Consider the following 239,339-nt stretch of genomic DNA (forward strand, 5'->3'; position numbering starts at 1 on the left):
TGTACTTGTAATTCTCAAAATATTTGATATTGCTTCAAAAATGTCTTTATGAATGAAAAAATACTTTTAATTATTCTAAAAATAAGAAAACTGAACACAGCTTAATAATACATTTACAATTTTCACCATCCACTGATCAGTGGATGCTTTTTTGAAGATTTGTCCTTTGAATACCTTGCATTTACAGTCATAGCATTCTAAATGCATTCAGTCATTTCAAGCAGCCTTGTGAAATGCCAGGTTGATGTTTATGAAAGTAGTAAGATTTATGGAGTGCCCTTTCAGAACAAATTAGAAATTTCCTGTGATGACTTTATTGGAAAAAGATCAAAGAAACATCTCTCTAATAGTATTGATGGCTGTTATGATGGTGACTGTGTGTTTTCCTGCAGAACACAGGAATGAAGAAACATCAAAAGGGAAGTGATGAAAGGGAGCATGAGATGAAGGATGGAAGGGAAATGACGGCAGAAGGCCACTGACCGGAAACGATGTGCAGGGGTAAAAGAGGAAACAGAAAGGACTGTGTATGTGAGATGTCTGCATCTTGAGTTCAACCTATTACACACCACCCACCTGTGGAAACTATTGGTGGCCACTAACACTTGACGAGAGAGGCCTGTAGCCTTCTAGAATTGTGACTTGGCAGCCAATACAACCACTCTTATTGACTGTGACAGAGCAGTATGAATAGATGGCCACATATTCCCTCCCTGCATGCCAGAGAGCAACTAAGCTCATCAGAGGCCTACATCCAGACTATGATACCTTCTCAAACCAATAACTGTTGGATGTATGGAAAAAGTCAAAAGATAAATGTCTTGAGTCTGACAATTAGTGGGAACAAAAAAAGCTATCCTACAGTCAAGTGTTTTCGCTCACCCTTAACTCCAGCTACTCCTAGGCTGCCATAAAAACTGTTTGCTTACTCTATTTTATAAATCCTCATGACCTTTATGTATCTCCTCCTACGCTATAAATGCCTCAGATAATTGGAAAAATTGCTCCAGGCTGTAAAAAGTTAAAAGGCTTATCCCCCTCTGAAGAAATAGTCATTATGATTGGAGCAGTTTTCAAACTAAAAGTTTCAATCTGTTGGGAAACTATAATTTCAAGCATCTTTCTTCCATTTCCCACCAGCTACAACATAAAAGATTGGCAGAATAAGAGCTAAGAAGCTTCAATTAAAAAAAAAAGGTCCAATAATATCTCATCTTGACCACAGAACATCCCTTGTGCCATGTCTAGAACAGCCTCAGTTTAATTGCTTCTGCAACATTGCCAATTTGTTGCATTACTGGAAAATATTCATAGTATACAATAAATTTTTCTTATGGGTCAAATATTGCAGTCCATAAAGCCCAGGAGAATCATAGTTTTCACTTCTCAAGAAACTGAAGCTTTTGCATGGAGCAGTTCTTACTTACCTCTAAGAGCATCCAGGATTTGAGAAGAAAGGAATTAGAAAGACTCAAAGAGATCTTGTGTACTTTAAGTTTCATGTGATTCTTCTGGGCCAGGCACAAGTTGTGGGCTTCCTCTCTGCCTGTTTGATTTTCTGATGATTTTCATTTTTCATTGTTGGAGGTGGGGGTGCTGTACTGGCATGTTTTACCCAAAGCAATCCAGGAGTCTCCGAGGGATGGCAAACACCACACAAAGGATTTCTTTTTTTCCATCTGACTTTTCTGTTGGACTTTTCAAGCGGCCATTTTACTAAAAAACTTTACAGAAAACAAAGAATGCTTTTTGCTGAGCATTTTAGTTGCTGCATTGGAAGACCCTCAGATCAAAAGATTTGACTCAGACAAGTCAGTGGTATCTTTGGTTCTTACTTTGCTAATCCAATCAATAAAATAACTTTGAAGGCAGTAAAGGAGATATTTTAAGGGCCCTAAGCCATGTGAACACAAGCCTCTCTGAGATCTGACTTCACTGCCACTTTACAGTGAGACATTCATATCTCTTCACCCAGATGATGCTTCTTTGCACATTTAATGTGTTTTACAGGGTCCTTCTGTTCTCTCCCTTGCATTTAAACACTGTGTCCCACCTAACATGCAACATAAATGATGCTCTGTACCCACCTGCCTTGCTACAGCCATCAACCCATTTAAATGAAGAGCAGAAATTTACAAACAGGAAAAAAAATGGCAATAGGTTAATTTAAAAACTTAAAAGCTTGGAGCCTAAATTTAAATTTTTTGTTTCCAGCAATGTTTAAATGATCAGATTACCTCCTAAGACTTGAACTAGTTTCACATTACAAATTGTACTGGTGGCTCTGGACTGAGGTTGGAGTTTGGAACTCTTGAAGTTTGAGAGAGTTTTCAAGTTTAAAACTTTCACACCATTTGTGACCTAAGTATTTCAGTGTACTGGTATGTTTTAATGATAAATTGTATTTGCATGTATTTTTTAATATTTATACAAGAATGTTTGTCTGAAATGAAATGTTTTGTTGACCTGCTGGGACCTATTATAGCATACTAATAATGGGAACTGTCTGCTGTACTTAAAAAAGAAAGGATTTTCCCCTACAGTTGAACTGAAATGGAAAGGGGGGAGTATATGGTCTTCACTGAGTAAGGAGGTAACTCAGCAAAGGAGATGCATGTGTGTGCTTCATAAAGGTATCACTTTTCTTTCCAAATATAAAGTAACAGCTTTGGATGTGGGAAGGAGTGCTGTGTCTATTCATTTAAAAATATGGCCAATATTTATAGCATTCATATTTTCTCATTTTTAGATCTCTACTTAAACATAATTGTCTACCATATCCATAATTCTAACTGCCTAACCCAAATTATTTTCCTCTTCAATTTTTAGAGGATAAACAGAAGAGGCACACAAAATCATTATGTGTAACCAAACATCCTGTGTACATAAATGTACAGCACATCTATGCAGTATCCACAGATATACATGTATATGTATATGGTGTTGACAATTTATGAGAAACAAAATAAATACATAAAGCTACTTAGAAGGGCTCAATTCAAACACCAAAACACCTCTAATTTATTTCAGTTTTGAGCCCTGATTTTATTTAATCAAAAATATAGGAGGAAAACAATCTCTTACATAGGTCTACAACACTTTGCAGGTATTGTCCAAACCTGAGTGGTTCAGATACAAAATAAGTAAGATGTGTGGTGTGACATGAGTTTAGATAGCAAGAAATGCACCAAATTATTCATGACCAGCATAGCAATTAAAGCATAATAAATGGCTGCCACTAAAACTATTATTCTACAAACACCATTTATCCTACATAATTGTTTCAAAAATGTTTTAAAGGAGTATACATAAATAAATATATGTGTATGTATACATGCATGTGGATAAGCTTTTTTTATGCATACATACATACATATATACATAAACATACATTTTTATATTATGACATTTAATTTTTCATCCTTCTATATGAATACATACATGTTGTCAGTGGACTTGTCAGTGGACTTCAAAGGTAGAGAAAAGAGAAAGTAGAGAAATAGAATGATCAATAAAGCAAAATTCCAGAAAGAACAGCTGTCTGGAATATAAGTATTTCATTGTTTTTAGGTTTACTATTGCCTGGCCTTTTAAGCTAAATCTTTCATTTCTAGTTGCTTTAGTCAAACACCAGAAAAAAAGACATTGCACCATAGCTTACACCTACGCTGTCTACCTCAACAATAATTACTCTTCTTTCTCTTAAAACGGCACTGGCCAAAACCACAGCCAAAAACCATATGACTAAATGACTCCACAGTGTGCACCATAATTCTAATTCTGGTGATAAAATCCTGGCTTTGAGAATTTCAAATACACAGTATTGCATACAGTTGCTGAGCATTGTGTCTCATCTTCCACATTCTGCACAAGCATAATGGGTGAAAGGGGCCAGGGGAACAATATTGTTTTTTTCTATCATAAATGTCAGCAACTGACTGTTTTCATTGTGTAGCTTTTATTGCATTACTTGCTTGGTACGAGCCATGATGCTGGAGTTCCACATCCCTGAAGCCACTTTCACACAGCCCACACACCACTCAGCATCCTGCTGCCACAATAGTTATTTCCAAAAAAACTGTTTTGAAACAGTCTATTTAAAAAGCAAGGCCCACAGAACTGTTCCATGCTAACACAAAGACCAGCACAATTTATTCTGGAGCAAGGGAACATGACAGGAAAGTCAGCATTGCCTGAATCCTTTGATTTTGTATCTGCACATGCACCATAAAACTGCACATGCGACAGAAAATAGCATAAATTTCTTATAGGATGGGTGGGCGAGAAATACGGCTCCACTACAAGATTATACATAGATGTATATAGTCCTGCATGTAGGAACTGATAGAAGAAGGTGTGATGTACTACTGACAAGGGAGAAAAATGAACGCCTGTTGTCCCCTGAAGCACAGAAAAGCAGGAGGGAAAGGTACTGTAAGTCTGTGTTTGACTTTTGTACATCCAGTGCAGAACAGAATCCCTGGCAGTAGTTGGAATCAGAATTTTGAAAGAAAAGTGACCGATACCATCCACTGTCTAGATCTAAAGTCTTGTCCTAAGTTCAGTATCCCAGATTCAACGTCATTTCTAAAGTTTTTATTTCTAAGTACCATAACTTAGATAGGTTTTTTCATCAGTTTTGAGATCTGCATAATTTTTGACCTTGATGCCACTCTAGCTAGAAGCTGCATGAGAAGTATTTAATGAAAGTCACTTTGCTGACCTATGACTAAGAGGGGTAGGTCTGAATCACTGTGCCTCTGAGGGTTACTCACAGGGTATGACAAGGACAGATTTTGGCAACCCAGGCTTCCCAGAACCTGGAAATAGAAAAACCTCAGATGTTTCCTCTGCCCCACAGTGCTACATCCATTTTCACTCTGACATAGCCCCTGCCCTCTTCCCTGAGCTGGCCATACACTCATGCCCTGGTGCACCAGAGGTTGCTCTGCCCCTGCGTGCAGCAACACCCTGCCATGTTCAGGGTAGGTCAACACTGGCAGCCACGACCTCCCAGCTTCTCTAAAAGGCGTCAGAAGGAGGCAGCAGTTAAGAAGGAGTAAAGAAGGCAGAGGGGAGCAGAGTAGTGAGAGATGGAGACAACAATTGTGCTTCATCTTTGGAAGCTCTGGAAATCCTGCAGGCTTTGCCTGGTTGGGGTCCCCCTGTTGTCAACCACTGCAAAGCAGCCAAACGTGGGTCAGTTGTGGATCAAAGTTAAAAGTCCATCCAAGCAGCATTACAGGGTGATCACACTGCTCTTATTGTGCTGACTGCAAGGGCAGCCTGCCATCAGCATAAACCACAACACACACTGCTGAATCAGCTCCTTCTCTGAGGAAAATGAAGCTAAGAAACCTATAAATCCCAGCAGCTACCCCACTACAGTCCAAGAGAGTCACACAAGCTTTCTTCCCCAACTCCTTCCTTCCATTTTCATTTAGTCAGTAATGAAACACAGGGAGAATATTCATTGGAAAAGAACTTGTTCAAATACTAACATGAGGGCTGGTTGGTACCTGGGTTCTGATTCATAAACAAGGTGTTTGCATTTAAGGAAGGCATTAATAAGGCAGCTACATCCAAGCACAGGAGTATTCAATGGGAGGGAAATTGTTTGGCTCATCAGCAGATGGCACCTATTTTACCTTCTTATCACTAAAAGAAAATAAATGGTTGTTACTCTTACTGCCTGAGATGAGTAATAATTAGACATCAATTTTTATTCTAACTTTTCATGCATACACATCGGGAAGTTGAGTCTTGCTGTGATAATTCCCCCAGATCTTTGGAAATTTTGCTTAAGGAAGCTGTGACAAGATCTGGTCTGTGAGACAATAAACACCTCAGATCTGTACAGGTTCTAAAGGTGGTCTGTTCCTCAGAGAATGATTTCTCTGTTCCCAACGCGTAAGCTATAGGATGAACGAAGCTCTCATTCTAGTCTGGGTTTTGTATCTTGCATTTATCTTCATTTGTATTGCCTGACTTCTGCATGAGATTTATAGCCCAGCTGTGCAACAATCCCAGCATGAAACATTCTGTCAGTAAAAATGAAGAGCTACATGAACATGTATTTACAGCAGCAGTTACAACTGATTCATAGAATGTAAACAAACACAAACCATCTGTAGTTCTTCATGTAAAACTAGTTAAAAAATAAAGTACAGAATTGGGCAGACATATTCTGATTGCTGTTAAATTTGTGATTGTAGACATATGCCAGATACTAGCTTTTATTCAATTTTGCCTTACACAACAAAGGCTATTTGTTCAAATTCAAGACTCTAGCACATCCTTAGACTACAAGAAACAAGCAATGGATATTCTCCATGTTCACTCTTCAGTGTGGGTCTTACCATCACTAGCCAACATCTCAACAGTCTATGACAGGTTGTTTCCACTTTAATTGAAAAGGAATTGATGCTAACAATGGCTTGCTGTGATTATGTGTTTTGTTATTTATCTCTTTGATTTTATTTTAGAAGCTAAGCTATTATCAGGCAACTTGGAGCATCTTCATTAGTTGCCCTCTAAACCTGTAATTCAGAATGACTCTAACAGGAAACTACAACACCCATCAAACAATGTTAAAAACTATTGCAAAGAGAGGAAATGGGAAGACAGAGTGAAGGACAGAAAGACAGATTTCCTAGTGCAAACTGTGTCATGTGGGACATTACATAATTTAGGCTAAGCACGAGACAAATATTTCTTCATATTATTTTTTTGTGTGAAAAGGAAAATAAAATGTCACTTTCATTCTTGTTCACACCTCCTCTTCATGAAGAAGAACACCTGCTGTCCACTCTAATAGCAGAAGGTTCTAGCCATTTTGTGTACCAAAATGCTATCCATAAATAACAAAATGGCAGCATTTTATTGCATTCTGCCCAGGTTAAATAGTCCCCAACACTAAAATATGTTCTCCAGTGGCCTAGATATCAGGGTGTAGATGAAGATCTTCAGTATTTAATTAATAATACATACAGCAGAATCTGAAAGGCTATCTATAATTTATGTATCAGTGTCTCAAAAGCAGTTATTCATATATTATATATTCAGACAGAAAATTATCTTGCTTTTATTTTTCAATAAAAAGTGTAAGATGTTACTGTGTACCCTCCAAAATGGAACAGTGCTTTATAGCTCTCAAAAATGCCAGGTTCCACTTTGCTACAAGAGGCTAAAGGTGCAAAAACATTACTCACTGAGCATCTCTCCCTCTCTTCTACTGGGCTTTTAAAAATGATCAGGCCACTTCTTGGATAAGTGCTAATTTACCCATAGAGTACACAGAGTGGCAGATAATGTGAGAAAAATAAGTTTATCACAATGGAGGGATACTTTTTAACAGTAAGGGGTATCCAAGCTGGACTTAAAAAAAAAAAATATTATGATAATATACCACAAGAGCTCTATCAAATAGAGGGCCAAAAAAGTAATTTTTAAAATACAAATATATGCAAAGCTATTGCATATAAAGCATGTTGAATATTAACAGACATTCTCATCATGCTGTCCTATTTTCCAAGCACCCACCTACTTATGAGCACTTCAAAAAGGAAAAATTAAAAAAAAAATGCATACTGTATATGCCAAACATGCAACTCTTAAAAGTTGCTTTCAATGCTATATTTACTCCCTATCTCTAGCAAGCTGCAAAGCTAAAAAAAAATCCTGTATTTTCTCCCTCTCTATCGAGCCACAAAGCCTAAATTCGTGATATCAGGGTACATGGTGCAAAGAAAGTATATGGTGCATGGTACAAAAAAAAAGCTTCAGTCGTTGCACTTTTACATGTAAAGCAATGTAGACAAGATGCCAGCAGGATCCAATGAGCCCTCCCTTCTGCCTCAGGTGCTGGAAAAGTCATTCTGGGAGGTTGGAAGTTCCAGCAGTCTGACAGACCATCTGAACTCTTTCTTTCCAGGACAGAGGGAAATTACTCATATTTACGATTGCTTTGATGCAGCTCCACCAGAGTGGATGTAGCACCAATGAAAGTACAACTATTTTTTCCAGACCTGCCCCTCTTTCATGTTCTACACTCCTAAAAACCTATTTGCTTTTTCGCCCCTCAGAAGTACTGAAAACAATCCAGCCTCAACAGAGAATCAGAGTGACTGAAATAAGAAACATTTTCCAATATCATAAAGGCAAGGAGATGATAAACCAATATTTGTGATGTATCTGTACATGGGATGAACTGTATGTAGTGATACCGTGAGGTAGGAGATCAGAATTCAAAAGACAACTTTCAGCAAAGTGAGAAAAGAAGTATCAACCCACACAGAAATGAGGTATAAAATTACATTTTTTAAAATGTGGATTTAAAGTTACAATCTGAACTTTATTTGCATCCCTTCCTTAAATGTCTCTCATGCAAACCTATGATAATTACCATAGAGCAATATTATTTTGGAGAAAAGAAAACAAACAGTTCAGCGTGACCTACAAGCAAACAATCTAGAATAGAAACATAAATCCTTGAGATTCACACACTTCACTTTCCTTTATGAAATTATAGGATGGTTTGTGTTGAAAGAGTCCTTAAAGATCATATTGTTCCATGCAGTGGGCAGGGACACCTTCTGCTAGACCAGATTGTTTTAAGCCCCATCCAATCCAGCCTGGGAAATCCCAACACCCAGTAAGGACATTTTGAAGATTAGAAGGAAAAAATTACAGCTGGGCAGGAAGAATCTCACTGTGACCTAAGATGTCACCATCTGTAAGACAATGTAACCTTGAGAAGACATTGCTTCTTTCTTATTGTAAAAGCGTGCCAGAAGGGACAGTCCATTTCCAGTCACTTGTGCCACAGAAACTGCCAGAGCTATTGATGGATTTATGGTGAGTACAGTGGCCTCCACTGGAACAGAAACACACACACTTTTTCACTGCTACACAGCTACATGCAGTGCAAGTCATTTTGGCAGCAGGAAGATGCTAAAAAGCAAGTCTGAATGGCTGCAGAGCACCAGTAAACATCCAGAACATGCAATTTGGACTGAAGACAGTACAGCTCAATTTTATGTACCAGCTTAGCCTATTTAGCTGCATGTAGTTTGGCTGCTGAGTTGTCCAGGAACATAACAGATAATGAATATTAATTACAATTTAACAGTAATGGATTGAGCAAGGAGGGCCTGCTGGTTTGGTGTTGAAGAATCCTGAAACCAGCTTGAACAGTCTCAAATCACAACATCACAATTCCAAGAAAGGTACTTCCTGATGGAGGCAAACAGCAGCAGGGATGTGCAGGCACTGAGATGGAAGTGAGAGTCAGCAGTGTCGAGCAGAAGAAACCAAAGCCCTGGTAACAGCTCTTCCAGCAATAAAGCATTTTTTGCTGAGTATGCATGACAACACATAATCTAAAGATGTGTATGACTGACAGTCAATCACTTTATACTATAAAAGACCAGTCACACTTTTTCAACATGGGGATTTCTTGTATTCCTCCCTAAGGTGTGTGATGATCCTTCCCTTGGGTGGGGACGCCCCTCAAGGCTAACTCTCAAGGCTGAGCAAAGAGATTTGCCCACAGTCATTGGTAAGGGTCAGTAACATCAATCTCTACTTGATAAGCTAGCTCTGATAATATTGATTAAGTAAAAAGTATTAGTATATATATATATATTATAATATATATATTATATATTAGTTTTATTGTGTAGTTAATAATTCTGATTACAGCCTTTTGTTCTTTTGACGTTCTGTCGCTTTGCTTTTTACTATTTTGCAATTTTACCTTTATTCTCTTCTTTTTTACCAAATCATTATCATTAAAAATCTAAATAAAGCACTCAATTTATTCATATTGAATACCTGGTATGCCAACATTAATCCTGAAGGACAAAGCCATATAAAGGCTTATTTACACCTCTACAATCCTTTAAACAAAAACTTTGTCTGAAGCTCCCATTCAGTTCCCTGACACTGACACTACTTAGTTGACCATTTGTACAGGATGCACACACATGTACTGCAACAGTACAGACAGGAGTATGGAATCAACACTGCTAGCCAGATATGCCAGCAAAATCTGGGCCAGTGACCACATTTCAAGAGCAATCCTATCCAAAAGCTCCTAAACTCAGCCTCTATCTATATGATTCAGTATCATGACTCCAGGAAAGACATCGACAGCATCACCAGCAAAGTGCTCTGCAGAAACTGGACCAAGTGATTTTTGGGGATAGAAGACATCAGCTATGCCCCAATTTTTTCTTCACAAGTTTTTCTGTTCTAGTGTTTTAAATAACTATTCCACGTATGTTCATTAGCATCATTCCTCCTCTCAAATCTTTCCCCAGTTTCAGGTTTCCTTACAAACAAGTCTGATCTTGTAAATCTGGCTTGGTAATCTCAGTTTCCTGTTTGACTGTTCACTGTTTCACTCCTTTCTTCCATTTCTTTGTTTAAGGACTGGCTTCAGTTACTTCAGATTTGTAATGTCAGGCATTCTAAAAAAATAACTTTTACAAAGGCCTGTGAAACCTCAAGCACTCTAGCTCAGGCAAATACGAAAAAGAGCTATATTTCAGCAAGTAGTTAACTGCGGGCAAATGGCAATGCAATATATGCTGAAATTGCTTCTGCAATAGGAACTGTTGGATTTTCTCATTAATTGAAAAGCAAAATATTGGCAAATTAGACTGTAATTTCAGCAAAGTTCTCTTAGGTCACATGGTCTATTTTGTCTGTTCTGCCAAGGCTGAGCTGTTCATTTTGAAGTGTTTTCTATAACCTGTTTTTTGAGTAACTCCAATTAAAAAGTGTTAAGATTATTTCAGTGAAATGTTCTTTATCATTCATTTGTCACGTGACAAATGTCTTTAAAGACTACCAAAAAGTACTTAAACTTTGTGCTATTAGAAAATATTCCTTAATAGACATACTATTTTTTTTTCCATACTGTTTCAGTTGTCTCTGAAAATTAATTTCTTACTTGAAGAATAATGACTATAATCTGGACTTAATTAATTCTATAGTCAATGGTTAAGATATGAGCATTACTGAACTAACAGGCAGAGGTTGTAAATCAACATTGTTTTAACAAACCATTACATTACAATAATTACACTTTGAGAAGTAACAAACAGCTCTCCAAAATAAAATGTCAGGACTGCATAATGTTGTATCACTACTGGGAAGAAAAATAGGTCACCTTCGTCTCTCAGGCACAGATGATCAATAAGAGGCGAATGCTGACTATTGGTCAGGAGATATATATCACCTTTGCTCTAGTTTCATTATTGGATATTTCTCTTTGCATTCCCTAATACCAAAGTCAATACCTTATTGGTTTTAGATCTCCACATTGCTACCATCCCATTAAGTCATCTTAAATTTGTCCTTCGCTGTTTGCCACTTGCTATTTTTCCAGAATGCGATTCAAGCGTTGCCTTCCTCTATCTTCCAAACCATTCTTAACAATTAATTTTAATTGTTAATTCTAATTAATTGATTTTAGAGATGAGACAAGCATTACTCCAAGTGTGACTCAAGCCGTTGCTACTTTGCTAGAAATACTGGCAAATCTTTTACTAACTTGAAAAAAAAATTACAATATGAGAAAAGAAGGGGAAAGAGTAATGCATAGGAAGGTATGTCCATGGACCTTGAGGAGAGTGAAGAGGGACTAAACCTGACTTGCACCAGCCAAGAATACAGCTCAAAGACTGAGTAATCTAGATCTAACAAATCCAGTACGTATGCATCTAGTGATGATTCCAGTGGAGTGGAGAAACACACTGCTATTGGAGGTCTGAACTGACCTCAAGAAATATTTATTGTCTTCCTGGTCATTCCTTAGTTTGTGGGTTGCATGTGGCAAGACAAACCAGCAGTTCATTTACAACCAAGCTCTACTTATAATCCATAAACCACTCTGTTTTCTACTTAATCAATTCAATCTACTTTTTTCTAACATCCTGCTGGGTACTGCATCAAGTTATTTATTAGTGGTGTAGTTCTTTTTCAAATAGAGGTATAAAAGAACCCTTATGGCAGACATTAAAAATTCATATTTACCAACAATTACTGTAAGACCTACAAGACACATCAGGTATTACCTTTCTAAGTGTGTAAAAGCATCTTGCTATATAGCATTATATTGGAGCATTGACTTTTTTATGTTGTAAACAGCATTTGAACTGGTTTCTAACCACAACATGATTAATTTAGTTTATTATCACTGAAGGCTTAAATGTGGCAAACCCAATACACAGATTTTTGTTAAGCCAAATCTTGAGGATTAATGTGATTTGTACATGCATTCCAAAACTTAAGTCACAGTAACAGGTAATTGGACATGAAATTATATTCCATAGATGAGGGAGTGGGGACGGAAGAATTTATTTCTGCTCTCTGTCACACCTGTAAAAACTTTTTAAAAAACCCACATATGTATAATTATCTAAAGGTTCTTCAAAACTACCTAACACTGTTGTGACCACCGAAGATGCTATGGGAGGAAACAGGTTTTTTTTATACTTACAAAAATGAAATTAAAGAATGACACAAATAATTTTCATTACATACTGGCAGTGCTTTTATATTCCAGGCCACTTATTTTATATTCTCTTATGCTTCATCTGTGTCATTAATCAATTTAATCATAATGGTACTAAAGAAAGAAACTATTAGATTTGTCTCACTTGACCCATTTTTTTCTTAACTGAGAGTGTTTCTGTGTACAGTAACATTTTCTCTTAGAATCATGTTCTGTCCTAGATCTGCTTTATTTTTATTTTAGTGCATGTGAAATTAAATAACAAAATAACAAAATTAAGGTCTCAAACACAATTTTCTTGCTTTCTTGAAAGCTACCATACAAGATGAGTAACTCTCTATTCTTTTCTATATCTTCATAAGATTTAACCAATATTTAAAACTGTATCACATACTTAGTTTTTCTTTTTTTCCACTACACCAGAAGAGTGGACACTCAGCTAACATCATGTTAATTCTTGCAGTAACATCGAAATGCAGTAGCTGTGTGCATGGCCAAAAAAACTAAGATGACTACACAGCATGAATCTAAACTACATGCAAACTCCTGCTAAAATACAAAAACTAACAATATCATCTGACATGCAATATTTCCAACTGATTATGTTAGCGATTATAGCAATATTATCTTTATTGTAGTATAGCCTAGCAATATTATCAGTAGATTTTACAACTAAACCTACAAGTAAAATTAAGTTAGTAATCAACAGTGAATAAAGCTTTCAAAAACCATTTCAAGCTCTTTAACAGAAAAAAGGCTTTTCAAACCTCAGCAGACCTGTGGAAAACAAATATGTAAGATGTGCAGGAAATTATAATGGCAATGTATTGAATGTTAATTATATCCAAAGGAAAAGCCAGTATTCCAACAATAGCAGAATGTTCACAAAGGGAAAAACAAAGGCAGTATTAGAAAGAAATTAGTTTTGACAAGATCAGTGAGAATCCAAAGCTAAAAAGCATTACGAAAGTACATAATTGTCCCCAAGTTAGTGTTATGAATCTAGGGTGTTTGGAAGTAAGCTTATATTTAAAATAAATTTATTAAAATTGAAGCTTGAAATTCATATCGAGGACAGCCAGACAACTTAAACACAACACTGACGTCATTCCCAAGACATGTTTTTCATGATTTAACATGGATTTTTTATTTCTTTTCCCTCTAATGCAGCACTGCTTCATGAGACGCGCTGAGGTTGCTTAATAATTTAAGTAGTTTTCCTTGCCTAGAAACAGTGAGTGTTCTTACACCTCCAGCATGAATTATAAATTCCATGGCTTTATGATATATAAAGCGCAATCATTAGGAGGTTGAAGAACTGGGGAAACCTAATTCTTCTGCTGGACTTGTAGAGAAACCTCAACCTCTGACAGACCCCACAGCAAACTTAATTTGTAAGTAGGAGTCTGCTGACACTGGAAGTAATATCTAGTCATATGCAGACATTACTCTAGAGAAAATCTTCATGACTGGGCTGGTAAAAGCATTATAAATTGATGGCAATAACTCTGCAGTTAGAGATTTGAGCTGGTTTGCTCTTAGAAATAATTCTGCTAGTTGTAGGCATCGGTATATCTAACACTGTCTTGAGTGGCAAATAGTCAGAGACCAGCACGGTGTTCACCATTCCCGTGGTGTCCTGGTCAGGCCAGTATCACTGTCTCAAAAGCTGTGATAGCAGCACCACAGCTCAGAAAAAAAACATGTTCAAGAGTAAACTAGTTGAGCTCGGTAGCAAAGGCTCAGTTGGGTCCAGCTAAAAGCACAGACCCAGCAGACTCAGCCTCACCACCAGCAGGGAGAGGTGAAAGTGCACCCACCATGACATGCAACTTGCACCACACCAAGCAGTCCTTTACGACCACCACAAGCCTCACCAAGTCTTATCCTCCCTTAAACTAGGATCTGCCAACACAACTCCTGCACTACCTTCTGTCTCCATCTTCTCAGCAACCTGTCCCAGATCTCAGCAACCTGTCCCAACCTGTCCAGCCCTACATGGATCACCCTACACATAGCACCTTGGCCACCAGAGGAGAGCACAGGTTTTGCCCTGGCCACTGCAGGCCTCCAGGCATGCCATGCGCACTGACCAGCGCCTAAGCAAGTTCTCCATGTAGAGCAGGGCCTCTTGCTTTTGGATTCCGCTGAAGGCTTTTCTTTCTTTGACTAGTAGAAGCCTGCCAGTTGTTCGGTTTAAAATCTGAGTAAAGCAAATCGTGTTCTTCCTTTTAGGACTCATTTCCACAGCGCTGGCTCTCACAATGTAAATAATTGGGCTATCACAATCCATTTGGTCCCTCATCCTGACACCCAGACAACCCCCTAATTTTGTTTTGTTTTTACTGAAATGAGAGTTCTAAGTTCCATTTTAGTTATATTTAAATGCATTTGTATTTAACGATTGTTTTTCTTTTTATGAATTCCTATTTCCACAGTGAAGACCCTCGCAGTTCAGAACACTCAATCATCCCAACCATATCCAACCACATTACCTAACCCATCTTTGAGGAAGCAGCAATTATTATTGCCATGGAAAAATAGTCACATGCAGTGTTTCTAAATGTTATCTTTGACATATTGCATCCTCCATTATAATATATCTCATTTGTGCTTATCCTGCTCACAGTTCAAGACTATTGACACAGTAGTGCTGCATCCCTTGCACCCAAAAATACAGCAATGGAATGAGGTATAGCCTAGATACCCATCACTTAAATGAATAAAATCCAAAGGTAAAAAATGAGCAGCAAGGAACGAGGGGAGGCATTCCACACTCTCTTCCTGATGCACGTGTACCCGACATGACTGGATCTAGATCAGATTTTCCCAGTGTCCTTGTAGTTAGATGTTTCCTCTGTGTGGTAAACCAGCCCAAGTCAGAAATTTACCAAAACCACCCATATGTTAGCAGAAGTGACTGAAAATAACCCCTGAAACATAACAAATGATAACAATCAAAAAGTATCTACCTGTGTAATGATAGAAACAGGAACAACTCAGAAGGTTCAGTTTTCCAAGTAATTTAGCTGGACACAGACCCTGCAGTGTGCAAAGTCTTTACAGAAGTAGTTCCCTGACTGAAGTCCAGCCTCCTGCAATTTGTGGTTTGAAGCTGATTGCAAACTGTGAAGGTTTTGTCACACTAAGACATCTATAAAGACTTCCTCTATGTGAATTTTCCTTCCTCTAATACTGCTTGAATTCATTGTGCAGCCTTTCCTTCAGGCAGAGTCTCTTCATTTTGGACACCTGCATTCCTGGAACTGGTACTTAGGAAATTCACATTTGAGATCCTTGCCATGTTTCACTAAAATCAGCCCCAAAGCAATAAAGTTCAGGTAGGGAAGGTGAACACAGAACTTTGGGTGGGCAAGAAGTACACATCATTTCAAAGTGGTTTGAAAAGGTTTGCTTCCTTTGAAAACTTATTTCAGAAGGTTCTTTCAGTTTTTCTGTAATCCTGTTTTATGGGAAAACTCCAACTACTTGTGGTGGGTCTGGCCTTTATTTTGAACTTGGAAGATACCACCTTGATTGATATATCCTAAATTTGGTAGCCAGTGCAGCAGTGAGCTGATGTGTTTGCAGAGTCTCTCATGGGCTGCTTGTTTTGACCTTCTTTTCGTTTTTGTTTTACTCTGCACCACTCCAAAAAATAAATACATGGCATAATATCGTGGAGGCGCTAATCATACCACACCAGAACACTTGATCGCTGGGGGACACCTCCCAGGTGCCTTCCGTCCCTGAGGGGCTTTTCTGCACAGGATGAGTGCGAGAGAAAACCAAACCCCGGCAACCTTGCACAGCTAGAAAGGCTCGACTTCCTCCTCGTTCCCCCCCCACCCCGACCACCCCGACAGCAGAGGGCTCTTGGGGCGGGTGACGGGGCGATGCCGGGGGGGTGGGTGTGTGTGCTCAGGGGAGGATATGGGTGGGGCCCAGGGGGCCGCGGAGCGCCCCGCGCTTCCGTCCCGGCGGCGGCGGCGGCCGGGACAGAGCCCTCGGGCCGGGGCTTCGGTGGCCGGGACAGCGCCCGCAGCGGAGCCATGAGCCCGGCAGGTCGGTGCGGGGCGGGTTGCGAGGGCGGGGAGGTTCCCACGGGGTGTTGTGTCCCGGTGCGGTGCTGGGGATGGAGAACTTGCCCTTGAAAGTAGCTCTCAAGTGCAAGCAGCGTCTTGTCTCTCTCTCTAATGCATCTCTTACGGTGTCGCAGTACCAACGTAGCTTTGCTGAAGAGGACGAGATGTAGCACCAAGAAGTTAGGAAATTAAAGAAGAAAAGCTGTACGAGCAACGTTAATTCGGTCCTACATGTGTATCTGCTCTGGGATAGTCTTAATTGGCTAATCATGTGTTGAGTCATTACTTAAAAATTGATCGTCCTCTTGCAGTCTCTCAGCTCTCCATATGGGATCCAGCCTGGACTGTACAGCAAAACCGTGCTAGACTTTGCACAGGAATATTAATTCCTTGTTTATGCTTTTATTGGTGTTTATTGCAATATTTGGGTGCCTCAAAACTGTTAGTGTGTATTTTGTTACTCCCTTGGTAATGTGGAACACATTATCCCATTGACTGGTGGAAAAATTTGATTAAAATTTAAAATTACTTCTGAAGTCCTCATGTAAATCAGAGGCAGCCCTTAATCTGAACCAGAAACCTGTGACTCCATGTCCCTGTGTCCCAGTCATGTTCCCCTATTCACAGAAATACTGTCTATTTACTGCTCCCATTTTCTTCATGTGTCTTTGCAAGGCTCAGCAACACTTAAATCAAGCCAGTGACTGCCAAGCTGGGCACTCAATAAAAAGGAAATGAAAGATGTGTAGCCAGATACCAGAGGTTTGACTGACCTGCTCGTGAGGAGCTCAGCCTTATTTTTGTGATTCTTCTATTAGGTGGGACAATATTTTATCCTCATTTTCTGAATGAGGAATCAAGAAAGAGAAGTCTGAGGACCTGCAAAGGTGACTCAGTGCTTTGTTTTCTGTTCTGATTCATCATTTTAAATGACTGCTTCTGATGTCAAGACAGGTTTTTTGCCAAGTACTTCATATTTTGTATCATTTTATGACATCAGACTAACCACATTAGTTATTAGTTATCGAGTGCAGCTTTGTAATGACATTAGCTTTGCAAGCCATCTTTACCTACTACTCTCATTATACAGATAAAAACACCAGGGAAGAAAGGCAAAGTGACTTTTCCAGCTGTTTTGTAATGTTAGTTGTTGGTAAAATATCAAAACTCAGTACTGTTTTGCTTTCTACCTAGAGCTGGTGGTGAAATGGGTATGGTTATTGTACTGGTTGTTTTCTATCTAGACCCAACTTCCAGTATTGCAAGCATCTTTAAAGAAGAAAAAACTGCATATATGAGCAAAACTACATTTTAATAGCATTTCCAAATATGCATATGCTACCCCAATTATTAGGCAGACTGATGTTTGTGGATGTGAACAGTCAGCAGGGCAGTATTCTGATAATCACAGCAGTATGCTCAGTGATTGTTCTGTATCAATGACAGGATACCACTGTGCATGGCCTGGGGGCATATAGTTTGGAGTCTGGATCTTGGTGAATAAAGGCAGTCAAATCCTGAGTATGCATGTGAAATAGCAGGAGTAATTGCTGAGTAAATATGTAGGAACACCAAAGAGGGATGGCTGCTTTCCCAGCTGCTCACAGCCAGTTCCACACGTTGGTAGGGGAAGAAGTAACAGTAGGCTCAGCCAGCAGAGGATGCTCTGGCCTTCTACTCTGGCGTCATTTGTCTGTCATTTTTTCACGTATTGCTCTGTGTAAGCTTCATCCACCTGCGACCTCCACGCACAAACCTCTCTCCTGCAGGTTTGCCACAGCATCAGACCTTTTATCTTTTATAGAAAGAGCTCTGTTGTCTACAGAGGTGCATAGAAGTATGTTTTCTCCTGATGGAACAGCATCTGTGAGGTACTGGGGTTGCTTCAGGTGGATTGCCCAAAGCCTAGTCTAGCTCAAATCTGAAAGCTGTTTGGGATGCTTGGTGGGACAGACAGGCTTGTTACTTGTCAGAACTCCATAAAGGACCTGAACCTAGATGAATTTTATGCAAATTCCATTAAAGCTGCTGTAGCTAATAGAGATAAAACATCTGTAATGCATGATCTTTGATGACCTCTGCTTACCTTTGAGACAGGAGGCACTGACAGGATAACTTCATTGCTATGCCATGTTGGAGTCATCACTCCTCTCCACATTCAGGAGTGTAATTATCTTCATTGAGGTCTTTCCTTGTGTGTCCTTTATTTACACAGTGTACATTTTTGTATCTTCAACTGTTTCTGGGTCAATGTTTATGTAAGTGGTGTTCTGGGAGGGAATCTAGACAGTGAACAGACACAAGTAATGCTTGGTTTTTGTTTTTCTCAAGAATTAGGGAGGGCTTGACTTTTTAGTAGACAATAATTTTTCAGCTCCTTCACTTTCAGGGGAAAAAAAGAGTTCTCAGACAATGATTTGATTCAAAATCCAAGAAATCTAGTGGTGGAGTTTGAAGCAGATTCAGTAATACCATCATAATACAAATCTTAATATTTATATTCAATATTAATAATTAAGTAATATTAATATTATTAATAATGTATTAGTAATTTGAGTATCAAAGAAGCCAGAACTGAAGTACCTCAAAGCTATAATTTGCCTTTGGAAGTGTTGGGATGCTCATTCAGATTCAAAAGTTGATCTTAACAAGCTGTGTTCCTTATGCTGATCCTCTCCCATCTCCCTTCTGTTGCAAGCAGCAATTACTGAAGTTTTCATAGAAGCAATTGATCACCCACATTTGAAAAACTGTAGCACTGATGCCACTGATGTTGTGATAAAGGTGAAAGAAAGCAACAATCTGTTTCTTAAAAGAAGAACATTTGTGCCTAGGGACTCAAAACCCACAGTGTGACTCTTTCCCTGTCTGTGTATCTCTTGAAGCTAGTCTCTGAGGATTTGATTAGTTTATATACTCTTTTATTTGCTTGTAGGTAATAAAGAATGTTTTATGTCCTCTAACAAGCTTAAGCGCCCCAATGCAAACAGCAGCAATAACGTATAATATAATTATATCCACAAGAGAGGTCCAGTGATTTCTATTGTTAAAAAAATTAAGTTGTGCTGACCTTTTTTATAAATCAAAATTAGACTACTGCAATGTGAACTGTAATTTGAAAACCCCCTATGTTTTATTAAATGTAAACAAAAGTAGTAATTTTAGAATGGTATTGAAAATTTTGTTTGAAACCACTGTGAAGATAGGAAGGGAGTCACAAATACCAAGATTTTAAACTGGAATCTAAATCATGTAATGATATTGATGTTCATTTAGTGTTTATTGGCACCCTGCATTGTAAAATAGCAAGGCTTTGTATGAAGCCACAGTGTATAATTTATGCTGTCACAGACCTAACAGTTAAGGCAAATTGGTCTACCATCCCCAACATTACTTTGTTTTTCAACGTTTCTGTGAGTTTTTGTGTACAGTTAGGTAAGAAGAGTCTTACACTTGTTTGACATGGAGACTGTTCAAGCAGAGGTACAGCTGAGTTTGGAAAGCACCCATTTATGTTTGGATCACATGCTTAACAGATGGAAAGGACTCGAAACTTTACACAGGTGTTTATAAATAGCTGCACTCTGTGGCTAAGGTTCACTGCTCTTGCTTCTCTGTAAGAAATAAAGAATTCATGTAAGACCATGAAACTGAAATGCAATGCCTTTGTCAAGTTTCATAGTTTTTTTTTTCTCTGTACCTACTGGTAAACTTACTTCAAGTGAGTTGTTTAATCTTGCAGGTCTTCGTAGCTGAAAAAAATGTATGGTGGTGTCTGGTCTTGCCCTGCATCCTTGGGTTTCCTTTCTGGGGAAACCAACATCAGAAAGGAGGCTTTCCTGGTTGTCAGAGTTTTGCCCTGATACCAAGTTCGGGTGAAACTGAATAGAGCAGCTGGATCTAAGAGCTAACACCTGGTCCTAGATCCCCTATTCTAGACATGCATAAAAGAGTTTCCTTACAAGAAATAATGTCAGACTAAAAGATAAACAACCTCCTGTCCTCAAACCTGACTGAGACCCTGTCACATACAGTTCAATTCATGCCTAAATGTGCTTTAGCCTCCACATTTCTCAGCATTGGGGACATGCATGTGTTGTGCCTCTCAAACAAAGCAAGGTATTTTCATGTCAAGGTATTTTCACTCCCTATTTGTTGTTATACTTGCTTCCAATTAAAAAGAAAAAACAAAACCCAAACCCAAAATGAAATATTAAATTGTTTTTTTGTTCTCTCTAGAGGGTGAGTGTGAAGTTGTGAAGAATAAATAATTCAAGTTTGTTTACTGTAGTCAGTAAAAAGTGGTGTTTGTTTTTCTTTTTGTTTTTAATATCAGATTAGAGAAACAATTGAAATAGTAAGCATTATTTATTTTCCAGTGGAAAATATCAAAAATTCTAGAAGCTTTGGGAAAAATGGAACAATGAATAGAATGACATTTATGAATTAAACTTTTAAGAAATAAGGTAATATATGCTAAACATATTTTTGTATAGTGTACCCTTCTGTTTTTCATAATTTTCATTTATTTGTGAAACATTTACAATTGAAATAGATGAAAGGAAAAAAATGATGGCATGCCTGGAATGAACATGGACAATTTTTAGTAATTTGAAGACTGGAAATAAAAGCCTTCATGTTAAGCAGTTCTGTGTCCTCTGTAAAAATGAAAGGCTAAATATAGTACAGGCTTCAAAGCAGTTTATTGCTAATATGCTAGTGAACATTAAATGAAAACAAGCAGTACTTTAATCAGAAGCCACAAGTGTGACGTGCCTCTGATTTATTAAAATTTGTGATTGAAAAGACTTGGGCACTTGCTTTTTGTTAAATTATAATATGCCTGGTGACAGAAATAAATTTCTTAAATTTACAAACCCATATTAATTGCAGAAACCAGGTATCTTCTGAGTTTGATTAGATTCCCTTTAAAAATATGAAATACTGGGGGAAACTAGTAAATATGCAGCATTCAGTATAAAGTCCTTCAAGAACAAAAGAATTTCCTAAGGAATTTTGTTAGTAAGATTATTTTGCAATATTTTCAGTAGCATTCCTGTAATTCAGTTGTGACTGAACTGTGTAGTGCTGTTCAGGAGTGCATGCTTGGGCTGATGTGCAAAAACTCCCAAGAAGGTGGCCAGTGTATCTCATGTTGTACAAGCAGACTGTCTCTACCTAGAAGAACTAGTTCCCATTGCAAACTCAGTTTATAGGAGCATTTTAAGAGGGAAAAAAAGAAAAAGTCCTCTGAAAAATGACTATTTGATAATTATTTTCCAACTGCGTTTTGTTTGAGGGAACTGAAATAAACAATTCATGTGAGTTATAGTCTCCATTCAAGTTTACTTCAAACTGTGGGAGAGTGAGATCCCACATGCAGCAGGGGCAGGGGCAGAGGCTGAAGAGGAGGCTGAGGGTGCCCTTCCAGGAGTTGGTTAGAAAGGTACCTCAGGTATACAAAAGATATGAAAGAAGGGATGAAGGAAAAGTAAAAGTACAGGCAAGGATAGTGGCACAGTTTTTACAACCCCCAATGGGAAAAAGTGCAGAGACCCCCAGGATCAAAGGGATGGACGCAGAAACTTCCCTGTCTTAATTTGAATTTCATGCCAAAGGGGGAACAATTTTTCAAATCTTCTTTTGATAAGTGGAAAAGATGAGCAGGTGCATTTTATTCAACCAATATTGGTGAATGTGTATATGTTTTATCTTCATAGCTACCTTTGCCCATTCCCTTCAAACACATTGTACAGGGTGGAGAGAGGCCACGAAGAATAACACATGACCAGTAAGTTGGCTTGTGTCCACTGAGTTGTTTTGTAGGTACACAGTTTGTGGTAATTGGGTGGCTGAGCCTCGTCCCCAGTGGGCTACAGCTGTGAAAAGCAGGTGAGCAGCATTGACAGCAATGAGCCATGGAGTGCCCAGGTGCACTGACCATCACCAAAGGGAACAGAGGGCACACAGGTGCCATGTAGGAACATGAGGGGTATAAAAGGTTGGGCTAAAGAACAAGAAGGGCAGATGCCTGAAGCCTTCTGATGAGGTATGGTGTTGCTCTGTATGGGTGAATGCTTAAAGCCTTCTGAAATTGTGTGGTGCTACTCTGTGTATTGTGGCCATCCCAACTGTGACATTGTTTTATACTTTTTCTGTGTGACAATATTCATTGCCTTTGGGAGGTTTTTGGTTTGTTTTTTTTTTTTTTTTTAACCCAGTTTAAAACTCTGTGCTGACTGGGTGCAGCAAAACTGAAGCGCTACCATGAGCTGGGTGAGTTCTCTGGCTTGCCCAGATCCTGCTGTTGAGGAGCCAACTCCTTGAGAAGAAGATGAATGGAGGGACCAGGCTGGGAGTGAAGCTGTAGGAAAGTCTGCTTTGCATCCCTGACTAGTCAGCCTAGTAACGATGTGGTGGGGGGTGCTGCAGGCTGCTCCCCACTGAGAACTGAGTGGGGCAGAACATCAGGGGTTGCTTGAGGTCACACAGGTTACTTGAGATCATTTGTGCTCATCTGAGGTCATTGGAGTCCCTGGTAGGGAGGGGATACTTGAGGTCATTTGGGCTGACTTGGACAGAAAGCCCCCTTAGCACAGATGCTGCCTTTGGCCTTTGCTGTTCGTAACAACCAACCGGGACAGCAGAGACAGCAGTCAGGACAGCTGGGCATGTGTGGACCCATCATACTAGTGTCAAGGTCTCTTAATACCCTGGAGGTTTGTACTTCTCAGCTGAAGAAAAGGGTCTGCACAGCCTGAGCTTCTGAACTCTGGGGTTCTGTATATGTATACTACTCTGGTAGTAGTTTCAAGGGGGGATATGTGGTAGGTGGTTTGAGGAGGCTGTACCTTCCTAATGCCTCAGCCAATGGGGAAAGGAAAAGGGCAACATATGGCTGGGAGTTTGGGATAAAAGAAGGCTGTGCCCTCTGAAACATTGAGAGAGACAACCCAGTGAGTGTGTGCCCCAATGGGCTCTCTCCCTTTACTTGTTTATTCTAATAGAGTTGCAGGACTCCTCTGTCTCCTTTTTGGCCATAAACTTCTGGCATTTGTGGATTTTCCTGATAAAAGCAAGGCCTTCAAGTAAGCCAGATAGATGTCAACATCTTTACGAGTGTCCACATGATTCTATCTCTGTCCGAAACGTAAACTCTAGCAGCTTAATCTTACTTGAAGTATCTAAAGGTAATTTGCATTTCAAATTCATCTGAATCTTTTTAAACAGTATTTTTGAAGATAGGCTGATACTATGAGAAAACTTTTATAAAGATTTAATCAAATAATAGAAGTGGTCTTGCTTGGAAAGGATGTTCTATAATATCTGGAAAATCTAATAAAAATGCACAAAATTCAATATAACTTTTTCCTCCACCCCCCTGAGATGTCTATTTGTAGATACTTCACCGAGTCTCTGGCTGTTGTAGACTTCCTACCTCTAAACATGGAAAGCTGATTCCCCAGCCTACTAGTGTGTCTCAGAATATTTAATCAACGAAGCCTTGTTGCTGTGCACTATCAAAGGAAATTTTGCCTGTGTTTTTAATCAAAACTTTAAGGTTCTTATACATGCATTCTAGTTTTTTAACACAGTAATCTTATCATTAAGACTTTCAAATATACTCTTCTGTATCAATTCCATTCCCTGTTCAAGACTAGCTCTTTTAGAGGAGGCCAAATCTGATTTGGCCTTGAATGAAATAGTCTCTAATGATTGAACTGGGGAAAATGTATTTTCAGTGAAAGTTTAGGCCAGATCCTACATTTAGCAGTTTGGAAACAGAAGAATTTTCTGTTTAAAGGGTCCATTCAGGACAGTTTCATTTTAATTTTCTGCTAGTGTTCTTGCCAAGCTATTGTCAGCTGGTTTTCTAAGAGAGTTTAAAAACAGCTATGTTTCATTGGCAAACTTAATAGCCAGTATTTCAACACGGATGCTTATAGAATTCATTAAAATGGCAAGCCATGTTTCTGTATCTTAGCTTGTAAATATATAGTGTATACCATAGTTTTTGTACTCCCACATGCTCTTAAGTCCAGGCTCGTTTTGAATGACATGTATAATAATGAATAGCATTCATTTTGAACACAATCATGCCTTAAATAACATAGTTAGAAGGCAGAACTACCCTTTCAAACTGTGACAACTCATTCATTGGATGTAACCTATTGGAGACTTCTGTGAAAAGCTAGTCCTTTTTATCAGAAATCAAGGGTTGAACATTAACCTAAAATACTTGAAATATTATAAAAGCTAATTACATTATTTTATTTCTCACCACAATTATGCCATAGATGAGCATTGTAACATTTGAATTTCCAAATGTACGTGCTCTCCCCTAAACAATGCTTTGCTTAATAAGTGAAAAAGTTTTCACTGTTGTGTAACAAAAACTAATCCAGTACTGGATAAATGATAGTTCAGAATCTAAGTCTTTATCAAAGTGTAGAAGTCTTTAGAGGAGTGTTTCCAAACTTAGGTTCCTTTACTTTTATAGGTTTTTATTTCTAACTGAAAGATCAGAATGATGAAAAGTTTCTCAAGAGGTGTAAGCACTGTCATTTTTTGAAATTGACTCTTGAACATGTTGTTTTGTTTGTGGATATTTCTCTTCTTGGTATAGTCTAAAATCTGGATCACTGAATTTTGATATCATAATAAACATTTAATTTAAGAAAGGTTTCATTTTGTTATGGTCCTGATTAGCCAGGCCAGGTACCTGCAAGGGCATTAAACACTACAGGAACATATGGCACTGCAGTCTGTGCCAGCTCTTAGATTCAGTAAAAGTTCCTTTGCTCAGGTGTCTCTTGAGGCACCTGCTTGAGGCACACACACAAGTGTGCCTGAGAGAGTGGGAGCTCAGCTTCATGCTCTTGTTAGAGTATTCTAGCACTGACTGGATGTGGTCAGGGAGCACGCTAAGAACTTTTTTTTCCTAATGCTGCAAGGCTACTTCCACATTGGTGAGTAGTGTTCCCTACTAAGCAGGATGTGCAGAGCTCAGCAGTAAGGCCTGAGAGCCATGCAAGGTACATTGAAGAGAGTTTATTTTAGACATGCTCTAGTTTGGCCTTTGCAGGCAGTGCATGTGAGGTGTGCTTCTAAATATTTGAGATGTTTGTGCAGTCACAACATTAATCTGCAGTAAATGGAAAATGGAACATGGGCAGAATAAACTCCAGAGGAGGAAAATTAAAACTGCACGTTGTGTTTCATACCTCTACCAAATGTGCAAGTAGTTACTGCTGAACAGCTGGCACTCGGTAGTGTGTTAAACTGTGAGATCCTGAGGAGTCTTACGTTAGACACTAATTAAATACAAGTACAATGACCATGGTGATAGACCTATGACAGCATCAACCTGTTTTAAGGTTTTCTGAATGCTTAAGAGGAAAGTAAAAATTTATTTATACAGATTTGGTCAAACAACAAGGGACTTGATGATGTAAAAAGCAGGATGCTTTATAATTCTTTGGTCCTAGCCTGGCTACCTCAAGCTTCTGAGTTTTACTGTATTTGAAACTACACAGGTTCTGACTGTAGTGAGATAAGGTCTAATTTGGTCTCAAAAGCAGTTCAGGAGAGATTTGTTTTCACTTTCTTTTCTGTACCTTTCTAACTAGAAATGGATGACAGTGTGCTTGAAAAGGTGGAAGTACTGGTGAGATACTTTTCTTCCAGAGTACATAATTGTGTAGACATACTTTTCTTGTTTCTATCCCACAATAAGGCTATACTGCAACAATAGCAATGTATGGCAAATATATGGCAAGTATTGTATGGTAAATCTGTTTGCAAGAAGCTCAACATATAGAATTGGTTTATTTCCAGGAAGCATCCTTGTGGTCTAAAGCAGTAGTAGTTATACAAAATCTTTCTGAACGGTCTCCCCACTAGAGGAGGATGCAAAATTTTTACTCAGGTAACTCTCCAATTTGTTCTTATTTTAGGACCAGTAATAATATTGGGAATTTATTTTGCAAGGGGGGGAAGATAATTGCATGTGTTAAACTTATACTGAGGACATACTCTTATTGGAAAAGTGTCTTTTGAATCTCGTGCAAGCTGTGGCATGCATTTGGGCATCACAGTCAATTTTGCAGGCATGTGGTTACATTTGTGAAGGCAGGGTGGCATTCATTTAACGAAGCTGTTTGCTTTGTCTGATGCACAGAAATACAAGTAGTTTGTTATATAGCTACTCTGAAGAACCTTTGTCTTAAGGTAGTAGAGAGGAAGCAGAGATGGGTTTAATATAGAGAAGTCAACCTTCCGCTGAAGTTGTTCCTGAGTGTTTTATTTAGCTTGGTTTTTAACTCACTGTTAGCTCTGTCATTGCTCATTTTATGAAGCTGCACATTTATGTAATGATTTTCTACTTCATTTACTTCCTTCTGTGTGCAACATTAGTGTGAATGCTGTTAAAAAGGTCAAAACAAAAATATAAAGTGGTTGCCCAACACTGATCAGAGATTTGTCTTGGGTTGTTCTGTTGTTATTGTTTGGGTGTTTTTAGTGACTGTCATGTATTTGTCAGAAAGGGAGGAAAGAAACAAGCTGAAACTGGAGGACAATTTCTTCTACAGCCTCATAACTTAGACATGTTATGCATCAAACAAAAAACTGCTTCTCACATTTACTTAAATTTCTGGATGAATGCTCAAGTAACTAAATTGTACTAAAAATGGATTTAAAATCAGTCTGCAAAAGCAGGAGAAGATCAAGCCATCTAATTTGTGGGGTCTCAGACTTACAAAAGTCAGTATTCTGTCTTGTGGCAAAGGAAGCAGTAGGTTTAGAAACCCCAGAAGTGTGGATGATACACTGGAACAGGTTGCTCAGAGAAGCTGTTGATGCCCCATAAAAGGAAAGATTCATGGCCAGGTTGGATGGGCCTCTGAACAACCTGGTCTAGTGGAAGGTGTCCCTGCCCATGGCAGGGACTAGAAATGAGATGGACTTAAAGGGTTCCTTCCAATACAAACCATTTTGTGACTGCTCTGAGGAAGTTCAGCCAGATTTCTACAGATTTCTAGTGTCAATGGTAAGCTGTAATTTAGGAATTGTTGTGATGTCATCTATGGTTAATTCAGTGTATTTGATCACATTACAAATTCAGGGACCAAAAATCTCTGAGCATGAATTGCAATAAATGATGCTATTTATTGATAAACATTGCCTGATGATCAGTGTCTGTCCAAGTCCCTGGCATACAAATTAAACTACTTCATGTGTAAGACACTTGCCTTGTTTTGTACATGAGTTGCCACGGTGTGACCCTCCCAGATCATAGCTGCTGGAATCACAGCAACTTAGCTAAAATTTTATTTCTTGCAACATCAGTGGATTTTTGATTTATTGTGTAAGCACTATTATCTGAAATATATTCTCTTGTGGTAGAGGTAAATGTACTGAATTTCATGAGACTGTTTTCCCTAAATAATATCTGCAGAGCAGGTATTCCATTCTTTGTTTTTTATTTTGAAGGAATTAAAATTAAGAATTTGTGAGAAATTGAAGTAACAATGGAATCAAACAGGATAGATGAAAAAAGCAGGAGAAGGCAAAAGAAAAACAAAGACACTGAATTTAAGTCAGTAGAGTTTAACTGTAATCATAAATCCAAAATTGCCTGCACTAAGTCAGGATGAGAATGTCTAAAGGGATCCTGACAAGAGAAACACTGGCAATTAACAAAATTCAAATCAAGAGGATGCTTTGGTCTGCCCTAACAGGACATTTTGAAATTAAGGGTTTTTTTAATATTTCACGTTTATAAAACCATAGTTATAGTGTAAGGGAGATCTTCAGGTGGTGGTTGCATGTGTTAATGCAAACTTGATACAGCTTCCTCAGGTTTTCCTGTGACTTTAAAGACTTGTTCAGGTTTCATGTGACCTTAAGGACTTGTTCCATGGCAATCATAAAACAGTAGCACATTACTCCAGCTCTTCATGCTGTCATTATGGTATATTTCTCTTCATTATTTGTTCATGTGTAAATAATTTCTCAATTACCTAATTGTTTTGTGCTAAAATCTACTGAAGGTGTGATTTGCTCTCAAAGAAGTGACTGGAATGATGGCAGATTTTGCCTCATTGCGATTGTGATGGAGGAGGAGGTCTACCTTGAAATAGAGAAATGGCTTCTGACCTCTATATCCCTATATCCTGTGTTTGTGTGTAGCGTTTTTCATTAGAAGCAGGAGCACGTGTCCATCAGTAGGTATTCAGCTGAAAGGATTCGTAGGACGCATCAGAGAGAGAGGCCTAAACCAGGAAATAAGGCCGTATTGCTTGATCAGAAACAGCTTTTTGGGCATAACGTTAGCTTTGTCATGTTTGATAGTCAGGAATTTTTTTGGTCTACCTTTGCCAAGTCAGTGCTGTGGAAAGACAGCCCAGGAATTTTTTTGGTTCCATGTTCCCATTGTTACTGTTGGGAAGATCAGTGGTTTTCTTTACAGGGAAAACCAACTGGATCAAGTGTGAACTGATGCCATTTGTACAAAAACTGTTTCTCTCTGTAGAACCTAATTTTGCCCACTCTAGACCTCACTAAGCTTAGTAAGAAGGATGAAGTCATAAGGCTTGATTTCATACCAATAGAGCAAGTGTTTGTTTTCACATACAATTTAGCAATTACCAACCAAAGGTACATAAAAATGAAAGTGTTCTTATTACATGCTAGTTAAATAGGCATTTGAGAATAGAAGTGCTGCCACTGCTGGCTAATACAGTGAGGGCAGGAATGCCCTTTGTTTTAGGATAATTGCTTGAATTGAAACAGGTGTACCACAGCACTGCAGCAATTTCGCTACTTTGTGATCTCACGCTAAAGTTTACAAGTGGCTTTTATAATTTATTTCCTTTACAGGAACACCTCAGAGAAGCAACATGAACTGCTTTGAAAACATATTCCATTATCTGCAAGTAGTTCTAAAGTGCTTTCTGCTTCCTGCTTTCAGTCCTTCCTGTGATGAATGCATTCTGGCTTGCTTCAGGGGATTTGCCTTGCAGAATTCCAGAAACCAAGGGCTGGAGTTGCGTTTTGAGACACATTTACTGGACGTGTGTGAGGTGTGCTGACTGGGAAAATCAATGCCTTCTGGATTGGGTGAGGGGCAGTTTGTTATGCTAAGGCCACTCATTAGTGCTGAATTAAACGTTCTCATTCTGTTTCCAGATGTCAGATTGCAGGGGTTGTTTGAAGTGCTAGTGAAACTTTTTCCAGTTTTTATCATATCACTGTTAGTGATCAGGGCAAGCAGTGTGAAGAGATGAATGGTTGAGTCTTTGTCAAAAGATTGTGAAGGCGCCAAGAGACTAAAAATCTTTCGATTCTAAAGTGTGTATGCTCATCCCACATACAGCCCAGATGGAAATAAATCTTCTTGAGATTAGAACAAAAGTTTTGAAAATTTCTGAGCAAAGAGGGGAGTCTGGGTTATTTTATGCTTCCTGATATTTCTCATGCTCCATTTTTGTTCATTGTGTCATGACCCTCATGACTATATCCATAGTCCTACAGGGTGAAGCAGGTGAGTGTAGTCAACTTGTAAAGTCTTTAATAGCTCTATCCTGGTACTGCTTGCCTGAAAAAAACAAATACTGCTTCTTTTTGTGTGAGTTCTTATCATGAAAAGATACTCATGATAATCCTGGAGAGTATAGTCTGCTATTCACAAAAGAATTAAAGATGCAATGGATGTCATTCCATATCACTTATGTTGCCCAGATTTTTCATCAATATATTATGAGAAAGTGAGCAAGAGCTTCAGTGTCTTTCCACTTCTCCTTTGAGATATTTACCTACTATACTTATTTCAACAAATTTTTGCTGATGGACAGTAGTTCATTGCATACTGACAGAGTTCATACATTTCTTTCTCTAATGTCTTTCAAGACTGATATTTTTAAAAAAATCAAACAACCTTCCTTTCCCCCAGTGAGGACATCTGTGACAGGAAGAAATAAAAGGGACAAATTTTATGCTTTGTCTAGCAGTTGATCTTGTCCTTTCTCAACATAGTGGTGGAGAACAATTTGAGAGGGTATTTTCTTCACACAGGTATCAAAGGCTGATGGGATTGAGGTGAGGATTGTAAACAGACTTGCATTACATTTTTCTTAGGGCTGACTGTGGCAGGCTTGGTATGTGGCTATAGGAGTTCATGGGCAGCTGAGTGAACAGCAGGGAATTTCATTGTCAGTCTCCACTGCCCTAACTGGAAAAGGCTCTGGACAACTCCAGCGGCGTGTCACTTTTTCCACCCTAACTGGCTCCCAAGAACACGGCAGCCAACCCGGAGAAATATGGTGATCCATCTTTCCATTAAAACATGGTTAAAAGTTGATGTTCAAACCTGACTTTTTTTCACCAGAATGTCTTAAGGTAGTGGGACTGTACAGCCAATTTTTAAACCCTATCCTAATTGTAATCAGCCTTATTTAAGTCTAACAAAGTCTGTTAGTGCGGAATTTTGGAAACAACTGTAATGAAATGCAGGTCAAAGATATCTAGAAGTAAAGCATTTCACCTACAAACCTTTACAAACTCCTGCAAACCTAAAAGACCTTTAAAAAGAAAGGGGATGAGTTGACACCTTTGGGGTGTCATTCTCAAAGATGAGTGTTACCAAGTGCTTCTTGATTATTCCTAAGCACACAGAAATTCTTTTACAAGATTACAAGTTTCATAAACTGAGATATCTGTTAACAAGCAGCTACTAGACCCCAATTTTCAATTTGTTTCCTTTGCCTTCCTGGTGTGTTTGGTGTATTGCAGAGTTCTTGAGGGTTTCTTTAAGTCTCTATTATACTTGTGCTTTTTTTCACTCTGCTATATCTTATAATTCTTGCCATAAAAGACATGGTCTTTTGCCCTATATACACAAGTTCTTGATTCCTGCTTGGTATCACAGGATCTCACAGTAGTCTCACAGGATCTAGCAGGTTTTCTCAAAGAGCCCTTCAAATGACATGAGATGTGCTTTCTTGGTCTACCATGCACCAGTAACTAGAGAAGAATTTTGCTTGTCAGAAGAACCCCTTTCAGGTTATGGATGACTGCATAAATTCTCTTCCTGTTTCTCACTGCTGAACTAATAATACATTTTATTTCTATGTTTGAGTCAGTTTCCAAGTAGGAGCAGATGAAGCACAGCTTAATTTTGTCAGGATATGATAGTTTCTATTACATTAACTTTCAGGGAACAAAATTTTTCTCAACTTATGTTACATTTCAAGTGCAGTAAATTCAAAGAACTATTCAGTAAGAGATTAAATAGTGAAGAGATAAAATATTAAAGAGATAAAATAATGAAGTGGAAAAAATTCTGGCTGAAAAGTTGAGCATTGTTAGTGTATATTCAGTACTGGGTAGTGTTGCATTAAAGCTAGACTTGATCTTTTTTTGTTTCAGGTAAAAATAATACTGTTCTAAAGGCAGAGTTTTGGTGGGCTTTAATTTTCAAGTAAGCTGCCCGCATATGCATCTTAGTAGAATCTCCGAAGGCAAAAACACTGTATCACAGGAAAAAGCTACTAGTGCATAGAGTGGATTTTTGATAGGGGACATCATAGTTACTTGTAGGGTAAACTTTGACTCCACATTTCAATTCAGGCAAGCATTTCAAAATAGTGGTATTTCATCTTTTGATACAATTGGCTTGAGATGCAAGCCTTACATTCCTGCTTAATATTGAAGTTAACGCTTAATACAGAAGGCAGATAAATGTCAGAAAAAAAATGCAAACTTATAATTCAAACCGTCCCTACATTTGGTTTCCCATAGGTAACTTGAGAGCACCTGCTGCTTGCTTCAATAAACATTGCACCAAACTGCAGTATGAAAAACCTTGCTCATCAGCATGGCTCTTCCCTCTGTACATAGATAGAAAAGACAAATTAAATAGGGGAGGCATATTGCATTAGAGCTTTGAGATGTGTGCTGCAGAGCCTTTATTCCATCAAGTGTGGTGTTAGATATATTTCACTCCCCATTTGTTATACAAATAAAGCTTTCTTTCTCATATATAAAAATCAATATAGTTAAGAAATGCAGTTGAGCCTTCAATAAACATCATAAAACCCCTTTCTCATTCCTGCTTAGCCAAGATCAAAGCTGCAGACTGGTGCAGATATTCCATATGGAAGTGGAATTACTTTGTCATCTTTTATCCTTTCAATGCATGTTTCTCACTTTTATCTTTAGAATTTCTTGAGTACTGAAGCCTTGTACTTTCCATTTACACAGGGGTGAATGAATATGAAATTCATTGTTTGAGTCTATGTGCATACCCAAGGTTTTTTTTCTTCTCATGCACTGTATGAAGGAACCCCTACCCTGTATGCAATTCTGGTTTTTTCAGTATTTTGAGAAGGCAGGAGGGTTTGCAAAAGTGCAGGAAAAAAAACCAGGAAGAGTTCTAGAATGTTTCCATTGTAGTCGGAAGAGTATTAATCCCAGTTTATAAACTGTAATGAAGGCAAGGCTAGGAGTCACTTCGTGGGAATCCGAAGACCTTAGGGGACAGATTTCTGAGAGCAGAACAGATGCTCCTTTAGGATTGCAGAAAGATATGAAATTATATTATGGCTGGAAATTAGAACAAAGTGTAAAGAATTAATTCTTAAAATTTCCTTATGGTGCAAGTATTGTCTTTATATCAATATTTTTAAAGAACCATTACTGTGCTTTTATTTAATAGGGACTGAAAATAGAAGGTACATGATTTTTCCATTTTCTGTGATAAGAAACTGTGTGGTCAGACTGAAAGAACTTTACAGCACTGTTAATACAGTTTCTTCTTTTGAAACTGTGCAGCAAGTCACAGCTTTTTGTTTCTACTTTGTATGTCTGTCTATGAGCGTTATGGAAGATCAGATGATATTCTGAAAACAACATTGCAGCAAGTAGATTTTTTTTTTTTTATCCCGGCATTATAAACCAAACAATTTTGCTCTGAGTTAAATGAGCAATACACTGCTATTTTTATTACTATTAATATTCAGCATTTCATCAGAAACAAGTATTTTTGATTGTTTCTACCACAGGAAATACAGTATTCACCTCTCCAAATACATTTTGACAAATATTACCCTGTTTTAATGTACAGTAAGAGTCAGTTAACTTGAAATATCAGCTGCTATAATGTTGAGCATGGCCCTTTATGGTTTCCTGTGACAGTAAACTTTGTGAAATGGTGAGGATTCACAAATCTTGCAAGGACTGCAACAGTCCTCCAAGCAGTTTGTAGACATATAATGAACTCAAGGGACTAAATGATAGAGTCCTTATTCTACAAGTTTCAATTGACTTTTGCTGGGTGAGCTTTCTTTCAAGTATCTCCAGAGTAAAGAATGGATGAACAAAGTGTAGAAATAATTTATTCTAAAAGGAAGGGAAGACAAATAATTTAAGCATTAGTCCTGGACTGGTGATATAGGTTCAGTTTCTCCTTTTATGCATGGACTTAGATGGGATCCTTGACAAGTGTCTTATTCTTCTTAGCTACATCTGTACTGTGCTGCCAACAATGCATCCCACTGCCCACATCCTTTGTGTGCCCCAGAAACATTCTAACTGTGTATGCCCTCTGTTTCCATATCTCCTGATCCTCACAGTGCAGCAGCTTAGGCACTCAAAGAAGCTGTGGTGCACTGCAGGCAAGCATCAGTCAGGCTGCCTGACCCTGACCAGCAGGCAGACGCCTTGAAGCACAGTGAAGGTGAAGTGCAGAAGCTGTATCTGTTCCTCAGCCTCACATTGTTGCTCCATAGGGCTGTGATTGTGAACTGCTCTGGGGCTCTTAAGCTACCCTGGCTTGTTATATATTGTTGTTGTGTTACTCGTCAAATCACAGGTTTTGATGCTTTCACACGACCATCAAATGACTGAGGTTGGATGGCACATCCAGAAGCTCTCTTGTACACCTAGAGCCAGGACCATATCCAGGCACCTTTTGAGTAGCTCCAAGGAGACAGATTCCACACCCTCTCCAGGCAGCCTGTGCCAGTGCTTGCACTAAACAAAGATATTTCTTGATGCTCAGAGGCAGCCTCCTGTGTTTCAGCTTGTGCCTCTTGCCTCCGTCTTGAACTGTCACCCTAGTAAATTTATGGAAGAGTATTAGTTGTCCTGCTAGCATCATGTTTTACATCTTAAAGGGAAAGAACTGAAAAAATACAGTTCTAGATTTATTTTTATCAGGTCTCAAGTAATTTTCTTAGAATAAGGACAGAAAGGAAAGATCACAAATTGCTATCCTAACATCATGCTGACTAAACATCCTAAACATACCAGTTAATTTTCTAATGAAGTCAGATCATGTCCATGTGTTCAAATAGATATTCTTGTCATTAAAAGCTAAGTGTTCAATTTTTAATACTATCGCCTATTTGTCAAGACTCTAGGAGGGAGCAGAATGTGGAATGTACTCTGCTTCCTACACTGCAGTTTCAATACTTATTCTGAAATATTAGTTATTCAAACAAAATATCCTGAGCTATTTTTTCAGTATTTCTGTGGATGATCTTTCTGCCTTGGTCTTAGAAATAAGGAAATGATTGTTATTTTAAGGTGATGAGCTGATTTCTGTCAAAGGTAATTTCTTCAGCACCTTAAGTTTTTATTGGGAAACAAACAATCTGTCTTCTGATGTTTATAATGTATTTAAAACACATCTGAAAAAATTTTGTAATGTTTTCTTCTCTCTAGAAAATACAAAGGACATCCTTGTGATATATGAACAAGAAGCAGAAGAGTGGGCTCTGTATTTAAAATCTCTTTTTGGACTCATAGTGAACAAAGAAGGAATCTTACTCTACAACCTAGAAAATTCATCTTTCAAGCACCAGCAGCTACTCTGTTTACTGTCTTATAAATGTAAACTCCTGATACTCTCATGTGGACTTCTTAACTGCCTGAATCAAAAGAGAAGTTATTTTCTGGAACAAGTTCTAAAACCTCCGGATAATGTGGTAATTCTGCTTTGTGGAGTGGAGAATTCAGAAATTCTTTATGAGATACTGACCTTAGATGGAGGCAGCAAAGAGATTTCTACTGATCAGAAACCTGAGGAATATATTTCTGTCGTTAAAGGAATTATTCAACCAGGTAATATACTACTGCTTGTTTGTAATCCTTAGGTCTCTTACCTCCTCTCAGCTCTTGCTATTTAGCCAAGGTTTTGTCTAACAAGCAGAATATTGTGCTTCTCTTTGTTACATGCAAGGTGCCACTTTATTGGAATGGAAGTTTGTGCTTGAGAATGACATCCTGCTGCTCAGATTTTTTTATTCAGAGCTTAACCTAGTTTTGGATGCACATGAACAACCAAGAATATTCTTTTGAACACTGGGGTAGAGAGACCCCAGCTGAATGAGACCTAGCTGGATGTCCCTGCTGCCTTGTGCTTAAGGAGGTATTATTAAGTATGCTATAGGGCTTTAAAACTGTCTAGAATGTCTACACACAGTCTGCCTATGTGAGATGAGTGTTTTCAAAAGTATATTTTAGACTCCTTCTCCCCAACCATCTTCAGTATTAAAAAAGCTTTTTCTCAATACATATCTCAGACTTGATGATTTGGACTCATTTGGTTGTCTGTTTTGGTTTCAGAAGGTAATGTTTGCAATTTCTGTCCGTGTCCAATATGTAGCTTCAGACTGAAGCTTCTTGGCAATTTTTAATGGGATGAAAACAGTGGGTCTATACTCTATGTGTATATATAGGAAGTAACTGTGCTTAGATACTGTCAGTTGACACATGCACAGGAAATTGCAAACCTTTCTGCAGCAATAAACAGTTTCCTAGAAGACACAGGAAAGTTCTTTGCTTAGGTCAATGCATTCACAAGAATGCTTATTACCTGTGCCCTTGGGACTTAAGTGTGATGCCAGATGTTTAGTAGGAGTTCAAATGAGCTTTGCTTTGACAGCGACCAAAACCAGTGATTTCAGAGATCAGGACAAAGCTGAAGTAATGAATAGTTGTTGAAGGCCTCAGTCTCAGTGTGTACATCTTTACTGGGGATGCATAGACTGTGGCTGGGATCGGATGAATTCAGTGGACAGAGCTAGATCCAGGACTGGAAGTTGTGATGATGCCTGGTGCTTCAGGACTAAGCCCTCCTCCACACTCTTACCTTAGAGCTGCTGTGGCCCTGTATTTTGTGTACTGGTGTGCCCTGGCCATCAGCCAGGCCAGCTCAGATCAGTGCTTGATAGGAGACCTCTGCTCTGCTCTCTGTTGCACAGTGAAAGTGTTCCAGCTAAGAGATTTGCTTTCATCTGAGTGGTGATTTAAGCTCTGAGGAATGAAGATGTGCATGGTTTGTCATTATTTACCTTTGCTTACAGGTAATGGTGTCTGTATATATCATAATCTTTTGTAGAATCCTGTTAAGCTCTTAGCCTTTGTGATACCTGTGTCAGGGATTTTGACAAACTGCACATCTGGAAAGATTTTTCTCTTACATTTAAAATTATTTGCTAAGGGGTTGTTGAGAATATACAAGGATTATTTTTCCCCTTGGAGCATTTTTTTTGCCTTTTGTTGGGACCAGACACACAAGATTTCCCATTTATCTTCATATGGATCATTGTCTTCAATCCCTGTTGTTTTCAATGCTCCTCCCTAGACCCTTATATTCTTGACCCTTTTAGAGACAGTAATGAAAACACGTTTGTGTATATTCTTCATGGTTTTCAGTTCCCTTTTTTCCCACTAAACTGTTCATTACTCTTAACTTATTCTTCCAAGCATTTGTAGCTTCTTGTCTCCTCAGTGTTGACAAGAGCTGTCACTCGAAAAGTGACATTGAGTCTGAAAACTCAATAATGTGCTTTAATTATAATGGCCATACCACATGCCTTCCACTGCAACTTAATCCCTTAGGACAGCAGGCCATTGCCATCCTAGGACTAATGGATGCCAGGGCTCAGGAATGGCCTGCAGGCAGTTGGAACAGCTGAAGATGGATGCTAACTCAGGTTATTCTCTCACAGTTTAACATCCTCCTGGAGTATGTTAACAATGGCATAGCATAGGTGCTAGTAGTCACCAGGCTTCCACTACAGATTTCCCCCTACTCAGGAAAGCTCATAGGCAAGGTAGGTTCTTAGCTGTCTCTTCTTTCCTATGTGCTGTTCTCTTTGCACTATCCCTACAACCTGAGGTGGAAGAAGTGCAAAATAAGTCTCATTTTATATGCCCCCACAACTATTTCACCTCCCAGATGGTGCTGGTTTCATCTTCTTGGAGTAGAGAGGGCTTTATCTGTTAAAACTTCCTTCTGGCTCTAAAGTACTATATACTTCATATACTAGTATAAAATATATACTAGTACAAATATACTAGGCAAAAACTTTGAGTAAAACTAAATGAAACAGAAGATGCAGGGGGTTTTGTACTCAGCAGAGAACTTGTTTGTAATGTGGTTCAAACACAAAATCTGAATGGTTTGTAATGCCTGTTTGAGCATATTCTTGAAGGAGTAAAGGGAGAGGTAAGACATGGAGAGTGACCTTTCTAACATATATTTCTAGGATGCTGATAGACTTTATTATGTTTATCTTCTGCATGAAGAGGAACACAAATATTTTTATTGTTGTCAAGAGATTCCTGCTGCAGGATTTGTTTGTAAAAATATTTTACTGTTTGAAAATGCCACATTCAGATTCTGAATTGGTTTTGAATTTTGTAGATCCTATGCCTATTGCCATAAAAAGTGTAAACCTAGAGAGAAGGAGAACACTCAGAAGTTTTATTTTTCTGTGATACCGTCTAAGATGTCCCAGTGAGACTCTAGAATTCTGACTTTTCTCTATCAGCTTTTCCCAATATTGTTGAAAGCAGAATTAGGAAATATATTTTGCTTGCATCTGTCATTTCCTTCTCCTGTGTTTTTCTATTACTTGTCCTTACTCTGCTGAACTGTGTACCCTTTTTTTAGATTAAATTGACATATTTTCAGTGTATTAATTCAGTATCCTGGGGTACTAAACATAGCTGGGGTTTTTCTGTTTAATCCTGAAAGACTTCAATTCAGGCAAGCATGTGTTTATGTAAAGGATTTGTAGATAGGTAATTGCATCTGTAGGTAGTTAACTTAAATCCTTAAATGTCCTCAATTTCTCCTGTATTGGTCCTCAATATTAATGGTGCAAAAAGAGAACAGATCTTATCTAATACAAATAATTTTCTGTGACACTGTTTCCAAAGTGTGCTGATACTTTTATTAGACTTTTGGTGGGACTTCTTGGTACAGCTCAGGAGTCATAAGTATCCATTAGTCTGCTTGTGGTTTTATTAGGTTTAATTTTTTAAAGCACCACAAAAGCAACTCTTGTCACTTCCACTTCCAGCCTTTTCCCCAAGCAGTGATATCCCTTTTGTTCTTTTTAATGCCAAAATAAGAAGAGAATTTACTTCCACAAAAGTTGAGAACAGCACATCAAATCTGTATGCATCCATTCATTGTCTGCTATTTTGTTAAAAAGTGAGAGGTACATAAAATAACATAACCCAATTAGAAAATGTTACCCAGAGTCTTTGACACACCAGGAAAGATTCTCAGAACAAATTTGTAACTTTTACCTGAGACAGCAATATGCCATTAATTTCTGATTGTTTACCTAAAAGGTATTCCATATATCTGCACACAATCTTAATGACCAAGAAGAGTAATGTTAAGAAAACTACTTTTGCAACTAATAGTATGGTATAGATGTGGAAAAACAAGATATTAGCACAGGATGTTTTTCTCTAATAAGTAAATGTGGGAAAAGCAGGCTGGGGGTTAAAATAGGGCTTAACTCTTGCAGATCTTCAGATCACTTCAAATACTGAGGGGCTAATTTTATGGTGCAGACCAAGGAAAGGAGAAAAAATAATGATATTTTTACCATGACTTTTATGGTATCTGTTTCATTTCTTGTGCAATGGCATCAATTTTATTGTGATTTGGTATAAAATTGAATACTGAAGTATTGTTTCACATTTTGACTCCACTGCTTTGCTTATTCTCCTGTAAAATCCTCTTTGCATTGGTACTCAAATACAAGTAATAAATGCTAATGGATTTCCTTAAGCTGTGAGCAAGACTTGTGCTGATGAGCTAAACCCCTGATTTAAGTGGGATCTTTACGATTGGCTTCAGTGGGCAAGTGCTTCACCTAAATTTTGACACTGACTTGGAGTCTATGAGAAAATTGAGCTGAAGTGCTAAAAAAACCCAAAGCTGAAGAAGAAAATGACTAGAATTTTTGGTCCTGTTTGTTTGTGAATACTAAATACTGTGTGTGTATATGTGTGTGCATGACCTAAGTCTTGGTTGTGAAGATTTCTCCCCTGAACATGCAAGACTGAGTAAATAGAGAAAAGTAGGTGGGTGGTTCTGGCCTCTTTCACTGCCAGGAGAGGTTTCAATAAATGAGACAACATTGTTGTGCCTCTGTTTACTCCTTCCCAATGTATTTACATACAGACATACAGTGCATACCGCTGTTGGGATTTTAAAGTAGTGATGTCATCTGCTTATTGCAGAGCACCTCAAATGCCAATTACATTTTTTAATTAAAATGTAAACAATGTGTGACTGTATCATAAGCACAAGAGCAGAAGGGACGTTTTGTTAGTTGGTGTGTGCTTGCAGTATAGCTCTCTGTCATGGTTGGACACTGGCGCAATGCCAGCGTCCCCATGAAAATGCACCTTATTTAAATAAATGCTGTGAGATGTTATCAGGAACAGAGCAGAGCAGGCCTAAGTTTAATAACAAAGGAAAAAAACTTTATTAAACTACTACTAATATAGAAAACACATAAACTAAATCTAGGATGAAGACTTTTTAAAACACCCTTCCTCCTCTCAATTTCTAAAAACACTCAGCCATGAAACATCACCCGGGATTCTTGATCAAATTACCACCCTTCAGGTAATCTATACTCAAACTATCAAGGGAGAGAGAAGTCTCTCTTGCACCACAGACCCCCCCAGGAAACACTGTTGCTACCTTGTGTTTCCCTGTCACACATGGCAACCGCCCAGAAAAAAAAAATCTGCCAGTGTGACACTCTCCATTCCATGTCACAGTGCTCTCACCACTGTGCATGGACAGACTGCTCATAGGGCTCCTTTAAGGATGCTTTGCCACGGACCTAAAGATACAACAGTTCAGCTTCTCATCCTGGGACTACAGTCCCCCCCATTTTCCCCTGGGGCCGAGGGGTCTAAAAACAGGACTCATTTTCTTCTCGAAGACAGAAGGTATCACCATTCCTTCTTCAGCTTTCTTAGTTTCTTGCTATTCTTGTGCTGTTTGAAGCTGAAACAGGTCTCCCTGGGTCACTACTGCATCTCTCTAAAATGCAGTCTCTATTGCAGGAGATTTTGGTTTAGTCTATGGCTAACAAGAAAAGTCTAGCTAAAAGCTACTTCATCATCTCTTCTTACTTAAATATTTCTTCTTCTAACATTTCAAGTCCCGGACTGTCTCTCTTCTACTACAAATCAAAGAGGAGTAATACTTTTAAAAAGCCCTAATTTCCTGGAAAGAGTTAAACGTTCAGACTCCCTGGACGGCTGATATCTCAGTCCGGTGTTCCGTCTCCCACACTGGACATCCCCCCCTTCTCTTTCTCTTCTGCTGGCAAATTTCCAGGTGCCACCAGGCTCTCTGTCTCTTTCCCTCTTAGGAAAGGGGGGGGCAAAGGCATCTCTACTCTTCTCCACCCTTTCGTCCACAGGAGCTGGCTCGGTTCTAGATCTTCAGCTCCTCGGCCTACCTGGACAAGGCCGCGTGGCTTCCCCTCCCCCACCCAGCTTAAGGCTGGGCAGGGGAGAGCCTGCACTCTCTGACGACCGGAACCAAAAGAAACAGTTCTCCTGAGAGTTCTTGCTTTTAACCCCCTGTGTTCTCAGAGGCGTGTCCATACTTTCAGTAGTCACTCTAAGTGCTAATATCCAAACCTGACCACTGATTAGTTTGACCTAACTTCCTAGAAAAAATTCATTTCCGTGTCAAACCATGACACTCTCATTTCCATTTTCCCCTGACAATGAGTCTTTGAACTGCTCTGCAGGGACTGCTAAGATTACCAGAGTATTACATCTTCCTGAGATGCTGTGCTTCTCCATTCCACACAGAAGGGGTGGCAGTGCAGTGATGGGGGTTGGTGATGACTGCCAACAAAAAACTCACTAAGTTGTGTCACTAACTTCTTCCATCTGACATGAGATCCTGGCTATTTCAAAGCAGAACAGAAATTGAAGTGGTTTGTCTGGAGGTGGCAACCCTGGATAAGATGTTGAGACTGTAATCCCCTGTCACTTAAGCTGTTTGACTCCTTTGTTATTTCTTCTCTTTTTTTCTGCAAAATTCAGAGAAAACACAGCTTATTAGGTTTTATTTGTGAGGTTTGTTAGGTTTCTTAGCAGCTCATGTTCTAATTGATGTAGCTAGTCATGGTAACCTGTACTCTTGGATTCTTATGTATGTGTCGTGTATGTGATGTTTTTTCCTCTTATTTTTGACAATAATTGGATGAAAAGTTATTACACCCAGAAAAGTGAGTGCACTGGCATCTTAAAGCTTTTTAGCATATTTCTGAGACAATTTTTTAGCATTTTTAGCAGCATTTAGGACAAACTCATTAAAATTTTCGTTAATAATAAAAGTCAGATGACTAGAACATAAGCATTATTGCAGCAGCATGCACTAACTTAACATACTGCAGTTTTACTTGTTTATTTTGTTTATAATTTTTTTATTTTAAAAATAAATTAATGGATTTTTAGTCTGCTCTTTCAAGGTTTGTAATAGACCTCAACCAAATTTATGTATTGTTTATGGCCCAGTCATCAGTCAGTATTTAATTGCAGATGTGAGACTGTTTCTCAAGCAGACAAATAATTTAAGATTGCCAGCAAATATTTTTGCAGGTAATGCTGTAAAATGGCTGTGTGAATCTGTAGTTTTATATATCTTTCATGTAATGTATTATTGAGTCCAACTGAGTCTTGCACTGTGGCTACCAGTCACAATTACTGAAAAGTTATCATTGGAAGGCATCTAGAGAAGACCTCTGTAAAGGTACCCCTTGTGTATTCTTTTGCACACAACTGTTGTTATAGCAAAATTGGTATTTGTAATTTCACCATAATGTTACTTCTGTTAGATTGGTGTCATCTTCTTGGAAATGGGATGAAACAAGTGTTGTTTTGCAGTCCAGACTAAAGAAATTGTCACTTATCCCTGAAAAAATGAAGTGTAACACCTATTTAAGGTGATAGTAGAAGAATAGAATTAGATTTTGCTTTTGGTAGGGTCTCTGTGTACTTACTTAAAAGGCTGTGAGTCCAGAACTTGGTTCTGAAAATGTTAATACAGTGTCTTACAGGGTACAGGCTGAGAGAGTTGGGCCTTGCGAAGAGACAACTGAGAAGGGACCTCATCAATGTCTATCAGTATCTGACAGGAGAGTGTCAAGGGGATGGAGGCAGGCTCAGTGATGCCAAGAAATAGGGCAAGAAGCAACTGATGTTTCACCTAAATGTGAAGAAGAACTTCTTCACTACACTGAACGCTGGAAAAAATTGCCAGAGAGGTTTTGGAGTCTCCCTCACTGGAGATGTTCAAGAGCTGTCTGGATGCAATCCTCTGCCATGTGTTTCAGGATGACCCTGCTTGAGTAGGGAGGTTTGGACCAGATGAGCCACAATGGTCCATTCCAAGCAGACCCATTCAGTGATTCTGTGTTGGTGCTGTTTAACATCTTTTGTCGTGGCATTGAGCGCACCCTTAGCAAACTTGCTACTGACACCAAGCTGTGTGGTGCAGTCAACGTGCTGGAGGGAAAGGATGCCATTTGGAGGGACCTTGACAGGCTTGAGAAGTGAGCCCACAAAAACCTCATGAAGGACAGGTGCAAGGTCCTGCACATATTGAGGCAATCCCAAGCACAAATACAATCTGTGTGGAGAGTGGATTGAATGCAGCCCTGAGGACTTAAGGGTGTTTGTTGATGAGAAGATCAACGTGTGCTTACAGCCCAGAAAACCAACTGCATCCTGGGCTGCATCCAGAGCAGTGTGGGCAGCAGGGCAAGGGAGGGGATTCTGCCCGTCTGCTCTGGTTAGACCCCACCTGCAGGGCTGTATCCAGCTCTGGAAGCTCCCAACATATGAACGACATGTACCTGCTTGAGCAAGTCCAGAGGAGGCCATGAAGATTCTCAGAGTACCTGGAGCACCTCTCCTGCAGCCAGGCTGAAAGAGCTGGCATTGTTTGGCCCAAAGCATAGAAGGTTCTGGGCACAGGACAAGGGGGAATGGCTTTGAACTGGAGGAGGGTAGGCTTAAGTTTGATGTAAGGAAGAAGTTCCTTACAATGAGGATGGTGAGGCACTGGAATGGATTGCTCAGAGAACCTGTGGAGGCCGCATCCCTGGAAGTGTTCAAGGCCAGGTTGGATGAGGTTTGAGCAATCTAGTCTATTGGAAGGTGTCTCTGCCCATGGCTAAGGGGTTGGAGCTAAATGATCTTCAGAGCCTTTCCAACCCAAACCACTCTATGATTCTGTGATACTATCTGTAACCAGATCTGTATTATCAAACAGAGCACTCACTGAACAGTTGTCTTATCTTCCAAACTGAAATGTCTGTATCCATTTCAGTTTCTCACTTTACTGCACATGATTCTGTTTTCTTCCCTTATGCCTAACTCCTCTTCCTTTGCTTGCCGTATTGACTTCCAGGAAACGTCTTCCTCAAGTACACATTTCTCACCAGCTCTGGTAAATTGGAAAAAAAAATTAGTCAAAGGGACATTTACTGAAAAGGGGTAAATGCAGTTGCATCTAAAGATCTCTCTAGGCTTGTTCCTCTGTACCAGCCCTTGGACTTGTTCTGTGACTTTTTTTTTTCTATCTGCAGAATAATAGCTTTATCTTAAATTTAAAATACATATAGATTTTTATCTAAAAAAAAAGGTGGAAATTGATGTGATGATATGATCTTCTTTCTTCTTTTTTCCTAGATAAACCATGGGATGAAAGTCCTGGAGACTCTGTGTCTTACATCTATGAAGCAGTTCTTGCAGATGGTGAGTTGAATTCCTCTTGAATTTCAGAGAATAAAGCCAGTACTTTTCAGAAAATTAAATTTGTTCTCTTATGTCTTGTTAGACATGAAAGGCAATAAACCATCTCTAACATAGCATACAGTTGTGTAGAGGAACATGCCTTGTTCTCAGACATCCACCCCCACATCAATACCTACACAATCTTGTGAGGTGTGAAAAGAGGAGGAGATACAACAGGGTTGGGTTTTTTAATGTGATTTCAGTGTAGAGAGAAATGAAGACATGGAGAGCTTTCCTTTCCTTTTCCCAGCCTGAGGAGTTTTGCTTGTAAGAAGGAGCTAATTTTAAATTTCTTTTACATCAGTCCTACTCACATCACATTTGCAGCATCATTCACTGATAGCCAGTGGCTGGGAGAAGATCTGCAACACAGCTTCAACCCCTGTTGATATTTGCCATTTTGGTTTACTTGTAGCTGTGAAAGTTTATAAAGAATTTTAGTAGGAATTACAGATTGGCAAAAACTTAACTTGCTTTTAGTAAAGAGCTACATAGCATGTTTCCTGTCCTCAGTTCTTACTTAGAGAACTTTATTTCTGGGTTGACACTGATGCAAAGTAATTGGCTTAATAGCACCAGCATGCTTACCAATGGAAAGAGACGAGTAAGTTATTCCAGAATTCCTGGCATAGCAGTTCTGTGCTGTTGGACTCTGAGGTTAGTGGCTCTCTTTCCTATTTGACCCCCTTCCATATTCTGATAAGGGTCTCTTTGTGAGTCTCTTGGCATTCTGGGTGCAATGGTGTGATCTCAAGCAGAAAGCTGCTGTAAAGCTGCACTGGTTTATCCCTAGAGACCTATTGTCAAGGTTTCTATGAATATCTCTCTTGGTCCTGTGTTGGATGTGCCATGAAGCAGTGTGTTGGTATAAAGAAGGCTTTCTGGCTCATCATCCAGGTGCCAAATAAGTTGACCCCACCATTTCTCTCATTCATTGCTGTTATGTCCAAAAAATGAGACAGTAAAATAGGGAATGGTTAGAGAAAACAGAAGGACTGTCCCAAGAAAACAAGGGACTGACGAGATTGTCCTCCAAGCTACTTCTGTTTTCTTATGGCTGCTTGAAGAGCTGCTTTAAGTCCAAGTTTACTGTCAACTGAATGGTTGATATTGAAATAAAGTGATTTGGTGATTTTCTAGCAAATAAATTCTCGCATTAAAAGCAAAAGTTTCACTTGAAATATTTGCAGAAGTTTCCTGAACAGCTGTTCTCAGTCAGCTTTTGGCAGTCATTCTGAAAGCACTGATTGTCTGCAGCCTCTGCTAGTTAATGATGTCTAGTTATTGCTAAGAGGGCCAAAGGGATCATCCAGTGTGATGAGTGAAAGAGCCAGTTGGAAATGAGGGGTTCCCAGTAATGGCATCCTGTATGTGAGGTTATGGCTGACTCCCAAACAAGTGTAAGAAAATGTGTGGCAACATTCCTTCTGTAGTGATGCAACAGGGAACAGTTACCTGATACCACTGCAGAGTTTTGGAGGGGAAAGTAGCCCAAGAACTGGAATGACTGGAATTTCCGAGATTCAGTGCATCAGTCTTTAAAAAGGCAAGAAAGATAAGATGGCAGCTGCAAATTAGCCGGTATTTGTGCCCTCCAGAATGTAGGAGAATCTTCAGGTAAACAGATGGGGTTTGACTTAAGAAGAATTGTGAAAAAGTGTTTCCAGGGACTGTCTCTTCTCTATGCTTCTTTGCTGCCGTGACCACCTTGGAGCATCCTGGCTTTGCCTGACCGGCAGAGGCACAGTCAGCTGCAGGGGACACTCCCCTGTTTCTCGAGGAGTTTCAGGGAGCAGCTAAGACAGAGTGCTATGCTGTCTGCCTTGTTAGGAGGAGAGGCGGCGGCGTCCAAGGAGGTAATGAGGGAGTTGACTCAAGGCCAGGGAAAAAGTCTCATGTTTAATCCGAGCTCCGAGGAGCTCCGAATGCCATTGTATCCAACAGCCGAATGTGCCCCCGAGGCTTTTGCAACCCAGCTCAAATACTGGGGCGGTAACAAGGGAGAAGGGATGTGGAAGGTGGAGGGACAGACAGACACACAAACCAATGGGGGAAGTTCAAGGGAAGGACCCCTGGCCCTCGTCCACTCACTCGATGCCCAAGGTGGAAGATTCTGGGAGAGTGGGATTAGGAGGTGAGTGATGGACAGGGTACCAGGGAGGGGACAGGGGAATGACTGAGCATTTTCAGAGAGACTGGCATTGAGGGAAAGGCAGGAAAGCTTGGGGTGGAACCACCAGGAGAAAATGGGGGGTGAAGGGGCAAACCATTACAGAACTGTTACAGAGATATAAAAACACAATACAACACTTCTTCCTAATAAGAAGACTATATGAAACACGCAGAAGTGTCAGGAGAAATTATAAACCAAGAAAGGGGTTTTTGCCAGAACCCTATGAATTCCCAAAAGAATGGTGCTTTAGGTGAGGTCTGAAGTGGATAGTGGTTTGCTGAAAGCTGAAGTTTGTACTGTATATATAAGCATCGTACAAAAGAAAGGATAATCTGAAAGAAGGTAGAATTTGATCTTGAACTGGGATGAAACAAAACAGAAATATAAATCTAGATAAATGAGAAATCTAAAGCAACAGGGGTGGAAAGAGCAGTGAGTAGATAACAGGACATTAAAAACAAGATCACTAAAAAAATACTCCTATATTCATTAAAACAAAGATAGACAGGGAATGAGCAGGCGCTAACAATCAATAAGAAGTGATTGACCAAAGTGAATTGTGTAAGGCCTTGAGGAAAAAGGTCAGACAGTACATTGGAAAATGGAAAAACAATATGATCACTGAAATCCTTTGGGGAAATATGAACTACAAGCAGATGTGAAAACAATTGATTTGCTGCTGAGTGAGGGAAAAGATCCAGTTGTGAATGCTAATGACCATGATATGAATATATGAGGACTCAATCCTCATATAGCAGTCCTCAGTGATAACAGAGTAAAGCAGCTCTTCAGCCACTCAGAAATATTTTTGTGTTTTCTTTATTTTTGGTTTCTGTGTAAGAAAAGAGGACTTGTTATAATTACTACGGAGCTGGATTTTGAGAATACTCCTTGTGGTTCTTCAGGAAGTTTTCTGTTCCCCAAAGAATCATTATTTATAACTTATACTAAGGTAGAAAAATGAAGCAATTGTACTAGGATCTGGGTATACAGCCTTGTCACCAAATATAAAATATGAATGCATTATTGTGGAACTGCAAAATAGAGCTAAACTCAGATTTAGGTACCCATTAGGTGATACTCAGCTTGTGAAAAGGCTCTTCCCCTTCTGTGAAACAGTTTTGTCTTTTTTAAGTTTTGCCACTAAAGCTTTTATCCTAGCACTAATTAACTGAAGCAATTAGGAGTGGGCAAGTGGAGCACAAAAGGTAATTTTAAAGGGTGGTAGCTGTCTGCCAGGTTTAACAGCAGACATTCTTTGGTCCTGCTCAGAGGTCTCATCAAGGTAAGATGTATGTGCATACATGTATATCTGTGTCCTTTACCAAACTAAACTGAAGAAAGGCCAGCATTTTTTTAACAAAACAAGTGGCCTCCCCTCTGCAGATGAAGAGCTCTAAGAGTATCTCTTCTATGCTGTTCTTTTCCAGAAATGCTATCTAAGGTCTTATTTTAATAAAATGTGTCTATTCTGTTGGTTTAAAGGACATTGTTTTAAAAGATGAAGACCTCAGATTACCTTACAATTAATAACTAACAAAAGGGAAATAATCAGGAGTTAGAAAACAAGCATGGCTTTCAGATGTGTCTAAAAATATCACTCTTGATTATGTTCCCAGGAAAGCAGTGTACCTTTTAGCCCACTTAAAGGGTCAATAGATTTTAGCTATTTCAAACTAAAGGTGGGAGTAAATTGCAAAGCAGCCTCTCCCCAGTGAGTCAATCCTGCTGACAACTTTTTTTCCCCTTGTTTAATACCAAACATGTCTGGCATGAGTCTTTCTGCTGACAGCAGCTGTGGCAGCATGGCAAAGGAGATGTGGTCCTTTAGACAGACAAATCCCATGTAATTTAGAGCTGTACAGATCAAGAACAGCATCATAAATTTAATCCAGACATTGATAAGAGCTCTGTGCAGGTATTGAAGCTCTGCTGTCATCCTGAGACTAAGGCACTCTCTTTTGTAAATGACCTGCTGCAGTCCAAGCTAGCTTCTGTTACCAGATTGATTTAAGGGATGCTGTAACATGGAGTATATTGTCTTGTGTCAGTACACATTTTGACATTATTAATGACATGTCTGAGCAGGGTGAAGGCTGAGAATGCTTGCTACGAATGCCTCTCCCCACAGCCTCTCCCACTGCCGTTGTTAAAGGACTTCAGTTATGTTAAAATTCATGACCTTCTATCCATGTCATTTTTTGATGACTTTTAAAGAGTAGTCTTCATCAAGAGAATAGCTTCAAACGTGGTGAGAGGGGAAAGCTTGGCTGCTCAGTCCTTGAGGAATTTCCTCATTCATTGAGGGTGATACCTGTAAAAACTTAAAACCCCTTTTCAGCTTGAATGTTGTGCCTTCCTGAAGTATGTTTTGATTCTCAGACACTCCTCTCTGTGTCCTTTTATATGTGTATATTTCTAAATGTAGTAGTGTGCCCCTTCTGTGTCCAAGCAGAGAGTGCAGTTTGAGCCAGGCCAGTATTGAGAGGCTTGATTTGGAGTTTTGGGATAAAGGAGACACTTTGCAGCTGCAGCTGGCCCCTTTGCAATAATAAGGAATTTGCAGGAGGATTTTATCAGACTAACAAGTTTTGGAGGTTTTACAACCCTCGATGCCTCTGCTATCAGTCCTTTTGTCTTCAGTGGTACTTTGAGTCAGGAGCAGGAGGATAGCCTGTCTCAACTGTAGCAGCACATCTCATTTTGGGCAATGTTTAGTGCTGTATAATCTTTCACTGAAACAGAGGTGAGATGTGTGTGCTGATAGCACATAAAAATGGAACAAAAACACCCAGTTGTTCTTACTGTGGTAGAACTCCAGTAACTCTGAAGTGGATGGAAGGACTCTCTAATAAAACATTAGGCTTCAATAACTGAGAACTTCTGGTACACACAGAGGGGCAGACTTCAGTTTGCTTCTCCCTGGAGAAGTATGCAGACTCCAGAAACTGGAAATAACAGGCTTGGGCTCCATCAACAGCTCTGCTCAGCACCCAAATGACCTCAGACAGGTAGTTGTTATTTCCAAATTAATCAGTATGCCTAATAGAAACTTTCTGGGGCAGTCTTGCTATGTGTCAAACTCATCAGAGTACTCATGTTCCTAGTGCTGCTGGTGAAGCTGAAAGTCATGGATTTCATTGCAGAAAAAATAACATAGAATGAATTGATATGCAGTAAAAGATAAAATCAGTCCCAAAAAGCATCTAAATATATCCATCCTAGCTAAAGCACTGACAAAATCAAACATGTCTTCCAAATCGCAGACCAGTTAGAACCAGTTCATTGTTATAACCTTAGATTGCCTCTGAATACAGAGTTACAATCATATGAAAGTATATATGAAAAGAAATGCCTCCATTTTCATGAAAGTTATTTCCTAAAGATTATTGATAGACTCATGGTAAATAGCCTTTTGCAGTTTGGGGAATTATTTGAAGGCAGGATCTTTTTTTTTTTTTTTTTTTTTTACTGTCAGATCCAAAAAGGCTACACATAATAAGACTTTGATAGTCTCTTTAGAGACATTCATGGTGACTCTATTAGTTAGTTATATCAGTAATGAATTGTTGTGTACAAAAACATACCCAATAGTAAAAGAACAGGTGAACATGTACTTCCACAGCAAATCAGTCTTTGCCTACATGTGTATAGTAACTCGGAAAATAATAGATGTGGGGGGTTTCAGGGATTGCTGTTATGAGGGAGAAATAGATGTTAATGAAAATTACAGCACCACTGGCTGCTAAAATTACATAAACACCAACTTATATATAATATTCAGAAAAGGAAAAACTGTTCCTGATAGCTTTTAAAGGAGCTGTCAGTTTGATACTTATTTGCAAGAAAAGTTGTACACCATAAATAAAGTAATAGGAATATTTTGGAGATGTGTGCAAAATAGGCCAACTTACAGAAAGGTACTGTTTTTGACAGAAGAACTCAACCATGCAGGAGAAATTGGAGCTGAGAATGCTTTTGAGAAAAATGAAAATAACTGTCAGTGTATTTGCAAAAGATAGTTCTCTCAACGTAGAAGCATAATTTAAAGCTTGTTCACTAATAAATGTTTATCTCGGTTTGGAATTTAGAAAAAGAAATTAAGACTGAAGTCAGATGTTTTTGTGTTTGAGTATGTATTAATAATTTTCTGTGATTTTCTTTTCATTCCTAAGCCTTCTCTTACCATTTTAAAAGAAAACTTCAGCAGAGCAGAAAAGGGGATTTGCTTTGAAATAATATCTTAGAGAGTGCTTATGGTAAAAATGAGTAAATCCCTTGTTCATGCAAGGAACACAGTCCCACTGAAAGAAGTCTAGTGTGGTGGATGTTTTCTGCCTCCCTATTTCTCACAGCCTTTCTCAGGTAACTTATAGAACAATTGTATTTATTTGTGCAGTTAGAGGCTCCCTTTCAATCACACTCTTCTGTACTCTCTGCCAAACTCATACAGCATTTACAGATACCCACACTTTAACCGGATTATCTTTCATAAATATCTATGATAAACTTGTGGTGGAATGCAAAAAGAACATGATGTGTTTGTCTTTTTTTCCTGATTTTTTTCCCCCACATTACAGGAGGCTACTTTTTTTTTTTTTTTTTTTTTTTTTGGTCTGGTTCTTCTTTAATCCATATTTCTGCTGGGCACTCACAGAACCATTTGACTTCAGGCTTCTGAATTGTATGGAAGTCACTTACTCATGGGAAGCTTTTCAGGTATACCTCACAGAACCCAGTGGCACCTCCTCTGCCTTTACCTCATGTTGCGCTGGAAAGTGCATCTACCATACTACACAGGATGCCCCCTGCACTAAGGGATCTGCTGTAATCCTCTTTTTTTAAATATTTGTCACTGGAACACCCTGACTTTTCTTTCATGTGGCAAGGTGGCCACAGGTGCTAGATTACTTTCCCATTCCTTGTCACCTGCCTAACTTGATTTACCCATATTTCTCATTCTCTTGTATGATGTGTGATCTAGGGCTAATTGAGGACTCCTTTTGTACCTCAGTTTCAGTTCTTCAGCTGGCATTGCTTTAGCAAAACTTGAGGAAGAACCGAAATTTGTAAAGCTAGCAGGCATTTTGCTTTTGTAAAACCAGCCTAATTTTGACTGAGAGATTCATTTCGTGGGTAGCCTTAGAAAACATAAATCTTTCATAAGTTTGTTTTCTGCTATTTTTAATGCCCTGAATCTGTCACATACATTGTTGGCTCAAAACATGTAGCAACTACCAAGTAATCAAAGACAGAGAGCACTACTAATTCTCATGTTGGCTGCAGTAAGGATAACTAAACAGTGTATTTGAAAGGTTAGAATTTGGGGGTGGGGGGGAAGTTACATATGGCAGGAGAGTTGCTTAGAAGCTGTGGTGAACCATTAGTTGCTGAATACACAGGAGATTTGAGATGCATTATGAAAATTTCTTAGTTTATGTAAAGGATTGCAATTTCAAAATCATGCCATAAATTTAGTTCAAAATGTTAAATTGAAAGCAATAATGTGTTCCAAAGGGTCTTATGTAAAAGATACCTAGTTGATGCATTGAAGTTACATGAATTAGGAAAGAGCACTGAAGTGAGATTGAAAACATCAGTACTGTCCCCAATTAAGTTACAGTAAATGTGTGCTATATTTTAGTATTTAAAATGAATGCAAATTGAAGATTAGTCCTTTCAATGTGGATATCAGCAGCAGATATTTGTCAAAAGTAATCCAACAAAAGTAACCTGATGGAAATTAAGCATTACCCAATATAATAGATGATAATTCCCAGTAGTATTGCTCTGATTAATCAAGGGATGATTGTGATAGATTTTTCCTTTCTTTTTAGCTTCTGGCTCATAGTGTTGTCTATGCATCATTGTATCTAGTTAATAATTTCTTATACTTTGATCCTACTAGAAAGAGTCTGGTTTTATTCATCAATTATTTTAATTGTTACTGCTACATTTTAAAAACCTCACCAATAGGTTGCCATTATATAAAACATTAGAAGACCACATTCACCAAGCAAAAAATACCCTTTAATAAATCCTCTCTCTTACATAGTCCAGCATAATGATGTTCCTTTTATATTTCTTTTAAGATAATCTTCACCCTCAATTGTAAATTCTGAATTTTTCTCAAAGCCTCAGGAGTTGGTGGAGCTCCTTAGCCATTGCTTTCAGGTTAAAACCAAGAATGTAATGAGGAAAAACAATGAAGATGCCCAAAATTTAAATGTTCAAAAGACTCAAACATCTAGCAACACCTTCTGCCTACATAAAACAAATATTGTCTATCTCTGCTCTATTTGTGTTACTACAGTTTCATTCTTGTAGTATTAATGCCTTTATGAGCTACTTTGTTTCAGTTAATGCTAACAAGCCGAGGCTTGCTTAATCTCTGGTGTATTGCTTGTTCAGCATTGACAAATAACAGTCCATGTGGTTGTTTCATGTTCCACATTTTAGGACAGATCATGTGGTTGGGTATTCTCAGCTCAGTCAGAGAGAAAGAGAAAGGTTTTCTAATCAGGCAAGAGCCTGGGAAGCAGTTGGGAAAGAATGTAAATAATTCTCTAATCTATCTTGTTATTCACATTGTTTATAGATATGTTCTGCTGCTGTGCGTCATTCACTGCCCACCAATGGTGTGAGATGTTTTTGCTCTAAGACCAATGAAATTAGTCTTCTTGATGTTCTCTATATATAGAGCGGTACATTTGAAATAAAGGAGAGAGTTCATTTTCTTAGCCTTCTGATGTGGAGTTCTCTCTCCCCGTCCTGCTCAACAGTGTCAGTGCGGAACTCGTAGGAATTTGAGGGCTGGAGATGGTGTCTCCGAACTTTGGTGCCTGTATTGCAGGGATAATATAGATCCCTGTGGTTCTTGGACTGTTCATGGTTCATTAATTGTAAGGTAGACCTTACATTTAGTGAAAGAGGTCTTGCTTGATGGTTTTTTGCCATTAAATTGATAGCCACTTTCAAGTCAGCAGAGAAATCCTAATACACTTAAATATCCAAGTCTTTGATGTGAATGACATTTTTTAATTTTCTGTTTTTGGGATAGCTGTGCTATCACAGTAGTGACTGGGTTGAAGTTCTGATATTGCATTTAGATGTCACTAGGCATAATAAAAATTTTAAAATGCAATAATTTACAGGGGAGAAAATGTTATCCCAGTTTAAACCAACTTGTTAGCAATAGGATTAATGTTTTCAGTAGATGAATTATTTGCATTAAAAGGTGAAAGTGGCTACTATCATATTTGATAAATAGAGTGCAGACTGTAGAAATAAAGTTGTCATGAACTTTACATAGATTAGAATGCACCTACATGATCCTTGAAGAACAGTCACTGACAGATGGCTGACATCTGAGAATCCAGTGCCTTCCAGAGTTATTAATTCCTTTCATTTTGTCAATCTGATAGCGGAATGTTTCTTGTCTCTGTGAGACTCCTTTGCCTAAAGTGGCAGAAAAAATTCAGAAGCAGCGTGTACCTAATGAGTTATCTTCTGAAGTGAATTTTGTGTGTGTAAGATTTATGAGTGATTTAAAATGTGAATACATTCCCAAAATATGTGCTATTGGCATACATAATCACAGGATTATAGGAAAGTTTGGGTTGGACAGGACCTTAAAGACCAGTTTAAGGGTCTTATTCGAATCCCCTGGCCATAAACATCGACACCTTTCACCAGACCAGGTTGCTCAAAGCCCATCCAACCTGTCCTTGAACACTGCCAGGTATGGAGCATCCCCAACTGCTCTGGGCAACCTGTGCTGGTGTCTCACCACTCTCACTGTAAGGCATTTCTTCCTTATATATCTAAACTAAACCCACCCTCTGAGTTTGAAGCCATCCCCCCTTGTCCTATGCCTACATGCCCTTGTAAAAAGTCCCTCTCCATGTTTCTTGTAGGACCTATTTAGGGGCTGTAAAGTATCATAACTGTTTTCATCAGCAAGAGTTCAGGCCTTCATTTTTTCTGAAGGGCAGTGCTAAATAAAGTCTATTCTTCACAGTGATAATCAGAGAAATTATTGCACTTAAATTCCAAGCTGGATTAATTAAACTGCATTGAACTGTGTGTGGGTTCTCATTCAGAAACAATGATCTTTGTTCAGTGTAGCCTATTTAATTTTTAAAGTAAATTAAAGCAAATGGAATTAATACTACTTTAGTAAAGTACATCTATGTGTAGGTCAGTGTAATTTTAACAATCTATGCTGAATTCACAGCTTTAATTCAGGATTATTTTGCCTTAAAGGCATGAGAATATAAGCAGGAGTAGGATGGGCAGTTTTTACTAGCTAGTGATGGTCATTGAACCTGCTTAACTTAGATTAGATGTTGAAGGAAACTTCAGGTTCTTTAAGGAATCATGGACATCTGATTTCCTTCCTTCCTTCCTTCCCTTAACAATTAAAGCATATCCCTGGATAAAATTGATTCTACAATAGGATGCCATGGTATAGCTGTATTTAGCAGACACATTTATTATAGTGGGTTGTTTTTTTTTTAATCTATGCCTTAAGCAAGGCAAGATTGGTAAGGCAAGGAAACTTTCTGTATCAGATGAACTGGTGCATATGAGGGAAGTAAAGGCAAGCAAGAAGTGAGAAAACTAATTGTAGCTTGCCAGTACTGAAACTGTCTGGAAAGGTTTCTGTGCCATTTAGGAGCACTATATAGTTTGTGTACCTCAGTCACTTGGGCACCTTTTCAAAGAAATGCAAAATGGCTGTGGTACTTCTTTGAGCAAAGCCAAATTGCTACTGTTCTGTATTCTGCCCATCACTAATTTATTTTAATATTCTATATCCATTTAAGAGGAAAAGATGTACCTCAAAAGTTTTTTGTATCCTTGAATGTAATTGACTGTGAGTCTTCCATAATTTATAGTAATACAAGACAGTGTGGATGTCTCTCAGGATATTGTCTCACCAGCCAGTCTAGATTTTTAAACTCTGGACTGCATGAAATTATATCAATAACCTGACGAGGTGACTGCAGTATACTGACTAATCCTCCGTGATGAAGAGCTGGTGCAGTCCTTTGAGATGGGTGGCGGGAGTGTTTCACAGAGGGTAATAGAGTGTCTGGAAAGGAGGAGTAATGATACAGCTGAGACGTAGCAAGTAAAGGATACCTTTGCTAAAACCCAGGCTTAGTCAGAGCTCTGCAGAGGCATTTAGTTGGCAGTTCTTTTTCATGATTAAAATTCTGCAATGTGGTGAAGGATTCACTATATTCACTAAAGGCTCTTGGGCCTTTTCTGGTACAGCAAAACAGAAAAGAAACTGATTGCAAGCTACCTTTATAACTGGCATAGCATTTCCAAACACAGATTATCCTATTTAAAAAATATATGACTTCCACCCATCCTTTTGTCCATAAAGGAAGGCAAAGACCATGGAATCTGTGTCAAAGAAATCTGTCTCCTGTCATAGTACCATGTTACAGGTATCACTGCCCTCATGTAAACCCTTCCTGTAGACAGGTGGGTTGATGTTGTAAACATATAGCTTACAGTAAAAAATGCAGTGAACCCCAGATGTTGGGAAGAAATTATGATGTCTGGCTCCTGATCAGAAGGCTGAAGGATAGCTTTATTAAAACTATATTATATTACATTAATATACTATTTAATGAGATACTATACTAGTCTACATATTTACTTCTTACTTACCTATCTATCTAACTACTAACAAAATTCATGACTCTGTGCTCGAGAGTCTGGCACAGCTGGATTCAATTGGTCCATGAATCCAAACAACCTTCACCAGAATCCAATCAAGCAATCACTTCAGGTAAACAATCTCCATACCACATTCCACATAGGGAAAACAAAGGAGCAGAGATAAAGATTGTTTTCTCTTCTTCTCTCTGTGCTTCTCCTGAGAGACAGAATTATGTCTCTCTGTCCAGAGAATGTGAATGTCACATCTAGCATGTGCTTATTTACATATAAAGAAAGGAAGAGTGGTAAAAATCCTATTTTATCCTGGTGTATGAGAATTCTGAGATGACAGAACTGGCTGATCTCCCTGACTTTGCTGTTCACAACGATTTCAATCTAAAGGCTATGTCCCCTTTTGTTTTAAGAAGACAAAGCATTTGTGCAGAGCCTGTTCATGTAAATCAAGGCTGCAGGATCAAAACTTCAGAGGTAAGCTCTATATCAAAGGAGGATGTCTCATCACATTTGCATTAAGGAAATTTTTCTAGGCTTTCATGTGCTGTCCTTAGTGTGACTCCAAATCCCATATGAGTAATACATTGGAAACCACATCATTGCCATGTTTGGTTGGTTTAGGATTATTAACAACGTTCTCATTTCACATTATTTATTTCAGGCTACCAGGCTATCTCTGATAATAACTTGTCAGATTTCAGGGGAACATCAGAAGAAACAGACCTCACTTTTAAAACAGAGGTACTTTCTGAAAGATTAGAAACTAACAAGCAGTCAATATTGGTGCTTCCGAGAAGAATATCATGTGAGGTAAGACTTCTGGATGCTACAGTCTTTGGGATAACAGTCATTGTTCTTCTCCTCCTCCTGCAGTCTCATTCATACTATATCAGCTATTTGTTTCTAAAATTATGAAGGGACCAAAATGAGAGTGCACCGAGACTGCAGTGGGATTTATTTTGCCTTTGTGTTGCATCCACACTGCAGTGAAAAGATTTGGAAGTAAAGTAGTTTGGAGACAGCTCTATTAGAGTTATTTAGCAGCTTGAGTTGAAGTATTACTGTCATGTGAGCCTTATATTTCAGAGGGAGCAAATAATCAGGCACTTCTTGAGAGATGGGGGATTTGTCTTGGCAAGAATCCAGGATGGGTGTATGTATACATGCATATGTGCCCATACCATGAATGACACAGGGCTTGTGTCAGCACAGACCTAGTTTGAGTTTAAAGTAAATCAGAAATATTTATATGTACATGTCTGCATGCATATGCAGTGCACATAAATGTTCCTATGTGCTTTTAATCAGAGTGGCTGTGAGAAACATAAACAGAGGAAGCAAAAAATCCAGCACCTGCATTCCTTTATTTAAGTGAGTGGCCATGGTCAAGTATGGACGTTGCAGTGTACACAGAATGTCACAGATTTTGTTTGCTGTCTGTCTTTTAAAGATGATTTACACACATTATTTCATTGTTGAGGTCAGTACAGTTCTAAGGGAGTGACTTTGCCTCTGGTTCAGGAGGTAGTAGAGGGCTATTGTCTCACATCACCTGCTGCTTCTCTCTACTGTCACCTTACTGGAAGAGGTTAAGTGGGTCTAAAGTGTTTTAGGTTATTCTTATTAAGATGGATGTCATTCTTCTAGACTATAGAGGGGCCTTAGAAAATGTAACAATTCACCTACATATGCATTTAAAATACTGTTTTAAAATATTCTTATGCAAGATGAATTTAAAATCCTATGTTACTTGTGTCTTTCATGCAAGAAAGGAAACACTAAAGGAAAGCTCATGAAATACTAAAGGAAGCAGTGAGATACCACCATATTTTGGTAGTACAAATTTTTTGCATGAAGCTGCTGGTAAAGGAAAGTTTTTCAATACACTTTCAATATAATGTTACACTTCCAGTGTAATTTTCTGAAGGACTAATGGGAACAAATTCTAATTTTTTAGAACCCTGGTGAAATATTCATTCTGTTGAAAGAGGAAATAGATGAAGAAACTCTAGAAATTGAATTCATAACAGATAATCAACAAATTAGAATGCAGACAGCCTCTTGGAACAAGAAGGTCAAATATGTGAAAGCCCTAGGTAAGAAAAATATTCTTTACCTTTAAGAAAAACTAAAAAGTTTCAACTCCCTTCACTTTTTCTGATAAGTAGTTTCCCTTTCTGCTATTTTGTGAGTGTTTCCTGTAAATGAGTTTTGCATACATAACTTTTAATAATGCAGAGAAGCAAGGCCTTGTGATTTATGGGAGCCTAGGTTCTATTAGATTGGTTTTCTGTGGTTAAATGGCAGGTGGCAGTCTTAAAATGTCATTGATTAGTTACAGATTAACATTCTTCAAAATTACTGCCATAAAATGCAAACCCAATATTCTTTTCTTATTACTCTGTTACTAAATGTCTCAGTTTATATTGAATGCAGTAAATCTGGTTGTTCTCCTCTCCATAATTCTTACTGATGCAGGAAATAGTTTCTTTTCTCTGTTCCCATTCATCTCATTTCTCTGTATCACTCATCTTTGCTAGTTCCTAATGTTTTTTTCTATTGCTCCACCCATAACTAGTTGATAACAGTTTCAACTATTTAACAGTTTCTCTTAGAAGATCTGTGCAGATTTAAGGGGCACACCTATCCCCATTCTTGATGCAAGTTAAGAGTTAAAACATTTCTCACCTATGCATTCAAAGTATAGTTTGCTTTTGGGCTGCATGCTGTGAATTGCCAGAGGAAGTACATAATATTACATAATATTTTATTATAAAATGATTGCAATATAACCTTAGATAGGAGGAAATACTACAAAATAGGCTACAATTTTCTACTGTGGCTTCTTGAAGTTATGTTTTGGTAATTCTGTGACCTGATGATTTCTGTGAGTCAGCACTGGTGAGACTGCCCCAGTTGAGTGCTGTGTCCAGCTCTGGGCCTCCCGCTTTGAGAAAGACACTGAAGTGCTGGATTGTGTCCAGAGAAGGATAATGGAGCTGGGGAAGGGTCTAGAGAGCACCTCACATGAGGAGTGGCTGAAGGAGCTGGCATTGTTCTGCCTGGAGAAAAGGCTGATGACTCTCTACAACCTGCCTGAATGGAGCCTGTGCCAGGTGGGATTTGATCTCTTCTCCCAGGCAATCAGTGAAAAGGCAAGAGGACATGGCCTCAAGCTGTGCCAGAAGAGGTTCAGGTTGGATGTCAGGATGAATTTCTTCACAGAAGCATTTGTTAAACATTGAAACAGGCTGCCCAGAGAGGTGGAGGAGTCACATCCCTGGAGGTGTTTGAGAAATGACTGCATGTGGCACATGTGCCATGGTCTTGTTGACAGGTTGGTCATCGGTCAGAAGTTGAACTCAATGATCTTGGAGGTCTTTTCCAATCCAATTAATTCTGTGATTTTCATCCTGAACACTGTCCTGAGACAATGGCCATGTATGGGCTGAGAGTTCTTTATCACTGTGATGGTGCAGACAGTTTGTTTTTAGAAACCTTGCTGGAAAGTATGTAACAAACAGGGAACTTCCATCTGTAACTGGAGATCAGAGAACAAAAGCTGCCCTCTTCATGCACAGATCTTAAGAGTCTTCAAATTTTTTTTTTTTTTTGGTGGGAACACTGTTGATCACAAAAAGGTTTCTGTAGTAGGTGAAGGAATAAAGTGTGAAAAGTAAATGAAATATGAAAAAATTGTCAGAGAGCTGTAGCTAAGTTTTATTATATTTCATACATAATTTCTGTTTGGTGTTTATTCTGTTTTAAAATCTGGAAAAGTGGAAATTTGGAGATATCCTGTTTTAGGTCCATCTGATCTGATGTTATAGGGGAAATGCTGTGGTTTTGTTGGTTTTTTGTTGGCTTTTTTTTTAAGCCCACATTTGGGCAGTTTCCATTTAAGTGATTTAATGTGATGTATTTTTAGTACATCTAGTTTCCCTCACCCTATTCCTCTTCTCCATTTTCAGAATTGCCCCTTTTTTCACTGTTTTGTGGGCAGAGTTAGTATTTTAAGAAGACTGTGCTAGTGTGGTCCAGCAGACTGCCAGGCACAACAAACACTAATGGGGTGGGAAATGTGCTCATAAAGTAAGCTTGTGCTGCACACACAGAGCAAATCGTGCTTAAGTAACAGACTACAAGTGCCTCTCTCCTTGGCTTTTGTGAGGTAAACAACTGGAATGGATTAATTATACTCCAATTTCTGCAACCTAGCTCAAATACAATTTTGAGAACCTTGACTGCAATTAAGAAAAATGTTTAATAAGATGAATAGTGATTGCTCTATTTGTGATAAGTGCACTTTTCCTTAACATGTAGGCATAAGGGAGCTGATTATAAGTCATCAGTCTATCAAAAGGCAGTTGGAAATTTTAAGCATTCTGTTTTCATCTCCTTTCTAATGTGAAGCAATACAATAGCTTTGCTTTATACAGATTCAAAGATATGTATTTTCTTTTGTCAGTTTTCTGATGTTAGACTGAAAGATGGGAATAAAAAACCTGACTACACTGAATCATTTGTGAAATGTAAATCCAGTCAGTTCATCAACTCTATGTTTTTCTGTGATATTCTCTGGTTTTTACACATTCCCTGAGATCTCTGGTCTGGGACTGTAAAATTTTTTCAGCTGGTGTTCTGATTTGTGTTTTATAAGATTTTCCTGCTGGCCCTGTATATGTAAATGTCTACTGTGGGGGAGTCATTAAGACGACAGCAGAGATTGAATACTATACTGCACTAGAGGAAATTGAACCCATTTTAAAGAAAGTGGCTGACCCAATAGCTTTCACTTGTCAGGTAAGTTGACTTCTCAAATTTTAATTAAAGAAAAATAGACTGTAAGTGCCTAGATGAACTAAGAGATAGTATGCAATCTTTTGATTGCATAGTAATTTGTAATGGCTCAGTAGTAGGCTGCCTCTCAGATGTCTAGTTGTAAGCAAGTCAGGCAAGAAAAACCAAAATTTTCCATGTTCTTTTTTTCCTTAGAGAGTGTTGTAAACATCCTTTGTGCTGTATATGCCCAATGAGCGACATACTGCACTCCAAAGGTTGAAAATAAGAATAAATATTAGTGCAGTCCCTCTCCATTTAAAGTGTTATTTTTTGTATGTTCTGAAACCAATAGAAGCAAGTAATCTCAAACCACATTGTATTTGGAGGGTTATTATTCATTCACCATCAAACTAAATTTTTCTGGCATAGCTTGTATGGGAAACAGTAGGTTGCTGTTCATGTAGAGTCCATTTACAGCTGCTGAATTCTCATTCATGTGATTTGCTGGTTGCCATGCAGATTCTTTGCGTATATTTAGAAAAAATCAGGTTTTGAGCTGTGTTTCAGATCAGCACAGCAGACTGCAGTGCTCTGCAGCATGTTCTTTCCCAGTGGCACATAAGAAAAAACAGGAAAAGAAAGCATATATTAAGGAAAAGATGGACTCTCAAGTGTCATTTGTTGAATGGTGGGTAGCCCAAGCAGACTTTGCATGATGTCTATATTGAAATTGCAAAGCCAGAACAAAAATAATGGATTGTGTTTCCAGTGCAGACAATCTCATTTTCCTGTGACAAATATACCTTATCCACCACCTAAGGCATTACACTCATAACAAAAGGATTAATAAAATATGATGTATTGCATTATTAGTATTCTATTAAGGATGAGGTTAGATTCCTTCCAAGTACAAGTTACTTCTGCTCTAGGAAAACAGGCTGTTGCACAAGAAAAATAGTGCAACTCAAAGAACAAATGTGTCCTTAAATTCTTTATGGTATTCATAATTTTTTAGCCTGTATTTTGAAGTATATCTAAGTAAGCCCCTAAAAGGTTTCATTTAAACCTCTATGCATAAAGAAGTATGCCATAATGATTTAAAAAATTTATCATTAATATGATAACCTAGATACCAGCAACACACAAGGTATTTCCACAGTTACTTGTGTTACTCAGGAGTTTGACCCTTTGTTTAACCAGCATGACTGATATTTATTAAAGCACATGCAATTGAAATCATATTCAAATGCAAAAATAATTCTGTGCAGAGCAGTAGTGCACAGCAAGAAATACAGCTGTAGTGTTATGACTGTGAAGTATGTTTAATATTTCCTCACCTTTACTCCTCTGAATAATAAGCAAGGGTTTATATGAGGTGACAATGCTATACACTATTATTTTTATTGTCTTGGTAACTGAAAAATTAATGTCAAAAAATGTTTTTAATTGGGTAAGTTCTACAGTCTGCACAATGGCATGGCTGCTCTGTGGCAAAATATACTAATGGTAATTCCTCTGTAAGTATACCTGTGTGTCTTATTTAATGGTGCCTGCTGGGCCTCAGAGTGAGGCACAGTAACTACCTAGGTAGCTAAAATTTTTCTGCAAACTTTTTAAATGAGCTCCTGATTTAATGTCAACAAGCTACATCATAAAGATGCAATTTACAAAACGTAATTTAACTTAATCTTTAAAATATGTTCACAAAAGGAAAAACAAAACAGACTTGATACTAATTAGAATTCCCATCAAGGAGCAGCAGTAGTAGTAACTTCTGTTTAACCAGGATAATTAAAACCTTTGAGACTATCAACTTGTTTGCAAAAGTATCCTGGGGCAACAGTCATTTATCTATGCAAAGTAACAATCAAACATAATGGAAAACAAAACTGATATAAAATAGAAAACCTTACCGCAATTATTGATCAAAGCAATGTGACTCCGTGATTCAAGGGAAAGTTCAAGATTTTCACAAATAGTTGCAATCTGAGAAGTATCTCCTTAATAAAATTCTGTGGTGAAAGCAAATGGCTGCATTAGTTCATACCAAAGACACAGTGCTTTGGTAAAATGTTTACATTATATTCTGTATTGCCTTGCCAACCTTTCCAGCTCCTTTGAAATGCTCCACTTTGTCCCCCAATAAAGACAAAGAGGGAAAACCCAACAAATAGGGTTACAGCTATCCATTCCTTTTAGTGATGGTCAGATGAATTCGTGGATCTTAGTGGGACACTATCAAAATACGGTACCACTGCGTTTATGGATCTGTTTTTTGAGAGCAATTAAAGATGGGAATTAGCTAAAGTTTTGATTAAACATAATCTAAGATTTTTACAAGTCATGGTTTTGGATTAAATTCTTTGTTACGTCTGATAGATTGTAATTTTCTGTTCCAAATTTTTCTGAATTTATAAAGCATTTACCAACATCAGCAAGACATTTTAAACAACAAAATAAATATTTAAAATATAATTGAATTAATAAATAAAATTAGTTTCTTTGCATGAGTTTTGAAAGAAAAAAACCTGAAATGTTAAAGTAGGAAGAGTTGGGATCATAATAACTGAATCATAACGCTGAATGGATTTGCTATGAGAATATAGGAGGGTGAAAGTTGGCTAAAGGTCATTATTTTTGGTTCTCTCACAATTCTGCATTCAAGAAACTCTTAGGGAGTTTATGTTCTTACAGTAACCTAATGTACGGTGTGATTTTAAGGTTTTTATAATTCAAAATTAAACTTTTTTATATTTCATGTTTTACTTTGCATCAACTAATCATTTCAGCATTCTGCTGGATTTGTATGCTGGATTGATTTTTCTCTCAGAGTTTCTACCAAGTGGAAATATTGATTCAATTATTTAGTGCTGGGGTTTTCTGGCATAGATTTATTTGGTTTCAAAATTTAAAAAAAATTGAAGCTAAGGTCATATCCTTATTACTGAAGTTGGTAAGTTCACGTTAGCTTGCGCAACTTAGAATATCTAGAGAGATTGAGGAAGTCTTTATGACAAGCTTTGGTTGAATAATATTCCCATGATTGTGAGATACTTGGTATCTTAAATGATGTTTTTATCATAGTCATTAAACAGGATTCCAGTTACAGTTGATACTGGAAAAGAAGAATGAAAATAAAATGCACCCTTCTCTATGAAAACTTGTAAAATAGCTATATGATTTATGTGGTGGTATTTTGTATGCATCTCTACCTGATCCCCAGAGATACTTCATTTGAAACTGTATTTAATATTTCAATCTTCTCAGCCACATCAACAGCTGTTATTTTAAAATGCTTCTTTCTTTCCCTCTAGGTATGAGAGCTGTCCATATTCTATCACTGGCTAAAATTGTCAGAAATGCCTGACTGATTTCAAACCTAGCCCATTCTCTTTGGCAGAAGCAATCCAGATATGGAAGTGCATATAAAGTAGTGTCTGATATGTAAGAACTAATGAAGAAGTTCATCTTTATGTAAATGTGACCTTGTTAGTACTGCCAAAGCCAGTGTGGAATATGTTAATTTACTGGCTGTGGATGCTGTGTTTCAGTGGCACACATTTTCAGGGCTTGGTTAGCAGTTATTAAAGAACATAGCTAATCTTGTTCACAAAAGTAGCAAAATATGTGCTTGGTGGTCTCCTTCTTCAAGGATGTTTTTGGAAGCCCAGGTGTGATGGTCAGCACTTGGGGCTTTTCTGTTCACTGCTGCGTCCTGTTGCTCTGGAAAGGGGTGAGGGGATAGAGATAGTGCCTACAGCTGCAGAGGTGGTACTGGGGCAAGCAGTGAGGCTTGGGGAAGGATTTCCAGTACTGGAGCAGAGAAGTTGGGTGTGCTTCAGAGAGTATGGGAAGAATTGTCTACAGACTCACTAAGTTAGTTCTGGGGGGCTGCAAGGACATAGAGGGAAACTAGGACTATTGTGTATTTTCTCTAGTGTTGTAAATCTTTATTTGGACAAATGGTGAGCTTTCTTGAACTCCTGAGTGGCTCAGAGTTCTCTTGCAGGGTGCCTAACTTTGAGTGCAACTTTAATTACGGTTCTGCTTCTCTTGGCATTGGTGAAGCTTCCCCAGGAGCTTCAGGTTTGTAATGTTGGTGAGATTTCTTGGGAAGATTTCTTAGGCCTATAGAGGTCTGTGTAGGGTATGTTAAAATACATAAACACAGCAGACTTTGAGTCTGTGAGTGCTCTGGGGCAGGAATGGGCAGTGAAGTAAAAGTCTAAACTGAATTGTTTCCTGAGGAGGGGCCCTTTATGATACAGAGCTGGATAGTGCAGAGTGTCCCTATTCCTACTTCTGTTTTGCTGTTGTTTTAGTTGTTATCTTCACATAAGTTCTGGAACAGGCCCTCATGTATGTGAGATAAAAGACATAGCTGCCTTTTTTTTTTTTTTTTAACTAACTAATCTTTTTTTTCCTTTTGTATTTTTGCTGTAGAGTAGCACAACAAAGCTCCCCATTACAGTTCAGTTAACATCATAGCTTGTTAAATCATTGCTTAAGCCCTCAGATTTTTATCAAGAGTAAGAGGAAAAATAAAAAGTTGAGGTGGAAAACTTGAGGCAAATTGCACTGATAACTTTATATAAGCTCCTGACTTGTAATTCATAGAAATGGATAGGCTGGTCTTTGAAGGGAAGGCCTGCTGAAGTATGAGAAATTTTGCTGCAAGTTCCTGAAGCCCTTCTCATTTCAAGAATTTGTTCCATCTTAGGTTGTAAAACACTCTTTTATTCCATGTAAATTTGGTTGTCTGATCATGAAGTTAGACCTATGCATTCTTAAGGCACTTCTTCCATAGGTTTCTGACTGAATATAAGGGATGAGGAAGGGTTTTGGTCTCAGCTCCTATTAAAAAGTAGAGATTTGTAGGCAAGATATCCCAGAATGCTTGCTTAAAAGAGAAATTGCTCCTCTGGAATTTTAGGACAGAAGATAAGAGGCAGGTATTGTTGGGGGGAGGGTTTTGTTTGTTTGTTCATTTTCTTTTGAGCAGAGAGGTTTAGATAAGGGAGCACAGTGTGTAGGGGGTATCCCTGCCATTTAAAATGCAGATTAAAAATATTACTTCAAGCTCAGTTTGCCTAGAAGCCCACTTAAATTCTTATTCTCTGCGAAGTGGGCTATCTACTACACAGTTGCTTCAGTGGTTTTGAGCCTCTTTCTTAATGACACAGGATCTGCCATATACACTCATCTGAGCTAGTTCTTGGGTTGTTACTTGGTTTTGTCCTACTCTAGATTGATCTCTGTTAAGGCAGTGTAATGATAATGTATCTAAGACCTATTTGGAACGAGAGAGAATAGTATGGTTTCCTAACTGAATTTTTATATTATTCCTCTTAATAACTTGTAAACCTAGTGTTGTTATTCATGTTAATATTTTGAGGGGTTTATAGATATTTTTGGGAGGTTTTGCATATGCTTTCTGAATTTGCACAATAAGTCTTGTACTCAGGTTAAATTTTTATTCTAGAGCAAGCCTCAAAGACCTTTTTTCCTAGGTGGAGTAGTTTCTTCGGGCTTATTGCTTTCCTTATTGAAGATTATTATATGTATTCATAATTATTGAATAAAAATACTGAGAATGTAGTGTGACAGCACAGAAAGGGAGTGAATTATGAAAAGAAATGCAATAGTTTTTACATATCTTAATATTGGAAGGGCCAGGGTTAATTATGGGAAAAATAAACAATCATATTGTTAGCTTCCTGCCTGCATAAATGTCTCTTCTAATTCTTGGTAGGAGTTGGATGAAAATTATATCCTGGCTCTGCATTCAACATTTTCTGATCATGCCATACTTACTTCTCTTATTCCCTTTTAACAGCCTTGGGAATTAAACCTTATGTTTCATCAGTACACCCCCCTATCATTTTCTCCTCAGCATAGAAAGTCATAGACTTTCTTTTTAAGTTTATATGCTAACCATGTCTGAAGATGTTCCATTTTACTCATCCCAGAATCATCTTGACCAGAGACAGTCTGGCTGTGGGAAGGCAAACTTTAACACAGGGCTACTGACCCTGAGCAGAGTAGAACAACTCTCCCCGAGCTCTTCTCTGCTGTGGCTGAGCTCCTTTTGGTGCCCAGTGCAGCACACACTGGAGAACACAGCTGTAGTACTTGGTGTAAAATGTCCTTACTCTTCAAATCTCTGTAGTCAGACTGCTCTTGTCAGGCCAGGCAAAGAAATATATAATTCTGGCTACCTTGAAAGTTGCTAGGCATAGATCTCAACTTTCTGTCCAGAAGGAGGCGTTCAAAAATCTCCTGGCAGTCAGGGCAGATTTCCCTTGTCTAAAGACTGTGTGTTTAGTAGGAAGCTGATCTATCTGGTTGATATCAGTTTCTTGTTCTGTCAACAATGTCTTGGCTGATGAAACTGAAGCTGTTTCCTACCTAGACAACTCCACAATCTTAACGTAAAAGTTTTGGTTTACAGAGAACTACTATAATCTTTAAACTCACCCTGAATTACTACTGTAGTACAACATAGATCTTCCTGTCCTTACACTTCATCCAGAAGTTTTTAAGTCATGTCTGAACTTCTTATGTTATAATGCATGTTTATGGATCATGTTGTCATGATTCTTTTGTATTAAAATCTCTTCTATAGTTTTCAAAAACTGTGCTTCTCTTACTGAGAGTTTGCCATAATACTGTTTTGAGTAATTTGATTCACCAGAGCTCTGAGGATTAAGTTAAAAATACATATACAACAAATACACTCTTTTTTGTTTGTTTGTTTCTTTTAAACAGGCATTGAAATTTTCTTCTGTAGAGAAGGTGGACAATGTTCTGACTTCATTATTGAAAAGCAAAATACCTACTTATGAATTCAGCCCATTCCAAAGTGAAGAAGAGCACCGTCACCAAGCTAGTGAGTCACTTTTTCTATGTATTGATTTTTATTACTGATGCTATGGTTGTTACTTATAAATGTTAATAAGACAATCCTTAAGTATTGAAAGCCTCTAGTGAAATGGAAGAATCCACAATAAAGACAACATAAGCAGAAAAAATGGGAGAAATAATTCTGTAAATCATTACTTTGTGACTCAGTACTTTGTATTTATACATCTCTGGATTTTCGATCAGCTTTGGATTAACTGCAAATTGACAGCTTTGCAGCTGAGCAAATTCATACTTACAGAGGAAATGGGCAATAAGAGTCATGTAGAGATGCCTGTACATTATATGTTTTTTCCTGATTGCTCTTCTGCAATGCAGTTTAAACTGCACTTTTTCCAAGTATGGGGGAAATCTGAAAGTTTTCTCTATCTGAAAAGAATGGATGACTTTTGATCATAGAACAGTACTAAACTTCTCCAGACACTTTTATTACCTATGCACTTAATGGTTTTCATTACTTCTGGCAAAAAGATAATTTTGTTATTTTTAATTTTTAAAAGAAGGCATCACAATGAGTTTAAAATAGGGTTTCTCTATAAAGTAGATACATTATATGCGTAATTCAGTCATGCATCAACAGAAGCTGCTGTTAGTACCAAATGGAGGGCCCTGGTTGAATTCATTAGCCACTTACTAGGGATTCAAACTGGTTTGCAATAAACCAAGAGTGTGGTTATTTAGCTTGTGTTTTGAAAGCATCATTATGATGTTATTTCAAATGTGTATTAAACCTCAGCATTTTTAGGAAACTTTTCGGGAAAAGCATTACTCAAGAAAATGCGTTTTCCTTCTAAAATACCTGAGAAAGATGTGTTCAGGATGCTGCTTGACTTCTGTTTTGTGTAGCTGGACTATGGTTTTGAGAGAGAAATGAGCTCTGTACAGTCAGTAAACCTACCACTTCTCATAACCAAATACAAACAAGTTTTGAAGGTAGCACTACAGGGATTGCCATCATGTTTCCTTTCCTTTTCTTTGTTGATGTAATTTACTCCTCTGTATTAGATAAACATGATTCAACTTGTAATGTGAAAATGAGCTTAAGCATTGAAGTTAGCGGGAGCAAATAAATGCCTGTCCTTGACATTTTCCTGTGCAAGACTGCAGGATGGGGGTGGATAACACAGATTCAACAGTCTTTCCCAATGTGAAATGTTAGTTGATGAGTAAAAGATTTTTCACTTCTCTAAGAACTGTTAGATCTGGTGATGTTTTTGAATATTGAGAATAATGCTAACCAACCTGCTATGGCCCCCAAAAAGCTTGTGTGTTTCAAGAGCAAGTTGACTGCTTGAGCCAATAGTGACCTTAAAACAAACTGGTTTGATGCATGGCCCCAAAAGTGGGTGCAAAGTTAGTTGCCCAGATTCTTCATTAAAAAAATGTGTTTGCAGCCACTGGAAGCATTCAGAATGTGGGAGGCTTAGACTCTCATCCCTCTTCTGCCTGAAAGGTATATAAACCTGTGTCTTTGACTCACATAAAAGCATCCCAAACAGCCACTAGACATGTCCAGTAATGGATGAGAGGAGTGCAAGCTTTCAGCATGAGGTATAGGGAAGAGAAATTGTATTGTTCTACATGGATGCTTTATTTGAACATTCTTGCACATCAGGGTACAGCTGATAAATTGCTGCACTTGAAAGATCTCAATATGACCTCAAGATGAACCAAGAATGAAGAACTTACAATTAATTTATTGGATAACTAATGAATTGCATGGTTTGACTTCTCACAAAAAGTGCAGCTGTGTGATCAAAAACTTGGGAGTGTAAAAGTAAATACAAAAGGCATGTGATGTGAAGAAATTAAAATGCAGTATGATGCTTTCCTGTACAGACAGTGGTTTAGATCAAAATATCATGAGATGCATGTTTGCTTACATAATTTTTAAGGAGCCAATCCCATCACCAAAATGGCTGTTTGACATTTTTTTAGTATGACAGTGCAGTGTTTGTGAGCAGTCAGTGTCTAGGCTGGTAATGTCAAGATAGGTGGCAAAGGTGCAAAGGTTAACTCTGATAAGATGAGCTAAATGCAGACTGAAGGGAAACCACTGGAAAATGTTGTGTTTAACAAGCAGCATTAACTGGAGACAGAGCCACGACTTGTCTGGGATTTTTAGTGGTAGTGTCATCTCCTGTGAAAGACTGTAACTAAAGGTGGAAATGCTGTCTGAAATATTGTACATTCCATACTGAATTGATTTCAGGGTATTGTATAATATTATAATATATGATAATATTTTATGCACATTATTCCTTTATATTCTGGTAATAGAATCCAGTCAAACTCGTGTTTCAAAATATTTATTGAGAAATATGTTTCTTTTTGGCGAGCCCTTATTCTCAGAATCCTCAGATTTGGGAATTTTTGTTGCATTGTTTCCTGTCCAAGGAAAAAAAACATTTACTTGAGGAAATCCTGGTTCATTTTCCAGAACTAATTAATTTTCCCTTTTTACAAGTTATCTATTGCTATTTCTCTAATTAAACTCAACTACTGATGCTTATGAAAAGTCCTGAACTTGCTTTATAGAAAACAGTGCTTTTTGTCACCTAAAACTGCTAACAACATAGCAAATTCTGTCCTGATTTCTGTAATTCTTTTTTCCAAGTTGAAACATCTATCCCAAAAGAAGAAATAGAGTCAGGGTTTTTAGCTTCTAGCAGAGTAGTGGGGGGAGAGAGAAGGTACTGGTATTGGCACTGTAGACGTCATCTTAGGTGCTATTTAAATTGCTAAGAAAAACAACCATGTCCTGTTTCAATAATTTGGGAAATACAAGAAGGATGTCTTACAAGATGTGCAGAAATATCACTGTAGGCTGCTCTGTTTCCTTACTTCAATTTTATGAAAATTCCCACAGGCTAAGACAGTGCTATGATAGGGTAATATTGGATTTTATACTCTGTTTTGTAGCTGAGGTTTTGCAGAATTCTCTGCAGAGAAGAGAAAGGACTATGACAGGACAAAACATACAAACAAACCCCAACAATTAACTCTTAACCTTCTGTATGTCAAAAAGAACTTTAATTAAAAGCAAGCACTGGCCTCAATGTAAGTTGAAAGTTGAAGAAGCCACCTTGAAGCACTTAATAGTGTGCCACTTGAGGGTTTTCACTTTAACCTTTCCTTCCAGCTTATGATCATCTGTGAACTAGTTCTTAGTGTAGGTGCCAAAAAAGCCACAGCTTTTCTCTGTTAACATTCTCCATTAAAGGACTGATGATGAGTAAAAGCTACTTTATCCCTACTATACCCTTACTGCTCTTGCTCAGTTCTATATAGTTAGCTGAAATGCACCAGTTGTTCCGGTTTCACAGCAAAGAAAATTTCCAGCAATTTTCACCAATTCAGTGTGACAGACTTGCAAGTTCAAGAATAGCATTTTCTGCCTAAAGCACGTGAGCTATCAAATAATTACAGCTTCTTCCTACTGTGTATAATGCAAAACTTTATTTGAAGTGGTTAAACATAGTATGATGGAATTTTCTTTACAGCTGAACATCTAATTTGTCTTAAGAGCTCAGCTCAATTTTGAGAATTGGCAGTTAAAGAACAGTTATAATTTAAAAAACAAGCACAAATAGATCTTGTAGTGGGCTTTTCTCACCTGTTATTTTGACAGTGGTACCCATAGTTATCATTGGTTTCTGCTGTAGAACCTGGTTCTTCATACTGACTTAGGAGGGATTCAAATAATTAGCGATGTTATTTTTCACAATGAGGGCAAAAAAACAAAGACCAGGAAGCTTCAATCATCTCTTTTGAGGTCATTAACCTTACTGTATTTCATAATTGCATATGGATTTGGGGGAGGAATTTCTGAGAGGCTAAGTCCAAGGACATCTTTTTCCCTTCACTGCATGGGAGGCAAAGCTATTGGCTTGTGTTACTAGCTAATTATTATTACTGGTACCACAGCTGCATGCAGAAATGGTCACTGAAATGTTGCTGAAACAACAGTGGCCATCTCCACTGTCAATATCGTATTTACCAAGACAACAATTGTACTGAGGCAGCCTCAAGGAGCTCAGTGCTTTGAGGGAGGGTTCATCAGCAAGACTGGGGAAGTTTGGCCCTTGAAGATTGTGTCCTACTTTGTGTGAGTGCAGGGTGCTGCCAGTTGAGTGCCTGAAAATCAGAGCATTTAAAACTGTCTGAAGTTAGTGAAGCTCAGTCATCTGTGGGTCCTCACAATGACTTTTTGCCTTGTGCCACAACTCGATGCCACCAGGCTTCGGGTTCATGAGCAGAAGAGACTAAAACTGTCCATTTGAACCATTCATTTCCTTTTTGAGTTTTATGTAGAAGATCTCACTATACCACCAATGTTGCTTTTAAAGTTTTCCTGCCTTTGCAACTTATTTTCATCCAGATTAAGAATCAGCTGAATCCTACAACCAATTTAGAAAAAAGCAATTGCAAAGCAAACAAAGACAAGAAACTTTTTTTCCCCTGCTTACTACAAGGAGCAATATAAAATATTTTGTCTTAGGAAATTGGTTTATAGATTTCTTTCTTTTTACCATCCTCCATAGCTGGCTGAGGTATTTCATTTGTTAATGATGTAGTTTCCTGTGATGTTCAAAGTGTGTAAGTGTAGTAGTCCTGCCTGAATATCAAACTCAGCTAGGGAGGAATTGAGTGGTGACCAGGAAAAACAGCTCAAGTGCAAGGAGCTGAAGGGATTTTGGAATGCCTCTGTTCTGTGTTACCTTAAGAGTGCAGAAATGCATTCTAGGCAGGTATATACCTGCCTAAAGCAGGCTTATGAATACCACCTACTCTTCCTCTCTTTCTGTTGGTGAAGAAATCATAGCATCCAGTCCATTGGTAATATAGACTTGATTGCCTTTCAGATTTGTAACCTTTTATTTGGGGTTTTATTGGTCTGAGTGGAAATGCATTTGGACCATGTTATTAATACAGTGTTAAGGCTCTTTCTACTGGTTATATTTGACCTTCAGGTGTTGCCTAACTGGGTGCAAGCTATAGAGTACCTATTGCATTGCTAGACATCTGAAAAAACAAATAGCAAAACCCATAAGTACTAAGAAAAGCAGTTTGAGGATTTGTGGAAGTTTTTTTAAATATTAGCTCAGGTTTGAACACTTTTTTTAAAGAGAATCCTATTTTTTCTTACATTTAGAAAAATCTAGACAAAAATAAGAAGTCAAATGCATATACTCTGGGCTAAATGTGATGGTTCTTCAAATGACAGAATCAGACCTGGTTTTTGGAACTTTAATTAAAATGTTGAGCAATATTGAGTAAAGTAGTTGTGTAGCATGTACTTGTCTCAAAAACCCTAGCTGCTATGTAGTTTCAAGATTGCCTATTATGGCCCAAACGATTTTAAAGCACGCTGCAAATACAAGGGAATATAAACTACAACACATACTCTTGTAGATCAAAGTTCAACCTGCCAAAGCTTCTAAAACAAGTGGCTTGATTTACACAGGTGCTGTGTATTTACAGTTTCTTGATTAGATTTTTCTTTGCCTGGTGGAAATAAAAGTCAGACAACACTAAATTTGTTTAAAAATCAGTTGAGGGTTGTTAATGGTATTTTGATTAAATTGTAGCCCACTCAAATACCTACTGTCAAAATAATATTGGAATGGGATCGTGCTGGAATATTCTTTGTCCAAAATGCAGTCAAAATTGTCCTAACATTTTTTTCTCAGTACTTAGCTATTCCTATTCCAAGAACTGCTCTTGTTCCTTATATTTGATGATGGGGTAAGATTTTACTCTCCCCCATATTATGATTCTGCTGGAGCAAAAAGGGTGGGCAGGGGAAGTACACAAATGAGCCAAATTTCACTATGCAGAAGAATGTAAAAATTATAAATTTGTTAAAGACTGGCAGCTAAGAGATTTCCATAACAAGTCATAACTTCTTCCAACACACTATGGGCTGAAAATGTGCTGGCTAACCTGTGGGACAACTGATGGCAGGGATATAAAATAAAACTCAAGAAAGATAGAAAAAAACTGTGTAAATTCCTAAGCTGTAGTCCTGGATGGGAGACATGTGGAAACACTGTCTGGAGTTGAAGGGACCATGAAGTTATTGCAAAAACAGGCAGGCTGAACACAAGGAAATTACCAGGACTAACTGGCATTCTTTAACCAGGACTAACTGGTATTCTATTTTAAAGTAGAATATCTGGGTTTCTAACAATCCAGTATTTCATCTTTTAGTACTAGGAGGTGTGACCAAACCAGGAGTTGATGCCCAAAGCCAGTTTCTCAGGTGACCCTGTGACCTAGAAGCAGGTTAACGTATTATCTCTACAGGACAAACTAATATAAGTGTTAATAAAATAAGTCTTCTGTAATGTGAAGTCTGGCTTCATGAACTTCTTGTAGTTTTTTTTTTTTTTTTTTAAGAGTCAGTAAACATGCTTAAGTCAGTAACTGACTGGGTATGGACAAATAACTGACCAAAACCGGGAGGCAGGCAACTGAGAAAAATATTTTTTTGTTAGTGATACAAGGTGTTGGGGGTAGTAAGGAAAAAGGCTAATGGGGGGTGGGGAATGAGGGATTTAGTCATTGTGCAGTCAGATATCAGATGATATTCATTACAGGTAAAACCAAAGTAGTGCAAGTGAAGAAAAGCAGTCTTATGGTATCATCCAAAATGAGAGGATTTGAACAGGCTGTTAGTGCTCACGAATCAGACCCTGCAGTTCCATGATAACATCAAGTTGTTGCTAGGCAGCAGATCAAAAAGCTAATGAAATATTAGGAATTATTAGAAAAGGAATAGAGAACAAACCAGGGCATAATTATGGCAATGCATGGATTACATGGCTCATCCCAAAGTTGAGTATCATGTGCAACTCTTCTCCTGTCATCTCAAAATAGTTACAGTAAAGCTGGAGAAGGTTGAGGGGAGAGCAGTATGCGTGGTGGAGCTGGTTCTCTACAGGGCACAATTAACTAGACTGGAGCCTTTCAAGAAAGAAATTATGGGAATGAGTAAATCACTGGAATTGCACAGAGGGCAGACAGTGATGGGGAATAAGATGAATAAGGGGCTGGCAGTGGAGCCCTAGCAGGAGCCAGGCTCAATGCAAACTAGGGGGAGCAGTCCTTCACGCACTGGGTAGGAAAGACCCTCAGGGAGCAAAAAGTTGATGGTGCCTGGGGTAGGCTGGGTGCATGCTTGGAGAAGAGATACACTGCAATGCTGATTTATAGACCAGTTGGTACACAGCAAACCACAAGTAATCAGAAAGTAGAGTATGAATGCAAAGAGGAGTATTTTTTTATGCTTGAGCTCTTTTTTTTTTTTTTTTTTTTTTTTTTTTTTTTTTTTTTTTTTTTTTTTCTGCTTGTTTGGTTGTTGTTGTATGTTACTTGTGTTCACTCATAGAGTTAAAATACAGGAAGATGCTGAAATGATAAACAGAATGTCCCAGTTCTCCAGTGTAAAAATGGTTTTTGATAGAAATTAGTATCATGTTATTTCTGATAAATCCTAAAAACTTTTATCTAATTCATCTTTAAATTCTCTGATTTTTCATTACAGGGATAAGTAAATTTTTCCAAGTGTCTGGTAGTACTGTGAATTTTCATAAATTATTTTTAATGTCGAAACATAGCATCATACACCTGTAAAAATGTCCCACTCAAAAATATTCTACCTAAGCAAAAGCCTGTCTTGGCTGTAGAATTTTCTGCCCTTTGCAAGAAAGCTTATTTCTCAGTAGAACTGAAGTGCTTTAAAATCCCTCTGTCGGGATAAAAATGAGATTTCTCAGTTACACCAAAGGCTCCTTTATTAATAGGCACTGTAAAACTGGTAATTGAAAAAATAATTCTTTGGCTGTTAGTTCAATACTGGGAGCTTGATAACTGTGATTCCACAGCACTAATATTCAAAAGATGTTTATAGAAGAAGGTGTTCTATAAAATCAGAATTTCTGTTTCTTAAGACTTTGTTTCCATTATACAGATAGCCATTTGGAAGAATTTCCTACCCTGCTTCACTGTGCAGCCAGATTTGGCTTGAAGAAACTTGCAGCGTTTCTACTCAGTTGTCCTGAGGCCACACGGGCTTGCAAAATAACCAATAAATATGGAGATGATCCAGAAAGTATTGCGAAGAAGCACGGGCACAAGGAATTAAGAAAATTAATCAAAGAATTGTCAGTAAGTCCACATGCTTTCCATATGTCATCAACAACCAGGGGGCTAAGATGTTGTTCTACTGAGATCCCATAGCACCACTCCTTGTAAAGACTAATATGTTGTAGTCTTTCTGTCTGAAAATATTGTTGTACTTGTGTCTCAGAAAGAGGGGTCAGAGTGGGGTACAGCCACTTTCTTTGTGCACTGCTGGTGAAGATGGGAGCTTTTGCACTGCTCAAATTTTAGGCTTGTAATGGAAAGGAGAGCAGTGAGCCAGAAGTACCTTATGTGGCCTGGTTAGATTGGTGCTTTCAGCACCCAAACAATGGTTATATAGTAAGTAGTCTAGATCAGCTGTTTAGAGTAGGAGATAAAGAATTCTTTAAAGGTCACTTTAAAAGGGACTATGAACTCTCGTAACACTGCTGTTCTTCACCATGCAAAAATTAGTTGTTTCCCTGCCATGGTTGTTCATGCCACTGTTACTGAAGGATAAATTTTTTATTACCTTTAGATGGAGTAAATATTTCTTCAGCTGGGTATGCAGGAGGGGTTTGAGGCAATAGTTGCCCTTCCACATGAAAGGTAATAGTAAAATAAGGGTCTCTCCATAGTTCTACCATGCAAATTATTGCAAATAAAACCTAACGGAATTGCAGTAAAAAAGCAATGTACTATAGTGACATTTGAGAGCTTTAACCTATTTCATCTCTTTTTGTGTTAACTGCAATGTGTACAGATATGATAATTCTATAGTTTTTGATACTGCAATTGAAATCAAATTCAACTCAAGAAAATAGTGTTCCTCTCTACCATCCAGCATAAAGCTGTCCATAAAACCATTCTGTCTTCCTGGATCACCATGTTAGTAATTTTACATTTAACAATTTCTAACTGCTTTAGTTGCCCCACAGTCACCCTTGCACTGGTCAGAAACCTCCTGACAGTAGCAGTCTGATGTGTAAGGTCAGGCTTTTCAGTTCTTGGAGTTTATCAGTTTGGCTTGAAGAGAATGGAACTGTATTCCCTACACTCCCTACCTGTGTATCTGGCTAGGTGCTGTCTTTGTCAGCCATGGTCAGATACTCCCAGTAAAGCTATGTTTAAAGGATTGGTAAGAACAGGCAGAATATGAAAAAGGTGATACTTAACTCTTGGTGAAATACCTTGACTTCTTTTTTAAGATGATCATATGAGCTGAAGGGTTGAAACATGAATGACAAACCATTTTGGAAACATGGTGTCCATTGATAATTTTTTGTGTTTACTGATAATGATAAATTCCATAGGACATTTTTTTTTTAACACTAGTGTCGTAAGAACTCAATTTCTGATGTCCCTTTGTTGTGCACTCCACATGGAACTGGAAGTTTCAGAAAATAGATTATTTTGTTTTTATCCTAATGCACTCATACTCTGGTTTGGGGCTTCTTCAAGGGAAGACAAGCATGTATGATACAGGCAGACTAAGGTGATACACAGACAGTACACTGCAATTCTACAGTCTTTTCACATTTTGATAGACCTTGTCTGTGATGGAAGGCAGTGCGTGTGAGGGTGATTTATTTCACTCTGAAAAGCATTTAAAGTGTGTGCATACCTCTAGTTAGGTTTTCTTTATTAATAAGATTATTAATTGCCCTAATAAAGTCTTAAGTATAAATTCGGCAGTCTAAAACACATATTTAAAATGGCAGGTGAGCTCTATAATGTAATATTTCATTAAAACACTTTTCTGATGAGACATGCCTGCTATTGTTTGCACATAAACAGTTAACAATAATTGTTCTCTGCTTTCCCAAGCATGAATATTTACACCAGTATTCAAGTAAAAACTACTCTTTGGACACTGTAAATGTGTGTAGTCTGGATAGGACATGCAGTTGTACTACCTGTTTTCAGTTGATTCAAATGGCATCACTTACTAATGCAACACAAGTAAAAATCTAAGCATACTTCAAGTCTGCCAAATGTGTAATATGATACTATAGAAATGTTAGCTCCAAGCACTGGAAGAAAAATGGTTTATTTGTGTCCCCTCTAATAGTGCACTTAAGCAAAAAAACACTTACTGTACCTCTGTAATTGATGGGAATGTAGAAAAGAAATATTTGCATGGCTCTGAGCCAAGAAGAATTTAGTTTAACCATGTTCCTGGAACTTCCCATTACAGCTGTTGACATTACTTATTATTAAAAACGCAGTACTTTTGCATTTGGCAACACTGTTTTAAAAGTGTTATTTGTGTTTGGTTGTTCCTTTAAGGAATAGCCCCAAAATACACATAGTAAATCATTGCTTCAATCTTAAAGAGCAGTAGGTTCCAGAAAAATGAATGCATTAAAACAGCCATTTGATTTTTCTAAAATCCTGCAAAGTGTCTTTCATTTGCTGGAGAAAAAAACAACAAAACCCAGAACTGTGATTTTGAGCCGGAGAATTCTTAGGGGAGTAGGAATTCCCTGAGATGATTATAAGAGAGAGCATCAGAAGATGAAGTGGCAACAACTCAGCTACTCTTTCTACCTTCAAGCCCAGCGGGCTGTGCAGCCCTTTTTGGTGTCTGCTGAGCAGATCAGTGCTCCGGGCTTTTATTTGCTGCTGCTTTGTTGCTAAGGCCCTCCACTTTCCCTGTCCAGCAGGCTTAATGGAAATGTGCTCAGGGCTCTGTTGGCAGAGGTGAGCCATGGGAGCTGGCTGGCTTTCACATGGGGTCATCTGAATGGCATGAGTGTCCTGTCCTTGTTTAAAGGGAAAACTCTTTCTGCAGCTGGACACTGACAGTATCGATGTGGGAAGTGTTACAGCCACGGAAGGCACATCTGGAGTGCCTGGTGGCTGTGCTGGGAACTGATCTCCTGATGTGTCGCAGCAAAGCACAAGGGAAGGATCCCACATCACAAGGCATGCTCCTCAGCTGGATGAATGCAGACAGAGGAGATTTTTCTGCTTTTTGTACCAGCGTAAAGTGCAGCGCAGGGTCATTAAATGTTAAAACCTCACACCCATGAGGATCCTGTATATAGCTCTGCTTTCACCATGGTAGTGTCTGCCTTCTCTGTCAGAATTTCTGCCTTTCAGATGCCCCTTGAAAACGTCTGCTATGGTGAGGGAACACTACAATACTTGAAAGATTTGTATTAAAGGCACTAAATTGGTGAAACTGTGCCTGAAAGAGTCTTCAGTGGTGTTTATAATGAAACTCAGTTTCAAATGTGCCAGCAGTTTATTAAGCAAATTGTAATTTTTTGCATTTTAGCACAATGGGCATTCATTTCTAATTTCTGCATGTTTCATTATAGTTCAGATAAAGGAATTCCCTCTTCTGTAGCATAAAAGAGGGACACACTTAACATTCTGCAATAACATCCTGAATTGTTAGTCTTTTGATTTTTTATTCCTCTATACCTTCAAGTATTTGAATGTTTTCCACAATTGCCTATAGGCTGAATTGCTTGAATCAAGTGTGCCAATTTAAAACTAGTAAGAGACATTCGATAGGCATGCTGGCAGGAGTCCTTGTATTTGAGCCTTTGGGGCTTGGTTGATCCAGCTGATGGCTCAAATTGCCAGTAGGAAATGCTTGCCATTAGCCACAGGTCAAAACATATCTGCAGTCAGCTGTTCCAGTACCTGTGACAGGTAGTACCTTGTTAAGTGACAGTAGTTCTCCGGCATATCAGGGCTCTATTTCAGATGTTTGCCTTCTGCATATGCTCGGTCTCTGAAAGCTGCTTTGACATGAGCTTGTTCTTCTTGCCACCAGCTGTGGCTTTCTAAGTCTGTGTAAAAATTCTACCTCCAGATTATAAAGAAATCACTGAAATTATGTTCTTATCCAGCACACAAAAGAAGACTTTAAAAATAATGCTTAGAAATCGTCTTTCATCTAGGTGAGTAAGGAGGGGGAGTATGTTCAATTTGTGACCTGACCATTTAAAATTGGAGGTCACACTGGTAGCCAGTTTAGGCATTTGTGCTTTGGCACGGGCTCAATTCTTTGTTCCAGCACTTGGGGTTTCTAATTTCTCCTCTCTTTTAATAAGAGCTGTGTAGCTGAATGTGTCATAGCTAGGAAGATTACTGTGTACCACTGTGGTATACATCACAAAAAAAACACAATTCAGAAAGTGTTTTATTGGTTGGTTAATGCAAATGCTTTCTGATTGCTGGCTTCAGCCTTTAAAGCAGATTCCTAGGGATGGCATAAATGTTATTTAAATATAAAAACTGAAAGGTCATTCTGTGTTGTCACCATACATTTGAGACAGCACAAATTAATTTTTATTTTTAAAATACCTTCTGACATTTCAGAATTGGTTACCAGAAGTCTAAGGCAGAAAAGACAGGTCAATTGGACTTTTTTTAACTTGCCCTGTCACTAGGTCTGTGACAATCTGCAGCAGAACAGGAGACTGGTAGAAGAATTTTCTTCCTCTGCCACTAGCAAAACTCTGTCTGGATTTCTTGTTTAACTTCATTTTCTGTCTGCCTTTTTGAGGCATCCCTTAGGCAGCTATTGAAAATATAATAGGTATTCAATTCTGTACATATTGGTGGAAGGTGTAGATTGAGATTGCCATGGCTGTTCAGAAGAAGCTTGTTTTCTTTCCAGAAAGGAGAGTTACAGCAATTCTAACTCTGCTGAGCTACATCCTGCAAAGCCTAGACCCTCAGTTACTGAGTTCACTACTGTTAGAAGTTCCCTCAGTAGCAGAGAGAAGCACAGTCTTACAGCTAGCTGGTCATAATTTTCACTCAAAGGCTGTTTTATGGAAGATATGTTTTAGATAGCAGAGGAGGGAGGAAAGACATTTTTCTTCCTGAAATGCCAAGTTATGTTTTTATAAATCATAGCAAACTTAAAGGATGGGCAGAAATGTAGTTTGAGAAGTAATTCATCATTGTACACCTCTCCCCTTTCATCTCTTACTTTGAAGTGCATGGTTAAACCAGAATACAGAATCTCTTGAAGTATCTTCAGCTTGATGAAATAGAAAACAGTCTACAAAAACAGGGTGTTATGGAAATTGAGGGTACTTTTCGTCTCAGTTGTTTTATGTGAAAAGAATCTTACTTGGCTTTGTAGCTACTATTGCCAAATGACAGGAAATCTTTAGACCGCAGGAGTCCCTTCATCAAGAATTCTCATAATTTGCTAGGGAGTTCTAGAAGCTCCTTAGAGATCAGTGCTTTCTGAACACAGAAGTATTATTCTTCCATTTATTTTTACCTTTGTGTTTCTGTAAAAGGCTATGTAATGTGGCAGAGCTCCTCACCAAGAAACAGATTTTTACATCTATTTGCAACATCTTCCTTAGCTATTAATTTTCTGCCAGGGAAGGATCACATGTAGAAAGATGAAGAATCTTAAATAAATCTGATTGTTGTCAATATTTCTTTAATTATTTTAAATGCTATTGCCGTATTGCACGGGGCCATGGCTCATTGCTTTCAAATATCTGGTAGACTGTGTGACAGAGAAGAGGGTTAGTCTGGTTTCTGAAATTCCTTCTAATCCACCAGCGAGTCCTTGGTGAAGCCTGCTGGATTTAATTCTTGCCACAATATGTCAATTACACGCATTCTTTGGTACCCTGGAAAGTACCTAGCTGAAATGAGTAAGTGACTGACTGTGTTCTTTGATACTCTTTAGTGAGTGGATATTCACAAATCAAATTCTTAAGAGAAGCTTGCTATTATCCAGTCTTGGTGTTTTATCTTTAAGATTTGTTTTGGGGAATTTGTTTTACTGGGTGACAACATTTTCCTCTTTTCTTATGTTTTCAGAGGGATGTGCTCCCTGTAATAAAAACTTGCTAGCATATACTGCCTTTTGAGGTCAGGCAATTTATGCTTTAGTGAAGAGATAAGGTACAGACTGAGCACAGAAAATTTTGGCTTCAAGGAGGAAAAGCTAGATTTTTCATTTTGAAAAACCAGCCATTACACTACTACACACATTTTTTAAGTTTCTGTGTTGACTTTTATTCAGGTTAGAACCTTGCACCTTAACTGTGATTACATCTCCTGTCAATAACTATGCAATTGACTGCAAACTTCTTGCAAAAAGAATGATAAGTGGAACTGGAGATTTGGAAACCTTACTTTTGTATAAAATGCCTATTGAAATTTGTGTATAATTTAGAATGAATGAGAATGTTTCTTTCCAAGGAATTGTCTGGTATTTTGTCTCATCTTTTGATATTCTGTAACTATAGCAGTGACACAGTGGAAGTCAGTTATTTGCAATTCACGATAAGTAAAAACTTTTACAATTTTTAATGGAAACTTGAATACTAATGGAATTTCACACAAAATGCTTGTGAATTAGAAGTAGAGAAAACGCAAAAGGATTCCATGATGATACCTCAGTTCTTAAATGTATTTAGGATTGTAAAAGCTAAAATATGGATTTTCACAGGTTTTTCTGACTGTTTGTTGGTGTGAGATCAGCAAATATAAATGGCTAGGGGGACCATTTGGGAAGCTGGGATGGGGAGTGTCCCATTTTTCAGAAGTACTCTACAGGCTGAAAAGAACCATTCTTATAATTTACCTGGATTATTAAGCTCTGAATTTGTTTGAACATCTAAAAACATTTGGCTAAGCTGTTTATATTAATGAAAAATGCAGATGCAATACTTCATAGGAAAGAGAGAAAATAAGTGACCATGTTATGTTGTTGTAGAAATCAGTGGCATGCCTGTGTCAAATCTGGCCTCTGTGTCTACAAACACATGTGGATGTAAATAAGTTGAAGTAGATGAAGACTGTGCACTAGCTTGAGGATGTCTTAGAAAATGAGCTGCTTCTGCCTAACCTGTGTCATGGAAAGTGACCAAATTGGACATGAAATACTGTTGTGTACAAGGTGTCATTTTTCTATTCAGCTTGTTTAGAAATTGATAAAGCTAGAAGCACAGGAAGCTTATAAAAGGCTAGAGATTTTTGTAGATGTTGAGAACTTTTAGTCACTATGTAGTGTGTTTTCATCATGAGGGCATGAGTCCTCTACCCAAGTTACAAACCAGTTGCATGAAGTTAAGCAAGAAATTTTCCCAAGGAGAAAAACCCCACAGTTTTCTGTTTTAACAGATGTTCCTTTCACCTTTCAGTCAACCTTCCTGCACTGATGATATCACTAAGTGTGTTATTAGGTGTGGAGGTCTTCTTCCTTAAATACAGATGTCTCAGAAGCCCTTACAATGCAAAGAAATGAAGTTTTATAAAACTGTCTGCTAGCCAGTTTACTGCAGAAGGAAGGATTACTGAGGCATTTCAATGGAAAGTCTAGAAGCAAGTTTTAGCCTCTGTCAGTTGCAGCAATTTGAAGGTACATGTGTGGCTCTCATGAAGCAAGTTTACCTTTACATAGCATGTGCTGCCGGCCTGATTATCTGGAATATGCCCTTTGGCAGCCTTCCAGTGATCTGTGAGGCATCAAACATTGTCATATCTTACAAGTTGTTGAGCACAAAGAAAGATGTGTTCATATCAGCAATGCCTTTCTCCAGCCCCTCAGAAGGGAAAGAAACAGAATTAAAAAAAAAAAAAAAAAAAAAAAAAAAAAAAAAAAAAAAAAAAAAAAACAAAACAAAACAAAACAAAAAACCACACAAATAAAAAAAAAAGACCACCACAGAGAAAAAAACAGTAATAAAGCTCTTTCAATTTCATGGGGGAAAATGAAGGAAGAGTAGGAGAGGTAAGGAGCTATTAAAATTGTTGTGGCGATTATAATTGAGCCAAATCCACCTATATTTTGAGTGACATTGTGAGGTCTGAAGAAAGTGTTTTGATCTCAGAGCCCTTAGAAAAATGAGGTAAAGAAGCAAGAATTAATGAGCAAAGTTAGGCAAGAGGTTTGCTAAGTCCTTTACAATCTGAAGTTTCAGTGCTCTGCACAGAACTAATAGTGAGTTACCAGGCTTTGCTACAGCTGTAATTTATTGCTTAATTAGAAAAATTGTCTTTGGGCTCTACATCAATAGGATGACCATCAGGGAAAGCCATTTCTCAAAGCTACCAAGCCCATTATATGGAAACTACCTAAGAAAATCCATCTTTGCCCTGCATAGTGTTAGTTCCGTTTAACACAGCCCTCCAAGGTCTCAATTTATAATTCTGTCTGAGGACCCTGCACAGAAGGCACACTCTTCATTTTGCCTTTGATTTTCCTGTCCCCATATGTTTTACAGTAAATTATTTAGTATTTCATTGCCAGAACTATAGGGTGTCTAGTAATAATAATTATTTCTTCTGTTTGAGGAGAGCTTAAAAATGTTTCCTGAGTTCCCACACCCTACCAAACTCAAAAGAACCTGAGCAATTGATATAAAGATGTCTCCTTTTGTAGGGAAAAAGCCAATGTAACTGTTAATAAATTGCTTTATAATACACGTTAAATAACCATCACAATCACTGTAGTTGAAATTTACGCTGCGTATGTAGCAGACATGGGCAGACCTCCTCAGCCCCACGAGCCATATGCCAGAATCTTCATCTTTACACTTGGAGTTTTGGGAGTTGCTCTGGGGCAGCTGTTAAAGGCTCCCCACAGCTCTCACTGTGAATGTGTGGCACATCACTGGATCTTGGCACTCTCTGATGGTGCCAAACTTCAGAGCCATGTTGGCATGATTTTACTTGCTCCTGAGATTTCAGATTATTTTGCTGCTCCTATATAGCCTTGGGACATGACTTGGGAGCCATCCTTGAAATATTAAAGAACTGCTTAGGACCTGCAGTTGGCCACCTGTGGCCTTCTGAATTCCAGGTGAGTTCATCTGCTGTTAATAAATACAACTTTCTAAGAAGCCCAAGAATAAAAGTAGAGAATATGGCAGAGATGGCTCTGCCATATGGAAGACACTAGCAAGTCCCCCTTGGGCTACTGAGGAAAACAGACATGAGGATCTGTGCCACCATGGAAGTAATAGAGTAAGTTTGACTCCTAACTGGATCATTCAAACAAACCTTCAAAGATCCTTTTTAATTGGATATATTTTTTAAAATTGCTGCCAGTTGATAGCCTGTGCTGTCTTATATAAATGGGTCAAAGGATTGAACAAAAGTTTCCATGGAGACTTTATATGACTGCAAGGTGCTTTCCAAATTAATTAAAAGTCTTGTGTTGCAAGGAAAAAGGGTTTAAAGGTAACACAATCTAGTACAGGTATATAGATCTACAGTCAATTCTGGCCACTGTGTCCCAGGGACACTTCTCATCGCTGACAGCACAATCAGTGACGTTTTAACTGTAAAAGCTAGTGAATATTATAGCATTGCATTCTTTCTTCTCTTCATAACAGTTAAACAACACAGACCCAGGGATGAGGCTGAGTTAATCATGCACATACAGAACAAGAAAAAACTCTTCTTCTGGAAAATCCAGAACACATAATTTCAGAATTTTGAAAGCAGTCATAATTAGTGAGAATTATTCATATATTTTTCCTAGATTATTAATTAAAGACTAGAGTTTTTACTTTTAACTTCTTTTTCTTTTATGCATGTTAAATGCAACTGTGTAATGCAGAGAGAAAGATATTTCCTACTAGGTTTTCAGCAAATAAAACAACAAAGAAGCAAGTTTGCATATAAAGTACATCGGAGCTGCATTGTGTTTATTATAATTCAGTCAACATTGAAATGTTAATTGTTTAGATAGTTGACTGCTTACTTGTTTAGATAGTAACTTTAGATTAATCCACAGATTTTTCTGAATGCAGGAAGTTTTGTGTTAGTTTGGTACACAGATTGTTGTAATGGTCTTATCAGTGTTATTGAGTCTATTGGTACTACACCAAGCTCGTAACACAACAGTACAGAGGATAGAAATGTGGTTTAGAATAGCCCCTTGAGTGAGTAAATATTTCCATGGTTATTGATGTCTTCAATTTTTGATCTCAGCATTGAGAGGAAATATATGTGAACATCCCTCTTTCTAAATTGGTGTCAGTAGTGTGATTTAACAAAGTTGTTCTAGTCTTTGGCTCATGAAATTTGCAATTCTGTTTTTAGCACTTTGTAATTCTAAAGATGTTCTTCATTTTATCCTTTGAGTGTTGCTTTAGATGTAATATTCACATATCAGTGTTTCTTATATGTAAAAGTACATGGTGATCTTTCCTAGAGCTCAGATACATGAAACTTTATGCGTTAAATGTGATATTATGAATTAAAACTGGAATTATCTCACATTACAAAAATCTGCCCATATTTGTCATCCTGTAGATCAACACTTAATTGCTGAACTGTATATGAAATTTTTATCCCAGCTTCTCTCTTTTTTAAGCATTTTGTGCTCAGAATATACTAATTTTTAAAATATTAAAGTTAGAAGTTTACTGGTAAATGTACAAATTAGAGAGATTAGACATGCTCTGTTCCTGTCACCTTCAATGGTCTGCAGAAATGACTGGAAATTTAAGCTCAGAAATCCCAACAAAATTGTTGCCCCTGACCCATTCAGATCATGTATTATGTCTGGGTACAGAAGAAGAAGAATTATTTGAATCACAAACTTAACATGTGATATTCCACAATTTTGTTGTCTGTAGCTACTGAGAGGAGTGAATGTCAGAGCAGTGCCTTCCTGTGTATTTGTAAGCTTCTGAGTCTAGATCTGCCTCGCAGTTACTCTGATCTCAGCTATTCTCTGAAACAGGGCAGAGCCATGAGGATCTAACATACCTGCCTCAATAAAATGTCATTCTATTTGGACTTTATCTTTCTCATTATAATCACATTTTTTGCTATGGTGTGGATGAGGAGTGAGATGCAGTTTCATTGTAAGTTTTTCCCGTTAACACTAGGATAGTTTATTTTAACATCATCCATAAGAACTTTATTCTACCCAAAAAATCCCAATACCAACAACAGTCAAAATAATAATAGTGATGGGCAGATTTTGAATAGTGTTTGCAGGAACACAAAATTCTCTGTCTCTTTTGTGATGGTGGATCCTCTTTTCCTTTTTCAGTCTGTACATGATGATTAGACATTATGGCTGAGTGTGGTTGGTTCATTTGAGATGGAAAAGGCCTAAATGTTGTCCAGGAAAAGTCTTTATGTTCTGGGAGAATCCTTTAAGAGATATAATTCTGGGTAACATAATATTTTGTTGAGAACCCAATTATGTGAAAAAGCTAAATTTTTCTTCAGAGTGACTTGTGAAGATATGTTTTATATTTTGCCAGTCCCCTTCTTCTGTCTTTTTACAATTATTTTAAATTCATACACTGGAAGCGGGTAAAAAAAATGTTCATGTGTCAGACATCTTCAAACCAGCCTCTGTTTCAGCTTAGTCTTAGACTGTGCTTTGCACTCTGACAGACTTATTCAGACTGTGGCAGTCTTATTATTTGAGACTACTCAGCAAATGGAGTATTAGACCTCTGAACCATCACAGGTTCAATCAATGCCACTAGGACTTTGGAATGGAGAAAATCTCCTTCAGAAAAGTTCTTCAGTCCTTCTTCAGAAAAAAACTTCGTTCCCTAACCCTTTCATATGAAAAGGGCTGGCATAAGTTAACAAAAAAAGAATAAATTAAAGCAAAGGAATGATTATGTCAGAGTCCTAAGATTATTTGCAAAGGATAGGACAGTTCTGAGCAGAAGGCAAAATGTCGATGTGACACTAAACCATGGGCTGTGCCATGGTTTAGTGGAGGAGGAGGAATCATTGCAGAAATCTAATCTGATTTCTAATCTGTCAATCAATTCTATTTCACAGAAGTTATTTATTTAAAATTTAGGTTGCTAATTGATCATTTTGTTTTATCTTCCCCACACCAAGACTTCTGATACTTTATCTGTTAATGGAATAATGATGGATTTGTGAGCATCTACCTAATTCTTTATAATTTTGACAAGTGGCAGTGCTACAGTTTGCCTGTGAGTAATTTTTTTGTTAGACCTCATTACTATTTTCATTGTAGACCAACTGTAGACCATTGTTTTGATTATTCTAGACATCTATTCAGTTTATCAATTTATTCACAACTACTGCATCTTGCTATGACTTTGTTCCATAGTTCCAAGCCCTCAATAAACTTGTGGTAGTTCAGGTGCTTTCACTATAATTTCTTCTTTGCCAATTCTTGTCTCAGTCAAAGTTATGTTCATTTCTCTCTTAATCAGGGTAGTGCAGCACTTATTAAGAAAAGGATGAACACCTTTGGGGCTGTTAGATTTTATTTTCTGCACAGAAGTAATGGGGAGGGTGTTTTCTAGGATTTGAGAAAAATAAAGGGAGTATAAGTCTGGAACTTTTGTTGTATGTATACATAGATTTTTTATGTATGTGAGTTCTTTTGTTTGTTGTTCTTTATCTAAATTATGTATGCTAATTAAAGTATGGTGTTTTTATAAGATGCTGTTGTATTAATCACACATGATATGTGGATATGTTAAGAAGATGTAAAGCTATTTTAGTCTACTGTTAATTTTCTCTGACTTAGTAGTGCTGACTGGTGGAATTGGAACATGACAGCTGTTGTTCAGCCTTACATGTTCTTATTCCACATAGAGAAATGTTTTACACCTTCATGTCAGAAGAGTATCTTTTAGTTTGAGATATGGGACCTGACTTCTTTCTCTGTTCCCCTTTGTAACTCCTCTTAATGCCTTCAGTGGAGTTCACATTACATACATTACATAAATGATAATAGCCTTGGAAGGTACCCCTGAAAGAGCTTCTAGGCCTGGAAAAAGGGCAGAAAATCTGCTCTTTTGAAATTATTTGGGTTACCCTGTCTGATACTGCTTGTACTGCTTATCAGTACACAAAAAAAGAGGAAAAGAAGGAATGGCTGGAGCAGAGGTAGAAGCATAGCTTCACTTCACCTGACGTTTTCTGTGATAGCAAGCTGCAGTGATCTGCTCCCAAAACAACTCTATTTCTGTCTGTTTGCCACACTTGGAGGAATATCAAGGCAGCCAGGGATTTGATGTTCAGATCACAGAGACCTGATAATTTTTTGAACACAGGGCACTTGACCTAGGCAGTTACCTCATTGGAAAGTAATGCAAATTAGAGCATTATTTCTGAAGAGAAGGAATCTGTTTGTATGACACATGTTGTGTCTGTCTGGCTGTGGAGAGGAAAGCAGACAATGCTCTGGGAAAACAATGCAGCTATCCTAGAAAAGGGGAGAGGAAAAAAAAAAAGGAGGGGTTCTGTGGTTAATAGTGATGGACAAAGAGTGACAGGAGCATTTTGTTCTGGTTTTGTATGCTAGTATGGGTGTTGTCAAAAATTTTGCAACTGAACACATTCTCCAAGTGAATCAATGTGTTTTTCAAGAAAATTACTGGAAAGATTAACCAGCTTCACAGCAAAGGAGACATGACTGGTAAATTCAGAATTAAAATTCAAGTCTTTCTTTTTTGTGAGTTCATGGGGAAAATAGTCTTCTTACCAGAAATTCTTGATTCTTGTTGCAGACACGCTTTTTTGATCATACTGATCTTCTGAGTGAAATACAATATTCTCTTGGTAAACAGCAGCTGTTTCACATACAGGTCTTGTGATTAAACTTCTGTATCCTCATATCCTCACTTAGCTAAATAAACATAATATCCTCAAGAAATTATCTCTAGTTTGTTGAAGCTAGCAGTGCAAGGTATTCCTGTGTCTGTATGTGTGTACCCTGTGCATGTCCTTTAAAAAAAACCTGAGCACTTACATGACGACACAGAAAATTAATTTTATGCACTATAGATAAATCTGCGGTGTTAAAAGCTGGCAGACATGAAGACATTATTCGACAACCAGTATTTTTTGTGTGCTTTCAGATTTTAGTTCTGCTGTAAATCTAGTAGATTGGAGATGGACAGCTTGAGATGAGTACAACTAAAATTACTCATGTAAACCCGTTTGCATATCAAATATATTCAAAAAGGATACCCGTGGAGGTGGGCTCAGATAAATGAAAAGTTTCAAACTTCTAGGTGTGAAGGACTGAGGAAGTAAAAAGTGTTTTTTGCAGAAGTAAAATTTATTTTGAAGCTTATGAAGGCTAGATATACTTCTGCATTTGTTTTGGTGTGTTTTGCCTAGTGCAGTTTCGCTTTGTGCTTTTTCCCTGCCACAAAATCTGTGGACATGTAAGTGGTTTAAGAACCTACAGAATTCTCATTCTAAGAATTCCACTGTGTATTATAGTGATAGTTTGAAAACATTTTTTAGATTAATTATGTTAAGTGTACAGTCACAAAATATGCAACTTCATTACAGGAACAGAGTAAGTTCAGTGACAACTGAGCAGTGTTATCTATTCACTTGCAAGTAGATTATTTGTTATATATTCTGTAATTTGCTATGTCTTCATCTAAAAGCAAAGAATAGCTAGATCTAGGTGATGAAAAACAGTGGCAATCTATATACAAAATATCAGAAGGAAGTACTTCTGAACAAAATTAGTCCTGGATTCTATATTTTGCATCTGGTGGAAACAGCATGTCAGGGCTCCGCCTTGGTTTTTGTACTTTCATGACCAATAAAACGTAGTCAGTAGAGAAAAGTTTGTGCTTTTTTTGGCTTCTGAGTCATGTCCAAAATTGATTTGCAAGTTACCTCGCCTCTTGTTTTCATAAGAAACTGCAGGCTGTTCTTCACAAAACTGAAGGAAGTGGCTGGTGTGTTGTCAAGTATGCAGTGAACAGGCTGGAGTTGTTGAGAGGTCAGGCTGCTTGAGAGGAGCTTGAGGAGAGGTTATCACTGTCCAATCTCCATTCCACAACTGACTTGTCTATGGGGGAAAAAGGCAAAGGAAAGGAATTTCTTTCCCTGCCACTTTTTCTGCTTTTCCCCACCACTCTTCCTTCTCTGGATAATTTTGAAGGATCCAGGGAGCAGCAGATTGTGCAAGTCTATTTCTGTGTTTGCAGTTCCCAAATCTTGCAGTATTATCAAGATGTTTTGATTGGGGCTTTCTAAGTGGTGTTTACTGTAGCTGATGGTTCAGTCACAGATGTTTCAGTAACTGTTACTGTATAGTTTATACATTTCATACTAAACAGACAAATTAAGTTTGGCAGGCATTCTTGCAGCAGGAGCTCAAGATTTGTAACTGGTGCGGTTACAAATCCCTCTCTCAGTTTCCTGGTGAAACTGCAGGATAAAGGAGTGGGTTTTGACTTCGAGGAGCGTTATGGTTTTCATTTCTGATATTGTGGATCTACCATGTCTCCTACCAATGGAGCGATGGAGGGAGGAGTCTCCCTGTCCTTTTCCTGCTTTTCCTTTTCCTGTGTGAGGGGAGGAATGGTTTGCTATAGATCTGGGCACACCTGTGCAGACCAGGTTCCCTTATGTTGTAACGTACACTCAGAAAATCCTTCTTGTCTGGGCTCACAGGAAAAGGCCAGCATTCAAACACTGAGAAAAATTTAAGATTGCCTGCAGGTAAGCCAGCAGAAATTTTCCACCCTCTTCTGATGCTGATAAATTGCATAACTGAATTTGTGATTTTTATACTGCAGCAGTTTGGAAACTTAGATGAATGCACATTTACTGAGGATTTCAGAGTAATATCGTGGAATTTGTTAGTATCAGAGCTGCTGGGGCTTGTGTAAAAGGTTCCTTCTGGCTCCATTTTCACGTGCTAGTATGTGTATTTTTAATCCAGTCTAGAGACCAGTGCGTATCTGAATTTGCCAATCTGATGCTTGCTAATCCATATTTGGGGGTTGGGATTCCCCACTCTGTTCTGGGTTACTCATTTCATGAACAGAGATGAGTCATACTCTTCTTGTCTAGACTATTAAGACTCTTGGCACTAGAAATGGAACTAAATCACAGAGGAGGTTCTGCAGAATCTTATGATAAGAAGAATGCATACCAGTTGTCGCTGATTCAATTGTTTGGGGAAATAGCTAGGTCATTTACTGGTTCAGAATTGAGGAGGCTGAGAGAAAAAGGAGCTTGACAGATGTGAATTTAAATTCCAATTACTGGGTTTTAGCCTAATGGTAAGAATTACTGGGTTTTAGTTCTGAACCCACAATAATTTTAACTAATATAGCATCATATTATGGCCAGTCATTGGTAATATGCTGTAACATTAGTGATGGTGATAATGTATTATCCTTATGCTTTATTATTCATCAAGTTAATCCCTTGGATATTTCTTTTAATTTAGTTTCCCTTACTCCCAGAGTTGGTCTGTCTTTAGTCTATTGTATGCAGGAGATCTGCCTACCATTAGCAAATTTTACCAATTTCTCAGTTACAAAGAATTAGTTTATACTTTTCCAGAAAGGCCTATGTATTAGCAGAGAATTTCCTCTTTATAAGATACTTTTTAAAGAAGCTGAGATGTTAGGCATACAAACCTGCTACAGATGTATTTCTGTAAAAATAAAATTAAAAAAAATAAAATAAAACAAAAAAAACAGGTTTTAGGAAGAAAAAAATTACAATGGTTCTTTGTGAAGTGCTTTGTGTTTTCTCATTTTTTAATTTTTCTTTTCTCTGAGTGTTGCAGAAAATGCTGAAACACCAGAAATAACTAGGACTTGATGCAAGCAGAGTAAGGCTTTAAGAGAGTAAACTATCCCATTATGGAGTCACCAGCATTATTTGTTATGGCACTTTCATGGCAGATTTTAGTAGTGACTCTCATTTACACCCATATAAGAGATTACAACCAAGGCAAACAAGCTGGTAAGGAGTGTCTTCTCCATAAAGCCCTGTTATCTTTCTCTGCTGTATAACAATATTTAACAAAATGCCTTTCTCTGGATACTTAAATAATTGCCAGTTGAGCAACTTCACTCCTAGTTGTTGCATATTTGTTCATTGGGGCTTTTTTCCTATTTAATTATTTGTCTTAAGCTGAGAGCAAAACTATGCAGGGCTTCAGTAAAGCCAATGCAAAGATGATGGTGAACTTGTAAGGAATAGGAGAGCTCTCAGAGAACATGAAGGTGTTCGAATTTTTAAGTTACTTGGCATTTTTTCAAATACTCTTGCTGATTAGAGCCTGGTTCTTTATTGAAGATTCTCTGTGTACTTATACCTTCTTAAAATGCAGTATTAGCTGTGATACTGAAGATAGTTTCAGCTAAAAATATTTGATGTTGACTGTCAAAATACTGCTGGGGATGAATCTGATTTCACAGGACTTGATGATGTTTTCTAAGTAAGTGTTTCCAGATTTTACAATAGTGGTGATCTTAGCAGCACAGTCTGAGCTGGTCCAGATATGTTCAGATGGCTTATGTATGTGGGAAGTGGTTTTGTCAGAATGTCTCAAGCATGCTTGTTTGAGAGATGTGCGTGACAGCAGCTCAGTATTCATGGCTGAAATATATTTCAGAGCATAGATTTAATTTGATTTGAAAAGTGGCAGAAGAGATCTGTCCTTTTTTTTTATCAACAAGGGATTGTCTTCCCCTATACCGGCATTTTTTTAAATAATAGGAAAATAGGAGAAAATTAATTTTAAAACTTTTCTGACCAGAAAATGTTGTCATTTTGCCTTTTAGCCTTAGTGCTAATTTCATAGAACTTTGTTCAAGTCACTTGTAATTATTTTCATTTTTATTTTGTTATCACTTATTGAAAAGAATCGTGCTTTTTGTGACTCAAGCATTGATTAATTTGATACTAATTATGGAACTAATGCCAGTAATACAGTTATTTTCACACCATCAGATGGGCTAAAAGATTGCCATTTTCTGCATTCTTCTTTTTCTTGTTTTAGTGGAAAAAAGCAGTTATCACATTTCTGCAATTTTTAGAAGTAAAAGGATTTCTCAGAATCTTTCAACATTAGCTGGAGTTATTTCTCATTTGGAGATGAGGAAGTTCCTGACCTGAGTCAGAAGTTATCTGAATAATGAAACAGTTTCCTCTAACCTCTGCAGAAGTTTCAGTTTGAAAAGAAAACTTTTCTAATTCTAATGCATATATAACAGAGTACTGGGGTGCAACTAGAATCTTATGCTCTTTATTCATGTCTCATCTCATTAAACAGGTACACAGATATATCTTGGATTTTATCACAAATATTCTGTATATATGGCTGAGTGGGTCGGCTTGTGTCGTGTTTGCTCTGTATTGGCTACAATACTGTAAGTAGCCACGCACAAAGCTGGAGAGAGACAAGCTGTGCTCCACTTTGCTTCCTCTCGCTACAAGGATACCAAAAGATAAAACTAGGGAATCTGTTTCCTGAAAAAAGCTTGCTTTGGTGGCATTAGACTCAGGAGTATAGGGAAGATAGGTTAGATATTCTCCAGTGTTTGGAATCAGATACTGTGTCATTCAAAGCCATACATCCATTAGGCTACAGCAAGGTTCTCCTGAACCTCAGTGGAAACACTAAGACAGAGGTTTACATATGTGTCCTCCGGCCATGGACTTGTGGACTACCCAGTTTGGATGATGCACTGAGGATCTTTAGGAACATGCAGGCAATCTTCCAGTTTACAGATGATGTGATTTTCTGGGAAACATATGCAATGTACCCCTAATGCAGAGGAGACCTCACCCCCTCACCCCATGGATATAAATCACAGCCAACATTCATGTAAGGCAGTAACTTAGTGGTTATGTTGTGGAGGGTTTTTTTTTTTGGTAGGACTGTACAACCTGAGTTCATATTTGAAGTTTAGAAGAGACAGAGTTCATTATATAAGTATCGTGCATTGTTTATTCATCTTGTACTAATGCTTCTGTGCTGACCTTTCAGCTCTGGAACCAGTATGGCCCCCAGCATTAAGGCAATGAACTTCCTCCAATTTCAGTTGTGTCTTACAGAGATACCTGTGCTAGAACAGTGCTTCCCATAAGGCCTGCAGGTAGAAGGAGAGGATTGAGGTGTTGCATAGGGGTGATTTAAATTGTTGAAAGCATCACAGTCAGAGGTATTAGCAAAAGTGGTTTTAATGTGATGTTGTAGGAGTGCAGCTCAGTGGCAAGGTTCACTTTTATTACACAGCACAATCATTTGAACAATGATTCAAGGCACAAATGAAAGTTACTATACTACAAGGTTATGTGTGATATTGGTCACTTACCACTAATCTGCCATAGACAACAGGTCTCTGTCTCTAGGACCAAACTTGAGAGGTGCCCCAGTTCAAGAGGATCACCACCATTCAGTCATAGCTGCCTAGCAGGGAGAGCTCAAGGAAGGCTCATCTGGGATAAACTCATTGCTTTGCAGTCAGATTACTGCAATGGGAAAGGTGAGGCTTTCTCTTGCATGAGACTCCTTGTAAGTCATAACTTCCTGTGCTCCTTGATACATGATTCTTGGAAAAGTCACCTGCTGTTCTTGTGTTACATGCATGGTCATATTTCCAAGCTTCTGTGTATTGATGGTCACAGTGTCACTCTGCTCCTTGATGTGTTTTCAGAGAACAGATTGAAACTAGAAGAGTTCTTGGCCTGGCTACAGCTCAGGCCTTTACCAAAATGTTGCTGGCTTGGTCAAGGTTTTAAGTGCATCTGTCACACTGGGTTTTATGAAATAGTGTATTTATTCCCTTTGTCACATCCTGAGTCCTATAGAGGACTGGGTAACTCCCAGCTGTGGCAGAAAGGAAATCCTCAGAAGCTGGAAGATACAGTAGACAAAAGGCAGGGCAGAAAGAAGCACCATAGCAGCTTTGGATATTTTCAGATTTCATTCCTCTGAAGTCTGAAAATGAATGCTGGCAGGGAGTTTCTTTCCTTCACTTTTGAGTTTGTAGGTGGAGAGAGAACAGATGATGGACAGCAGCAGCTCAAATCTCTGTTCTAGCTAAGCAGTACAGCACCGTGCTGGGCACTCATCATCGGTGTTGACAGCAGCAGAGATGGGGGCGGACAAATGATGCTAGAATAACATGTACATCACCAGGAGGATGTAGTCCAGCAAATATGGGAGCTATTTTTGCTTTTTGAGATGCTAATCAACTCCTTACTTGTAACTGAGATTGGCTGTCCATTACCCAAGGGGTTAAGCTGTTCTGCGTTCAAGCCATTCTTTTACACTACTGTAGGGGAGTAATTGTCTGCATTGCACACTATTTAATTTCCTTGCCTAATTAAACTAGAAGGAAAAGGAGTGCTGTTGTACAAAGAGTAAATTCCTCAGTGATTTACTTCATGTTAAGTAGATTTATATAGAAATCTGTGGTATGAAGCTAAATGGCTTCTACCTGCAGTGCCATCTGTCTAGATTAGCTATTCAGGTCAGCAGAGATAAGCAGAAAGGTGGCAGCTAGAATTTATTTTAGCTTTTGTACTTTGTATTACTTTTGTAGAATGCTGTCACCAGCTCAATTACTTGATGTCTTTGTTGAACATCTGAGTGAAAGGGCCAAAGCATGTTCTTTTTGGTGATGGTCTTCTGATCTGCAGTTTACAGGCAGAACAGTGAGAAAAATCTGTAGTTTCTCTCTCACAGCTAAACAAACAAAACAGCCTCAACTGATTATTTACTGTCTCTATGAGACATGCACTGGATGCTTTTTAAATGTAAAAAGAATGAACTCTACAGCTCTTTCATCAGGTAACCATGAAAACACTTGAAGAGATTACAAGCAATGCTATATTGGGATGCTGTAATTAATTTTTATTAATATAAAATTGTATATATAGAGCAACTTTTCAGAATGTTATTTGCCACATAAGTTGACTGAAAGGAAAAATGCAGTCATATAGCAGAATTGTAGGGAAAGACAGGAGGCAACACTGAACTGAAGATATCACCCTGTAGAGACTCATGGATTCAAGAGCAGAATCATGTTTCTAGTCTGTGACAGCAAGTAGGTCTCTAGAGCTCTTGATGCATCCCTCCATGATGAGGGATTTGCAGTAATATGTGCTGACATTATGGTTTATTTTCTACTCATTTCATTGAGATTCTTACCGTTCAGCCTGATATATAGCAGAAAACTACTTTTCTCCTGTTTTAATTTTCTTGACAGTAAATCTCTACTTTTCTGAAATTTCTGAACTCTTAAGAGGCTTTGGGGCCTTTGTTTACTTAGAGATGGTCCACACTTGCATACTCACTTCTGCTTATAAATGATTGGGGGGGGATAATTAAAGAAGTAGGGATAAATACAAATACATGGAACTTAACCTCTAATGGGCTTATGTTTACTAAACAAAAACAGAAAGTGAAAGGTTTAATGCAGTTCATGGGTGAGGGGAGGCAACTGGGAAGGAGTTTTGATACATACAGTATTTTAAACATGTTAGAAGAAGAGTGTGATGCATCCAAGCACAGCATTTACTGCTAATTATACAGTGATGTAAAAGAAAAAATCAATGGTGTCAAAATGTGGATGGACTACCATGCTCAGATGGGTGTTCTACTCCTCTAAGACCATACTCAGATTTCTTAGCTAGAGTTGTTTGGACAGATGGTCCCCATGAATTATTCCAATAATGAATTGGTAAAGACTTCATTACAAGGATTCTTCCCTAAAGAACTCCAAATGAAGCTCTGCACCTGAAAGGCACTTGTGTGCTTGTCTGGTCCCATTCATGTCTGGATGGAGGTGATTAGATTAAGACACTGATGTAGTTGCTGTTCAGAATTTACTTGGTGTTATAAAGCAATTGAATAAAGAGACTCACATTACCTAGTACATTAAGAAAAAAGAACACTGAACTGCAGTCTGTCAAAGAGTAGTAGACTTAAGAGAATTCAAAGCATCAATTGATAAATTGGGTAAGAGGACAACATTTTAAGCAGGTTTGAAAACTTTTGCATTTGGCTAAGGGAGTGAATGCAGCTTGCTAAAGTTATCTTTTCTCTTTCAGAATACCCAAAACTACTTTCTGCTTTACAAAATGATGATATGATGATTGCAGAATTTTATTGCATCTGGCAAACCTTATATCAGTTATACTAGTGTGCTTTAACATATTGAAAGTAATGTTCTTCAAATCAGAAGGGCATGAGTCAGATTTCAGGGTGCTACATTTCACTTAAATACCATTGGGAATTAAATATCAGGCTTGAGTTTAATTTTCTCCTCCATATATTTGGAAGGCTTGTGGGCACTCATTTTTATGCACAAACACAGAACAATAAGCTGGCTGCCAGAAAATGATAATACCTCCAGTTCGTGTTCACTGATCATTGAACTCTCAATATGTCATAGTTCTATATACAGGTAAAGGTTTGGTTATGTTAATTTAATTTTTTCAGGTTCCCGTTATGTCTTTAGTTTTTGGGCTGCTTTTTTTACATCAGCTGAACTGGCTAACTCCTAACAGTAAAAATATGAAGTTGACTGTAAACAACTCTGGCAAGCCCAATGGATCCCAAATACTGGCACTTTACTGTTTTCTTAAAGGTAACATGAAAAGAAGAAAAAGTTAAAAGAACACTTCACTGGTTTGCAGAAGAATCATAACAACAGAGCTTAGTTTGCAGAAGAGTAGAGATCTGGCTTTTGAGCTTGGATCTTTGCTCCTCTACATCCCTGTTTCTTGTCTTGGATGATAATTACTCATATACTAGGTAAGAACAAGGTATGTGTTGTAAAAATGTAGAAAAAAAAGTGTGCATATACATAATAGGAGTTCACCATTTGTCATTTGTCTGCTTTGTTCTTTTTTATATTTATTCTGTGAGCTTTGTTCAAAAATACAAAATGGAGAGCTTCTAGTCATAATTCAGTAGATTAACTTTAGAATTTAACCATTCACAGAACACTTTGCATCCTTTCCCATAATCTCTGTCAAGAACTGATTCAAGAACATTGCAGAGACCACACATCCATTTGGCTGGATTTCCTAATGTTTATAAATAATTCTTTTGACCTGTATACATTAGGTAGCAGTGAGTGATCTGTGAAGGCAGGGTGAACACTTCTTGCTAGTTTTGTATTTTGAATTTTATGCTGTGACTGTTACTCATCTTTGTAGTCCTTTGAAAGCTCTCAGTGTTGATGTGGCAGGTGAACATATTTGCAAGCACTCTGACTGTTCTACAGCTCTCTGATAGGACAAGTAGTGATAAATTTGAGGTATTTCTCCAGTGATAAATGAACTTCATTATTTAGGTTTTTACCTTTGCATGCTATTGAGGAGTGATAGATCTTCTAAGTTTAAAGTTTGTAGAATTTTGTCAAAGGCTGTGTGGAAAACAATCTATTGTGAAACCCCTGTATGTGTTATGAACACAATCCTGCATTTTCTCCACTCAGTGTGAACTAGTGGTATCCTTTCTGGTGCTAGTTTATTTGAATTGTTACAAGCCCTTAGGCTACCAAAATATTTTAGGTGAAACTTGAGAGGTATAACCAAGATTTAGGTATTCAACATCTTTCTTCCACATAAGCACCAAATACTTGCTTAATTTTCAGTGGAACTAGTTTCCTCTGTCAGGTGCTTGCAGATTACAGCTTTGTGGCATACGTACTTGGAATCTGAAAGACAGAAGAACAGACAGTCTTGAGAGGTTCAAACAAATGTCTTAATGACATGTTCCAAAGATTATATGTATTGTACAAAAATAGCAAGTATTTATAAGTGGATTTTCTCAGAATTGTTTCTTGTTATTATTGTGTAGAATGGCAAATGCTTTGCTGGTATTATATAATCTAAAAAAAAAAAAAAGAATACTTTTTTTAAAAAATTACACCTTACATGTTTTACACTTACTTTACAAACAGTTCTATTGTGCAGTACTTAGAAGAACAGCAACTCCATTTTGGATTGACACCAGAAAAAAAGATTAAAAAATAAAAATCATCTTTAGATCTTGTGCAAAGAAGGTATGCATAAGAGAAACAATGCTGACCTATCCAAAAATTATAATTGCATCTACCTTTTTAATACACATGAAGTCTCAGTGTTGTGAATTAATTTGTTCAGGGCATGCTGAGTGATAGTTTTCCACATCAAAGTAAATCCTAAAAGCCAGGTCTGAAGAAATGGTCACTATTTTGGCAAGCCTCTTTGTGCCTGGCTGCTGGGAGGAGTGCTGCAGCACACCTAACCAGTTGTGACAGAGGAAAGCTCATGTGGCATGTCTTGTTTGCCTTGATGGTGTGAGAGGTGTTTCCTCCTTTTATAAAATGCAGAGCTGAAGAAACAGGGAAAACGACCTACCACTATTAGCACTTCTACATGCAGAGAATCTTACATCTCACATTGTTATTGATTAATGCCACCACAATTAAGACATCAGTTTAGAAAAAGAAATTTGAACAGCTGAGCTACAATAGCTCAGGTATATGCAAAGGTAGCATAGCAAGAACATAGTGTAAGAAATTGGTTTTAGTCCTGTCATTGTAATGTATTACCAGTGAATATGTATTTCTGGAATTTTATTGTGTTCAGCTGGAAATACATAATGGATGGTAGCCACTTTTATTATTGTATTATGTGTATTTCCAAAGTGTCTTCAGGATGTCAGTACAAAGGCTTTTTTCTGATCGTTTGCAATAGTTTACATAGATGATTCGGTAATCTTGAAAAAATGCATGAGCATAATCTTTTCCATACAAGTTTCACCAGAGCTATAAAAGCAAACCTGGTCTTGGGTTGAGCAGTCCATTTCCAACTGACTATGATGAAAGGGTTAGCATTTGGTGGAAAGGAATTTAACTACCATTGCCTTGTAAAGGTGTTTGCTTTCTGCAGACTTTGTAAAAAGAAATTACAAGTGTGGAGCAGAGACCTTTGGGATTGTACTCCAGGGATGAATTCCCATGTGAGCTCATGCCCTGTTACTCAACACACAAGTTGTTCCATGTGAATGAGGAAAAAGCTTTGCTTGGAGTTTGACTATACCAGATAGCAGAAAGTTCTCATTCCAGCTGTCTCTGTTTCCTGTTATTTGAGGCCAGTTCTGGGGAAGGTTATGTTGCAGACTCGGTATTGGTGTAATTAACCTTACTTTTAGGAGCAGAAACCACAACTAAATCCATTTCCATTTAGTATGAATCATGTAGTCGTGTACAATAAACAGGTCACATATGCCTTACCTGGAACCAAGATGCACACGTACAAAAAAGAGCAATTCTTACTGCTTCCCTCACCCCCTGTCAATATAATCTCCTTAAGGAAAGCTAAAATCAAATATATTTTCTTTACGATGTAACAGACAAAATAGAATATAGAATACATTTAAAGCAGCTATACTGAAAGATGACCTTTTTCTAAGGTGTCTCTTTTTTTTCTCTTTTGTGACCTATGGGGAAAAGTACATTCTAGTTTATGTTCATTGCTGCTGTTATTTCCTCAGAAATAATAAGACACTTGTTTATTTGTACATAGTTCCTTATCTCAGTTTATTTCAAATTGACTCCTTTGATCTTTAGATATTTCATAAAATTGGAAATAGGTCTATGCAGTGTCTCCCCAGGATAACTCCAGTGGTATGAACTTTGAAAGTTTTCAGTGGAGCAAAATTTAGGCGCAAATGTTGTGCCTCTTCAGTGGTGATTCAAAACAGTATTTTGAGCTCTTTATTTGGTCTGAGTTGGTCAAAACCAAATACAATAGAAGGATGGTGTGACTAGAACTGATTTTGCACTTAGCATGTGTGTGTAAAATAAGTATCTTAGGTGGGGATCAAGCTCTTCTGCTTCTTTAAGCTCTAAAGTGAGCAGTGTTGCATGTAAATGGGTGATGAAAACATAGTATTCATAAGCACAGAAAACACATACACAAAATAAGGGCCAAAAAACTGCACAGGTGCAGCTCATTTCCTCTACTGCCTTGCCCTCTGAATGTTAGATCAGCTCAACACTGATCTCACATCTATTTTCAACTCAGTTCCTGTCCATATTTACAGCAATACTTATTTAGCCCAATTATTTTCAGAAAAGTTGGTTTCACTGGGTCCTAAGCTTTCAGCAAATAGGCTCAAAATAGGTGCAGCTTCAAAAATCTAAGTCTTAAGTTACAGTGATTAAAGGCTAAGTTGATGTCAGAACAACTTTGCAATTGCAATGCTTCTGAAGTGATCTCCCATGTGACCCATGAGACTAAAAGAAAAACTAGAGAAGAGTCAAATATTGACATTTCCGGGCCAAAGATTAATTCAGATGGCCAGATCTGTCAGGTGCTGTGATCACGGTGGCTGTGTATGTTGTCAGCCTGAAATGGTATTTCCATCCTTAGATTATTAAGCCTATCAGAAAATTGTGAAACAACTGGAAAGTTTTGAATAATCCATTCTCAATTCTTACACAGTTACTTTATAGATTTGCTGTCTTGGGAAATAATACAATGGGAAAGGTTAAGAGACTGTAATGTGTAATAATTTAGAATTAACATTCAGAATCATCACCACTTCAAGCCATGCAGTTAAAATATATTTTTTGTTACACCCTTTTCCTGAAAAAACACTCCAGCCTAATTAAAGGAAAGCCATACATTATTATTTTCAGTTTTCAAGGACAAAAGTCGTTGTCAAAGATTAATACAAACATGTATTAACATGTCTGTTTTGAATGGGGACTGGGTCTGAAAGCCCATTTACTTATTTTTTCACTGCTCACAGTACCCATTCTTGCCTCTCTTATGATGATTTCTGAGCTCACTGTATATCCCAGTGCTTCACTTCATTGAAGCATGACAAAGACTCAGGCTTCTGATTTTCCCAATGCAGGGAGCTCCTAGCTGTATAATCCATTTGCTGATTGTTCTGCCCTCCAGGGCCAAACTGTAGTAAATGTATTCTCACTGGGTGTGATTTCACCACAAAATGCTAAACTCATGTGGTGCTCTATTCTAGTGGAATGATATTTAATTTTACTTTGGGTACTTCAGCAGAAAAATGAGCTGGGGACATACTAGCACCAAAACACAGCTGCATTGCTCACAGTGTTTTTTAATAATGAGCCCACTGCCACCGTCTCAGGGTCACAGCAGGTCTCACTGTGGCAGGTATTTGCTAGAGCTGATACCACAAAGTCTGGACAGTGCTATGAGAAAATGAAAACAGGATTGCCAGCTTCCACTGTACTCATTTGCAACCTTTTGATTGGCAGGCATGTTTTGATGTCTCACTCTCAAAACCTGGATTTGATGCAGAAAGTAGTTGGGCATGTTAATGTTTCATAGCTTTCTATGTTTTCTGGAACAAAGTTAATTGTATCCCTTTAAATGAAGATATGGTACCTTGCTTAATGGCAGCTCCAAAAGCGTTTGTTACTGCAAAATGAGGAGACCTGATTCAGCAAAAGTCTCTGTCCCAGATTCATTGCAGTTCACTGCTGAAATTGAAAGCAAAGCATGCAAAATTCATAGGCTTCTGTCTAGCTGCATGCAGTGGGTTTGCACAAGCATCTATGACTCTAAAAATTATAAGTGTTTTTGATGGGACTTGAATATTTAAGTTCTTTGAATGAGAGTGATTTTTAAAACCTTTCCCCAATTTCATCCCTATACCTGAACTGTAACCTTTGTATTCTTTTTAACTGATAGGCTGCCAATAAAAGTGAAATCAGAATCAATTAGATGTTTTACGTTAAAAGGAACTCCAAACTTTTCAGAGTGGAATTTATAGAAGTCCATTGACCATTATACACAATGATGGCAATTGTAGTGGAGGTATTCCTGGCTTATTTCATTCAAATTTGTGGAGAAAATCGGGTCTAGAGAGTTCGGTGCATTTTCTGGGTGTTCGAGGGTGAAGAAGCAGAAACTGATCCTGCAGGACAGCTCAGTGATGTGAATCATTAAGGACTGGTGTTGATTTCATTACAACTGTTTGGTCTGCAGTGAAATTGCTAAATTGCTGCTCTGTAAATCAGCTGAGAGTTGGGCTGAAACAACATAGGTGAGTTCAAGACACAAGTTTTTCTTGACAATAAAAGCGAGTGCAGTCTTGCTTTACACATTATTTGTAGAGAAACATTGAAATTATGATTTGCCCTTTCACTACTACTGTGGAAATACTAAGATATAGATTCCAAGTATGAGGTAAGAGGGCAAAAGCAAGCAAAATAATTCTGTGGTTTGTTTATATTACCCCACATCACCCTATTGAAATAAAAAGTAGAGTTTTCTAAGGAGTGTGTGGCATAACACAATAGATTTGCTGCTCTGTATGATGAGAAAGTTTTCAGTTAGGTGAATTTTATTGACAAAAGACTGTCATGCTGACAAAAGTTATTCCATGATTTTATGACTTAGAAAAAGTTGCGTTATAATCCAGGTCCCAGGAAAATAATTTATTACATCTTTTGAGCAGGAATTTTTAATGTGGATAGAACTGAAGAATGTTGTTTGCATTTTTATATTTTATAATTCAGGAACAGCCAGAAGGATTTTTATTACTTTTTTTTGAAGTTCACATGAATAAAATACAGTTCTGTCAAGAGCTTGACAATAGAGCTGGTTGAGAAGAGGTTTGTATTTGAGAAGTAGTATTGTTACAGATCTTTTTATTGCTTGGTGCAATTTACTTAGGAAAGTCACATCTCTCAGGGCAGGATATTTGTGTCAGCTCAAGAGTTTGTAGTTTATTTTGAAAAAGGAGGTAGTATTACATGAGCACTGAGCCAGTTCTTTTAATTAATTTTTAATCACAGTAAAAACGGTGAGTATAGGTAAAATTAGGATTTCTTTATCAGTCTTGGGGCAATACTGATGCAGTTTTGTCAGAATGCATGCTTTTGGAAGAACTTGCTTTACATAAGTAGTATTTTTCAGCAATGCACCTGTAGGTGGGGGATGGAGAGGCAGAGAGTGGGTAGGTAGGCATCCTTCCATCAGCATCTCTCTGGTGCAGGAACTAGGGAGCACTGGGTGAAACTGGCAAGAGCCAAGTTAAAAACGTTGTTTTTCACAGAGCAGGTATTGCACTTCTGAAAATTATTCCCACAGGGTGTTGTGAGTGCTCAGAGTTTAAAAGTGTGTTCCTTAGGTCAATGGGAGGTTGGGTTGGTACTTGGAAGAGAAGGTCATGCTGGGTTAATAAGTAGAGGGAAACAGGAAATCTCTTGAGCTAAAAAATAGTTGATACAAAGAGTATCAGAGGTGTTTGTGTCCTGCTGGAACTGGTTTGAACCAGTCTGTTCATTTTGGTTTTCTAATGGAATTAAGTGTTCTAAGACTGTTTTCCCTAGGGTACCAGATGAGTTGGTGAGTAGTAGTAGTGTAAAGGTGAGTAGTACACAGGGGTCTAACAGGACAGCACCTGGGGGCTACACCAGGCTGTCACAGAAAGGACTTGCAACTGGAGCTTATGCCCAACCCCTTCTGACACTGAGCCTTGACTGACTTGTTGGATGGAAAAGCAAAGTTGGTTCAGACTCACTAATATTCTTTGTTTCTGATGCTCTAACAGCAGAATTTTCCTGTATGGTTTTACCTTCATAAAGGTGATTACTTCATCCTCAAATTAAAAAGAAGCAAAGACCCTTAACAGCATTTAAATTTCAAAGAGCAGAGCAGAATTATGCCTCTTGTGAGATACCAATTCAGTATTTACAGCAATATTCTTTGACAGACATCCAGAAATGAGTGCTAGCTGTGGATTTTCATAAAGTACTGTGTCTTTAACCACAGGTCTCCTGTGGTTATAGTTTCTTCCTGCTTTTTTCAGGTGACTGTGTAAATTCTCTAGCTGGGCCAGTTTGCTGTGTAGTTTAAGATCTGAGGCTTTTCTGATTTCCATGTACAAGAACGGGCAGAAGATGATAGAGTCATTTTTTTCATCAATACATTTTGGTGCAACATTTCACTTGCAACATAATCTTTTGAAATACATGGTTTATTATACATTACCATTGTTATGATTTTAACTTTGCCATTTTTTCTTCTTCTCTGCTATTTTTATGGAACTGTCAAATTTCCAGATTAGAAGAGCCTATTGGCTGGAATCCTCCTATTAATCATATTTTGCTACCTGTTTTATTGTTTCTGGTAATTTATAATGGAATTTATATAAGTTTTAGATCAGAAAACTTAATTGAGCTCACATCTTGTAGTATATATGTCTTTCTTGTGTAGACTATATTAAAAATTATTCTCTCCTGAAGAAAATGTGTCCACAAAATTACAAAGAATGAAAGCAATTAAAAGGATTGCCAAAGTAGTCATTATCAGTAGATGACACAAGCCCTTTGGTGCAGCATTACTTGTACAGGATTCCATTTTGAGTGTCACTATGTCAAGGCAGAGATTTGCATTTTAATGGAGAAAGCAGGAAATGAGGGTCCTCTACCTGTCGGATTGTTATTTAACAAAGGGGCTTTGTTCAGAGCCCAGAGGGTCTTGCTTTAAAGAGCTGGCGGTGAAATAGTGCAGGACAGGTCTACACTTTGTGGCTGAAAAGTAGGATGTGAGGGTGTATGTGTGCTTCACGCATACATGCACCTCTTAAGCTTTACAGTGCTCTTCAGCTGCTTGCTTTGGCAAAGCTGAATTGGATTGAGCTGTGTTGACTAGAAATTGCTTCGATCCATGAGAGAAGTGGAAAATGCAGCTTCCTTTGCACATCAAAATAGGCACAGAGGTAGCCAGAGTATTCTCTAGGAAGTCCCCTGGGAGCTACAATTCCATCTCTCTTAATATCAAAATGGGAGAGTGGCATTTAGTTCCCACTTCTTCTTTAACAGTTCCCAAAATGTTCCCGGCAGTATTCAGTGTTTCATGTCTTATCTACCCTTACCTGGAGTTCACTATTCTTTATGGGGAGGGTGGGGGCTGGGGGGGGGGGGGAATGGTTTCTGTAATATTCTTAGGGAAATGAGGCAGTTTCATTTGGGGCATTTGAGACAAGCCCCACGCTGTATTTGCAGGCTTTGGGAATGCTGTGTTAATCTCCCATGTCCAGTCACCAGGTGGACAGGGAGAGCAGGCTGGCTGTGGTTTAGACTGTGCTGCATGAACCTTCAGTGAGCTGGTTTAGATGTTTTTGTGCAGGAGAGACACTCCATGCACGTCTGTGGCTGCTTCGCATTGATTTTGAAGATTTAAGTGGCCTTGATTGTAGACAAAGCAAGAGCTTAGTAGAGACTGCTTTATATCAGATAATATTTGCAGTTTCTTTGAATATTGAGAAAAAAAGAGAGACTAGCTGTTCTCTTGCTTTAACTAGGATGCCACTTTTCTTCCCAGTACACTGAACTGATATTTTGGTAAGAGGGGACTCTGAGTGTGATATAGCTCAAAATGTAGGCTGAATGCAAAGATAATCTGAGATCAGAAGGGAAAGTGAACAGAGCTTTGAAGCAAATTGAGTTGATCAAAATCTGTGAAACTAAATGCAAGGCATGTGTTTGACTGCAGCTCTGAGACTAGTTGCCCCCAAGAAGATACGCACACCAGTCTTTCATGGAGTTGTTGCATTTGTTTCTCTTTGTTTTCCCCTATTATAGAGTAATTCAGGATAAAAGTGCATTTTTCACACAGAACAAAAAAACTTACTGGCAATGTGAATGTCATTCCATTGGGTCAGAATTAGCAGTCTGTGCGTGTGTGCATTAGGGAGCTAATGTAACCAGTCAAGAAAATAGGGATGTGTTGGGATATTGAGTTATGCAACCATTTGTAAAAGTTGTGTTATGTATCTCAGTTTCAAAGCAGTTAAAATAGCACCCTGAACAATACCAGTAGCCATGAATATAGCCCATTAAATCCCTTGAATAATAATTGGACTTCTAGTCAAGGGGTACAGAAGTAAATAAGTGCACTGGTATTCTCAGTTTAATAAAAGTCTCAGACTCTCATAAAGCAGCTCCTCAGATGACATAAATTGGTTTCAGGACTCCAAATCACTCTCTGAGGATCTGCCCCACAGAATATAATACAGTCAAGGGTTCTGTGCACAGTCACAAACATTCAACATCTTTAAGCTATAATTGTTGCTTAGAGAGAGCTTTCTATTTTAGGTTTGTATAGTATCACTCCTTACTGTGTTAACTTCCAGCTTTCAGCATAAGAATTGATAGCAATAGTAAGGTCCCTTGTGGAACTTCTATCTCTTCCCAGTGAAAAGCCTGATGGTTTTTCTTTTTTAAAATTCTTTCTTCTTTTTTATGTTTTATTGCAATTTCATTATTGTTTCTCAGTGCTAACTGAGGTAGGATTTTGAGGGGTGGAAGCACAGGTAGAACAGAGACAATGCAATGTACTGAATGTCGCAATATAAATACAAAAAGGCATTTGTTTTCAGAAGGAGAGCAAACTTTACACTCAGTATAAGCTCATAAATCACACACACTTTGTTGCACCCTACTATCTTTTTTAATGTCATCACCTTGTTGATAATCTTGAAGAATCCTAACACCAATAATAGGGAAAAAATCCTTGCCTTGACCTAAATTCCCACCTGGCACACAGTTCCTGCTGATAGCAGTGGTGGTGTGCTTGGATGCACACAGTGCTTCATGTCTCTCTCCTTCTTGTTAATAAATGGTTTTCCAATCAACCTGCAGACCTCATTCCCTTCTGTGACTGTGGAGATATTAGTGACAAATGCATGGCTTCCAGAATAAGAGTCTTCTGTGAGACAGCATCTGAAAAATACATAAAGGCTGAATTTACATTACAGGGCCAATACCCTGCAGGATGTGTGTTAGTCTGGTTCCCAGGCAGAGTCTCTGGGAGTCCTCTTGGTGGGAAATAAGGATGTACATGTGGGAAGGGAGCAATTGTGCTTGCTGCTCAGTCCCCTCTGTGGTCACTGGAAGTGGTCTAGACAGGTGACTTTCCAGATAAAAATGGCCTCTGGAACAGCAATTGCTTGAAACAATTTCACATTTTCATACCTTTAGTCACTGTCAGTAGTCTTTTATCTTGCAAGCGCTTGCATTGTAAAATACCATATCATACGATGTGTTGAAAAAGAGGCTGTTGGAAATAGTTTCTACAGTAAAGATACTAATTTTTGAACCTTGCACTTAATATCATGGCCCAGTTTACTGCTAAATTAATTTTCTATTCCTTTCAAGTTGTCTTTAAAAAAAAATAATATTTTTTAAATATTTTCTCCTAAATTGTCTACTAAATTGATCTTCTGATGCTGTAGGGGTAATATCAAATTCCTGCTGAAGACAGTTGAAAAACCCCTATTAATTTATTTGGTAGACAGGGCAGAAGCAAGATTTTTGCTACAGATCTTTAACAAGCAGCCTTCTGTCTTTGTTTTGTAAATTATTCCAAGTGCTTAGTTGGAAAAAAAAAATCACAATTTCCATGTGATTAGGTGGAGAAAAGAAGGCAATGGCTTTGTGAGGAATGAGTGTTGGGTGGTGTATCTGCAAGGTAAACTGGCAGCCAGTGTTCTTGCCATCCCACGCAAGAAAAAAAAAGGGAGGAATCCAAAACAGGAGCAGCACAGGTTTTGTATTGCAGTTGTAAAATTCACAGATGGACATAGGGAGGAGTTTGAGAAACGTTTTGTTGCAGTCTGGAAATACTAACAGCCTCTCTAAGAGCAAAGACTGAGATGTGAGTCTAATGCTCATCAAATCTCCTATTGTAGACAGTTTTTGCCTGCAGGAATCAAGGAAGAGGGAAAAAATTGTCTCATTTTCTCTTAATTTCTTGATTCTCCACTCATGGATGCTCAGGGACTCTAAAATAATTCAGGGGAGATGAGGGAATTAGTGGGGCTTACAACTAATAACTGGGAAATAAGAATCAGGCTGTAACTGCAGGTTTTGGGGAAAAAAACTTGGGAACTTCGAAAGATGCTGTGTAAGAAGGTCAAATTGTAATGGATTTGAGTTCTGATGGAAACAGCAGAACAAGTCTATACATACAAGTCCATCCATTTGCTACAGCAAAGTACAGCTGGCACAATTAGCTTCATGTAAGCAGAAGTGCCTGCTCTGAGCATGTTCTCCAGGTTTGTCTCATGCTGTTAAAATGGGAGGGACTGGACAACTCTGCTTTCAGTTGTTGTGCAGCATGGGACTTCTCTTCAGTGCTGGGAACAGAGTCTACAACAAGCCTGTGATCATGGAGCTTGGTTTGTTTCTTGGCAGTCTTTTGTTCCTGTATTGTTATAAAATCTACCAGAGAGAAGAGGGAGAGTATCTGCAATGCCAGAGAGCAAAAATAACAGGTCATTTTAACTACAGTCAACACATGTTTAGAGTGATATTTTTCAAAAAGTTGGCGGTTGCCCCAGACAGATCATTTTTTGAGTCTGAAACCCAGAGGAGTAGTAACTTAGCAACGGATCAGCTGGTGAGACTTGGCTGACCTAGGAGGTTGATGGAAGAGTCCCCAGGTGAGGAGGAGGTGGTTACAAAACAAAAGTGGTTGAAGTAGCAAGGTTTGGAGAGGAAATGGCAACAGATTGCCTTAACAAAAGGAAACTGGTGCCCTTTTCTCTAGAAAAGCTGTGTGTTTAACCTCTGACCTAGCCCCAAGGAATGCTGAAATATGGCAAAGAATTTGGAGTGCAGTAGGGCATGCGAGCATCTGTTGTTTCGCAGATACTTGTAATTTTTTTATGTTACTTCATGAGGTAAAGAGTCTAGAAACCTTGAAAAATTTAAAGATTGTATGAACTTTAAATTGTGCCCTTATGCACAAGGTTGGAGCTCATGACAAATTAATGCCTAAGGAATTTCAGGGTCTCAGGAGCCAGCCCTGCTCCTACAGCCCTCACACTGCAGTCCTGAGAAAGGGGTAATAACCAGTCTCTACCAAGCAAGAGCACCAGAGAAAGAAACTGGAGGTTTTTTAGGGATCCAAGAGCTTAAACCAAACAGCCTATACATTGGGGGACACCAAAGAAAAGATGTGGCTATCTGGCATAGGATATAATTGAGACCATATAGCACCTTGTATAAACAGATGAGAACTCTAGTTTTCAGAAAAGGAACAGAAATTGATTTTTCTTTTGTTTATTAAGATGTACGGCTTTTCAATACCACATATTTAATCTTCTGCTTTTTTTTAAAAATCGTCTTAAAATATGATAGAAGAAAAAAGGCTGTTTTCTCTCTGTATTTACGAGAACTGTTTTTTTATATCTGCAGTGATAAAAATGCGGGGAGATGGTGTCCATATTGTGAGTCTGAGTAGAAGATAGCATGCTTTTCTTCACCACTGAAGCAATTTTCCAGTGCTAATTCTTGGTTTTGGAAGAGGAAGTGGTGATGTTTGTGGTTGACAGGAGATAAAAACAGCATCAGATCTCATCAGCAAAACTTGTTTGCTTCAGTGGGTGTTGGGGCATGGCTTGAGTACTTCTCTCTGTTTGTAGGAAGTTGCCTCCTTGTGTTTATACCACTGCTCTTTTTGTTGGTCAAGGAAGGTCTGCTGCTACCTTTTATTTTGTGTGCACAGGAGTGTTCTTCTGCATCAAACTCAGTCTGTACATCAGGATGGCTCCTCTACTGCTCACTAGAGCTCTCACAGGATTTTCTCATTTCTGGTGTTTCCAGCTGTTTCCCAAGGGTCACAGCAGCTATCTCCAGATACTCTCAATGTCTTTTTTTCTTTTTGAACCCCACAAAAGAAACAAAAAGCTTGTGTTCAGCTTGGTCTGCAAAGTGTAAAGGACTGGAGATGGCTGTACTGCTCCACTGATATTTAAGGAATCACTACATTTTCAAAGTACTGGTTGTATCACAGGAACTGTTTACCTTCAGCCATGGATGCCACAAGTGGTGTCATAAACATCCTGTTTATGTACAAACAGAGCTCTCTTTTTATACGAAGAACATGAATTATCTAACTTACCAGATTTGAGGTTTGAGGGTTATCTTCCCTTAAGACTACCTGAAGGCATAATATTCTGTTTTGTTGAAAAGCAACATAGCTTGGTTCAAATTTTATTTTTTCTTGCTTTATAAATTGCTTTCTCTTTTTAATGGTTCTTTTTGTCTCTCTGTTTCATTTTCTCTGATTTTGGTGGCTATTTGTATTTTTCTGGTAAATCTTTCACTGGTTTGGGAATTTTTTTTTTTTCACCTTGTTTTCTTTTTTCTTATTTTTCCATTTTCTGGTTTGTCCTTTTCGTCTTTCCTTTTTTTCTTTGTTGAAAATGCCTGTTCCATTGACTCCTGTGCTTAAAACATTGCAACAGTTGATAACAGTGACAGCTTTACTACTGAATATAGAAGAGAATTTGGTTTATTGAAATATTTTTACCTTGTAATTCAGTGAAAGCCTGTTCATATACACCCCACAGAGACTTCTCTGTGACTTGGGTATTCCACAAGATGTGGTGATGCAAATGAACTTCTGTAATTACAGTGCATTAACACATTCTGTATGTTATTTTGGAGTATGCACAATATTTCAGGTTGTGATATCTATATTCACATGGATTAATTTGACAGAAAACTACAGTGAAAAACACAATGTCTTTGAGAAACAGGCACCCTTGCTAGATGCTTTGTGGAACATAAGGTTTACACAAAGAATTTATCTGGCCACTTTTTCTCTTCTGGCTATATAGGACATTGCCTTAAAATCTACTGGCCTGGTAAAGGATATTCTGGTACATTGATTAGATAAGAGGCCTTCAAGGCATTAAACATGAGACAGTTCATTCCCTAAAATTTCTTTCTGTTGGTCTTAATAGGTTTTTCCTACTTATTTGCCTCTGTTTTAACTCACTGGGTGCATAGCTTGGGTGTGAGTTTTGGGATACACAATCCTGCACTGAGATCTGTGAGGACAAATTATTTAAGCTTTTCAAACTGTTTGGAGGCAAAAGAGCCTCTCCCCAAGCCCTTTTTGTGCCAGTATTTGGAATTCTGCAGAGCTCTAGTTTACTCTTCTTTTTTCTTATGTTATCAAAAGCAGTTTGGATGTTGCATATTTTTTTTAAACTGTGCATTTGCATCTTGAACATTGACAGTGTTTTATTATATAAGGCAATCAAAACGTTAAACTGGTGAAGAAGGAAAATCTGAATATCCTGACTAGTTCAACAGCTGAATATGTAGAACAAAATGAAGCGAAATACAAAAATATAAATAAAAGCTGTCCCTAAAGCTTCTAAATTGTGTATTTCACTGAATCAGGATGAAGAGTCATAGTTGCTATTTTAGTGTGAAGACATGGGTTATGATGAACACCACCATCATATTTCCTCAAATAATCTCTTGAGGTAACATTTCCATCTCAGATGAGTCTTCTGTGTTAACTTTGGCAATTTCCTGAATATACTACAATGTAAAAGTAGTATTAAGTACTAAAACTTCCTCTCCCTAGAAACATCAATGCTTTGTCAAGAAGCAAGGTTGTCATTCATCTATTAAGATTTTAATTGAATCAGTAAACAACCATCCTGAGTTTCTGCAATGGAGAACTGCTAAAGTACAAAAACCTCAGTTCAGTTGCTTATGTTGAATCACTTGTTGGTAGGCACTGAGTTTGGTAGTGTGTGTTTATCTGTTCTCTCATCCTTCTCTTAAGCATTTTATTGCCTCTTCTGTTCACTCACATCAAAGACAAACCTAGGTCAGAGAGGACTCCATTGTTTCCAAAACTGTGCAGGAGAGAGGTATTATTTTATTTTTTTTCCAGCTTTGCCTTCTCTAATGGGAAGGGAAAATGATGTGAGGTTTGTGTCCCTTGGGCTATAGAGTCCTGTTCTGTGATTTGCTTTTTGCAGCATGCTGGCAGGTTATGAGTCATGTAAAGATCTTGGGAAGAACTTCCCAGGCAAGAGAATCTACTTGTATGTCAGTGCTTTTCTCCTTTCTTCCAGATGTGCCAAATCACTGTCATCATTAGTGAAATGGCTTTTAGTAAAGTGTCAAAATTTAACTTATTCTTTTGGTATTTCCATTGCATCAGTCATACAAAGCACTTGTATAACTGCAGAACCTGCAGTGCTGAAGGGAAAATGTCCCATTTGAATTGATAGGGAAGAAATTGTTAAATCACCTGGGGCATGCTCAGTACTTGTGAGCTTGTTTTCCTTTGTAAACCTAAAGAAACAAGAAACACAAGTGCAATAGTCTCAACCACCCCCGGGTAAAGAAGTGTGAACAAATTGCCCATGGAGCACTCAGCTCTAGGTGTGGCCAAGGGTCAAAGACCCAAATCCTCTGTATTGATAATCTCTCTTCCTGGGTGGGGTTTGCTGCTCACTAGTTCAGCATGAGTTAGCCAGGGCCTGCTGCTCCACACTGCAGCAAGTCACTGAATTCATGACTCAGGCCCCAAGGTCCTTGATTATGTCTCAACCTGTACCTCTCTCTTCTGTCAGTCTGTCCCGACTACCTTGCTGCTGAAGTAGAGACGGCCTGGAAATAGCAAGTTTCATACTAATCTCTGATGTGACTTCCTGTTTTTCAGGAATGTTTAGATATTTTTAACCAGTTTGTTAAAGCAAGACTTTTGGTCTTTTGTATCTCTCTTGCCTCTTAGGTCTCAAAACAAAGCCAAAAAAATTACTAGTATTTTTTTAATTCTTGCGTTCCTCAGCCCTCATCTATGCAATGATTCAACCAGCACTGAGAACACAAACCTTTCAAGCATTTTAGGCAGGAATAGAAATCTCAATATGAAATACACTTGGATCTTGCTGGTTTTCATATTCTTTAAACAGTAATTCCACTGAAATGGCATTGTCTCTTCTTTATGGTTTCACTAAAGATTTTGGATTTCAAAATATATTGAATTTTAAGTTTTCCTATTCACACTGCTTGCTCATTCCTCCATAACCCACAAAATTCTCTTACTGTTCTACAATTGCCTGCTGTGACAATAACCTCTCTTCAGCATTGGAGATTATTTTAAAATAAATCCACAATAAATCCAATTTCTAAACATCTTCAGCATCACATGCTGCTGTATGAAGTTAAACATATTGTGAATTTGTTCAGTGAAATGTGAATATCCAAGATTTACCCATCATAGGAATTGCATGACAGAGTTTAGATGCCTTCTTAAATTTCCACAAAAGGGAATTTGGACTCTAACATAGAAACAAAAAGATAAGGCAGGACACTAAGCAGTCAATTGAAAAGCAATACCAGAATGCTATTGGCAACAGATAATAAATACAGTGCCATCTCTGTATTTTTTAATTTTTTTTATTCCTGCTTGCCAGGGTAACCACATTTAATAGGAGGTCAGTTGTGACAAGTGACCTTCAAGTTAGATACCAGTAGTCCATTTGTAACTTTTTTTCCTCCACAGACCCATATTTATAGGTGCATTGTATAGATCTTTAGATTCAAACATTCTTCCTACACTGTTACACATATTTAGGAAAAAAAAATAGGTGGTAGAGCTCTGTGTAAAATGTTACAGTCCTTTTGAGGCTGATACACATTTTACTACACATGAAGATCTGCCCCAAGAGTGTTGCCCAGCATGCACATACAGCAGAGTATGCACAGCATGACTGGCAGAGGCCTCAGGGGAAAGAATAAAATGGGATTCCTTTTGTAACTGACTGCTACTCTTCTTCCATCTGCTGCTTGGGTCCTTTCACCTCCTGAGTTCTTGTAAAGTTACCCAGTCTTTACACCCAATAGCTACTTTCTGTTTGTTGCTGGGGGCAGAGAAGATGAAGGGAAATGAGTTAGTTTAAAATTGCTGTATGTCCTATTAGGAAAAAAACAGAAATTCTCTAAAAATGAAAGTGAAATGATAGAATCCAACTGCTTAATAGTAACTCCAATACCTCAGCTTGCTTAAATTGCTTTTCTGTTTTATAGTGTGGTATTATTGATAGTAGTGGCTACAAGGTGTCTGAAAGAGAGATGGGAGCAGGAGAAAAGCCCAGTCCACTAATGCATCACATCCCAGGTTCATCAGCGTCTTGTTTCACACTAATGCAGCAGGTGTGTCTGCATAATGCAAAGCTTAGCCCACTGCTGTAAATGATAAACCTCAGTAACTACACTTCTGGATCCCAACTGTGGACTAGAAACTGAAATGGACTGAGCAGGTAATTGCAGTAGACTAACATTGCTGGTATTAAACAAGAATGTGATGCTGTAGGAAACCCCACACTGAGTGTCAGATGTAGGTTGCTTTGCCCTTTTTCTCTCATGTTTTAGTCTTTTTCCACCTTGGCTCTTTTTGTCATTTGCTCCTTCTTTCTTGTCTTGAGAACTGAAAGTGCTCACAGAAAAGGTAAGATCTGAGATTTGTATTCATGTAAAGTTATAATCTTGTAGCAGCTGCCTTTAAAATGGCTGTCAAATACAGTTTCAGTGAGCTGTGCTTGCTAAGCATTTCCCAATAGCGATATTACTAGCATAGAAGCAGGCTGATTAGTCCAGTATGATTGGCTTCCCCCACCCTAAATTGAGAAGAAAAACTGTTACTTCTTTGAACAGAAATTACATAGTTATTTATATACTTCTTGAAGCAGAAGTAGATCTCAATGCATATCATACCATCAAAAGCGATTTTTATGGCTTTTAGCAGGTACTCATTTACCTTCTGCAAGCAGCCACTAATTGTATTTGAGTCATCAATCAGGGAATATATTTCTTTTGGATTTATGCAAAACACCTATATTTGTTTAGCCTTTCCTCAGGTGAGACAGATTTTATGATGTATAGCACACAATTCAGTGCATTTGTCGTTCAACCCACATTTGTTAACGTAAAATTCTGAGAGGATACAATGCTGAGTATATTAATCTATCTGCTTTAGGGGATTACATGGAAAGCAGTTACAGCTGAAATAAGGCTGTGGTAAAGATGGAAGGAAGGCAACATCATAGGTCAAGTAGGATGATCTTGTCCAGGGGCAGAGACTTCATACTACAGCAGGTTTCACAAGAGTGTGTGATCCCACAGATCTACTCTCAGAAAGACTCTGAAAGAGCAGGTGACTGCTCACTGTTAGTTTGTTACTGTTCAGTAAGCAAACAAAGCTAAGAGAACTAGGTGTTTTCCTTAAGATATGGGAACATTTCAGAGAGAAATACCATATAAAATTAGAACAAATAAACCTCTATTTATTTCAGTAGCATCTTCTGTTAACTCATGTTTCATGTTGTATAATTTTTTGCTTAAACATCAAGTGTTTCTCTTCACAGCCAACAAGATGATTAGAGAAATGGAGCACCTCTCCTATGAGGAAAGACTTGAGAATTGGGATTGTTCAGCCTGGAAAAGAGAAGGCTTTGAGGCCACCTAATTGTGGCCTTCCAGTGCCTGAAGGGAGCCTGCAAGAAAGATAGAGAGCCTTTTTACAGGAGTGTGTAGGGACAGGACAAGGGGGAATGGATTCAAACTGAAATAGGATAGGATTAGATTAGATATTAGGAACAAGTGCATTACTGTCAGAGTGGTGAGACACTGGAACAGGCTGCCCAGAGAAGCTGTGGATGCGCCATCCTTGGAAGTGTTCAAGGCAGGCTGGATGCGCCATCCTTGGAAGTGTTCAAGGCAGGCTGGATGCGCCATCCTTGGAAGTGTTCAAGGCAGGCTGGATGGGGCTCTGAGCAACCTGATCTAGCAGAAGGTGTCCCTGCTCACAGCAAGGGGGATCATCTTTAATGTCTCTCTCAACCCCGTCTATTCTGTGATTCTACAATGAAAATAGTCAAGTGAAACACAAGGTGACTTTATATTACCTAACAGATTATTGAAAATAATTTTATTTTGCTGAGTTGCAAGTACTTTTGTTAGACTTTTTAAAAGAAGCTTGGCATTCTTTTTCTCTACTGCTACCTTCTTTCCTCTGTTTTGGAGTCTGTAATGTTCAGAGGGTTTGTAGAAGCCAGGAAGATGAACTTCATATTGCTTATATGCTGTATGAAGAATGGACCCAAATAAGATTGGATTTCTGTCTCTTTTAACTGTTTTCTGTAAATGCAGGGTATGCTTCTGAGACAACTGATACTGTTTGAATGTAGTAAATATACAGCCATCTAATAAAACCAGCTGTCACTGAAATATGTGAAATCAGCAAAGCACCTTAAAATGAAATTATTTGTCTGAACACAGTAGTGTAGAGGTCACTGATCAAATGCATAGATTGTCTTTTTGGGAGAGAGAGAAGAGCTTTCACTTAAATTGATGTCCAGAGTTCTCAAAGTAGTTTGCCAGCTGTTACCAAGGTCTGAAACTTGCTTAAATAATGAAAAAATTACCATCTCTATTTTAGGAAAAAAAGAGATAAACTCTCAGGCAGAACCTGTCATCTCATTTGCTTTCTTTTACTTTTAACTACAGTATTACCATCCTTCATAAATTGCAAAATGTACCTGAACTGAAAGAATAATGCAGAATGGCCAGAGTACTAGTGGCAAATTTATAACAATTGAATCTGAAAGCAAATACATGCATTGTGTGTAGATCCATTTAGAGTCAAGCAAAAATAAGAGAAGACTCTTGGATTTGAAGATTAAATTCTGCAGAGGCTAATTATTTATCTGATTGACTAGGGATGTAATTTACATGATACCTGTTTCAGAGTGGAAAATGTTTACTTTTTTTTAAGTTTCTTAAGTTTATCTTTTTACATTTTTCCTGCTTTTGTTTATTATAAAGTCCCTGATATTGCCACATGCTGTAACAGTGTTTTCCCACAGAAGATCTTCACTAGATAATATTTGCTGGTTTTGTCTATGGTCTATGTTTTAATAGACATAGTTGAATGCAGTACAGGAAATAACTGCTATTTCAACTGCTTTTCTCATTCTTTAGCTTTGCTATTGTTTAGGAATGCAAAGATTTTAAGAGCCTGAATATAAAAACCCATATCTGAAAACTCTGACTATTCTTAGCACATATGCGTAGAACATATTCTAGAAATACCATGGTATTTCACAGATTTATCCTATTCCCCTTTAATTCAATATATTTTTAAAAGTTGCCTAGATAGAGCAAAATACCTGCTAATTTCTGTAAAAGAAGAAAAATTTATGAGCGTTTACCAAGATTCAGGGCAGAAGAGCAGAATCTCAGAAGTCGCCAGAGAACGTAGAAATTTCTGTTACTTGAGTTCAAATGACAATATTGTGACTCTTGGCATCTGAAATGTAGTTCTCATGTAAAATACAGCAGCTGTTTAAAATGTTAGGGTAGCACTCTGCAGTGTGTACATAGAATACAGGGAAGAAAATGAGAAATTATGATGTGTTAATGCTGGAGAGCCTGGGACCAATGATAAATCATAAATGTTCTGCCAGGAGCATCTATGCAACTTAGTTGTCCAGCCCATTACATCCCTGTCGTTAATCTGGAGCACAGGGCTTTGAAACAAACAGTACTAAATGTTCTTTTCCTCAGCCAGACCATGTTTTCCTCATTACATGAAAAGGAGCTGAAAGTTGCCTGGGCTGTGACCACATTCAATGCATTTCCTCAATGCCTTCTACATCCTCTTCCTTCCAGATAGTCTGATTCTTTCAGGAGCCCAAGACCTTGCTAAATGCCATTTTTTTACTCTTTTTACTTAAGCATTCGCTGTTCTGTTGTGCTAATCTGAAGCTTTCCACAAGTGTTGCTCTTCCACTTGCCCATTACACTTTCAGGTGTGTTTCTGTTTAGCTGTTATTAACTCTGCAGTATTTGAAATATTTCACACGTGTAGATGATATTGTGGTTATCCAAAACATATTTATGCTTTACAAAGGCAAAATTCCTACCTGCTTATATAATTTGCTAAGAGAATTGAAGAGATTTTCAGAGACATTGACTTTTTCTTGTTTTGGATTCCAAAAAAAAAAGCTTTCATATGTTCCATCTAGGAGAAACAAAAGCAGAGATAAACAGGTATGAGATGTAAAATTCTGTTGTATTTCCTGTCAGTCAGTCAATTAATTTTCGACCTCCACTTCCAGGGACCTGAGCATCTATGAATTCTCCTGCAGCTGAGAGTATATCAGCACTACAGGCAGTGCTCACCAGCAGAAAATTGCCGCTTGAAATTAGTATTTTAATGAACCAATCTCACAAATGTAAAGCAAAATCTCCCAGGCATTAAAGAAATAAGTGGAGGGAAAATTAATAACTGTGAATTTTAACTGGCTTGGCAAAGGAGCGGAGCTGGTTCAGGTTTTGGTCCCGCAAGCTGCCACAGCTCTTAGGGACAGGGCCTAGTGGGACTTAGCAGTGTTAGATTTGTGGTTGGACCTGATGGTCTTGGAGGTATCTTCCAACCTAAATGATTCTGTGATTCTCTCTCTCTGCTACTGCTGGATCTGCTAAGGGAGTAGTAATTTAGTTACTACACTGAGAGTTCAAACAGTGTAATCACAGTCATCAAATGAAAGAGAAGCTCTCTGGAGAATGGTTATTGTTTTGCCGAGGAAAAAAAAAATCAGAAAAACAAGAAAAAATTCTTACCCTGCTAGATTGAAAAATTAACCTGTGTGAGAGATGGGAGTGCTTTTGTGGAGTTTGCAATGATTACACAGCCTGTCAAACAGCAGTGGATATTTTTTTCAGCAGAATCAGTACTCTACAAGATTTGAAAGTCTTTCAAAAAATTGTGTGGGTGTGTGAAAAGTGAAGTAACAAGAATTGTCATTAAAGGAGAAATGAGCTAAAATGAGTCTGAGGAGAAATTTTATTTTTGAATGCTCAGAAGAAAAATCCCTTGCTAGTCAGTAGCTAGATTAGAGAACAGCATTAGTGCACAGAAAAGGGAAAGTGAGCACAAATTCTTCAAATGGAGACTGGAGCAATTTGATTTTTAAAAATGTATTTTTGTATATACCAGTAAATTTAGTTGTGTGATCAGAAGTCTCGTTTTGTTTCTCTTACAGTAGATGTTTCTCTCTCACAGCCATAGCCATGAAGGCTGTATAAAAATAAGTGAACAGTTATCAACACACCAAGCCTTTACTTACTCCTGGTCTTTTTCGTATATTTGTTTCCCAGTGGGTGTGAATTCCTACAAAGAGAGGGCTAGAGGGCTTCCCCTCCCCGCCCCCCTGCAGAAACTCACTGAAAAGCAGGAGTTACCAAAGTTGCAGAAAGTTTGCTATGATTTGACAGACAAGCATACAAAGTAAGTGTGAAATTGCACAAAATAATATTGCAAGTAAGGATCAGTTCAGGGATGCTGGCTGATATGCTGTGCAGTACATCTGCATGTAATGAAGTTAAAGTAAACATACAAATGAAATGGTTTAGTAAGGGAGCCCAGAAGGAAATTATTTAATATTACAATAGATAATTTCAAATTAAACAATTCCTTTTTGCTGTTATTAAAATCTCTGAGCCCAAAGTTGGGTATTCATTGATGTTTTAATTTGTTTAGTTTCTTAATATAGTACAAATAATTTGTTTCAGTCATACATTTGCTCCAGACTGATCGCAAAATCATTAGATTTTGGCAGTGGAGCATTTAATTTCTTGTTTATTCTATGTAATCTCTTTTTTTTGGTAGTTATGTACATTTATAACCTTTATAACCTTTAGCATAATGGAATGGGAACTCTAGCATTTTGTTATCTTTCAGTATTGCAAAAAGCATGGTAGCAGTTGAGACTTGGGACAAATTTTATGCAGATGGAATTTTACAAATTACTGTGAATGTCACAGTATTATTTTTACTATCTTTCTGTGTCCTTGCTTGATTTTGACCTTGTTCAGTATGTGTTTTGTATGTTCTAATTTGTTAGGATTAGTGTAATCAGCACACAAGTATGCTTGTCCACCAGATCATGTGATACTCCTGATTTGAATTAACATGAAAAAACACGTAGAAAGTCTTGGATTAAACTGAAACCAATACAGATAAAGGAAGCAATTATGCACACACCTGTGACCCAAAAAAAAAAAATCTGAGAATGATAATGCTGCAGTTGTACACAGCAGGAACATGCCTTTGAAGAATTCAAAAATCTTGTGTCCTGCTTAGGTAGAATCAGAAGGGAATTTTAAAGATCATCTAGTCCACCCCACTGCCATGGGCAGGAACATTTTCCTCTAGATTATGTAGCTTAAAGCCCTCTCCATCCTGACCTTGAGCACTTAAAACTGTTGGAATTTAAAGGCCTAATGGATGTATGTCAAAGGCAGAATGGGGTAGGGTAATATATATTTAAGATTCAACAACACTGCTGTGTTTATTATGTCCAGACATCTTATAAAGAGCCACATGGTGTAAGCAGCTGTGTGAGGAGGGCATGAGGGGTTTGCAATAAATTATGATTGCCTGCTACTCTGAGAAGTCATTCTGAGTAACAGATCAGTCATTGCCTTTTGTTCCCTGAATGAGCAGCTTTATTCAAAAACAGTTGCTGATGTTAAATACCGGTTCTTTTTGTGGTCTAACTTGTGTGGCACACACAGTTTTAAGTCAGTTGCCTCTTGCCCAGCTGGCTAATGGATGTTAGAGACATTGTGAGTTTTGACATCTGGTATTGATACTGCAAGGCCTCAATAAGGCACAGTAAACTGAAGGGAAATCATGGGAAAGGTAACATTGAAAGACATCAGTGAGAAAAGTCCCAGGGACTTCTAATGCCTTCACACTTTTCCTGTAAACAAGTAGAGCAGGAAAGGGTGTTCTAATTCATTTCTAGGAATTGGAAGCCCTGGTCTCTCCAGTTAGCAATGCTGCTGGGCACAGCCTGAGATGTGCATAAGTGCAGCTGTGGTGTGGGGCTGAGGCTCTGCCTTCTCTCCTGTGGTGAAGCAGAGAGCCGAGCTGAGGCCCCACTGGGCAGCAGGGTGGTACCCCACCAGGCTAGCCCCACAGGGCTGGCTCAGCCGTGCTTCCTGAGAGGGCAGACTGCATTGCACGCCAGCTTGCTCTGACACATGGGGAGCAAGCAGACGGCAGCAGCAGTTTTGTCTGGAAGGGTAATATATGCCATTCTTGGCTTTTTCTAAGTCTTGCTTAGATTAGGAGGGTGAGTTCAAGTGTTTCAAGGGCTGGATTCAGCCCCTGGGCTGGGCAGCCCACACTGCTTTATAAACCCCTGTTTTGTTTCAGTGTTGCATGGCAGAATGTGTGCAGGAAAGCTTCTTTCCGCCACTGTTCTTCCCACCTGCCCAGCTTTACAACCAGGTTGGTTTTTGTCTTGGGTTATAACACTATATTGAATGTTTCACTGCCTTATGCTTTAGGATTTTCTCATGGTTTTTTTGCAAGCCTGAGTTATCAAGCTAGCTAATAGGGTAATAAAGGTGTTTGATATTAATAAAGCTAAAGAACAACAATGTTGGAGCTGTCCTCATGCATGCGATCAATTTTATGAAGCTCCCTTTTTCAGTCATTTCTCCAGGTGCTCCTACAGGACCCTGGGAAAAATTAGTCATAAATACTTAAACACTTCCAGTACTTTGATGAATATTTTACATTGTAGAATATGTGAATATTCGTAATTAATGTAGACTTGAGAGTTAAAAAACTTTATAACCAGACTAGCTGGTCACTAGGCTCAGGGATGCATTTGGAACTGAATGAAAGGAAAGTGTTTGCCAAATTGCCTGCTTGCAGTTCATGAAGACCTGAGAGTGCAAATGGACATATTTCCTATTGTATACTAGTTCTCACCTCTGCATTCTGGAAAGCTCTGGCAGGACAGTGATAATGGGCATAGTGTAAGCTACACCACAGTGAGGATGAGAGAAAAGGAGCAAAAACTGTGAAGGTAGTTGGCAAATAGAAATATATCCCTTTTGCTTCAGTTGCTGCATCGAGAGTCTAAGCAGACAGTGCTGGCAGGTCTGAGGAGTGGTACGAGCACATCACCTAGGGCTGGGGGAAAAAAATCCAACTCTGGTGTTTCAGTCCAGTTTCTCTGAAAGCAAGAACATTTAGAAAGCAAATCTGGTACACCTGTGACAAAGAAATGGTGGAAACATCCAGCCAAGGAAAACAATTTCTTCTGTCTTGAGGTTCTGAAATTACTTCCTTTATTTACATGCCATTTTGTTCTGTGCTTAAACTCACTCCCAATGGTAGGACATTTTCAGTGGCTTTGTGTACCAGCACGTAAGCTTTCACTGAGGTCCAGGTCACCAACATCTGCCTGAAAAGGAATACAGCAAGAGTCATTATCCAATGATTTTTTTTAATTGCATTGATAAGGTTTTGGCATTCTAAGTGAAGAAAACAGCTAGAGGGCTCTTTTCTGTGTAAACAAAGAAGAGATCATTTAAGTTGTCCAGACAGGGTAACCTTGGTGAGAGCAGTCTAAGATATGTTTGTAGATTGTATCTAGTTTCTATGACAGGAATGAAAAATAACAATAATAGCAGCATTAAAAAAAAAAATCACATCCAAGTGCATATTTACCTCATTGTGAAGGAATGATTGAAAGAGTAGCAAGAGAACAGACCCAAATAGGATTATGAAGTCCACAGGAAGTAGAAGCTGTATCAGGTTGCTAAGGTCAAGATAGAATTGTGGCATAGACACTTAAGAATACTGTGAGAAAGACCAAGGCACAAAATGAAATGGAGCTAACAAGAAATCAGAAGTAATAAGAAATGGGTTTTTTAAAGGGTATTTTTCAACAATTCATTGTGAAAATACAAAGGCTTATTAATTAGTATAATGTTCTTGTACTATTCAGTACCCTATTAGCAATTTAAATAATATAAAGATTTTTCAAATTCCTTCCAAGTCCATGATCCAGTGATTTATGAGTGGACACACTCTTAATACAGTTACATGAAATTTTGAAGTGTTTGCAGTTCACATCAACTTCTAGGTTTTCAAAGCTGTTGCTTTTACTTTTCAAAGACTGCCTCATTGAGATGTGCACTGAAGAGAAAAAAAGAAACAAAAGATGCTGAAAGAAAAAGTGCAAATGAGACCATCTCCTCTTGGTTTTCTTCTCTAATGATATTTAGAAAAAATACTTATTTTATTTAGGGTGCCCTGACTCCAAAGACATAGACATCCACATACCTGCTTAGTTGGTATCAGATACTTTTAAAAGCACTGCTGTGCTTGGATCTTGGCTCTATATGTTCTTGCAGCCTTTTTAGCAAGCTATAGCTAGCTACCTATAGACTGTGGTAGCTTTAACCAGCGTTTGACAACTTGTTTCTCAGAATCCCAGGAGGATCAGGGCTCCTTATCAGCAGAGGGAGAGGGCAGCTGCTGGAATCTTTCAGACTGGTGCGTCTCAAGGAAGTCACATGGTAAAAATTGGTGTTTCCTGGTGATCAATGCAGGTTCAACTCCGAGTGAGTGGCAGTGACTTGAATGTTATCTTGTTGCTTAATAGTCAGAAGAGGATGCCTAAAACTGTTCCTGTAAGACAGCCATGCTGTAGTTGTCCTCTGCTCTGAAATGCTGAGTTGTAGAGCAGTGGGAGACAGACAAATGAGCAACACATTTCTTGGCAGAACTGCAAACTTTGAATGTTGGGAGTGGGATAAGAAGCAATGTTGTGGTGACATGTTATAAACAAATCAGGCAACCAGATTTGTCTCAGCCTTAGAAGAACAGGCCTTAGTGTGACTGGAGGGTATTTTTGGGATGTCTACTTGCAAGCCTGAATTCTATCCAACAGGCAGCTGGAAATGCCCTAAAATCCAGAAGATCAAATTGCCCTACAGAAATCAGAAGCTCTTACTTTGTTTCTAGAAATATAAGGTATGGATATATTTTAGATATATCCATTTATATCTTATACATAAAGGCTAATGTGAGCTGTGATTGATCTATTTACCTGTGAGTAACTGTTTATAAATGAAGTGCTGATGTCCAGGTGCTTCTCAGTCTTGCCATAACTTGATACAACATTACTTTTGGGTTAGATTCCTCTGAATTCTTTAATGTTTCACTCCTCACTATACAGTAAGGTAAATGCATCTAATTTCAATCGTGTCAGCCCCTGCTAGCACGGATGACTGTCTCAGTTTACCAAGGAGAAAATCTTTCAAACACATGCCTTACAAAGATGGCTCTTCAGAAAAGCATTGTAAAAAATGCTGACAAGATAATAATAATGTTATAATAATTTTATAATATAATAATGTTATAATAATTTTCCTAATGAATTCCTGAGTAAGGTACTGAGATAAATCAGTTCAGGCTTTGTATAAGAGGAACGGTTTTGAAGCTATTAAACTACCTTTTTGAAAGTCAGTCATCAAGACAGTTAAAATACATAAGAGACAGAAAATTAGGTATGTACATTTTGACTTTGAGAGGTGGCATTTAATCTTAGGACCTGAAGCAATTTCAGTCTCTCAGAGGACTTTCAATGCATGCCAGCGTTCCTGTAGCATCCTGAAGTAAGGGAATTATTTTGCTAACTCATAAACTAGTTTCAAACATTCAGAGCCCTTTTCCATAGTCATGTGTAAGCAGTCTTGTGCTAAGAGCAATTTTTTTTTTTTTTTTTTTTTTTTTTTTTTTTTGGTAATGCTGGTTTCCAGTTAAGCTAGTTCTTCCTTTCAAAGGTGGCTTAACTTGACATACATCATACGTAAGAAATTTCTAGAGTAAATCAAAGATCCGTTTTCAGGCAAGCAAGCTCAAACAACTTGGAAGTTCAGCTATGCTACTACATCCAAGTTACATGACCCAGGCCATATAAAAGGCACTTCAAACTTAAAAGGCAATGAACATTCATTCAGGGCATCATGGCAAGGTTTGCAAGCTGAGCCATGGCATTATTCCAATTTAGTTATGTTTATTTGCATTCTTAAATTAGGACACTTTCCACTGGCTTTGGAGACTGCATGATTTTCAGCTGCATGGTGTCAACATGCCTAGTATCAGAGGAGACTTCTGTCAATAATTCATTCATTATACGGAATTTTTTCCTAATGTAAACATGTTTAGTTAGAGACTCTTTCCGTCTGTTCAGCTTTTCTTTGTCTCACAGGTCCAGGAGACTTTTAGAAAGTATAGTCAGGGGCTAAATTTCCAAATTGCATCTTGAATTCCCTACAACTCAGTATTATCAGTGGAGCAGCTATAAACTAGTAGGACAGCTGACCTTCAGTCTTCTGAAACATTCAAATTTCACCTTGAAAGAATTTCCTGGGTGTGGTACTCCAGTGTCATAGCAGAGGAACTTAATAGATAGAAGAACTTAGTAGACTCTAGATGTCTTCTTGCTTAATTTCTTCTACATACATCTTCTCTTCACAGGAAACATATCAAAGTCCTTTTTTACACCCACAATGTACACTTATATTTAGCACATGCAGGCCTAAATCTTTTGAAAATAAATATTCTGAAAAGCTCTAACCTTGGGACTTTTGAGAGGTATGCTGTTCCTGTGAAGCATAAAGGAACTACATAAATAATAGGGAAGTTCAAGAAAAACAAAATTCTCTCTCTGGTGCACACATTATATGGGCACAGGAGGCAGAGATGAATCCTCTGTTGCTGGAGGTGAGTATAGCTCTGTAAAGATCCGGGTGTGTTTGTAAAGCAGCAAAGCAAGCCAAGGAGGGACTTGTTGCACAGTCTGGTGGCTGCAGTGCTTCAGACTGGTATTCAGGAGATGGCTGTGTAAAACAGCAGCAGGGAAGAAGGTATTTTCAGTTCCCTAGAAAAACTTGCTATTTCTCAAAATATTTTCCTCTTTCATGCAGTGAGAACTCTGTCCCTGGGCAGTGATGGTCAGGATACTTGGAACAAACTTCTTAAAAATCTGCATGAGCTCCTGAGAATTATTTTCTGTGCCATGCAGAAGCATATAACTGCTTATCAATTCTTCCTCTTGACTTCACTGTCCACTATTCTACTAGTAATTAATCTTGCAGTCTGGATTATATATATATATATATATATAATATTATATATATATGTTTCCCTACCTGCTTTGGGGTTGGTGTATTCAAAGCCCTGGAGTTAAGATTTTGTGATTCAAAACTCCTGATTATTGAAGGCTCCATTGTGTTTATAGAGGATAGTTTTGTATCACACTTACACAAGAATCAAGGTGCTGCTGGATTTCTTTAAAAAAAAATTGACAATTTCTGAAATTCCAATTGTTTCTGAAAATCACCAATTAACAAATGTGTGTTCTACATTCTAGACAGCAGAATTGTCTATAGTTGTGTTACAGGCTTGCTTTTCAGTGGTGAGCAGAAGCTTGTACCTCTTTAGCTTGAAGAAATACACTGATAATGTTTTAGAGAACCCATTGCTCTGACCCTCCTTGGGCTAATTTTGCATAGCGCTGTGTGAACGTAACAGCTTTCTAGAGGAACAAAACACCACTCTGCCACATTTGGTCTCTGAGGTAGAACTCCAAACATGCTTTGCAGTCCTATTTCTGTTTTTTCAGCACACACGTGGCTTTTGGTACAAACCACTGTTTGTAATGAGCTCCCCAGAGATTTCTTGCACCCTTGAGCTCTTTGGTAATGTCCTATGGACTTCGTGTTTTTCTGTTGCTGATCTTGAATCTTTGAGTTCTTCATAGCTGGGAGCAGAGTTGGGAACTGTCTAGACAGCCCAGCAAAGTGCTAGGGAAAGGGAAAGTCAATGAGTTTAAATCCTTGCTGTGCAAACTTGGTGTTTGGTGTCAGAACATTGTGTCCTTTCACTGTACACAGAGATACACAGTCCTTTTGCCTGCAGTGTGTAGACCACTACATAGCTGCAAATGCATGATGTTTCTGTCTTTACTTTCCTCCTAGCAGAATGTTGTATATTATATCAATGGCAAAATGTGAAGGCAGGAGATAATGCTACTAAAACACATCATCTCCTTTGTTTTTCTTTCTAGAACTATGCAGCAAGTGATTTCAGTAATTGCAAGGAGGAAGTGGAAGACAGCAACACTTATGAGCTTATGTTAGGCTTGGAAACTCCACCAGCTGTGGGTAAGTCATGTTGTTAGACAGCTTAGTTGGTACTGCTCAAATGAATGTATCATGTGATGCATCAAATGAATGAACTTCTGGGCAGAGAGGGCAAGTTACTTTGACACTTTCAATTTCCACATGTTACTGCAACTTCCAGGGCGGGCAGATGTCCTAAATGGAGAAGGCAGTTGAGGGATTCAGTTGGGATAATAAAGTTCTTGCTCGTTAAGAGAGACCTCAGTGCAACCACCCCTTCTTTTAAACTCTGGAAATTTGTGATCTCCACTCTGAACCTACAAAACTGCTGAATTCTCCAAGCTCTCAGAGAAGAACCATCATAAAATGGGAGGCGCTGCCTACAGGTGCAGTCGAGTCCTGTGTGGAGGCACAGATAGTTGACATTTTACAGCTTCATGTTCCTACTTCCAAGCATAGATTTGTGACAAGCCTGTTGATGATCTGTGTGGTCGTATGCATTCCCCTTGAAAACTGCAAAGTTTCTTGTTTGCATTTACCAATATATTTTTGCACATATCTTACAGTATCATGGATCTATGAGACTAAATTTAATCCTCTTTTTATCTTGTTGACAATTTTATTTTTTCAACTGTCTCATACATATGAAAAGGTCATTTCTTACTTGCAAAGTTCAAACTGGTTGCTTTAGCACATAGAGGTAGATGATAGACACTGTGAAAAAAAGTTTGCTCTGATAAAATTTTCACTGTCTCTGCCACATTGTATATGAGAGCACCTCGGGGTGAACACCTAGAAAAAGAGCATGAATTGTACCACGTTAGCCAGGTAATGCCTTAACCTCCCATTTGAATCAGTGGTGAAAGGCAGGCTTCACCAAAGGATAACTCAGAATGGAAACCTACATCTAAGGCTCGGTAAGGTCTGCTGACAGATTGTGTAGTTTACTCTGTTACCTTTCTGAGACTGACTATTAAAATTTTGATGCTGCACATAGTGATTTAAATGTACACTTTACTGTCCCTCCACTTTGGTTTTGGTCTGTGGGTCACTAGAGACAGAAGAGCTCTGTTTCCACAAGTCTGCAGTCATGTCTCTCATGGGCAATGTCTATTTCATTTTAGAGAGATTCAAATCACCACCAAAATCCCATTGTACAAAAAGCAGTAACACAGATGTGTGAGCTGAGGCTTTATTTTGCAAAGTGTTGCACTGTGCTGCTTTGAAAGTCAGGTAGCAGAAGTTCTGGAGACAGGAAAGATGTGTGTGATTTCATTCTGACAGCCGTTCTAGAAAAGTTTAACATTGCACACACAAAGATGGTGTGTATCAGAGTAGCAAGATAAAACTTCCACTGTTGATTTAGTAAATATTTAAAAAGCTCTTCACTGATGATGTAAATTTGACAGCTTTCCTGCTGTATCAGTTCATAAAAGTTTTATTAGCTGTTGTGTTGCTTCTGTAGGAATCCTTGAAACAAGAAATGCAGTTTTTAAGTGAAATAATGCTTTCTTTAATATTAAAAGCCAAGCAGAACTCAAGAGATCAATATGCAGTTGGATCGAGATGCCAACAAGAAGTTGAAGTGGATGAGGAAAAGAAGGATGACCTAAAAGACAGCAGAGAGGAGACAGAATATGAAGATGAAGAAGAGGAGGATTCATACAGCCTTCACAGTCCTGGCAGTTTGTATGTCAACATAGGGGATGAGCTCAAGGAGAGCAGGAGAGATTGCTTTTTCTGCAAGAGGCCACCCCCTCCTCCCCCTCGAAATCTGCCTGGCATCCGAAGGCAGGACAATCTGCATAATTCATCACAAGGTACGATCTTGGGAGGAAAATAACCCTGGATACAAACATGTGCAAGGGCAGACAATGTACTGCTGTAGAGATTGGTTTGGTCACTTCTAGAAGTAGCTGGGCAGAATGGCCCTGGTGCTACAAAGCAAGCTTGTGCATATGAGGCCATAATTCTGCAAAACAAGCATCTGCATGTGATCTTTGTTGCATCAAAATACTCATGACCAGGTTTGTCAGGTAATACTGTGATATGGGCTGCTGGGTTCAGCTTTTCTTCACTCTACCTATCTCAAAGAGCTGCCAAAGAGTGTGTGGTGCATTGGATTTACAAGAGAGGCTTGAAACAAAGATGAAGCCTGTATTTTGGTAAAGTTGACTTCATTTTTTACCATTTTAAAACATGAAATGCTATTGTGATTTAATATGCAAATATTTAATTATATTTAATATACTACTTGAAGTTTCACAGGTAGACTTAATAGAAAGTGGCCATGCAGAGAGAAGTAACAGTATCTTACTACATTTTAGCTAGTGTTGCAGTTATATAGAAGTAAAAATTTATATTGCAGATTGAAAAGAAAGGCAAAAATTCTGACAAATGCTTTGCCTTTGCCTTTTTTTTAATACATCTGCCCCAGAGTAAAAATCTAAAATCTTGTGTTGATTAAAGTGATGGGAAACTCAAAGTACTATTGCATCTGTTTCAGGAGGGATGATCATCAATTTTTCTCATTAGGAAAAACAAGTATGCAAAATAATTCAAGCTTAAATACCAGTTTTGAATAGTTGCATAGGGGGGAAAAAACCACCCGTCTTATTTGTTATAGACACTGCTGATAAGTGTGCAGACAAATTGCTTTTCAGCTTCTCCACAGTTTATTACTGTTAACTCTGTTTTCAAACTTGGTGTAACCTATTAGAGTCTGAAATTGCCATCACCAAGCACTCTGATGTTCACATCATTAGGCAGAAATAACTTGCTATAGGTGGGGTTTTATCCTGTGTTCTGCTGTGCAGGAAAGAAATGGCTGTAGGTAGAAAGTCATAAGTGAATTCTAAGAGAAAGAGGGGCAGGATAAAATTAACATTAAAGGTGTGTTTTGCTTCCCACAAAACACTCAACTGCATCTATATGTGTGTATAAATGAGGGATCAGTTTTGGCACATGGGATTTGTTGGTGTAGGTTTGTTATAAATGCTTGTTTTGGAATAGTTCCTATACAGCTACATCACCACAGTAATGTGACCCTCTCTGCCAAATACTCTCTGTCTCCATGTGAGTACCAGCAGAGAAAGTTTCCTGGTGTCCTGTGCCAACTCATGTGCTGGTAAAGCAGAGTTCATCTCTGAATGCTCCTGTGGGAATAGTTCATTTAAAACATGCTCTGAATTATTCTGTGTTTAGCTGTGGTTTCATCACTGGCGAACGGGGCATCAGAATTCCTCTAGATGAGGATGATGCTTCCTTTCAAAGAGGAGCTGTAATGAGGTACTGCTACATATTTTCAGCCAGCTGCTTGCTTTAGGAGTTGCTGTGGAGTACCTCGAAGGCAAGTCCCCTCTTCTTCAAGTCTGTGTTTTGGCAGTGGCCTGAGAGTGCCCCCTGTGGGAGCTGAAAGAACGAATACCCTACAGAGAAAGAAATGGAACTTGTATAGTGACCTGGAAACAAAATATTGCTCATGGCAGGTGTATTAACACCACTTGTAGTTTTAAAACATATATCTTAGCCAGAATACACGTTAATAGTACATACATTAATAGTACATCCCATTAACAAATATATCCCACTTACAAAGGTTGTTCAGCTCCTCTGAACCCAGAAACAGGTAATTCTTTAAATAGCAGCCAAAGGATTGAAAACACCAGTAGTGACCACAGCCAAGTTTAGCAGATACACATATGTACAGGCAGTAAATTACAGCACAAGGGAAACATGAGTCAGTACAAGGATTCCAGGCACCAGGTCTACTGTTTTTGCAGGAAAGATGGGTAATCATGCCAAGGAAGTTATAAACATTTATGGGAACACCAGCCTCAGTGACAGCTTCTAACTCTTAGCAGTCTGTGGATGTTTTAAGGTAAATCAGAACAAATCCAGGTATCAGGGAAATCATCAATGCCTTTTAATGCTGTAAAAGGCAACAACTAGAGAAAAGCAAGTTTTGAGTAGCTGTACTATGAAATATATGAAGTATAGGAAATACAGAGAGACATGGAAGTTTTTGGAGGGGGGAGAGTTGGATAGTCTTAGCATAGATTGGTAAGAGGTCGTACATTTTACCTACATTGTAAAGGGCTTTTCAATTTCTTCTTCACCTTGGCCTACTGTAGATCTGTAAAGCCCTCAAAACCCTGTGGGATATTGAAGAGATAGGAAACACAAAATCCAACATTACCTAAATTAAGTTTCAATTCTTAAGTCATTTTTGCAACAGGTAGCAAACAGCTTGACTTTTCAGAATGCCAAGGGCCGCGGTACCACTTACTTGGCATAACCATGAGTTACATGTTAGTTACAGTCAGTTACATGTTGGTGTAACTCTCATGAGAGCGACTGGGGCACTCAGTGTTTCTGCAAATAAATCCATTTATTTTGTGGCTAATAGCTAAGCACCTACCTTTGATAATCTGATGTGAAATCATGAGGAGGCCCTGAAGTTGGAATTATTCCTTTGGGACATCCTCTCTACTAGATGATCAGAAAATGAGCGTGCTTTAGTTTAGAAGTGAAATGTGGTCTCTGAGCTACTTTAGGAACTCTAAAGCTTTAATATAAGTCACAATCTCCTCTCCTTACCCTGTATATGCAACACAATTCCTTCCTTTTTCAGAGAGGACTTTTGTGATGGACAGGAGTAAAAGAGAGCAGGGTGATGGACTCACAACCGCATGCTGTGGAGAAGACCAGGGTTCCTGTGAGGAGGACAGTGAGGAGGAGCACCCCTACACTTGTGTGGCACAGGATGAATGTGTGTACGACCTCATCCTGGGGCAGAAGGAGCACAAGGAGGAGAAAAGGAAGCACTGCAGGTCCTTTATCATGAACAGGCCACCAGCCCCTGCACCCCGGCCCATGTGCTCGCTGGTCAAGGAGGAGAACACTCCCTACATTGTACAAGGTTGGTGCTGCTGCCTCGTAAATATTTTCTGGGAGAATGTAGACTCTTCTCTTGGTCTCTTCTCTTTGAGCAGTAACATTTTCTAAAACACCAAGATCAGCTGCCTTCAAACAAACACGTTGTTTGTTTCAGTCAACCTATTCTCACCCTTCAAATGAGCTGAGAACATTTCTGAATAATTTTCAGTTTGCATCAGAGTAAGTATCACAGTTTTTATTTAGCTTTTAAAAAATTATTACAATATGATAGAAAACGAAGAATAGCTGGGCTAGCTGTGAGTGTGTATGTTACAGCAATTGAATGTAGAATGTGCTATTTGAATTTAGCTTTCTTTCCAGCTTCTTTATCAAAATGGTTTTTCTTTTACTCTGAAATATCTCTCTTAGATTTTTTTTTTACTGATGAGAAGAATTCTCTTTTCTCAGAGAAATGCCTGTGTGAGGATTCCTCTTTCAAATACCTTTTATCCAATTTGAAATGCTAGGAATGGGCATTTCTAGGTAGGATCATTATATTTCTTGAGGGGAAAATTATATCTTTTTACCACTTCTATGAAAACTGGGAGACTTTTTTTAGCTATTTCGTGGAAATACAAGACTGGAAAGGATTTCAGATATCTTTGTAACCCAATTCAGACTGAAACCAAATTTGAAAGTAACAAAAGGAATTCAGTGGATATACTGCAGAGATCTCTTTGTAAGTCCCAAAATCCTTCCTGCCTGCATCTCCAGCCTCTTCTACAAAAGCCTGCCAATGCATAAGAATAGGTGGTAAAAAATAGGCTGTCAAAGGACACCATTAAGTTCCTTACTTCATGCTGCACATGTTTTACACTAGAACAGAATTTATATTGCCCAGAACATCCTACCAAATACAGAGTAGCACCTCCTCTTTCATGCCTATCTCAGTGGATTCTTTTATTCTTCCTAGGTAGCTCTCTTCCTTCAGGCTGTGTAACTCCAGGTTAGAGTCAGAATGTATGAGCTAATGCATTCATCATTTAGTTGTTCTTTCTTCAGCATATTCAGGAGGTATAAGTACGAATCATTACAGTGTAATCCAAGAATGGATGGGTATGGGGGCCTGTTACAGCTACAGAAGTCATGACATGGCTGCTTTAACTGAGGTTGCTAGAGCAGTGTCTCAAATCTTGGTCCATCTTCATAGGCCAGTGACTTGGAAACCCTTAGTGGAGATGCTTTATTTGGGAGATTGCTTTTACTGTCTCTTGTTGTACTGGAGTGTTTCTGCTTTGTTTACTGGCTAAGGCAGATGCTATCAGAGGGGCTGCTCTGATGGGGCTGTGGTTCCCCATGTGTATATACATATATTCATATGTTCACACCCACAGGTTTTTTACCTTTTGCTTTCATAAGGATGTAGTGGTAGACAAATTATTTTCCAGTAGTTTTGTGAAATCAGCCTTTGGCTCATGATCCTTTGCATACACAATTCATGAAGAAAAATGGAAACACTTCAAGAAACCTTCAGCTGACCACTCAGCTGTTTTCCTACCTATCCTGCTGGTTTCAGACCTAGAATATCTCTCTTTTGTCCAGGGATTCCTGAGATAGCTAGTGAAATTTTAGGCAGGAGGGATATATCTTCAGCTGAAAGATTTCTTTCTTGATACTTGGATTGGCAGTGTTTTTCCTCCGCATTGGTTAAAAAATTCTCTTTCTAGTCCAGCAACATCCCAATTTCAAATTTATTATTTTAGGACTGCTTATATTTGATAAAAAAAAAAAAGATTGTTTCATCTGTATGAACCAGGAAACTTAATTCCAGTCCATCATTAAAACCTGCAGGTGTCTGCAGCCCTTCCTTTATAATTTAAACAGTGTAAAATACTCTAGTTATGCATAAACACATTTTTCATCCAGCAAATAAATTTATGGTGGTTTTGGGGTTTGTTTTCATCTATTATAGTAAAAAGCTCATTGCAGATATTGCAAAGTCAAATAATCAAAAAGTTAGAATTTAAGTAGTTTTACCCTTTCTCCCTGCCAGGAACATTTCAATACAATAATAAGTAGGTAGCCATATGCAGGTATTTATCTCAGATATTTTCTTTCATTTCATCTAAAGTGGGTAAGCATAAAAAACATCAGTGTTTTTCATTCTCATTTTGTTTTAAATATAATTCGTGCCTGCTCTGAGGCCCCTTGTGTTGTTTCAGACCCTCACATTATAAACCCTTTGATTCTGCATCCACTGATGGGATGCCCAGTATGAAGTAACTAAGATTCTTGAGGTGAACAAAATTAATAACACTGTACTCATTCAAAGCAGAGACACCATTGATTTCAGTGGCCACTATGAGTTCTCAGAACTTCAGATTAAATCCTTTTTGTGTCTGGTCAGTACTCTGACGTCAGGCATTGCCAGTTGGATTGCTGCCTTAAATGACTTGTCTGACCTTTGGCCAGGGCTTTGTTGGAAAGAGAAGAACTGTCCTGCAGAGCAACTTCTAGTTACTTAACTGAGCCATCCTTCCCTCCTCTGTATTCACTTTCTATTTGCTAAATACCTTTTAATTTCTAAAACACCTTTTAATATCCCTGTAAGAAACAGATTGTCTTCACGGCACAGTTCTGGTTGATCTTCAGAGCTGTTCCCTTCTGGCATTCAGTAAGACACAGGTCCTGTGGAAAAACAGAACGGAGTATGATGCACAGAGAGGGGCTGTGTTAAGGCATTTGCTCACAGATGGATCCCCTTCTACTTTGGGAGTACATGGAAAGCTTCATGCCCCAAGGATGGCAGAGGCTGGTGTGATTGTGCCATGCAGAGATGCAAGAGGAGCATTTTTTTTCTTGTACTTTATGTGCCCATAGATGGGCTCATTTATTTGTAGGGGGAAGTAAGCATTGCATAGCAGAAATGCCTTTTGCCTCCTGGATTGCGTGCAGGTGACTCTTTTAAATTTATTTTTATATCCATCTGGAGAAATCAAATGGCTGAATTTCTATGAGTGCTTTCACCACACATTGAATGAAGGCCATGACATTACAAAAGAGTATATTCTCCTTTAAGCAAAAGTGGTGGTGCTTCCATGAGACTAGCAACCAAGAAAAAAACAAGCAAATAGCTTTCTTTGTAATAAGCAGCTTTCAAATACATGGAATATCAAGTTTATACTGGGCAGAAAGCCTGCTCCCTGTAGATTACCCCACCTTGTGTTCTGCAAAAGAGGATAGGGAAACTGTTGATCTATAGAAAGCAAACATAGGACTTGACAAGAGTCACTTTCAGAGCAAGATCTACACTTCAAAACCTAGGCAGTAAACAGTCAGTGATGCAAGTTGTCAGAACTGAACTACCACAATTTACAGCTTGAGCATCTGCCTAGAATTTGCTGACACATAAATTCTGGGAAACATGGGGGAGTTGAAAGATTTAAAACATAAATGTTCTAATCACTTTTACTCAGTTTCATTTATTATACTTTCAAATTTTAATGAACATTCAAACTGCTGTATTGAACACTGGTAAACAGACTGCATTATTAACATAGAGTAGATTTGTTCTTTAATTTAGTCCACTGCAAGAATTTTATCTTGTGTGTGAAAGGCTTATCAACCAGTGGAGCTGCAAGTCGGTGCCAAGTAGCTCATTGTCCAGATGGTGTGCACTCTTACTGTGCTCCCTTTCCATTCCTTAAGCACTTAGTATTCCTCTGAAGGTCATTTCAGTGTTTTGTTCAATTGTCTGCTGCCAAAACAACTGTTAAATAAACATCTGAAAGTGTTGTATTTTTAGTTTAGAGTGCAATTTTTAATGTTCCCTATTGATACCAAGTTTGTTTGAGCTGGAAACCAGAGTCATTTGTGTAGTTGTAGGACAGATGCATGAATTTCTGCAATGCCCCTGGAATTCCTTGAAGCCTGACCTACTAGGACTCCCTCAGGGTTAAGGATTGCATTACTGTCCTGGTTTAGTCATTTACCTCTCATCACAGACCATTAGTATGAAAGGGTTTCTCTGCAGCAAGGATACCTGCCCTACAACAGCATAAATTTCCTATGCTATAGCCTTTATTTCTCTGCAAACCTCTCTCAAGTCCCTGAAGGAATGTATTTCCCTTCTGTGCACTGAAAACATTTTGCTGTTTAAAGATAGCTGTCTGTGGGACCTCACAGTAGGTTTAAAACTTAGAAGTGGAAAAATATATTTTCCAGTTACTGTTCCAGTGGAGAATAACATTCTCATTGCTCATCAAAATCATAGAGTATGCAGAAGAAGTAGTATCCAGTGGATATTTTTAGGGAAGCAAAATATCTCACCTACAGAATAGACAGCATAAACCCACTGAAGTGAATAAATAAAATCCAGAACAGAACTGTTAGTGTCTTGGAACTGATTACTGGGAAATACAATGATCACATCCTGAGTCAGTAATTCTTACTAAGCCAATTGTTTAAATGCTCTAAAGCAGGGGTTTCCAAAGTGAAGCCTCAGAGGCCATGCAAATTGCAAAACATTTATGTCCCACAGAGAGATTTTGTAGTACTCTCCTACAGGGAGTATAAAGTACTGCACTGCAGATGAATTTCATTATGTATTCCTCACTTAAGGGTGTTTTTCCATGAATGAAATACTAGGAAGCACTGTTTGGCTGGCAGTTAGACTGTTCTTACAGGCCTGGTTGGGAGTGATATACCAGCTTCCCCCTGGTCTTCATTCAATCAGATTTTATGCTATCTCAACTTTGGTAGATTGAAACAAGTACTAAATAAGGTGCAGAGAAAGAAAAATATTTATGGGATGCTGTCTGGCAAACCAAACTGTTCCATATATACCGTATTTGTAGTAAAAACATGTATAGAGTCCTTCCCTTTTTGCTTTTCTCTGCTCAAGAAAAATGGGACTAAAGAAGTATATTCAGGTTTTACACCCTGGAGCAAGCACTCCTTGAGTATGTCACTAAAGTCCTTCCAGCTTCCATGGTGCACTAAGTCAAAATTCTGACAAGAGCAGAGATGTGAGAGCTGTTTCATTGTGTGTGGTAATGTAGTACACAGTACATTGACACTACCTTCTGAGCAGCACCTTGAACTAACCACTGGTGCCTCTTCTTCTCACTCACTCACTCACTCACTCACTTACTCTTTACTCCTTCTGTAAGAAGGAGGTTCTGGTATTATTTTTATTATCTTGCTTCAGTGTAGGGGAGTCATCTCTGTAGAGTCTCCTGAGGTCCCTCTGTGACCAAAGTTGCTGGAATTCTAACAGATTTGAGGTCATATTTGTCAAACTCAGAATCTCACTGCAAATTGTGAAGGGAATTGCTGGTGAGCATATGTTTATTTTTGGATTAGTATTTTCACATTGTCATTACACCGTAATTCCTTTTAAAATCATTTTACTTTTGGTCTGAGAAAATGGAGTGGTTCATTCTCAGCCAGCTAAATAGCTGTGGAAGGTAGAATAAGGATCCACTTATCCTAGCTTAGGCTGGCAATAGCCTAAATTGGGATGAGTGGACATGATGCTGTCACTGAAAAGCCCTGGCAATGAAAGGGAGCAAGGTGGCAGGTTGGTATTTCTGCAGGTGCACATGGCATCACCTAGTCTTTATTCTGATGAAATATTACTGTTGTGTGTTCTCAAAAACATCTTGAGTGTCAGGCTGCCCATTTAGGTCTGATCAGAATTCCTGTATCAGTGTAGATGTGGTTACTCGTTTTCCCTTTGCCTCGTCATGGTGTAGGTGTACCCAGACACTGATGATGCCCTCACAGGACAGCTTCTGGGACTTGAGCCTTTGTTACCTTGTACCATACAGCCATCCCTTCTCCACAATACCTGGACCTTCCTAGGTCATATTCATGAGCCATGATGATATGCTTTTAATCCATGCCCAGCTGCCTTGCCTTGTGAAAAGAAAAAAGTCTGTTTACAAGATCCCATTTCCTTAGTTGATTTCATGTTATGAATCACTGGAATTTTTTCTTTTCATTTTGAATATGTGAAATATTTTGTATAAATTTTGGGAGTGGTCATTAATCATCTCTTACAAAACTTACTGGTTAGCATTGCATTGATGACCTCTCTTGAGTCCTCATGCTGAGTGATGTTCAATGTGTTAGCAAACAAAACAGACAAAAGGAAAATAGATCTAAAAAGATGTGAACAAACACCTTCAGAGTTCTCCTCTCCTGAATAATAAGCATCATTCTACTATATTCCTTCCTTAGTATTCTCTGTGTATTTGTCATCTCTTGCTGTGCTACATCTAATTTACAATCCAATCCCTACCAGAAAAAAGAACTTAAAGTTTTTATTTGCCTAGGTGCTATGCATGCACAGTTTAAATGTTAAAATGTTTAAATAATGTGGAAAAAATTGAATGGACAAAGGCAGGAATCTCTCCCTGCAAAATATCCTAAACAGCAATTCACCCCTCCTTCTCCACTCTTCTATTAATCACGAATTAATTACATGACGATTCTAAAATGAATGAAGTAAAAACCTACTAAGAACAAGGAGGCAGCTTGCAAACCCACTGTAATTTGCAACTGAGTTGTGTTACTAAGTGCAACCCTAGTATACTAATTAATTTGAATTATCACTTAGCCATGTGTTCATGTAAAGATTTTGTTTTCCTATATTTAAATTTTGAATGTTTCCTAAGGAAAACAGTAATAGATAATTTTGTTTGGAACATCAGCTCATTGAAGCTGATGAATAAATGCATCTTGAATTTCCTAAGCAGACTGAATTCAAAATAGTGATATTTATTGATTTTTTTTTAATCACTGTCTTTTCTCCTTTGTGTTTGTGCTACTGAAAGTGTCAAGTAAGTATGTATTAGGTATGATTAGCTCATATATTCTTTCAGAAGGTAGGTTCATCAGTCTAGCTTGTTTGACTCACTAGTGCATAGTGGAAACTCTTGTTTCATTTTTAGAGGTAATGTTGCCAATTCAACAAATCAGGCAACATCCCTCATAGTTTAGATGAGTAAAGTAAAATATAAATTAGAAACCATATCTTAGTTGATCATTGCCTCTTAGCTGATATGAGTTCTTCTCTTCCATGATCTATCTCTTCCCGTGTTTTGATTTCCTGTGTTTCCTAATTATGTCGCTAACCAATTATTGAAATGTCATAGTGCATCTATGACTCCTTAACATTACAGCTTTGTGTTAGAAATTCAGTTAATTCTGAAAATCAAATTCCTGTCCCTTTTGTCAATTTGCATCTACTGCAAAAACTTTCATTCTCTTTTTCTAGACCCTTTATACTCACCAGTTTCTTGCACTTTGCTACTATAAAATGGTTTTAGTTCAGAATTATACACAAAGGATTTAGATTTCAAATTTTTCTAACCCCTTTGTGGTGCTAACCATGAAAATAGCAACCAAATTTCAAGCCTCATAGCATTATTTACCTGCATGTGCAGACAGCCTGAAACAGCATCTCAGTTAGTCTGAGACAAAACAGGCAGTTCAGAGTTGGATCCCACTCACTTTCCAAGACTTATGTTAGGATTTTCCCAGAGTTCTGCATATTTGCCACAAAATTTGTATTTTGTCCCACTTTTTAAATGTTGCTTTCTGGTTTCGTGTCCTATTAGAAAATATTGCAGTAGTTTCATTCTCTCTGAGTTTGCTTTGCTGGAAGAATATTGAGGTTACATTGCATTCCCAAAGAGAAGTCTTACTGCCTGAGACATAAAAATGTACTTAGGGCTTGCAAAGAACTTCATCTGTATCCTGTAGCAGCTGAAGAGAGGAGAGGGAATGAAGTGGAATTACTTTTTAGTTCTCTCAGCCTCCTTTAATTCTGAGAAACTGCAACAGAAGTTTGTTGTAGACAGAAATGAAATGGAATGGATAGGGTCAGGACATTTAATATGTAGATTTTGACTGGTACTTTAGCCAGTCACAACATGATTAAAAATCCAAAAGGATTCTCTTTCTGATCATACAGATGTTATTGAAGGGTGCACAGTAAGTATGATAGAAGTACTGGAACATTTTAATCAGATTATTTGTGCCAGAGAGGCCCAGAAAATAAATATATATATATATTCTTACTTGAAGGATTGTGACATTCTGACACTTTAAAGAATTGCTATATTAATATTGCTTTACTGAAGGAATATTTACTTTATCTTCCATTAAAAAAAACCAATGGACTATATCCCTGTGCAAGATTACCTGTTTCTTTTATTTCCCTGCTGCGTTCAAGTAGCTCATAAGTAATTGGAATGTGGGAATGAAAGGGTGAATTGCCAGAGTTCTCCCAAAGCCTATGGCAGTTGTACAGTGGAATGTTCCTGCCTTTCCAGGCATTCCAGAAACAGGCGTTTGTTTTCACTGACCTCACCCACACTGAATACTTGCTGCCAACTAAAATCATTTCAGCAAGATGCAGCACATAAAGTGGTTTTAAGAATTTTACTTTTCACTGGAAGAGTAATTCCATTTCTGATTACTCCAACCCTGCAAAACTCAGCAGAAATTTCAAAGCCTATCAATTAAAGTGCTTTCCAATCAGGCACATTGTTGAGTATGTCCCTTCTCCTCCTTATGCAGTAAAATTCAGGCTGCCTGCATTACCTCTGTGCTCTCATTACTTTAATTTCGTCTTTAGAAGGAGAATACTATTTCAAGTAGAGAAGAAAACACTGCAAAAATACTTCGTAGGATTCTTTGATAATTACAGAGAAAAGTATTTAAAAAGTTAAAATGTAACCGTGTTTGGCTGAGCTAGGGGCATAAGTGAGAGCGTGCTTGCTCTGCTGCTTCAGCAGAGCTCCCTTGGCCTGGGCCTTGGTCCCCAGGAAAATATTTGCTCCATTGAACTGGCACATTTGCTGCATTGCAGTGATGACAGAGGATTACTTAATTGGCAGGAATTATTCTAGGTTCTAGAATGTCTGTTTGTTTAGCGAAAATCAGAACTGAGACTTGAGAGAAAGCAACTGCTACACAGGCTATGTCAGAAACTGAGCAATTCCCACCTTCTGGGTGTTACATAGGCTGCCAGCAAAAGTTTGAGTGCTGCATTTCAGGGTGTATCCAGGCTGGCTGTACTCTGGCCACTTCACAGGAGTGGGAATGATGGGTTGCTCTAACAGAGGGCTTGTGCTTTGCTGTTTCTAGTGCTTGAATAAAGTACACACAAATACACACACTTTCTTCAGCAGTGTCACTATTCTCACCTGGTACTATTGGGGTTTTCTCTTCCTGAGTTTTCCCCATAAAATAAGGAACAGGCTACAGTGTCTGTACCATCTGCAGAACTCTGAGATCCTGCAGTTTCTTCTAGACACCTAATATGCTAGTGTGATAAATCCTTTTAATTTTCTTCAAAGTGTCTTGTAATGGTTACTGCAACATCAGTAATCCTGCCATTCGGTGCAACAGGACAATTTTTCAAGTAATTAAGAGTAGACTGACAAGTGGGTTGAAAAATACTCTTAGACTAGAACAAAAAATGTATTCCAGCCTGCTTTTATGAGTCTCCTTCCTTCATTGAGAATGTGATGGTTTTTATTGCCATTTTTCAACTTTCTTCTACTCCTAATTTTGTTGCAGTGTTTCAGCAAAAGGCCTGTCGAGTGACCAGTGACAACAGCAGGACGTACTGCGAGGCCAGGAATCCTGGTACAAAATTTAATTTAGCTCTTTAACTGCTGTGATATTTTTCAGTAGAGCTAGCAGAGTTTTGCTGTGACTTCATTTGGGGTGATTTAGTATCTGTTTTGCCACCTACAATTTATATCCTTAATGGTATTCCAGCATTAAGAGATCAGATTAAAGAGAGAAAACTGGAAGTTATAGTCTTGTAGGAAAGATTTATAGAGTCAGAATTACTTCACACTTTTCTGTTTCCCTTCATGATTTTGTTAAAGCCAAGACAAGGAAGGACAGGAGAGCTCAGCTGTGCCCATTCAAGCCATGGAAAGACAGAAGTGGGGAGAGCAACAGTTCTCTTCTGGGTACCCCAAGATGCATGTAAAGTTTTGATTACTTGTGGCAGTCCAGTTGTTACTTGAGTTGTAGCACATTACAATGGTGCTGCTATAGATTCCATTAATGGTACCCCTTTGAACAATCCTTCCTTGCTTGAAATGAAGATAGTGGTGCATGATAGAACAGAAAAACTGGCCCGAATAATATTGATGGTTAAAACTTTTATCCTGGCCACACTCCCCATGCAGTGAAACAAGTGCAACAGCCTCACAGAGGACTCAGAGCCCCTGTTCCATGGCTGCTCACGTGTTCTGGATCAGCCATTCCAGTATCAGTATCCTGGGGAGAAGCAATGCTACACCTCCCTGTACCAAGCTGTGAATCTGATAATGCACATCTCCCTCCAGCTGTGCACTCTATCATAATCTCCAGGAACAGTGTTTTCTTGTAGCTGCAATGTATTTAGTAATGTATTTCCTTCCTTGGAGGAAGGCAATCTTTTGAAATTTCAAGATGCTTCCTGACCAAATCTTACCCACAGCTTTTGAGATATGTAATGTATGATGTTGAAGAAGAAAGGATAAAAAGGTACTCTGGATATTTTATATAGCAGCCTTTTCTATTAAAATGTCAGTACTGTAACTGTAGTGCTAGAAGGAAATTCTTTTATGAACCAATGCTAATGAACAATCCATGGACCAGGGCAGTAGTTATGAAGGAAATGTTTGGGATGCTGCTCTGCTGCCAAAGAGTAATGGTGGAATCCTCACTGATTTGTTGCATTTCTCACTTTGTACATTTTGTTGTAGAAGCACACAGAGGCCACACTGATACAGTAACTTACAGCACCGTGGTACACAAGATCCCTCCTGATCAGGAAGAACTCATCCACTTGCAGAAACAGGTGAAAAAGGGGGCAATTTCTGTGGATGAAGCCCTTGACAGATTTAAACTGTGGCAGAACAAAAAGCAGAGACTACCGTCCACTCAACAGGTATGAGTTTGAAATTTGTTCCTTGATAGGAATCTTGATCAGATGTTCTAAAAGCAAGTTCTTGTGTTTTTGCTTCTGCATATGAGGTCAAAAGTAATAACCATTATTTATATGCAAATCAGCTCCCAAGGAGCTTGCTGGTTATGGTTCTGAGTCTTCTAGATACCTGTTCCCACTGTTGTTTGAGAGGTTTTCTGAGTTTCGTTTAAGTCCAGAGTTAAATATGCTGGTCTCCTAAGACTTGTGTTTTAAACTGTTGGGTGATGTGCATCTTTCATGAAACCACAAACCTTATGTCACCAAACAAAGCAAATGTGCTACTGACCAGTGTCATCTAACAAAACCTTACTATATCAAGCATACATTTATTCTAGCAATTACAATATATTAACTTACACCAGGCTTTATGCCTGACTGAAAGGCTTGAATATACTTAGTGAAGTCCACAATTGTTGGCAATGCTCTACAGCTCCTTTGTATTCAATATATGGAGTAAATTGAGGTGCACAAAAACAGGTTTTACAACAGCCCACACACTGAGTCACTGAAAGAGCTGCATCAAAGCTGCAAGTCATGGAGAGGGGGTTTGTTAATTACTTCTAAAAAGACACATGAAGGAAGAGGTTATGCCCTCGTTTTATGTGAGGTCATGCATTAACAAAAATAATTTCTTGTTGTCCTTTAGGTCATTTAGTAGAAAGAGGAAAAGCAAAGCTAGTCTGCTGCTTTTCAGAGTGAAAGAGTTATCAGATGCTGCCAGCAAGGAGAGTGCTCTTTGTGTTTGCATCTACTTGAAAGTCTGAGCTTTATCATCACAGTGGAACACTTAACAGCAAAAGTGCAAGGTCCTGGAACAGTTTGGGGGCCCTTTCCCAAGCTGGGCATCAGCAGCACAGCACTAGGATGCCACCTTCCAAATCTGTCTGCAGCCAAGCATGTGGATGAATTGCTGGGATTGCTCTCAGTCAGGGACATTTCTTGTGGAGGAAGATCATATCTAATCTGTACCATGATAGCAGCACCGAGTTATAAGTCTTTCTTTTTCTTGGTGAAATTATAAGATGCCCATATTTCAAGGAAGATTTACTTGGCCTGTTTTCAGTTCTCAGGGAAAAAGCTACTTTGTAGTGGTGGTTTTTACCCTGCACCGCATATGTGACTTTTCTTTGGTTTTGTTTCATTGTTTCACAGGAAGGTCTTTTCTTCTTTGTCTTCTGTAAACATGATGAACTGAGTTCATGCTGGATCCATTGGATTTTTGAGGAAAAATTGCTTATCCAAAAAAAAAAAAAAAACCAAAAAAAAAAAAACAAACAAAACCCAAAAAAAAAAACCACAGAAAAGAACACCCAAGACTGTAATCCAATGCCAGAATCATTGTAGCTTACTGCATGCAGAGAAAACTCCACAAGACTCTTGGGTAAAAATCCTAAACCTAGCATTATAAACATTTTTCAGTCTTTTAAAACTATTTTCCAGGAGAGATATGCTTGGTGTTCAGAATGCTAAAGAATTCAGCTCCTTCTAGTGTCTTACTATTTCTACAGTAAACTTCCATTACTGATTTCTGCTGCTGGTTTTATGCTTGTTTTTTTACTTAAAGGAAAAAGTTCATCACCTGAGAGACATCACTATCAGAAACAGACAAGAAAATGAAAACCTGAATGGTAAGTTGTGCTTTTTCTGCCTTTAAGGACTCTGAAGCCTGGAACTGTAAGTGTAGTGCAGAGGTCTGATCCAAACCCTTTTGGATCGGACATTGAATTTGTAATGAACATTTTCTGTATCTGACCACATTTATTTTAGCATAATCAGGCCTTCAGCAGTGTCAAGATTTCGTCCCAAAGATGAACTCACTGTGAGTTAATGGGGCAGAAAATTTACCAAGTCTCTGTGGCTCAGCTTTTCTATAGCCTATTTCCTACTGCATCATCAGAATTTGGGTAGATGGCTTCTTTAGAACAATTTGCTTGATGACTTCAATATTTTATTTGTAAATCAGCCATCAGTTTGCAAATTTTTGATGAACTTTCTACTACTACAGCAGTTTTTGTGAAGATTGTGGTCATTATTTAAAACTATACTATTGGTGATTTAAGATGCTTTTTTCCCTTCTGGGAGAAAAAAGGTATTTTTGGGGTTGCCCTGTGCAGGGCCATGAGCCAGACTATGATGAGTGTGGGTGCCTTCCAGCTCAGAATATTCTATGATTCTTTGTGATTGAATGTCATCTACAGTAGTATAAAGCATCTGTTTTTTATGCAAGTGGTTTTCTCTTGCTGTCACAAAAAGAATCTGTTAGAGGGTATTGGTTTTAGGCCTTTGATTTCTGTAGACTTCACTAGATATGCTGAAGGGAAAACTGGGGTTTTTTTCACATTGGACTTAGTACCAGTTGTATATCTCTATTTAAAATTATCACCTAAATGCATTATTTCCTTACTGCAAGAGAAAAAAAATAATGCACAATAGTGCTTTCATTATTCTGTTAGACAGCATTGTATTTATGTGAACTTGTGAGGTACTGTAATTAATTAAGGGAAATTCCTGCTGGCCCAGTAGCAGCTTTGCAGTCCAGGTATTTCAGCTTTAATATCCTCTGTGGCTGATAGGGAGGCAGTGTCCTGAGCAAAAGCCTTCACAAGGGGCTCAGAGCCTGAGGGCTTGGGATCACCGCAGCTGATGAGAAGGTGAGGGTGACTCTTGGGAAGTATTTTTCTGTAGGGTTTCATTTTAAGGCCACAGCAGCAGTCCTGCCTCTGTAGCTGTCCTGCTTCTGCAGAGTTCATTATTGAATCATACCAACAGAAATGTAGTATCAACACCAGAATTGTTAATTTTGTGAAATTATCCAGTAACTCAGATAATGATCGCTATATTCCCTTCTGATCCTAACCTCACTGCCCTCTCTTACACTGTCACAGAGCCTGTGATGCATATAAATCAGCAGCTTTGCACTGCACAAAAAAAGTGGGAAGAATCATTATGGTCTGTGTCCAACAACAGAAATCAAATATATCAATGCTTGAAAAAATGGACTTCCTCTAGAACTGAAGGCATATCAATGGCAAGAGTAAACAAGGATTGCAGAGGGAGGATATCTATGTCCAGACATAAATTCTCTGAAACAAAAATGACAATCACCTTCTCGTCTCCTTTGAAGCTCCTAAGGAAAGTAGACTAGAGAGCATTCATTTGAAACACATTTTGTTTCACGTGTCATTTAGTAAAGCGATATGTGTGAATGTCAGCAGTCCTCAGATTAATTCAAAGAATGCTAGTTTTTACATGTATATACAGACTCTCCCTGCTGTGCCTTTAAAAACATGGGCTTCCTTCTCTACACTCCATGTTTGAAATCAGGATTTAGATAGTCTTTTTCATAGACAGTTTTTGAGGTCTTGATTGAGGATTTAAAGAGATCACATCTGAAGTCTGTTAGAAAAGGAATTTGATTTTATTTTAATGAGAAAGGAAAATATCTCCTAGAAATTAGTATCGAATATAATTTTTAGTTTCTTGATAAGTTTGATTTGGTTCCACTGTAATGAAGTTATTAATGAGAGTGGCACTCATTTCAGTCTTCCATTATAACGTTTGATGCTATCTCAAAGTTCATGTCTCATTTTGTAGCAGTTTAGTATAGGACTAAATAATACCCTAAAAAAAATCAACTGCAAAGCAAAAAGTTCTGCCACTCTACAAAACCCTGTTTTAAGAACAACTAAATAAGGCCTAGGGATGTAGAATGTTCATTTGTAGAAAGTACAGGCAGGGACAATTCTTTAGCTATACTCTATAATAAATATCTGGTCTGACATTTGGACATTGATAGTATCTTTTTTTTTTTCCCCAATATGTTAGCCCACAGACCAAAACCAACAAAAAGAAATACCATATGTAAAATTTCAGGAAAACAGAAGATTTGTGGACAAAAGCTCCACTTTTAAATCTGAGTAGCCCAGATTTTTCAGGGTGCTGCACCACCAAAGAAGTGAACTAGAAGGAGCCTATTGCCCGTGGGAAACTTTATCTTTGAGCAAGGCTACTTAAGCTTAGGTAAGGCTTGGAGAGTCTTGGGTTTGTGCATGTCCACCAAAAGAACAAATGGCAGCAGCTGAGACAATATTTAGGCAAGTATTACAAGACAAGCTTCCTTTAAAGTCTTAAAAAACAACACAGCTTTCACGTGCATCCCACAGTGTTACTTCCTAGCACATGGGAATATTTAAAAACCTGTGTGATGCCTACCTACACCACTGGGTATTTGAAGTACCTATGTGAATCTCATTTAGCTGTTTCTGAACATGGAATTTCAAAGTCTGCCTACTATTGCAGTTACATTATGGCACCTTGTGTGTCACATCCCACAGATTTAGTCATCCAGCCCCTAAAAATATGCACAAGCTTGCAGAAGCTACATAAGATGCTTTGAGTTGCTTGTAGTTAGCTATCCCCTCACTGCTAATCTCTGTAGAACCTTGAACTTGTTTGTTAGGGAGGGAAGTGCCAGGTTCCTCATCAGAACTGGGAATGACTGATGCTCCGTTCTCCAGGCTTGGCATAGCAGCAAGAACTGAGTATTGGGTGTCCCTGCTTCATTGCTAGGTAATGAGCAAGACAGAGGCCACAGAGGACAATCTATAACTCAGCTGGACTTCAGGAGACAAATACTGCATTAAGCAAATGTTAAGCTTGATTGATTATTATTGGTGGTGGTGTTACTACAACTGTTATTATTTCAATGCCGGCAACTTCTATAATGGTTGAAGGTGGGTCTTGGAAAAAATGTTAGGTGTTTCAGTAGTCCTCCAATGACAAATATACCCATGGGACAAATAAGCAATTCAGTCTTTGTTTCATCTGTTCAGTCTTGGCCTCCCTGGCAAGACTGGCAAGGTAAGTGGCCGGCTGTGGAGAGGTCAAAGCTTTTTCCACAGGCAACTCAAGTGCAAGCATTTATTTCTTAGCTGTTAAAATCAGTAGGTACTGATACTGAAAATGGCCTTCCTATCAAGAAGAGCAATTTTACTAGCTGTTGCTGTAGACATTTTAATACTGACCAGCTCCTGTAAGGTCCTGTAAGTAGCCAGGTAATCCACTGCAGTAAAGGCATCCTCCACAGAATTTCTTCTGCCACATTTTGATTTCCAAATCTGTAGATGCCCAGCTTGCTGCCAAAGACCAAATCTCTTTCCCATCTTAATCAAAAAAACACCCAGAAGAGCACTATGCACATTCTACAAACTGGCAGGTTATTGATTACATTTGCTATCCAAAATGTCTGGCTTCATTCCCCAGCCCTCATCAGTGCCTTGTTTTTAGTCCAAGTTACTAACAGATTGCTTATTCATTAGTTGATGCCTCTCCAGCTTGTAGGTTGTGTCTAAGTAGATTTCCCTGAAAACTAAAAAAAATCCCTTATTTTTGAGCACAACCACCAATTTCCATTGTCTCTGCGAGGTCAGCAGGAACACGAACAAAGACCCTAATTTTGGCATTTGGATTCACAGGCACTAAAGCTTCTTTAGCCAACTTAGCGAAGTTGAAATCACATGGGATCCTGAAGCACATACAAGTTTTTCTATGTTTGGACAGTGAGGAAGTCATATAAAAGCTGCTTTTTTCCTTCATGGCTTCAAAAGTGTTTCAGTCAGGGCTTCTAGTCTTGAAAATACTTACTTGTTAGTACTTTACAATACTGTCCATTGGACTTGTGAAGGAACATCTTTAGCCTGGCTTATTTCCAATTTCTTGAGCTTCACATAATGCTCAAAGTTTAAATCTAGAAAATAAAAAAAATCAGTTTCTTGCCTATTTGTCACCAAGTCAGGTCTTCATGAGGCAAGCTCGCAGTCCCACTGCTGACAGGAGTTCATCAAGACAATGAATATCCATGTATCTCACCTCTCCTAATTGCCACCAAGAGTGACCAGCCTTGCTGTTGGGAGTAAGATTTGTACAAAATCCACCTCATGTCATTCTCCCACACAAAAACTGCTTATTTCTGAGAGTGTCTCTTGCTCCCTTGCTCCCAGGGACGTGTGTTGTCTTCCTATTTGAAGTAAAGCACATAAAAAGTGACTCACTGTAGGAATGTGTTTTCTGAATTATTCAGCTTCGAAAGATATTTTGCACAAGTCTAGGTTATTGATTTAAATGATTATTGATTGCATCTTTTTCTTTTTAGTCTACAAATAGGAGCCTCACAGATAAGGAACAAATGCCTAATTACCCAAGGTAAGAGCAGGTGTGTGCATGTGGGTGCACACACACATGGAAACAAACCCTTGTTGAGGTACTTTCCATCAGAGTGCATTTGTGTAACAGGAGAATGAAAGTTCATCTCAGACAGAGGCTCTGATTTCACAAGATAAACCATTATCATCACACAGTCTGGTTTGTACTAGAGCTTCTTTTTTTCTCAGCTATCAACCTGTTCTTGTTTAGTGCAGGGCAGATTAGGAAGCAGTAAGGCACTGAGCTCACCTGTGGGTGCAGCTGAAGAGAGTTCCTGCCAGTTATTGCCACTAATGTACCTAAAAGCTACCATATCAAAATCAAGTCCTACATCCTGATTTCACAAGCAGTATCAAACATACTGAATAAAGTTGAAAACCATAGATACAATGATGTGTTCAGACTAAATACAGATCAAGGGTCATTTCAGTGCTGGGAAGCTTAGAGGTGATGATACTGTCTCCATAAACAGCAGAATTTTCCAGTGGTTGTGCTAATGAGTTTCTTGGGTTTGGGGCATCTAATGACCTCTATAATAGTTGGGGGGTTTAATTATTACTATCTGCTACCTGTGTGCTTCCATTTATATCTCATTATATTACTATTATATTAAGATATTGTTATAGCATTAATATTTTTGTTATTATTATGTAATATTATTAATATTATGAAGTAATATTAGTTCACAGTAGCAAAGTGATGCAATTTATTCCTGAAGACAACTGTAATTTTAAAGGCTTTATTAGCTAAATTACTGTGATTCAATTTGCCTCTCCAACATTCCCAAGAGAGGGGAGTGCAGTGTGGTACCGTTGTTATTTTTTTGAACCGAAACATGGATTCTCTTCAGTGGGGTGTCTTCTACAACCCTGCTCTCATGTAAAGGAGAGGGAAGTTGCTTCTTGCAAGAACTGTGTGTCCATGTCCCATTTCTGGAGCCAACTGCTCACCTGCTCACTGGAGGAGTGCATTGTCCACACCATGAAACAATAGGTACCTCCTCTGCTGCTGCTTATCCTCTGAATCACTTCTTCAAAAGTTCTCATAAGAACAAAAAAAAGTCTTATGACCTGAGCTGAAAATGAAAAACTATTGCTCCTTCTTCAAGAGGGAGCTTAACTCCTACATGGGCATTCCTAACAGAGCTGTTTCCTTGAGTGGAGATGAAGTCACCTACACTTAATGAGTAAAAAAGCTTTGAATTTTACAGGCTCTGAGGCTGCAGAAAACTATTACAAAAAAATGGGTAATATCAGAGATGCTTATAAATTCCAGATTGCTAAAGTGAGATGAATCATGCAGAGGAGAGGGGAATTACCCCTGGGGTCAGAATAGGCGATTTCTGACACTTTAAGAAAATAATTATGTGGGAGAGATGTAGGAGAACTTGCAAATACAATTCATCCAGAACATTCAATAAATTCTGTTTGTGAATTATCCACATCAAACTGCAAGGTTCTCCTCCTCTGCAATCTATGGCCTTTCCATAGTTTTCTTGCTGTTTTCTGTCTTCAGATTGGTTCAAAGAAACCACTTCTTTTTTAAAGACTAATTTCAGGGAGATTTTTGAATGTATGACTGTTACAAAAAAAATGCAGATAAACATTCAAGACCTACCTTTCTATTGCTCATGTTTTAAACTCTCCAGACAGTTGAGTTTTCAACTCCAATGCAAAGTTCTTAGCTAACTTAGCTAAGAATCATATTTTCCTTACACAAGGTGGGAGGAGGATAAGGGAATTGATATTCGGCTGGGGGACCTGAAGGAACAGAATGGTTTTGATTCTCTCATACTCATTTCAACAAATACACTTTGATCTTATTCTAAACAAACCTGATCTATTGAATAACAGGCATTTTTCATCATTACCTGCAGTGTGACTCTCTAGCCAGCTACACATCAGTTGCCTCTGCTTGGCATCCCACATGTGTTCCAGCTGTACCCTGACAGCCTCAGGCTCCAGCTCATCCTGTTGTGACACCGCCATGGGATCATTGCTGCACTTCCAGTGCCTTGGGTCCTCTTGCCAGGGCCAGCTCTGGAAGAAGACCAGTATCACTAAAGCAAATTAATAAGGTTTCTTGTAAAGTCATCACTGAATTTTACATCTTTTTCTTTGCTTTTTCTTCTCCCAAGATGACAGCTGACAGTTTATATAAAGATGTATTGCATGCTTTGATTAATAATTTTTAAAGTCATTTCAGTTTTTCCATTGTGCTTGATAAGTTGTTTAAAAGTAGATTTTATGCACAAAAAGAGGAAGATTGTAAAAGGCTATAAAGATTATTAAGTGAAAGTAAATAAAATCTAGCTTTTACTTTTTGTTGAAACATTTTTATATTAACTCTGTGTAAAAATTTGTCTTTCCTAGGAGTAATTGTATTTCATCACCAGTTTAAATAATTGTACTTACATAAAAGCAAATTTCTTAAGCCAAACTATGTAAACCAGTACTAATTATCTACAAATGCATTAAAGTGATTCCAAGAATTTGGTTTACAAGGAAGTTGTGTTTTGTTTAGTAAGTTGACTAAGGTAAATTATATCCAGAACAAAACCAAATTACTTTCTACTGCATTAACACAGCAACAGTAAAGGAATAAATATGGTTAATGGGTATAATGGTCTGTATTTCCATAGTTTTATTCTACAAAATTTATGTGAGCATGTGATGATACAAGAGTATGCAAGATGATTTGCCCTATTTCATGCACAAAAACAAGAAAAAAAAATCTCCTTAATATAAGTACGTTTTCCTCCTGAACTATATTTTAAAGTGACACCCAAATTTGGAAGAGGAGAGTGGATTTGAAGTTCAAGCCCTCAAGGCTCCTATTATGTTTCCAATCCCAATAAATTATTGTGCCAAGTGAACTATTAGGAATAAAAATAAGCCAAAAAGCCAATGTTCAAATTTTAAAATAATGACAGAATCTCAAAAGCATATAGATTTAGACTAATTTAAAATATGTTTTCTATTTTAAATGGGTTGATTAAACATTTTCAGTAAATTATTTGTTCTCTGAGGAAAACATGCATTTCTGTTAGAAACACTCCCAACAAGTACTGCAGATGTACTGCTATGAAGTTATAAATATTCAGTGAATACTGTATTAGTGTGGCAACATGGCTTTGTGTACCATACAAAGCTACCTGAACCACAGCAAAAGCCCTGAAAAGTGTAATGTATTCCAGAGCTGGAAATGCAGTCAGTGTGTCTGAGCTGAGGGCCATGAGGCTGTCAGGCTTTAGAGGGGAGAAGCTGGGATGTTTTAAGACTTACCTGGCTACATGGAAATGGGAGTGGGGAGAATTATTTGGAAATCTAAACGAATATAAGATGTTATTTCCCCCTGAAGAGGGCCTTCTTTCTCCCCTCCATAATATATATATTTTTATATATATGTAATATACAGTATTTCTATTCTTACAAACCTAGCTAGTCAGTGTATCCTCTGGCAAGCATTCCTGAGTTGACAACATGTAGATGGAGAAGTAAAAACAAAAAATGAAAATGTTCTTCATGTTGGTACCTGCTGTCTTTTCTGCCATTTGTTGCTTGTTTCTGTAGCAGAGGAGATGAAGGGGCCTTTCCTGGGAGGGAGTCAGTCCTCCCAAACCTCCAAGCAGGATCTGGATGCTCTCTGTGCTGCCAAGGGAGAGGCTGTGGCCCAGTGGCTCCTGTGCTCCAGTGAGAGGGCACCTGGGCAATGCAGAGAGTTGTGGTCAATTGCAAAAAACTGCAAAACTGGAAATCTGCAAAAATAAAGCACAGACAGTTGCAGCAAGGAAACAGTATGATTTTTCCTGGGGAAAAACAGAGTGTAACAATACAGCAACACTGCCAAACACACAAAGCAGAAGCCTGAGTGTAGCTCCCCTCAGGAAATAGAAGTTCACTTTGTGTGCGTACGTGTATTTGCATCTCCAATGTGACACTCCACAGTTTCCAGCCCAGGAGAATTTAGGATTACCCGTAACAAAGCAACTCCTGTTCTTTGGAATTATTTGGAATTCTGCTGCTTCATCCAAGCCCTGCTCTAGGCATCCCAAGTAGGGCAGCACCAGCATTACAGGTTTGGGCAGTCCTGTTTTACAAAAAGCAAGAGTATTTTCAGCTCTACTACAGAGTGCACTGCAGTCTCAAAAGGATGCAAGACATAGGGAAGACATGCAGTTGTCACTTTAACGAAGAACTACTTCTGCTGCACCACAGATTTGCTTGGTTCATCATTCTAGTCTCCTCTGACTCTTGATATTATAATGTAGAACATCAAAAACCCAGACCAAACAAAATACACCCCACCAAAACCCAGATCAACTCCTTCCAGTCTACAAAATCTTCCTGAAAAACTGTGTGTCATCCATAACAATGCAATTTCTACAGAATTAAATTCCACAATGTCTGAGCAACAAGTTGAAAACAGGGCTTTTGTTCATTTGGGTTTTGTTTATACACATAGAATTCCCACCCACCCATACTTTGAGGCAGCCAGCCAAGACCCAGAGGAGAAATGAAGGGATGGATTCCTTTTTTTTTTCCTTCTCCAAAGGGAATTACTTCATCTCAGCATAGTTAATTATGTTCAAGCTACAAGTAAATCATTATACTTCTGCAAAAAAAATGGCATCTGTTCCCCACCTCTCTCATATTCAATATTCACAGTCTGTTTTCTTCTGCAGGATTTCCATCTATTTCCTCAAGGTGTGCCACTGAACTTCAGACATGTTTCTAAACAGACATTCCAACACAAAGGAAGTCCTGAAGTTCTGCTAACCAATGTGCTTCGCTAACAGGGAACATCAGCAACTGCCTGTTAGGCAGTGCATGAACGATTAAGTAAATCACAGGAGCCTGAGAGCCTAACAGAGGCAAGATCCCTGTTGTAGGTGCTCTAAAATATTAGCTAAAATAGCAAAAATATTCGTTTCATTTATAAAATATTAGTTTCATTTCATTAGTAAGCTAGAGGAGTCAGTAGCCAACCCATCAGCAATGACACCAGCTGGCAACATGTATTCTATTAAATTTGAACCAATAACTCATTGAAAAATAAATCCTTTTAACACAGTGACATCCAAGAGAAAGGAAAAACAATGCAGAGAGATCCACAGTGACTGCAGTTATCAGCAAGCTTGGTCTGCCAGGAGGCCCATTAGAGGAGAGGTTTCAGTGAGTCAGCAGTGCTCAAAGGTTGCCCACTTTTGCTGGGGTAACTCACCTCCAGATGTAGCCTGTCATCCATGAGGGGGTGGCATGGCCTTGCTGGATGTTCACCCTATAAAAAAATACTCATAGCATTTCAACACCAGTGTAACGTGCAGCAGACTGAGAATAAATAATCAAGTCCTACCTTCATTTTACTAAAGAAGCTATAATCTGTGCAGGAATGTAAACAGCGCTGAAGATGGATTTCAGTCTTCACAGGAAACATCTACTGTGAGAAGAGCAGGAGCAAAATGACAAGAGTTGTCCTGACAGTGCTCGAGGGGGTGTGAATAACAAAGAAGAGGCAGAGCCATGTAGACTGACTGCTCATCCCCTTCATTTACTGTAAGCAGCTTTATTCCTGACAAACTTCAGAGTCATAATTCAGTAATGCTGGAGTGAGTCATGCCAGAAATAGGCCCCAAGACAAGCCATCAACAAGCAAGGTGGAGGGACATACTCAGCCACTCTAGACACACTGGGACCCAGTAGCTGAAATTAAGAACTGCATCAAGAGAGCAGGGAAGAGTTTAATGGAGGCAGAAAGTGGTCCCAAGGAAGCAGCAGTCAGTTTATGCCAGACTCCTAGTACAAGAAATCAGAAGACCCATACCAGCAGCACTGTCAGTTCTCAACAGTAATTTCAAACGCTTGGTTCAGCCTCTTCTTACAAAAAAAAAAAGAACAGGAATAAAGCACTCAGGTCTCAGCTCACTTCTGCAAAGACCTTCCATACACACAGAGAGTAGGGGTCCCACAGAGGTGAAGAATCCATTGAGGCTGCCCAACACTGTAAAAAATATGCACATAAGTTACAATTGTTTGCAGATGCAAGTGACATACAATGCTAAAATGTTCACCAGAAAACGCTTACTGTTACCATCCATACAGAGAATGCACCTGGTCTGGTTTAAAACAAAAATACAAAAAACAGCATTTTTAATCAGTCAGCATTAAAGTTAATCGATTGTAATGCTAAAATACCTCATTATGAATCAGTGTTTTCAATCCTGGCAGAAGACAGGACAAAAGATTTCACCCCAGGGCACTAACCTATGAGGCTTGGTTGGGTTACAGCAACTCTCCAGAAAGTAACTCTGGATCCAGTGCATTTCAAGGCAAGACATATAGGTCTAACAATTATCTGAAGGACTTTTTCCTAGCGTGGATTTGGGTAATTCAGTCACCTTCTCTGGTGCTTGCAATACCTTCCTTTGCTAGATTAAGTGCTGTTATCAGAAGTCTTTTCATACAAAGATATTTATAGATAAAGAAAAAAATCCCAAACTTAAAGGGAGATCACAAAGCAGACTTGTTAAACTTTGCTGTAGTTTTTGAGGTTATCATAAGCAGTTCTACCTGCAAGGTGTGGGCTGGCACAGGCCTTTGCTGTTTATTACACCACAGGAACATCCACGTGGCCTCAGGCTGGAGATGAGGATCCCACAGACATAACATAAATTATATACAGCTTAGATTTCAGTGGCACTCAGAAAATGAGAGTCAGGCACCACAAGGTAGCAGTAAGTAACTGAACATACAGCTTATGGCAGGTGACCTCACGCCTCTCATTTTCCCGTGTTAGTAGGTTTATCTGTCTTTTTCCACCCAAATCTGATATCTGACTAGGCATCAAAATCTAGACAAAAACCTAGACATCAAATCCTAGACAAGCAAATGCCAGCAGCTGCCAGCCACCAAACACAGCCCACATCAGCTGCCATTCTCCCAAGTTCTAGTTCTGGTTCACAGCACACAAGGAAGTATGGAGAGACACAAAGGAGATGGACAGTGGGAAAGGATTAGGCAAGGGGTAAATTGCACCATTACCACAAGAGGGAAGCCTTCCTTTAAGTTAAAACTCCATCACAGACAATACAGTCAAGAACTTACATTACTTTTCTATTTTAGAGTGCATTCAGTGAATCTATAACCACAGGAAGCAACAAATAAAGTTCCTGATGCTATCTCTACTGATCAATTACCTTTGGAGCCAAGCAATCTTCCTCACTTAAAAAAAAAAAAAAAAAAAAAAAGAAAAAAATACTAAAAAATTAGCTTTTTCCAGCCCTAACACATTAAAAACTTTGGGATTGATATTACTACACAATGCCACATAGGTACCACAAATTGCAATGCATATTTTATCCTGCTCAATTTCCACTGCCTTCTTGTTCAAGTTTCAATCTCACTTAATGGATCATGCCCAACAGTGATACAAGTGCTCTGGTATGGAAGAGTGACCAAAAAGTGATGAGACCAAAACAAGTGAGAAAATTCTGCTTGGCTTTACAGAGGATTCTTCTCTTCTTAATCCATCAAATGAGTATTAAGTTGCATTTATGCCATACCTGACTTGCTTTCGTTTATTGAGAAGAGGCTGAAATTACCCTAACTCCTGTGGGAAAAGACTGAAGTATTTTTATCTCTCAGTATCAGACACCTGTGGTAATTCCAGAAATAAGAGAAAGAAAGAAGTGGCAGCATTCCTCTGCTCTGATAATTTCATTGCCTTTTGAGCATTGTCACATCATTTCTTATTTTCTCCTGCCCACCTAAAACAGAGCTTTACAAGATGTGAGCACACTGTAAAATGAGTCTCGGGGAAAGATATGTTATAACACTTCTTAGGCAGGATTATTCATTTTCTGGATACTTTTTATTAATATTTCCTGCTACATGAGCTTGAACACTGAACTCAATTGCCATCACACAGTTTTGTGTTTCCTCAATTTTTATGGGTATGTTTATTTGTTTGTTTTGCTCAAGTGTCATTAACCAGACTTTGCATTCTATTTCTGACTGGTGATCTGAACACAGTTCTTATTTATTTTACCGGCTTTACATATTAGATGTCAGATTTGTGCCTAATTGTATGCCTTGCAAGATAAACAGGATTGCACACTAGAGGCATTTTAGAGTAAACACACTGACTGCTTGCAAAATTAAGCTGAGATCAGGATACTAACAAAATCAGCTCCCCAGAGCATGGGTCAGCTTCCCAAAAGAGTCTTTGAGAAAACTATGCTTCTGCTGGTGCTTGAAACAGAATTACTTCCTACAGTCCAGTGCTGTAAAACACAATTTTGCCTTGTAAAACTCATAATTTAGAGTTTTTATGATACTGCCAAAGAAAAGCAGAAATTTAACCTGCACGGCCTCTCTGATCACTGTCCAACTGAAGTCAAAGCAAAGTTCTAACAAATTCTGTATTATTACAGCAAGTTTCACTTCTCCAAGCTAATTTAAACAGCCCGTTTATGTTCCAGCAAAATACTGGAAAAAATTGTAGTGGTGATCCTGAGGAAGCGAATGACTCAAATTGCATGTGTAAGAATGTGAGCATACTCTGGGACACCAACAACAGGGTGAAAAGAGACTGTTTTGCCTCAGGGAAGAGACTGGTTTAGTTCACTTGCAAGGTTATTAACCTGAGGTTGCAGAGTAATCCTCAATGAAGAGGTCAAGATACCTGTATTAACAGGCAGCTGAAAGAAGGCATTTGAAATATCGCTCCATTTTCCACAGAATACCAAATTAACATAAACCAAAATCAAAGACAACAAGATTAGATAGGGCTGGAACAAGTTATGCACCACAGGGAAGCATCTAAGTCCCCTAGTTCAAAGGAAGTCACACAATAATAATGTTTGTTTCTCTCCTGCTCAACCTCACTCAAGCACTTACTGCATCTGTAGGAACAGCTGAGCCTAGCACACCCTCCTCCCTCCATTCCCACCCATCTCAGCTTGCTATATGCCTTGAGGAAGAAAAACTGAGAGATATCCACCCACACACTTCTTACATCTCCCTTCTGCTTGGTTTCCTTCCCAGAAGGCCAAAAAGGACATGCTTTTCCTCATGGCATGCCAGCCAACCCTTCTGCAGCCACACTGAAATTTCTTTTTTTATTCTTCCTTAAACTTCTGCAAGCCAGCTACAGCCAAACCACAACATAGTCCAGAGAGAAACCAGCTCAATGGTGGGAAACACACTTTTTTTTTATCCCCATGAATAAGTCACAGATAGCATCAAACTGAACAGACTAATGAAACATCCGCATGTCTGTTTTGCTTCACTGACCTAATCTTTTTGCTAAACACTTTGGGTTTTAGGATATCAGAAAATCCCATAGTCAGTTGCTTGTTCAGCCTCACACAGCCAAGCTCTCCTTATCTAGCAGCTTTCCATGGAGCATTAAGTTAAGCAAGACTCCCTGCACTCACCACAGAAGCTGCAGTTTATTTATTCAGGAAATTTAACTATGTTTTTAAGAACACTGGTAACCAGGGCCTTTTTCCCATTCCTAAAGGGAGCATAGAAGCAAAAATACATCCAAGACAAAACTACATTGTATTCCAGCAGCTGGGGGAGAAAAGACCCCTCCATTCTCTTCTTGCTTGTATCCTCATTGTAAAGAACATATTGAAGTGGTGGGTGAGCTGATTCCAAGCCTTCTCTTTCCACCCACAGCTTTTATTGCATTTGCCTCTGTTCAGTCATTCATTCATGCTCCCTCAGCCACTCGCCCACATCTATTCCTTGCTGACAGCCCAGCTGCACACACACATTCCCAATTACAGGAACGGCTTCTGTGTTCCAGTGCTGGCAGAAAAAGAGAAGCAGTGGGGAGAGAAGGCTCTGAAAGGCCTCAAGATGGACCATCCCAGGTCTGCAGCACACACACAAGTAATGTGCCAGTGTTCAAGCTCACTCTTGTAAAGCCATTGAAGCAGCCTCCAGCAGACTATTTGCAAGATCAAATTGTTGCTGACTTTAGATGCAGAGACAGAACTGTTAACCATCAAACATGGAAAGCGGTGTTTTCAAAGGAACTGAAGGCAGGTGAAATTGAAGAGCTTGAAGAGTTCAGCCTTAATAGCCATAGAAAAGGCAGAAAATCTCCCTGTTACAGTCCCTTGGTTGGAGGTAACCCTGCTCATCTTGTCACTGGATACTACTGAAAGCATTCTTTCCCCACCCTCTTGACATCCACCCTTGAGATATTTGTATGCATTGATAAGACCCCCTCGGTCTTCTCTTCTCCAGGCTGAACAAGCCCAGATCCCTCAGCCTTTCCTCATAAGAGATGCTCCAGTCATGTGATGCTTCAAATTTTAATCAGCCATGTGATGCTTTACATCCTAATAAAGAGTCATTACTGAAGAAATTCAATACAACGAACATTTAGGAGAGAAAGCATTCATCTTCTACAGATACCATTAGAACTGTGACACCCAGGCACATCAGGCCCACTCTTTTCTGTCTCATGTTTTTTTAGCAGCATTTTCCCTTTTTCCCTCAGGGTTCAAGACAAGCCTGTCAAGATAAGACAGTACAGTTGTGCCTCACACAGCAAAGAATCCAGCCCACCCAACAGTGAGCCACAAAAACAGTCCTGCAAGGAGTATTCCAAGTTCTCAGAGACCCTCCTGATGAATCTGAGCATTACCAGCACAACATGATGTATGCAATAACAACAGAAAGACATGATGGGGCACAGACAAGGAGCATAATAGCAGGAATGGCATAATTCCCATACTTTATCTTCATCATTTGACAGTTCACAATCTCTTCAAGATGAAATCCACAATCTTATCAGCTGATGTGCTCAGCTGATTGCAGTGACACACACTACATTAAATTCTCCAGTAACCAGAGTGTAATAGCCCTCATTGCTGCAACAGATTGAAAGTGCCATTTTAAATGTATTTGATTTTCTCAGTAGATATGGGTTTTTGATGAATGATTATGTCTCAGCGTAGCAGAGGGGATGGGTTCCAAGCCAGCTAGATAACCAGCAGTGAAAACAAAAGATTGTATAGCAACATGATATGCAAAGCATGGAAGAATAATGATCAGATGAAGGCTTTCAACCCTGAATGAATGAAAACAAGTTTCTAAATTATACAGAGCATTAAACTAGTATGCCAATTTCAAATGTGGTGAATACCTGCTAGGACTATGTAGCAACATTTATTCTCACTTCTAAAGAAATGAGGAGGGAAGTGAAGGATGATGCTGTAGCTGTTCAAGCCCCAGCTGAGATTTGGGCAGCAAGGTGCATTATCTGAGCACAGCAGCTACTGTTTGTAGCTTAAGTCTATTCTGGGATTGCAAGATGCCACCTGGATTTCTTCCAGGGAGGCCACAGCCAGTGTAGCTGCCACCACACTGCCACAGGTGCTTTGTTCCTGGGATAGCACTCTCACAAGGACTGAGAATGCTTGGCTCAGAGATATTTTAACTGAGGCTGCTTCAGTGCAGAGCAGAGTGGGACAATCCCACCTCTCACAAGCAATGCTGTGCCTGATCCCACCCAGGACAGGGGTGGCCCTCCTGGCTGGATGGCTGAATTCATATTACCCACATCCACTGCAAACCTCCTGGAGATTAATTTTTCACTGTGAAAGGCATCTAGCAAATATAAGGTATTTCTGAGAAGCAGCAGGGGAAGCTAGTAATGGGGAGAGCACTCTTCAGATGGTTTAAGATATTTAAATAAATGAGGCTTAAAAGCCATTCATTTTGAAACTCCCCTTGCCAGTGATTAACAGTTGTAACAACTCAGCCTGGTGTTAATCTCTATGGGCAGACAAAGAAACATTAGCCTACACTGTTTGTTCATAATTTTTAAACTGAAATTTCATAAGATATTTTGGGATGCAGTAACCTCTGGAGGACCCCTGTAAATTAATTTTTTCCAAATATCCACAACCTAAGGAGAGAGGGCTTTAAATTAGTACCTTGCATTAGATGAAACAGCTTCTCATTGTGTTCACTGCAAAATGTGAATTAACACAGAAACATCAGCAGCTGTGCTAGCAAATTATTTTATAAAAAATTGTTTTGTCAGAGGCACCCTTTACTTTCTCTCCCCTACATTCAAACAACTGCATCTTAGTAAAACCAGCAGAGCCTTGCCTCATCTGAGGAACCTGTGCTTTTGAAGGCTATGCTGTATCAGGATAATTCAGACATATGCAAAGTTCAGGCAGGAGCTTCAGAGGCGAGAAGGGAGGAGGGAGTTTGAAAGTTTGGGGGTTTAAAGCACTAACATATGAGGAAGTGGACTACTTCAGCAGTGGGAGCAAACAATGGATGATGCAAGAAGTTCTCTCAGTCTTAAGGGCAGTAAACTAAAGCCCCAAAATTACTTAAATTATAAAGAAATGGAGAAGGCTTAACTCAGCAGATATAACTGCATTTGTCAGTCCCAACACTAGATGTGAAAGCATAATTTATGATTAACATTTCAGCTGATACATTCTTTGTTAGTCTCAGTATTCATCCAGATAATATATCTGCTCAACATTCTTTCATAATTTTGGCAAATTGGTTTTGATCAATGGCATTCTTGCTAACAGCCCACTTCGTAATTGGCATTGCAGCATAGCTTCAGCTTCTTGTCAGGCTTGGGACGGAGAGCCCCTTCAGTTACAGTTCTTGTGCAAAGTGCTCACAAAGCCTGCCTCGAATGCTAAATGAAGAGTCGCCTGCTTGTCCAGGTCCCACCTGCAGAGAGTGTGGCTAACACACATTTACTCATCACCCCGTAAACATGGGCAGAGCTATCTAGGCACCGTGGGGCAGCCTAGGAGTGCTGATTCCAGAGACCCAACAAGCTCATCTAACTTCTGACCAGCACTGGGCTGTGATGTATTGAAGTCACACAGTAAGCCTGGAAGGAAGATCCTGACAAGCTCCAGGGCTGAAGTGACAAGGCAGCAAAATGCCAGGCTGAGTTCACATTCTGAAATCAGGTGCATTTTTGTTTCCACTGTGAATAAACCATACATTCTCCAGGAGATGGGATGAGTAACTTGGAAGAAATACTTGGCCATCACTTTAAGTAGATCAATTCAGAGAGGGTCTGCTGAATCCACAATTCTTGCTAAAACATCAACAAAAACCTTACACTGAAGTAAGAAAATGATGGAGGATAAAGCTAAAAACATACTGTTATTTATAGGAAAAAAAGAAGTTTTTTCCTCTTTGGACAACATGGTTGAAACCACCTCCATATACAGAGTCTTAAAAATCTGTTGTTCTTTTCCATGTTTTTCCTGTGCAAATGACTTCCACGATGGGCAGTTGTGAAAGACTGAGAAGGGTTTGCTACTCTTAAAATCAGAAAGTCAAGTAACAAAGAATAACACGCGAATAAATCTCAAGATACAGAAAGTATTAACTTGACATCTATAACTTCAAAATACAGAAGAGTGAACCCAAAAGGCAAGCTTGATGGAAAGCAAATATGTATAAATTAGTCACTGCAAGTGTTGCTAAAAACACAGCTGATTCCAGGAATTCATCAATTTGAAAGCGTATTTGACATGCATACATAGTAGGAATTACACATTCATAAACATACCTCAGGACATGCCTCTGCCATTGGACTCAGGGAAAAAAAAATTCATCTCTAATGAATGTTTATACCTATTTGCATCACAGTTCTTATGTTCCTGTCTATTCTTTAGAGTGAGCATAACCATCAGCCTATGGTTATTTACCCCACCTCACAGAATGCTAATTTCCAGCTATCAGAAGGAAAAAGTCACTTATCTCAGTAACAGGGGCAGCTGTACTCTGCTCTCATTTTAGTCTGGAACCAGATGTACACTGCACAAGAAAACAACTATAAGGAAGGAATTCCAAATCTTGTTTAAATTCAACCACAGGATTATTTATGTTGTACATGATGCTTCAGCCCAATTTCTCAAAGATAGGGGAAACAGCATTTGTAGACTAAAGTAAAATTAGAAAGAAAGGAAGAAAGAATGAAAGAAGAAAGGAACAAATGAATACTACAAGCACTGGTACCAAAGGCAAACATTCAGATGCTGATTTGAAACCCACTGGAAGGTCAGGAGTAGCAAGTGGCTTTGTTACCAGGTATCAGTGCTGGGAGAGGCATCTTGAAAACAGCAGGAGCTTAAGCTCTCTTCCTGCCCCTGCTGAATCAGCAAGAGCAAACCAGCACAGCAGTGATTCACAGAGGGCTCCAGGACGCCCTGCTCCACCCTTTGGAAAGAATGGATCACCTCCCAACAATAATCAAAGCAACTTAAGGGAAGCCAAAGGAAAGGCTTAGCAGAACAGCACCACCAGATCCCATTGAAAATAAGTGCCAATTTGCAAGGCTACCTGCCCATTACACTGGATGCTTTATTGGTCAGAATATGCCTACGTTGGAATTTCTTTGCCATTTAATTTTATGAGTCATGGCCCAGAAAAAAACAGAATCAGAAAATTATTGCAGTGAAGTAAATTAATTAATTACAAGTTACAAGGAGTACCAGTTAAGCATTAAGGGTTTTGTTTTTTCTGACTTTGTGCATTTGTTGAGCAATGCACTCACACTCAGCCCTTCCTACCTGTTCTCCAGCATTATAAGACCTCGTGAGGCTGTACTCATGCCACCTCTCCCTTAGAGCTACACAAGTTTGGAAAAGGAATATTTATTGTAGGGTAAAATAGCTGTGGTTGACAGATGTTCTTTTTGTTTTGATGTACTTCATCTAGATCCCTCTTCCTCCACTAAAACAAAATGAAACATTGTATTGTTTACACCTCAAGAATAAAAGACAGCTCCAAATATTTGTCCTTTATGAAAAAAAAAAAAAAAACGCTGTAATTTTCCTCCCTTTCAACTGCTATTATAGCTTTACTATGATTTGGGGTATTAAATGATCATGCTTAAAGATACAGACACAAGAAGTTGACTCACCTTCTAAACAATCCATTACACATTTGATTTGTATAATTTGATGCAATAGGGAGGCATTGAAGAAATTCACCGTTTTACTCTACATCTCCAAATCATGCCTGCTTTGCCAAGAGGCCAACAAAATCCTCAACAGGAAGTTCATTTTAGTAAAACTTACTGTCTTTATAATAGAGAATATGGCTACTTGTGCACAAAAATGCAACACTGCTTGTGTAAAAGTGCTTTCAGTAAGAGTTGATGTGATTCATACTCATATTAGCACCCTTTGACAAGAGGGTTTTTTTCTAAATTATGCAATAAGTATTTGCACAAAAGTGCAGATCTGCTCGTACAAATTTTTTTCATGTACAAATATTTAACTCTCTCATCCCCAGACTCTTCATATTTTGTTTTGTTGCTTTTCTTTTTATTGAGCTTTTCCAACTAGATTAGTCTTGGCATACCTGCAAGCTCTGCTTTGTCATTTCAAACCTGATGCTACATTTGTTATTCCTATGTTAGAGCAATGGAGTGTTGCAAACATGCTTTTCTTTTGAAACAGTCTGCCAAGCACCAACCAGTGCACACATGGGAGTTCTAACCTGGAGCCTTAATACCAATTGTCCCCATCTTACACTTGGAATATTCATTTGTTGTTGTGTATAAAAATGTGGCTGTTTAATTTTACTGTTGTAAATTAACAGGAAGGTATCACTCTCTTATTTTTTTAAATGAAAATGACAGGTTGGAGGCATCTGCCTAATTACACTGGCAATTATCTATTTCAGTATAGGGAAAGCTCATAAGGGCATGGTCCTTCCTGATTTTATCTGGTTTAGAGGTTGCTTTTTTACCTAAGCAAGTGACAAAAGTCTCAGCATCATCCTGCAAGTGACGTAAGTGCTCGATAAAAACCAGTCATTTATACCATGCAAGGGTTACTGTTGGGATCAGACCCCACTGAACAGAGCTGTACTTCCAGATGGTGACTGTCAGTGCCTAAAGCAGTTTACAAGGGAGAAGAGAGGTGTTATCTCTGTATTCACACAGCTGCCTTCAGAAAAGGTAACATGAGAACACTGCATTTATTTACATTAACCAGAACACAGACTATGTCTGCAAATGTAGGTGCAAACTCTCACAATATATTACAAGTTTCATTAGTTAGTGGTTTCAGTCCATTTTCAATATGTATTTAGTTTTGCTACAAGTTGTATTATTTTCTTTCACCTCACAGTAAGAAGTAACATCACAGCATGTGATCAAGCACACCTTATGTCCCATTAGGAGCAATGTCAAACTCTCCAAGCTGGAAGAATAACTGATAGCAAATTTTATTCAATATAAAACACCCTGTCTGGAAAACAGAAAAATGCCTGTATTGTATGAATAGGCTTGAATATTGTTTGAGATTACAGCCTGCAGACCAGAGTGCAAGCTATCTCTCTTTTAGATTCACAGCCCCTCAGCCAAAGCCATGGCACTTGATCTGTGCCAGCTCTTACCCAGCAGCAGCTGAAGAACAAGTGATCTTTCATTTGCCAAGCAGTAAAACCCACACAGAATAATTACTGAGCAACAGCCAACGTGCTGTAAATCAAAAGTTGTTGCAGAGCCACCCTCTCAGAGACAGGAAATTTTCTGGTTGTGTTTCAGAGATCTAGACTAGTTTGAATTTGGAGGAGACCACGTGATGGTACAAGCACAAGTCTCAAAGAATGTGTCTTCTCCCTGCTTGCTAGGCACATTGGATTGAATGGTCTTAAATCATGTTAAATCCCACTGCTCTTAGTAGCTTCCAGGCATTTAAGAACAATGTTGAGTTCTCAAGCAAACAAATTTTCCCTTCTCCCCTTATGGTTTTCAAAGCCTGTGCTAGTGACAACAGAAGATACTGGAAAAGAGTAGGAAACAGCTGGGAGAAATAATAGTAGGCACAGTGGGAAGGGCATGCCACAGGACAAGGCAGTTCTCAGGCAAGTCCTCTTTTCCAGGATCTCCACTTCCATGTGAGCTTATTGCACTAAAGGCCATTGGAAACAGAAGTATCCCAGTGGATTGCAGACTAGGACCCTGTTATCTACACAGCTCTGCTGCAAGATAGTCATGGAATAAGCCTTATTCCACAATCTACTCTAAGCAGCATGTACCGCAGCGTTTACTATCCTTTCAAAACATATGGCCATCCAGTAGAAGAGAGTGCTTTGGAACAGTAACTAAACTCACATGGATGGCCCCAGGACTGTGAGAAAATAGCCAATTCCCCAGTGGCATGTCACCTGGGATAGGTTCAGCAGGTTTGCTCATTGCTGTCCACATCCATCCCAGGGAAGAGAACGGGCCTGTCTGGGGTGACACTCCTCCCCAGCCCCCCCCCACACAGCCATGTACAAGTTATGGGATGCCTCAAGTTACATCTGGCTTTTAACAAGGATTTGTTGAGACAGAGTCCCCATGCCAAACTTTCTTATCAGGAAAGATGCTCTACTTGATAAATTATTGTGTTCAGACCACCTAGAAATTGGAGAGGTAGATTGAGAGGTACTTCATAGTTACAATTTAAAGAGATTCCATCACCACAGGGTCTAAGTCATTCCAGGCAAGCATAGTAAGGTGGCCGCTGAATCCATTCCTGTGGTGGTCAAAATGTCTAAATGCCTCTGATATGAACCACACAGAGGCCACTGCTGCCATAAAAAGCCATATTAGTTTGTTCAACAGCCTTTATGTAATGCTTCCACAAAAGATGGAAGACAATTGCCTGCCAGAAGTTGTCCATCACCTCTTCATTCTGATCTGTGAAACAGGACTTCTCCATCTAATAGCTGTAAAGGAAGTAAACCCATAACTGATAATAAACTAAAGTCTTTAACAACTCCATTATATTTTTCCAGGGAATGGCTTCACTCGGGTGTTTAAAAACTACCTGTGACTGAAAATGCCACTGTTTGCAGATAACCCAGTATTGCTTTTCAGAGATGAATTAAACTTCAGTCTAATGAAACTGAATTCATTGACACTGCTCTTCAGTGAGCCAAATTATTCAAAAAATTCATCTAACAAGCTAACATCTAACATCAAAAAAATTCATGTAACAAGCACTGACTAATGCCCACTCAGTACAAAACACAAGCTAACTTGCAACAGATGTTACTTTAAAATCTCTTCTAATTGTGGCCAACTCAAGAATATTCAGATCAATGCACAGCATGTGCAGGCTCAGAGTGCTGATACACTCAGCCCTTTCTACAGTTTCATCTTGGTATCTCACACATACATGTGGTGCACATTCACCCTGGAGTTTTTATCCATTAAGGTCATAAAGAGCATTCCTCCTTGCATGTATTAGTTAGTTGGCCAAATTTGTGCAAGCGTATGAAAAAAGTTTATAGACCACACCAGATTTAAATACAATTAATTAAAATGGTTTGAGGTCACTTAATCAGGATGTGCAACTATTTGCACAGTTAGCATTGCTTTTAAGAGCAATTGTTCCATATTTCTCTTAAGAGTAATAAATTACAAGGTTCTTTCCTTGCCTTTGTAATCCAATTTCTTATTTTATCTCTTGACTTTTATTCTCTCTCCCACATGTTCCTCCCCTAATTACAACTTCAAACATTAGAGAAAAAAACTGTCACAATGAATCAGATGGTTAGTCCATGAGGTGTGATATTCTATTTAATACTGATGTCAGACTGGCAGATCACTTGGAAACAACACTGCACTGCAAGTCAGCTGAAGAGAAATTGTCATAAGCTTTTTCAAGAGTCAGTTCCTTTTGATTCCATAGTGGATTTAACCAATGCAAATCACAGGAAAGCCAAAGAGACAGCCTGCAGCAGTTGTAACACTTGGGTTTAAAATAGGTGTGATTTCCTATATAAAAGTCACAGCAACTGGGTCTGCAGAACATGTTTATACACAAAATTCAGCTTTCTACCAAGGCAAGGTACTTCCCCTGTAGCATACTATTCTGTATGCTCAGGAAGACACTAGAAGTATAATTAAATGTATGCATCTGTCCTACCAGAAAGTGTTAATCCCTTGAGAATCATATTTACACTCTTTTTTCAACTATCTGCTTTTCAAGCAACAATGTCTCCTAACATTCCCGGGGTGTGAGAAGCTAAGCAACAGAGTTAAGATAAGCTAAAGGTCAGCAAGTTCTGTCTGAGTCACAAGTAGTGCCAGGTTTGATTTACTCTTAGGCTGAAAAAGCTTCCCAATTCCAAGTTTGCAAGCTTTGAGTTAGAGTAGCTCTGGCCAGAAACTTCAGTTTAAATCTATTTCAGTGTTATCTAGTTTCAATAGCTTCCCCAAATGATTCCCAGAGTTAGAGTTTTCATATTAGTCCCTGTTCCATGAAGGACTAAGGGCAGTGGCAGTGTAGAAGAGCTACAGCCTATATAACTGGTTCTGCAGTAACTCTCCCTCCAGTTTGTGATTTCATGCAAACTGGGTATTCCACATGTTTTTTTGAAAGGTAAATGAAGTGAATAAGAGAACAAAGACAGAGATAAGAACTCCCATGGAGATGCAGTTAAGACAAATATTGGGTCTTAATTAGGTAATGTCTTCTAAATATCCTGTTGGGTGTTCAGTGTGATCTCTCGAGAAGGTTTTAGATGAATTAGGCCTTAGTGCAGCATCAGGGAAGGCACCTGCAATCAGCAAGGTGTTTCCACTCACCTCCATGAGAGCAAAATGGATTTTGAATAAGCCTTCTTGTTTATCATACAGATACACGCTGTTTACTTATTTAAAAGACTGTTCTCTCCTTCCTGCCTCAGTAGGTACTCAGCAATTGCTGTGCTCCTTTAATACAGTTGGAATATTTGAAGCATGAATCAGAAGGTAATACTGCATATAGTGTTTTGTTAGGTGTTTTATGATAGATTACACTCATTAAACCAGTGATTACTGTTTGTATTTATTGTGTTCCAAGGAAGGATTACAAAACCAATCCTACAGACCTGCTAGAAGGCTTAATTGCACATTTGCTGTATTTGCACCAGAAATTAAAAAGCAGGAGGTTATATTCTTTAGGCAAAATTAAAGTTTGCCCACACATACATAATTTCATTTTTGTAGTTGCTGGATTTCCCCGTATTTTATTGTAGAGTCCTGACATATAAAAGGCTCTATTTCTATACTCCACATGATGCTTCAGGGATTACAAAGGAGAAATAAATGCAGTTGAACAAAAGCTTAAAATTATTCACAGCAGTAATAGTCACTGGTAGTGAGATCTTGACTTATTTGAGTTGTCTTTTTTCATTTATTGATAGACTTGAGCTCAAAGTCCAGTTGGGTATTTCTCCCAAATTTTCAAAGTGTTGCACAGAATTATTTGGCTCCAATTAAACAAAAAAAAAGTTAAAACTGCTTATTGTCATATGAAAAACTTACAGGTAATGGCAGGATGAGGGTTGGAGAAAAGGATGAGAGAAGAAATACATTATTAAAAAAACCCACCAAACACAACCTTTTCTCCAGTAGCTAACAATATGTCTTTTACATGTCAGTAAGATTCAGGCATTGTCACATTTCATCCTTTGGTGCTGTTTATTCATCCCTTCAAAGGGATTTGATTTTATTTCAGCCTCCAGCTGTGACCTCTCATGTAACTGGAAGAAAACCACTTCAGATTTGCAACAGATTTTAAGCTTTTCTCCCTAGCACAGAGATCTTTCTATGTCCTATGACAAGCATGGAAATGACCACACAAGGTAGGCAGGAACCTATAAGACTCCACTGAAGGGAGCTCTTTAGCAAAAACACTTGTAACACCATAATTTTTCCCTCATCAGCTAATACAGCCCTAAAGCCATGCTCCAAGGAAATGACACATGTATGTTCCAGGGAACATCCATACATGAGCAACACCAAACTCAAGTCTTCATAACAAACTGTGCAGTAAGTGCACACTAAACACCTGCAGTCTACCAAATGCAAAAGTATTTTCCCTGACATATCTAGCCATTGTTTTAATTGCTGGAAAATTCCCTGTCAAAACTCTGTGAGGTGTCTGCAAATTTAGACAACAAATCCATTTCGAGTCATTTCCAAAGGGTATTTTTCAAGAAGGTATTAACAGGAACTCATCATGCATGTGAAGATAATTTATGTCTTTTTCTGTTTGTGACTTCACTAAGAATTGGGGTGTTGCAATTGAGAGTGTTACTCTTCTCAAATACAGGCAGTATTTATAGGAGGGATCCTGCACAAAACCTCAGAGCTTCTCTGAGCTCAAGGTGGATTGAAGTCAGGTGAGGAGTTCTCTCCTCTCAGCCCATAATTATGCAGTTTCGTAATCAATGTTACTTTTCTGTAAGAAAAACCACCTCATACAGAATCCAAAATGTGCAAATATTACAGACGTGAACCAGGTATTTCAGTGCCAATTCTCCCATGAAATCATCAGCTGAGTTGCCAGCAGCACTAAAGGCAATAAAACTACTACAGCTATTACAAAAGCAGCAACTGATCCGTAACACAGACAAACATTATTCTTTGTTCTCAACAAAGATGAGAAAATTGCAAAGAAAATTGAATTTGAGGCTAGGAAACTAGTTTCTCCAGCTGTTGTATCAGTCACCAAGATCAGAAAGTCTTCACTCACAGTTGATAATAGCTCTTTTCCTCTTGACATTCCTTGGAAACTACAACTAAATGGCCAACTGTGGGAGGAAAAATAAATTCCCTGTATTGTTCATGATTTCCTATATTACTGAGCTGAAGGATATCTCATGAGCAAGGAATCTTTACCTTTATAGAATCCATCCAAGTTTTTCAAAATCATACTGAAAGTTCTATTTCTAAATTTGCCTTCATAAACAAAATTTACATTTCCTTTCTTTCCTTCTTATTACTAGGTCAAAGGGAACACTAAGTCAGGACTTGCCTTAAAAAACACCCCTTTATTTTTGTGAAGAATTTGTGTGTGATCCTGTCCAGCAGCAGCTTTAGGAAAGACACCTTGAATAGAAGAAATCTTCAAGATGCTCTAGTAGTTTCTCCTCCCATACTACAAACAAGAACTTTAATATTTTCAGATGGCACAAAGAATTCACAGCACTTGCAGTTCTATTTCCTGACACGAATATTCCCATGGTGGATGAAGTTTTTATATCTTAATTTCAGGCAAAAATTATGTCATTCAATTTTAAGAGTAAACAGGGTAAGAATGGCACTGTTGACTTAAACAAAACTTTTTGCATCAGCACTGAAATCAAACAGTTCTCCCAAAGGGAACAGACTAACAAATAGTCAAAAACTCCCAATTTGTTTTACCAAAGGGGCAAATGACATCAGACACTCAAGGCTATCCAAATGTAAAGTTACAGTACAAATGTCTTCAACAAGAGACTTGCCATTCCAATTTCCTTTGCTCCTTTTTATTTTGCAAATGTTCAGTACAGCTCTGGAAGATTTTTGTAATATGAAAAAGGGAGGTCGCAGTATTTATTTTTTCAGGCTTAAGTACAACATTTATGTAATAGCGCTGAGTTTGAACATATCCTCAGCCCCTTCTGTAGGAAAGCACAGTTGCAACCCTGTTGCTAAAGGCAGGACAGAGGAGTTGTCATTTCTTACCCAGAAAAAAGCCTAAGCAAGCATCAGGAAACTGGCAAGCAAATCTAGCTCTGCCTTAAGCTTCCAGACTCCAAACTCTTTCTCCAGCTTGCTGTCCCCAAATCACCTGCTGTAGGCTTTAAACAGCTCTGAGCTCTCAGCTGGGAGCAGTATGGTCTAATGTCATCTGCTTTATTTCAATCCAGGCTGCCCATTCAGGTCCTTCATCACAAATATCCCAGTGCATACATCTTTGCTGGGATCTGAGCTTTCTGGTTTATTCCATAGCTCAACCATTCCTGCCTGTCCACTGCTGTGTGACTCAGCACTCATTTCCCCACACCTGCAATCCCTCTCTAGCCTTTAGTCCCTTGGCTCAGGATTTGGAAGCTGCTCTGACCCGCAGCCCACACAGGCAGGTTGTGCTGCCAAGGGCCTGGCTAGTCCCATTATCCCAGTCTGCAGGCACCAAGAGCCACTCTTGGAGTGGCTTCCAACTTTTTTAACTAGAAAGGGCACAACCAAGGTCTCATCTACTCAGTGAAAAGGAAGTGTTCAAGGAAGCAAACAAAGCACCATAAAGGATATACCCTATGTAGTCTTAAAAGTCTTATAGGAATTATATTGATCCCAGCCTTCAAGTTAAGTCTCTGTATTTTTGAAGAAAGATTTTTACTTCATTGGCTTCAGCTGTGAAATATAGGGTCTTGCTAAAAAGGAACATTAGCTCATTTACCTTGACCATAATATGAACCAAATCATCAATCTGGACTTGGATCTAAATAGACAAGACATCCTTCCAATTTTGCAAAGCCAGTTAGGACTCCTGCATTTGTCTATTCAGGTTAAGAGAGGTTCTGTGTTCTTTATCTCTTCTTTGAAAGAATAAAAAAAGTTTAAAAATTCAGCCTACACTAAGCAGTTTACTTTCATGACTAGATAGATGCCACCTTGTCATCTTGGATCTCAGTGTCTGGGTAGAGAAGACCCTGTAGTTAATTTGCCAGACAAAAAAATGTTAATAGCAGCAGTCAGCCATGCTAAATCCTACTCCTCAGCGAAAGACTCAGGATCTGGCTGCAACTACTCACCAAAGTAACAAACATTGAGTTCTGACTTTCAGAACTGTGCTATACCTGTTGGGGGGGGGAATATCCTGCCTGAGGGAGAGCCATAAGAAGTCAGGTTTAAGACAGGGTTTTGATACCAACTAGTAGGAACACAGAAGGGCAGAACTATGAGTATCTCAGTATCCTTTATAGTGCTTTTTCTTACTACCACTCACCCTCTTCTTCCTGTTGGCTTCCAGCATATCACACATTGTTTTGCCATTCTCAAGTCTGTACACAGAGGGCTAAAAATTTTATCTCATTTTTAATAACCTGAAAAGCTTCCCTGAAACTTGTCTGCCGAGGAGATAGAAGTGAAGCAGTGTTTTTCCTCCAAGGTTTGAAGCACTTTGACTGGATTTGTGTATTTTTTGAAGAACAGACGGCAAGTAGGTCTCCTGCCACTCTTATGACTGTCAAGTTGCCACTCCAGGAACTGGCCTCAGTGTTGTCAGGCCTAGGGTCAAAAGCAGATTTGAGGCAAGTTGACACTGACATGCTTTTATTTCTGTGGCAATAGCAGAGTGGCAGCTTGATCTCACCCAAGATGGCTATCCATTTTCTAAGTGTTTTATAAACATTAATAGTTTGCAATGCTCTAAGCTGATACACAGGATGGACCACTGTTCCATCATTGCCATTTCAGGAAGGCAGAGAAAATTAAGGGAAACAACAGATTTAAGTGTTCTACACAAAACCACAGCAGTGCCTGAACTCAGACCCAACTTGTAAACCTTTGTCTGAAAGTCAGCAAATGTGCAGGTGGGATCACATGCCAAGGACTCACCAGTGTGATCTGGGGACTATTGTAGCCAAGTTTTTATTTAACCAGATACTGGTTGCATTACCACATGAATATAGTCAGCCTTATTATAGGCACGTGCTGCTGCAGACCCAGGAAACTTGGGCACCTCTGTACTATGTTCCCCAGGCTTTAGTAATTTGAAGAATTACTACAAACCAAGCTGAATGCTTCTTTAGCCACAGTGTCAGCAAGTCACAGGGTCTTGCTCCTCTTTGATGTCTTATTTTCCAGAGGTGAAAACAGAAAACATTTGAAATCACTAAATTTAAACATTACACATGATTTTCTGCATTACAGCTACTATAACATACCTATTTAGGAATTTTGCTCATACCATTCCTGAAGTGGCAGGAGATTTTCAGCTTACAGACCAAAAACACAAGCAGAAAGCTATCAAGCCTCCTTGCTTCTCCCATCCTAAATACAGTACCTTCCTTACTATTAATTCTTTTTGTTAATTAGTTTTCAGCAATTTGCTGCTCCCCCCCTCTCAGCCAACAGTGAACAGAGAGGAAGTGATAGAAGTTTTTTCCTAAACCTCTCTCCAGGAAATTACATTCATATCCATTAAAGTTAAGCAAATAAACTAACATTTAAAAGGGTTTTTAAAACTGTTTAAGCTAGCAGGTACCCTTGAATGTCCCTAGACTCCAGTGGGTTCATTCCCCATAGTAAACACTTAGCAACTCAAAGTTTATCACCCTCATGACAGAATCACAGAAACATCCAGGTGGAAAAGACCTCCAAGATCAAGTCCAACTCTTGACCAATCACCACCATATCAACTAGGCCATAGCAGTAAGTGCCACGTCCAGTCATTTCTTCAACATCTCCATGGATAGTGACTCCACCATCTTCCTGGGCAGTCCATTCCAATGTTTAACAACCCCTTCTGTGAAGGAATTCCTTCTATGTCCAGCCTGAGCCTCCTCTAACATAGCTTGAGACTACATCCTTTCATCCTGTCACTGGCAGCTGATCAATCCAGCCTGTCTAGATCCCTCTGCAACATTGGAGAAAAAAAAAAAAAAAAACAAAACAAAAAAAAAAAAAAAAAAAAAAAACCACACACACCAAAAAACCCCCAGCAAACCACATAAAAGAAAAATAATGACATCTTCATAAAACTTTGTCATGCTCAAATTAAAGCAACCAAAAACTCATTAACCATTCTCAGAAATCACAGTTCACACACTCTTAAAAATAACAAGCCCCAAAACGGAACAAAGATAGGAAATTATAACCTATAAACACATTGCTTTTATTTAGCCCAGACAGAGTAGCATAACAACCCCAGTATTTCACTTACCCCATTCCTGATGCAGCTCCAGTGGCAGGCATGTTGTGTTGCACCCTGCCTATCCTGCTGATCGACCCTCTGGCACCAGCACAGCCATGGCAAGCAGGGCAACACGCCTGGATTCAGGTACTCAGCCTCATCTTGGACCCAGCTGGACACTGATACACAGCTGAACATGTGGACCTGGAGAAATAGAGGTCCACAGTAGCTGCTGACCTGCAGCTACTTCCCCTGTCATAATTTTTTTGTGTTCACAAATTATACCCCACAGCAACCATGTAACTTCCAGCTCTTTTTGAAACAATTCAGAGCAATGTTGTACAAAGGCTGTGTTTCAGGATTCCCTTAGGAGCACTACATGCAGCAGCTACTACTCTAATATACTTGCTCCTGGAGAAACCTGCCCCTAGTCCCTTTGCCTTGCACTTCCCTTGGGTTTTCCACATGCTGGGCTGGAGCACAGCTCTCTAGCCAGCATTCTCAGCATTTCAGAATAGCAGCAGCACCCAGTGCAGGTTCAAAGAGGCAAACAAGAACAACACAGTGGCAGAGGCTCTCCAGGTTCCCTACCTCATGGTTTCCAGCAACACTACTTTCTTACCTCCTCCTCAACTCAAATCTACACAGAAGTCCAAAGCACTTCAAACTCTTCTCCAAGGTCTTCTATTGTGATGCAGTCACTTTCTTTTCAAAGCCAGGTGTTCTGTTTTCTCAAAAGCCTTCAGGTAGCAAAGTCTCTCTTTGGCTCACATTTAATCCCAACAGAAGCATGAGCAGCAGTAACATGGCAGTAAAACCCAGGAGGAACCATCTGTTCTATTTTAAACATCCTTAAGAGTCCTTCTTTAAACCATTTATGGTGCATGTCCGTCAAAATTTTTTAAGTTTTACAGCAGGTTGTTTCCTGGCCCTGCAAAAAGCCTCACTCAACCCTGCTAGAGAAGTAGTGAAGTCAATTACCACAGCTAATGGCTTCATGCACCACCTGGGCTGGGGCATGGTCTGGCATATGCTGCCTTCCACAGCACTGGGAGGCTCTTCTGTCAGGGTGCTGGTCCCACCTGCAGCCCACACTACAGCACAGATGCAGGGGCTTACCTCACCTTGCTGATACATCCCCCCATGGTAAGTCTTTTGTGTGCCCAACTCAAGTCTTTCCCACACAATAGGGGATCTTTTATGCTACTGTCTTTCAGTTCTTTATAGCATGTGCTTCAAATCCATGTGGGGCTATCAGAAATCAGAAGGTAGGCATGACAAGCTGTAGTCACCTACCTATTCTATTTGCCCTTTTCCAGTCCATATAAAGCATCAGCAGTTCTCCCATTTTTCTTTACCCAAGACATCATTCCCTACATTACCAAGCCCTGCCTTCTCAGTATTCCTGCCTCCAAATCCTCCAGCTGACTCTTCTTAAGGAGTACTTTCCTCCTCTCAGAAGCACACTGCCAGGCCCAAGCTTTTCCTTCTCTTCATTATTTAGTTTCTCGAGAGCTGGCAGCCTCGTTTTCAGCCATAGGATCATTTAGGATGGAAAAGACCTCTAAGATTGTCAAATCTTCATCAACCATTCACCTAACACTGCCAGGTTCATCACTAAACCATGTCCCTAAGTAGCTCCTCCTCAATTCCCCTCACAACAGCAGCAGTAGGTTCTGTGCCATTCCTGTCCCATATTGACATTTCATCTTCTTCCCATCCTTATACCCAGTGCTGGGGACTTCACCTTTCAGACTCTGGCTTGAGCCTGTTATTGCCAGGAGCCACATTATGACTCCTGTTTATACAGTGATTCCCAGATGATCAACTGAGCAAACTTCTGCCTCCTTTGCCCTTAGTGAAGACTGAACAGTACCCAGAGGAGCTAGTGCCTTCCATATGTTCCCATCCTTGACTGAGTTTTTTAAAAAACATTATTCTTGTTTAAAGTATAAAACTACGTTTTGTAACTTTAAAAAGGAAGTCACTGTTCACCACACAAGGGGAAAGCTCTCTTTGAACCATCTTTCACTTAACAAGCTAGAAATCACAGTATGTCCATGACACTAATTGCAGCATTAAGTGTAGAATTCAATTAATGTAAATAAAAGTAATTACAATAATTATTGCTTCTGTGGTGCAATTATGTTACTAATTGTGCCCTCTCAAATTATGATCACCCTGACTTGCATTTCTGGTATCAGCTATGTCTTTATATACTCCCTGCCTCCCTTCCCCTTCAAAGGGAGAAAGACCAAGAAATTTCCTTCCTCATACACAGCATTCCATCACCTGCCAGCAATCTAAGATCTCCTAAGATCTCCTGTTCTGACCTGCTACTACAGCTATACTAACCTTAGTTAGGTTTAGTTGTTCAGGAGACAAATAGAGTAGATGCAGCTGGGGACAAAGCAGAAATTGTGGCTCACAGAGTGCCTTCTACCATGTAGTTATGGATCAATTTTTTCTACCAATACCAGTATTTTCAAGTTTCTTGTAAACTACAAACTGGGATGCAGTTTCACTTTGAAAATACAGAAGAATAATGTTTCCTGAACCCTCTAGGCTGGAACTCTGCAGGTATTTCACACCCACACAGCACAAGTAATTACCAGTCAAATGTGGTTACAGCTTCCATTATTGCTCTATAACAATGTTTGTACCTATGTTTGTGTCTAAATCACAAGGCAAATATGCTCTGGAGAGGAAATTACAGTCCCTGGTACACCAGTTGCCTGAAGCAAACAGTTACACATCTACCCTTGCTAGGAAGCCACTTTCTTTCCAGAGGAAATAAGAGTGGACACAGAAGATGAGAGGGTGGAGAAAGGATGTTATTTACGTAGGTGACACCTCAACACAGCGTCAAGATGTATCTGGACACCCACTGAGCTGACAGCTAAGAAGTACTCTGAAGGTGCACTTCTGAGATCTGCCTTATAAATAGACTGATACCTCACTGTTGTGTTCTACTCTATGAGCTTTCTCCCCAGCATGGCTAAGTAGACAAGGAAACAGGATGCTAGTCAAGAAGTGAGGCTGCAACCCAGCAGCAAGTGATCAAAAAGTCTTCAAGAACTGATGACATAAAAAGTGTTGTAGAGAGCACATAGAACCAGTATAACATTATGGTGTTCTAAGTGCCAATGATGCCTAGAGAGGCTACCTGGAACAGAGGCTAGACAGTGTTAAAAGAATAAAGCAGGTATTTATTAAAAAGCCTTCAAAAGATACACCTTGGGCAGTACAGGAGCCCAGCCATGGCTCTACCCAAGATGGATAAAAGATGGATGACCAGTCATGAGTTTTCACACTTTCATAAGTTTTGGTCCATTTACATATTGGGGTCTATTGTGACCATTGTTAGCTTTTCAAAAGTCAGAAGCTTTACTTTCAGTGCAGCAAAAGAGAGTAAAAGATCCTTATATCATCCATTTTTACTGTTTGGTAGATTTGTTTCATACTTCCTTGTAGCTGCATTCCACGATTAAAATATATACTATTACCCCTTCATGGAAGTACACCATCACTGTGTCGCAAACAGCTGCTGTAATTTCGTTGCAGAGTAGAGCTTTCTTATTAAGATTGACTGCCTTATCAGCATGGCTGTCCTTCTGCCTGCACACACTGTGAAAATGAACACACTGCTGGGTTTATCCAAGCTCGTACAGATCTCTCCCAACACAATCCTTCACGCTCCAGCCCTGAAGGAAGAAGTTACGCACACTGCAAGCCCAACTGCACCATGTAGATTCCTAAGCTCACAGAACAATCTTGGCAGAAGGCAGTTCAAATATAAAATATTGTGTGTATGGTCATATTTAGAAGTCACTCTATGCTGCCTCCATACCCAAAGTTCTCCCTAAAGTATAGAAGAAATCTTTTACAAATACTTCAGTGAACAAGGCCCTTTGTTGCTATCAAAGGAAGCCATTCATTTAAGCTGCTACATTATTTTTCTTTATGGTAAGATAAGCAATCATAGGATTTGCTATGACTAGAAGAGCAATAAAAATAATAATTAGAAAAGGAGTCATTTTTATGGATTTATTTTTTTGAAAAATAAGAAAAGGGTCAGGGAACTTAGTCTAATTCCTTGCTAATTCATAAAATCTGTGTCTTTGATTTCTCTAATATACCAATTAAATTAATAAAACTCTACTGAGAGAGGACAATTCCTCTGTTGCCATAGAGAAATATGTTCTTTAATACATCACCATTCATCATGACTGAAGAGTTTTTTTGCACTTGGGTCTGCTGTTTGTAAAAGAAGTTTTAAAATCACATCATAACTTCTAATGAACACTTACCTATTTGAAATCACTACAAAGATTTTCTCAAGCAAAAGGATGTCTGTATTATTTTACTAATAGCTTATTAAAATGGTCAAGAGCTTTCTGTAGAATAGAAGTTGCAGAAATAAGTGAGGAAAAGAGACACTGTGATAAACCTTACTAGAGCTAACTCATTTCAAATTCTTCTTAGCATCACACACAAATGGGATTCTCTCAAAGAGAAATGTTCTAAAATAAGTTTTCATTTGCAAGTCATTGCAAGAACAAAAAAAAATTACAAATCAGTAACATAGCAATATTTTTTTTTTGTCTTACAGAAACAACTTGGAAATTATTTACCTTTCTCCAGTCAGTTTTTTATTGTTGTATTTACTGTGAGACAAGCATTTCATTAGCTTTTACCCATGAACTGGAAAAGTGCATTTTAGTGCAGTTTATGTATCCTTTAGGCCAATGCCATCAAAGCCATTTTGTATTCTCTAGCTAACTAAATCTGCTTGACTCATATAATCTTGTTTCGTGTTTCTTCTAATCAGATTGGCTTTTTCACTCTTCAGCACTAGAGGAATGCCTGCTGCACATCATCTTATCAAGAAGCAGCCCAGCCAGAGACAACTGCTGCCCTTTCTCCAACTGACTAAGGCTAGCTGGAAAGAAATAAATTTTCTTCTTGTCTTTGACTGTCTATACCACTACTGTTCTACATAAGAAAATAACTGTTATAATAGCTAAATGCTTTTATTGAACAGGATTACTAGTGATTATTTTCATTTTAATAACTCATGCATTACCAAGAAAAACTCCACAAAACACCATGAGCTAATTTTGGCAACTTCATGAGTCTGATTGTGACTTAAAGGACTGAAGAAAGCCAGAAAGCAGTAGGAAATTAACAAGGAAGAAGGAGGAAGTCAAGATAAGGGAGAATGTTTACGTTTTTTGTCCTCAGAGTCAGGAACTATTATTTCTCTAAAGGAAATCAAATTTGGATCCTATGAATCCTTTACAGTGCTTTCATCCAGAGCAGCAGTTAATAGCTGCATTATGGAGAATTACATCATGGCATGAATTCATAAATTCAAGCTACATCTTCCTTGCAGTTTACTTCCTGTGGCATTCTGTATCTCCTGTTTGTACCTCAAACCTTACTGTAGCACTTGTAAATGGAAGAAGTTGCAGAAACTGTGGAGAGTATTTAAATTAGAACAAAGCATTATGATCATAATATCAACCACAACACATGTAATTGCATTATATTCTTCAAAAGCACTGTAATAAGGAAAAAAAAAGAGACAATATATTGTCAATATAATAATATATTTCATAATATTGTATTGTCAATATAATTGACAATGCAATAGAATGTAACCTTGCCTTTGACAGGTGCATTACATGTACTGCCAGTAGATTTATGGCTTTCTCTCTAGTCTTCATTCCAGCAACCTTTGTCAGCTTGACACACCTGTACATTTTGAACTGACCTGCAAGATAAGGAGATGAGTTTCTTCTCAGATTGTAAAGACATAACTTGTGCATCAAGTGCAAGAGCTGTTAAGGCACCTACAGTATTCCTGGAAAGGATTGGGTATTATAGTAAAATAAAAGTCAAGAACTACAATAGGCATTTGGTGTGTGTCCATATATGAAACTATTTGCTGGCACCTACCAATCCATAGAGTAACAGCCTGCAGAAGGAAATCCAAGTCAGTGCCCTGCTCTGCAAATCTTGGAAATCATTGGGAGTCCTAGAATTGGAATAGATGTATTTTATATGTACTGAACAAGAATAATAGCAAAGATATAGAGACAAAGAGGCTCATACAGAAATCAAAAAGCTTTCTTATGCGTTGAATATCCCACTAGCAGAAAAGGCAATTTGGTTTGTGACTCAAGCACTATGCTCAAAATCAGACTTTGCTCCATCTCTGTGATCTAAAAGTGGGTTATTCCAATGATTTGCTTGTCTCTGTTTTTCCTCCTTAGGGAATTAACAAAAATCAACTTTCCTTTGCAAATATTTGAATTTAAAACTGAAAAGTAGCATTCAGGCATATTATTAAAATAATCTGATGAACTAGGAATGGTCACATTATTTTAGGAAGTCTATGAATGTTCATCGTTACTATAACCCATTATTGTCATACACAAGAATAACATTTATAAACAGCTTATATCCAAGAAATCAACTAAGAAAGAATTAAAGGAAAGACATGGTGGACTCTTCTTCACAGAAACTTAGAGGGCACAAAATGACTAATAAATGTTTTTTTCCATACAGTAAGTACCATTGGCTACTATATTTACATTTTAACACTTACAACATGTTTTAAAGTATTATTTACAACTCCTGTGCAGTTTGTCTTAAAGCTTTTATTAAACAGACACTTAGGGAAGTTATTTTTTCCTAAGGTAATTACAGATGACATTCAAATAAAGTATCAAAATAAATACTTTGCCTGGTAGAAAAAAAATATTTTAATAAAGAATTGAAAATAAAATAATTGTACCTTCCTACAGCCAGGAAATATATCAAAAAAGAGTATCTCCTTTGAAGCTGTAAAACTTGCTTAAAAATCAATGAAAAAAGTAACTTACTGAAGAATAACAATAATTCCTTCAAAGAAAAGTGGTGATTGAAATGGAATGTATTTTTTATGAATTTCCTTGTGTTCATCTTACAACAGATTAGTAATGAGTAGATGAATTGTTTTTTTCAGAAGAACTCATATATATAAGCATGATTTTAGAAAGTTCACATGCAACAGATTGTGGTAAGAATTTGTAAATTTTATTATCATTTCATTCCACCCAACTGCACATAAAGAAATCATTCAAATTATGAATAAAGCATACTGGAATGTTGATTTTTAGCACTTTTTTCCCCTACATTCTACTTTGTAAGACTAAAGAACTGATTTTTAAAGGGCTTATATGGGAAATTTAAGTATAAAACTTTATTATTTTCATAGAATACACAATACTTGAACATTTTTAAAGTATTCAGTGTTTCTTAAATACTGTGGAGTTGATAAACAGTCATAAATTTAACACAGGTTCCCTCTAATTAAAAAAAGAGGTTCTCAAAATAAATCAACAATTCCCTAGTGCACTTATAAAGAGAAAAGATCAAAAGCAGGAACTGGTATCTTTCCTTCCAGTGTTAATTAGTAATTAAAAATCTTAGCTTCATTAGTACCTACTCTGAAATGTTTTGATTTTTTTTTTCTTTTTTTTGGTGGGGAATGAAGATGTTATACAGACAAATCCTGCAACAAAAGTCATAAAAATTAACCAGTTTTGAAACTGCTTGCCTTCATTACAGTTAAAAAAGGATATGAAACTGTATTATTTTCTTTTAAATACACATTTTCCTTGTAAGACTCAGCTTTAAGTTGGTTTGGAGTTGCATGTAGCTGCATGTATTGCATAACTCTACTGGCCAAGTAACACCCTTCCTCTATAATAGTTCAGATATGTCTGATAATTTTAAGTAGAAATAAAAATATTAGCATAATTTTTTTGGCATCATACAGAAGCTGACAGCTCCTACTATGTGGTTCAACTGCAAGTCCTAAAGAAGAATTTCCTGTACTTGGGCAAGAGGGACAGGATGGGCCTTGCCACTGTTTCAAAACCAAGTAGATTAAACGAATGTCCCTGTATGGATTTCAAGTGTCTTCCATTTGCAATTTGCTTGATGTCTCCAATCCTGATTCCATTCTCACAGCTCGATATTTCCTGCATACAATGTAATCAGCAGGATAGCAGTAAACCCAGTTAGCAAACCAGCATTCTGAATGAGGAAGAACGTCAGATCTGTCTTTCTTCCGGTCACTTTCTCCCGCAGCATATCGTTCATCTCTGGGAACTGAAAAAAGGGATATTTTTAGGTAAGTATTGCCATCTGGTGGTAGCATGCTTAATTTAAAGCATTAAGAACTGAAACATATTGCTACTCTGGACTGAATATTAGAACTAACAGGGGGTGAAGTCAGTCACAGGAAAATATCACCCTAATTACCCTGAAAAACCACTCCACCAAGGATAGTAAGATGAAACAGTGTTTTGTTCCTCTCTACTGTGGCTTCATCTGGCTGTGTCTCATGCAAGTTTTCCCTTTTTGATTCTAGCAGCCCCCTAGGTTCCAATTGTTGGTCCATGTGTTGCTAGGAGTAGCTGCCCTTGTATTGCTAAATGTTTTGTTTCTTTCTTCACTGCTATAAAGAGAAATCCTTGTTTGGGAAACATAAGATTAGGATTCTTCTGCTTCATCTAAAGGAAAATGAAGTGAAGATGAAAACATGGACAGCCCCTCAGAAATCAGAAACTTTTCACATGTGGAAGGTCTGGTGGGCTTGTTAGGCCAAGCAAGGAAGAAGAGGAAGACGACAGGTGCAAAACTGGTGGTAACAGATGCAACATGACACTACAGTGCCCTGAAGGGATTCTTCATTCCATAATATACATCTTAATGGTTAACACAAGAGCAAAGGGTGACTGATCCGCTGCTAACTGCAGAAACAAAGATACTGCCTCTGGAGCCAGTGGAGGTAATGGCAGAAGATCACAGGTATGAAGTTCCTTTCATGGGATGATTCAGGGTGTGTGTTTGCTGCAGGTTAAATCAAATACAGTGGCTTTTGAGAAATAAGCCTTAAAGTATTCTTCTGTTCTGCTGAGAATAGTATAACCAGAATACAGTGAAGACAGTTTATCTCAGCCCTAGTTAGGAAGCCTTCAGGCTGGGTAACTCAGAAACTGTATCTTATTTTGATCTCACAACACAAAAACAACAATTGAAGGTAATGCAATTCTTGAGGAACAGGCTAAGGTTAGCGGGAAGGGCCCAAAGCTTCCCAGAAATGGCTCCAGAGCTCCGTCACACTCTTGCACAACCAGATTAACTTCATGCCATACAGCAAGGCTCATTTGTGCACACACCTCAGCATACATTCCCACTTGCCCACAGCCTCCCCACTCAATGATCCTATTGGCAGAGGTTGGACTATGCCAATACCGGCAGAAAAAAGAACAGCAAAAAGAAAAGGAGGAAGGCATGACATTCCAGTTAATCCTACCTGCTTCTGGACAAGCAAACCAGAAGTGTGGGAAAATCGTAAGAAAGTAGAAAGCCAGATCTCTGTACAGAGCACTTCAATACCCTATTTCAGACTTTTCAGGGGGAAGAAAAATTCAGATAGGTAACTGATACAATCCAAAAACCTATAAAAAGAAAGAGAGGAGGGCACAGGGAGAGAAACAGATCGAGAGGAACAGAGAGAACAGAGCAACAGATACAAAGAAAAGAATGTTACCTACGTTGATGGATTTAATAACAAACTTGAGTCATTATAAATTTATGCCATGAATTTTACAAATCAGAGTTCAGTGCATTCCTATTCATTATATGAGTAAAGCTAAACAAAAAGCATTAGCAATTAAGGCACTGCAAGCTTATAAAATAAACTGCTTTTGTTTATAACTCTAACAACATATTAAATCCTTATACTATAGGATTTAATAAACTAAACTATACTATAACAGTATTTAATGAAACAGTCACTATAAATATAAGACAGTTCCTAAATGCCCATGGAACCAAACTGGGGTCTCAAATCTTTTCAGATTCAGGCCTCACTCTTCCAGTTCTGCATTCAAATGAATTCTCATGTGGCAGATGTAAACACCTTTGCACCTGTTGCACCTGTTCTTACAACACTGAATTAAAGATAATAAAACTTAAAACTCTTGAAAGATCTCTCTTGTTTTGAGACAAAACATCATTGTAAGAGGAAATTATTGAATATTGCTAAATGCCCATGAATCCAGATTTTGTTTTCCCAATGTCTAAATACAATCTGGATTTTAGCACAATTTCTTTTCCTTATATCTTCTAGCATACTTTGAAAAATAAATGGTAGACAGATTATTGTGAATAGAACTCTGTATAATTTTTTGTCAGAACCAAGAAAATGAGGCTGGCACTCTTTGATTTGAACCAGGATAGAATTTAAATCAAGTTTTTCATTATCACTGTGGTTACACAACACCTTTTATTCAACTCAAAACTTAATATTTAACTTCATTCTGTTTTTTTTTTTTTTGCTTTTCCTTCATGACATGGTTTAAATAGACAAACAAACCTTTTAAAATAATAAGGTGAAATACTGTGACACTTTAAAATGCTGAAACAAAGTGTTTATACACTTTTTACTCTTTGATTAAACCAGGCCAAATTCATGAAAGGCTTGTCTCTGTCTGAAACCCCTTTTCAATAATAATATGATGAGATGAAAGGCTTTAGTGTTTCATGAATAAACATAACTTGTTATGGATAGGTGAGGCTTTATAAAGCCATACCTATTGGTAACAATAACTATTTGTGTACCTCCATTAAGGGTTTAAGTTATGAAATTCTATTATTATTATTATTATTATTATTATTATTATTATTGGTCACTGGCATGAGAAGGAGAAAATACTAAGTTCTACTGGAGAGATTTAGTGGAGTATATGAGGTTTTTTTCAGAGAAATAAATAACTGAAAATGAAATTATATCTCACCATATCTGCCAGAGAGATGTACAGGAACATTCCACCGGCTATAGCAAAGATGATGTTAGGGGCAAAGTTGTTGCCTACTAATATTCCAAAGGCCAACCCAACGTAACAGGAACATGCAGATAGGAAATTGAAAAACAGAGCCTGCCGAGTACTCATTCCTGCATTAAGCAAGATGACAAAATCCCCTAAAAGGATAAAAAAAGAGAAAACCATCTTCAGAAAATGATATTGTGGTTATTTTGTGATGTCAAAGGAAGCCTGAAGAAAAGACATTATTTGTATACACATTATAACCCTGTGCTGTTTTTCTTTGTTGAAATAGGTGATAAGGATTTCCCTTCAATACTAAGGAAACTGAAATATTCTAAAGAAATAGTGATGCAAGATTGAGCTAAGAGCACAGGAACACACAACCACCTATGATGATTTTTTTGGTTTAAAATTAATTAATACAACACTGTATGCACCATATATAAACAGGATAATTAGTACCTGTCCAATATATGCTCCCAGCATCCACCCACCTGCACTTGGGAACTTCCTGTGCCAGATGTGTGTTTTGGTGCTTGGTAACTTTTTGATGAATATTTTTTCTATTAATTTGTCTAAACTTTCTTTCAACCTCTGCCAATTTTATGCCAACACAACCACCTACAACAGTGATTTTCACAGCAAACAACATGTGCAATAAAGTTCCTTACCCAGTTCATGAGGAAACTCTTCACACAAGATGGCTATGGAGGTACTGAGCCCTTGAAGTAGAGACAAAGTGAAAGAAGCCCCAATAGCCAAACCATCTATGAAATTATGTACTGCATCACTCAGTGTCACCATCCAAGCAATGGTCCCAATCTTTGACAGTGGACGCCCCTTAAGACACTTGCATAAGCTGCTTTGAGTGGCTTCTTCCTGAAAAAAAAATTAGAATAAAACAATTACACAAAGCACTGAATAAAGAAGCCAATGAATCACGCTTCTGCCTTTAAATGAATGCCAAATATAAACTCAAGCACTGCTGCATATAGAGACCAAATTGCTTTGTCCAAGAAGCAAATGACACAGCAGAAGCACCAAATGTTTTCTGTTTCAACAAGGTGACATGCATGACCCAGTCGCTCTTCTGACTGCGAAGTGTCACCTGGACGCCCTTCAGCTGAGACAGGAAGCAATTCAGGTCACAGTGGTCTGAATGTCTCTTTGGAGTCTCTGTCAGATAAAGACCGTCCCAAGCCTCCTCTGCCACCTCTTTATAAGCATGTACAGTCAGAAGGATCTGATCTCAGTGACTGGTAGCATCTGTATTTAAAACAACTGGCACCACGTCATGGTCTCAGAGACACACTCAGCTATCACAGTAACAGAATTCTATCTACGTGATATATATGATGTGTCTATACTGTAGAATGTGTCTCCAGTATAGACACATTCAGATATTCCATAAGGTTTATTTCTAATTTTGGGCAATGATAGTCAAGTCCAGCTGTTCAAATTAGTTTCTACAAAGTGAATGTTTAATAAAAACAGTGGTGGCTAATTTTGACTGCACAATTAAAGGCTCAGAGCATGAAATCAACAGGCTAATATAAAACTGCAGTGCACATACCCTCCAGGGATCTCACTAATTCTCCCCAGAAGTGGAAGTAATTTATACATGTGGTGCCATGAAATAATGAAAAACCTGAACACACAGAGAAGGAACTGCCATTTTAACTGCGAGCACAAATTAAGCTCCCCTAAAAGTTCCTGGTGACCCATTTGATGAATTTCTATACACACATACTGTGTTTACAGAATATTAGCAGGCATTATAGTATTTCCCCCATTAAAAAAAATACTTATATAGCATTAACTAGTGCTTACTTACTGAAATATATAAGCAATAATATATGTGTGCCTACACACATACACAGCACAGAATCACAGATTAGTTAAGTTTGCAAGAGACCAGAGTAGCTCATCTGGTCCAACATTCCTCCTCAAGCACATGGCACAGGATTGCATCCAGGCAGTTCTTGGATGTTTCCAATGAGAAGGACTCCACAATCTCTCTGGGCAATCTGTTCCAGTGCTCGGTCACCTGCACAGTAAAAAAGTTCTTCCTCATGCTCAGCTGGAACTTCCTGTGCATCGGTTTCTGCCTGTTGTCTCTTGTCCTATTGCTGGGCATCACTGAGCAGAGCCTGGCTCCATCCCCTTGACACCCTTCCTTCAGATACTCACAGACATTGATGAGTTTCCTTCTCTGTTGTCTCTTCTCGAGGCTGAACAGACCCAGCTCCCTCAGCCTTTCCCCCTAAGAGATGCTCCAGTCCCCTCATCACCCTTGTGGCCTCTGCTGGACCCACCCCAGGAGCTCCATGTCCCTTTTGTGCTGAGAAGCCCAGAACTGGACACAGCACTCCAGATGTGCCTCACCAGGGCTGAGCAGAGGGGCAGGATCACATCCCTCAACCAGCTGGCAATGCTCTTCCCAATGCACCCCAGGATGCCAATGGCCTCCTTGGCCACAAGGACACCGCAGGCTCATGGACAGTTTGTTCTCCACCAGAAGTACAAACTCAGGTCTTTCCCTGCAGAGCTGCTTTCCAACAGATCAGCCCCCAACCTCTGCTGGTGCCTGGGGTTATTCCTTCCCAGATGCAGGACCCTGCATTTGCCTCTGCTGGATTTCAGGAAGTTCTGCTCTGCCCATCTCCCCACCTGTCAAGGCCCTTCTGAAGGGCTGCACAGCACTGCAGGGTACTGGCCACGCCTCACAGATTTGTGTTGTCAGTGAACTGTTGGGGAAGCAAGTTCATCAAGTCCTTGATGAATAGGTTAAACAATATAGGGCCCAATACTGGACCTTGGGGGATACCACTAGTGAGAGGCCTCCAATTACACCCTGACCTACCATTCAGCCAGTTCTTAAATAGACCTCACTGTCCACTCATCCATTCCACACTTCCTCAGTTTGCCTGTGAGGATGTTGTAAGAGACACTGTCTAAAGCATTGTTTAAAAGTGAAGGCAGGGAATATCAACTGCTTTCCCCTCAACCACACACATCTCCACTTTTTGAAGAAGAAGGATATAGAGGAACATCTCCTTCTCCTTAGGAGAAGGCCAAAGAGTATTCCAAGAAATTGTCTTTAATTATTAAAAACAACATTGCAAATTGGTTTAGTTTTGCCATATGCAAAAGCTACCAGGCAAACTGATTTTTTAACTTCAAGGAAATAAAATGATCAATAAATCCTTGCAAAATCTTTAAGGACAGAGCTATAAGATCTGTCGCATGATTTGCTCACAGGACTCTTACCTGACTACATTCCTGTATTTAGGAGCTGCCCTGAGACAGGACAAAAGTTCAGGTCAGGAATTTCTGAATCAGGTGCCTATTGCACTGCCTGGAACTCACAGATAATAAAGCCTTGGTTGAGTAGTGCCAAAACACCACAAAGCAGCCCCTATTCAGTCCACAGGAAGTTCTGGAATTACACTTTTATGATGCAAAAATGAGCAATGGTATCAAAAAGTAGGGAGTTTCCCTGCTGATTCAAGCACATAGGTTTTAGATTTGTACTACACACTTGCCTTTAGTTTTTGAAGGCTTTCCTCTCAACATTTCCTCAAACACAAGTAGTGCCAATCATTTTTTTGAGATTATTAATTTGTACCTGTACTATTTCTGCTTGAGATAGGATGACTTACAAGTAATAGATCTCTCTCTTAATCCATGAAGACAAGCTGAAAGCCACTTTAAGAAAGAAGTATTACAAAGCAAACAACACAAAATACATAAGTATAAGAAAACCCAAATACAATTAGCAAAGCTCTTCCACCAATTCATCCAGCTTCCTGAGGTAAAGATCTGTTCTCTACTTTTTCTGTTCCCTTGTGATCATCCTTCAAGTTGACTACAAACTGGAGGAAGCATTGTTTTGTAGATCATCCCGATTTCTGCCTAAAGCACATCATCTTTCTTGCACATGTTTCTAGTTTCACTGAAGAAACAGAGTTTGATCAAATGCACAAATTTTCATTTAAAATAATTCACCCGTTTTTTCCACCAAAAAGAACATTTTAAGCAATTACAATTAATTTAGGGTACCAGTATTGATTTACTTCTAAAAATTACTTTATTGATCCAAACTTCCAAAATGCAGAAACAACTGCAGTTTATAAACTAGGAATCAGTTTCTGAAACACTTATGTTTTCTATCTATATCTATAAATATATGGCTATCCGCCATTTACATTTACTGCGTTGCTCTGAAGTATCAAAATTCTTACATGTAATCAATTTTAAATAATGTCTTGATAACATCTCTAAATTATATAAAGTACAGTGAAATTGCTTTTCTGGATTTACATTCTGAACTTTACTAGATCATGTATCCAGTAGAAGTAGATGAACGAGTAATACATATTCTTCATGTTTAAGCTAAAGCAGACTACTGACAAAATACCCCACAAACACATAGGATTCCAAAGCAGAGAATTAGCAATGTCTGTCTCCTCTGGACTATTTCCATTTTGTCATGGTAGTTTAGCATACATCAAAAGAGATGCCAGCTAAGGAGCTCTGTAATACCCAGCTGGACTAACAGGTTTAATTTTTATTAAGTATTAGTGCAGTACTACATCATTTTTATCTCCACAGTTTATGGTAAACCAAATACATCCTTGGTATTTATTCTCTTCTAAACACAGGGGGCTTTTTAAAAAGTAATGGCCCCTCCTTCATTCCCAAACTTAAGAAATTATACAGAGACTCTCTTATTTTATCCTACAATATCTCAGATTACTATTGCTATTTCCAACACATGTCTGATTCCCTCAGACATGAACAAGACACATCCTCTGGAAGAGCCTGCAGGACCAATAAGGAATCCTGACACTGCCACCAGGCAATAAATAAAGGCACTGTAAAGTTTTGTTTTACAACTCTAACAATGTGCACTCAAGAGCACAGATGTTTCAGCAATTTGTCTCTGAAATAACTTTCCTTCAAAATTTCTGTTGTCAAGCCATATTTCAATGCATAATAGATATAAACTCTGGGTAGAGCACAAAGGTTTCCAAGATTGCACTTACTGCTGCAAGTGAAAACAGAAAGTAGGCGACTAATTAAACATTTACTCTGACAGTCAATGTCTTCTGGCATTAAAGGAGAGAATATAGCTGGATCCCCATGGCTAAAAATAGTTACCACACCTTGGCACAGTCAGGCTTCAAACTTGCTCTTTAAAGCCTTCATTTTGATTTCTGACTACTCTGTATTTGCCCTCTTTAACAAGCTGTTAATTATGAGGACACATTAAAATTCTCTTGGGTACACATTAGCTTATGCCAAATGGTTTTGTCTTAAATAGTACATTCTTGTAAAGTTGAATGCATCCCTACCCTCCTGTCATTACCCTAACTGCCCCAAAGCACCTTGGCCACATTGGCCCTCCCCTGACCCGGCCCTTTGAACCTCACTGGAGGAGGAGAAGAGCAATGATGGCTTCTTTGTTGCTACATAATATCATAGAACCATTAGGTTGGACCTCTAAGGTCGAGTCCAACCATTAATCTAATTAACCAAGTCCACCACTAATCCATATCCCTAAGCAGCATCTCTATGCACCTCTTAAATACCTCCAGAGACGGTGATTCCATCACTTCCCTAGGCAATCTGTTCCATGGCTTGACAACCGTTTCCATGAAGAACTTTTTCCTAGTATCCAATCTAAACCTCCCCTGGCACAATTTGAGGCTGTTTCCTCTTGTCCTGTCACTTAATATTGGAAAGAAGACACTGACCTCCACCTGGTACAACCTCCTTTCAGACAGCTGTAGAGAGTGATAAGGTCCCCCTCAAGCCCCTTTACTCCAGGCTAAACAATACCAGCTCCCTCAGCTGCTCCTCACAGGGATCATGCTCCAGCTCTTTCACCAGCTTTGTTGCCCTACTTTGGACACACTCCAGCACCTCAAGGTCTTTCTTGTAGTGAGGGACCCAAAACTGAACATAGGATTCGAGGTGCAGCCTCAGCAGTGCCTAGTCCTGCTGGTTGCACTGTTTCTGTCTCTGTAGAGAGTGGAGGCTTCTTTTACTTGTCTTATTAATTTACAAAATAAAACTTATGGGCACTCATAATACTAATTCCCTCCTGGTGCCCATGTAATTTTAATAATTAAGTATGTTTCTTCTAGTTTTTAAGACGTTCAGTATCCACCACACTTCATGACATTTCTAGGGTAAGGACAAGTACAATTTTGGTGTTTTAAACTGTGTGCATCAAATGCCCTGTGAGCCTGCAGTGTCAATGCAGAACTCCCAGATTTTCTCCTGGTTGTTAGGGACTGCCTCTGACTTGCTCTCCTGCTTGTTCCTCTCTGCTACCCACAACTAACTTAACTGGCTAATAAAAATGGATGGCAAACCAAAACTCTCTACTATGAAAAAAAGTCTGCCTTAAGACATCTGAAATTTTTTTCTATGTGTTTTTGATTTTTTTTAATAAGGCACAGTAATGCTCCTCCATGCACAGTACTGCTCATCTCTACACATGGAAAAATACTAAAGAAGCACAATACTTTCTCTTCCTTACTTCCATTTTTTTCTCAAACAGAAGTTGTATTTGCAGTATGAAAATAAACACACAGAAATACAGAGAACAAATCTGAAAGATTATAATACTTAAACCAGGAGAAGTGGCTTCTGTCTCAACATATCACCTCTGTGATTCCCACAGTATCCAAATACACTGTGTTATCACAAGCAGTGCTTACAATATACTGCCTGAAAGTTACTGTACTAGTTTTTCTCTTTAATCATTGATTCGGTAGAATCAGGTTCTCAAACTTAATGGCTTTATGCATCCAGGAACAAAACATGGATCATTTTGTATGATCAACTTTATCACAAAAGCAAAACACACCATTGCTCTTTAAGCAAAACAACAAAACCAAAATTAACCAAATTAAATACAAATTCAAATCTGATCAGATACATCTTTCCATCCAACCCACTCCAACACTGATATAACATAGCCCTTCCTGTTGGCTACAATTTGAGTGCATCATTCAGCTTTTTCAAGCTTGCCCCAAAACCCTGTATTTTTTTCATAGGATTCAACCAAATTATAAGCTGTAAGTCTACAAAAACTTGACAAAAGTAATAAAAATACATATTAACTCTTCTCTCAGATATGCTTATATAATTGGCAGGGAAAAAATAAGTAAATAGACACAATTTTCATACCTGTGCTGAGACCACACTGATGCTGTCAAAACCAAGATTTCCATTGCTCTCTATGACAGCTGAATTTACGTAACATGCACCCCCATTGCTGGACGATTGTGGTTTGGGAGAGTTAGTCTTATCCTGAGAATGATTCTCTTCTCCATTTTCAAAGTAATTGTGGCCAGTCTAGGTGACAAATAAACAAGTAGGTAGCTAATTAAAACAAAAGCAAAATAGCAATATAAGAAAATAAAGACAAAAAAGGAAAAGGTGGGTGGGAGATCATACTCATGCTGACTTGCTTTCAACACCAAGTGATTGCTGAAATGAGCAGCAATGACCATTTAATTTTTTAAATTAACTCTAAATGTATCTAAGTTCCTAACCTATCTCTTACTTTAAGCTAATCAGAAAACATGGGAGACTTTTCATTTTTATACCTTTATGCAGAACCCCCCAAGCCAACCTGACCAAAAGTGATCAACATTTGCTGGTTATTCATGGTTGCTTGTCAAATAGAGTTCATTAGCCTTTGTCTGCTTACATAATTAAAGACAAACAAATTTATTTTTTCTATTTCTAGTTATTGCAAACAAGAGACAGTTGATCATCATAATTTTCAGTATCAGCACTTTTCAGTGTCAGCAATACTCAAGTGAGCACACAGAAGGCAAGTACTCTGACACAGGGGTAGAAAGCAGAGCCCTGGGAAAAAGGAGACAACTTCACTGCTCACTGAGCAGGTCTGTGTACCAGAGCTTGGGGAAACAGAGTTGAAGTTACTGAAGGACAGAGTCAGGCCCTATCAGTGCAGCTGCACTGTGCAGATGACCAAGAAGGTGTATTTGTCACACTGATTTCTCCTGCCCAAAGAGGAGCTCCACGGGCAGACTTCATTCTCTCCACCTCTTACTTATTTCCATGTTTTTCTGATGCGTTTAGCTATCACAGCAACAACCTGGCTGTGGAAAGCAACTGGAGTATATACCAAAGACAGCAGACCACACTCACATCTGGATTCCATTCCCAGAGCTGCTTGTATCTCCCTCAAAAAAGTGAGATTTCTTCCCCTATTCATATGGGTTTTTAAACAGATATATCAGAACACACAGTAAGACTGAATTCCTCAGATAAAATAGACCCCCACACACATTTTATTAATCTAGCAAGTATTTCACAAAATATGACAGGTACTTTAAGGCAAGGCTCATTCAGCTAGTGATAGGTTTCATTACCTTGTTATAGAGCTTTAGTATCACTTTAAGAATCCTTTCCACAAAGAAGAGAATATAGAATCCACCAAACACAGCAACAGCTTTCTCAACATAGTTATCTACTTTCGGGTCAAACCCAAATGCCTAACAGTGAAGAAAAAAGCAATGTAAATTAGTCCGTAATCTTAGTACATTTCCAGAAAAACAAACAAACATCACACTGCACAGATACCCCTCTATTACAAAAACTGTCTCTATACCAACCATCGGTTTCCATGAGCAGAAATTGTAAAAGATTCTGATCTCATTACATTTTTTAAACTTGGGACAAAATGTTAACAGCGTAGCCTATTAAAGTTCACTACAACTTTATCCAGTGTACTTCTCTTTTTGTTTAGAGACAGAATAGCTCTTGGTCCTTCCCAATGAACAACAATACATAGATCTTTAGAAACTAGTATGCAAACCAAATAATGCTTACCTCTGGAATGAGCTGGAAAATTGCATTAGAAAAGAGAGTACCAATGGCCAAGCCCACAAAGTAAGTTAAAACCTTGGGGAAATATGACTTCTTTAAGAGAGGAGTTAAAATCAATCCCAGAAGTGATGCCAAGTTAATGATAGACACAGCCAGGAACCCAAATCCCCAAACTGTGAATAAACAAAGAGAAATACAAAATATTTTAGTATAACATCCACTTCAGTCTGCTTGTGATTTCTCTAATGGTTAAATTGTCATGGAACTGGTAAAAGAGTCGTTCCTTGGTTGAAATTAAAACTCACAAATACAAAATTCTTAAAATGCATAGGCAGTTAAGATGCATATCTGCAGAAAGGAAATATGAAAACACTTTCTGGGACAACCATATTAAATATGGAAGCCATGGTAGTAGAATATATGGGCTGGCCTATCTGCTGCTATATAAATGTGGTCTATCTACTGTCAATGAAGAGTAAAAAATTAAGGCTTAGGCCAATAGTTGAAGCAGCTATAGCATAGAGAAAGACAAAACTTCTTACTAGTCCCAGAGTCAAATCCAATTGACATTTACATCTAAGAAACTCCATGACAAAAGTAAGGATTCTGTTACTGTGATAGCTGAGTGTGTTGTCTTGGCTGCACCAGATATAAAAACCCTTCCTGATAAATCACCTTGAGGTGATACCTCAGTTCCTAACCCTCCTCCTGTCATTTAAAGAAATTCTGCTGGCTGAAAATGCTGCCCATCACTGTTTATCAACAGGTGAGGTGATAGATATCTGATAGTTGAGATAATTATAATAGAGAAATGAAAGTGCGTAAAAAAAAGAGGTTCTAGGTTCAAAAACAAGGACATGTGATTTAAGTATGCAATAGCAAAAACCTTCCCTAAGAATCAGTAAATGCAGCAGGGTTCAGCTGCATTTTTGTTCATAATTTTGTTTCCTTCATCATAAGCCTAATCTCAGATATTTAGTGTTCAGGCACCAGGACTCACACAAATCTGTACCATAATTATTCTAGAGCCTGGATTATAGGTTGGAGAGGTGTGGTTGCTGTTGCTCATAAGCACTTACAAAGCTGTGCTTCTATGGATAATTTTTTTTTTCTTAGTGACATCTCAAATTCCTGTGAGTACAGAGAAAAACTTTAAAAGTTGCACTAAAGAGGTCTACAGGGGTGCCCCAAATGATGCCACAGAACCACGAATTAATCCAAACAGACAGAGAGTTTGTCTTTAAAAATTAACCACAAAAAATAATCAATGCCACTATAATGTTGCCTAGATGAGAACAGTTTCATGTAATCCAGAAAGCTGCATCATAATGAGCTTGTATACAAGTAGGGAAGTCACCAGAAATTCCTCTCTGCATAGCAGAAACTAACAGATCAGATTATGGTCTGATATTATTTCCTGGAACACAACTGGCAAACACACTAAGCTAAATTCCTCACCTGCAACTGGGATGGCTCTACTCTGTACAATGTCAAAATGTTTTTTATAAAATGAATTTAATATTATGTCAAGAACAGAAAGCATTAGAAACATTCAAAGCATTTGCAGATGTATCAATGCCAATTACAACATTCATTTGCCAATTTTGAGAGAGCTACACAGAGAGAGGGAAAAACACACAACTAGATACGGGTAGATTCACTAAGCTACACAGATTAATTTTTATTAAACTAAATGACAATTAAGATAGTAACTATATTTTTGAAATCAAATTTATAATAAATGAGTTTCCAGTGCCATCATGGGTCAGAAAACACTGCCTAAAATTGGGATTACTACAGAAGTACAAGAGTCTTTTAGTTTAATGCATGGAGATCTACCCATATTCTACATATGCAAAAATGTACATTTTAAACTGAGTTGAAAAAATTCCAAGACAACCAATGTTGCCAAAGCTCCTACATTAAGGAGCCACAATATCATGTGCCTTAAAATGCTGTCTTAAAATGGTTTTATTAATTAGGACTCCATCCACACTAGTCTTTTCATGAGTCCACACATCTCAGAAAGCTGGGTGGTCTGACTTTATGTACCAGAGCAGGGCACTCATATGCAGTGCTAATTCTTCCCCTGAGACTGATGGCTTAGTCAATTTTTGCTAACTACTATTACTCTTTCTGTCTCCAAACTGTAGCCCCAATAAAGAGACAGCCAAGAAATCCAAAGGCACAAGAAATCCAAAAAATAAAACTGCAGGAGTGCAAGTAAGATGCCCTCCTTAGAACACTGCTGCCCAACAGTGTTCCTTGTAAGAACAGGCAGGCTCAGGCTCTTCCTTAACCTTGTCCTAGGATGAAGAGGATGTAAGTGCATGAATACCTTTCCAAAGAAGTCAAGCAGAGAACACACTAAGTGTTTGTCTTGGACATGAGGAATGGCACTGGGCAGTTTCAGTTGTTTGATATATCTCTATACACCTCCCTATTATCTTTCAGAGAAGAAAGCAAGGAGAGGACTTGAGTGTGGCCCAAGATCAGATAGGTTAGATCAGAGTTTTACAAATCCCAGGACAAAAGACGTTAACATCTGTTGCCTTCCAACTTCTACTCTGCTTTGGCATCACTTATTTTTTATTCTGAGTAGCTGTTCCTAAAGCTCATTGGACTGGTTTCTTCTGCACGTCTTGTCCATTAGTCCATTTTGGAAGACAGTCTATTCTTAAGAGAGTGGGGGTCCCTGGGGAGAAAATTCACATGGGCACAGCTGGAAACAGGCATGGAGGATTTTGCTCCATGGGTAGTAATTGAAATCATCTGGGCTTAATGCTACTGACAGATTCACTTTGTGATGGGGTGGGGGTGTATAAATCAACAGCTGCATTGGGCACTGGGCCTTTCTAGGAATCTCTGTTCAAACAGGTACCACTGTGTGTTTAAAATGCCCTAATCATGGGCCTTGCAGATTTCTTGTGCTGCAGCCAAGGGAGGGGCAGAGAGAAGGCTGCCTTATCTGGCTATTGGACATTGCTTCTGAGCTGGACATTGCTTCTGAGCTGGCCAGATAAAAGAAAAACAAGAGGCATGGTCTAAGTAGCTTAAGAGGTTAACTGTAGGTCAAGGATTCCATGTTCAACCTACTTAACCAGCATCCCCTCCTGAAAAAAAAAAAAAAAAAAAAAAAAAAAAAAAAATAAAAAGGAAAAAAAAAAAAAAAAAGGAGAACAGATCCTACTCTCCAATGCAGATCTTATGGTCTTCTTAGTAATATGTGTCTCTATATCATACAAGCAATCTAGGGCAGTCATGCTAAATTGGTGCCATGGTTTCAGTGATTACTCAATTAGAATTCTAATTTTTCATTGACACAGCAAAACACAGCTATGTTTTAGGAATGACCTCTAATTCTTATTAAAGATGATCACCTATATGAATCAGAATGTTATTAATACTAGTATTTCAAAATTTACAAAAAGCGCTTCTGTATCTCTTCTTATGAATACTGACATTAGGCAGTAGTAATCTATCATCTTAACTTTTAACATTAATTCAGCTGATTCCCTTGGAACAGTAAGTTCATTTGGAATACTGACTCAAATGAATTACATTTGATCCTTTTTAGTGCAACAAGTGATTTCTTTAATCAGATAAATATTTCCTGTCCAATGCTTTTCACTGCACTGTATAGTTCTGTGCACAATAAATATAGAAACAAGAGTGAGAAAAAGAGGAAGAAAGAAGATTAAGGCTACTTAACCATCTTCCTCCTGGAGGGGTCATCAAAGATGATATGAAAGCAGGAGTAAGAATATGAGTATTTTTCCTCAGTAAACCAGTCACTGGCTTACTTGACAGTCCGCTTGCAAATAACTCCACTCAAATATAGCCCCAGTAATTCTAACTCTACCTGCTTCCATACATGCAGATTCCACCAAGTTTAATTTCCCATTGCAAACCACTTGCACAAACTTCCCTCCTGTACACTCACCTTTTCTTCTATTAACCAGCTATAAGTACGAGTCCTTATGTTTCAAGGCACAAACCATTATCTAAGCAAAACAAGTCAGAAAGGCTCTTCCTTAAGTGGGCAAAATATCCCATAACTTTCTAGTCAGTTCTTTCACCTTTCTTACAGCATTTTAAATAGATCACTGTCAAGAGATACCAATTTTGTTTGGATGGTCTGCTGACCTAAAACAGCAGTTTATGTTCCCACTTTGGAATCATATCTTCCCAAACAAGACACTCATGTTATTTATGGATAAATGCTTACTGTTCCTCTAAAAAAACCCCACTCCAGTCACAGCATTAATGCAATAGTAACTAACCTTGCAAAGAATGTGGTTTAGATGTGTCCACAAACCTTTCCTGATGATCACATGGGTAAAAAATTAGCTGTTGCAAAACTGCAGGACATATTGTAGAGAAGCTGGAATTTGATATGTGACTGTCGTTCGGTATCCCATGCAAAGAAAAGATTTCTTCACTAGTCAAGCACTGAAACCAAAAGGGATTTTGACAGCTTAACACATTTGCAAACCAAAAAATAAGACACACAGTGAGAAATCCAAGAATTACAACATGAAAGTACTATAATGCATTTTCAGGAAAGTCTACACAATGTACATTGTGCATGAAAATACCGTGATTGCTTGATGTGAAGCAGAAATGATTCAAAGTACTTTAAGTTAGATAAATCACAAAACCACTTTTTTAAGAGACATTTGGAGATATTTTGCCCTGAGAACTTGGACAGTTAAACCTCACAATATATTTGGAAAAATAGCTTCAAAGTACTTAAAACCTAATGTAATTACAAAATAATTAAATTTAAGAGCAGACTAGATACAGTTAAAATCTCAGTAAGAGAGTATACCAGAAAAGGACTGGCAATTCAGTGACAGCTTATTCATGTAAGTGACCACTTGTACTTTACAACAACACTTTTTATTTATCCCCCAAATTAACTCCTTAAAAATGGTCTAAAGCCAAACATTTTTCATTCATCTTATAGCAGTAACTCTTAAGGGCAAACATTGTCTTGTAAAACCATGAGATAAACTCCTGCTTGGGATCTTCACTTTGCCTTTAGTGCAGGACACAACAGTGTCTGATGGGTCAGCAATAAATGTACTCAGCAGTGCTAAAGCAGGCCAGGGGCAAGGCAAGGCTGGTTCCTCTGTTTGTCATTTTCAACCAAAAAGACAAAGTACAAACCACTAAATATCATAAAAGATACATCTACAGAAAAAAATGAGTGTTTTTATGTGAAATGCTCCAAACTGCTGAAAGCTTTCATCTAACACTTTCTGTTCATTTACATTCTTTATTTCCTACAATGATAAGGGAAAGTGTTCTTTTTCTGGGTGTACACAATAGTTTTGTGCAGTCATTGCTGCACAACAAACACATACCAGGGTTGAGTCTCAAGACCAAAAAAACCAAATGTTTTCTTCTATTTGAGACATCAATTCCAGCATAACTCTCCCTGTAGCAAATCTCAGTATGATTGCAAGCAGAGAGCACTGGAAGCCTTAGCAAAATAAACACAAATGGTCACTCCCTGCTCTTCGCAGTTTTACCAGCCTTCTGATTACACAGCACATCTCCAATAATTCAACATTATTATTTATAAGGCAATTAACTCCTAGAGATAAGCCAGAGCGATTGCAAGTAATTTATTTCATCAGAGCTGCTTCCACTCCTGTTAATAAATATTTTTCTTACTGTCCAAAAGGTGAAAGGCATGTGCTCATCACCAGAATGTGACTCTCTTTGATTTGCTTGGAGGAAGAGAATATGCAGACCAATTCAAATGACTTTAGCTAAATTACATTCAGGATGTTTCTGTCCTTCCTCTTTAACAAGCCAGTCTAGCAGAGTACTCAGGCACACACTTGAACTTAAACCTAAATGCAAATTTTGTTAAAGGCCATGAGACCCTAAAGAATCAAATATACAGAAGCAAAGTGCATCTAATTTCATCTTTCAATGTCAATGCTAATGTCAAAGAAGTATCATGCATAAAAGAAATAGAACTTATAACAGAAGATGGATTTTTGCTTTAAAACATATTGCTCCATTTAACCTACATGAAAGTAGTGAATAAAAAAATCATCACTGAAGATACAGTCTTTAACAGGCCAATGCACAAACCACTGGAGCTTTCTAAACTGGCTATATGTCTAATCATTTTATTGTTAACTCTGCATTTTGGAATAATACTAAATACATGGCTAATATGCCCACAGCAAAACAAAGGGAGGAGAGTTGTGGTCTACAGGAATAGTTCCTGTATGGTGCTTATTACCAGCTCATGGAGCCATTTCTGGACATCTGTGGTTAGAAAAATGAGCCAGTAAGAGCTGAGAATTTACACCATAACTATCTCTGGTTAAAGAAATCTCTGGTTAAATAAATAGTTAAAGAAATCTTCTTTAACTATTTCATTCCTAAAATACAGAATAGAGTATTAGCATTTTAAAATACCAATACATTAGTACTAACATTCATTCACAAAAATCCAAGTGATGTTGTAGGTAGGAAAACAGATAATGGAGAGAAACTAAATGAGACACAGCATAAATTAATACACCCGACAATCTTAACTTTGCCTACATACAAACATGGAAGTGAGAAATACCATTATAGAAGAGCTCTTTCATGTGAAATTGAGAAACAGCATTGTATTTAATTACTATTATTATTTTGATCAGGGACAAACCCAGAGGATAATGATTCTTATAAATGATGCACTATTATAAGTCACCTCATACTCTCAGTAAACTCCTACATACATCCAAGAGCTAAAAAGCAAGCTTGCATGAGTTCACCAGCACAATTAAAGGATTAATTAAAAGACTGAATCTTTTAGAAGCCTTGGACTGGAGCAAGGCATGTTTTGTACACTGCAAAACTCTGCATTTATCTTTTCAGGATAAATAAATACATTAACACAGCCACACTGCTGTAAAAACATAAGATATTTACTTTGTAAGACTGAAGGACCATGTCATCAGAGAGAAAATTTAGCCTCATGGAACAGGGGACTGAAAATGATGTTCTGACTCACCAAGCCTGCTGGGATGTCTGTCCCCTGCTGTGCAGCAAGACCTTATCACAGTGATAAGGTGAGAGGATTTCCTGTAATGTGACTGTCACCAAGTGTTAAGTAAACAATTGCAAAAAATATATAACAAAATCCATCATCCCTGAACTGTTAAAAAGTAATTTTAAAAATGCATTCATGAAAACTGGGAAGGACTTGAATCATAGATTTTACACAGTTACAGAATACTGAGACTTAGAAAAAATTAAACTATCAACTAGGTTATTCAAACAGATATTTACTTTTATCCAGGTAAGCCCCTCCCAAAAATGATCAAACAATATGAGGTTCCTCTAACTGGAGAAATTAACAAAAAATGCTACAGTAATCACTACCTTTTAAATGCATCAGTCCCTTCTGTGGTCTTCTGCTGTGTTCTTATCATTGCTCTACCTGTTTTATCTGTAGCATTCCACACGTGAAGCACTAAAATACTGAACAGCATCTTGCACTGCAATTTCTAGATGTTGCCAGATTAAATACCAGCCCAACCCACCCCAGGGCTGAGCATGGGTCCCACAATAGCAACAGCAAACAATAAATGCAGTGAATGCCTATTTAACAAAGTGGTTTTTTTTCCCTGCCTTTTTTGTTTTGGTTTGGGGTTTTTTTGGGTGGTTTTTTTTGGGGGGGTTTTTTTTTGTGCTTTTTTTTTGTTTGTTTTTTTTGTTTGTTTTTTTGTTTTTTGTTTTTTAATTTAGTCTGAGCATGGATAAGGCAAAATAGAGACATACAGGTGTGCCTTCCTCAGCTTACTTGCAAGAAATGAAAGCATCTAATGCTGATGTGGTAACACCTTTGTGTCACTTAGGACAGATAAACACTGGATGATGCAGATGATCATTCTTTCAATAAGCAGCGCTCCATGAGAAAGAGTCAGATGAAGCTGCTCAAATGCACTTGTGTGCTTTAGGGATTTCACACACCCCACAACATGGGCAAGGCAGCTGTCCATGCTGGGAGCTGAGAGATGTCCACAAATACTGAAATTAACTGAAAATATTGTAGAAATAAGACACTTAGAGGGTACAACTGCTAAGCCTATTTAGCATCTCACTGGCCAGGCAACATCAGATCATGGTGTTGGATCAAGACCCTAACTCTGTTACTGTTGTCTCCATTCTTTCAAAAGGACAAATTGTAACTAGGGAAAAACTACCCAAAAAATCTTCAAATCAAAGAATATACTAGCCTGGTTCTAGTCTAGCTACTAAACTTACTAGATTTTTTCATCCTTAGATGAAAGGTAATTATATCTGATTACAAATATTAATTTAAAAATTAATTTAATTTTGTCAAAATGTTTTGTTTAAAAAATAAAATGCATTACATTAAAACACAGTACTCAGGTATACCATCCAGACTGGCATAAATATAGATTTAGGAAAGCCAAAAAAGGAAATAGGAGCATTATTTTAGCACCTACCAATTACATCAAAGCATAAAAAAAAAAGGTGGCATTAACAAGCCTTCTTTCCAATGCCCATTTACCTCCCAGGCATTTTTTGACCAAAAATTTTGAGCATGTCATTTAGTCCTTTGGCACACGTGTATGGCTGCCATACTACAATTAATTCAGTGATAGAAGATCAAGTATGGTTTCATGGTTTTTACATCTTGCTAATAATGTAAAATACAGAGCAAATAACAAGCCATCATCACTATTAGACTGCAATTGCTAATTTTACCCCTATTAGTATAAAATGTGTGGCAATTCCACAGTAAAATGTAAAAAAACAGCACTGCTCAGTATTTGCGCTTGCTCAATTACCACTTATTTCTCTGACAAGGAGTCTTAGCTTACATATTAAGAAAAGGTGATAACAGAAAAATTGAAGAGCAAAGAAAATATTAAAACAAAATAAAAATAATTATAGAAGTGCATGATGAAAGCAAAAAGAGACCAAAAGCAGAAGAAATTTGTGACAGTTAAATCCAAAATTCCAAAAGGGTGCTCAAAAAATCCAGGGTTTTTTTCCTACATTAAAAAATTTGTGTCTTTACAGACATCATAGGGCACAAGTTACCACAAACACCTACACAAGTATACACTCAAACACTATCACCAAGAAATTAAATCATTTTTTACTCTCCCTTTTCAGGTCAACCTAGTATCAAAGGAAAACAGAAATCAATCCAACTTCTTTTGGCTTACACCCAGACTTTCAATCTTTAAGAAAATGGATTAGCTTATTGTGGATCTTCTCATGACATTATTAGGCTTACCAAAATTGTTGTGAATGAGATATTAAAATTGAACACTAATACTGGGATAACATTACAGAGACTGTTCCTTCCTTCCAGGTGCTGTATGACCTGTCCCTTACAGACCAGCTCTCCACTAAAAATTCCTTCAGGCTTGGGATGAGAGCCTCTCTGAAGAGCAGGGGTGTGTTATCTCGATTCGAAGAAAAGCCTGGGAGTCATCCCACTGGGTCTGGACAGAGAAGTTAAGAACTGAAAGTCTAAGATAAACCTCCTGCCCTCCTATAGTCAGGCACTTCTGCAGCCTGAATGGATTCAGATGCCTTGAAGAAGACCTGGATCACTCTCCACTCACCTCTTCACTTTCCCCTGTCAAGAATCAGTGGAGCCTCTGATGCCTTCTAACACCCAAACTTGTATTAGGCCACTTTATGTGTGGCATTCTGTCATAACCAGCAGATGCTGAATTATCAACTTGTAAGCACAAAAACTCATGGTGTTTAAAAACAGTCACACAGGATTTAAGTGGTGTGAGTATGCATTTGCATGTGCCACCTGCCCAAAGTCATGGACATACTGACATCTATGAGAGATCAAAATGCACTTGCTTTAATGGTTCAAGCTGATAAAGCAGCCGTAAGGCAAATTTTAAGAATGCAAGTAACTCAGTAAAAAAGTAGTTTTCATTTCAAAAATCATTTCAGTATGATAACCTAGATATTATTCAACATGAATATAATTAGAACAGGCCTGTAAAAAAAAATTGTTTCAGTTAAACTTCAAGTTACTTATGAGGAACATGCATTGATAGTAATAAGAAAGAGCATTACTTTTTTTCCCCCTTCTGTAGCCTGTGTACGAGAACTACGTGCTTTTGCAGTCGGAAAACCTGAAGGACTGAAGAATCCACTCATTTCTATGCCCTTTAAAGAAAGCTGCTTTTCATAGCCATACTCAACACTGTAAACTTGTAGTTAGCATGTGTAGCTGAGAATGCTTATATTTATAGCGCGCTGAGTTGGAACAGTGACCAGTTTGTGAGACTTGAAAGCAGCGACTCCTGCAAACACTGCTATGCTTATACTGAATACTACATTAATTTCAGGGCAATTAAATCCCAATTAAACCTTTATAAAACAAAGAGAGCTTATTCAAGGTTTGTCTCCTTTGCAGAAAAAGCAGAAGAGCTACTACTCCATATTAAAAAACAATTCTCAAGGTCCCTAGAGCCATCCCTCTTCCGTTTCTTAGGGAGTGGAATCAAACCAGAGAAAACAGTCATTCAGCTTTCCTTTCATTTTTGTGACTTTGTGCCTCTGATTTCTGAGCATATGGAAATTGCCACCAATCTCAAAATTTCCCTACAAGAAAACAAATTCAGTCCAGGACAGTCCGAGTAAGTGAAATTACACAGATTTTAAAAGTAGCAGAGAGATCTGAGTTTCTTATGGTAACATTAAACAGAGTACAAGTGTTTTAAAGAGAAGTAATATTCCAGTGATATCCAGTCATTAAACTAAACATCAATTTAAAAAGCTTTTGGTATAGATTAATCAATGGGCATACACTTTGCATTCAACCTAAATAAAAGACGTGAAAATTTCTGAAGAAGTTTCTTTATACAAGCAGACCTGTTTGTATAATCGAGTTTTTGCTGTCTCATGACAACTACATTTCAACAAGTCCTGAAGATTTGCTTATTCAGCGGTCGGAGGGAAACACTAGCTGGTTCTCATACACTCCTTGCTGTTGGAAGGATGCTATTTAACCGGGAAAAGAGAGAGTTTAAGAGCCGAGCAACGAGGACGGGGAGCCAATCCCGGGGCAGCCCGCGCCGCAGCAGCTCCCTGAGGCACGGCAGCTCCTCCCGCGCCGCAAGCTGCTCTCACCGGCGCACCGGCACCTCTGCCCGCAACCCGAGCCCAGAGTGCCAGCAGACATTCGCTCCCTCCCTCCCTCCTTCCCGGCTTCACCGTGAGGGAACACGAGAGCGGCGAGACTTAAGACACTACGGAGCTGCCCAGACGGCCCGGCGCCCTCGCTCCCGGACGTTTCCAGCCCGGCCGTGGCCGCGGTGCCGGTACCTGGTTGTGGTGCAGGTGGGCGAGCGGCAGCGCCGAGCCCAGGGCGGGCGCGGCGCCCAGGCGCTGCAGCAGCGCGGAGAGCTGCCCCGCCGACAGGCTGTGGTCGGCCCCGAAGACGCGCAGCACATCGTCGGCGAAGCTCGACGCGTTGGCCGCTCCCGGGAGCTGCCTCTCCATCCCGACGGGACGCGGCGAGTGTGGCGGATGGCGCGGCCCCTGCCCACGGGCTCCGCGGGGCGGGAGCGGGGCCCGCCCGCTCGGCCCCTCCCCGGGGGGCGTACTGGGGACGCGGGGCGGGCGGCTGCGCCGCGGAGCTCCCGGCGGGGCGCGGAGCCGCCGCTCGGTCCCAGCCGCGCCGTCGGGCCGGGCCGCTTACCGAGCGCCGGCTGAGCCCCGCCGTCCGGGGCTGAGGGCAGCCGCGGGCTCCCCGCTACCCTGTGTCACCACAGGTGGTGGCGCGGGGCTGTCCGAGATCGCCCCGCGCGCGGGCAATTGGGCAGGATGCAAAACTCCCGGTTGCCGCCAGCCGCGGCCCAGGGGCCAAGAGTCACACAGCCATCAGGGTCATTGCTCCCGCTGCCGTTCCTAGACATAGCCCCAGCTTGCCCGTCTGCCCCACACCCAGCTGCCCTGACCCTCTGGATGGCAGAAGGGATAACGGAGGCCAAGGTCCAGGCCCAGCCAGGCGCACAGGTAGGGCCCCGCCGTACACACCTCACCAACACTATCTCCAGAGCCGAGGCTCCTGGACCTTGGAATGAGTCCTTCGGTTGGCAGCCAGTTAGGCAACCTGCTTCTCTCAGGCCCTGTCCCTCCCACAGGCTGAGACATAGATTTGTGTCTAATCTACCTTTTTAGGCAGGATTAATGCACAAAAAAGCATGTGATTTCATGCATGCTTTTTAACAAACAGCAAGAATTGTGACTGGTCACAGGTGTATTCCTGGGGGCTATTGCTCAAGTGGTTTAGATAAAAATGCTCATGCTGCAGGACAGCAGGCCCAGCTCAGCAAAGATCTGTACTCTTAAGTTATCCTGTAACTGCTTTTTACAAAATTTCTTACATATCCATATAGTGGACAGAGACAGTGTGTTTTTAAGGAGTTTGGGGTTTTTTTTAAGATTCTCATTTAGATCACTGTAGAATTAAGCTGAATTACATGAGCTGAGGCACAGTTCCAGATTCCAAATTTTCTGAAACCAGAATTTTGTACTGTCTGTGCCAACTAGTCCAGGTAACAGCACTATGAAGGAGGCATGGTTAAAAAGATAATTCATAAGCAGCAGAACTGATTCAGATTAATCCTTCATAAAAAACTTCACAAAGCATCTAGCAGGAAAAAAAATGCCAGCAGCATAACCTACCACTGGGCAGGGGGGAAGAAAATCTAGAGAGCTACAGTAATATTAATTCTAATACTGAAAAACCTGTCACTGTTTCTGATTTAAAGCCTGAGTCACCAATATACTTTTATGCTTCCATCTTACTTGGTTGGTGGCAGCTAAAACAGCCTGGGCACAACTCAGCTACGTGTTGTTCCAAATGTCCCAATCTGTACTGGTTCTACCACCAGCTGAGGCTGAAGATGCTCCACCCTACCCACTTCTCTATTTACATGTGCATGGCTCTCTTCCAGAGAAAACAGCACAACATTCTCTTGCTGCTAAGGGAAGTGCAACAATCATTGGGCTGCAGCTATATTATTAGCACCTCCTATAGTTTCTTCTTCATTGTCTCTCTAAACTGCTGTTACAGCTCTAGTAACAGTTGACTATTGCATTCATTCTGAAATTTTTAAATTCTAGATTTCAAAAGTGCCTTATGACGAGCAGATAAATTGGAAGTAACTGCAACCTGCCTATAATAGGTAAATCAAAACAGGTTGCATCAAGATTTGTCAGTGCTCTGTTGTGCAAAGCCAAAGAGTTTATCTCAAAATTGATTATTTTAAGACTTCCTTTTTTAGCAGAAATATAAAAGATAATTTAAATTAGTATAATTAAACTCATATTTGCATTCATTCTTAGGCCCATATTTGCATAATGCTGAAAAGTTCAAGGAATTCCTGGATAATTCCGTTAAGATTTATTTTCTGTTGGCAATCCTTGGCAGAATGAAAATCCTGCTTTATTTCTGAGACACAGCCAATTTTTTTCCTCAAGGAGTGATGCATTCATACTGCCCTAGTTTAAAAGAAATACAAAGTTTCTAAACCGTCTGTCACTGAGAAAGCCTGCAAGAACTAGAAGGGCACACTAACAGTAAGACAAGAGGTCATTTACCTTTCAAACTGTATGCAGAGCACTTGAAGAATAACTCCAGCTTTTGTGTATATTTTTGTGATGTACAGACCTAATCAGAAAGTCCGATCTTTGTTTTGTCAAGTCTGATAAATCTTAGGCAAACACTAACAGAGCCAAATTCTCCTTCTAAAACTGAAAGAACAATGTGTTTGTACAACTGCAAACCAGGTATTGCCCAAGAGTACTTCACGGTCCTGATTCACTATTGTTTCGTTCCTGCTTTTCTTACACCTGTGGGATGTTGCTGTTACATTTAAACTACCACAAAGTGCCAGTGCAACAGATGGTGACTGGCAGTGGGCAAGATGACAAATTAATCAGCTTCCCCAGTCTTATACAGGGCCAAAACCTCTCTGAGGTGGGTTTCTTGTAAGAAATTCACTGAAGCTGTAGCTAATTACATCAAAGCTAGCATGGTTTGTAAACATACTTGTTATTTACTTACCACAAAATCAGAAGAACCCTGTTTATTGTCATTCAAACTACTGAAAAAAAATTATTTGAAAATAGTAATCATATTTTTTACCTGCTGTCGTGGCAGGTAAAATAGACACACCCATCCTTTGTACTAACATCTTCACCTTTTTTCATTCAACTCTTATTTGAATTAACCATTTAAATAGGATTAAAAACTTATATCCTGTAACTAAACACCCTTGAATAAAATGGCATATAGCAATGGATATTTTGGGGGAAGTACCCAGGTAGATAAGACTGAAACCCTTTTTCTCATATTTTGTTTAAATAATTCTCTTCACCAGGGTAAGTGAATTCCCAGCAGTTCCATTTGTTCATTTTTAACTTGACCAGAGAGACTCAAACTCTCATAGCCACTATACCTTTCAGAGACTCACAGTCATTAATTACAGATGAACAGTATGCTAAGATAGATATTCCAGTGTTGGCTGCTAAGGAATCTTGCAGTTCTCCTCAGTTACAAGCTCTTCTAAATACCAAAAGGGAATTCTGAGATCAGAGCTCTAGAAACACAGTCTGGGTGTACTGTGAATACTCAAAACCACCAAAGCCAAACACAAAACACTATTTGGCTTAAAATTCTTAATATATAAAAGCCTGGATCTCATTGATCTGCAGCTCTTGACTAGTTTTTGAAAGCTTGGGTACATGGACTGGCACTAGAAAGGCATTCTTATAGATCATAGGAGAAAAGTTTCTGAAGCTAGAGAATTGGAAGGGATCTTTACTTTGAAGCACAAAATACCTCACACTGTACAACTTTCAAAGGAAAAAGTGGGATCTCAGCTTTCACAAAATAGTTTGACTCTGTAATTCAAATCATTAATTAGTAAATTACAAGCCCCTGGGGCACAATATGGACCTCGAGGTACGAGAGGTATGATGGCATCGCTTTGGTAAATCAATCATAACCTGCTTCTTTCCTTAGGCTGCACTATTGGTATCATTTTTGTGCTGTTCACTACCATGAGAAGCTTGGCTCCCACAAGAGGTTAACATTATGCAAGATTTCAACGAGTAAGAAGTATTACTTGTTCTACAACCTACACTAGCCAGTTCATTAGCTCTCTCTGTGAAACTGTAAAATACACTGTTTCTGATAAGAAACATGATACATTTGCTCCTTAGGACTAATTACTGTTTTTAAAAAAATCTTTAAAAACAAAACCTCTGTAATAAAATAACTATCTTAAATTCTTCAGTGTTTACATTTTCACTTATAGAGATATTTAAGGATCTTCAACCACAAGGATAATAATTGTCTTTTAACAGAGGTATGCAGATGAAATTATCTTCAGTTCATTGCTGCTCATTAGAAAACTAAGCTTGTAAAACTCCACTGACACTTTAGAAATATTACCTGTGCTCACCTTGTTAGCATAGGGTCAAGATTATTTACACCCTATTGCTACAGTCAAGGCTTAAACATATTTGGAGTCTGAAGTTTTAGCCTAGGGCCATCTCTAATTTTCAGCTGGCAAACAGGCATCTCACTCCCAAAGCCAGAAGCCGTCGGGCTACAGCTTTGGATGGTATGAAGTGAGATAGTGCCTGGAGAGCTGAGCCAGCCTATAGCATCTGGGGGTCATGACTCAAAGCCCCCTAGATAGGTGTGCAGAGAGCTAGGAAGTAATAAACTGTCTTAAAAATATAGCAGTATTCACCATGAAGATGAACACTGCTCGTTTTGCCTTGCATTGCTCAAATACCAAAGAGTCATCTTCTGGAAAAAAAAATACAGGTCTTCTGCAATTTTTGGAGGGAAAAAAAGCAAAAAGACACTATACATTTTTATCAGTTAAATTTCATCTTGTAAGAAAAGGGAAGTTCAACAGTTTGGAGTTCTTTTTCAAACCTTATTTTAAACCATACCATTATAGAAAAGAATTTTTACATTTATAAATTCAAAGTCAAACCTTTCAGCCTGTGTCCCCAAGTCTTGTAAAAACACTTTTAAATTTAAATTTTCTATTGTTCTAAAATTAGCTTTAACAACTTGAAAGCCTCAGAACCACTGATGGAACAATACGTATTTTGTAGGAACATGCCTAGTAGTGACCTCTTACCTGCTGATGACCTTTAAATCCACCAGGGCATGGTCGGTACATGACTGAAAGTTTCAAGCTCAGATTCTATTGACATATCTGCACTGAATTGTATGTATCTCAAGAACAAGGCTTACCCCAGAATAAAGGAGAAGCAGCCATTTGTCAATATTAGTGGGATGAGATAAGCACAGTGGTGGCAGCAGGAAGCCTGAGACACAACATGCCGGCGTTGTCTTTCACAGGTGTTGTCTTTTCCTGCGCTCCGCAGGGATCAAGATGACCCCTGTGAAACAGCAAACCAGCTGCAGGACTCCTCTAGGCTTTTCCCTCATAATCCAGTAGGATGAAAGAGTAAGTAGAATTTCTGGGGAGGGGCCAGAGCAGCCTTTCCAGCTCCCATCACAGGATCCAGGCAGAAAACAATTGTTGGAGACACTTTTCTAGGTAAGTGGCCTTCAATATGTCAGTCCCTCCCTTTATTTCTTGGAAATACAGCTGCTTGAAATAGCAAATTCTTATTGAAAACATGAACATAGAGCTCTGAGTTCATGTCAGTATACTTAGCACATCTACAAAATAGATGCTATACCAGTTCCTGGGATTGGCAACTGTTCATTGAACCCAACTTAAGTTTTCAATAAACACTAAAATGAGAGGGCAGAAAAGGGGCTACAAGGTAGAAGATATTTTACTTCAGAGGAAAACCACAGTTGCAGCTCAAACCTTCCTATTTTGGGATGCAGAGGTTAGCATAGAGCATCAGGCCCTTCAGTCACTTCTACACAATTAACACTGACATTTTAAAAGTTGTAATTAGCAGATACACTACTCCAAGCCTGCATGAGTTCTTAAGTACAGTCACCATGCCAACTTTCAATTCAGGATATACCTAAACTGTGGTGCTTTAACCTATACAAATAATACCCGACAAATGACAAAGTACCTAAATTTGAGACATGGATTTTAATCAAGTATTAGTTCAGTCATTTTGGAGCTATTACTTGAACACAGAAAACATCTCCATTTTAACTCCATCTTGAGTGTACTTTTTTAAGCTTACTGCAGGTATCTGCAAATAATCAAAGTTAACTTGACTTCAAAGATATTTAGTATCATTCTGCTGCAAGACCAGCAACATCATCACAATGGAGCACCATTTCACAAAATACGACTGTGCATAAATAAACACAAATAAGAGAGGTGTTTAGCATGTTCTACCACTAAGCAATTTATAGGAAATTCTTTAACATATGCAGACAGAGGTACAAAGACACCTGTAGGTTACATTCAGCACTTGGTTCTGAAGTGTCTAGTAAAAAAAGAAGAAAAGATTATATTCAGTGTTATTGTAATTAGAATCTGCAAATTTTCCAGAAGTGATCTTAGGAATATGAAATCTATTAATAACTTATGTATGTCAAGGATTTACAGAATGCTTGTCTGTTAAAGTAAAATATACACAATTCAGTAAAACAGAAAGCTATTATTGTTTTGATGTTCTCGACTTTCACAAAGGTCATGGACACATCCAACTTCAGGGATTTAATTGAGATTATGCTTATGTGCTAAAAATCATGGAGTGAAACAAACCCTGCCAGAAGGGTAATCCTGACACTAGGTCTTCCTTCAGCACTTAGAGTTGAACTTACACTTATTTTGGTTACACGTGTAAATCAATAAATAAATTCAACTTATCTAATAGCATATTCTACAGCTCAGTAGAATTTATGGGGACAAGAGCCCTTCTGTGAGGGTTCTTCACCTGCAGAAGGAAGCAATACTTCTAGCAGGCAGCGGTTCATCAGTGTTCATTCCCTGGTTTTTCCTTTCTGTCCCCAACAAATTCCCTAGCAAGTAACAATTTCAACTATTTCATCTACCCACAGTGCCCTGTTTTCCAAGATATGTCACACTGTTGAGCAAAGTATGAAAGGATATGCAAAATTCATATATTCCCCTGGCATTCTCACTTAGCAGTAAAGGAAAGTTGTGTATATGCACTGTGGCATTTCAGTATTATTCAACTGATTTGTCTGCAACAGCAAGAGCAAAATGAGGTATAAAAGTCTGAACCTTCTCTCACTGGTACACAAAGTTACAAAATGTTAATGGAATAGTTTTTCCTGACAAGCAGGTGTTTAATGTGTATCTAGCTAGACAATTTTCAAATTTGAGCACTCGCTGTTTATGTAAGAATTTCTAATGCCATTTGTAATTGGCATGGCACTCGCATTTTAAGAGTTGTATTTAGTGATGGAGTCGTATTTTACAGTGTGAGAGTGTGTGTGTGTGTGTGTGCGTGTGTGTGTGCGCACACGCGCATGCTTTCAGGTATTTTGGGGATTGGGATTTGTTGAGGAAAACCATTTGTAAATGACAGCAGATTATCATATTCAACTGTTTTGGCTTTAAAACCTTGCACTCTCTTTTAGGCCTAACATAATTAAAACCCGCTGAGGCAAGAGTACAGGCAGCTCTGCTGAGTAGTCTTTATACACAATGTGTATAGAAGGCCAAGGTAGGAGTCATGAATGTGGCAGAGCACTGATATTAGAGGAGTTGTGAGTTTACAGAAACAAAAAGGTTCTATGACTAAAAAGGTATGCTAAAAAAATTTTTTGGAAGATGTCATCAGGTTAGAGTACTAAAAAATCAGATCAGATTAACATGTCATCAGGTCAGAGTACTAAAAAATACCTCTAAAGAAACACCGCCTTTGTTTACCACAACTCAGACATGGAAGTGCGTGACTGAAACCTCAAAAAGGAATTTAAAAAGTGAGGAAGAAACTCCAAATAAACAAAAAACACAATCACCTTCCAAAATGTACTTACTATTAGTTGTGGAAAACTGTGGAAAACTGTGGAAAGTGTTAAATTGCTTAAAGGATAACACAGTACAAACATTTGACAAAGAATACCCCCTGAATAAGTTACAGATTAAAAAAGTTACAGTTTCACAACTGCAGGTCCCATGAAAAAGATCATCAAAAAAAAAAAAATTAGAGTACTAGTTCAATACCATTAAATAAGGAAGCTGCATGTAGAAATGTTCAATTACTTTACAGATCAATTCCCACACTGGATTCTAAACATCCTAACCTTTAAATGCTGTAGAGGATTTACACAATTAACACTTTCAAAAGTTTTTCAAGAGGAAATACACTACAACTAAGTCATTTGTGTCCATTTGTGCTCTTTGAGTATAAATCACAGTAGAATCCTTCTGGAAAAAGACAACAGAGGATGAAGTTGAATCACAATTTATGTCAAAAATTAAGAGTCTCAGTCTCTATTTGCTTGGCCAACAAAAGGAGTTGCCTCAAGCAAGCCTAAAAAGGAGAAAAGAAACATAGGAGTTCAGGTCAGCTCATTTCCTTTTTTGTGAGCTTGTGAAGCTAGTCTGTGGACACAGTTTTCGAGGCTGTAGAAACAGATAATAAATTACTACAGATGAAGAAGTGACCTGTCTATATCCATTTGTATAACTGTCAGAGTATACCAACATGAACAGTTTATAAATTTATTCAAAATTAATTCTTATTTTTAGCAGAACTGAGACGTTTTGTGAGCAAATGCTTATAAATGTAAGAGAACCAATTGAAAAAATGGCCTTAAGTAACTGCCCTAAAAATGGCTCATTCTGGGGTGAGTGCAGACCACCACAGGACAGAAGAGCACACACCACAACCAGTGAGAAAGCTTCATAAGTAAGCAATTATCAGTCTAGTGCTCAACACGACCGAGTTGTTGAGATTCCTAGCATAGTTGCTGGTGGTTAATTATGATCCCTTAGGAAAGAAAGATTCACCATCTAATCCCTGTAAATAGTCACTGTTCAGTCCTCACTAAAGAGCAAGAAAGCAATAGTTTAATAGCACTAAGCACCTCAAGTGGGCACCCATATGAGAATCTCAAGAGCATTGAATTTGATGAGCTGATCTCCCCAAAACCTGTGAGTGAAGGAAACACTGCATCAGTTTGTCCTGACTGGAAAACCTACAAATAGTGTAGTTCAGTGACTTAAATGCAAACAAGTGCATGGAATCCACTTTTTTAGCTCTTAATGCACATCACCCCCTGATGCTCTACAAAGCAAGTCTTCTGCAAATACTTCAACAAGGGCAAGGCTGTGAATAGCATTAAATGCCTTAACAAAAGAAGCAGAAGGTATTAGCTCCAAATTTGAGAGGCATGTTAAGCATTTTACCAACTTTTTTTAAAATTTATTTATTTTAAGTAAATATACCTCAGGAGGCAGAAAATGACAGTATTTAAGGACATGATGTAATTGTATTGTTTGGGAGTGAAGAAGCAAATTTAAACATTGGTTCAAAATAACATGGGAGAAGAATTTCTATTTCCAGCAACACATTACTTAACTATGGAGATGACCCTCCCTAAATGATCCAAACTTTTAGCTGATCTCTTTAGTAAGAAAAGCATTAATCACTAACACCTATAAGATAAAGGATAGGTAAATGATTTTATGTGTGGCAAAGATGCTATGTCACTGAATTATCTGCCATCTGTGAAATATCTGCCATCAGGTCAAGTGGCAACTTTCAGGAGGTTAGAAACGTTTTCTCTCAAAGACCAGCTGAGGAAGAGCATTTAAACATGATTTTTTTTTTTGTTGTACATTCCAGAAGGAATAGGAAGGGGAGTATTTGGAAAGCATCAAGTAACTAGTGGGGGAAGGAGGAGCCAGGAAGAGAGTGCTGAATCTGTAATTACATTGGCAGAAAAATCCAACATTAAATAAAGCAGCAAATGTGCTCCTGCACTTTAATCTTTTCATGCTTTTGTTATTGCCAACATATATATGATAGTAAGAAACATAACAATTCCAAGTCCTGGCTTAACCACCTACACAGTGTTTGAGAAATCTGAAGCTATCTCACACAGAGTGATAACATCAGAAGCTGTCAGAAACTGAAGTGTTTAAGAGAGCAGACCCAATTTATTCCTGCAGTGCCCAGTGCAGGTGATTACAGCTCAGGCCTAGTAAGCTCAGCATCAGGTACTAGCTTACTCTGCTCTGATGTCTAGAGAACATTATTATGAACAAATTAATTTCTGTGTATTGATATATCTTCCAGCACTTTGAACAGTATTGCTCAAGTATCCCATACTACAGCACTCAAGACCCAACACACACAGGTTTTGCACAGCAACACTTTAGGAAATGTGACATCTTAGGAATTTCTAAGACCTAAAACTTTAATGTGCCATGTAACATCACACGTGCTGCATCCTGTGAGCATTTTATGGCATTCTAGGGGTTGTTTTTTACGGAAATGTTTAAAATTTTTTGTTGTGATGAATAATAATGCTTGCTTTATCTTTTACTTATTAAATGTACAGCATAAATTCAAAATGGATTTTCCTCTAGCCATTTGGTTGACTGAAAATAACATCAGTAAAATAAGTAATTCAGTGATGAGTATACATACCTTTATGTATGGAGAAGAGGTTCTGTCACAGTGTCATCCAATACATATTGTGACTATGTACTCAAACACTTCTCAATGCTTCCATCTTCTCAGACACGCTATTTTCTTACTGTTTATAAAGCAAACCTCACCCCTCTGTGTCCTTCACTTGACTTGGTAATATGAGAGTGTTTGAAATTTGAACAAAACCTCCTTGTCCTGGGAGTACAAGGGGCGGAGGAAGATGCAGTTGGAGCAATAGGTGGTTCTTAGAGCCTTACACCACCCTCTTTGATAAAAGCCAAAGGACAGGACACTAAAGAGGCCATTCCAGGGCAACTGTTCCTGAGTCACTTGTCTCCAGCTCCTTCTCCATACCTTATTATGGAGTTTTCTGGCCAGTGGACTCTAAACTGAAAGTTGTTTCACTGTTTTTATTTTTTCAAAATAATGGAAAAATGTGATGACTGACACCTGCCCTAACATTACCCACATTAAATGGTGACTTAATGTTGCCAGACAAAAGCTGTACACATACACAAGTTCCCTTTTGGTTTTCTTATTGAAGTGATAGGATTTGATTTATTAAATACCTGGCAAGGATAAGGTTCTATTACATCAACTGGAAGCAGATAGGGGGATGATCATAATGCCATAGTGAAGTAGAAATATCTTCATCTCCTGCTGCAAGACTCAAGGAATAAATAACTTAATGTTTCCTCTGAAGTCATTCCCATACTCCAGTATGTGAAAACAACTGCCAACACTCAGGAAAGATTGTGTTAAACAGATGAAACACCCTCAAATGATTTATCCAAAATAAACTTCCATCAGAAAACTACCACAAATACTTATTCTTCTTAACTCTTAAAAATGAACAATTGCTCTGGTTTTAAAGCCATTTCACATTCTTAAATTGAAACTTCAGAATTCACATTATTTTAATTTAATATGACTAAGTACTAACTATGTTTAACACTGAACAGAACTAAGGCTTTGCATTACTAAAAAAAAAAAAACACAACAAAAAAAAAAAAAAAAAAAAAAAAACACCACCTCTTCCTATGTAATGAAGAGCCAGGATTTTGTGGCTTATCTCACAGGGAAAGGACTGTACAAGGATAGGGTACTCACTCTCTCCTTTGAAGTTTGTAAGGAGAAGTAAAATTGTTTAGATAACAAAGCAACAGAGCTGCTGTGTAAGGCCTAAATCAGTTCCATCGTTTCTCGCAGATGCACAGACACAGCAAGCAGGCATGGATCTGGACAGCAGAGCAGTCTCAGAGGGCTGTTAGAAGACAAAAGGATGGAGAGGAACCTCAGAGACAAATCTCAACAGGAGATGTGATAATCAAGCATGCTGCTGAGCAGGAAACTGAGGTTATCCTGAGAAAGTCAGTGTGGTGTTACCTTTAAAAAATACTTGCTTCCCTATAAAGTTGTACAAAATCAAATTCCTTTTATGAAGCAAAAGCTCATGACTACATTGCGGGTTTATTTTCATCAATATGATTAAAGCACTGACTTGCTTCTTTAGGGCATTTACCTTTTAGTCCTGTTAAAGCAAACCCCCAGAGTATCAGAGAATACACGGCTCAGCTCCTGCCAAGAGGATGAGATTCACAGCTGTCTTCTTGGTCTGCCCCCACCCCTGAATCCCAACACCCTGTGGATCAACAGCAGGGGTCCTGTCCCTGCAGTGTGTCCTGCTCTGACAGGTGCTGGCATTTAGCAGCATTCCCAGCAAGCAGGCAGTTATCAGACAGGAAGACTTGGCTGCAAGTCAGAAAGCCAAGCTCATGGAAAGCATGGAAAGGTACAGAGGATACAAAGGTGTTAAATCCCTTCTGCCCTTGAACAGCCAAAGACTGCTCTAAACTATGCTGAATGCCAGCAGTTGCAGGCAATTTTTCAGAAACTAGAACACCCACAAGAAAAAATAATTTTAAATTAAGCATAGACAAATATTTACCATAAAATTTAGAGGATGTCCCTTAGCTCTTCATCATCTTCTGGCTCATGACACACTAAATTATTCAAGGTGCTCAAATCATGCTGTCTGGTTTAGCTGCAGCTTCAGATCTGACTTGAAGCAGTATACCTACTGTTTTTCCTCCAAATGAAGTCTAGCCTCTCCATCCTCCAACATCAGAAACCATCCCTCCACTTTCTTCTGGAATTGCAAGGGCTGTTCTGCTTCCAATGTTTAATAACTGTGACCCTACAGGTTTAGTGCTGTACCAAAAGGTAGGACTCCCTTTAATCTGCTAAAGACATTCTATTTGCACAGAGCTTGTTTTCAGTTTGTTGTGTTTAAATGCCAAGAATTCCTCTGCAAGCAGCACACAGAGCAGAAGGGCAAGTTATTTTCCCTTTTCCCCCCCTCCCTCATCACACAGTTCCAAAATATCATGATGCTGTCATCCTACCTCAAGCTGCAGTTCTGTCTTTTTGGGTGGGGTTTTACCATAGCAAATGGGCACTGTAATGGCATGGCACACTGCTGTCAGGAGAAGCAATTTATACTTCCTAGGTTGGAACCACACTAGATTATTTGCACCTACTCGAAAATTTTAAGGTTTATCAAAGCAGAATAATTTTGTCCTTTTAATTCATACAGATTAACATGGATACTTTTCTTCCAAAATTGTACATATACTTTGCACAAATGTTAAAACTACACAAGGTTAAAACAGTATAAGCATGGGACTTCTTGACTTGTACAACCTGAGTATATTACTCTTCAGATACTTTAAAGGCACAGAATTGCATACAGGACAAACTGTAAAAGAAATTAGGGTAAATACAGACAAATTGGTAGGATTTGAAATATTTGTCCTTAGGTATGCAAATTAAAGTCACAACTTATAAAAATCAAGGAGGCCTTTTATCAATGTATATTTGATGTATTTTCAAGACAGAGTTTGTCAAACACTGATGGGCTCACTCATAAAACTTAAAATTTGTTTGGAAGTTAATGAAGTCTATCCTTACAATGAAAAGATGAAGTACATTTTGGCAAAGTTGTTCTTTTTTACAGTATAGATACCAAATAGATATAGATAGGCTTTTTTAAAAAATACACTGCAAACAGTTACTCAACACTTGCTGGGCAAAGAGCTAATACATCTCATTTACATTGGGGTTAGACATAGCACACTTTCTAACCCACAGAAGCTATCCTTAATTAGAGAATAACCATACTACAAAGTTACATTAGAATCCAGGATCTGAAAGCCTTCAAATGAGAGTGGAACATAGTTTATTTTTAGTGCAGTCTACAGGATTTGTTTTAAGAATGTCATCCCAACCCGGACTCTAAAAGCATATGTACACCACACAGAGTTACTCATGCCAATGTGTTAGTGAAAAAATATGTACTTTTAAAACCCTTTGGGGAAGGATGGGCAGGGTAGACAAGGCCTTTGCATTGCCATTTTATCCCATATCAGACACAGTTAAGAATGCTCATAAGTGCTAGCATTAAAGTAGAGGCACAAAGGCAACCATATTTGTTAAGAAACCAAGGACCTAATGAAAGAATTCAGCTACAAACCCAGATCTGAGTTTCTGCCACACCAACAATGTGTCTTTCAGTCACTTACAGGGAACACCCAGTACATCAGCCTTTCACCAAGTACTTATTAAGGAGCCATTAATTACCATGTCTCCAAGTGCTAGAGTATTTTGGTTCCCTCTGCTCCAAAACAAGAACTGTTGTTCTTGATAAACCAGACTGTAACTGATCCTCTGGCTTTATGCCTGACTGTATATTTGTTTTAGTGATATAATCTGACTGTGCTGGATGTTTTATTAGAAACATGCTGTTAAAAGGACAACTTGAAACTTTTTTATTTATTTGCACAACTGAAAACAGGCCTTGTCCCTGTTGTGGCCTTCTCTGCACAAACAGCAATTCTGGGGGAGAAGAAAATTATTTCCACATTATAAATCAGGCTTTTCAACTTCGTTGTGAGGATTTACTTGAGAAATTAGACAGTGTGATGTGGTTCCTCTAGTCTAGTTCCCAGCACCGTTTTTTTTTCAGCCCATCTCCTTCTCCTGGCACCTCTTCTGCATCCTTTTCCAGCTTAAACAGGGTTTCTAATTTATACCCTCATCAGCTCCTCTCTTTTGCTGCTGTTTCAGTCCTCCAGCTCCTGCTGAGGGCACTGAGACCAAACTGACAACCCAAGCTGCCTAAGTCTACAATTTCTCAGGTGTCCTTAAGATGCTCCTCATTCCAGAAGCCAGTAAAGATATGCCAGGACTTGTGCATGTGGGCTCCAAGTCACAACCGCCTCACCTATGACACAATTATGTCTCAATCACTCAGAGATACTTTAAAGGTTGCAAAAATATAAGAACTTTCAGATACATTTTATGAATGCCTAAGTTTAGAAATCATTCCTCCTAGGTTAAAGGAACTGGACCTGAGATTTGGCTTCTGGATTTTCAAGCAGAGATACCTACTGTGGTATATACCATTGCAGGCTTATATAAAAATTTAGCAGCTCATTCTTATGCTGTCATCAGCCATTCTGTGATTACAGAACTGCACTCAAATTAAACCTTGGTGTGAATTTAGCTGCTGAGCAGTACCATTCTCGGGGGGGGGGGGGGTAGTGTTTTCAGGCTTTTTTGTAAGTGACTATGACAATTAGCTAGAACAATATATTATATAGACATATAGAACAGTACTTTTCTGTATGTCATGTTGTTGACAAAAGAGGCAACTAACTTCAAAACACGTAAGAAAGTAGGCATCAGGGACCAGCTCACCAAGTTAGGTTTCAGATCTTTCTTCTCTATATTTACAGCAAGAGAGAGAAATCCATATACTTCATACCCCAGCACTGTCTTCCTACCCGGAAGGGTCAGGCTGTGCTCCTGAGTTTATATCATAGGATCACAATCGACTTGTCTGCAAACACAATAAAACTTTATCTTTTTCCCTCTTCCCAATATCTAGATATTGCAAGCAATATTGCCCTTAACTACAGAATGGCTACTTAAAGTAAATATTATCAGATCAATTGCTAAGTACCAGTAAAGACTCAAGAGGACAGAACGAACGAACCAGTTCTTTTGTGCAGTCAACAAAACAGCTGCAATTACTGGTAAGAGGCTTTCCAAACAATTTCACTGCTTCACTGAAGAGGGTCACCATTACCAGACAGCTTAGAGGCTTGGCTTCTTTATTACCTATCTCTCCGAGTTCAAGAATTGATCCTTAAATCATCCTGCTAAAGCCATTGCCCTAGATTTAGAATACTGGAACCCAGTGTCTGATTTTCCTCTAGTCCTGCTATAAAGGACCAGAAAGATTTCCAGTCTTTAAACGGAGGAAGGAAAGAGATTCATGTTCTTAAACCTAGAAAGCAGCATCAGTGAAGTAGCAGCAGAAATAAGAGAGGGCTTGACCTGTATCTCTTTTTCTGCTAACACAAATACTCTCCCTGAAGCCTTTTACTTTAAAGTTTCAGATGCATCTAACCTGACCTAGTTTTGGAAATGAACTTAGGAAACTCAGTAACAAAGCAACCTAATGTGCTGTGAGGCACACAGCTGGCTCCTTTAACAGCTGAAACAGTAAACAGCAAAGTATTTTTTCTCAAATAACTGGACTCTTGTTGTGTCTTCCCAGCTGGGAAATGCAATCAAATAGCTATGAGATAGTTTAGAAGTTTAGATTGAGAATCCACTAAGTATTTAGTTTGTTGATTGACATGCAAACATTAAAAATGTTTTTAGTACAAGACCCTCAAGAACAGTGAACCCTCACAATCCAATAAATTAGCAGTGATAACACATGGGGAAAGATTCTGTGCTATTATATTACATTATTTTTTACCTAAACATGTATTTGAACGACCAGTGTCTCTTCAATCCTATTTTCTTTCTGAATGCTCTGAAAGGTACAAGCAGCACTAATTTATGCCTGCTTGTGAAACTAATGGTTTGACTAGGAAGATGTCAGAAAAACAGCTTCTTCCACTAGAACTCTTCAACCTGTTCAAATGTGAGTCTGTTCAATGACTGAACTAGTTGTATTGTCCAACAGTGGTCTTCAACAGAAGGTTTTCTGAAATGTGAACTGGGAAGACACTTCTTGACAAGCAGATCTCTCTTTTGATCACCTTGAACTTAAAAGAAAGACTGTAAGTGAATGTACAACATAAGCAATAAAAAATGCAATCAATTAATTTATAAGATTTTTTTGATGTGCTTGTAATAGAAGCATAACAAAACATGCAATTTTTAAGAACTATTGAAAACTGGACTATCAGACCTTTGCTCTTAATAACAAACTCATGCATACCTGTATTTAGCAACTTCTGATGTTTACAAACATAATTGTAAATCCAAGTCTACGCAATATACTCTGAAAAAAATCTCTGCTATGAGCAATACTATTTCTGTTATTGTTTATTCATCACACCTTTTTCACCCCTCTGGGAATTTTTGCATTGTTTTTTTTTATACCAGCAGTGTTACTTTCTGCTTCCTACAAAGCACAGTACAATTTAATCAAATAGTCATAGATATCTAATTTCTTCTTTCTGTAAGTGAAATAGTTTGGTTTCTGTTCACAAGGCAGTTTTCAAGAAACTGCTTTACCTAAAAACATGGAAGGTCTTCAGCTAAGCCAGTCTTTGGCTATCTTAGCAAATTTAAAAATTTGTCAAGCTTCCTACTTTATTAACCAATTAAGCAAAGCCATTTGCAGAATGTCTCCATCTAGATAGACTAGATTTTAAAATTCAGTTGTTACCAAAAAAACCCCACCAACCTTTGCTGGTCATCACTGTGTTTCAGAGTCTATTGCTTGGGATTCTCGAGTAGACATTCAATAGATATTGCAGAGAAAGTATTATTCAAATAACTAACACTGAGAATTCAGTATCAAAAATCTTGATTTTCTTTAAAGTTAGATGTAATGCTTTAAAAACAAGGTTGAAGATTAATGTTTTAATTGTGGTAACACCATGTGTTCCAAGATGTATTAGGTCTTGCAGAGACCACTCAAAAGCATGTTTACCACTCCCTTACGGTAACCCTAGCAATATCCTCAAGTGCTTTTACCACATTGGGGATTTTAGCAAACTTCAGGTGAAAGACACTTCTTTATACTTGCTGGAAATAAGGAAAATATTTAGGAGATAGGAAATACTTTGGATAATTTTCATTACTGCTGAGGGTGTTTTTAGGCTATTTTTATTTTACCATTGTTTTACTGACTGAAAGTGCTTTACCTTCCACATCTCATGGCAGCATGCCCACCTTTTTTTCTTTTTACCAACTATAAGAAATTCATCATAGAAGCATGGAATGGCTTGGTTTGGGAGGGTCCTTAAAGCTTATCTTGCTCCAACCCCTCTGCCATGGGTGGGGACACCTTCAACGAGACTGGGTTGCTTAAAGGTGTCCTCTGATAGCAAAATGTAAACCCCAGACTACAACCCCATTGTGCTAAAAGCTGGACAGAGCAAGGACAGCTCCTACCCCAAAAATCACATTTGAGTCACAGCTGCACTTGCAATGTAAAAATATCCCCTAACATCAGCACACTCTTGCCTGAGTCATCCCATAGAGACTCCAGATTCTGGTCTCAGTGTTTAGAGCCACCAGCAGCAATCATGAGCAGGCACAGAGGGCTCTTGCTGATAAGGAGGCATGATGAGATAACAGCAGCAGTCCCTTGGCCCTGCTCTTTATCTTGCCCTCAAAAACCCTACCCTTACACAGAGTGCTGAGCTGCTCACAAAACAGCAACATGAGCTACTGCAGTTTACAGACAGCCTGTGAAAATAAATCAGCACCACTTTATTTGTGTCCAGCTCTAACTTCCAACAAGTATCACTGTATCACTCCACAATACCAGAGGAACACTTACAATATATCTTTTTTATCCATTAGACACACAGTCCTAAGAAAATTATGACTTGCAGCCATTCAGTTAGGAGACATTCAGATGACTGCAGTTCAGAGAGGAGCCCTGTGTCCAAGCACTGTGCTAACACTCCTTTGTAAAGAAAGAACACCACTAACAACTTAGTACCACTACTTGCTCACTTCCCGGTGTTCACTTGGAACTATGACATTACTGAAGTGTTTGCAGGTAATACCTCCTACTGTGAAAGCTTGCAGAGGGTGAGTGGATGCCTCAAGTGTTTGGCATTCACCCACCCAGCAAATAAAATAAATGAGATATGAGCTGAAGCCCTACTTTGAATTTCTACTTTTGTCATATGTTTGACCTTTTTTTTATTAAATCACCCTCCTGAGATGGAAAGATTTGGTTTATTTGTCACATGTTTTCCGAACATACAAGAAAACTTTTCAGAAAGAAAAGCCTGTGGACTACCATGAGTCTCCTAAATGAATGCAAAGTCCCTTCTGGAGGATTCCTATTTATGGTAAAATTTAGTCCAACATTTCTGGAGTTTCTTAAAAAAATACAAAGCTCCTGTTGTATCAAACTTATAGTAATTATGTTCTGTTATTTATCTCCTAAAAATGAACATGAAGAAAATTGAGGAAGCCCTCAGTGTAAGCCCACAGCCCTGCCCTGGTTTAAGTACTCCTGCCAATTGGTACATGAAATAGTCATCAAGGATCTGACATTAACCCAGTTGTCTGCATAAAACTTTGCCACTGAGAGAAGACTCTTTATGACTTCTGTAGTTGAGCTAAGTCAATGAGACTAATCATGGTGAAGCTACAACCATTTCACTGGTTTACAGCAAATTCAGGTTTTGAAGCATGCTGAAAAGAGGGGAAATACCTCATACTTTCTATCCTAACTCAGCTGGGCTGAAGGACTAAAATTCCTCTTCAGTAGAATCTTCTTTATAATGTAGACCTGGGAATGGCATTAACACTCTGTAAAAGGTTGCTAGCCTGTAACCTATTTTCACAGAATCATAGAATCATTAAGGTTAGAAAAAACCTTCACAATCATGGAGTCCAACCTTTGACCAATCGCCACTCTGTCAACCAGACCACAGCAGAAAGTGCCATATCTAGTGACTTCTAGCACACCTCCAGGGACAGTGATTACACCACCCCCCTGGGCTGTCTGTTCCAACGCCTGACCTTTTCACCCTTTCAGTGAAAACATTTCTTCCTGATGTCCAACCTGAACCTCCTCTGGCACAGTGTGAGGCCATTTCCTCTCATTCTGTCACTGTTTTCCTGGGAGAAGAGGCTGATGCCCACCTGGCTACAACCTCCTTTCAGGAAGTTGTAGAGAGTGAAAAGGTCTCTTCTGAGCCTCGTTTTCTTCATTACAATTATAATACATTAAAATTAAAGACAGTGGAGTCTGAGTGTGAAATATTTGCTGTATCAGTAACAAGGGAAGGTGGGGCAGGTGCCATTTTCAGGTGTCTAACAGTTCTACCTGAAATGTCTAATGAAGAATATATGTCTAATGAAAAATATAAAATGCAGTGGTATTAAAAGTCTGATTCTATTTGATTCTTCCCAAATGTCAAAATAAGAAGTCATTAAGTTACACTGTATTTGTCAATTTTGGCAAGAACTACTGCCACTCAAAGGACAGAGTGATGATCTACAGAGGAAAGGAAACAATGTGGCATTGCCATGTGCAGGTCTCAGTGATGCAGGGTCTGAGAGAGTGCTACAGGAACAAGTCACACTCTGCCTTGCCAGTAATCACAGAAGCTTTCTAGCACTGACGATACCATTAAAAATAAGCAGGGCTTAAATGGATGTTTAAAGAAAAAAACAACAGAGATTTAAGCTTTCTGCGAGATCTATGTGACTTTTCACTCAGCAGAGAAAACAAAGTGATATGACAAGGGCAAGACTTTTTTTTAGATACAACTGATGCAATAAAATGTCTCACTAACTTATGCACAGTATGAAACACCAAAATCCAGCCTCCTGAAATTATTTTTCATTCATTTGGCATCACAAGAATGCAAAAAGCATTCCTGGCTTCATTGTCTTCTAGAAATCATTTGTCAATTGATAGACACACAAGAGATCTTAGACACTTAAGACACCATCAAAAATGTAACAGGTTTTTAACAGTAATACCTTCCTTTCCAAGAAAAGCATGTCAGTCTAATTCCCCCTTCACTCCTTGTCAGTGAAATAAATATGTTTCAAGCAGAGAACAGAAAGCTCTTAACTCTCTTCTGTGTCTGGGTGTGGTTACTATCACTACTCCTACAGATTGTTCTGCATTATCTTACTGTCCATTCAGATGGGGCTACTACTGGTCTCTTCACATATTAGTGAAAAACAGTCCTAAATGAAAAGCTTACACAATTTAAAAAAGCAATTCTGCAGCATGGGAGAGAAATACCAACTTTATCACAGGTTACATAATTGGACACAGATTAAAGAACAAATCTGCAATGAAATTCAAGTGTCTTCTACTCCTTACACTCTAACAGGAGCCATGTCTAAGCCCTTTTATTGGCCTTGGGCTGCACGCTCCAGGTCACACAGACTGTCCCAGAGTTAGGAGCTGAACTATCCAAATCCTTCTGTAGCACATTAGCCTCACAGACTCATCTTTGTGTTTCTCTATATAACCACGGTTATTTCATTGACATAAAAGGAGGATAGAAACATGGGTTGGAGCCGTTCCTGCAGCACCCCAAAACTAATACAACATTTTCTAAGTTTCTGACTTCCTAACAAATCCAGAGCCACAAGACAGTTCAGTGCCACACATGCCTCACCTGTTGCTACCAGTATTAATTAATTAATTTCTATCCACAAACCTGCCGCATGTGTTTCTAGATGGCGGCCATAGCAGCTGCTGCCAACATTGTCCTGATTTCCAGTTTGTATGCTCAGATTATGTATGTGTAAGGCTTTTTTAATTTTGTAAAGAATATATATATATACAAGTAATCATTGTCCAAACCCAGTGACAAATTCAAGCCTAAAAGACCAATTAGGCCCATGTGAGTTGGATGTGATTGATTACTATGTTTAAGATACCGAAATGAAAGCTGTAGTGTGACAATAAACTTCTAAAAAAGGTGAAGCTGGAACTCTTATAAATAATAGAAAACGATGTACTTTTTATATGTTGCTATTAAATGGAATTAAGCATCCTACGACTGTAGCCTAAAGCCTGAAAAACAACTCTCAGACTGTTAAATACATGCTTAATAAAAAGTTTTTGCAAGAAGTTACATTTGTTAGCAGATTACCAATGAAACATAGGTCCAAGAGCAGGTGTTATTTCCAGTACAGGGTGATACAAACACCTGAACACATCTGCACCATGTTGGCTGGTTAAAGATGAGGATGAGGGGGAAAATAAAAAAAGGCAGCTGGTCTGAATGGTTTTCAGTATCTTCTTCTCCATAAAGATGAGTGAGTTTCCCAAAGGATATGCTTTTTTTGGAGTAAAGCCTTTGGAATCTAGCTGTCACCCATTGGAAGATAATAGAGCAGGGGGAGAAGAAAAAAACCCTGTATTTTACTGGCAGTAACAGGGCACTTGAACAAAGAGCACAGCTTTAAATTCCCACTCTAAGCAAGTCTTTTTTCATGATCTATTAGGAGTACTCCTGGTTCATCTCTTGCTTCAACCTTTTGCTCTCCCAGTGTCAGGAAGATCAGGGACAGCTGCTGCAGAGTTGACCATGATCTCTTTTCAAGCTTTTTGGAACCCTCATGCTTCTTGGGACACACCTCACATCTGCTCACCTGTACAAGAGCATTCATCTCCGTGGTGTCAGCAGTAACTCAATCCTCTTCATACCTGGTGTCTATTAAAGCAGTTCATTCCCACGTAATGTGGGGGAATGGCTTTAAACTCACAGAGGGTAGGCTTAGATTGGATATTAGGAAGATAATAATTAATGTGAGTGTGGTGAAACCCTGAACAGGATGCCCAGAGAAATTGTGGATGCTTCATCCCTGGAAGCATTCAAATCCAGGCTGGATGGGGCTTTGAGCAACCTGATCTAGTTGAAGATGTCCCAGTTATTGCAGGAAATTTGGACTAGATGACGTTTAAAGGTCCCTTCCAACCCAAACTATTCTATTATTCTGTGGTTAGTATCAAAAAGAAAAAATCAACTATCACATAATGAAGGCTAGGCAAACAGGACCTGATTCAGATCTCCTTCAGAAAGAAATTTCAGTATAATAGGTGAATCTTAAATCTACTTTAAATCTTTTGCATTATATTGTAGTGTCCTCTGGGTGGACATTTGGGACCCAATTAACGCTATGCTGCTATTTCTCCCGAAACCATTTTTCAGTAAGACTGTAGGTGGCAGTAGCTATACAGTTATTTATTGTCCTGGTTCCCTCTTGCAAACACTTTTGGTTACTTAAAAAAACCCTATCTTCTTTTTTGTGAAACAGGTCGTGGGAGGACAGTCAGAATCAAGACAAAAAAAAAAAAAAAAAAAAAAAAAAAAAAAAAAACAACAAAAAACAAACAAAAAAAAAAAAAAAAAAAAAAAAAAAAAAAAAAAAAACACAAAAAAAAAAAAAAAAAACAAACAAAAACAAAACAAAAAAAAAAAGAACAAAAAAAAAGAAAAAAAAAACACGCTCCCCCTCCCTCTGGTTGTCAAAATTCTAGGATGCAAAATGTGCTCATTTCCAAAGATTCCTCTTCCCTGTCCCAAATTAAATCGGGTTCCTGGTCTAAGAGGGCATGTTGGAGGAAAGTAAGGGAGATGTGTTCTAATCTTTTCAGGACATAACATATGGTTGGATTTTTGATAGTTATACAAAAATATCATTATTTTTATGTCTGAAAACAATACTGTACAGTTTTCCTTTAAATCATCTGACTTTGTATTTTTTTTAATATTTGACAAGTAGCAAGGGCTAAAATAGGCATTTTTTTAACAAAAAAATTGCTTAAAAACTTTAAAGTCACTTTTATGGATTGTGATTCCACTTTCAGGATAAAAACAGTGAGAAGCCCAGATTAGTGGTAAGGACACTAGAAATAGGAGGTTGGTTCTCTGCTCAGTTACCCAGATTTACACTGTTTGCCACAAGGTTGGAGCTAATAAGACCCAACTAAACTTATATGAAATCCTTTATATTTCACTTAATTAGTTTAATACAGTTAAGGTGCACTTTTTTACATGTAGTTCTACAAAGAACATTATGGTTGTGATATCAGGGACAGCCACAAGGATGTCAGTATTTGGGTAGTCTGCATACCCTTATTTCATGTACCAACAGTTGTACTTTATCCAAATACACTATAACTACTTTCTCTGTATGATACCATTGTTTTTATTGCTCCCAATCCAAGCCACTGTTCACTGAATGAGCAATCATACATTGTTCTATTTTCCTTGCTCTACCTCTATATATTCCCATGCCTTTTTCAGTGAAATGTATTAGAATTTGGGCTGAAGGAAGTATTGATTGTCCATAGCTCTATTTTTTTTTTCTGATTTATGTTCCTCAACTCTACAATAACTAAAAAACCCCAACTACTAACATTATTAGCTATAACCTCACAATCACATTTTGAGTTGGTTCTCCTCTGCCAAGCAGAGAATGAGGTCAAGGCACAGAAAGGTTGAAAGCTGCAGCCCAGCTAAATGAACCTCTAATCCTACACCAATGAACTGCTTCCCTTCCTCTCACACATACACACTATGTTCTTGTCTAAATAATTGAAGAAGCTTTTTAAGTGTTAGCTAGGCTTGGTATTAGTGTCTGTTATGAAGACACCATTGATTTATTAAGAATTGGAACTAATCCTGAGGGCAGTGTTTTGGGCATCATTTTGCTGTTAAAACTAGTTTTATATTAAAACACAAGACAAAGCAATGAAGTAAATAAAAATAACCTGCCTTTCCCATAAATAAAACAACAATGGTGTATCCATACTGGCAGAAATTATATGGTTTGCATCAAATTGTAATGAACCCTGTAGAAACTGTAGACACTATATAACAAATTAAACACAGTCAAATCAGTGAATTGCAGCTCTCATAAGCCTATGGAATTTCATGTTCTGTAAAAAGTAACTGAAGTTATGGAGTAATTTTGGGTCTCTTAACAACATTATGTCCATTTGAAAAGAATACACTGATTTCTTACAAATCAGTGAAAAGGGGTGAATTTAGTTGTAAGAGTTTTAAAGGAATAACTCTGTTGCCTTCATCTTTAAAGCTTTAGGAGAATAAGCTTTATAAAGAAACACAATGGTACAGCTGTGATTCGCTGCCCAATTTATGGATGGTAGATCACGTCCTATAGTGTCCTGACCCCACACCAATTGAAGGCTCAAAATCTGTCACCTTTTCATACTTGTTTCTGTGGGAAGGAAGAGCTTATGCATTGTAGGACATGCACTTGCTATAACACTACATTTTCACATGACCACTTCCCAAAGCCTTTCAAACTTTCCTTCTGACATCGTTCTCTCAGCTGGATATGGAAGCTAGATCTGCAAATCTGATTAGCACTACATATAGTACCAGGCACATTTCAGAAAATCCCATATGGAAGTTCTGCTTTCTGGTTTTCTCCATCAGAGTCTAAATTTGATGCCCTGTGTCACTGTGACCCATTTTACCACAAGAATCAGTTCCTCTCTAGAGTTTTTCAAAAGCCTGTCCATATAGCTGGAAACAAGACCCCTGCCTTTGATCCTACAGACAACTCATAACAGAGTCTTTTGCAGACTCTCAGAGTCTGTCTGCCCTGAGAAGCACACTATCACCTCGGTCTGCCTCACATTGCTCCTGCTATCATTAAATATCCTTCAGGTTCACTTAGCTCAACTGCTCTGCTCATTTTCTGTGCAGAGGATTTCCTTGACACAAGCTGGCTGTGCTTGTCATCCGTTCTTCTTGTGAATCCTGTTGAGACACAACCTAAAACCCCTCACAGGGTACAGATGTTGTCTTCTAGGATCCAGGCTCACAATTTAGTGTTCTCTCCACAGCGCATAGCCCTAAATCCCTCAGGAGCTTAAACACATTCCTTCCCACAGAATCACAAAGTACACGAGTTCTTCAAAAACAGAATGGCTCTGAAAAAGATTTCTCATCACAGCACATTTTTTCTCTGAAAAGAAAAAGGTATTTATAGCTCTCCAGGAAAAAAAAAAAAAAAAAAAAAAAAAAAAAAAAAAAAAAAAAAAAAAGGACAGGAAGAAAAAAAAAAAAGGTGCACAGCCCATAAGCCAAAGAACCTTTATCCAAACTCACCCTGTTGCTAATCTTGATAGACATTCCACATATAATGAAGAAAAACCCCAGATATTTTCTGTTATTACTGTCCTCCTCATACACCACACACTGTAATGCTGGAGAACACTAAATTTTCAAGTCCTGTTACAGCTCTTCAGGCTTTCTTTCATATGACTGAAGTAACCTCCTACCAGGTGATGAGATAGATCTTCACTAGGTGATTTGAGTGCCAGTATGCCTTTACTGATATCCCCAGTATGCTTACTGCTAATCTACTTAATGTTTAGAAAGGTATTATTTTAATAGTAATTTCCTTAGCTTGATGACCTTCTGCTGGTACTAGGATTCTTTGACATCCAGTTCTTCCATGGAAAACCTTCATGCAGTGACAGGCACAGTACTGTACCCAGGTGTCTGTTTAACGCCATGGATTAGGTGGAAATCCACTGGGGATTTTTCTGTTTGTTCTGTGTCAAGTTTGTCTCCTTTCTTGTGTGGCCAAGACAGACACTGATGAATACTGACTCCACTTACTCAGAGTTTCCCTCTCTATTTTTTCCCTCTGGTCTCTGTTAAACAAGTTTAGATGTAGGAAGTTTGACATGCTGCCTGGGTTTTTTCAGATCTACTTCAGCAAGTCTGGAGATTCCAGAGCTGCTGTTCACAGCTCAGAAATACTTACCTAACAAATTAATGTCTGATGTGACTATTACCAAATTTGGAAATTTTGGAGATTGTTCAAATTGCTGAATGCCTTTTAAGGTTGATCTTAAAAGCATAGTATGTCTATTTCTTCTACAGACTTCAGGGCAGGACTACATTTTGGGTGGTCTCCGTTAATGAGATGTTACTTTTATATAAGTGCCACGCATTTTATTTCCATTGTGTCGGTTCTCTAATGCATCCTTCAAGCATTTCCATGCAAATCAAAGTAAAAAAGATTAAAACTCAAAATCAATGCAGGCTTTCCTTTCTAGAAATGGCCAGTGATAATCTGTCAAAGTATTCTGTGGATGACAAGCTTTCTACACAGAGTCTAGTTCAGGCCCTTATAGCAGTCCTGGCACAGAAGCACATGCAGGAGTTAAAAGGAGTCAGAACTGATTTAAAATTTTTTTTTCATGTTGATACAGCTTTGATATACACATGGAAAAGGAGGCACTTTGCATAGCTATTAGAAGAACTCAACAACAAGCATAATAAATGCAATAGTTGTTTTTTCTGTTAAGGGGTCAGGTGACGAAACAGAAACACTTGTGGTTGGTTTTGGCCCCTGGTTAAAGAACTGTTACAGGTTTGGGCATGCACTGCATGGCTTCTCTACTGGAATCTCTGACCTGTTCAGTTAAAGACATGAATCACAGTCTGAGAAACATGGCAGGAATCCTCAGAAAACCAGGAGGTTCCTGAGAGTTCGAGATGACAGTGTCCTCATTTGCAGTGCTGCTTGACTATTTAATGATTTTACAGTATTTTATGACAATTAAGTAAATGTGTGTATACCTCATATTGTGGGTAGAGACCATCAATGACTTCAGAAATACTTCTGTTCTAAAAGGGGTGAGGAGGAGGAGAATTCTTCAATTTCAATAACATCAAATAAATGCCTGAGATGCAATAGTGCCTGACAGTTTCAGGTCATATTGGATGAAAGTTAGTGGGGGTAGACATTTTATACGATTTCTTGTGATAAAAGGCGTCAAGAGTTTATAGCTTGGTAGTCCAGTTTTCAGATTTACCTTCCTGCTCAACAGTTTTGTTTCAGCTTATGCTGTTCTTAAGCAGAGCATATTCTAGAGAGGAAATCAATAGCTCAATTTTCAGGGAGACTGTTTTTTTCAGCTAGAGATGCTGCTTATGTGACTTTGTCACACAAAACATCAATAAAGTTTGAAAGATGAGTCATACATACTTTGATTAAAACCGGCCCTGTCTCTTCCACTTTCAAGTTTAGATAAGACTAGTTTCAAGGTTTTAAAGCTGCTCTCTTTAAAGGCACGGTTTAGTGAAACTATTGGCAGATCAGGAGACTGACCTGTGGCAGCTACTCACTATGGGTGTTTCATGCAACCAGAAAAATCACACTACTGCATGCCAGTGGAGAATCAAAATAAGGTTTTGCTATCCAAGTGAGCAAAATCAGGATTTGGAGATTTGTTTGCAAAATGGAAATAACTTAAGGGTTACATGCAATACTAAATAGGAATTGGTCACTGGCCTTTACCTCTCTATTTTAGCTCTTCCCTCTCCCTCCAGCTTTTAACATAAGTGCTCACATTGTTCTTCCCTGAAGTTACACTCGAAGATAACACAGAGAGCTCCATTCTTTTGCTCTAACCACAAGTTTGTCTTCATATTAGGAATGGGGCTGATTATTCTTCTAGCACCACTAAACCATCGATGGGAACTTGTTATTAAGAGGAGATTATTTTGTGTTTATAATTTTAGAAAAATTTCTTTCCTCTGCGTGAAAGTTGCTACTCCAGGGCACCTGTATCAAGCTGAATTTTTAGGATACGGCTGCTCTAGAGAAGAAATGAACATTAAAAAGACTGCTTTTTACAGGGCCTTCATTAATTTCCTGGTAAAAGCTGAGAGGATTATAACAAACAAGCAGGTAACTGCTGGAAGAGACAGCATCAGATCCTTAATCCTGACCAAGGAAGCTGTGAAGTCTCCTCTTTTGTGCTAGAGTTCCTTGTCACATCACATAATCCAAACTATTTACAGGTAGTCAGTGTTCCTCATTTTCTAGGTGCTTAAGACACTGGTCTGATCACAGAAGTACTAAAATCACTTATCTGCAAATGAAGTCAACAGGGGTAATTGTTTTGGAAATAGCAAGTACTATACTAGTGTGTCCAACCTTTCTAGTCAGGCAGGTCCTGTAGTATCATGCAATGACAAATGACTTTCTTCTGATGGCACAACCACCTCCTCCAAGTATTCTCATGGGATGGGACAGGACACAGTGAGCCTCAGAGCCAAGTGAACTGTGAGAGTGGCACACAGAAATCAAGATAGGGCACACATATTAACCTATGTAGCAACAAAACCTGTGAGGAAAATGAATCTTGTGTTTCAAATTCATCCTACCATTCATCTTTTCAATCTTCATTTCTTTGGGCTTTTGTTCCCTATCCTTAGAGCAAGAACAGCATTTTTTTGTCACAAGAACATCATTCTAACCTGTCTGCAGCACTGTCAGAATTCCAGCAGACCCAGCTGGACCTCCGCAGAAGCACTCATAAACATGATACACACCTTTACTTTCTTGCAGAGCAACACACACCTTGCAAAGCTAAATGCTGCTTCAAGAAAATACTACAGATTTGCAGATGCCTTACTACTTGCAGCCAGGTGAGCCCACTGTCAGAACACTTTCCAAGTCTGTGGAGAAGGCAGGGATCCTCCCTCAGCCGCCAGCCCTACACCCAGGTAGGTCAACAAGAGTTTGCTGTTGATCTGAACACAAGCAGCACAGTTCTCACTATGCTATCAAAGGGAGTGTCTTGGGTGCAGCCAATTGTTGGCAGCACAATGCTTAAAGCTGGGAAGAGCTGTTGTAAATACACCCAAGGGCTTAAACCGTAGTCTCATATTCTTATTTGGACGTCTAGGTAAACAGCAACATTTGAAGACTTTGCAATTCCATTTCCCTGCCCTCAGGTGAGAAAAGTCACATGCACTTTCAGGTCAGGTCTCAGCAGGGCAGAGACCCTGAGCCTACACAAGTTCACATACTGAATGTTTGAAGCATTGTGTGGTGTTCCTTAGCCTTGAAAGCAAGGCAGGGCATGGCAGCATGACAACATCTGAGACAATGGGCTTGGGAACAACAGCAGAATCACACGGTCATACCGCTCCTAGCTTTGGTGCTGGGATCTTTATCTATAGCTTAAAAGTTTCTGTACCGTGCTCTTTCACCAGGGAAAGAAACAAAGACTGTCCTGCTATCAGCCAGGCTTCTGCTTCCAAACAGTAAATCACAAAGGGAACTGAGAGAGAAACTAGAATAAGGAGAACACCCTGCTTCCTCCACCTACTTCTTGTGTAGAGTAAAAAACAGACTGAGGTCCGTTTCCACCCCTGAGACCCTGCTCTATCACAGGGCTCCTTCTGTCATTACACTGCATATTGTCTTGCTTTTCATCAGCCTGTTGCATCTTATCACAGCCTTAGGTGGTGCCTGTATTGTTTCTCGTGTTGCAGCTCTAAGTCTAGAATACTTTGCTAAAAAACATTTCAAACCCTCATAGTTTTGGAACAAAGGTTAAAAAAAATATGAACTTTTGAGAAATCAAATCTATTTGACAGAGATTGTCAAGGAGACAATATTTTTTTAGTGCCCTCCAAATAATCCTTTTATAATCTTGTATTTTTTGGAAGGCTTGATCCATTACACTAGTGATTTGTCTCAGTTCACCACTCACTGTTGTTAATCCACCATTATTACAAAATTATAAAGCCCACAGGATTTGCCTAAAGGGAATCACATCAGTTTAAAAAATACCTTTTGAACATTGACACTTTTGGATTTTTTAAACATAAGGTTTAAGTTTTCATTGAAACCTGGGAAAAAAACTAGCCATACCCAGATATTCCAGGACTGGACTTTCAAGAAGAATATCACTAGTTGCCATAAAAGCTTAAAACTTGAAACAGAAACAGCTTGGGAAATTAGAACTTAGTTCTACCAACAATTGAGTAGAAGACTTGAATTAATCACTGCATGAGTTCAAACAGTAGTGAATGTCACTTTTGGTTTTCATAATCTGTTTTCCATTATATATATTTAGATGTTGAAATTTCTATGGCAGAAGAAATCCCTTCCCTATGTATTTGTACAATGCTTAGCTATCTGGAATTTTCCTTGAGCTGCAGCAATAAAACGGCAGCAATATAAATCAAGTTAGCTAAATTCCATTTTCTATACTGTGTTAACATCGGTCCTACTCAGTACACCTGACCCAAAATGACCTCATAGATTGAACTGAACATGTATTTAATGAAAGTGACAAAAGAAAGTGACAAAGACAACAAACAGCTGCTTTTGTTTGCATTAGCTAACTGGGTGAAACATTGCTGAGGAACTAAAGCCACAGTTGTGTAATGGGAAGAACACATGTCCCTTGGGAAAACAACTGGGCCCCCAAACTAGGTGCCGATGGATGTAATCAGATAGTAGTTAAAAGTATATATCATTCAGATATGCAAAATACTATGAAGACAACCCAATAATCCCATATATTAAATACTGAATAGAGCACAGGATATTAATCATAACATGGGGAGGTGGGAAGAGAAGGGAGTGCATGCTGGTAAGAACCTGCTGCCACTGAACTCAAATGGCAGAAACCCATCCCTCTAGCTTCAGTGGCTGGCCAAGGTGTTATATAGCTGAGTGGCAATGAGTGAATCACTCACAATCTGAATTGGGCCCAGATTCTGCAGAACTGACTGGCAGTTCATTAGATTTATTACCAGACAGCACAGCTCCTGACTGTAACAGCACTTGCTGGAGCAGTTTGCTTTGGGTTCTAAGCTGCATGAACTCCACATTGCTACAGTGCTACACTAATGTTTCTCTGAATGGTTTCTACAAACACAACCATTTCTGTTCTGTCAATACATGCACGTACTGTTGAACAGTGTTACGCTGCTCGGCTGCTAAACCTGGGCTGCTAAGTAGGACCAGCCTAGGCCACACTTTTGGAAGAGAATGTATGTTCTGCATGAAGCAGCTTCAATGCCCTGATGAACTGGTCAGCTCACAACTTCTCACAGTGGTCTGGGTAGCTCCATTGAGAGCAGCTACCTTGTAGCAAGTTCACAGAGAAGCTATAAATCACCACTTCTGGTGTAATCATCTGCCAGTGTAAAAGAAAAGAAGGAAGAAGGCCTAGGATTACACAGATAAACTGAGGGAAGGCTAGGCTAACCATTCCAAAAATTATATACATCAAATTGCCTTC

The 239,339-nt window shown here is 38.5% G+C and overlaps 2 protein-coding genes across 2 annotated transcripts; one reads left to right on the top strand and one right to left on the bottom strand.

Annotated features, from left to right (window-relative positions):
- Positions 1 to 16,419: 16,419 nt before the first annotated feature.
- Positions 16,420 to 153,597, top strand: BANK1 (B cell scaffold protein with ankyrin repeats 1). The gene is made up of 16 exons (XM_053941621.1): positions 16,420 to 16,588; positions 35,335 to 35,733; positions 44,656 to 44,721; positions 57,288 to 57,436; positions 58,584 to 58,722; positions 61,287 to 61,429; positions 68,177 to 68,297; positions 76,305 to 76,501; positions 128,976 to 129,072; positions 130,557 to 130,850; positions 133,643 to 133,951; positions 143,503 to 143,571; positions 144,690 to 144,874; positions 146,478 to 146,541; positions 151,065 to 151,114; positions 152,991 to 153,597. The coding sequence occupies exons 1-15, from the start codon at positions 16,420 to 16,422 to the stop codon at positions 151,073 to 151,075; spliced, it is 2,412 nt and encodes an 803-aa protein (XP_053797596.1). The 3' UTR covers positions 151,076 to 151,114; positions 152,991 to 153,597.
- Positions 153,598 to 183,796: 30,199 nt separating this feature from the next.
- Positions 183,797 to 208,099, bottom strand: SLC39A8 (solute carrier family 39 member 8). The gene is made up of 8 exons (XM_053940943.1): positions 207,923 to 208,099; positions 200,854 to 201,022; positions 196,574 to 196,743; positions 196,114 to 196,236; positions 194,897 to 195,064; positions 188,365 to 188,572; positions 187,664 to 187,848; positions 183,797 to 184,967 (listed from the first exon to the last, which is right to left on the bottom strand). The coding sequence occupies exons 1-8, from the start codon at positions 208,097 to 208,099 to the stop codon at positions 184,821 to 184,823; spliced, it is 1,347 nt and encodes a 448-aa protein (XP_053796918.1). The 3' UTR covers positions 183,797 to 184,820.
- Positions 208,100 to 239,339: the final 31,240 nt, after the last annotated feature.

The sequence above is a fragment of the Vidua chalybeata genome, chromosome 4 (genome assembly GCF_026979565.1).
Source record: "Vidua chalybeata isolate OUT-0048 chromosome 4, bVidCha1 merged haplotype, whole genome shotgun sequence".
NCBI classification, from domain to species: domain Eukaryota; kingdom Metazoa; phylum Chordata; class Aves; order Passeriformes; family Viduidae; genus Vidua; species Vidua chalybeata.

Coding starts and splice junctions, on each gene's coding strand:
- BANK1 (XM_053941621.1), top strand. CDS start 16,420: ATGCCGGGGGGGTGGGTGTGTGTGCTCAGGGGAGGATATGGGTGGGGC. Junction 68,298..76,304: donor AGAGCACCGTCACCAAGCTA/GTGAGTCACTTT, acceptor TCCATTATACAG/ATAGCCATTTGGAAGAATTT. Junction 129,073..130,556: donor GGAAACTCCACCAGCTGTGG/GTAAGTCATGTT, acceptor TAATATTAAAAG/CCAAGCAGAACTCAAGAGAT.
- SLC39A8 (XM_053940943.1), bottom strand. CDS start 208,099: ATGGAGAGGCAGCTCCCGGGAGCGGCCAACGCGTCGAGCTTCGCCGAC. Junction 195,065..196,113: donor TACTAAAGCTCTATAACAAG/GTAATGAAACCT, acceptor TTTGTCACCTAG/ACTGGCCACAATTACTTTGA. Junction 184,968..187,663: donor ACATCTCTCTGGCAGATATG/GTGAGATATAAT, acceptor CCCTTTTTTCAG/TTCCCAGAGATGAACGATAT.